Source organism: Macaca nemestrina, chromosome 6, assembly GCF_043159975.1.
Source record: "Macaca nemestrina isolate mMacNem1 chromosome 6, mMacNem.hap1, whole genome shotgun sequence".
Classification (NCBI taxonomy): Eukaryota; Metazoa; Chordata; class Mammalia; order Primates; family Cercopithecidae; genus Macaca; species Macaca nemestrina.
The window spans coordinates 16857969-17105005 of NC_092130.1; the positions used below are offsets into that span (position 1 = coordinate 16857969).

Consider the following 247037-nt stretch of genomic DNA (forward strand, 5'->3'; position numbering starts at 1 on the left):
TAGAAGCACATCACATGCACTTTGTCATTTAATCCTTATAAGGACTGTATGAGTGAGTTACCCTATTAACAGATGAGAAAACTGAGATCTAAAGTGAAGTAACACTCCAGAGTTTACAATTATCAGATGGTGGAACTGGAATTGGAACTGTTTGGCCCAAGAGCCTAAACTCTTCAACAACTAAACCAGACCAAACACTTGACAAAGAGCTAGGATGGAGCAGAAAGGCATAGAGCCAATAATGAGGATTGGGATACTGAGACAGGCCACCAGGAAAGGTAAATTGAGAGAGCACAGGTAGCAATGTAAGCCATGTCATGAAAGGAAACTAGCAATAAAAGCCCAGTCCAGTTTGGGGTCTGGGTAGGATGCCAGACCTTGGAATGACAAATCAGGCCAAAGGAATTAGAAAATGTACAGGAGCCCGAAGTGGGAATGCACTTACTGGAATGCCTTACAGGACAGACTTTTGGTTACTAGGCAAGCCGGAAAGAGCATAGTTATAGATGCAAACTATGAATTATCAGAGGTATCATCAGAGCTAATTGATGCCATCATCATACCCTGCCTAGGAATAGAATTAGTCCTCAGGTCTGGCCTTAGGCTCATCACTTAGGAATTCAGTAACCATAACTATAGTAGAGCTGTATCCTCCAAAACACGTAGTATGGCATTGTAGCCCCACGAAATATTTTAAAAGAAAAGAAAAAAGGATGGGAGGAGGAAGAAAGAGAAGGAGAAAGGGAGGAAGAAAGAATAGAAGAGGGAGGGAGGAAGAGGGAGTTTTAAATTCCTAGGTTTAAATTGTTTGAGAAACCCTGCATGCAATTGCATCTTTTGAGGAACTTATAATACACATTAGCATAAAACTCCATTTAAAAAACCCAACCATTCTCCAAGCTTATTTGACCACTGAACCCCACAAGGGACACTCTAGAAACAAATAGTTTAGAGAAGGGCCGGGCGCGGTGGCTGGGCCGGGCGCGGTGGCTCAAGCCTGTAATCCCAGCACTTTGGGAGGCCGAGGCGGGTGGATCACGAGGTCAGGAGATCGAGACCATCCTGGCTAACATGGTGAAACCCCGTCTCTACTAAAAATACAAAAAACTAGCGGGCGTGGTGGCGGGCGCCTGTAGTCCCAGCTACTCGGAGGCTGAGGCGGGAGAATGGCGTGAACCCGGGAGGTAGAGCTTGCAGTGAGCCGAGATCGCGCCACTGCACTCCAGCCTGGGCGACAGAGCGAGACTCCGTCTCAAAAAAAAAAAAAAAAAAAAAAAAATAGTTTAGAGAAATGCAGGGGCAGAGAACCACACCAACTTTTGCAGAAAAAAAGAAGGAAGGGTATCACAGAAAGTGCGGACGGCCTGAAAAAAAGACATGAAAAGCACAAAGATTAACTAGGAATTATGGTGGAGAAGAGGTGAAGATTCCATTGGAAAAACACTGGCGTCAGATTACAAAGGAATTGGAAAACCTGAATAGACAGAAAGAGGGGAGGTTCCTGAACTGAGCCATCATAACATAAGCAGCAAAGATGGAATGCCCTAGATCTAAGAGCTCGAGATCTGCATTGAGATTAAATCTAAAGGAGGGTGGGCTCCAAGGGTTGGGGAGGTGGGCTGTAGTTTTCAATCAATTGAAGTGTATGCAGTGAAAAGTGCAGGCTTGGCCGGGCGCGGTGGCTCAAGCCTGTAATCCCAGCACTTTGGGAGGCCGAGGCGGGTGGATCACGAGGTCAGGAGATCGAGACCATCCTGGCTAACATGGTGAAACCCCGTCTCTACTAAAAATACAAAAAACTAGCAGGGCGTGGTGGCGGGCGCCTGTAGTCCCAGCTACTCGGAGGCTGAGGCAGGAGAATTGGCGTGAACCTGGGAGGCGGAGCTTGCAGTGAGCCGATCGCGCCACTGCACTCCAGCCTGGGTGACACAGCGCGAGACTCCGTCACAAAAAGAAAAGAAAAGAAAAGAAAAGTGCAGGCTTTAAAATCAAACATTTCTGTTTGAACGTCAGCATTGTCATTTGCCCCCTGTGTAACCTTGAAGAAGTGCTTAACCTCTCTCTCCATCCCCTTTTCAGCAATGGAAAACTACGTTTTAAAGAGAGTATGTGATTTTCTCAACATCCCAGCTAGAAAGCATCACAGCCAGGACTCAAAACCTAATGCAGCTGCCCCCAGAACCGTTGGCTTTGACCATGGTTCCACCTTATCCGAGATCTTTTTGCTTTCAGCTCCTCAAGGGCAAGAGAGCCAGCCTCTCACCCAATCTCCATGTTCTCTGCCTGGTACCACTGGGCCTGTTCTCCCATTAATCAGCTGAAAGCACCATCTTACTCACTTCCCCCACAGGAAAGATTTTATTGGAATATAAAGTTACCTAAGATCTGCGCTATTGTTTTGAAAAATTCACCACACTTCACCTTTAGGTAACATATTTTTATCCCAGACTCTAGCTATTACAGTGGTTATCTTATTTTAAGCTAACAGATACACCCAATTCAGGTATAACATTGGACACAGCTCAGGTGACAGAGCCAGCACCACCACTCAGAGATATTTTGGTGGCTTCTATTCTTTGAGCAGCGTGGTTTAGCACTTTTGGGCACTGGGAAATTACCCAAGGCCAGCACCTGCCAATTTCCTTTTTGAGTCACCTCACTCTGCGCGTGATGCTCAGCTCTAGGGCTCACTAGATCCGAGGGCTTCCCCCGCGCCCCATCTCTGCGTTTCCCAAATCTGAACCTCAGGAGGCCTGGGGTGAGCAGCCCTGGCTCCTTAGCGGCTGGAGAACCGGTTCCGCATTGGAGCCGCAGCCCCCAGCTTATCCCGGACGGGCTGCGCCGCGGGTTTCTGGTAGTGAAAGGCCCGCAGGCAGCACCTCTGGAGGGGAGTGTGGGAAGAAAGCCCGACTGAGCCTGGGCTTTGACTTGTAAACAGAGGCTTTGAAAGAGCAAAGTTGTGAGTTTGTCTCCACTAAAGCAAACTTCCTCTGCTGTTTGCTTTGGGCGTTTTGCCGACGTATCTGCAGAACAAGAATGGATTTCCTGTCGGTTCCTGCAGCCTCCTCCAGCTACGTGCAGCTCAGCTGCCACCGCGAGGCTGCAGAGTGGGCATGGAGACGCGTCTGGGTCAGAGCCCACGATCCAAAGGGTTTTCCCCTCCCGCTCTCCTTCTTTAACTCTTTCTCCCAGCGTAGTCAGGCAGTGTATCTGCAACTTGCCAAACGAGGGATGGTTAGGAGGCTCCGAGGAGCATCAGCCTTAAAACCCACTGCTTCCAAAATAAAGGTAAGGAAAAGTCAGGGCGTGGTCGACCTCTGGATGCGTGCCCGGTATGGCGCTAAGCAGTGTACCCATATAGGACAGTGACTACCTCGCAGGTTGTTGTAAGATTAAATGAAGTTATCCCCATTGAACCATCAGGATAAAAGATCACCGGACTCTCAAGTGTCCTTGGGGTTTAACCAAGGACAACCCCAGGCCAGCCCACTTTTAAAGACGAAGCTCTCCCAGGTGCTGAAAATCGAATGCCCGCAAGGCCAGGCAATTTCTCTAAGTGCTACAGCAGGCAGGTCTACATTTAGGATCTTTTTTTTTCTTGAGACATGTGGCTCTCCTACTATACCTTTCTATTTTTTTCTCCTTCGAGACGGGCATGAGTATTAAATTCTCATTTTCCTTTTTATTGTAACAAAAACAGTACAAACGTGATTACAAAGGGCACCTCCCTTAGTGTCAGGAAAACAAAAGGGAAGATCTGTGTGTGCAGTGACTGCATAAAGCCACAAAGAAGGTGGCTCTGCTGATTGTCACCAGGGGCTGTTCAGGCTAGAAATACCATGCTGTCCGATGTTTCAAGAAAAGCAAGAAACCTAGATCTTTAATGAGAATTCTTTGCACTTAAGTGTTGAAAAGTAATTTTTAAAAAATGGACAGGCCAGTATAACACGGCAAACCAAATATTCCCATAGAAAAGATGCTAGTAGCGTCTACCTTTGGGTGTAACCCCTGCATTATTCTACCTTAGGAAGAGTGGGCTGGTTAGCTCTGAGTGAAGACCTCCAGAACCCAAAGAGACTGGGGACATTAGGAACCCAGCAGGACTAAGCCCATCTGTGAAAGGAACACTTCAGAGTTTCTGTGACCACGGAGTAAGTAAGGTCACACAAGGTATCCTCAGAGAAAGCTGGCTGTAGTCTCCCTGCTTAATAGGCGTGGAGAAACATTAATCACAAAGATAATCCAATAGGAGCAACAGAATCAGAATCATATCAAAAGAGTATTGGAGGGTTTGGGGGTAAAGACAGGTTTATGTATTATCTTTGTGACATTTTCAGTGAAATGCAAAATCAACAGAGCATCTCCTGCCAGGGTCACTGTGGTAATGAATGCTGACCTCAGCTTGTTAGCACACCAGTCCCTCAAAACAGCAAAAAAGAGAATAAATCAACTGCCTTTGCTACCGTTATCAGCATAAACAAAGAGATAAAAATACGGTATAAAATTTTAACTGTCTTTCCCCATTCTACCTGCAAATGCGAAATTCCCCTGTGCTTCAATAAAGGAAAAATACATCCAATGAAGTCTAACAAATGTGCCATCTGTTCAGAAAGCAGCAGGCGAGCATCTTTTACACGTGACACCATTGCCCTCGTGTGGTCTAAAGCAATAGTGCAGCTGTTTTCCCAAGGAGGCTTGAAAGGTTATGACTAAAAAATGTAGTTTTCATAACTATAAATCATTTATGACATTGAACAATATATGAAAAAAACTTACACTTTAAAGAACACAAAAATTGGGCTTATTGTGCTGACTGTAAACATAAATTAAAAACAATCAAATAAAAATAAAGAGAATAAAGAACACAAATACCACTTATAATAAAACCTCTGTTCAAATCAGATTCCAATCTGAGTTTCATTCCATATTGAATTATCTTACAGAAAGAAGAAGAAATCAAGTGGGAAAAATGTCATTAAAATAGCTGTGTAGTAAGGAGGTGCAACTCTCTGACCTAATGATGACATTGGACACTTCCCTGCCACAGGGTCCATACCTGGCTTTTCATCTCACTGCCTTCCTGTGGGGTTGCTGTAAGGGAGACTGGCGGGGGGAGACCTGCTGCTTCTCACATTCATTTGTAGGCTCCACACCATCAGCTGGTACCTCTGCACCATTCGAGTTCAAGATAACCCCAGAGGTCATTTCTGATTAGTCATCCTCTCACAGGGTAGGCGGAATTGAACACTTGGACAGAGAGTAGAAAGGAAAACGTCCCCAGGATGGTGAACCAGAGTGGAAACAACGGTACACCTAAAACTACATAAATCATACCTTTATTTCCTTTTCCCATTTCCTGACTATACGGTGACTCAACCAATAAACAATGATTTTCAGTGGAGGATGTACGCATGTAAAATAAGGTACCAGGCACACTCAAGATAGAAAACCCTCTGATCCAACTTATCTGTAAAATGGCAATGATGCCATCTATTTAATCCTCACCATCACCTTAGGGAGAACTGAGGTGCACTGGGACTCTTTCTTCCCCTTGGGAATTAAAGTCTCTCCAAGATTGAACAAAGCCTGTAGGTTTTTAATATAACATTCTGGTTTGAATTGAGGTGCAAGAGCTAGATTTAAATTTCACGCATGTGATTGTTTAAGCGATAATCTGAAAGCATAGTAGGTAACTTGAGCTCATATAACCCAGCATTTGAATGCCTAGTTGTTCCCAGTAAGTGTCAAAACCAGGCCAGTTGGTAACAAAATAAAAGACCCTTAAGCTTTTATTTTGGGAGCCTGACATAGCTGCCAAGTCTACACAGCTGCAATCAGTGTTAGAAAATGCTGTCTGACTGGCTGGTGCTAACCAGCTGGACCCAGAGCATCTGAGGGCTGCAGACTGCTGTGACAAGGCCCAGCCCCAACTCCCAGCACTGTGCCAGCCTTTGCCAAAAAATCAACTGGCAATCCCTACTACTCAACTGGTTAGCGGAGGGCAAAATTGCTGGTCCACTTTTCTGTGTAAAGATTCACATCATAGGTAGATATTTGGAAAGAGGGGACAGGAAAGTGTCCTGGAGAACAGCCCTTGGCTTCAGACACACCCAAGTTGAAGCCCCCACCTCTGCCACTTATTACTTGTGTGATCTCAGCAAGTTAATCCATGTTTGAGATTAGACCTTCATCTGTAAAGTGGGGCTAACAGTCCCTCGCTCTTCAAGTTGGTGAGAGGACGCTTGGCAAGATCTTAGCATAGTTCCTGGCAATCACTCATGTTAAAGAACGCTGGGAGAGCTGACGCTGTAAATAAACAAAACTACATTTGAAGGCCAAGTCCATTTTAGCTTCAAGGGAACAAAAGTATCAAAGCAGAAGATCTTCACTTGTGATTTATTTTGCTTTTATTTATTTATTCGTTGAAACAAGGTCTCACTCCATTGCGCAGGCTGAAGTGCAGTGGCACAATCACAGCTCACTCCATCTCCCCCATTCAGGCAATCCTCCTACCTCAGCCCTCCCAGTAGCTGGGACCACAGATGCGAGCCGCCACTTCTGGCTAGTTTTTTCATTATTTGTAAAGACATGTTCTCCCTATGTTGCCAGGCTGTGCAAGTGATTTAGACTTAGAGACTATGAGAGAGGCACACTCTCCATCATAAAGTTCAAGAGCAGGACTGGGAGTCAGAGAGCCTGACCCACATGACCTGCAGCCATTTGTCGAACATTTACTTTCTCCCTTGTACCCTGTCAGGGGCCACTATCGATCATTTCTTTTCCTTCTGAGCCATCCCAGCAGCTGGGCTGACAAGGGTGAATGGCGAAGTGATGACTCCTAACTGGAAGGTTTTCACACTGCCACGTTTTTCTGGCAGTTGCTACAGTCTTTTCACACCAGGGTGACCAGCACTGCCCCGGAGCATTTCAAATGTGGTCCCCCTAGTACCACTGGAAAGCAAGACCATGACCTTCTTCGTTTCTTCACTGTCAAGAACTGGGCAGAGGGGTTAAGCTTCCAGTCCCAAGTCTCTCTTCAACCTCATGTCCTTTCTCTACTTTGTATTCCAAGCCCTTTTATAGACCTATTCCCTACAGGAATCTTGGCCCTTGATCCCTCATCGCCTTTTTTGTGAGCTTCAGTCCCAACTGCTTTGTACAGCTCCACTCTCCCTTTCAATCATTCCACCTCCACATTTTTTTTTTTTTTTTGCAGTGAAATATCACCCCCTTTGACCTGCCTTGTCTGTATTTTTTTCCTCAATAAAAATTAAAAATTGGTTAAGGCCTCAGTTTCAAGCTGGAGTTCTTCTTCAGACAGCTTTATTGTGATATAATTTACATACCATAAAATTTGTTTTTAAGTGTACAATTGAATGAATTATAGTACAATTAGAGAGAATAATCATCACCACAATCTAATTTTAGAATATTTCTATCAACTAAAAAGAAACCTCATGCCAATCACAGTCACTCCGTATTCCACCCCCAGATTTTTGAACAGTTCATGTAAATGAAATCATAAACCATGCGTACGTTTGTGTCTGGTCAAACTGAGTTTTTTTTAATGTATCCTGCTACCTTGGACAGCATCAGACCACATATCCTTCTGTTCCTGTTTCCTGGCTTGTTAGAGAAGATGTCCCCATTTCTCGACAATTCTTTGAGCATACTCTATGTAAAGGCTGCTAGGCTTAGTACTTAGCCTGGGTACACAGTGACCAGCACTAGACATAGTTCCTGTCTTCACAAAATTACACAAATATTTATTGCACCCAAATAAATTTAAAGTTATCAATGTTATATGCTCTAAAAAGAGACACAAAAATTATTATTTTAATCTGAGCTTATTTAATACAGCTTACAATAAATATCTATTACCAAGAGAGTTAGCATCTTGAAAAACATAGACTTTCTGGTCAATATGGAAATCGTGTTTTTCCTAAAAGTAAAGCATGGAATTCAGTGAAACTCCTATCAAAATCTCAGCTGCCTTTTTTTTGCAGATATTGACAAGCTGATCCTAGAATTCATATGGAAATGCAAGGCACTCCAAATAGCCAAAACACTTTGAAAAAGAACAAAGTTGTAGCACTCAGACTTCTCAATCTTAAAACTTACTTCAAAGTTACACTAAAGCAAGACTGTATGGTGCTAGCACAAAGACAGGGATATATATCAATGGAATAGAATTTAGAGCTCAGAAATCCATTTACTTTCAACAAGCGTGCCAAGGTCATTCAATGGGAAAAGAATAGTCTTTTCAACAAGTAATACTGAAACAACTGTATATCCACATGCAAAAATTAACTCAAACTGTATCAAAGTCCTAAATTTGAGAGTTAAAATTGTGAAACACAAGAAAGCAGATATAAATCTTTATGCTTGGATTAGGCAATGGATTCTGAGCTGTGACACCAAACACACAAACAACAAAAGAAAATAAACAGATAAATTAGGCTTCATTATAATTTAAAACTTTTGTGCATCAAAGAACATTATCAAGAAAGCGAAAAGACAAGCTACAGAATGTTAGAATATATTTTAAATCACATATCTGAGGAGGATCTGGTATCTAAAATACATAAAGAACTCTTACAACTCAAGAACATAATGACAAACAAACAACTCAATTAAAAAAGGAGCAATAATAACATGGCGAGATCCCATCTCTACAAAATATTTTAAAATTAGCCAGGCATAGTGGCCCATATCTGTAGTCCTAACTACTTGGGAGGCTGAGTGGGGAGGATCATTTGAGTCAGAGAGGTCAAAATTGCAGTGAGCCATGATTACACCACAGCACTCCAGCCTGGGCCACAAAGCAAAGGCCTGTTGCAGAAAAAAAAGAGTAAAAGACTTGAATAGACACATTTCTCCAAATAATATACACGAATGGTCAACAAACCCATGAAAAGATGCTAGGGTTACTAATAATGTATCATTTCATTTTATTTATTTATTAGAAAGAAATCCTAATGAGTTATCACTTCACATGCATGAGGATGGCAATGATCACAAAGACAGACACAAAGAAGCCCTGGTGAGGATGCACAGAATTGGAACCTTCATACGTTGCTGCTAGGAATGGAAAAGGGTGCAGCTGCTGTGCAAAACAGTTCAGTAGTTTCTGAAAATGTTAAACATAGAGCTACCGTATGACCCAGCAATCCCACTGCTTAGTACATCACAAATAGATTTGAAAACATGTGGTCACACAAAATTTTGTATATAAAAGTTTATAAAAGCATTATTCATAACAGCCAACGTGGAGAAACAACCCAACTGTCCATCAGCAGGTAAATGGATAAAGAAAATGCTGTATGTCCATATAATGGAATATTATTCAGCCATAAAAAGTAGTAAAGTACCAGCCAGACATGGTGGCTCATGCCTGTAATCCCAGCACTTTGGGAGGCCAAGGCAGGTGGATCACCTGAGGTCAAGACCAGCCTGGCCAACATGGCAAAACCCCATCTCTACTAAAAGTACAAAAAATAGCCAGGCGAGGTGGTGGGTGCCCGTAATCCCAGCTACTCGGGAGGCTGAGACAGGAGAACTACCTGAACCCAGGAGGTGGAGGTAGCAGTAGCTGAGATCATGCACCATTGCACTCCAGCCTGGACAATAGAGCGAGACTCTGTCCAAAAAAAAAAAGTAATAAAGTACCTATACATGCCTCAACATGGATGAACCTTAAAAACAATATTTTAAGCAAAAGAAGACCACATATTATATGATTCAATTTGTGTAAAATGTCCAAAATAGATAAATCTACACATACAGAAAGTAGGTTAGTGATTGCCTAAGGCCAGGGGGTAGCCAGTGTAGGAGGATAGGAGGTGATAACTAAAGGACGTGGAATTTCTCTTTGGGCTGAGGAAAATATTCTGGAATGAGATAGTGGTTGTAACTGCACAACTTTGTGACTATACTAAAAAACCACAGGATTGCATACTTTAAAAGGGTATGCGAATCATATCTCAACAAAGTAAGTAAGGCTTAGTCACCATAGACCCAGTTCAAACAATGCAGAAGTACATAAAGAGTGAGAGCAGGTGTCTGTATCTCCTTCCCTGATACAACTATGCTTAAGCTCTTGTCTCCCAACTTCAAAGCTCTCTTCCATATTCTTTGTGATGCTTTGACTGGGACTTCATACCTCACATTTCTTTTTTGGGTTTTTTTTCCCAACTTTTATTTTAGGTGCAGGGGGTTCATGTGCAGGTTTGTTATATGGGTAAATTGTGTGTTGCTAGACTTTGGTGTGCAAATGATTTCATCACCCAGGTAGTAAGCATAATACCTGATAGATGATAGTTTTTCAGTCTTCATGCTCCTGTTACCCTTCAACCTCAAGTAAGCTCTGGTGTCTATTGCTCCCCTCTTTGTGTCCATCATACCTCCCATTTCTGACTAGAGGGAGATTGGAGGACAGGAAGGGAGAGGAACATTTCACCTGCAGTTTGCTTGCTGTTTGTGTCAGTGTCACCCCAGCAATAGTACTGAAGAGTGCAGTTAGTTTCACTTCCAGCCTCCAGGTTTTTTAAGCACTCCCAGAACCATTTCTGCGGAGCTCCTTCGAAAGGTACCAGCCAAAACTAAGCAAAGCTCTCTCCTCAGAGGGCTGAGCCCTCCTCTGAGGCACTGATGACTCCTGGCCACATCTTTTGTTTCTCGTTCTTAGTTGAAGTAGCTGTGTCCTACAGTTACTGTCTCTGTGATACCTCAATATTCCCTTCTAGCTTTTTCAGCAATCTAACCTTGTAAGCAGTTCTCCATGTTAGATTCCTCACATTTAAATTTTTATATGGTTTCTTTTTGCTTAATTGCATCCTGACTGATAAAGCCCATCACACACACACACACACATACACACACATACACACACACTCCCTCACACCAAATATTCTTCTTTTTAAATTCATATTGAAATATTACCTACCATTTTTCTTTATCTAATGGGATGCTATGTTTTAACATAACCTCTTTATATTGTAAGCTTCTTTATCATTGTACTTCCACATAATTTTTTTTTTTTTTTTTTTTTTTTTGTATTTTTAGTAGAGACGGGGTTTCACCGTGTTAGCCAGGATGGTCTCGATCTCCTGACCTTGTGATCCACCCTTCTCGGCCTCCCAAAGTGCTGGGATTACAGGCGTGAGCCACCACGCCCAGCCGACTTCCACATAATTTTGAATGTAGTTAATATATCCTTTTTATCGTAATTGGATCCATTCTATCTTCTCACGTGAGGTTGTTCATTGCTCTAAATTTGTCTAAAGTATATTGGTCTTTTGAGGAACTTTAATTGCATTGAATTCTAACTAAATTCATTTATTTATTGAGCACCTACTCTGTGAAAACATTAAACTGAGCATTTGGGGGATATAATGATAAGTTAGACACCATCTTGTTCTAGAGGAGCTTGAATTTAGTGAGGAGAGATGAAACACAGTGAAGAGGATACAATTGGATTTTCCCAGATAGTTATAATTTGAAGTAATCTGTCCTTTTCCCTCAGATACACTAATTTTCATACTCAAGTTTTTGTTTTTGAAGACAAAGTGGCAACAATCACAAATCTCCAGTTGCTACTATGCAATTCTTTATCCTGCTGCTCATTGGCCCCATGAAAAGAAGGATTCTATTCAGAGTTCATAATGGTTTTGAGATAGGAAGAATTTCTGACAATACATATAAGTTTAATTCTCTTTCAGGTATAATGGTCACAGTTCCAAGGAGATATAAAATTTATCAAATTGAAGAACAAGTAGTAAAATAATTATACCCAATATTATACTGGTATTCAGAGAATGACCTCAACCAAACTCAACTTTGAGATTATTGGAACTTAGATAGACACTCACTGGGGCACCAGAAGGCATTTTCTTAGACATCCTAACAAGGTGATTTTCCTTAGCATATATTTTACTCAAGGGAGAGGTACAAACCCTATATTTCATTTACAACTGTGCCCAGGGGCCCAGAATAATTTATTAATGACATTTCTTTTAAATAAGGAAATGTCTTATTTCCTTTGTAAGTCCATAATATATTCAAAAGGGAAAGAAAGGAAAGACAAGATAAACAAATAAATTCAGTGGACATCCCTGAAGGTTGCTAGAGCACCAACTTATTACTTTGAAATTTTATAATAAAAAGAAAAAAAAACGGTCAGCATATACTATGCCTATCTAGGGTAAATAAACTTCAAGGCAACGAAAATAACCTTAGTGAAGGATAGAAAACATTTATATTCAGAGGAGTTCCAGGTAATAAATGGAGAAAAGAAATTGATAGAATATAAAAATCACTGTTTCTCAACTTTCAATAAAATAACCAAAACAGGTAATGGTCACTCTATTTGTTTCCTGGGACTGCTATAACAAACCAACACAAACTGAGTGGCTCAAAACAACACAGATGCATTCTGTCATAGCTCTGGAGGCTGGAAGTCCAAAATCAAGGTGTCAGCAGGGCTGTGCTCCTTCTGAGACTCTAGATACAATCCTGTCTTGTCTCTGTCTCACCTCTGTCAATGGTCCCATCAATCCTTGGTATTCCTTGGCTTTTATCTGTGTCATCCCAGCCCTGCCTCTGTCATCATGTGATCCTCTCCCCACATGTTTCCATCTCCATGTGTTGTTTCCCTCTTCTTATTAGGATGCCAGTTATATTAGATTTAGACCCACCATAATTACCTCATCTTAACTTGATTTATCTGCAACGATCTTATTTCTAAATAAAATTACATTCTCAGTTACCAGGGTTTAGAATTTCAACCTGTCTATTTGGAGGGGACACAATTCAACTCATAACAATCATCCAGTCATCAAGAGATGATAAAAAAAATTAAATAAACTGATGATGGGAAACTTTACACTGAAAGGATAAGAACATCACCACCTGAATCCTGATTGATATTACTGTTACAAAAAGCTTAACCGTGAAACATTACATATTACAAGATGTGATGAAACATAAACTACATGGCATCCTATAATATATTTTCTCCGAAAACAAAAAAATGAAATTACGCAGAAACTAATGTGCCTTTAGTTCTACCTTCTTACTTATAGAGACTACTGGAACTAAAAGAACAAGTCAATCCTCACCTTGAGGAAGCATTGACCAAGTTTAGAATGCAGGACTTTTCTATGGGATAATTACCTTGTTTCTTCAATAAGCAAATACACAGAGGAAAAAAAGGAAGAGAGAGTGATCCAGGGGGAAAAAGCTGAAAGAAAACTGAGATTTCAGCCGGGCGCGGTGGCTCACGCCTGTAATCCCAGCACTTTGGGAGGCCGAGGCGGGCGGATCACAAGGTCAGGAGATCGAGACCACGGTGAAACCCCGTCTCTACTAAAAATACAAAAAATTAGCCGGGCGCGGTTGTGGGCGCCTGTAGTCCCAGCTACTCGGGAGGCTGAGGCAGGAGAATGGCGTGAACCCGGGAGGCGGAGCTTGCAGTGAGCCGAGATCGCGCCACTGCACTCCAGCCTGGGTGACAGAGCGAGACTCCGTCTCAAAAAAAAAAAAAAAAAAAAAAAAAGAAAACTGAGATTTCAGAATCAAAAAACAATAAATAGATCACATCTGGAAACCAAGTCAATAAACAGAGCAATTATTTGGGGGAAAAAAAGCATAATGATGAAAACTATTGGAGTATATATTGAATATTTGATAATACAAAGAACACGTTAATTCTTTTTTTTCTTTTTTCTTTTTTTTTTTTTTTTTTTTTTGAGATGGAGTCTCGTTCTTGTTGCCCAGACTGGATTGCAATGGCACAACCTCAGCTCACTGCAACCTCCTCCTCCTGGGTTCAAGCAATTCTCCTGCCTCAGCCTCCCAAGTAGCTGGGATTACAGGCACCCACCACCACACCCAGCTAACTTTTTGTATTTTTAGTAGAGATGGGGTTTCACCATGTTGGCTTGGCTGGTCTCGAACTCCTGACATCAGGTGATCCACCCACCTCAGCCTCCCAAAGTGCTGGGATTACAGGCGTGAGCCACCACGCCCAGCTAGAACATGTTAATTCTACAAAGTCTTACTATGAAAGAACGTCCCTTTTTTGAGATCCTGAAGTATTTAGTGATTCGCTGACAGGACATATCATATTTACTTTAAAATGCCCCATATGATGGGCACTCATTACTGCATGAGTGAATGAATGAGTGAATAAATGCACCAGGACTGCCATGCCCCTCACCTGTGGATTGGATCACTCTACTTTGAATGTCAAAAGGCCACTTCCAGGTGACACCTACAGATTCCCTCTTACAAAAATCAGCACTTCAGAAATAGGCTCAATTCCTGAAAATGTCACAATTCTTTGACCATTTTGTGTCCACATCTTAAACTGGCAGGAGGATAAACAGGAGGTAAAGGGCAGCCATTTCCCAAGCACCTGCTTCATGGCAGCCATCATGATGGTACGTTAGCACCTGTTGTCTCAGATAATTCTTAAAACATCCATATGAGACAAGTACCAGTTTAATCTTCATTTTACAAGAGAGGAAATTAAAGCTTGAAGAATGAAATGACTTGACCAGGTTCACAAAGGTACTACTGGCTGAGCAGTTGTTTGAACAGAAATCTGTCTCCCTTCTGACCCTATAATTGTATGAATGATGCAGGAAGATGAATTCTTGGTCAAGAGTGTGCTTCATTATCACAAGAATAAACACATAACACTAAAAAAGTGTCAGGAAATTTTCAATAAAATTCAGCACATAGAACACAAACATTATCTCCTCTCTCTTCTAAAATCTCATATGTCAATAGTAAAGGAATGGAAAAAGAAAAAGGTATAAACTCATCAGGAAAAAGAACAGAAGAGAAAGTGAAAATAAAATTTTGGGATCTGGAAAACAGATTAAGTGGTAACTGATTTAGCAGACCTAGAAAACAGAATTTTCTAAACCGGCAGTAGAGAGATAAAAGAAGAAATGCATTGACACATCAGAACCCAAAGTACACAGGAGCCTGTGGGCATTTGATACCTCATGGAACATAGAGTAATAATGAGACTAAAAAACTAGAAAAGTAAATTAGCCAGGTGTGGTGGCACACACCTTTAGTCCCAGCTACCAGGGAGGCTGAGACATGAGAATCATTTCAAACCAGGAGACGAAGGTTACAGTGAGCCAAGATTGCACCACTGAACTCCAGCCTAGGCAACAGTGCAAGACCCTGTCTCAAAAAAAGAAAGAAAGAAAAGAAAACTAGAAAAGTGATAGCATCTATTTCATAAGTAGTTCAATACACAGATCCCCTCCTCCATTCTGCATGGAGGGCTAGAGAAGGCAAAATAGAGTCCAAGGCAGTGATCCTCAACCAAAAACAGGGGAATTCAGAGGAAGCTTACATACCAAAACTTGAGATACCCAGCCTTTCTTCCTTGCCTGAACCCAGAATGTTGATACTCCAAATTATATTCTCTGGGCAGAACATGGCAAAAGACTTCTCTGACTAGCCAAAGTTGAAAAACCTAACGATACTGATATTTGGGCTACCCTAATAAGATTGCTGATGAAGTCACTCTGGAGTGATGTTCACAGTTGACAACACCCACTCTCTCTTTCTCAGTTTCTAATCTTTTATGCCCTGTACTTGAAAATGAGCAGAATTGTATGATTCCAACCATGTAACATTCTGGAAAAGGCAAAAATCATAGAGACAGTAAAAAGATCAGTGGTTACCAGGGGCTGGGGGAAGGAATGGATAATGCATGGAGCATAGAGGTTTTTGGGAGCAGGGAAACCATTCTTTTTTCTTTTTTTTTTTTTTTTTTTTTTGAGACGGAGTCTCTCTCTGTCGCCCAGGCTGGAGTGCAGTGGCCGGATCTCAGCTCACTGCAAGCTCCGCCTCCCGGGTTCGGGCCATTCTCCTGTCTCAGCCTCCTGAGTAGCTGGGACTACAGGCGCCCGCCACCTCGCCCGGCTAGTTTTTTGTATTTTTTAGTAGAGACGGGGTTTCACCGTGTTAGCCAGGATGGTCTCGATCTCCTGACCTAGTGATCCACCCATCTCGGCCTCCCAAAGTGCTGGGATTACAGGCTTGAGCCACCGCGCCCGGCCACCATTCTTTTTTCTTGCTGTTGTTTTTGAGACAGGGGTCTCACTCTGTCACCCGGACTGGAGTGCAATGGTGCGATCTTGGCTCACTGCAAACTCTGCCTCCCAGGTTCAAGCGTTCTCCTACCTAAGCCTCCTGAGTTGCTGGGATTACAGGTACCCACCACCACACCCAGCTAATTTTTGTGTTTTTAGTAGAGCCGGGGTTTCACCATGTTGGCTCGACTGCTCTTGAACTCCTGACCTCAAGTGATCTGCCCACCTCAGCCTCCAAAGTGCTGGGATTACAGGCATGAGCCACCACACCTGGCAATTCTTTATGATACTAAACTAGTGGATATACGTCATTACGCATTTCACAAAATTATACAACATCAAGAGTGAATCCTAATGTAAACTTTGTGTGACAATGATGTTTCAATGTAAGTTCATCAACTGTAACGAACGTGCCACCCTGCTGCCTGTCAGTAGTAGAGGAGGCTGTGTGTGGATGGAGGGGGTGGATATCTTTGTACTTTCTGCTCCATTTTGCTATGAACCTGAAACTGCTCTAAAAAATAATCTATTTTTTTAAAACGAACAGAAAATCAAGGATCACCAGATATTTAAGGAAATCTAACATGAAAGAAGAAAATAAGCAGACAAAACACACTCACAATGTGCACACACACATATGCAACATGAAAAAAGACTATATAGAAAATGAAAATTTCAAATGAAACAGTTTCATTAATATCTTCAGCAAGCTAATGGGAATGAAGCACAAGCAGGACATCGTTTTTAATTTTAAATTAATAGATAAGGCTGTTAAGAACATGACAGCAGAAATAAAAATCTAAACAGCAGAATTGAAAGAGTTGAGGAAATCTCTCAGAAATCAGAGAAAAAAGACAAAGAAATGAAAATAAAGTGAAGATAAGAAAATTAGAAAGCCCATTCAAGTGAAAACTGAAAATTATTTTAATATTTTTCAGAACAAAAGGACTTAAGTTTCCAGATGGAAGAGTTCATGAAATACCGAGCACAATGAATAAAAATAGAACTATACCAAAGGCCTCTCTGATTTTCTACCAAAATGTAAACTCCACAAGAACTTACAACATGTAGAAGTACTTACAACTTGTTGGGGGCCTGCCAAGAAAACACAGAAGCCAGCCTGGTGGATTCCTACTGGCCAAATCTGAGCACAATTTGTGCATTTAAAAAAAAAAAAGAAATGATAGTAATGGATTATAAACCAGCAAATAAAATAAGAATCCATGAGCCTGTACTGATATTAATAAATGTTTATGTGTGAGTGATTAAATGAAGGTACCAGGAATGAGGGCTTTGGTGCCAGAATTGCATTAAATAAAGGAAAATGAAAAGCTTTTTCTTATAGTAGAATGCCAGCTAATAAATGGGTATGAATTATGAAGTCAGAAAATCACCATTCTGCAGCTGTCCAAGCAATAGGAGATGCTAAAACTAGTGGGCAGAAGGTCAAGGAGGAATAGGATAGTTACATATTCTCAAAACACTGCCTGACAAATTATCTATTACAAAGGGCAAAATAATAACTTTAAAGTAGAGAACCTTGGCAGATATACCCTCAACTTTAAGGAATCAAAGTTAACATCAGCAGTAATGGAACCAATGGATAGCATGAGTCTCCAGAAATGATACACAGAAAGGGCAAACACCAACTGGTACTCCTGCCAAAAATGAATAACCTGAATCTAATTTTGAGGAAGCACTGGAGAAACCCAAACTGAAGGACTTTCTACAAAATAAGTGGCCTATGCTCCTCATGTTGATACCAAGAAAGATACAGAAAAGTAGCTGATCAGACTAAAGAATAAAGATATATGACAACTAAATGCAGTGCAATATCCTACAAGTATTTTCAAAGCTTATAATTTTATCAAAATGAAGTTACCCCCACCTGAAAAAATTTGTGTATGGAATTAATGGAGAGTGTCAGGAGAGAGAAAGGGTTGTGGTGTGACTTGGCTCTGGATTCCAAGATGGGCTTTCAACCCTTTAGAGTTGTTCTAATCCCCCTTTCCTCTTTCTAGAAGTGTTCATATTCAAAGTCTGTTTATTTACAACCTGTTTGTAACCTCATATAAGAGACAGTTTGCAGGCAGTCAAAAAAAAAATGGCCTTTATGCTTATTGGAAATATTCAAGCCTCAGAAAATAGATATTTTGGGCCGGGCGCGGTGGCTCAAGCCTGTAATCCCAGCACTTTGGGAGGCCGAGGCGGGTGGATCACGAGGTCAGGAGATCGAGACCATCCTGGCTAACATGGTGAAACCCCGTCTCTACTAAAAATACAAAAAAAAACTAGCCGGGCGTGGTGGCGGGCGCCTGTAGTCCCAGCTACTCGGAGGCTGAGGCAGGAGAATGGCGTGAACCTGGGATGCGGAGCTTGCAGTGAGCCGAGATCGCGCCACTGCACTCCAGCCTGGGTGACACAGCGCGAGACTCCGTCTCAAAAAAAAAAAAAAAAGAAAATAGATATTTTGGTTCTGATTTGGTAGAATAAACAAGCACGCTGAAAACAACAGCAACAATCCAAAAAGCAAACAACTGGGAAGTGACTAAGTATATTGTGATATATCCACAGCGTGAAATAGTATGCCTTAACAAAAATTATGTTTGAAGATTATCTATTTTCATGGTTAAATGTTTATGACAGCATGTTGAGTAAAATAAGGTACAGAGAAACCCATACACAGGAACACAATATGCATGCATGTTTGTCTATGTGTCTGTTGACTACGGTGTGCAGATGTGCAAGAACGTAATGTATATTGCCCTCTAGTCTGTATGTGGTATAGTGGTTTCTAGGAACTTAGAATAACAATACCTCTCTCTCAATGGATGCAAAGTACTCAGTACATGGCAGATGCTCTGTCAATATTATTACTAAAACAAAGACCAGAGGAAAGTAAGCCAAAATGTTAATAATGACTATTTCTGCTTGATAAAATCATGAGCGTGTGTGTGTGTGAGATATGTGTGTGAGTGATTTCCTTCTTAATTTTTATCCTGTTTTCTATCATGAGTATCCATAAGGCTATTATTATTATTATTACCAGGAAAAACATAAATTTCCATCTCCTGCCCCTACTAGTTTCACCCGGAAGCTAAAGGAACAATAACTGACCGGACATAAATATTCAATTGTAGGCATCTAGAGAGAGTTCATTCTTTTCCTTTTTTTTTTTTTTTTTTTTTTTTTTTTTCTGTTTTCGAGACAAGGTTTCTGTCACCCAGGCTAAAGCACAGTGGAACAATCATAGCTCACTGCAGCCTCAACCTCCTTGGCTTAAGGGATCCTCCTGCCACCATACCCAACTAATTCTTCTAATTTTTGTAGAGACGAAGTCTCCTTATATTAGCCAGGCTGATCTCGAACTCCTGGGCTCAAGTGATCCTCCTGCCTCAGCTTCCCAAAGTGTTGGCATTACAGGTGTGAGCAGCCTCAGAGAAAATTCTGTAATTGAACAAATAGACTTGAGTTCACTGACAGCAGTAACATTTATATCCAGAGAGAGCACAGTTGTTCCCTTATGAAAGGCTGAAACGCTTGACAATAGTAAAGAGTGAGGCAGGTTATAAAAAATAGGTGTGGACTTGCCTAAGTTTCTCAAAGAGCACAAGGAAGACAGAGTAAATCCTTGACAAAACTGGTCTTTAGATATGCATTAAATCCAAAGTTCGGAAACACGTGTTTAACGTGGCTGGGGATTAAGGCTGAGGAAAAGGAGGTTTGGTTGTTAAAGAATATACTTCTTGCTTAACCTCCTAAAGGAAGCTTCTGGGAACCTAAACAGTCACACTATTCTGTGGAAAGCCTCCAGACATCTCACATATCTAGATTGAAAGGTATCCAAAAGCTGCTGAAACGAAGCCCAAGGTCCTGTTTTAATATGGATGGTCTGGTCTGAGGCTCTGTTAGCACTTCTGAAAGATCTCATCTCAGTTTATCATTTCCCTCCTCACCCATTTCAAGGATATTACCTAGATAGATCTTCACACTTGCAAAGACCTCTTCCAGAAAGACTGCACACAAAATCCCTCAGAATTGATTCAACCTTTTTTTTTTAACCCCCCAAAATTTAAACAATTCCACACTAAGGAAAGAAATTCCGGCCGGGCACGGTGGCTCAAGCCTGTAATCCCAGCACTTTGGGAGGCCGAGACGGACGGATCACGAGGTCAGGAGTTCGAGACCATCCTGGCTAACACGGTGAAACCCCGTCTCTACTAAAAAATACAAAAAACTAGCCGGGCGAGGTGGTGGGCGCCTGTAGTCCCGGCTACTCGGGAGGCTGAGGCAGGAGAATGGCGTAAAAAAAAAAAAAAAAAAAACCCGGGAGGCGGAGCTTGCAGTGAGCTGAGATCCGGCCACTGCACTCCACCCTGGGCGACATAGCGAGACTCCGTCTCAAAAAAAAAAAAAAAAAAGAAATTCTACAGTGGTCAGACTTACCAAGTTTTGAACTTGCACTTCCTAACTCCTTTTCCATAAAGATAGGGCTGAAAGGATCTTTTCCTCTAATAGGGGTGTATTCATAATGCTTGATAGTTCACTTTATTCTGACTTTACTCTGGCTGAGGAACTGGTTATATAAGAATCAAAATAACTTCTTCTGATTACTAAATAAATGTGTAATGAAAATATGCAAAAGCCATCTGAGTCTACACAAGCCAATCCTAGATATCATTATTGTTCCCTTTAAGCTTGCATAGGTTTGAGTTACAGAAAAATAATGAGAAAATTCTTTGAGATGTTTAGCTATGCTGCTTAGAAACATAGAAAGGATCATGGAGATTTCATCTTTGACACTAATAGAAAAGAACTTCCATTGGAAAGCGGAATGCTTTTATGTTTCAATGCTCTCTAAAATGACCAGAAAGTCACTCCAAAATGTACTTCTGAAAAAGTGTCAGATGTTTATTGACTTCGTGGGAGACAGATTTCTGGTTAATTAGAAGCTCATCTATGAACAGACATCTGAAAGTCCAATAAGAAACCATAACAACTTTTGGGAGGGGTTTCTCTTCGTCCGTTGTCTGACAGAGCAGTCAGGTAGCATTGGGATCCATCCCTTTTTCTTAAGAGATAAAGGTCCAGCTTTTGCCATGCACATTCAGTGAGCCCGAGCCTCCTGAAGGGCAGGTTTTTGCTGGCCTCCTTTATTGATTTGCTTGACCCCAGAAATACATAATAAATATCATTGTGCTCAACTCGAAAAAAGAAACTAAATACTCAACACTGCCCATCTCAATATAAACCCTAAATCGATTAAAAAAAAAAGGAAAGGAAAAGGATAAGGTTACAACTAAAGGAAAACTGCAAAAACAATCAGCACCAAGTCAAAGGCAGGGCCATTGTAAACAAAATGACTCCTTTAGAAAGGAAGCCTGATGATCTCCACCTAACTTAGAAATTATCAGGCATCAAGTCTGTAATCAGATAGTCTTTTTATGTGGTAGATAAAAGAGGAAACCAGAAGGACCATCAGTGACTGATGGAGAAGTGTGTAGATATTGAAGGTGAAGATAGCCCTTCAGCTCCTCCCCTTGGTCTACCATGCATGACCTCAGCCTGTGACCCAGACTTTGCTGACAGTTATAACAATGTTTGTAATATAACAAATATCCTTCCAGTTAATAGTAATAAGTCTAGACCTATTTAACTAATTCTTATCTCCATTCGCTATTGTATTATATATTTATTTTTATTTGTATATTGCCCATGGGCTCCATCAGAATGAAACCCATGGAAGACAAGGTTTGTGTCTCAATCACCTCTATTTCTTCAATATTTGCCAAAGACAAGAATTAATGAATAGAATACAAGGGGTTGGGAATGCTGCATTTGCTTTCAGCGAGCCCCTAAAGATGAAATGAGAACTTAATTGGTCTGGAGGGAGGAAAATGTAACAACTACTATCATCAGAACATTATCCCTTAATTGTCAGGCAAGAGCTAGGAAATGCCATCTGGTATAAGATAAAGAAATCTTGTTGGAAACCATCAAAGGATACTACATTCTATCATCAATGACCATAGATATAAACTGTAACATCAATACAATAAGAAGCTATTCAGTCATTTAAAAAAATCAGATCACAGAATACAGTTTAAGGTAGAAAAACAGTGACTGTACACTAGGAGAACACGGCAGGTAGAAAATGCGGAGTTTGGTTCTGTTTATTTAATAATCTGAAATCCCACACTGATAGATACTCAGTAACTATCATCAGATTAATTTGGTGTGATTACATGTCTTTCCACTTAGCAGTGATTTTAGAGGTGTCTGCATTAGATATGTATTAATTTCATAACTAGAAAGGAGCTCGATGAAGTTCTAGAAAAAACTGCCCCACCCTGAAGCTCACAATTGGGCCACAGGACTACATTTACTGCCCATACTTATGTAACCTACCCTTTAGAGAGAGTAAGGGTAAATATAAGAGTAATTATTTTTAGAAAACAGATTCTTTAAAAAAACAAGTCTGGCCGGGCACAGTGGCTCACACCTGTAATCCCAACACTTTGGGAGGCAGAGGCAGGTGGATCACGAGGTCAAGAGATCAAGACCATCCTGGCCAACATGGTGAAACCCTGTCTCTACTAAAAATACAAAAATCAGCTGGGCGTGGTAGCGCACACCTGTAGTTCCAGCTACTTGGGAGGCTGAGGCAGGAGAATTGCTTGAACCTGGGAGGCAGAGGTTGCAGTGAGCCGAGACGGCACCACTGCACTCCAGCCTGGCGACAGACCGAGACTCCATCCCGCCCACCCCCCCACCCCACGGTGGCTTACACTTACAATCCCAGCACTTTGGGAGGCCGAGGTGGGTGGATCACTTGAGGTCAGGAGTTTGAGACCAACCTAGTCTACATGGTGAAACTCTGGCTCTACTAAAAATACAAAATTTAGCTGGATGCGGTGGCGGGCGCCTGTAATCCCAGCTACTAGGGAGGCTGAGGCAGGAGAATCACTGAACCTGGGAGGTGGAAGTTGCAGTGAGCCGAGATAGTGCTACTGCACTCCAGCCTGGGCGACAGAGCAAGACTCTGTCCCACACAAACGCAACAAAAAGCAAGTTTACCTCTTAACCTAGACTGTCAAGCTCCCCAGGAACCAACCCAAAGCAGCCTGGCTGTTCAGCCTCAGGCCCTGATTGTTTTCTCTCCCTTTGGATTCCTCTCCTCTTTTGCATGTAGCAGAGTCTTTTTTCCCTGGCTTCCATCTGTCCAGCATGGAGCCCTGTGCTCCTCGCAGGTGCAAAAGGAAGGCTCCTAAGCACAGGTAGGATAAAGTCCCTGTTAGGACCTTGGAGCTACCCAGAAACTGAGGCTCAAACTGAAAATTAAACATCTCTGGACAGCTGCCCCTTATTAATGCGTGATACACAGGGTTGCCTCAAAGACAGCGTGGTCATCTCAAACTTTGATGTGCTGGGTGGGGTTGGGGAGAAGCTTCTGGAGCATGTCCTCTCAAACTAAACAAACGTAAGATTTATCTGCGGAGCTGATTGAATGAGAAGCTTCCAAGGCCTTGTTCCCAAGATTCTATTTCAGTAGGTCATTTTTAATACGCTCATTGAATAGGTTTCTAAGGCAATTCTGCTGCAGATGGTTCACAGATCACACCCTGAGAATACTATTTTCAAACTTGATCTAATTACACAGTGCAGACACTGAGGTCTAAGCTTCACCCCATCTCTGGTTGGACTGAAGTCAGGAGGTTTGCCTCTAGCTGGTTGAAAAAAAAAAAAAAAAAAAAAACGATGAAGTGATAAAATAGATTTTCTGAGCATTTGGGATTTAAATTCCGATTTCTTCTTTTAGGAATGTGACTGCGTTCTCACCTGGGAACTTTAGGCAATGCTGTTTTGCATTTATAGTTTATTTTGCTTAGTAATTATTCACAAAGTGTTTTATAGGGTCTATTTGGTCTCAGCAGCTTGATCATAAACTCCTGGGGTAGTTGGAAGGCTTTAAAAATGTTTTCAAACACATGGAAAGAAAGAAATTGTGCTTAGCACAGTGTTTTTTTAATACAAGTGCATCCAAGGTCACAGGTGCACATTTTCTACTGCCTCACTCAGCTCTAAACCCAGAATATGACTCTTCCTACATTGGTCACCAGGAGTAGGAATTTCAGCTGGAGGATATGAACTTTTCAAATAAGGAAGCTTATATTTTATGATCAGGGGAAGTGTGGTTTTAGTGCAGTAGTTCTCAACATGTGGTCCACAACCAGCATAATTAAGAAAGTCACCTTGTCAAAAATGCAAATTCTCAGGCCTCTCTTGGACCTATTGCATCAGGAACTCTGAGGAAGAGGCCAGCCAGATGGGTTTTAACAAGTTCCACGTGATTCCAGTGCACGCTAAAGTTTAAGAATAGGTTGAGGGCACAAGGGAATCTGTTCTATTATGGATTTTAGAAACTGGAAACAAAACATACTTGAAGACTATCAAGTAGTAAAGTGTCCGACCTGCTTGCTAGAAAACACTTATTGTAAAATGTCAAGTGTGCATGAAACATAAACAGTTCCCCTATATAGTCGCATAAAATAGAAATGCTGCACGAAAACTAACAAAAATATGTACGTTGTCTTTTTTTTTCTTTTTTTTTTTTGAGATGGAGTCTCGCTCTGTTGCCCAGGCTGGAGTGCAGTGGTGAGATCTCGGTTCACTGCAACCTCCACCTCCCGGGTTCAAGCGATTCTTCTGCTTCAGCTTCCCGAATACCTGGGATTACAAGCACACACCACCATGCCCAGCTAATTTTTGTATTTTTAATAGAGACAGGGTTTCACCATGTTGGCCAGGTTGGTCTCGAACTCCTGACCTCAAATGATCCGCCTGCCTCGGCCTCCCAAAGTGCTGGAATTACAGGCGTGAGCCACCACAACTGGCCGTATGTTGCCTTTTACAAGGTGTTTTGTCTCATTTGATGTCATGGCATCTCCTAACTTCCCTGAGATGAAGATTAAGTACTGTTATCTTTCGATTTTACAGCTAAAGTTACTAAATTCTGCGATGACCTAGGGCAAATCATGTGAGTACCGAGAGCTGCCTCAATTCTGTATCCCCTCCCTCTAACAAAGAGCAATTCCTTCTTTCATTAAAACAATTTTCGAAGTTCCCCCACCTTGCTTTGCAAAGATTAGAGTCAATGTTACCTTCCAGAGGCTCTTGCTAGTTTGCTTGTTGTCTGCATATCTCCTTTTTCATTCACAAATTAACAGCTTGTCCTCATATTAACCAGATGGATGGCTGCACCTGGTTAATTAGAGTTCTAAGATGGATAAACAGATTAAAGAGCAGGCGGCCGGAGTGCTCCACTGCTGGCCAGACATAATTAAGAAAGGAGAGTGAACAAGTTCTATTGGGACATCAGTGAGGAACAGGCCCAGTCGACTGATTTCTTAGAACTGCTTCAATTGCTAAATTATGAAAACCACTTGCCACAGCATTGGGAGAAGGTTGGCACTCAGCTGCTGAGAGGGCTCAGATCCTGCTCTTTTCCTATGATGTCCATCACCTGAATCAAGTTTCTCAGAGTGGACTGTCTATTGACCACCTGTCTCAGAATCGTCTGGATGTTTATTAAAAATGCAGATTTCTGGACCTCATTCAGGACCCACTAACCTCAAGTTGGTGTGATCCCTTTTTCTTTTCTCTCTCTCTTTCTCTCTCCCTTTCTTTCTCTCTTTCTCTTTCTTTTTCCTTCCTTCCTTCCTTCCCTCCTTCCTTCCTTCCTTCCTTCCTTCCTTCCTTCCTTCCTTCCTTCCTTCCTTCCTTTTCTTTCTTTCTCTCTTTTTCAGTGGTGACAGAGACTAGGAATCTGTACTGTTAACAACCTCTCTCTAAAATTAGGAACTACTGACTTACTGCTATTCTCAAATATGCAGAATTTCCAGAATCATCTTTAGAAACTGCACAAGTCCACACTCTGTGAACAACAACTCTGGTAGAGTCCTTAGCTCCCAAAACTTCCAGCAATTCAATTTACAACAGCCCCAAAATCTTAGATAAAGCAGAGTCAATGCCGGAAGCGTTGAAGATTTTGTCTCAGAAGCCTCTGGAGACACTTATCAGACATGCAAATTCTCGGCCTCAGCTCAGACCTACAGAACCAGAAACTGTGGGGATGAGGTACCCGCCAGATGAATCCAAGCACGCATACTAAAATTTGAGGACCACTGCTTGAGACCCATGCTGCTCAAACTTCTGTGCATGTATGAATTACCTGGGGATCTTGTTTAAATGCAAATTCTGTTCCTACAGGTTTGGGAGCAAATATCTCCCAAGTGATATTGATGCTGCTGATTCACAGACCACACTTTCAGTAGCAAAACTCTAGGTTATTTTTTTACCTACTGCTATGAGCAAATATTCATATTTTTCAAAAAAAGAAGACGATGAGGCCAATCCGCAGTCTTGGGCCAAAATAGTTGACTACTCAGCATGCTCTAGGCATAGAAAGTGAAGCTGCTAAAATACCAGCCGTTGGCTTTGAGCTTTGAATACTGAGGATGCATTTGTACTGATGGTCTCACGTGCCATCCTCCAAAACTCTGATAACTAAGACCACAAACTTTTATGTGGCTGGGAAAGGAAATAAAAAATAGCTTAGCAGGGATCGAACTCTGTCTCTTGCCCAACTTAGAAACATTGTTACCAGCCAGCTAAAAGGCTCTGATAAATTGAACTAAATTGTCTCTAGAGTGACACTGTCTTGTGTAGACAGCTCTGGTCGGGAATTAGGGAGTCCTACTTGTACTCACAGCTCTGCCAACTGGAATGTCAAACCTTGAGCATGTCATATCGTATCAGTTCACTGGGTTTGATTTCCTTATTTATTGAGTGATGGTTTGTGCCTGTCCCTAAATCTCTATGGGTCTGTTCAGTCCTTTCCATTATTATATTTGCTGTTTTGCTTCTGGTGCCTTAAGACTACGTACCCTTTGTGAGTTCAGTAAAAGAACCATTTTGTTTCTTTGAATCAGCCTCAATTGCAAGTCCGGGGATCACAAGCCTTGACTACATGTGTATGAATTCAGATGCTACATGGTTTCTGAGCTTGTACTTTTCACCTTTACCTTGGTATGTTTTCAATTATTCATCACTGATGGTACATCTCACTAAAATTACTAATTTGAAATATGGTCACATACGGGATTAGTTTGCCTGGCTGTCAAGGGTTTACTAAGTAGACCATGTCTCCTAGATGAGGTACGTATAAATTAGAGAGTGAGGATTTGCTTAGAATAGGGACCTGCCAGAATAATTTGTGCAATAAAGGCTTCGAATAGCTAGTAGGTTTATAGAATTTCTCTAGTGTAATTAGGAGAGGCATTGTTGTGTAATGAAGAAAATTAATTAGAACTAAATGTTTAGGGAATGTGCGGTTAGGTAACCAAAGGCATATTTGCAGCCTAATTGTTTTTTGGCAGCTGGAGGCATTTTATACCCTTTCATGATGTTTAGTTAATGGATGTTTTAATATGCCCTACTGTTTGCTTTTCCTTAAATTTAAACTACTTCAATATAGAAAAACAGTTCATCAAAGATTTAAACCAAGTATATATCCCATTGGAAAAATGCCTGTTATCTGATTTATTTGACCATACTGTCTGTCAAATGTTAATTATTTTTACAGGAAGTGCATATTGAGGCTAATTGGCATGCCCTGCTGTACCATATAATTACTGAGTCCTACTTGTATGCTTATAAAACACAAATACTGAAACATTTACTAATATTTTGCCATTATTTCTCCTAGCCTGGACCCAGCTTTCAAGTATTCTACCTCAAGTCTTCTCCAGAACAAGGTAGAGATTTGAAAATACGGTAAATTTTAAAATAAGAAGGATTACTTATCTGGTTGTTTGATTATTTTTACAATATGCTTAAGATTTTGAAGTTAGCCGGGCGTGGTGGCTCAAGCCTGTAATCCCAGCACTGTGGGAGGCCGAGACGGGCGGATCACGAGGTCAGGATATCGAGACCATCTTGGCTAACACGGTGAAACCCCGTCTCTACTAAAAAATACAAAAAAACTAGCCGGGCGAGGTGGCAGAGCCTGTAGTTCCAGCTACTCAGGAGGCTGAGGCAGGAGAATGGTGTAAACCCGGGAGGTGGAGCTTGCAGTGAGCTGAGATCCGGCCACTGCACTCCAGCCTGGGCGACAGAGCGAGACTCCGTCTCAAAAAAAAAAAAAAGATTTTGAAGTCATGCAGGTATTTGTTCAAATCCTTGCTCTATTATTGATTGTGTGATCTTGGAAAACTTATTTAAGCTACCTAAGACTTAGTTTCATGCCTGACACTATAGCATTGTTGTAAAATAACAAGGTAAGTGTGTTTATTAAATTAGGGCTTTTTTTTTTTGTTTCAGATTAGAGAAATCCAACCTAAAATAACTAAAAATGACAAGACAGGGAAATAATTTTTTATTTGGAAAACTTTTAGATCTCAGAAAAACTGTAAAAATATCATACAGAATTTTAAAAACCCTTCATCCAGATTTCCCAAATATAATCAACTTGGTAACTGTCATAAAATGATTAAAACCAAGGAATTAACATTGATAAAATACTCTTAATCTACAGACCTAATACAGATTTTGGCAATTGTCCTAGTAATGTCTTTTTACTTTTCTTTTCTTTATTTTTTATTTTTTTGAGACAGGGTCTCGCTCTTTTGCCCAGGCTGGAGTGCAATGATACAATCTCAGCTCACTGCAAGCCCCACATCCTGGGCTCAAACGATCCTCCTGCCTCAGCCTCCCAAGTAGCTGGGACTACAGACATGTGCCACCATGCTTGGCTAATGTTTGTATTTTTTGTAGAGATGGGGTTTTTACCATATTGCCCAGGCTGGTCTTGAACTCCCAGACTCAAGCGATCCACCTGCCGCAGCCTCCCAAAGTGCTGGGATTATAGGCATGAGCCACTGTGCCCAGCCAACAATGTCTTTTTTTCTAGTCAAGAATTCTACATTGCATTTAGGCTTAGTATCTCTTTAGTCTTTTTCAATCTGGAACAGTTCCTCAGTCTTTGTGTTTCTTAACCTTGAAACGTTTAAAGAATACTAACCAGCTACTGTGTAGAAGTATCTCAATTTGAGTTTGTCTGATATTTTCTCATGATAGAGATTGAGATTATGCATTTTTAGTAAGAATACCACGGAAGTTATGTTGCATCCTCAGTGTGTTATATCAATAGACACATGTCCATATGTCTCATTGCTTGGGACGTTAGCTTTGATCACTTGGTTTACAAGGTTTCTCCGCTGAAGAATTACTTTTCCTTTGTAAACAGTATTTTGTGGGGTGATATGTTGAAACCATGCAGATATGCTATTTCTCATCATACTTCCACCCACTAATTATAGCATCTATCAATAATTATTGCCTGCGATAATTATTACTGTGGTGTTTAGCAAATGGTGAGTTTCTATTTCCACCATGCATCCTACATGTATTTACTGGAATTCTACTGTAAGGAAGAGCTGTCCTATCTCTCTGATTTGTTCAAATTATTTGTCTATATCACTATGGACTCACATATTTATTCTGTGTACTATAATCCATTATTATCGTTATATATTTTTTACTAAACTTGTTCCAGATTTGACCATGGGAGATCCTTCAAGTTAATTCCTGTGTCCCTTTGACACACCTCCATTATTTTTTGAATACTTCCTCACTCTCTGGCACCTATGCTCATCTTGTAACTCCAGCCCTGGAATAAGCCCTTTCTCCAAGGAGACTCATGTGATTGGAAAGTTCAAGGTAGTGAATCAAAGGGTTCAAGTGATTTCATTAGGAGTTCAAATCTTTCTCTTAAACTCTTGGCTCTGCTTATCTCAGCTTCATTCTTAGGCAAAAGCCTGCATATGGTGGCTAAGATGGCAACAAATCATTGCCCTTACTACTATTTTTCCTAAGAAAAGAAAGAGAAGGCTGGGCGCGGTGGCTCAAGCCTGTAATCCCAGCACTTTGGGAGGCCGAGGCGGGTGGATCACGAGGTCAGGAGATCGAGACCATCCTGGCTAACATGGTGAAACCCCCGTCTCTACTAAAAATACAAAAAATTAGCTGGGCGTGGTGGCGGGCACCTGTAGTCCCAGCTACTCGGAGGCTGAGGCGGGAGAATGGCGGGAACCCGGGAGGCGGAGCTTGCAGTGAGCTGAGATCGCCCCACTGCACTCCAGCCTGGGAGACACAGCGAGACTCCGTCTCAAAAAAAAAAAAAGAAAATAAAGAGAAAATTCCTTTCCTTTTGCAAAAATCTCATGGAAAAGTCAAATTTACACAACTTGGGCCATATGCCTGTGCCTGACCCAATTCTTTTGGTCAGGAAACTTGAGTATTCTGCCCCCAGGTGAGTATAATATGACCATCCTTGGACAGGGCACGGAAGAGGAGCCCAGTCTACAGGAACCACATGACACAGGTTTTCCTCAAGAAAAGCGGGCTTTGATATGATATAGGGGAGCTTCCACATGTGTACATCTTACAAAGTTCTTTGCTTAGTATAGCACATAGTGAACACTAAGCAATGACTTTTCCACCTACTCATCACATCACCACCAACCCAAAGCAGACAATACAAGGGTGAAATAAAATTCATATAACTGAAGCTGGTTACTTGTTGGCAACGCTGCCAAAAGGTTTTTAAAGTAAAAAGACCAGTATAGCGTTATAGTGTGGGTGTCTAAACCCCTATCTACAACAAAAGTTTACCTCAAATGTCCCAGAACTACTATTCTAGTAATTGTATGTGGGTGGATGTGCACGTATATGTGTGCATGCATATGTATAACGTTCAGATCCACAGTTTTCAAAGACTTAGAGGTAGTGTGGCAGAACAAAAATAATATGCGCTTTGGATACAACCAGACCTCAGTGCCATCTTTGCTACTTACTGTGTAACTGGGGTGTTATTTAGTTTCCCTGAGTTTGTTTCATCAGTGAAATACAGAGTATCTACCTCATGTACATGAGGATTCAATGACGTAATGCATAGATAGCACTTGGCACAATAGTTAAATGCATTAAAAATTTTTAGAATAAAATATAGGTACCTAAACTAGCATAGATTTTGTTTTTCTTCAACAATGATACAGGCATCTCAGAATTTCTAAGACAGCATTATAAGCATCAGCTCTTATAGTATTAAAAATTGAAATTGCCAAAGTTTGCTGAGCATGTTATTTTCTTTTTTATGATGCCTTTAAACATACAAGCAAACAAACAATAACAACAGTAAAACAAGACTGAAGAAAAGAAAAAAATCAACAGACTGAAAAGGCAATTATAGAATGGGAGAAAATATTTGTAAAGCATACATCAGATAAGGGTTAATTTCCAAAATATACAAAGAATTATTATAATTTAATAGCAAAAAAAAATTAGTCATGATTTTTAGATGGGTTTAAAACTTGAATAGATAGTTCTCCAAATAAGACATGCAAATGGCCAATAGGTATATGAAAAGATGTTCAAGATCACTAATCATCAGGGAAATACAAAGAAAATCCATCATGAGATATCACCTCACACCTATTAGAATAGCTAGGCTCAAAAAACAAAAGACAACTAATGTTGGATAAGATGTGGAGAAATTGGAACCCTTGTACATTATTAGCAAGAAAGCAAAATGATGCAACCACCATGAAAAACAGTATAGAGATTCCTCAAAAAATTAAAAACAGAACTACCATATGATCCAGCAATCCATCTTTGGATATTTATCCAAAAGAATTGAAATCAGGATCTCAAATAGATATTAGCACTCCCATGTTCATTGCAGCACTGTTCACAATAGCCAAGCCATGGAAACAACCTAACTGTCCATCAACAGATGAATGGATAAAGAAAATGTGATATATACATACAGTCAATTATTATTCAGCTTAAGAAAGAGGAAATCCTGCAATATGAGATAACATGGATAGATCCTGAAGACATTATGCTAAGTGAAATAAGCCAGTCACAGAAAAACAAATCTACATGATTCCATTTATAAGATTAATCTAAAATAGTGAAACTCATATAAGAGAGAGTAGAATGACAGCTGCCAGAGGCTAGAAGGAAGGGGAAATAGGAGTTGCTTATCGATGGCTATAAAGTCTGTTATACAGGATGAATAAGTTCTAGATATCTTCTGTACAACATTATCCCTATAATTAATAATATTGAATTGCACAGTCAAAAATTTATTAAGAGGTTAGACTTCATGTCAAGTATTCTTACCAAAATAAAATAAAATAAAATAAAATAAAATAAAATAAAATAAGCAAGTAGACTAAGGAAGACAAAGCCCCAGTTTCACATGTGAACGGAGCAGTGGGGCAGGGATTACATCTACTGTTATGGCAACCATGACACAAAAGGGCACCACTTTATTAAAAATCACTCCCACAATTGCTCCATACTCAGAAGCTCTTCAGTGCTTTTTTAGCACTTGTTTATGTTGTTATGACTGTGACTTCATAAGGCTGCTTTTTAAAATAAATAAGCCAGAAAATAAATCCAACTAAATGTCATCTCCTTCAAAATAGTCACAGAGAGAAGACCTATACTTGTTTCAATGATATCCCAAACATCAATGTCAAAATCCTCAGCTACTAACACTTTCTCCCTTAAGAGCAATTTTTTTAATCAATTAAAATTCATTTAAGTCAAGATTGAGAAGGTGAATGATCAGATTCAATGTACCCATTTGGGGTTAAAACAATAAGGTAATAATAAAAGAAAATAACTGACTTTCATATGACATACTATGAGGCTGTTAAAAATAATGGAGCAAAAACATTCCATGCTCACGGACAGGAAGAATCAATATTGTGAAAATGGCCATACTGCCCAAAGCAATTTATAGATTCAATGCTATTCCCACTAAACTACCATTGACATTCTTCACAGAATTAAAAAAAAACTTTTTTAAAATTCATATGGAACCAAAAAAGAGCCTGTATAGCCAAGACAATCCTAAGCAAAAAGAACAAAACTGGAGGCAACATACTACCCAACTTCACACTGTACTACAAGGCTACAGTAACCAAAACAGCATGGTACCGGTACAAAAACAGACACATAGGCAAATGGAACAGAATAGAGAACTCGAAAATAAAACTGCACATCTACAACCATCTGATCTTTGACAAAGCTGACAAAAACAAGCAATGAGGAAAGGATTTCTTATTTAATAAATGGTGCTGGGAGGACTGACTAGCCATATGCAGAAAATTGAAACTGGACCCCTTCCTTACACCTTATACAAAAATTAACTCAAGATGGATTAAAGGCCGGGTGCAGTGGCTCACACCTATAATCCCATCACTTGGGGAGGCTGAGGCAGGCAGATCACTTGAGGTCAGGAGTTCGAGACCAGCCGGAGCAACATGGCAAAACCACTTCTCTACAAAAATACAAAAATTATCTGGGTGTGGTGACACACATCTGTAGTTCTAGTTACTTGAGGCAGAAGAATCACTTGAACCTGAGAGGCAGAGGTTTCAGTGAGCCACGATTGTACTGCTGCACTCCAGCCTAGGCAACAGAGCAACTCTGTCTCAAAAAAAAAAAAAAAAAAAAAACCTGGGACAAAATCTAGGCAATACCATTCAGGACATAGGCTCAGCCAAAGATTTCATGACTAAAACACCAAAAGCAATAGCAACAAAAGCCAGAATTGACAAATGGGATCTAATTAAACTAAAGAACTTCTGCACAGCAAAATAAACCATCATCAGAGCGAACAGACAACCTACAGAATGGGAGATAATTTTTGCAATCTATGTATCTGACAAAGGTTTAATATCCAGAATCTACAAGGAACGTAAACAAATTTACAAGAAAAAAAAAAAACCATTAAATAGTGGACAAAGGACATGACCAGACCCTCCTCAAAAAAAAACATTTATGCGCCAACGGACATATTAAAAAAAAGCTTATCACTGATCAGAAATGCAAATCAAAACCACAATGAGACAACACCTCACACCAGTCAGAATGGTGATTATCAAAAAGTCAAGAAACAACAACAGATGCTGGCAAGACTATGGAGAAATAGAAATGTTTTTACACTGTTGGTGGGAATGTAAATTAGTTCAACCATGGTGGAAGATAGTGTGGCGATTTCTCAAAGACCTAGAAACAGAAATATCATTTGACCCAGCAATCCCATTATTAGGTATATACACAAAGGAATATAAATATTCTACTATAAAGATACATGCACATGTATGTTCATTATAACACTCTTCACAATAGCAAAGACATAGAATCAACCCAAATACCCATCAATGATAGACTGGATAAAGAAAAATGTGGCACATATACACCATGGAATACTATGCAGCCATAAAAAGGAACAAGATCATGTCCTTTGCAGGAACACAGATGGAGCTGGAGCCATTATCCTCAACAAACTAACACAGGAACAGAAAACCAAATACCATGTTTCTACTTGTAAATAGGAGCTGAACAATGAGAATATATGGACACAGGAAGAGGAACAACACATACTGGGGCCTGTGGGGGGTGGGGGAGGTGCGGCAGGGGGAGGGAGAGCATCAGGATAAAGAGCTAATGCATGCTGGGCTTAATACCTGGGTGATGGGTTGATAGGTGCAGCAAACCACCATGAGACATGTTTACTTATGTAACAAACCTGCACATCCTGCACATGTATCCCAGAGCTAAAATAAAATAATAATGGAGCAGATACATATGTACAGCTATAAAATGACCTACAAAACATACTATTCAATGAAAAAAGGCAAGGAATACAACAGTATGTACAACATCCTTTCAGCTGTATTTTTAAAATGGAATATGTACATAAATATATGCTTAATTTATGCATAGACTATACCTATAAAAAAACTAAATAATTGGTAGTTTGCAAATAGCCATTCCAAAAATATTAATATGTTTGTATAGCATTTGTATATGTTTTATTCTTAGCTCTTTAGCTCTTATTCGATTTCAAGATCTTTAAGGATGAAGATTGGACTTGATTTTTTCTTTTTTTTTTTTTTTTTGAGACGGAGTCTCGCTCTGTCACCCAGGCTGGAGCGCAGTGGCCGGATCTCAGCTCACTGCAAGCTCTGCCCTCCGGGTTCACGCCATTCTCCTGCCTCAGCCTCCTGAGTAGCTGGGACTACAGGTGCCCACCACCACTCCCGGCTAATTTTTTGTATTTTTAGTAGAGACAGGGTTTCACCGTGTTCGCCAGGATGGTCTCGATCTCCTGACCTTGTGATCCGCCCGCCTCGGCCTCCCACAGTGCTGGGATTACAGGCTTGAGCCACCGCGCCCGGCGGATTTTTTTCTTGATGTTTCCAAATGCACAGGAAAGCACATAGAGTAGATAATAAATGCCTGTGGATTAACACGCCCAAATTTACGTGGGGAAAAGTCAAGTAAAGGAAGGGGTGTAGAGCGAAATATTAGTTCAAGCTGATGATAAAAATGATGTGAGGACTTATTCGAGGAAGGGCTCATTTGTTGAATACAACAAATTTTACATATCCTTTTCATCATATATCAATAAGTGTACCTGAAACTTGGCAATAGCCTGTGATTCTAATTGCTGTTGAGATAAGTGTAACAGAAAAGATAAAGCTTTCCATTTTGTCCCCAGAAAGTGGGTACCTCATCATGTTTATCCTGCAACCCAATCTTGCACACAGCCATCTGCAGTTGTATTTGCCATTGTAAAATTAACAGCCCGTGTGGTTCCTAGAAAAGGTCCAGGTTGGAAAGGGAAGTTCTCACTGCATTGTGTGCAGTCAGAAACAGCTGGCCCTGTGGCCAGGGAGGATTCTACTGCTGCCTCTGCCCAGGCATTTGCCATGGGTCATTGCCATTCCTGGAGCACCAGACCAGCCCATCAGCTCTTCATGATATGATACAAACCCACAAGCAGGTGGTTGCTGCTCCACTTCATTTCTTCATTCAAAACATTTCCTGAAGATCATTTCACTTACAAGAACATGTAAGTGAAATATAAAAGATCCAGATCAAAAATAAGTACACCCAAGCATGTGTGACTTGGTCCAATTTCAGAGATGTAACTCTTCCTAGGTGGACTTGTACTATTGAAAAGTCCACCAACCTGAAAAGTCACCATACCTGAGGTTACCTTAGAAGCAACATATTAAATCTCTTCTTCTTCAACACACAAATATTAGTTAATTTCCTTTGCAAATTATGAAGCTGAGAACACTGAAGGAGAGAAAGAATTATCTGACACTTTTTTTTTTTTAGAGACAGGCTGGAGTGCAGTGGCAGTTGGCAGGGGACACCACACCGGCCAATTATTTTGTAGAGACAGAGTCTCACTTTGTTGCCAGGGCTGGTATCAAATTCAGTCTCCAAAAGTGCTGGGATTACAGGTGTGAGTTACCACACCCTGCCTTAGCTGACATTTTAAATTGTATCAAGCACCTACCATGGTCATGGACTTTGACAGGGGTTATCTCAGTTTTCTTCACACAAATATCTGTTTTACTGTTGAGGAAACTGAAGCTCAGTGAAGTTGCTAAACTTGCCCAAGGTCAAACTTCCAGGGTGTTTATATGTAAACGTCAGGATCTGCATTCAAACTCAGGTCTCTCTGACCTTAAAGCTGATACTCTCCCTAATACAAGAGCCAGTGAAAAACAGGGGTAAGCAGTGTGAACTCTGGAGCCAGGTCACCTGGGCATGAATCCTGACTCCACCACCTGACAACAAGAGGCCAAACACTTATCACTGTGTCTCGGGTCTTCCACCTATGAAATGGCACAATAATAATATGCAATAGGGTTATTTTTATCACAAATTTATCACAATTTATACCAGTAAAGCACTTAGAAATGTACTTAGTAGGCACCATTATTATGTCAAATGATAACTGAGCAAATCAAGAAAAACACTTTGGTGAGAGATAAAAAGGAATATGATCAAGGTATAAAGCAGAGGAAGGTAGATGGACATAGCAGAAATAATCGGGAGGTTTCAGAGTATGTACCCGTGATGGTGTGGATGAAAATTGGAAAAAGCTCACCAAGAGAGAACACGGACTGATGAAAGTGGAAGAGAACATTAATGAAGACAAACTTAGAAATTGGAGTCATCCTGTGGATATGAAGACTCTGAAGTTTGCTTTTTTATTGGCTTTGTTGTTGTTGTTGTTCCCTAGTCTTTAAACAGAAAAGACATCATTGTGTTAAACTGTCTCAAAAGGAATTGTTTTGAGAATTTGTGTTTAAAGTAAAGTCTATACAATTTGAACTCCTGTGAGGGATTTATTCCACCTTCCTCGGCTCAGGCAAAGGCTTCAGGAAACAAAGCACCAACTTTGATTCCTAAATGAGCATCAGTCCCCGTGGCTCAGTTACTCAAAGCTTCCCGCAGCACTGGGCCTAATAGTTCATGCTGCACAGCTGGGTTCTGAGCCTGGGGCTCCCAATGACTTTTAAGAGAGCTTCATGATTGGTTTGCTTCCATGGGATTTGGATCAAGATAAAAAATAAGCCCAAGGTTATTTGGAAACAGTTCATGTTTAAGAGACCTTCAAAAAACTTCACAAATAAAAAGTGGTCTATAAATATTGTATAATAACCCTATAATAACTTCCCACTTGCTAATGTTTATCATGGGGGAAAAAATTAGCAATGAGCACATCCATACTTCAAAAGTTAGGAAATTGAGGAAAAAAATCCAAGTAGCTTAGAAGAGTTGAAATCAGTTTACTCACAGGGGAATAGTAGTTCATAAGGGAAGAAAATTGCATTTGAATTTCCCAGCACTGTGATAAAAGTACTCTATCTAGATGACACCTCGTTCTGACTAAGCATCCCCAGCCTCCAGCACCCAATCCACCAACCCCTGCCCTGAGAAACTTATTATCCGTGATCCATGGAGATTGCATTGTTCTGTAGTTACAGGGATGGGGTTATGCAGATAGAAGGTTATCTGTCTATCTTTAATGCATAACGTAGAAACAAACGCAACGATCTCAGTGACACTTAACTGGAATGTCTTTCCAATTACCATCCATCACCATCTTTTTGTGGCATTTGCGCTAACCCTTACCCTTCATCCTGGCGCAGAGCTGCCCTTTAGAACACACTCTACATCAGCCAGCCCGATCGGCCATTTTTCATTGCAGACCTGCTGGCTGAAAAATCAGCATTTACAAAGCAGCTTGTGATGCAGTGAAGAGCCCAGACAGAAATGTAATAAACAATGTTTTGAATTACATTTTGGACATTTAAAAATGCTCTGGGCTCAATTTCAAAAGGCATTTTGCATTTGTAATGAAAAAAAAAAAAAACCATCAGTGAGCTTCCAGTCTCAGTCTCAGGTTAACAGGCCCTTTTATGTTGTAAATTTTTTGCAGGAGCAATTACAAATTGTACACAGATTCATTATTTCTTGAGTACTTTATCAGGACATTTTCCCATACATCTAATTTGTCCTGTCTGAAATGTAACTTGACATAAGGGATTTTCTTAATTGCTTTTGAAGCCCTTCCAAGATAATCAGCTGCTTTTTGGAGCATGCTAAAAGACAGTAGACAATATTGCCAGTCTGTCTTCGGATCACACGCTGAAGTTTTTGGGTAAGAGATAGCAAAGAAAGGCAACATTTGCCTTTTAAACTATTCAGTAGCTCCATTTTAATTTGCTCTTCATTTGAATGATTTTGTCAGTGTCTAACAATAGCAAAAAGAAGTTGCTCCATTTTTATCTGCCCTATTGTAATGGCTGTCACTTTGGGGGTAGATGCAGTCAATATTTACAAAAGGATTAAAGTATAATCTTTATTATTTTGAAGAATCTTAACCAAAGATTAAAGATAAAACCAAAACTAAAATAACCCAATTTTCGGAGGAGAAGGTACACTATAAAAAGCCAGTTGTGTTTCTGCTATCTTCCTTCAACAGATTTAAGCAAATAATACAACACGTATTTATTTTGGGAGAATGTTTTTACCTTGAATTTTCAAGCTGCCAATTCTAAACAACTTCATTTTTTAGTTACAGAACAAACTGTATTTACTGCACATGTAGGCAGGATGATGTTCCCCCACAGATGTTCATACCCTAATCCCCAGAACCTTTCATGGTAAAATGGACTTTGTAGATGTGATTAAGGTAATGGACCTTCAAACGGGGAGATTGTTCTGGATTATCAGGAAGTACCCAATCTAATCACAAGCATCCTTAAGATTGGAGACTATATGCATGCTGTTTTCAGAGAGCTATGGGATAGAAGAGTTGGAGAGATTTGATGCGAGGTTTCAACCTGCTGCTGCTGGGGGTTGAGGACAAGGCCACAAGGTAAGGAAGGTGACTCCCTCCAAAAGGTGGGAAGAGTCTTCAGCTTACAACCTGCATGAAAACAAGGACATCAGTCCCAGAGACTCAAGGAACTGAATTCCACCAACAATCCAAACGAGCTGAAAACGTATGCTCCCCTAGATGCTCTAGAAAGAAGTGCAGCCTGCAGATACCTTGATTTTAACTCACTAAGACCTGTGTCAGATTTCAATCTTTATTTTCAAATTAATAAAGATTGTACTTTAATCCTTTTGTAAATATTGACTGCATCTACCCCCTTACACTTACTGACCTACAGAACTGTAAGATATTTGAGTTGTTTAAGCCACTCCATTTGTGGCAATTTATTAAAGCCACATAAAAAATTAGCATGCTATCTGCAGCATAATATCCGATTTTCATGCCCAGATCATCCTTAAAGTGCCCAAATACAAGAGATTTAATACCAGTTTTACTACACTTAGCATTTAGTCAGCACCACCTTATGGAATGGAAATTCAAATACTGCTTGATAAAATCCAATTAAATGGAAAATATAAAGACTGTAGGCTCGCTTCAGGAAGCTAACGTTATTAACTTAAGAACACTGATTGGAACATTGGGTAAAAGATGAAAATTATTAGCTTTGTTTTAGATCAACAATGTTAATCTGCCAGGCTGACCCTTAATCGTCTCCCAAGAATTGCTATTGGCAGGAGTCAGAAAATTGATTTTTCTCAATTTTAAAGCTTAGCCTTGAGAGTTTGTAATAAGAAGTCCACAGGAGTTCAAGGAATATTTAGATCTTTTCAACTAAAAGCTACTCCAAACATGATAGGAATTATTACTAATAACAGCATCATTTTCTTTCCAGGTGAAGGCAGCCATTATTAGTAGCCAAAAATGAAATGGCTAGTTTAGTACTTCATTTGTATTAAATGATAACTGTATCTAAGATCCTTGTGTTCCAGTTGTAGTTAATTAACTTTCCCAAAGACATAATGGCAAAGAGCAGCAATTCAAGTGAGCCAGAGGATCACACACTGCTATGTAAGGTGTCGAACTAAAGAAAACTGAGAGCTTCAGCTCTTAAACTGGGTTAGGATGTTCAAGATCCAAGCCTGTAACATCAATAACGGTATGGTGTTCCATAATAAGATAGTACATTGAATACATATATCAAATTTTGTTTTCCTCTCAAAACCCCAAGGAAAAATTTAAAAAAAAAAAAAGAAAAAGAAAAAAGACCTAACACAACTAGAACAGAGAGAACACGAAAAGAGACAGCAGAACAAAATTTTGGAAGCTGAAAAGCAGGGGAACTAATGGTAAGAGATTTAACCTACCTAAAAGAGTGAATTTTGGCTAGAAGTGGATTGAGAACTAAACTAACTTACTCTGAAAATCCTCAAAAGGCTTGGGATCAGATACCTCTGAAATCTTGGGTAAACGGGAAGGGACAGAGTAAAGAAGAAAAAGTGACGTTAGATTCCCAGATACCCTCCCCAACAGCTTCTGATGACTGGACATCTATTCCCTGGAGAGACCAATGCAGATAGGTTCTATTTTCTCCCCTCCCTGCCCCTCCTTTTTTTTCCCCAGACAGGGTCTTGCTCTGTTGCCCTGGAATGCAGTGGCGCCATCTTCGCTCACTGCAGCCTCGACCTCGACCTCCCAGGCTCCAGCGGTCCTCCCTACTTCAGCTTCCTGGGTAGCTGGGACTACATAGTGCCACCGTGCTTGGCTAATTTTTAATTTTTTTGTAGAGACAGGGTCTCACTATGTTGCCTAGGTTAGTTTCAAACTCCTGGGCTCAAGTGATCCTCCTGCATCAGCCTCTGAAAATGCTCAGATTACAAATGTGAGCCACTGAGCCTGGACAGAGATGTGGGTTCTAGACTGAGGTGTGTGTGTTGGGGAGTAAATGGGCAGGTACTATGCTGAAAACAGGAGGATTGAGTGAATATATGCAGGCTGAATGCTAATTGCAGCAACTTCAAACTGTGTGAGAACTTTAATATAATCTAACAAGGAGTTCAAAATTGTTTGCCCTGTTATCATGGGACTAGGCCTCTACTGGATGAATATCACATTCTTAAGAAAGCCTATTTTGTAACAGATAAGCTTGGTTCTAACAATGAACCTCTACATTACTAATTATGTGATCACCCTAAGTAGGAAGTGGATGGCAGGAGAGGAGCCATGGGTGCTAGCTCAGTTGGCCTAAAGGCATGATAGTGATGTGGTGAGCTTTCTCTTTCCCCTAGCATCAGTTTGTGATAAAACTTTCACATGTCCTGGCATGGTGAGTCACACCTGTAATCCCAGCACTTTGGGAGGCTGCAGCAGGTGGATCAGCTGAGGTCAGGAGTTCAAGACCAGCCTGGCCAATATGGTGAACCCTCATCTCTACTAAAAATACAAAAATTTAGCCAGGCATAGTGGAAGGCACCTGTAATCTCAGCTATTCAGGAGGCTGAGGCAGGAGAATTGCTTGAACTCAGGAGGCGGAGGTTGCGGTGAGCTGAGATCGTGCCATTGCACTCCAGTCTGAGTGACCGAGTGAGACTCGTCTCAAAAAAAAAAAGTTCACCTTGATGCGCTCTCATTTAGTAGCTTAACAGTAGGTATCTCAGGTTGCTTCTTCCATCCACTTACCAGGCCATGGGCAGTCAGACCTTTGCCCTCCACGCAGGAGACTGGAAGAAGCCTGAGAGATCTAATCTCCCAGGAGGAAAAACCTAAAAATAATGACAATAGGGGTTTCCCAACTGTGGGGAAAAGAAAGAGAGATCAGACTGTTACTGTGTCTATATAGAAAGAAATAGACATAAGAGACTCCATTTTGTTCTGTATTTGAGATGCTGTTAATCTGTGACCCTACCCCCAACCTTGTCCTTGCAAGAGACATGTGCTGTGGTGACTCAAGGTTTAAAGGATTTTGGGCTGTGCAGGGTGTGCTTTGTTAAACAAGTGCCTGAAGGCAGTATGCTTGTGAAAAGTCATCACCATTCTCTTAATCTCAAGTACCCAGGGACACGTACACTGCCAAAGGTCGCAGGGATTTCTGCCTAGGAAAGCTAGGTATTGTCCAAGGTTTCTCCCCATATGATAGTCTGAAATATGGCCTCGTGGGAAGGGAAAGGCCTGATCGTCCCCTAGCCTGACACCCGTGAAGGGTCTGTGCTGAGGAGGACTAGTATAAGAGGAAAGAAGGCCTCTTGGCAGTTGAGATAGAGAAAAGCATCTGTCTCCTGCCCGTCCCTGGGCAATGGAACATCTTGGTGTAAAACCCGATTGTATGTTCTGTTTACTGAGAAAGGAGAAAACCACCTTAGGGCGCCGTGAAAGGTGGGACTTGCTAGCGCAATGCTGCTCTTTATGCACTAAAAAGGTTTATGGAGATATTTACATATGCATATCAAGGCACAGCACTTTTCCTTAAACCTATGTCACAGAGATCTTTATTCATATGTTTTACTGCTGACATTCTCCCTAGGATGATCCTATTATCCTGTCACTTCCCTTTTTCTAAGATGGTAAAGATAATGACTGATAAATACTGAGGGAACTCAGAGACCGGTACGGCGTGGGTCCTCTGTATGCTGAGCGCCGGTCCCCGGGCCCACTTTTTCTTTCTCTATACTTTGTCTCTGTGTCTCATTTCTTTTCTCAAGTCTCTCGTTCCACCAAACGAGAAACGCCCACAGGTGTGGAGGGGCAGGCCACCCCTTCACCCAACTACATTTTTACCAATGTAAAAACGATTTACATTGGTACCAGAATAGTGGTTTTCCACTGAGGTGAGGAAAAAGACCAAAAACAAAACAGTATGGAGGAAACATATATCCTGAAGACAAAAATAAAAGACAACAAAAAACTCCACACAACGAAAACAAAATTACCATTGATATTTCTGAGCTATATGAGAACCCATACATCCATGAAACATGATAATGATGCAATTTTTTTTTTTAAAAGGAAGCATACAGAGAACAAAGAAAAGCTATTAGGAATTAAGAAGATGGTAGCAAAAAAGAATTTAGTAGAAGAATTTGGAGGGGTATTAAAAAGTCAAAGCAGGCCGGGAGCGGTGGCTCAAGCCTGTAATCCCAGCACTTTGGGAGGCCGAGGCGGGTGGATCACGAGGTCAGGAAATCGAGACCATCCTGGCTAACACGGTGAAACCCCGTCTCTACTAAAAATACAAAAAACTAGCCGGGCGTGGTGGCGGGCGCCTGTAGTCTCAGCTACTCGGGAGGCTGAGGCGGGAGAATGGCATGAACCCGGGAGGCGGAGCTTGCAGTGAGCCGAGATCACGCCACTGCACTCCAGCCTGGGAGACACAGTGAGACTCCGTCTCAAAAAAAAAAAGTCAAAGCAGCCCGGCAGGGTGGCTCACTCCTGTAATCCCAGCACTTTGGGAGGCCAAGACCGGTATATCACAAGGTCAGGAGTTCAAGACCAGCCTGACCAATATGATGAAACCCCGTCTCTACTAAAAATACAAAAATTAGCTGGGTGTGGTAGTGCACACCTAAAGTCCCAGCTTTTCGGGAGGCTGAGGCAGGAGAATTGCTTGAACCCGGGAAGCAGAGGTTGCAGTGAGCTGAGATCGCGCCACCGCACTCCATCCTGGGTGACCGAGTAAGACTCCATCTCAAAAAAAAAAAAAAAGTCAAAGCAACCTCTCAGAATGTAAAAAGACATAGAGCTGAAAAATTGGGAAGAAAATATGAAAATCAAAGAATCCTTGTATTAGTTTCTTATTGATGCTATCACATCTTGCGTAAATAACATGAGTTTACTGTCTTACTGTTCTGGAGGTCATTAGCCTGAAATGGGTTTCACTGGGCCAAACCCAAGGTATTGTCGGGGTCATGCCCCCTCCGGAGGATCTAGGGGTGAATCCGTTTTCTTGCCTTTCTAGCTTCTAGAAGAGGCCCAAATTCCTTGGCTTGTGACTGCTTCCTTGCATCACTCCGACGTCTTGCTTCCATCATCACGTTTCCTACTTCTTTGAATTCCTGCCTCCCTCTTAAAAGGACTCTTGTTACATTGGACACACCAGGATAACCTCCTCATCTCAAGATTTTTAAATTTAATGACATGCTGTAAGAGTCCCAGGGTCTAGGGATTTGGACATGGATATCTTGGGGAAGGGGAGGCGGTCATTATTCAGCCACTACAGGCAGAATAGGAGATGTGATATCTATAAAGTAGAATGAAAAAGAAAATAGGAGAAAAACAGCAGTGAAATAGTGAAGGATTTAAGTTTAAAGATTGAAGGAACCTACCAAGTACAAGGCAAAATGAATGAAAAGAGAACTACAACAAGGGACACCACTGTAAAATTTCAGAATACTAGAGACACAGAGAAGATCTGACAAGCTTCCAGAGAAGGGAGGAAAACATACAAAGGACAAGGAATCATAATGTCTTTGGACTTCACAAAATCAACTCTGGAAGCACAAACACAATGGAACAATGCATTCAAAACTCCGGGGAAAAATGATTACCCAGCTTAAAATTATATACCCAGGCACTCACAGTTGAGTCTTCACATTTTTATCTGTTACGGAGCCTTTCTCAGGAAGCTACTGAAAGATGTGCAGCCAAAACTAGAAAGCACAACAAAGGGAAAGAAATGAAACACAGGTAACAGGAGACCCAATACAGAAGAGACAAAGGAAATTCTGGAACAATAGTGAAGAGAGATGGGAAATACAAGGCAAGAGGTCCAGATTGGCAAAATGACTTACAAGAGTAAGTTGAGGGTGTCTGCAATTGCACCACCTCTTATTACTAAGAGGGCTTCTGCAACTGTACCACCTTTTTTCATTAAGTCTTAGAATGCCAGGATGAGCCTGGACCAGCTTCTTATTTGTTCCTTCTCTGCTCTCCATGCTGTGATGACTGGAATACACGAGAATCCTTATTTTACCTTCCAAGCATAAGCCTGAGAGTCAGATGTGGGGATGATTAGCTCAGAAACCGAAAATACTGGGTAACTCTGTTTTGCTTACCACATTCTTACTGACCACCCCGTCCCTGGTTCAAAGTACCATCCTGTGGTAGATCTAATTTTCCCAAGACTTACTCATGCCTTTGCCCGCTGGATCCTAAGGAGCTCTGTAAACTCTCTGGAAAACTGAAGCCAAAGACATTCAGTTAATCATGTCCTGGGAACTGTCACTTAGCAATAGAAATAGTGTGCTTTTTCCCATAGCTAGATGTGTGCTTGTACCTATTTTTCAAACTAAATAATGTATAGGAGATACATACAGAGATTGTAAATAACCATAAAGATAATCCAGAATCTGATACAAAAGTCAGCCTACCGGTCAGGTGTGGTGGCTCACGCCTGTAATCCCAGCACTTTGGGAGGCTGAGGTGGGTGGATCACCTGAGGTCAGGAGTTCAAGACCAGCCTGGCCAACATGGTGAAACCCCTTCTCTACTAAAAACACAAAAATTAGCCAGGCGTGCTGGTGCGCACCTGTAGTCCCGGCTACTCAGGAGGCTGAGGCAGGAGAACTGCTTGAACCCAGGAGGCAGAGGTTGCAGTGAGCCAAGATAGTGCTACTGCACTCCAGCCTGGGTGAGCCTCCATCTCAAAACAACAACAACAACAACAACAACAACAACAACAACAACAAAACATTAGGATACCAAATCACACCAATTAGGATGGCTACTGTCAGAAAAATAGATCAAAAATAGAATTACCATGTGATCCAACAATTCCACTTCTGGGTATATATCCAAAAGCACTAAAAGCAGAATCTCTCAAAGAGAGATTTGCCACCCATGTTCATTGCAGCATGCTACAACATAGATGAACCTTAAGAATGTTACTGCTAATTGAAATAAACCAGTCACAAGTCGAATACTGTATGAAATACTGTATGATTCCACTCGAATGAGTTATCTATAGTAGTCAGATTCAGAGAAGAATGCTAGTTAGCAGGTGCGGGGGGAGAGAAAAGGGGCAGTTGTTAATGGCTACAAAGTTTTAATTTTGCAAGATGAAGAGTTCTGGAAATGGGATGCATAACAATGTGAATGTACTTAATGCTACTGAACCGTATGCTTCAAAGTGGTTAAGGTGGTAAAGTTTATGGTATGTATATTTTACTACAATTTTTTTAAAGTAAAAAAAAAGAGTCAGGATAATGATTACCTCTGGGAAAAAAATGATACTATGATGGTTAATGTTATGTATTAACTTGGCTGGGCCATGCGCTGCCAAGATATTTGGTCAATTATTCTGGGTGTCTGTGAAGGTGTTTTGGATATGATTAATATTTAAATTGGTGAATTTTGAGTAAAGCAGATTGCTTTCTGATATGGTTTGTGTCCCCACCCATATCTCGTCTTGTAGTTCCCATAATCCCCATGTGTCATTGGAGTGACCCAGTGGGAGGTAATTGAATCTTGGGGGTATTTACCCTCATGCTGTTCTCGTGATAGTGAGTTCTCATGACATCTGATGATTTTATAAGGGGCTTTTCCCCTTTGCTCACCATTTTTCCTTTCTGCCACCATGTGAAAAAGAACATATTTGCTTACCCTTCTGCCATGATTGTAAGTTTCCTGAGGCCTCCCCGGCCATGCTGAACTGAGTCAATTAAACCTCTTTTCCTTATAAATTACCCAGTCTTGGGTATGTCTTTATTAGCAGCATGAGAATGGACTAATACATCTTCCATAATGTCAGTGGGCCTCATCTGATCAGTTGAATGCCTGAGTAGAATAGAAAGATTAATCTCCAAGCAAGAAAGAATTCTCTAGCAGTCAGTCTTCAGACTTCACCTGCAACATCAGCTCTTCCTGGTTCTGCAGCAGACTGCCTTTTAACTCATACTGGAACATTGGCTCTCCTGGTTTTCAGTCTGCCAGCCACAAGCTGAGCACAGTAGTGTATGCCTGTAGTCCTGTCTACTTAAGAGGCTGAGATGAGAAGGTTGCTTGAGGCTAGGAGTTCCAGGATGTAGTGTGCTATGACTGCACCTGTGAATAGCCACTGCACTTGAGCCTGGGCAACATACTGAGACCCCCATCTCTTAAAAACCAAAAAAATAACACAGACACACAGACACACACACACATACACATCCTATTGTTTCTTTTCTCTAGAGAAAAATTTGTGCCTAATACAGAAACAATAGGGGGAAAGCATTTGCAGAGCTTCTAAGGTACTTGCAATGTTCTTAACTTGAGCAGCAGGTACACAGGAGTTTATCATTATTCTGTAAACTGTACATACATTTAATGTACTTTCTTGTGTGCACTATTCTTTTCACAATTAAAAACTTTTTTTTTGGCCGGGCGCGGTGGCTCAAGCCTGTAATCCCAGCACTTTGGGAGGCCGAGACGGGCGGATCATGAGGTCAGGAGATCGAGACCATCCTGGCTAACACAGTGAAACCCCATCTCTACTAAAAAATACAAAAAACTAGCCGGGCGAGGTGGCGGGTGCCTGTAGTCCCAGCTACTCAGGAGGCTGAGGCAGGAGAATGGCGTGAACCCGGGAGGCGGAGCTTGCAGTGAGCTGAGATCCGGCCACGGCACTCCAGCCTGGGCGACAGAGCAAGACTCCGTCTCCAAAAAAAAAAAAAAAAAACTTTTTTTTTAAATCTTAGTTTGGGATGCAACCAATCTATTCACCAAAGTTCAAATCTTTTTCACAAGTCTTCAAGATTTTTTAAAAAATAAATAATCTGGGTCTGATAACACTGTCTGTAGGCAGAGACTGTGTTAAATTGGTTTGGCAGACTTAAGTGGGTTATAGATCATAGATCTGTAACGGGTCATTAAGAAAAATTCAGAATGTTTTGGGGTTAACTTTATGAAAGATGACTGTCCCTCATGCTGCTGAGAGAAATGTTATCCTACTACATAGATATTGGTGTCATCTTATTTGGTATCATATCATATGGCATCTATTTTTTCCTCTTCTTTTCTTGACTTCTAGTTTCAGGGTGAATTCTAACTATAGACAAACACTTCTGAAAGCCAGAACCATCATCCTTCTTTCCACTTTCCAAGGACCTTATGTGTTCTAGGCACATAAAGCCTGAGGGTGACACTGTATAAGGAAAATAAAAAATTATTTCCAGCCCTCCTATATGCCAAAGTATTTGACTTATCCTGAATACTTTTTAACATCTCACATTAAAACATTTTAAAGCCTTTATATCAATTTTTCATTTCAAAGTCAACATTTTTCTAAATCTACAACAAATTGGGGGGAAATTGAAATTGTTCAATAATATGTAGTGTGTATATATGTCAAAAATTAGAATTGAAATGGGGACTACGGAAAGCAAAGTAACTGTAGACAGAGCTGGGCAATTTCATGGCCATCTTTCAATGTAAATCACTTGCAAGTAAATACATGGAGTGAATGTATTCAAATTCCAGAAATACATTTATATGCATACAAATTCAAGTATTCTGGCTATTTCTGTAGCAAAATACAGAAAAGAACTTTCAGAAGTCCTTAGGTAAAACAAGTTACAAAAATAATTTATCTTCTTTGAAATATTTTTAAATGCATTTCCAAAATACTAAAAATAAATCTAGAAAATACTTAAAAATCACAAAGAAAAACCACTAGTAATCTTATTTATGAGAGAAAACTCCTAATATCTTACAGCTGAAAGTGAAGGTAATATTACAAGACCACCATTTCTCCCCCATACCCCAACCCTTGGGCATTTGTTAAGTCCACAGCTACATTTGCTATCTGTTCCAAGTATTTCCACGACAGACGTGTGAAATAGGTGGTATTCCTTTCATTTAACCCTAAAAACTACTTCAAGCTCTGAAAGGAAAAGCAACTTGCTACTAGCATGTGAAAAAAATCACCTTTGAATCTAGAGTTGTTTCTTTTCACTATACATAATACTTCCTTCAAGTAAAAAAATTATCTTGAGTAGCCTACCCTTGAATTAAAAACCTACTGCACCAAAAAACATAACAAAAAACAAAAAGCCTACTGCTATATTTAATGTTGATGAGATAGATGATTTGACTGCCAAAGGGATATAATTAACTTATATTCCAATCAGATACCCAGCTTAAAATGGGGTTACATCCTGATGAATCCTTCATACGTTTAAAATATCCTAAGTCAAAAATGCATTTAATACACATAAACCTACTGAATATCACAGCTTAGTCTAGCCTACCTTAAATATGCTCAGAACACTTAGATTAGCCTACAATTGGGCAACATCTAACACAAAGCCTATCTTATAGCAAAGTGTTAAATATCTCATGTAATTTACTACATACTAAACTGAAAGTGAAAAACAGAATGGTGGTATGGGTACTTGAAGTATGGTTTCTACTGAATGTGATTACTTTTCACACCATCGCAGTCAAAAAATCCTGCTGAACCATTGTAAATCAGGGACCATAGATTAAATTGTGATTCCCTCATTGACACAATGGGATACATGCAGCCAAAAAAGGAAGGAGTTCCTTCTTTTTGGTGCTCTGCTGGTAAATAGTGGCACATGTGATTCTTGGTGCAGTGCTCTATGGGTCGGGAGGATCCTTGACCAGGTACAGTGGTCCCCGTAGTCACTGGCATCAGGGCCAGGTCACATGGGTCTGGGAATGATCAGCTGGCGCGGAGGCCTGTGTAAAGTGGGGAGCAGAGGAAGGCTTGGCTAGTGTCATCAGAATGATTCTTATGGACGAATGAAGCAAATGAATAAATATAAGAATAATGAGGGCCGAGGCCGGGTGCGGTGGCTCATGCCTGTAATCCCAGCACTTTGGGAGGCTGAGGAGGGCAGATCACGAGGTCAGGAGATCGAGATCATCCTGGCTAACAGGGTGAAACCCCGTCTCTGCTAAAAATACAAAAAAAAAAAAAAAAAAAAATTAGCCGGGTGTGGTGGTGGGCACCTGTGGTCCCAGCTACTCAGGAGGCTGAGGCAGGAGAATGGCGTGAACCCAGAAGGTGGAGCTTGCAGTGAGCCGAGATCACGCCCCTGCGCCTTCAGCCTGGGTGACAGAGCGAGACTCCATCTCAAAAAAATAAAAAAAAATTTTAAAAAATGAGGTCTGAGCACTGTGGCTCATGTCTGTAGTCCCAGCACTTTGGGAGACCAAGGTGAGTGGATCGTTTGAGCTCAAGAGTTTGAGAGCAGCCTGGGCAACACTGCGAAACTGAAAATACAAAAATTAGCTGGGTGTGGTGACACATGCCTGTAGTCCCAGCTACTCAGGAGACTGAGGTGGAGGCTGCAGTGAGCCAAGATTGTGCCACTGCACTCCAGCCTGGGTGAGACTGACACCCTGTCTCAAAAAAAAGAATTGAGAACTAGGTTGCTGTCAGAGAAAGGTGCCACAAACATGGGAAGAGCTAAAATAAACGCTGTGGAACAAGATTGGAATTGGGGCTATCGATGTCAACTTATGGTTTCTTATGCAAAGAAATGTGAAAAAGGTCAAAACCATGAAAGACAAACACTGAGGAAATGTTCCACCTTGAAGCTAAAGCAACATGGCGACACACACGAGTAATCTTGGACTGCATAGACCTATCAAGGACAACTGGAACAACTGATGAAATCTGAATGGGATCCTATACAACTGAATGGTAATTTCTTGATTATGATTACATTATGGGGTATGTCGATGTGTATCCTTATTTTTAGAAAATATACACTGAGGTTTATGTACTGAGTGATGAAGCATCGTTATCTTCAACCTACTCTTAAATAGTTCAGTATACACATGTGGTCTGCATGTAGAAAGAAAATGATTGGGTAGATGTGCTTCACACTGACAACTCGGGCATCTGGAAAGGGAAATAAAAGCATTCCCTTTTTTTTTTTTTTTTTGAGACCGAGTCTCGGCTGGAGTGCAGTGGTGCAATCTCGGCTCACTGCAAGCTCCGCCTCCCGGGTTTACGCCATTCTCCTGCCCCAGCCTCGCGAGTAGCTGGGACTACAGGCGCCCGCCACTTCGCCCGGCTAGTTTTTTGTATTTTTTAGTAGAGACGGGGCTTCCCTGTGTTAGCCAGGATGGTCTCAATCTCCTGACCTCGTGATCCGCCCGCCTCGGCCTCCCAAAGTGCTGGGATTACAGGCTTGAGCCACCGCGCCCGGCCAATATAAGCATTCTTTACGCTATCGTGGCAACTTTTCTGCAAGATTGTAATTTTTAAATTAAGTTTTTAAAAAAGGACATTCTTGGCTGGGCACGGTGGCTCATGCCTGTAATCCCAGCACTTTGGAAGACCGAGGTGGGCGGATCATGAGGTCAGGAGATCGAAACCATCCTGGCCAACATGGTGACACCCCATCTCTACTAAACATAAAAAAATTAGCTGGGTGTAGCGGCGCGTGCCTGTAATCCTAGCTACTCGGGAGGCTGAGGCAGGAGAGAATCGCTTGAACCAGGGAGTTGGAGGTTGCAGCGAGCTGAGATCACGCCACTGCACTCCAGCCCGGCTATAGAGCAAGACTCCGTCTCAAAAAAAAAAAGGACATTCTTTAAATATACAACAAATTCCAAATGAAAAAAACTTCAGAGAATTGTGTTATTCTTTGTGAGGGCAGAGAGTGAGAGCATGGACACGTATGTTTTGTGATTACATTCTTCCATATGCAGAGTACCTCTAGAAATGTATGCAAGGAACTGATCTACATCGATTTCTTCCACAGATGAAAAATGGGTGGCTAGAGAAGAATTACACTTTCTACTCTCTGAAACTTAATTTTGCACTATATGAAATGTAGTTAACTTAAAATATAAAACAAAATGCTTTAATTTAGTGGTTGCCAAATGCGATGCCAGACTGGCAACCTTAGAACCACCTGGAAGACATCTAAAAACAAATTAATAGGCCTCAATTACCAAAATGTATGTCAGTAAGCCCAGGGTAGGACCCGGGTATCAGTAAAATTTCCCCAGTTAATTTTCTCAGCCTACTCAATATGAACATAAGAATAAAGAACTTTATTACGATCCAGGCCAGGTGTGGTGGCTCACGCCTGTAGTGCCAACATTTTTGAGGCCGAGGCAGGTGGATTGCTTGAGGGCAGGAGTTTGAGACCAGCCTAGCCAACATGGCAAAGCCTCATCTGTACTAAAAATACAAAACTCAGATGGGCGTGGTGACAGGCGCCTGTAATCCCAGCTACTTGAGTGGCTGAGGGAGGAGAATCGTGTGAACCCAGGAGGCGGAGGTTGCAGTGAGCTGAGAATGCACCACTGTACTCCAGCCTGGGTGACAGAGCGAGACCCTGTCTCAAAAAAAAAAAAAAAAAAAAAAAGAACTTTATGATGATCTACTTCCACTTAATGAATAAATATACTTTCCCTTCCCTGAGATTTTCCTACCATTTATTTTCTCTAGGTTACTTTAAGAATATAGTATATAATACACAGAAGATAGAAATATGTTAATCGACTATGTTTATCAGTAAGGCTTCTGGTCAACAGGTTTTTACTAAGTATTTGGGGAGTCAAGAATTATAGTGGATTTTAGACTGTGCAAGGTTGATGCCCCTAAACCCATACTGTTCAAGGGTCAACTATATAACAAGATTATATAGCTATTAATTTTTAGTTAAAAAAAATCAGTTGGCACAAATAGATACAGTATCTGTAACATTCTAGGATGGGGTGGTAAGTTCACATTCTGGATCAAGTGTTAATTTTATTGTGTTTTATTTCAATATATATTAAACTATATTCTTTTGTATGTATCAGATGTTACATCAGAAGAATGTAATTTTTAAAAATTAAAGCAACAAAAGAACAATTCGTTTAGAAGTTTGGTCCTTACATTTAAAAAGGTAAGTAAATACAAGAAAACTAAGCATTACATGCCAGTAGTACATATTTATTATTATTCATGAACGGTGAAGACTTACAAGGCCCATTATTATGAGTATAACCACACATATGAAATATCACTTAGCGGCGACATGGGATGAAAAGGACAGTTATATATTTATATTAAAAAAATACACGTTTGCATTCAATGTTTGCCTAGGAAAAAAATACATGTACACACGCTCTTTCAAGTGCTCCCCATAAACTGCTATAAAAGCAGGAAGCATCAAACTGTAGAAGTTCCAATATACATAACATGTTGAAATATCTCAAGCATAAGAACTGTACGTAACTTGCAAAAATAAAGTTCCTTTCTTCAAACATTTTGATCTGAGCTCAAGCAAAGCAAATAATGAACACCAATGATTTTTATACCATTTCACACAATTTAAAATAATCAACATGAAAAGGTCAACAGCTTCAAAAATCCTGAAAATATGGAGGTTATGAGAATGAACAATGCGTTTCATCTGAAAAGTCTACAGCAGATCTGCTTCATCCTGGCTCTCAAAGATTTAAGGATCATAATTTACTATACTCAAACTCCAAGTTTAGCCAGGACAAACAAAATGATAAAAAGAAAAATTACTGCAAACAGGGCAACATTGCCCTTTAGTTTCTTTAGACAATTTCACTAGTGCAAGAGCATCATTTACCTGAAAGATCCTAAGAGTCACAATTAAAGTACTCATACAAAACTATTTCCTTTGTTCTTTAAAAAGTGCCACATACTATACTTTTCATTAAAAAAAAAAAACAAAAAACCCAACACAAATAAACTAATGAAAGACCGTTTGTCTCCATCTCTTGTCAATGAGGAAAGGCCAAAGTGATTCTTTGATTCCAATTCGAAATGGTGTTCGTTGGCCAATGCCCAAGGTCTCCAATTTGGAGCAGTCAAGCTGAGCATTTCTTGGACGCTGTGCTCCTAGGACAGGGCTGTCAGTAATCTTTAAAGAAAGATAAACAAAAAAATCAAAAGTAAGTGAAAGGTTATATTTGAGGGCTTTGTTCCCCCCGACCTTTTTTTAAATATGTATATATTTTTAAACAGAGATGAGATCTCCCTCCACTGCCCAGGCTAGTCTCAAACTCCTGGGCTCAAGGGATCCTCCTGCCTCAGCCTCCCAAAGTGTTGGGATTACAGGCATGAGCCATTGCGCCTGGCCATTTTGAGGTTTTATATTTGCTACTCATTTTTGCTCTTAGCGTAAGAAATCTGGTTTGATAGTCCCTGGAAAAATAAACCAAATGCCTGTCACAATCAAGACAATAATACATTTTCTACAAACTTCAATACTCATGATCTTCTCTATAGATGATAATTTTGAGAAAAGCAGCACTATGAACAGCCAGCATACAAGCAAAGTTCACTTTGATTAGTACTGAGAAATGAAGTTACCCAACACAGCAATAATATATACCATAGCGATGGATCTAGAGGTTTTTAAAGCCATGTACTTACAGGTCTTAAGTGACTGCTGGGGAGGTTGAAGGCATCTGCAATTGCACACGCCATTTCATACTTAGTCATCTGTTCATTGCCAGACCAGTGAAAGGTTCCCTTAATTGATGGATCCTAAGAACAATGACACAATGAATTCAATAGTTTCAACTTTTTGAGTTGAGTAGAATAAGAGGTTTGACAAAAAAGCTTATTTAGAATAAGGTCTAGGAACTAAAATGCAACCCTCTTTTTCTGGAAAGCTCTCACCAAGATATCTAAAATCAAATTCCTACTAATACTCCCAGCAAAACACAAAAGAGCAATTTCTAGAATTTAAACCTTAAGAATTTTTAAAATCAAAAAAAGGCTCCAGTTTTACTTAACTGATGGGAATATAAAATGTGATTACAGATTTTTATGAAAACAGTCCAATTTAATGAGTATTTTTAATTACCCTAAAACAAAAACTTAATAGAACCATTCAAGTTGAGCTAAACTTTCTTAAATATTGTCATGTTATGTATTACAAAATATAATTCTCATATATTAAAACACTGTGGTCATTCTATTAATATTCTAAACTAAATCAGTCTCATCTTTCTTTGTATGGATATTATATTTAATACTAACTTTTTCAAATGTGCTGGGATTACAGGTGTGAGCCACCATGCCCAGCCCCCAAAGAGTACCTTCTTAACAGACATTAGGTGATTATTTTGAAGTTTTTTTTTTTTTTTTTTTTTTTTTTTTTTTTTTTTTTTTTGAGACGGAGTCTCACGCTGTTGCCCAGGCTGGAGTGCAGTGGCGCGATCTCGGCTCACTGCAAGCTCCGCCTCCCGGGTTCCTGCCATTCTCCTGCCTCAGCCTCCTGAGTAGCTGGGACTACAGGTGCCCGCCACCGCGCCCGGCTAATTTTTTGTATTTTTAGTAGAGACGGGGTTTCACTGTGGTCTCGATCTCCTGACCTTGTGATCCGCCCGCCTCGGCCTCCCAAAGTGCTGGGATTACAGGCTTGAGCCACCGCGCCCGGCCTATTTTGAAGTTTTCTAACACTTTGCAATAAAAGAAATGATGGGGTCTATAGTACATAAGAAATAAATGCAGACAGAAGAGCATACTATTTTTATTCTTCATGAATACAGTGTACTATATATAAACCACTTTTATTTGGTCTAATAGTTTTAAAAAAGCACTTCTGGCTTTCACTCAGTAACACTCCAAGTATAGCTATGAAAGTTCAAGCATGGAAAAGACAAAGTGGACCTTCGCTAAGACAGGTCTCAGGAATCCTTCTTACCAGCATTCTCTTCTCTGCTAGCTGCCGGCACACAGTGGCCACATCTTTGACATGTGTGGGGAACCTCTGCTGCCAGTGATCCATGTTTGCTGACTTGTTGCTGAACTGCACTTTATCAAACATAACAGTCACAGCACTTTCTTCGAGCTTTTCAACTTCCCCATACAGAATAGGAATCCTCAAAACAGCAGCTCCTAGAGAAGAATAAAAGCAAATATTTTAAAGCTGACTGGCTCTTAAATTTTGATGTAAGATACAAGGGTGTGGATTTAAATAGTATTAAAGTAGAAACCTTGCCTTTTAATTAAAAAAAAAGCTTAATGACACAGCTCACTTGTGACAATGCAATGTAAAAATAGTCAAGGCCAGGCGCAGTGGCTCATGCCTATAATGCTAGCACTTTGGGAGGCCAAGGCAGAAGGATCACTTGAGGCCACGAGTTCAAGATCAGCCTGGGCATCATAGCAAAAATCGTCTCTACAAAAAATTAAAATGAAAATTAGCTGAGCATGGTGGCACACACCTGTAGTCCCAACTACTTGGGAGGCTGAGTGAGGCAAGAGGATCTCTTGAGCCTGGAAGTTTGAGGCTGCAATGAGCTATGACTGCAACACTGTACTCTAGCCTGGGCAACAGAGTGAGACCCTGCCTCAAAAATAAAATTAAAAGCAGTCAAAGGCTGAGTGTGGTGGGGCTCATGCCTGTAGTTCCAGCACTTGGGAGGCCAAGGCAGGAGGACTACTTGAGCCCAGGAGTTCGAGACCAGCCTGGGCAACACAGTGAGACCTCATCTCTACAAAAGGTAAAAATATTAGCCATTCGTGGTGGGAGGATCGTTTAAGCCAAGGAGGTCAAGGCTATAGTGAGCTGTGTTCCACTGCCCTCCAGCCCAGGCGACTGAGACTCTGTCTCAAAAAAACAAAAAAAGAAGAAAACTCAAAAACACATTTGCTAAGTATCTTCTGTCATTTGGACTAGTTTTTATATATAAAAATCCTACATTAGGCCGGGCGCGGTGGCTCACGCCTGTAATCCCAGCGCTTTGGGAGGCCGAGGCGGGCAGATCACAAGGTCAGGAGATCGAGACCACGGTGAAACCCTGTCTCTACTAAAATACAAAAAATTAGCCGGGCGCGGTTGTGGGCGCCTGTAGTCCCAGCTACTCGGGAGGCTGAGGCAGGAGAATGGCGTGAACCCGGGAGGCGGAGCTTGCAGTGAGCCGAGATCGCGCCACTGCACTCCAGCCTGGGCGACAGAGCGAGACTCCGTCTCAAAAAAAAAAAAAAAAAAAAAAAAAAAACCTACATTATTATGATCATTAAAAATAAAACCTATCATGACAACTAAATGCAATTAATAGTCTTTGGATGCTACATTAAAAAATAAAAGCAATAAAGGACATTTTTGGCATAAATGAGAAAATTCCTAAATAGATTTGTATTTGATTACAGTATCATATTAATGTTAAGTTTCCAATGTATGATAACTGCATTGTAATTATGTAAAGAACATTCTTGGTGTTAGAAGATAAAAGGTGAAGTATCTGGAGATGAAATTCAACTAATTATCAATGGGTCTGGCAAAAGCATACGTATAAAACAAATGTGACAAAACATTAAAATTTGTGAATCTATGTGAAGGGTATATGAGCGTTCACATTAGTTTTACAACCACTCATTAATATTTAGATTATATAATGGTCCCTGCTGATAGTATACAATAGTTAACATTTTAACTGCAAATCAAACATTTTCTTTTAAATTGTATGACAAGAGAACTTAGATATTGCTATGGTTTGAATGCTTTTGTCCTCTCCAAAAATCCATGTTGAAACTTAATCCATGAAGCAACAGTGTTGGGAGGTGGGGCATTTTGGGAGGTGTTCAGGTGGTCATCAGCGCTCTGCTCTCATGAATAGATCAATGCCATTATAAAAGGGCTTGAAGGAAGGAGCACATCCCTTTCCGCTCTTCTGCCATGTGAGAACACAGCACTCCTGCCCTCTTGAGGGCCAGAAAGAGCCTCACACCTTGATCTTGGAATTCTCAGCCTCAAGAACTGTGTGAAATAAATTTCTGTTCTTTATAAATTACTGAGTTGTTGGTATTCTGTTATAGCAGCATGAAAGAACCTGAGACAATGTATTCAAGGATGATTTCGACAGAATAATTTGTGATACAAGAAAACTTAAAAAAAAAAACTAAATGTCCGTTAGTAAGGTATTCTATGCTAGGGCTGCTTCTCAAGGCCATAGTACAGTCTAAGGCAGTAGTTTTAGTGCAGGGGCTCATTAAATTAAGTTCTATGCAGCCACTGATAGGAGTAAGATATCCCAGAGCTCGCTCCACTTGTACTGAAATGCAAAGATGTTGAGGGAGAAAAAAACAGGTTATGAAACAACATGCATACATTTTTTGAAAATATATAAAAATGCTTCCACACTTAATCACATTTGGTGTTTCTCTCTCTGAGGCAGCATTTATGAAAATTTTTATTCTTAGTAATTTTACATTTTTTCTAAGGAGTGTATACTTTTTACATAAGGAGATGTGTATTATACACAAACTCACATATAGGAAAAAAGAAACACCATACATATAACAGAATGCTAACACATATAACAGAATACATAAAAACAAAATACATATATGTATTAACAGAATAACATACATATAAAAGAATACATATACATATAACAGAATATCTCACTCTATTATACTGCCCTGTTTTCTGAAAATAAGTTACAAAAGCTTGCATTACCTGACTTGTTTTCTATGTGTAAAGATGAATATGTAAACACTGATAGTGGAAACTGTCTTGAAGGATTCACGTAGTTATCTCTTAGAATTTTTTATTTTTTATTAAATATATTTTAATTTTCTCTAATGAGTCATATTCATTGACTAACATTTTAAATTTAAAAACATTTATATGTATAGGTATAAAAGATTTTTAAAGTGTTAAAAAACAATCAGGGGCTAAAGAGATTACATCTTACCTAAATTGTTCTCCAGGACAGCCTTTTCTCCATCTAATTTTGTTTTGCCATATAAATTTAGGGGAGCTGGTATGTCTTCCTCTCTGTAAGGTGGATTTGTTCCATCAAATACATAATCTGAGCTAATGTAGATGAGAAATGCTCCAACAGCAGCTACAAAAAAAATAAGACAAATCCATTAAATTTTTACATGACATTACTCTTTCATGGAATTTAGAATGGTTTTTCATGATATATAAAAAAGAATAACCATCTACTAAACTTTAATTTTTAAAAACTCAGCAATCACTTAATATTTTATGAAAATTTTATAAAGTCATCATTACCTGCTTCCTTTGCTAAATTCCCAGAAGCATCCACATTAAGTTGAGAGGCAGCATCTGGCTGATTTTCTACAACATCTGGTCTTCTCTCTGCTGCACAATGCACTATAACATGGGGCTGGAAGTTAAGCATTGATGTCTTTTTAACTCAAAATAAAATGAAAGAGGTATTACAGCCTTCTTAAAATTAATTCAGAGAAAAATGCGCATTAAATCAACATTCCTTCAACTAAGAATAAATCATTGTAATTTCTAATGTAATTCTGTCAAGCTGCTTCTTTTCCCTGCAAGGTTCAAACTTAAAATATTTATAGGGACTGAAAAGAGTATTTCATAATATGTAGACACAAACCAAAAAAAAACCTGTCAACTACTGTATTTTTATTCTGGTGTGATGGCTCATGCATGCAATTCCAACACTTTGGGAGGTTGAGGTAAGAGACTGCTTGAGGCCAGGAGTTCAAGGTAAGACTGGGCAACATAGTGGTACTCAATCTCTACAAAAAAAACTAAAAATCAGCCAGGCGTGGTGGCGTGAGCCTGTAGTTTTAACTGTTGTGGAAGCTGAGGCAGAAGGATCACTTGAGCCAAGGCACTCAAGGCTACGGTGGGCTGTGATCGATCTATCGTACTCCACGCTGGGTGACAGAGTGAGACCCCGTTTGAAAATAAAACAACCGTGTTTCTAGGCTGGGCGTGGTGGCTCAAACCTATAATCCCAGCACTTTGGGAGGCCGAGGAGGGCAGATCACTTGAGGTCAGGAGTTCGAGACCAGCCCGGCCAACATGGTGAAACCCCATCTCTACTAGAAATACAAAAATTAGCCAGGTGTAGTTGCGCAGACCTGTAGTCTCAGGTACTCAGGAAGCTGAGGCAGGAGAACTGCTTGAACCCTGGGAGGCGGAGGCTGCAGTGAGCTGAAACTCCACCACTGCACTCTAGCCCGGGAAACAGAGCAAGACTACGTCTCAAAAACAAAACAGATTAAAACAAAAGTGTTTCTAAATCAAAACAAGTTTTATCCCCCAATTTGGACAGGAGGAAAGAGCTATCATTAATGCAATTAACATGATTTAAGTATCTAATAAATCCATGTCAAAGGAAGAATAGTATCAGTGATACCAAAAACCTGACCCTGCTTTCTCAGATCTAAAATGAACATAATATATTTTGCAGTGTTGTGAGGTTTACAGTAACATCTGAAAACCATCTGCAGAGAAAGTATTACTTAGAAGGCACTCTATAAACATTAAGCTTTTTACAAAATGTTTCATATTTGTCTTTGTCAACGTGTCAAAATTTAACTTTAAGGATTACATATGCCATGTCATACTAACTGAAAAAAATGCTACTGCATAATAAGTTAGAGCTTTAGAGCTTTCAAGCATAGTAATTTCCTTGAGGGCAAGGATATTTTCTATATCATCCAGACAATTCTTAATATTGTTCATGTGTACGTTAAAATAACCTAAATCATACCTGAAAATCATGAATGATGTGATGAACTGCATTAGAATCCAACAGATTAACCTGTTCAAATTTTGGTCTTGCTCTTCTAAAACCACAGCCAACAGCATGCCAATTATTCTGCTGAAATTCCTTGTGTACAGCTCTGCCAAGAAGCCCAGTGGCACCAGTAACCAGAACCCTCCTATTAGGGATGTTAACTTCCTCCTAAAAGGTGAAGGGGGAAAGAAAGAGTTATTAACTTTGAAAATAATTCTCTCAAATAAATTAGTCACCATCGTTGTTCCCTAAATTTCTTAATTCTACGTATTTCGGTTCATGTCCCATATCTGCAAGCCAATTCTAAAGTTAAGTTAGAGCCGGGCACTAGGCTCACGCCTGTAATTCCAACACTTTGGGAATGCGAGGCAGGCAGATCCATTGGGCCCAGGAGTTTGAGACCAGCCTGGGTAACATAGTGAGACCCCTGTCTCAATACAAAAAAAAAAGTAAAAATATATTTTATATTTTTAAAAATAAATTTTTAAAATAAAAAGAAAATACACTTAAAAATGTAATAAATAAAGTTAGAACAATGATTAAATAAACCATATAAAAAACTGTATCCCTTAAGAAAAAGTTTTTGCCAGGCATGGTGGCTCATGCCTTCAATCCCAGCACTTTGGGAGGCCAAGGCGGATGGATCACCTGGGCCCAGGAGTTCGAGAGCCTGGGCAACATGGTGAAATCCCATCCTTACAAAAGAGAAAAAAAAAAGCAAAAATTAGCTGAGCTACAGGTGGTGCATGCCTGTAGTCCTAGCTACTTGGGAGGCTGGGGTGGGAGGATCACTTCAGTCTGGGAGATCGAGGCTGTAATAAGCAAAGATCATGACAGGCACTCCAGTCTGGGGGACAGAGTGAGACCCTGTCTCAAAAAAAAAATTTTTTTTTAATTAAAAAAAAGTTATAATAATCTTTCCCAAGGAAAAGAACACAAGATGATATGCAAGGAATTATATAGATTTATATTTCCTATGTTAACAGAAAATCATAGTTTTATGATTGACAATGCCCAAATGAACAAACAGCAACTTTTTTTATACTTTTGCTCCAAGTACCTAAATAGTAAATAACATTACATTTTTCAGTTTATAAGACTTTACAATTTGTCTTGCTCCTATAGATATGACTGAAGGTGCTCTTTGAGTATCTAGAGAGAAATGTGTTTTATCTATTTTTTGGGAGGCCGAGACGGGCGGATCACGAGGTCGGGAGATCGAGACCATCCTGGCTAACACGGTGAAACCCCGTCTCTACTAAAAAAATACAAAAAACTAGCTGGGCGAGGTGGCGGGCGCCTGTAGTCCCAGCTACTCGGGAGGCTGAGGCAGGAGAATGGCGGGAACCCGGGAGGCGGAGCTTGCAGTGAGCTGAGATCCGGCCACTGCACTCCAGCCTGGGAGACAGAGCGAGACTCCGTCTCAAAAAAAAAAAAAAAAAAAAAAAGTTTATCTATTTTAAGGCCTGATTAGTATTTGGGTCAAATCTGCCAATATATTTACAAGCTGACATTTCTGGTCTTCAGATTTTAATCCCAAATATTCTTTCAAGTCTCAACGATTTATCATACTTTGATGGACCCAAGGTAGAGAATTAATCAACATTTCAAAGGAATTTATGAGGAGGAAAAAAAACTTGGTCCTTACAACACTTAAATGCTTTCTAAGTTTAACCAAATTGGTAAATGTTCCTTAGTTAACCCTAAATTTACCTACATAGAATAGTTAAAATTGGCTAGGCGCAGTGGCTCATGCCTGTAATCTCAGTGCTTTGGGAGGCCGAGCTGGGCAGATCACCTGAGGTCAGAAGTTCAAGACCAGCCTGGCCAACACCGTGAAACCCCACCTCTTCTAAAAATACAAAAAAATTAGTCAGGCGTGGTCGCAGGCGCCTGTAATCCCAGCTACTCGGGAGGCTGAGGCAGGAGAATTGCTTGAACCCGGGAGGCGGAGGTTGCAATGAGCCAAGAGCACGCCACTGCACTCCAGCCTAGGTAACAAGAGCGAGACTCCATCTCAAAAAAAAAAAAAGCTAAAATTAATAAACACAAAGGATAAGAAAAAATATTTTAAGCAGGTCTGTGTTGCTACTGTGAAACAAATAAATTCTTACACACACAAATGAAAAAGAACCATTATTTAGGAAACAATTTAAATTCTATGTTTCCAAGCATAGTTCCAAAATGTCCCTTCTTCCCAAGACGGGTAACACCAAGTTTCCCACCAGGATCTTGAATAAAGTCAACTTTTACTATTAAAAAAAAAACCAGTTATTTTATCTCAAGAGTTGTTATAGTCACCTAATTCTGAGCTACCAAAAACTTTAAATACATATACAATAACCAAAGACTGTTTAAAGCCCTTAGCTCAATTAAATGACTTAGCCGAATACATACATTTAAAAAAAAAAAAAAAAAGACACCAAAATCAAGTATTTCTAGCATATCAAAAACCTAAAATGAAAAGACTAACAGGGAAAGATAGTATAAAGGTAAATTCTTAGGATTATTTTTCCTTAGTTCAACCAATTTCAAGACATTTTAAAAGTTGAAAGCAATTTCATTCAGGCTGCGTTGCAAAACTTGGCTCTAAACCAATTGATCTATGAAAACAAGGATTTCAGCCAACAAAATATTTTCTTTGAAATTTGGCAAGAAAACAGCTCTACAAAGATTGAACTGTAAAGAGGAGAAAACATGCCAAGTCTAGTAAAGATACAACAGACAAAACAATTTACACAGGGTAAATACTGTAAAGATTCCTGAAAAAATACTATAAAAGAGAGAATTTGGTTTCTTCCGAGTTTCTCACTTTTTAGTTCACTGTAGGGAAGCAAAGAACAGGTAACCACAGTTCCCAAGGTCAGTGGTTCTCAGGTTTCTGTGTGGATCAGAATCACCTGGAGGGCTTTTAGATCACAAAGGTCTGGGGTGGGACTTGATAATTTGCAATCCCAACAAGTTCCAACAAGTGATGCTGATCATTGTGATTTGGAGACTGCACTTAGAGGACAAGGGTACTCTGAACTCCAGGAAAGTTCAAAGCTTTCATAAAAATCTGTTTCTCTTATACAAGCAAAACAAAAAGTGCCATCTACCTTTCTCAAAATGACAACAGTATCTTTCCCCCTTAAAAAAGGGAACTTGAAATAGAAGCCAAAGCATTTTACAATCCACAAAAGTTACTATAACAGTGAATTAAGATCTGCGTACTTCACTGATTCTGTGAAGTACACTTGTTTCATTTTAACATCTCTGTTAAATGAATTAAAAAAAATAAATCTTAAGAATTGTCATAGTTTGGCAGTATTTTTTGCTAACTTAGTGCAACTTAAATAAGAGCCCAGATGATCTTATTATAATTAAGAGCGTTTTGGAGTTGATGCAGTGTTAAGTATAGAGAAGAATAAGGCTCTTTAGGGAATATAATAGGCTTAACTTAAAAAAGGAAGTGGAGTTGCAGGAGAAAATGCAACTTTGTATCCTTATACCCCTAGGTTACTATGTAAGGCCTCCAGTGCGCCCCTGGCCTATTCATGTTAATTTTCAAACAGAATGTTGTGCAGTATCATTTCCATTTCAGTAAATGCTTGCACTTCAGATCCTCACTCTTAATAAAAATCTTCAGCACTGACATCCGACCGCTGGGTACTGTACACTGTTTCATATTTTTTTAGGTAATTTTAGGTAATCTCGGCTACTCAGGAGGCTGAGGCAGGAGAATCGCTTGAACGCGAGAGGCGGAGGCTGTAGTGAGCTGAGATCGCACCATCACACTCCAGCCTGGGGAACAAGAGCTAGACTTCGTCTCAAACAAAAAAAAGAAAACATGTTATATGAGTATATAATCATAGTTAGTTGTTTTTGTTTTTTTAGTAACAGCAGTTTGAGGCCGGGTGCCAGGGCTCACACCTGTAATCCCAGCACTTTGGGAGGCCAAGGTGGGCGGATCACCTGAGGTCAGGGGTACAAAACCAGCCTGGCCAACATGGTGAAACCCTGTCTCTACCCAAAATACAAAAACTAGTCGGGCATGGTGGTGGGCGCCTACAATCTCAGCTACTTAGGAGACTGAGGCAGGAGAATCGCTTGAACCCTGGAGGCAGAGGTTGCAGTGAGCAATGACTGAGCCACTGCACTCCAGACTGGGCGACAGAGCAAGAAGGGGGAAGGGAGAAAAAAAAAAAAAAAAAAAAAAGCTTGTTAGAAAAGGTATTTCCAAAGCGAGGAACAAGAAGTCCGGTGTTAACGGTTTTGTCTACAGTAAAAAAGCTGGAACCAGAATCTGAGTCTTCTTGCTTCTCTGGTCAAGTCAAATACACTGCATTTTGTCTCAATCCTTTGAACTAATATTTGGTTTCATGAATGATTACAGTTTTATCTGTTCTGCCACAAACTGGTGTTAAGAGGTTATTCTATCTCTATTGATCTAATTCCTCACTGGTACATGCGGGAGGCATTTAGACAAAATGACTAAGGCTCTTTCAGCTTTAAAGTTCTACATTTCTAACAGTTTCCATATTATTCCTACCACAAGGAGTCCGAATAGTTTCGTTCAGTTAAACAAGGTAACTTTTCCTCTGAATAAGCATTACTCCGAAATTTAAAATATGCTAAACAAATATCTCTATTTTTGACCTCCTATATAAACAGCACTCTGCCTCTTACACTGTTTTGTTGGGGCTTTTTGGTTCGTTCTTTAGAAAAAGAAATATCTCTCTAAAAACTACTTTGGACCTGCACTCCATAAATTATTTTAGCTGTGCACAAGGAAGAAATGGCTAAACACTTCAAGAAACTCAGAATGAAAGAACAAAATGCTATCTAGTTCACTCAAGGCACAATAAAGAGTTGATAATACTTTGCCTGAAGTCTACTTTTTCTCAACTTTTATTATACAGGGAAAGTAGATCTAGTATCAGTTTAAGTTACTCTAAACGTATCTGCCTCTTATTGTCTAAACTTTGAAGTACGGAATTCAACCACTCCAAGGGACCAGATTTATGGACACCAAAAAAACATTTCTTGAAAAATGAAATACATATAAATAAATGTGGAGCTACTGTTATTATTCTATCTAATCCAATGATACCAAATTGTATAGGTAATGGGAGATATATGGCTCTTTCTGAGTGGTCCAACACAGTTCTCTGGGACAGTGATTTCTACTGTAGCACACTTGCATTACTGTCTACTAAAAAATGCCTAGAAAAGTAAAGAATGGACTATTACTAATATGTGGAGGGGGGGTTCCCTAAATTTCAGTGGTAAATGCCTTGTCGTTTTTGGAAACTTTAAAACTTGGCACAGTTTCATGTTTATTTTTTAATTCCCCAGAAACAGACCTTTTAAGTAAACATTACTGGGCTTTACTTTTTAAGATTCTCTAACTACTTAGGTGGGACTGGTCTAACTCCTACTGTGCCCCACAGACAGTATTACTAACAGGAACCACTCTAGGCTGCTTCTCTAACATTAACTATGAGACAGTTCTCGTTCTCATGAGTCAGTAAGCTTTAATTCTACAGGCTTTGACAGCAGTAAGTCTGTGCCAAGCTCTTCGTTGTTTCATTTTTAATGAAAGAAAACACGAAAAGCTATTTTCATTTTTATACTGAACTTCTTTTTGTGAAAGTAGATTAAGCTTTATATGCACACATACACATACGAATGCATACATATAAATGTAAACATACAATGCATAACATGCACTCAGCACCGTCTGGAGGACCTAGCAACATAGAGGTTTAACAGACCATTTATCATAACTTTACCCTCAAAGAACCAACGTGATTTGAAAACCCTAAACCCTAAATACATTTGGAAGCACGAAAACTGCATTAACAAAAACAGCCATCTCCTATATTCTCTCTTCTCTCCAAAAGACATGGTCTGGGCAGCAGCAGAGTTCTTATCCCCAGGGTTGGATATGTTCTGTTGTCAGATTAATGCTGGAAGCCCTTAAGTGGAATGGAACAAGATGGAGCGGGGGTGCGAGGGGCACCAGAGATGGATCTTCCAATCATCATCATAATCTTCCTTCAGGGATACTCCGTAGTGGTTCAAAGCCCGAGACAGTCACACAAACCTGTATCTGAATTCCAGGCTCCAACCTTACGGAATGAACGTGGGCCAATGTCTCACCCTCTATGCCTGTTTTCTCATCTCTAAAATGAGGCAATAACAGTATCTCACAGTGGAGGATTAAAGTAAAGCCCGTCAAGCGCATAACAGTGCCGAGAACTTAAAGAGTTCCGTAAGTTGTCATCTCCAGCACTACTATTTGTGTGAAGTCACCTTTTCCTGTTCTTTCTCAAACCTACGAACTTGTAAGATCGAGGAATACGAACCAAAGATGAAGAAACGGGGAAAAACAAAATCAAAACAGACACAACTCTGAAAAACCTCTTCGTCGTCAGGAGCAGAGACTGAACTCGAAAGTAAAATCTCCACCTACTTGCTTCCTGCCGCAGTGGCTGGAAGAAAAAAACACTGACCCGTGTGCGCCGAGATAAACAAACTCGGTGGCGCCCCCCTCGGATCCGGGGCTCGGAGGGTGGCGGTGAGACCACTCCTTGCCGGAGGCTCTGACCCGGGCGGAATACGCCTGGAAAGCCGCCCGAGCCCCGGCGGCTCGTTCCCCTCGGCGCCCCCGCTCCCACCGGAGACGCCCAGGCCGACTCCCTCACCTCCACCAGCCGGCAGCTCCCGGGAACAAAGTGTATAGAGAGCTCTTTCTCCCGCCCCACCATGCCCGCCGTCTTCACGCCGCAGCCTCACCGGCCGCCACCTCCTCCAACCCTGGATCGACGCGGGCCTCAGCTCAGACGCCCTCGGCCCGCCTTCCCTAGGCCCAGAACGACCCCGCTCGCCGCTTCCGGCTTCCGCTGCCATAGCCGCGCCCGTTGATTGGCCACGTTCTGCCGACGCCCCAGAAAGAGGAAGGGCACGCGCGGTCCGCCCCCAGCCCACGCGCCGGTGGTTAAAGCTACACACAAAAGAAAGGCCCTGACCTTAGGCAGTGAACTCAGGTTTTGTTTCGGAGATTTTATTTGTGTGCTTTCTTCGTCTACTTTTTTTCTATTTTTTCTTGACTCGGGAAGAGATTGAACTGCATCGCCTTGAGTTTCAAGTTTGCAGACTGCTTAATGCATGAGGATCGACTGAGCAATAAATAAAGTAGAATAAAAAGCATTTTAAAGTCATGGGGGCGGGGGCGGAGGTGGGTAGAGCATAATGGACACATCTCTAGAGCCCTAGGTGTGGGTTTTAAAGATTTAGAAAAGACAAGGAATAAAAAGAAAAGGGTTGGCGTCTGAGCCATTTGTCTTCCTGGATGCTTAAAAAAAGAAAAAACCTGTGTGTGAGATTTCAAAAATGTAAAACTTTTTAATTAAAAATAAAAAGTTGTGGGGGAAAGGAAGATGAATTACTTAGGTACCTCTTCAAAACGCAGGTCCTTGGACTTTACCCATAATTATATAATGAGAAACGAGCCCAGGGTCCGGCTTCTTAACGGGTTTAACCAGAATCAAGCCCACCCTTTGAGAAACACCGCCTCGGGGACTGCAGGATTGGGTCACGCGAGCCCAGCCTTGGTAAGCACCGAGACTTTAAGCAGCAGCGTGTAATGCTGGGCGTTCTACCACCTTTTAAAAGTCAATCAGCCCTAAGTGCTGATGCCGACTTATTTCCCTTCCAGTTCAAAATCGCAAAAAGTCCCCACCCGGGTCGGACGCCTGTGAAATGTATGCAGAAAGTAAACCCTGGCACAGGCCGTGTAGGATTCGCCAACTTTGCACCGAATAGTCCAACGGTTCTTGTGTGCCCAGGATAGCAAGCTCTAAACGTCGCCCACAAACGTGACCACTGCTTGGATTTTCCTAGGGCCTTTCCCCGTCTCCTAATCCTTTTTGCTTTATTTTCAAACTAAAGACTAAGCAGCCTTTTAAAGAAGTTTTTCCACGTCAGAACACCGAGACTTTCCTTTCTCCCCTATCCCCAACAAAAACTCATTTCCTCACTCGTGTAAACATAAGTTTCTCTAGAACAGTAATCGAAGGCAGCCTGAGGTTTCTTCTGTTCCGATTTTTTTTTTTTTTAAATACAGGCTATTACTGTTCATCAGTTTAGCATTATTTAGGGAATCCTTGAGGACTGCCCCAGCGCTAAACAAGTATAATCCCGGGACAACAAAGAAGAGGGCGGGAGGAGAGCCGGGGGAGCAGCCAAGATCATCTTAATATTCCTCTCTTAAAAACTGGGAATTCGGTTTCAAGTTTCTAGTCGCAACACATGATGTAATCTTACCTTTCTATGGGAGAAAAGAAAATTAATTCTTCCTTCTTCAACGAGAAGAAGGTTTAAGGGCAAGCATGTGCAATTAGCATTCTGATTCTCAGAGCAGCCTAGTCTTGAGGAACAGAAAGAGTTTAACTTGGCTACTTTCGAGAATCTGACTTGATACTTTCCCCGTAAAAGTTGGGTACAGTTCTAGGGGCATATGTTTGGATATGGTTTTTAATCATTTTCTGTAATGATGGTAGGGTCTATGCGAATCCAACGCCATTCTTACATAGACAATGTACAACTTGGTGTGGTGGTGAAGTCTATACATTTAAAGAGAGCAGCCTGAAACTAAAAGTTATGTTAGCAGATTAAATTCATACAAAGACATCTGGAACACACAACTATAGATAAAAACCTTATTTATGTAGAAACTTTATATACATAATTGCATTTAAAATGGTAAATGAAACTGCAGTTCTATCTTGCATTTTATTCTTGTCGGCTAATGAGACTTAGCTGAGTTCTTCATAACCTGGTTCTGTAGGTCAGTAACTAAAGTTGGCTTATTCTTCCTTGTCCCGAGGTTATGTTTTAAGGAAATGAATGACTCTCGTTTCTATTTTCTTTACACAACAATTCTGTTTTTAGCAGGCGTTCACTGGAATGCTTTTAAAGCATCTCTTACTCTAGAATGCTTCATTTCTTGAATTGCTAGTTCTTACCTGCTCCATGTCCTCTGGCATTTCAGGCATGACTCCAGAATTATTTCAGGAGAGCAGATACGGGATGGGTCTTAGCCTCTGCCTTCTCTTGCTGGGTCTTTGTTCGCTGCTGCCTGCAGAGAGCGCAGGCACGCCAAAACGTGAGGCGCAGCTTCACTTGACCTTTTAAATTAGCATTTTGATTCCGATCCCGGAATCTCGTGCAGTTTTCCACATGGCAGTAAGCTGGTAGCTGATTCCCCGTGGTAATCTCGAAAATACCCAATGAGAAGTTTCATGTTTAATTGCCAGTCAAGCCTGGGTCTATTTGCAAAACTATTTGGTAGAACTATTTAACAAAAACAAAAACAAAAACTCAACAACTTCCTGTCAAGACTGGTTGTAGTTTTCTCTTGCGGAAGAAGAGTGAGCCACGCTTTTGGAAAGCACACAGATCATGCAGTTGATTCCTGTTCTAAAAGGCACAGTTTTCTGTCATTTTATTTAGTTACATCTTATTGCAACAGATTATGTTTAGTAAAATTCTGCAGTGCTTTCCCTTCCCAGTGCTTTTTAATTATTTCAAAGGAGAGTAAAAGGCGGTGGTGGTAACAGCACGCAAGAAGTAAAATGCAACGGGTCATTTCCATTAATACTACCCTGCCCTCTGAGAAAATGGTAGATGGAGTGGACTTAAGTTTCACAAAGCATTAAGGACTTTTAGATAAGTGATTTCCAAACCTGCCTGCACCACAGAACCTAAGGAATGAAATCATTCTCTAGGAGTGAAGCCCAGTAATCTGTTTTCGAAGACTTTGAAGGGTAATGAATGTGCTCAGTGAGCTTTGCACCGCTATTCTGGATTATGGCTCTGTACCAATTTAAGAACATCAAAAACTGCCATTCGAATTGAACTAAAAGAATCATCTAACTTTTAATGTTATATTCATTTAGAGCACACAGCACATGGTAAACTCTAAGAGGCATTCAGAGAAATCTATTAATGTAAATTATGAAGAATTGTTGTGTGTGTTTGCATTTGTGAACAAATGTGAACCTGAAAAAGCCAGTCTTTCAAGATGGATCCCAAGTGGCTAACTGGGCATAATGTATTTATTTTTATTGTTTCAAGACAGGGTCTCCCTCTGTCACCCAGGCTGGAGAGCAGTGGTGCCATCACAGCTCACTGCAGCCTGGAACTCCTGGGCCGCTCGTAATTCTACAGCCTCAGCTTCCCAAGCAGCTAGGACCACAGGCGTGCACAACCACAACCAGCTAATTAAAAAAATCTTTTTGTGTGTTTAGAGACAGGGTCTTGCTATTGGGAGGGGAAATCTCTCTCTCTCTCTCTCTCTCTCTCTCTCTATATATATATATATATATATATCTGAAAAGGACTAATATTCAGAGCAATTAACTCCACAACTCGATAATTTTTTAAAAAACAAGTTCTAAAATGGACAGAAGTTTTTAACAGACATTTGTCATGTCAGACCTCTATTGACTCCAACAGGAATGGCATCGTGTATGAGAGGCTGAAGAAAAGACCCAGAGACAGTGAACCAGATATAGGGTTTATTGAGGGAACTTAAATACAAGGACAGTCCAGTGGCAGTGGGTGGACGGGAGAACCACTGCCGTTTGTAAAAAGTATGGTTTATATAGCATTTTTACTTAGCATGTTCCACCTAGCAACCTCCATTTAACCCATAACAAAGGGCCTCCATCACCCGTATAGCTTGTGTTGCAAGGGATGAACCAGGGGCTCCCATGTCCTCCATCGATAAGGAGTGAATATTCGCCTTGGCCATTCCTGGATTCTTTAGCTCCAAGCACACATTCTTCTTAGACCACAGGGTCATTCTCAGGGTAGGCTTAAAGTTATTGCTGTCAGGTGGATCTGCCATACAACGCTATTTATTTATTTATTAATTATTGAGACAGAGTCTCACTCTGTCTGCCAGGCTGGACTGCAGAGGCACGATCTCGGCTCACTGTAACCTCTGCCTCCCGGGTTCAAGCAATTCTCCTGCCTCAGCCTCCCGAGTAGCTGGGATTACAGGTGTATGCCACCACACCCAGCTAATTTTTGTATTTTGAGTAGAGTCAGGGTTTCACCAGGTTGCTCAGGCTCGAGCTCCTGACCTCAAATGATCCACCTACCTCAGCCTCCCGAGGTGCTGGGATTACAGGCATGAGCCACCACGCCCGACCTGGACAACACTTTAAAAAGGAAGATATAAGAATAGCCGATAAGCACATAAAAAGATGCTCAACATTAGAGAAGCAAATTAAAACCACGTGAAGATACCATTACATACCTAACAGAATGGCCAAAGTTAAAGACTGAAAGCATCAAATGATAATATAAGGGAGGCAAATTTTACTTCTGTCTTTTCAGGGTTTTTCAGCTAGACTTAAGAATTAAATTAAGGTAGATCAACAGGAAAAAAGCATACAAATCTATTTTATACAAGCGTTATGTGGCATGGGTCCTTCCTAAGAAAGTGACCCAAAGATGCAGTTAGAGTTGCAATTAAACACCAAATTAGACAGAGTACTAAATTGTGAAAAAGTAACTACATTTTTGAGGCTAGAAGATCAGTTATTTTAATTAGGTTGGTACAGAATTATCTGGCATTCACTTCCTGTCTTTGGTGATAGGAATGTTACTTTACTTCTAGTATGGAAGGGCATCTTTCATGTGGGAATGTCATCTCCTGCTTTTAAGAAACAGAAAAGTCACAGTGATCTTATTGTGCCTGCTGTTTTTTAAGTGTCTTTAACTTAAAATAGTCAAAATGCCAGGGTGGCATATTTTGGGATAGCATATTCTCAATTCCTTCACTAACAAGCATTTTGAATAACTAGAATACTCTTATTGCTGGAGGGAGTATAAAATGATACAACCACTTTAGAAAATTGAAAGTTTTTATAAAGTTACATGTATGCCTCAGAGAAATAAGAACAATAAGAAAAAAAAAAGGAATAAAATAAAATAAAGTTAAACATACACCTATTCTGGCCAGGTACAGTGGCTCACGCCTGTAATCCCAGCACTTTGGGAGGCCGAGGAGGGTGGATCATGAGGTCAGGAGTGTGAGACCAGCCTGACTAACATGGTGAAACCCTGTCTCTACTAAAAAAAAAAAAATACAAAAATTAGCCGGGTGTGGTGGTGTGTGCCTGTAATCCCAGCTACTCAGGAGGCTGAGGCAGGAGAATTGCTTGAACCCGGGAGGCGTAGGTTGCAGTGAGCTGTGATCGTGCCACTGCACTCCAGCCTGGGCGACAGAGAGAGACTCCATCTCAAAAAAAAAAAAAAACCAAAAGCAAACAAACAAAAAACATACACCTATTCCATGACCCAGTAATTCCACTTCTAGGTGCTTACCCAAGATAAATAAAATACATGTTTATAAAGACTCACACAAGAATATTCACAGCAGCTTAATTCAAAACAGATTAAAACTGGAAACAACATAAACATCCATCAGCAGATGAACGGGTAAACAAATTGTGGTATATCCATACTGTGGAATATTACTTAGCTATACAAAGAAATGAACTGTGTAAATGAATCTCAAAGTCATTATGATGAGTAAAAGAAACTAAATACAAAAAAGTATGATTTTACTTATGTGAAATTCTAAAATAGATTAATTTATCGTCATCTTGTCTCCCAAACCTAATCTTCCTCTTAACCTCCCAGGTTTGTCTGAAAGATACTATTATACTGATTAACTCAGCTAGATTCAAGTATGCATATGAAAATTTATTAGGGGATAAAGATAGTAAATTTAAAATGGATCATTAAAAAAAAATCAGGCTGTCAATGCTTTGTGTGGAAACTGAAAAAAAATAAGACTGGATTCTAATTCACTTATACTAAAGTAAGTTATTTACAAATTTAAAAAGTTGAACTATTGTTTCATTTATCATGGTTAAAAATAAGTTAAACTAAAAAGTTGAACAAAAGCATGAGAAGAGTATATATAAAATAATCTTGATGTGAGGAAACCTTTTATAAGCATATTATGCCATTTAGAAACCAAAAGGGAATATATCAATAAATTAAACCACATAGATTATTGTAAACAGCTGCACAACAACAATAATGATAATTAACAAAGTCAAAAGACAAACTGAAGGAAAATAAGATCAAATGTGAAAAGCAATTCACAGTTGATAAAAGTCAAAAGGCAAAAACACACAGGACAACATGCTGGAACTTACCAGTAGTCAAGAAAATGAAAATTAAACGACAATATTTTAAATTAACAGATTGAAAAATATCTAAAGACTAAAGCTTTTTATTAAAAAGTAATATTTTTGTCTACTTTGTTAACTATGGTGTTTATTTGTCAAGATAGACTAGTTTTACACTAGGGTAGCAAATCCAAGATCACAGTGCTTAACCTTAGAAAGTTTTTACTTCTCAGTCGGGCTATACATCAGAGAAGTCAGCCAGATCTCTGCATCACACAGTTTCCCAGCAAGCAGGTCCAGGGAGCTTCCTCCCTTCAGTGGCTTCAAAAATATATAAGAGAACATTCCAGGCAGATGAATCAAGTGCACAGAAGATAGGCCTACTCAGCCTGATGTGCTCAAGCTTCTGTAAGGAGTCCAGTGTGGCTAAAAAGAATAAAATAGGGAAAGCTGGGCCAGGTGGCTCACACCTGTAATCCCAACACGTTGGGAGGCTGAGGCATATAGATTGCTTGAGCCCAGGAGTTTGAGACCAGCCTGGGCAACATGATGAAACCCCATCTTTATTTTAAAAAAAAAAATGCAAAAAAAATTAGCTGAACGTAGTGGCACATAGCTGTAGTCCCAGCTGCTTGGGAGGCTGAACTGGGAGGATCACTTGAGCCTGGGAGATTGAGGCTGCAGTGAGCTTCAGTCTGGACAACAGAGCAAGACCCTGTCTCAAATAAATAAATAAATAAATAAATAAATAAATAAATAAATAAATAATAAATGGAGAAGGAGAAGGAAAAAAGCCAGAGAGGGAAGCGAGTGGAAGTGTGAGATTGTAGATCTGTTAGAGCCTTTTGGGCCACTGGAAAGACTTACTTCAGCTTTCACTTTTGGCATATCCAGATATCTGCCACAGACTGAATAATCCTTTAAAGACAGATCAGCTTATTTTACTACTTGCTTACAACCTTTCAGTAACTTCCCATCTACAAGGCCCTGCAGGATCTGTGCCCCATCTTTGACTCCACCTTCCTTGTCTGCCCTTCTCCTCAAATAGTATACACCCCAATCTTAATTAGACTCTCATGTTTTCCTCTCTCATAGTATCCTATACCTGTATTTTATAGCATTTAAAAGGTGTATGTGACCATTATTTACTTCACATCTGTCACCTTTCATTTAAAAACTTAAGGGCCAAAGTCGTGTTCTCCTCTGTGTACCAGCACCAAATTCAGTCCCTGGCACAGGATGAATATTTTATAAATATTTTTGAATATATAAATGAATGAATAAATGAAATGCAGTATAATCAAAATCAAAAGCATGACTTATAGATGAATCTGTTTTATCCTCAGATCATTAAATTCTTAAGTGTGTAAATATATGAAGATAATACTTTTTTAAATTGTTTCTCCCAGAAAAGAGAATTGATTTTAAACAATTTAAATCAGTTGGCTATATGTATATAATTATTCACTTGTTAAAGATAATTAGTTTGCCTTTCACTCCTTTTCTTGAAAACTACAAAGTCCCAATGAAAGAAGAGACAACAGGTTGGAAAATGGATGAATGTTACTGTGGCTAGAGATGAAGAGACAAAGTATTGACCCCACCCTCTTTGTTGTAACAGTTTCTGGAAAATCTATTTGTCAAAATTTGCCTTGTGATGGGAGCTTAGATGACTCCTAATTTAAAGGACTGATGAATAAGCTAGAGTTGGAGTCTCAAGTAAAACCTTCCTAAGGATAGGTGTCTTGGGGTCCAGCTTCACCCACAAATAGGTGCTGGGGCCTTGTTTCATATTGTCACCACCTCTGTCGTCCTTCTCACCCTGTTTTAGGGGGTGTTCACATAGAAGTCATGAACAGCAGCAAGAAGAGGATCTGAAAGAATGATACTGAGGAAGGAGGCAGGGCATCCTGACCTCTGTCCTCTCTTGTCAACAGTGTGATACATGAACAAGTATTCAAGGTTAAAGGCTATTGCAGATAAATAGGGCATGAGTTAGACTAGACAGGGTGTTCAGTTCCCCAACCCAGTGTGATATTTAATTGGGATGTTTAATTTTTATACATCAACTTGACTAGATCATGGGCTGACTGTGGGCACTACTTCCGGGGGTGTCTGTGAGGGTGTTTCTAAATGAGGTTAATATTTGAATTAGTGGATGCACTAAAGCTGACTGAGGGTCCATTGAGGGCTGAGTAGAACAAAAAACAGAGGAAGGGAGAATTAATCCCTTCTTCCTGACTGAGCTGGAATATCAGTCTTTTGCTGACCTTGGACTGAGACTCACACCCTCTGCTCTGATGGTTCTCAGGCCTTCAAGCTTGTACTGCACACCACCTGCTTTCCTGGGTCTCCAGCCTGCAAATGGCAGGTTGCAAGCCTTCTCAGCCTTCATAATCATGTCAGCCAATTCCTCATACTAAATCAACTTTTCTGTGTATCTCTTACTGGTTGTGTTTCTCTGGAGAACTGTGACTAATACAGATTTTGGTACCAAGAGTTGCTCTGGGGGACGGAATATTAAGGATGAGTTTCCTGATGGTTCCAGAGTTTTTGGAATTGATCTTATTAAATCAATTTTGATCTTATTAAAGATGTTATTAAATCTTATTAAATCTTTAATAACATCTTTTTATGTTATTAAAACATATCTTACTCTGCTCTTATTAAAGATGTTAATGATTCTTTCCGGTTAGTAAAGTGAGCACTGAGTGCATAGCATGATCTAGCAATAGAAATACACAAAATAATTGCATTGGCTACTCCTAATCAACCAGTTATAAGAGGCAAGGAGCTGGTTAACTGTGTATATGATTTTTTGGGGGGGATTTTTTGAAAACTAATTGTTGATGGCTGTTATGAAACCTTGTTCTTGTCTTCTTAGTCTAAAAGAACTTAAGAGACAGTGAAGAAGATGCAGTATAAAGCAATTCATTGCAAAGGAGAAATAATATTTTGAAAGTTGAGTGCACAATAGATAGTACACCCTTAGAGAGAGGATTCAGTACAGGCCGCTGGTAAGGATGAGACCGCAAAGAGTGGCACCAGGGAGACTCCCTTTCTGGGAGTCTTACATGATTAATCATAAAGGGGTGGGAAGAGGTGTTACTAGTAAGCATGTTCTGGGTGTTCCTCTGGGTGCACAAGAGCAGTAGGTGTACATGCTTGCTCATACATCGCATGTCTCATTAGCATCTTAAATCTCCACCCAGTGGTGGCTTTTCTACTATTATAATAAGCAAAGGATCAGTCTGAGGATATGTAAAATCAAAATGTGCATGCTGTCTACAGGGAAATGTCTTACTGAAGATAGCTTTGCTTGAGTTAGCTTGACTACAATGTGAATGCTGGGGCTTATTTTGTTGAAGTGTGTGGTGCAGTAAGCCACAGTTGCTGCATACCACAGCCATGTTTACTTCCTTGACTACCTATTCTGCCTCTTAATCAGTATAATGAGGACAGTTGGTTGTTTCTAATGTCACTGGATAAAGTGGTGCTAAAAAAGGTGAGTGTAGGGATTTTTATTCCCAGCTCAAGTACTCCATAAATAATCAGAAAGCTTCTATGTACACTCTGAAGAAAACCCTATCTCCTGTATTCCCAGAGCCGAGACTGTTGAAAATCAAACACAGCATCTCATCCTGTGACTGGCTGAATTACAACACAAATTAGAATTCCAGCCTTGCAGAGTGACTATTGTTAAAAAGAGGGCACTTACTGAAAAGAATGAGATTCTATAAATTAGAATTTGGACATGTAGGAAGACCTTGATGAAGCTGGGGACATTAAGCCCATAAATTCTGATGAGTCTTCTTTGCTGGTGGAGAGACTTCTCAACCCCAGTGGAAGCAGCTTCTCCATTTCCAGTGATAGCACCCTCCAACCTGTCTGAGATGATTAACACTGCATTGCCTGAGGAAATTGTAATGGTCTCCTTTGAGGCAGTTGATATACAAGACAATGCCCGTTCTCCTCCAGACCCATCTCCACCACCCTTCTTTGCTTCTAGACCTGAAACTAGACAGGAACAAAGTGTTACCCATGAAGAGATGTGCTATACTCCAAAGAGTTACTCAAAGTCTCTAATTTTTACAGACAAAAATCTGGGAACATATGCGAGAATGGATAATAAAGGTGTTGGAAAATGATGGAAGGAACAAAAAGTTGGATCAGGTCAAATTTCTTGACATGGGCTCACTAAGCAAAGAGTCTGCATTTAACACTGCAGCTTGGGGAATTAGAAAGGGTGCTTATGGGTTAATAGGCTTACTGAAACATGGAAAAGATGAATTGGAAGGGCTGGACATGCCTTGGTTTAATCTAGAGGATGGGATTAAAAGGTTTAGGAATATTGGGAAATTGGAGTAGATTTTTCATTTAAGAACTACTCATCCACACTGGGGATGTCAAGAAAGTATACCTTTCACCAATACTATGAGAAATAAATTTACGAGGAGCGTTCCAGCACCTTTTTCAGAACTCTGTGATGGCTCTTCTCTGTAGGCCAGAGCTCACTGCAGTCAATGAACTGGAAAACCTAAATATAATGGAAGTAACATATCCCAGGGTGGCATGGGTCAAGTAATGGGACTCAACCACCAAAGGCAAGGTGATGTGGTTATCATAATGACAGAACCAAAGGAACAATCAGAATAATCTGACTTGTGTAGACCTGTGCTTTGGCTAGTTGATCATGGTTTTCCTAGAAGTGAAATAGATAGGAAGCCTACTAAAGTCTTACTTGATCTGTATGAGCAGAAAACTTCTAAGTCAAGTGACAAAAGTTGAACTTGAATCATAAAAACAGAGAATTGTGGTCCCTTAATTCCCAGACTTGAGCCATTTTATAGAGCCAAAACCCTTCGATTGAAGGGGAGGACCTCAAGGGGACCCTGGTCCATAACCAAACGTTTATACTGTTAGTCTTTCTCCTAGTCCTCCCCAAAGGGACGTACAGCCTTTTACCAACGTAACTGTGCATTAGAAAAAGGGAATAATCAGATCTTTTGTGAACTAGTGGACACTGGCTCTGAAGTGACACTAATTTCAGGAGATCCAAAGTGCTACTGTCAGGGTAGCAGCTTATGGAGGTCAGGTGATGAACAGAGTTTTAGCTTAGTTCCATCTCACAATGGGCCCAGTGAATTCCTGAACCTATTCTGTGGTTATCCCCCAGTTCTAGAATGTATAATTAGAATATAGTCAGCAGCTGACAGAATCCACGCATTGGTTTCCTGACCTATGGAGTGAGGGCTATTATGGTAGAAAAGGCCAAGTAGAAGCCACTAGAACTATCTGTACTTAGGAAAATAGTAAACCAAACGCAATGTTCAATTCCTATAGGGAGTGAAGAGATTAGTGCCACCGTAAGTACTTGAAGGCAGGCTGGGTGGTGATTCCTACCATATCTCCATTCAACTCACCTATTTAGCCTGAGCAGAGGACAGATGGATCTTGGAGAAAAACAGTGGGTTATCACAGACTTAACTAGGTGGTGACTCCAATTGCAGCTGCTGTACCAGATGTATTGCTTGAGCAAATTAACATAAACCCTGGTTCCTCATATGCATCTACTGATCTGGCAAATGCCTTTTTCTCCATCCCTGTCTAGAAGGCCAAGCAGAAGCAGTTTGCTTTTAGCTGGCAAGGCTAGAAATGCACCTTTATGTCCTACTTCAGGGTATATCAACTCACCAGCTCTGTCCTAATTTTGTTCACAGGAATCTTTATTGCCTTTTCTTTCCACATCACATTGACCCATTACACTGATGACATTATGCTCACTGGACTTAATGAGTGAGATGTAGCAACTACTCCAGAACTATTGGTAAAACATGTGCATATCAGAAGTGGGAAGTAAATCCAACAAAAATTCAAAGGCTTTTTCATGTCTCAGTAAAATTTCTAGGGGTCCAGTGGTGTAAGGCATATTGAGATACCCCTCCTAAGGTAAGTTTTTGCATCTGCCCCCTCCTACAACCAGAAGAGGCATGACATGTGGCAGCCCTCTTTGGATTTGGGTTTGTTACTCTGGCCCATTTACTGAGTGTCTTGAAAAGCTGCTAGTTTGGAGTAGGACTCAGAATAGGAAAAGGTTCTGCAATAGGTCCAGGCTATTGTGTAAGCTGCTTTGTTGCTTGGGACATATGAACGTGCAGATCCAATGGTATTTGAAGTGTCAGTGGCAGATAGAGATGCTGTTGGAACCTTTGGCAGGCCCGTATAGATGAATCTCAGTGCAGACCCGTAGTATTTTGAAGAAAGACCTGCTATCCTATGCACATAACTACTCTTTTGAGAAACAGCTCTTGGCCTACTGCTGGGCTTCAGTAGGGACTGAATGCTTACCATGGTCAATTAAGTTACCATGTGACCTGAGCTGCCCATGATGAGTTGGGTGTTATCTGACCCATAAGCCATAATGCTGGGTGTGCACAGCAGGAGTACATCATCAAAGAACGTGTTATGTATGTGACTGGGCCCAGGCAGGACCTGAAGGCAAAAGTAAGTTACATGAAGAAGTGACCCAAATGCCCATGGTCCCTGTTCCTGCTACCTTGCCTTTTTTCTCCCAAGCTCATGGGGAGTTCCCTATGATGAATTGACAGGAATAAATGACATGGGCCTAGTTTATAGATGTTTCTGTGTGATATGTAGGCATCACCTGAAATTGGATAGCTACAGTATGCCAGCCCTTCTCTGGGACATCCCTGAAGGACAGTGGTGAAGAGAAATCCTCCCAGTGGGCAGAACTTTGGGCAGTGCACCTGGTTGTTCATCTTATTACCCCATCTTGGCTAAAAGTAGGAGTCCTGAAGCATTTTATTATTTATTTATATATTTTTTAGAGATGAGGGATCACTATGTTGCCCAGGCTGATCTTGAATTCCTCCCGCCTTAGCCTCCCAAAGTGTTGGGATTATAGGCATGAGCCATTGTGCGCAGCCCATTAAACCATTTTATTGGACAATTTTTCAATTCCTACATTTCTTCTGAATTTAATTAAAAAAATTGCATTTTAAAATTCAACCATGTATTAAGATCTAATAAAATAATTATGAAAAGCAATTCTGACTGATAGTCCCTGTTGGTCGATCAATGAGGACATATTATAAAAAAGGTAGCTTATCAATATTATACCAATGTGCAAAACAGACATTTTAGAGAGAGATTTACCACTTTCTAAACAGTATCTTTTGTGATTCTGGGGACAAGGTGGTGTGGGTAGGGAAGAGATAATAAATACATCTTATATAGAAGCATTAATGTAACTTCATAAAATAAAGTTGAAAAATTAATTGGTTAAATGACTCACTGTGTAATTTTATTTCATATTACACAAATATTAATCAAATGCTCAGTAGACATGTAGATGACAAGCAGTATATGACAAACTCTAAAGAAATAGTTACATGCAGAGTTTCTCAGATTTTCAGTGTATTTAAGAATTAACTGAAGAGTTTGTTAAAAATGCAGGCTTAAGGCCAAATCACAGATTATAATTTCATACAAATAGGATGGAGCCTAAGAACCTGTAAATTATTAAACAACTGATTAAAAATGGAGAGGTTCCTATGAAGTTAGGCTCGTTCTTAAATTTCTTATTTCAACTGGACAAGTGGAAGGATAATAGGTGAGCATTATCAGAATTGAAGTAGAGGCAAGAATAAACCAAGGTGTTTCAGCCTAGCTAAAGAAGCTCAGACTAGAAAAGACCTCCAGGATCAAGCTAAAAAATCTGGGGATTAGACTCTTGAAAGTAAGGTTTCAGAACAGAATAATAATATGATACTGACTTTTAAAGGAATATTAAGTTGATGAGATGCATTGTAAGCTGGAAAGCCAGTGAGAGGGTTCAGAATGAGGTGATAAAGGTGAGCATTAGGCAGGAGGCATTTACAAGAAAAAATAAAATCTCAAAAGACACTTTGGTAAAAAATGTTCCTTTCACATATTTAAGGATTGGCAGTTAAAATTAAATACAACATTATAAAATACCATGTCAAACATAATAACAACATCAATAACAACAATACGAATGAAATAATCTTCAACACGTTTTTCAGATGTTTACTTCCATGATTCTTGTCACTCCATAGGAGCTCAGTAACAGTTTGTACTGCCTAGAAGAATTATTGAAAAGAAGTATTAGTAATCTAGATTAAAACGAATTTATCCATCGTTATAAACTAAAAACAGGCCTTGTATCTTCTCTAGGCAGATGAAGCAATATATTCTGCAAGACAATTTTATTTACAAGTCTTTATCATTTCAACCAATTTTAATTTATTGTGAAAGACAAACATTCCCAGTCAAGAAATAAGAAATTACTTCTCCAAAACTAGAAATTAGAAAATGATTAAGGACCTAAGAGACATTTAGGTTAAAATGCTAAGGGTATTATAGAGGGAGTAAAATTGGGGAGTGTGGACAGGGGCAAAATAGTCAGGCAAAGCTTCAAGGAAGATATAATTTGACCCAGCCTTGAAGAACAGGCAGAATCCAGGTATACAGAAAAGAAAGTGTAGAAGGAGGGAAAAAACAGTCATTTGTACACAACAATCTCAGTAAGAATTGCTTTTATCAGAAGGTGTCAACAAATTTTCACAGTTCATAAGATGGATGACTTGCTAAATGCTGTGAAAGCAAATCCAAAGGAAGAGGACACTTTTATATATTTATTCATGTCTTACCTTCTTTTAATGGGGTTTTCAGGGCAAAATTTTCTTTACTTTCATGATGAAAAGCCTTTGAAGGATCAAAGTGTTTGATACCTAGGACTTTATTCAATTCCTCTTGAAGTTTTGTCTCACTTTGTTTTTTTTTAGCAAGCTGACAGCGGAGTTTTGATACTTCCTAGGTAAAAAAAAAAAAAAAAAAAAAAAAGGTAATAAACAATTATTAAAGATTATGTCAGTGAAATGTGTTACCAATGTTGTGGGCAAATTCCAGAGTTGTTTATGTACTATCACACCCAATGGCAACAATCACTGCTAGACAGAGGCTTTAAGACTGAATTACAAAATGACTTGAAACAGCTGTGACAAAGGAGATACAGTCTTAAATCTCCTTGCCCTTCTACAGCTACAAAGCTATTTTTCTGATAAAAGTTCAACTCAAAAGTAACTGCTGAGATGGACTTCTGGCATGACAGCATGAAAGTTCTGCTGACCTACTCCCTAGTGAAACTAAAAGTCATATGATGTTAACCAGTTAAAGCCTCTGAAAATTGACCTAAGGGAAAAACAGCAAATGAAGAAATGTCTATTGAAGAAAATCTGCAAAAATTTGGTGAGAAAGATGAAAGTCTGCAGTATTGAAGCCAAAACTCCTTCCCCTCTTCCCACTCCCAGCTTAGCAAGGCAAAGTCCATGCCAGATGGCTACAATCAAAAGCACAGGGCCCTCTTTTCCCCCACCTCTGAGTCAGAAGCTTCCCTCCCAGGAGGACCAGGACATCAGAGTTTCTCATCTTGTCCCCAGCTCCCTGTGGCTGTGGTTATATCTTGGACAAATGCAGTTGTGAGGTGGGGGATCCCTTCCTCCACTCAGCCCCATTCATGGAACAGGGGCTCACCTTGGGCACAGCGTGTTGAAAATGCTGGGCCCCTGATCACCCTTTCTCTGGCTCATGAGGGGGATGGTTCTACACCAGGAGAGGTGAGTCAAGAGGGCCTGGGGCGATTCCTCATCTCTTCCCCACAAGTCCACTGAAAACTCAGCTCCTAGGGCAGAGATGTCTCTCAGACAGAAAACTGCCATTGTCCCCAATTTCAGTTCTAGTTCTGGCTCAGAGATATTGTCAGGGGAGGGGGAAAGGAGGGCGGAAAAGGCAAGTAGGCCATAAAACAGGTAGCTCCTCATTTCTTTTCAAAGGAACTGACTTCACCTGCAACAGAGCTTGGAGAAGCTGAAGCCTAATGGTGCTCTAAAGCAGGGGTCCCCAACCTCTGGGCTACAGATCGATACCTGTCCATGACCTGTTAGGAATCGGGCTGCAGAGCAGGAGGTGAATGGTGAGCCAGGAAGCATAAGCATTACCCCCGAGCTCCTCCTCCTGTCAGATCAGCTTCAGCATTAGATTCTCATAAGAGTGTGAACCCTAGTGTGAACTGCACGTGTGAGGGATCTAGGTTGCATGCTCCTTATGAGAATCTAATGCCTGATGATCTGAGGTGGAACAGTTTAATCGCAAAACCATCCACACCAACCAATCACGAGCTGGGTGATCCGGTCTGTGTAAAAATTGCCTTCCACAAAAATGGTCCCTGGTGCCAAAAAGGTTGGGGACCATGAAAGAACAGTGGTGGTTATAGTGATAGAGAATTGGGAGGAGATTTAAGATATAGGCTCAACAGCAGACTAGTTAGTTTGCAGGAGAAAACTAGGGAATAAGACAGCTGGGACAAGCCCTTCTGTAGTCAATAAATATCCAGCACTGCTCTCAGATGCAATCCCTACAGAGGGGCCAGAATTTGATTGGATTAGTTGATACAGCAATTTATGCCCTAGGGTACTGTTGAAAATAATAAAGCAAGGAGCCAGCATCTACTGGAGTTTATAGCCTACTATGTTCACAGAAAGAGAGGAAGGCAACCCTACCAAAGCAAGTGTCATCCCAGGGTAATTGTGGATATACCTAAAACTGTACCTCCCTGCACAGCAACATCAGAGGCACAACACTGTTGGGGTCTGGGGAAGTAGTAGGATAGGCTTCACTAAAATCATTGAGCCGCTCATTAAGCAAATAAGCAAATAAAAAGCCCCAAAAGGAGGGGGAGCTGTACCCAGAAATGCTACAACATATGATCTAAAAATTTACTCTCCAATGAAAAATTACAAGGTATGCCAGTAAACAGAAAAGTATAACCTATACATTTGGACAAAAGGAGAAAAAATGTCTTTGAGAGTAACTGGATGTTGGATTTTTCAGCCATTAAACAAGGGCTGAAAAACCGCCTACTGAGCACCATCCTTACTACCTGGGTGATGGGACCAGTCATACCCTAAACCTCAGTATCATGCAATGCACCTATGTAACAAATCTGCATATGTACCCTCACATCTAAAACAAAAGATGAAATCATAAAAAAGAAAAGTTCTTGGCCAGGTGCAGTGGCTCAAGCCTATAATCCCAGCACTCTGAGAGGCCAAAGCAGGTAGATTGCTTGAGCCCAGGAGTTCCAGACCAGCCTGGGCCACATGGCAAAACTCTGTCTCTACAAAAAGTAGAAAAATTAGCCAGGTGTGGTGGTGCACACCTGTAGTCCCAGCTACTTGGGAGGCTGAGGTGGGAGGATCACCTGAGTCCAGGGAGGTCGAGGCTGCAGTGATCTGTGATTGCATCACTGCACTCCAGCCTGGTGACAGAGTGAGATCCTGTCTCAAAAAAAACCCCAAAAACCAACCAAACAAAAATAAAGTTCTTTCTCTACTAAAAATTTTTAAAAAGAAAGAAACTTAAATAAAAAAAGACTCAAATTACTAGAATCGGAAATAAAGAGGAGCCATTACTACTGACTTTACCGAAATAAAAGATATTATAAAGGAATACTATGAACAATTACATACCAACAAATTAGACACATTTATAGAAAGACATAAACTACTCAAGAAGAAAACCGACTCAAGAAGAAAGAGATAATCTGAATAAGCCTGTATCAAGTAACGATATTGAATTAGTAATCAAAAAATATTCACAAGAAAAGCCCAGGTCCAGATGGCTTCACCAATAAATTCTACCACATATTCAATGAAGAATTAACACCAATTATTCAAAAACCATTCCACATAGAAAAGAAGGAACATTTCTCAATTCATTTTATGATGTCACCGTTACCCTGATACCAAAATGAGACAGACATTAAAAAAACAAAAACAAAACAAAGAAAACCCATAGACCAGTATCTCCTAGGAATATGGACAAAAAAACCCCTCAGCAACATATAAAAATAATTATATGCTATAACCAAGTGGGATTTATCTCAGAAGGTTAGATTAACATCTAAAAATCAATAAAATATATCAACAGAATAAAAAACAAATTACGTGATAATCTCAATAGAAATAGAAGAAGCACTTGATAGAATTTATCACTCTTTCATATAAAAATGCTCAACAAAGTAGGAAACAGAAGGGAACTTCCTCAACTTGATAAAGAGCATCTGTGACAAATCAACGTCTTTGTTTTTTTGAGACGGAGTTTCGCTGTTGTCTCCCAGGCTCAATGGCTCCATCTCAGTTCACAGCAACCTCTGTCTTCTGAGTTCAAGAGATTCTCCTACCCAAGTAGCTGGGATTACAGGTGCCCGCCACCACACCTAGCTAATTTTTGTATTTTTAGTAGAGATGAGGTTTCACCATATTGGCCAGGCTTGTCTCAAACTCCTGACCTCAGGTGATCCACCTGCCTTGGCCTTCCAGAGTGCTGGGATTACAGGCGTAAGCCACTGCGCCTGGCTGACAAATCAACATCTAATAATGTCACTCTACATACATCGTATAGCTAACATCATATATCATGGAGAAAGACTGAATGCTTTCCCCCTAGATCAGGAACAAAGAAAGTCTGTCCATCCATTTTCATTATTTCTAAATTCAACATTGTATTATACTACAGGTTTTAGCCAGAGATGTTAAACAAGAAAAAGAAATAAAAGGCGGCCGGGCGCGGTGGCTCAAGCCTGTAATCCCAGCACTTTGGGAGGCCGAGGCGGGCGGATCACAAGGTCAGGAGATCGAGACCACAGTGAAACCCCGTCTCTACTAAAAATACAAAAAATTAGCCGGGCGCGGTGGCGGGCGCCTGTAGTCCCAGCTACTCAGGAGGCTGAGGCAGGAGAATGGCGGGAACCCGGGAGGCGGAGCTTGCAGTGAGCCGAGATCGCTCCACTGCACTCCAGCCTGGGAGACACAGCGTGAGACTCCGTCTCAAAAAAAAAAAAAAAAAAAAAAAAAAGAAATAAAAGGCATCCAGATTGGAAAATAAGTAAAACCATCTCTATTTGCAAAAGACATGATCTTCCATAAGAATATCCTAAGGAATCCACTAAAAAACTATTAGAACTAAAATGAGTTTAGCAAGTGTGCAGGATACAAGATAAATATATTAAAATCAATTGTATTTCTTTTTTTTTTGAGATGGAGTCTCGCTCTGTCGCCCAGGCTGGAGTGCAGTGGCCGGATCTCAGCTCACTGCAAGCTTCGCCTCCTGGGTGTAGGCCATTCTCCTGCCTCAGCCTCCTGAGTAGCTGGGACTACAGGCACCCGCCACCTTGCCCAGCTACTTTTTTGTATTTTTTAGTAGAGACGGGGTTTCACCGTGTTAGCCAGGATGGTCTCGATCTCCTGACCTCGTGATCCGCCCGTCTCGGCCTCCCAAAGTGCTGGGATTACAGGCTTGAGCCACCGCACCCGGCCAATCAATTGTATTTCTATACACTTGCAATGAACAATCCAAAAATGAAATTAACAATTTCTTTTACAATAGCATCAAAAAGAATAGAATAGTAATAGATTTAACAAAAGAAGTGGAAAACTTATACTCTGAAAACTACAAAACATTGTTGAAAGAAATTAAATGATATCTAAATACTTGGAAAAATATCCCATATTCATATATTAGAAGACTTAACCTAGTAAAGATAATAATATGTCCCAAACTGATCTATAGATTCAATGCAGTTCCCATCAGAATCCCAGCTGGTTTCTTTGTAGAAAAACTGATTCCAGGCTGGGCACAGTGGCTCATGCCTGTAATCCCAGCACTTTGGGAGGCCGAGGTGGGCGGATCACGAGGTCAGGAGATTGACACCATCCTGGCTAACACAGTGAAACCCTGTCTCTACTAAAACCACAAAAAATTAGCTGGGCGTGGTGGTGGGCACCTCTAGCCCCAGCTACTCGGGAGGCTGAGGCAGGAGAATGGCGTGAACTTGGGAGGCAGAGCTGGCGGTGAGCTGAGATCGCGCCACTGTACTCCAGCCTGAGTGACAGAGTGAAATGCCGTCTGAAAAAAAAAAAAAAAAAACTGATTCCAAAATCACTATAGAATTGCAAGAGGTCCAGAATAGACAAAACCATATTGAAAACTACAAAGAGGACTCACGCTTCCTGATTTCAAAACTTACTACAAAACAACGGTAATCAAGACAGTGTGGTGGCACATAGATGTATAGATCAATGGAAGACAGGTGAGAGTCTAGAAATAAACCCATACATGTACAGTCTAAATGATTTTTTAATTGGATGTTAACTCCATTAACTGGAGGCAAGAATATTCTCTTTAAAAAATAGTGTGGGGACTATTGCATGTCCACATGCTAAAGAATGAAGCTGGACCCTTACCTCACACCACATACAAAAATTAACTCAAAATCAATCAATAATCTAAATGTAAGAGCTAAAACCATAGATCTGTTAGAAGAAAACACAGGGGTAAATCTTCCTGACCTTGAATTTGGCAGAGGAGATAGATACCAAGGAACAAACAAACAAAAAAATAGACACACTGGACTTCATAAAAGTTTTTTGGGTCAAAGGACAACATCAAGAAAGTGAAAAGACAATGCATAGAATGGGAGAATAAATTTGCAAATAATACATAAGAGACTTGTGTCCAGAATAGATGAAGAATTCTCACAATAATAAAAAGACAAATAATCCAATTTAATAATGAGCAGAGTCTGAAAAGACATTTCTTTTACGAAGATATACAAATGGCCAGTAAGCACATGAAAAGATGACCAACATTACTACCAATTAAGAAAGTGCAAGTTAAGCCACAATGGGATACCACTTTATACCAAATACAATGGCTAAGATAAAGAAGTCAGATAATAACAAATGTTGGTAACTATGTGGAGAAATTGGGACCCTCATATACTGCCTGTAGAATATAGACTGGTATGAGCCATTTTTGAATACAGTCTGACCTTTCTATGGCCATACCACCCTGAACGTACCCGATCTCATCAGAATCTAGTCTGATACTTCCTGAAATGATTAAATGTAGAGTTATCAAATGATCTGGCAACTTCCCTCCCATTATTTCCCAGGGAAATAAAAACAAATGTCCATATAAAAACTTGTATATGAATGTTTATGGCTATTATTTGTAATAGCCAAAATGTGCAAACAATTGTTTATCAACTTACAAATGAATAAATAAAATGTGGTTTAACCACATAATGAATTATTAGGCTATAAAAAAAAAAAAAGTACTCTCCATGCTACAACACAAATGAATCTTGAAAATACTATGCTAATTGACTGAAAGAAGCCAGTAACAAAAGGCCACATATTATCTGAATCCATGAATATGTCAGGTCTGTAATAGGGAAATCAACAGAGACAGAAAGTAGATTAGTGGTTGCTTAGGGCTGAAGGGTGGGGTGAGGAGATAGGAGAGTGTTGGGAAAAGGATAACAGGGTTTTGTTTTGAGGTGAGGAAAATGTCCTAAAATTGACTATGGTGACGGTTGCACATATCTGTATATGTATACTAAAAACCACTGAATTGTCCACTTTCAATGGGTAGATTGTATGGGATGTCAATTATATCTCGATACATATGTTAAAAAATTTAAGTGCCCAACTATTTTTGAACACTGCTTCTCTTTACAGTTTTACATCAAGGAGTTTGCAATTTTGCAAATGGAAATAGATATGTAAAGCTTAATGCAGTCATCCAATTACTCTAGTAATTTTCAATATATTAAGAAGGTAGCTAGAAAACTTTAGAACATTGAAGGCCCATCTGGTCAACACTCTAAAATAAATCCACTAAATTGCAGCCCAATTTTCCTCTATAAACTTTTTTTTTTTTTCCTGATACCAAAGATTTTCATTTTATTTAAGTATTATAATTAGAATAACCCCCACTCCCTCCAATATCTTTAATAAAATGAAATGTCACTTTACAAACCGATTTGAGTTGGCTATTTTCATCTTTCAACTTCACAACATGCTTGATTTTTTGTTTCAAATTCTGATGACCCAGTAATTTAGCATATGAATCTCTTATTTTATTTAGCTGTTCCTGAGCTGCACCATGTTCATTCAACAATGCCTGTTTTTCTGCCTCAAAAGCATCTAGTTGTAGCTGAAAAAGATTTTTAAAATAAAGACTTAAAACAGTTTGATCATACCAGTTTCATGTAAACCATAAACACTAAAGAAAATTAAAAACACAAATAAAAACAGGGTATGTTTACATATTCTCAGGGCTCTCCATAGATTCTCTACAAAACTCTTTTAAACTTTGTATTTTTCATTTTAAAGATCATTAAAACAGAGGAAAACAAACAAGGTAAAAAAGCCAGCTGGCCAGTTTTATCTGTATCAGTTAGATCACCACATTATAACCAATACTGTACTTCTATCTAAGTTCCAAAATCAGCATTTATTCTTTTTTCTTTTAAAAGATCAGTGTATTGAGAAACAATGAATATTTGCAATAAGGTAAGTCATATCACAAATTAAAATTGGTTAATTATCAAAAGCTCATACCAGGCAAGCCCTCTGAGCCAAACTTTTAAGTTCCTCATTACAGTTTTTTTTTAAACCACAAAGGGTCCATTGAAAAAATCATGTCAATTAAATTTGTTAATTATACTTCAAAAATGTGGGAAAAAGTTATGCAGAGTAATTTAACAATAAACCTTTAATAGTGAGCTAAATTGGCACTGTAAGTGCACAGCAAAATGATCTTGCAGAAAACCCAAGTCACTGTCCTCACTATATAATAGGGAACAAAGTGAATTCCTAAAATAAACACAAGTTTACTCCTATCTGACAAACCTGAAAAGGTTTTGTTTTATTATATAGTTCTTCATAGAGGAGACGCCATTTGTTAATTTCTTCAGTTAATTCTGCTGTTGTATTTTCTTTTCCAGCTTTTCTGCATGGAAAAATTAAATTAAGAAAAACATAGTTATCTAAAAAATAACATCATAACTGAGTTATAAGGCACTCAGGCTCTAATCACAGAATACCTTCCTTCTTCATCTTCTAGCTGTTTTCTAAAGTCTTCCTCTTGTTGCTTGAGTTGGTTCTGCAAATCAGTTATTTTTTGAAGAAAAGAAACTGTGATTTCTTTAATTTCTGTTTCTTTTAATGCTGACTTGGTCTGCAGATCTAGAAGCATCCTTTGGTTTGAGAGAGAAGAGTTCACTAAACATTTTATAGCCATTTTCATTAATTTTTCCCTTTAAAAAAAAAAAAAACCCAAGGAACTCTTCAAGAAGCGTCATTTTTTAACTGAGTAAATTCTTAATTTGCAATGTAAGATGGCCAAAAGCAAGCCAAGGGACAGTTACCAGCTGGCTTTCAACATTAAATTGTCTTAATGGTTCTAAGGCCATTATTAGCTGTATATACCGTGCATATTCTTGATTTGAGCTCTCAGTTGCCAGTATCTGATGCTGAACATCCTCTGCACTTTTTCCAGCCTTGGCCACTGTTTCCTGTAATGATGAGTTCTCCAGCTTAAGATCTTCTATCTCACTGGCTGTTAATGCTTTATAGCTTATTAAAAAGAAAAAAAAAGTCAAAGTAGTTTTCTAACTATTACATATGACAATCATAACTGATCAGTTTACATTTTATATACTTTTAGGTAAAACTAAAACGTTTTTAATGTATTCATGCATTTAACACAGGTAAGAATTCAGTGTTCTGAGCTAAGTACTAATGAGTTTACATGGCATCTGCTGTGTATTCAAAGAAAAAAAAATCAAGTGCCTACTAGGTGCAGGAAGTATGCATACAAGAGATGGAAAAGAAATCAACTACCAAACATGAAAATTACTCACAACCAAAAAATAAAAAGTGAGACTAGAGCCTAATGAGTAAGAAAGGCTGGAGCAGAAGCTGGTGGCATGAGGGTCATCAGAGCAGGGCACAGTGGGCTTACCTGGGGGATAGACAGGAACCATTAAAGGTGTCCAAGTAGGCCAGGCATGGTGGCTCATGCCTGTAATCCCAGCACTCTGGGAGGCTGAGATGGGTAGATCACCTGAGGTCAGGAGTTCGAGACCAGCATGACCAACATGGTGAAACCTCCTCACTACTAAAAACACAAAAAATTAGCCGAGCGTGGTGGCGGACACCTGTAATCTCAGCTACTCGGGAGGCTGAGGCAGGAGAATCACCTGAACCCGTGAGGTGGAGGCTGCAGTGAGCTGAGATAGTGCCATTGCACTCCAGCCTGGGCAACAAGAGCGAAACTCCGTCTCAAAATAAATAAATAAATAAACAAACAAACAAATAAATAAATAAAATAAAAAGGTGTTTAATTAAATGTGTAGCTCACTCCAGAGCTATGAGGAGGATGGATTAGGGCAGGGGAAAGAATGGAAAACTGAAGGATCAATTATTTGATCCTTCTATAAATAAAACAATTATTTATCAGCTCAGGTGAGTGATAAAGGAGGCTCAGACTAAGGAGCTGGCAATGGAAAGACACAAGATCTCTTTTGGAAGCAGAGTAGAAAAATTCAAGAGATAGATTGAATATTGGGGGTAAGGAAGAGAGAATGAAGGATGACTCTCAGATTTATAGAATGAAAAGCTGGGAAGATGATGTCACTGATTATAATAAAAAACAATGAGAGGCTAGGGATAGAAAGCAATGGAAAGATCAAGAGTTGGTTTGGATAGGTTATTAAATTTGGATAATATAAAAAGACAGTATGATGTCTGCTTGATGTCAAGTGGGTAACTGGATATGTGAATATGGAGCCGTAAAGAAAGGTCTGGTTTGATGAAATAAATTTTAATACTATGAGGATATGGATGGTGAGTGAAATAACAGAATAGATAAAAACCTCCTGAAGCACTATTCTTCAAACTAACGAGAAGGGAAATTCCTTTACAGGATTGATATTAGCAATAAATATATATGTATAATTTATATATATATTTATACAATTTATATGTTCTGATACAATAAAAATTATAAATAAAACATATACACATATAAATTATTTATCTATCTGTCATAAGGTATCACATGTGGGAACAGATCACTGGGGAAACAAGGTACAGTTTAATGAATTTAAGGTACAATTAAACTAGGCAATTGGTTGTCCACAGGGAAAACAAAAAAATGAATTTGATCTCTATATTGCTACACAGATAGAAATCAGTTCTAGGTGGAAAAATGGAAAATGAAATTTTAAAACTTTTAGAAGAAAACTAGTTGAATACCTTTACACCTTGGGATAGAAAGAAGGTCTTAAATGAGAAGCCAAAGTGCCCACACACAGATAAATATTTTAACCATATTGAAATCGAGAATTTCCGCTCACCAGAAGAAACCGAAAAGAAAATAAAAATAAGCTAAACTGGCCGAAGATACCTGTAACCTATATGGCTGATAAAGAAAATCTCTACAAATCAGTGAGGAAAAGATGATAACCCTATAGACAAATAAACAAAAGTCATAAACAAGCCTTTTATGGAAAAGGAAAGATGAATTATCCACAATAAGAAGCCATTTTACACTAAGTACACTGGCAAAATTTAAGAAGTCTAATAAGCTTTGGCAAAGAAGATAAATGGAAACTTATATAACACTAGTGGGAGTGTAGATTCTTACTCCCACATTGGAAAATGATTTGGTATTAAGTTTTAGAGTTGAACATTCATATACCTTTGGCTTTAGAGAAATTCTTACCGACATGCATACTTATAGTCTCTAAATAACTAATAATAACTAAACAAATGGGAAACAACCCAAAGTCCAAAGAATGAATAAATAAGTTGTGGTATATTCATACAGTAAAATACTCATAGCAGTGACTATCAACAAACCATAGCCTCAGACAACATGATTCAATCCTGAAAACACACATAATGCAGAATGGAAAAATAAGTCCCAGGAAACAGTATATACTATGATGACATTTTTTGGTAAAGTTCAGAGAGAAGGAAAATTACATAATGCATTATTTGTATGGATATATGTGTCATAAAATTATAATACACGGGGAGAAAAAACAAGGAAATAATGTAGACTTTGGGACAGTGTTATCTGTTCAGGGAAGGCATGAAAATGGGATGGTAGAGGAACTTATACATGGATACTAAGTTGTTGAAAATCTTTTGGCTTACTGGTTGTCTTTTATAGGTTCATGCATGTCAGCTTTATCTTCAAGCTCTATAGTTTATGTACATGTTATGCATTCTTTTGCATTTACTAAATAAAAGAAAGGAACCTCTCTGCCAAAATGAGCTAAAGTAAAAGTGATAAATAAAAATGTTAACATTAATATATAAGTATTCATTATATTGGCCTTTGTAATTTGTAGTTCCACCCAAAATAAACTTTTTATTTAAGGAGAAAATAAGTAGAAGGCACGCGAGGTGAGGAAGTGGATATAGAGACAATCTTCTCTGTCAAGAGAAGGAAAAGGAGAAGGACAAGGACTGAAAAGGAGTAGAATTTTGGGTTAAGAAGGGAATGACTGGTGGTGTTAGACAGCTGCAAAAGGAAGTTAAAGTCAGAGGAGTTTTTAAAACAATTTGTGTATTTTATTTATTTTTTGTTTGTTTTGAGACAGTCTTGCTCTGTCACCCAGGCTGGTGTGATCTTAGCTCAATGTAGCCTGGAACTCCTGGGCTCAGGTGATCCTCCCCCCCTCAGTCTCCCAAGTAGCATGTGCCACAATGCCTGGCTAATTCTTAATATTTTTTTGTAGAAACAAGGTCTTACTCTATTGCCCAGGCTGGTCTCAAACTCCTGGCCTCAAGCAATCTTCCTGCCTTGGCTTCCCAAAGCACGGGGATTACTGGTATGAGCCACAGCAGCCAGCTAATTAATATATTTTAAAGATTGATGTATATTATCATGTTTTAATATTGATTGGAAAAAATCCAGTAAAAAGGTTTCAAATTATGAGAGAAAAAAATGATAGAATGAGGTCACTGAAGATGAAAAGACTAGGACATTTCATCTGTAATAAGTGGGAAGATAGGATGAGTACAAATGTGGGTCTCTTTATAGGTCTAATGAGGAGATAAAAATTTCTGATTTCTTTATGAAAATGATAACATCAAGAGAGTAAGGCAGAAGCACCAAATGCTTCTAAGTGCATGACTTGATCCTCCCACCTCAGCGTATGGAGTGGCTAGGACTACAGGCATGTGCCACCGCACCTGGCTCAGTGCATAAAAGTTGAAGTGGATAGTGAGAAAGGGGAATTTCTATAAATTATAAAGGGGAATTATATAAATATAATAAGATTACCAGATAATGCTAAATGCCCACTTATGGTTGGTGATTATGGAATTTAAACTAATATGCATCATCCTTTGTGTGATTGCTTTGTTCACAGTTCACAGATTTCCCTGGGTAAACGTCCCTTTCTGCTTATGTTACATTTAAGAGTGCAGGCTCAAAAGAAAAATACCTTTCAAATTGAGCAGTAACATCTTCAAGGCTTTGCACTGTACTGTTATACTTTTCCTGCAAAAGCAGGGTGGCCTGGTTATGAGCAGCACTACTTTTCTCCAGTTCAGCCTCCTTCCTAAGAAAAAGAAATAATTAAAAGATAAAATGCCACCTACAATTATTACCCTAAGAAAGAAAATGGTATTTACCTTTGAAACTGTGAATCATACAGCTCATATCTTCACCATTGCATTACCTGCTAAATAGCTCAGATCCTAATTTATGACTTACCTCGAAAGACATGTTTTTAATGTATTTTTCTACTAGCTTCAACTTATCTTTCCTGCTTTTTTACTTTAAAAATTTGGGGGAAGAAGGTAGTAGAATATAAAAGACTATAAAACAAAATCTTAAGATATTAGCCAGGACTAAAGACTGCAAAAGATTATCAGTTAAAAAACATCTGGATTGAATGAAGTTCCATTCTCTCCATTTAGATACTTGAGAAAGACTATGAACAATTAAAGACACTTCATTTTAAATTACAGAAACAGTTATAAGACTCTGTAGATTTATTCTGATTATATGAATAACCCACATAACACACTATTACTGAAAGATTCAATAACTTCTTTAATGGATTATTTTGCATAGACAGAATGGGTTTTAAGTCATCTTTATAAACACATGCTATTAAATCTCAGAGATATTTTGGAAATAACATATTTCCAAAGTGGTGATAAAATTTTTAGATATGCATATGAGCTCATGAAACATCTTTTAAAAAACATATAGAACTAAAAATTGTAAATAAGCATTGTGTACTTATAGACTAAGTTGGACAGTGAGATAAGAAAAACAGCTGATCAAATTCATTCTGTAACAAGTGTGGGATTTCAAAAATATACACACCACAGCAACAGCAATCGAATATTACTAAAGAGTGTATAATAAAATTATTTTCTTCCCTGTCCCCTAGAAGAATTAATTCTTAGTTGGTTTTTCTCTTAAGCTTGAAATTTCCAGGCTAGAAGGGATCTTAGAGATCATCTCATAAAACTCTTTTATAAGTAGAAAATGAAGTAGAAAATGAAAGAAACTAAGATTGTCTTGCTCAGAATCAACTAGCTAGCTAACAAAATTAGTAATAAAAATCATTATCTCTTGACCATTGGACCACAGTTTTTTGGGTTAGAATAAATGATTATCTCAACTTTCCTCTCTGAAAATGACATAATCTTATTTTCCCAAGATTCCTGTTCCCTGAGATTGGCTGTAATATAGAACACCCCTAATAACAATTTGTATTGTTTCCCCAAAAGCAGGGATATGAAAAACCTTGCTGTTCATTCTCATTACTAATCACAAGAAAACAGAAAAGATTAATAACAAAAGTTTCTACTGAGACAGATACACAGGTGTGAGATATATTACAATAACACAAACTCCTATCTAGCCCATAGTCCTTTGCCAAAAAGTGTTTTAATGATGAGATCCCAAGGATTTAAATAATATTTGAAATTTGAACTCAAGAATCAAACCAGACTTTGTAACTTAAATGTAGTAGTTTGTCACTGACCTGTGTTCCTGAACTATGAAATAGGAATATGTAGGCTAAGGAATAGTTTCTCTTAATAAATAAAAAATTAGCAAATACTATGGACAAAACAAAATGAAATAAATAAGTGCGCGGGAGAAGGAAACATAATGTGGCAGAAATTATAAGGAACTAGAATTAGGGAAAAAAGTGAGATTTCAGTCTATTTTTTTTTTGAGACAGAGTCTCCCTCTGTCACCTAGGCTGGAGTGCAGTGGTGCAACGTCAGCTCACCACAACCTTTGCCTCCTGGATTCAAGCAATTCTCCTGCCTCAGCCTCCTGAGTAGCTGGGATTACAGGCATGCGCCATCACACAGGGCTAATTTATTTTGTATTTTTAGTAGAGACAGGGTTTCACCGTATTGGCCAGGCTGGCCTCAAACTCCTGACCTTCTGATCTGCCTGCCTCAGCCTTCCAAAGTGGTAGGATTACAGGTGTGAGCCACGGTGTCTGGCTGAGATTTCAAAGCCTTTCTACTGTAAATAATATATTTCTTATTTTTGAATGTTTCCTAGTTCTAATTATTTTTTCTCATTTGCTTTTTATCAGTTACTGATTCAGAGGGCATCTTGCTATGTTGCCCAGGCAAGAGTGCCATGGCTATTAACAGGCACAATCATTGAGCACTACAGCCTCAAACTCCTGATCTAAAGATCCTCCCATCTCAGCCTCCTGAATAGCTGGGACTTTAGGCATGTGCCATTGTGTCAGCCTGCTTTGCATTTCTGAAGTGTTTGTGCTCCCTGAAAAATACAATTAAAAGTGTAACTTATACTATGTAAATGCATAGACAAAAAATGGGAATGCTATTTATTTTTATTTATTTATTTATTTATTTTTTTTGAGGCGGAGTCTTGCTCTGTCGCCCAGGCTGGAGTGCAGTGGCACGATCTCGGCTCACTGCAAGCTCCGCCTTCCGGGTTCCCGCCATTCTCCTGCCTCAGCCTCCCGAGTAGCTGGGACTACAGGCGCCGCCACCACGCCCGGCTAATTTTTTTGTATTTTTAGTGGAGACGGGGTTTCATTGTGTTAGCCAGGATGGTCTCCATCTCCTGACCTCGTGATCCGCCCGTCTCGGCCTCCCAAAGTGCTGGGATTACAGGCTTGAGCCACCACGCCCGGCCGGGAATGCTATTTATTAACGGGAGGGATTCTTTATATTTTTCCCCCAAGTTCATTATTGTTTTTTGTTTTTGAGACAGAGTCTCGCTCTGTTGCTCAGGCTGGAGTGCAGTGACATGTTCACGGCTCACTGCAGCCTTGATCTCCTGGGCTCAAGTGACTCTCCTCCCACAACTTTCTAAGTAGCTGGGACTACAGGCACATGCCAATGTGCCCAGCTAGTTTTTTTTTTAAATTTTTAGTAGAGATGAAGTCTCACTGTATTGCACAGGCTGGTCTCAAACTCCTGAGCTCAAGCAATCCTCCCACCTTGGCATCCCAAAGTACAGGAATTGCAGCCCCGAGTCCATTATTGTTCTAATGCTGATGTCCAATAAATTTCAGAAATTATCAGAGTAGTAAAGAAGTGCAAAACTTTTGTCATTTGTTTATTAAAACTCTCTTTGGACTTAAAAAAAAAAAAGGGGGCAATACGTTTAACTTAAAAAAGGGGGCTGTCTTACTTGTTTGCATGTACATTTGGTGTACACATTCTGTGTCTACTACTTAATTGTAAAATAATAATTACTACTTAATTGTAAAACAATTCCAACCTCACACGCTCACATGATTGATATGAGAATACTAAAAAAAATGTACTCAAAATAATTTGTGGCATCTGTAGTCATACATAAACATGAGATCCTATTAATACAAACCCTTTCAGCTTTCCTTCTAGGAGTTTTAATTCTTCAGCTCTAGATTTTGCTTCCTCTTCCAATTGCTTGACCAGCCTTTCAGCTTGTTCCTCCTTTTGCTGTAATTTGTCAAGCTCATCCAGTGCTTGCTTTAATTCTTCCTCAAAGAGATTCTTCTCTTTAACCACTTCCTCTTGAAAAGAACAGAGCTTCTGATGAAGACTAGCAGATAATTCCTATATCCAAACAGAAAATCACCAAAATAAATTGGAATGCCATTGTGAGGTTGTACTAGAAAACAAAAAAAAAGTACAGATAAAGAAGGATGAAACCTAAATGCAAGAGATTCAAGGAAACTTAAAACAATATAGAAATAGCATATTTGTTTTCATAGATTATTTCCTATACCTTGTTAACATTGCAGCAAATATCATCTTAGGCTTTTTTCTATGCAACGCACATGCAGAAACTTCTTAAACTAAAATTATATTTTTTATATATATATATATCTGCTTTCCAACTGGCTTTGATATTAATATAATGTTTCACATATTATATAAAAAGTATGTGGTGATTTCCATATTATATAAAATTATTTTTTAAGCTATACAATAAACAAATCATCATTGTGAAATAATTCTAATATTACAAATGATGTTAATATTATCTTTGATGACTTCCTCCCCTAATTTTAGTTTTCCCATTGCAGAGATAGCTACGAGTTTGGAATATATATGCCTTCTGGTATTTTTCTATACACTTATATATACATACACATTTGGGGAGGGATATAAATGATATATACTCTGTTGTTGATATCTTTCCAGGTCAGTATATATTCCTCAATTCCTTTAGCTGTTGTAGGTTGTCTAACACTATAATATTTCACATCAGTACATGTAAGAACCTGTTGGCTTAACTCTCACCAGTATTTTATATTATCAAATGTTTTAATTTGTGCCAATTTTTTAAGTGAAAAAAAATTATTTCTACTTCCTTGGTTACTACTAAGGTGGAGCATCTTTCTACATTTACAGGCCATCAGAACTTCGCCTTCTCTTTTTCTATCCTATGCCCATAATATTTTAGTGGACTTACTTTCTTCTCACTGATATGTAAAATGTTCTATAAATAATCTGGATTTTAAAAATTGCTTTGTTTCTTCTGTAATTAGACACTCTTTTACAAAGTAAGTGTAAATGTTTACATAGCCTAAATCACATAAGCATGAACCAGAAAATTTTTTAAAAAATTATTTCCCTGTTTTGCTGTATCTGTTGCCATTTTCCCACATTATTCATAACCCTGTGGTGAACATGTAGTGAAAATATGTAGATAAATCCTCAGCAAATCCATGATTATGTTCTCAGGATAAGACTCTAAAGATACAGAACTATTAGATCAAAGAATATACACAGTGTAAAGGCGTTCAGAGACATAGGGAAATGTATGACACAAAATAAACGGTTTAAAAAAATATGGTAGTAAATTACTTTCTCTTGCTGCAGAAGTGAATCAACTTGCAGTTGTTTTTGTTGAAGCTTTTCACATTCCTGTTGTTCAAGAATAAGCTTCTGTTTTAAGTTTTGCATCTCAGCATTTAGATTTTCATTGTGTTCTCTATTCCTGTTGATATGGTCTTCTAGAAAGTGCAAAACATGAAAAATACTGGAATTAGATAAGAACATTAACACTGAGAAACTGGACTCCCATAATATTCCTTTATACTGCTTTTAGTATGGTATTTCCAAAGAAAAAAACACAACTGTGAACTTTGTATCATTACATATAATATATATTATGTGCTACATAATAAAACCCACAAATCTTGTTCTGTATATCTACTGATTTTTAAATAGCCACCTAGTGGAAAAGTCAAGAATTATACGACTGTATATATTTCAATCAAGACAGGTAATATGCTGTATTGAAACAAACAGAAAACAAACATTATAAGAGTAAAATATTCTAAAATGCAGTACAGGTTTTTGCTGTTGTACAGCTATATAGCTAATTATATTTAAAATGTTAGTATAGCTAATTATATTTAAAAGGTGGTTTTAGCATAGCAGTATTTTTCCTAAATGTTGTATGTAACACTTATCTAAAGAAAGTAACTATAAAACACTGTAATACCTTTTTCTTTTTCAAGCAGCTGACATTTTTCATTTAGATTGTCTACTTGTTTAGATAATATAACAATATTCTCCTCAAGAGACTGCTTAAGGCTTAACATTTCATCATTCTTCTCTTTCAAATTTTCTTCTAACTGGGCAACATCTAGCTTGTATTTTTCCACTTGATCTGAAGCACAACTGCATTAAAACAAATTGTCTTAAAAAGCACATCTATTTAGGCACAGGGAAAAATAACAGAAAAATGATAAAAATGATTCAGTATTAAAAAAATAAGGTTCAATTTAAAGCTACTGCTCATATTACCTAATTTCTTCGATGTATTCTAAGAGTTTTTCTGTTTCAGATTTTTCATCAATCTTTTCTTTCTCTATTGAAACACTAAAACAAAAATTGCATATGTTAATACATTCTAGTTTCATTACTTAATAATCATACATAATGCTTATGTACCAGATACTGCTGTATCAGGCAGGCTGACTCCAGAGTCCTAACTCTTAACAATTATTTTATGTGATTTCTCAAATTCAGAATTTATATCCAAATACAAGACTAAAATTTTTATTTAAGTGATAAAGTTTTCTGAATATACACTGACAAAAAACCTGTAATGACAAGAACCATCATTACAGTATCCCAAGTGTTAGAAATAATTTTTTTTTTTGTGGTCTTCCTGGTTTTCCCACCCACCCAACATACTAAATAGCATTTTGTGTGCCATAAAGCTTTTGTCCCAGACTACCTGGTATTCGATTACTTATCTGTTTACCTCCACCAAACCGTCCAATGCAAGAAATGGACAAAAGACTTCAACAGACACTTTGCAAAAGGTGATATGCACATAAAATGGTCAATAAGCACATAAAAATATGGTCAACATTCATAGCAAGAAATTAAAATCACAAAGGACATACCACTTCCTACCTAGTAGAAAGGCTAAAATCAAACAGACAACATTAAATGTTGGTGAGAATCTGTAACAACTGAAACTGTCATACATTGCCGGGGGGTATATAAAAATGGCAAAACCACTTTTGAATTTTAAAAAACATTATATATACACTACCCTATTACCCAAGAATTCTACTCCTAGAAATTTATCTGAGAAATAAAAACATGTCCATAAAAAAACATAAAACATGTTCACAGCAGTCTTTTCAATGGCAGAAACTGGCAACAGCCCAAATAATGATCAAAAGGAGAGTAAAGAGATGGAGGTATATTCATAGGGTGAACCACTACTCAGAAATAAAATAGGAAAAATTATAGTACACAGAACAGATTGGATGAATCTTGAAAAATTACATCAAACAAAAGAAGCCACACACACACACATGCTCTTTCTCTCTTGCATGTCCTAAAAAAAGGCAAAACTGGACAGGTATAGCGGCCATGTCTCTATCTCCAGCACTCTGGAAGGTCAGGGTGGTATCACTTAAGTCCAGGAGTTTGAGACCAGCCTGAGTAACACAGCAATGCCCCATCTCTAAAATAATAATAATAACAATAATAATGATAATAAATAAAAAAAGGCAAAGCTAATTTATGATGATGTAAGTGAGAAAGTAGTTGTGGGGATGGGGACATGGCACAGGCAGTAGCAGGGAGACAAGAAGGGGTGTGAAAGAACTTTCTGAAGGGATGAAAATGTTCTCTATCTTGTTTGGTAATGGTTACATAGGTGTATACAACTGCTAAAGTCACCAAACTGAACACTTACTATCCACACATTTTATTATATGTAAATTAAAGCTCAAAATCAAAGCCTATGATTGTGCATAAATCACAACTTCCTATACCAGTGTTTTTCCGTTTCAATCTAATGACCACTTTCATAAGATCATGAAACCTTTCCTCATCATTAATACAGAAGATGTACAAAAGTAATGCACTCATACAACTTTCTAGCACATGTTTGAGAATGATTAGGGCTCATTCTCATTTAAAAAAAGAAATAGGGCAACTGGAGGGAGGCAATGAGATAAGTACTAAGAGAAGTCTGAAGTCTCAGTAAACAATAATTTGTGAAGAGAGTCAAATCAAGAATTGCTTCCACTTAACAAGTTCTCTTCACATTCAGTCACTTACAGTTTTCCCTCCAGTTGGGCTATTTTCCCCTGAGACTCTTCGAGACTTCTTTGGGTGACCTGCAGCTTCATCTCCATGCCTTCTTGCTTAGCCATCATACCCTACACAACAAAGATACGTGTTTTAGGAAATGAGAAAATTGTACTGATCCCCAGATCCAGACACAGCAAACCTGCCAAAGGCAGCACTCACCCTCATCTTTGTTTCTCTTTTGTTTCTAAGTTTCATCAACTCCAAGCTTAGAATTCTCAAATTCTTCTGGTTACCATTTTCAGAAAACTAAGTACAACAAACACATAAAAAATTCAGAAATATTTTCTGCTAAGATATATTTAAAATACACAAGTATTGATTTTTCTACCTATCACTGGGGTTATGTTTTTGACTGTAATATGCTTTGGTAGAGGGAACAGTCTTTGACCTACACCATAATTACTGATTGATTTTTTTTTTCTTTTGTTTTTAAGAGATCAAGTCTCGCTTCGCTGTCCAGGCTAGAGTGGCGTGGCATGATCATAGCTCACTATAATCTCAAACTCCTGGACTCAATCCTCCTGCCTCATCTTCCTGAGTAGCTAGGATTACTGGTGTGCACCACCACCATGCCTAGCTAATTTTTCAAGTTGTTTATAGAGATGGGGTCTTGATATTTTGCCCAGGCTGGTCTCAAATTCCTGGCCTCAAGCAATTCTCCAGCCCTCAGCCTTCCAAAATGCTGGAAATACAGGCATGAGCCACTGCACCGGTCTACTGTTCTTATCTCTCTTTTCCTTAATATGACTTGCTGGTTTGTTTTGATTTTATTTTTATGAGACAGAGTCTTACTCTGTCACCCAGGCTGGAGTGCCGTGTTGCTCACTGCAACTTCCACTTCCCGGGTTCAAGCGATTCTCATGCCTCAGCCTCCTGAGTAGCTGGAATTACAGGTGTGTGCCACCATACCTGGCTAATTTTTGTATTTTTAGTAAAGATGGGGTTTCGCCATGTTAGGCTAGGCTAGTCTCGAACTCCTGACCTCAAGTGATCCATCCGTCTCAGCTTCCCAAAGTGCTGGGATTACAGGTGTGAGCCACTATGCCTGGCCTGCTGGTTTAGTTTTGAAAGGTTGTTTGGGTGGTCACTTACCTCTGTGTGCTGGAAAGTGCATTGCAAGATTCTAAAGCAAGTCCCTGAGAAAGGATTTCTTGAAACATGTTTGCTTAACAAAATAAATCTGAATTGCCTGGTATACTTTGTTTTGTTTTGTTTTTTTGAGACGGAGTCTCACTCTCTTGCCTAGGCTGGAGTGCAATGGCACCATCTCAGCTCACTGTAATCTCCACCTCCTGGGTTCAAGCGATTCTTCTGCCTCAGCCTCCAGAGTAGCTGAGATTACAGGTGCCCGCCAATGTGCCTCGCTAATTTTTGTATTTTTAGTAGAGACGGGGTTTCTCCACGTTGGTCAGGGTGATCTTGAGCTCCCAACCTCAGGTGATCCACCCGCCTTGGCCTCCCAAAATGCTGGGATTACAGCCGTAAGCCACTGCGCCCAGCCCGAAAAAACATGTTTATATTTATTCAACTGTAAATGTTATCATGAGGCTCAGATACCTTAGATTTTAGTAGTTCATTAGTCCTGGTCAATTCAATAAGTTGTTTCTCCAGTGTAGCATTATTTGCAGAGAGAGACGTTTTTTCCCTGAGTGCAGCGTTCAGCCTTGCTTCCATCTTTTCCAACTCAGTTTCCAGATCCTGGATCCGCCTGTCCTGGGCACCACGTTCCTGTAGAAGAACACGAATCTGGACAAAAACAAGGTGAGAATAAATGATTACGAATAATCACCCCGAAAGTTTCTGGAAAAATCTCTGATTTTGACATTATGCTTGTAGATATTCTAATGTTACTAGCTATCTGAATAATCATATTTACCTATGATGCATCTTAAAAGTCTTAATGCATTTTAAGAACAGAAGAACTTTAGTTGCCATAAATTCCAAGTATAATTAAGCTATTTATTCACTTTTTTTTTTTGAGATGGAGTCTTGCTCTGTTGCCCAGGCTGGAGTGTGGTGGCAGCATCTCGGCTCACTACAAGCTCCGCCTCCTGGGTTCAAGCAATTTTCCTGCCTCAGCCTCCCGAGTAGCTGGGACTACAGGCGCCCCCCACCACGCCCGGCAAATTTTTTGTATTTTTAGTAGAGACGGGGTTTTACTGTGTTAGCCAGGATGGCCTCGATCTCCTGACCTCGAGATCCACCCGCGTCAACCTCCCAAAGTGCTGGGATTAGAGGCATGAGCCACTGTGCCCGGCTGCTATTTATTCACGTTTAAGGCATTTCCACCTATAATAGTTATTTTCTGTAGCTTCAATTACACAAATTCAAATTAGCTTAAAATACTAAATGTTTTTTATTTCAAGAAGGCAGAGCTGGGCTTCTGAGGAGAATGTACTAGGCATTGGCAAGCCATCATTCTTGCTGCTATTACCAGATTTAAAAAACAAAACAAAACAACAAAACCCCCCCAGACCAATATTTGTCCACAGAAAATGTGGAAGCCAAAAGACAATGAAATGAAATGATATTTTTAATGTCATGGGGGGAAACCTGCCACCCTAAAATTCTACACCGAATGAAGTCACTGATATAAATTATTAGTTCTAATCCTGGCTTTACCACTCACTCACCAGCTATCTGACTGAGACTCAGTGATTATTCCTCAGTGATTAAATATCAACCCCTACATGTATCCTCAATAAAATGATAGCTAACATGATTAGAATACATACAAAACAATCAGAGCAACTGAGCAGACATCTACAGTTACTCTGACATACTCTTGGTCAAAAGCCAACATTCGACTGTAATCAAATGAAAGATTTTAATATATCGAAAGAATATATCCATGAGAAAAAGAGTTGGTTAGCAACGGAAACAGAAAAAAAAGACGGCAGAGAAGCAAAGTTCACAGTGAGCTGCTTAGCATTGCTAGGAAAGTAAATGGGTTCTTTAGGTCAGTACTGTTCAATAGAAATTTCTGTCATGGTGGAAACGCCCTGTCCAGTATGGTAGCTGCTAATCACATGTGGCTATTGAGCACTTCAAATGTGATTAGTGCAACTGAGGAATTGAGTTCTTTTTTTTTTGAGACGGAGTCTCGCTTTGTCGCCCAGGCTGGAATGCAGTGGCCAGATCTCAGCTCACTGCAAGCTCCGCCTCCTGGGTTCACACCATTCTCCTGCCTCAGCCTCCCGAGCAGCTGGGACTACAGGCGCCCGCCATCTCGCCTGGCTAATTTTTGTATTTTTTAGTAGAGACGGGGTTTCACCGTGTTAGCCAGGATGGTCTTGATCTCCTGACCTCGTGATCCGCCCGTCTTGGCCTCCCAAAGTGCTGGGATTACAGGCTTGAGCCACTGCGCCCGGCCGATTTGAGTTCTTAATTTTATCTTATTTAATTTAGATAGTCACATGTGGTGAGTAGCCACCACATTGAACAGCATAGCTCTGTGTTATTTCACCCATGAGGAAGGCCTATACCTATTGTGCAGAGCAATGCATGGAGTTAGCCTACCTTCATCACAGTCTGACCAGCTGGGATTGCATGCTCACTAAGAAATCCTCTAGCTATGTTGTCTTAACATAAGTCAGCATACAGGAAGAGTGTCAACGATGGATAGATATCAATATCTGATCCACATATCTAATTGTAATCAACTGACATAATGATTTTCAGTTATCAGTTTTTCATTAAGTGGGCTATCTTGAATCTTGGCGTTGCCAGCATACCACATTAACATAGCCTGGATAGATCTGTGAAATGTTGTAAGAACTGTTTTCCCATACGCACTGTTCTGAATGGCATGTTTCCCTCACTGCAGGACTCCTCACACTGCAACAGAATCCTTATCTCTTAAATCTATGTAACTGTTTCTATTATATGTACTTTTCAATAAGTTGAAAGCACTGCTTACCTCTTTCTCTAATATCTTCAAATCTTTATCATTCTTTTGAGATTCCTTCTGTTTAAAAGCCAAAGAAAACTTATAAGCAAATTTAGATGTCACAAATATCACAGCCAAATTTGTTTCTTAGTTACCAGAAAAGATTAAGGGATCCAAACAGTTTCTATTTCAAAGATTACACTGAGTCTGTTAAAAATTTTGTGGGTCACTCATCTGATAAATAAAAGATTCTAAAAATCTCAAGATATTTTAGGTTTAAAAGTTTTCAACCCAATAAATCAGGATTTTCCTAATCAGCCCAGTGAAAAGAACAGGTGGAACTTTATGAATAAAGCTACTGACTGCCTCCCTCTAATGTTAAACAGCAATACATCTTGAATATTTCATTATGCTATCTCAGAATCTTACAAAGAGAAATCAACTTAAACTTTGATACCCAAAGAGGAAAATATACAGATGCAAAGAAATAAAAACTGAAATAGCATAAGCTCTGATTCTAATTTTCTCATTGGCTTTATTCTAAATAAGACATACAATTTTCACACTGTATCTTTTTATATCCAACAGACTTTCTGAAACAATGGCTAGAAAAAGACTATCTTTTCCATCTAAAAATGGAAGAAAGGGATCAACATCTTGAATGAAATCTGTTTTAGATGTTTCTAAGTGGGGCAGGAGGTGGGAGTGACATCAGTGTCATGTTTATTAATTTCACACTCCATGAAATTTTTTATGGGGAGGGACTATTATTTTGGGGCTCCATACAAACTTGTATGTAATTTAGTTTTCTAAGGGGCTTTATAAATTACAAAATTTCAGGACAGTTTCTTCAAGAAATTTAAGTCAAACCACTTACATCAATTTCTAAGAAGAGTGTCTATAATAGTCCTGCCCAATAAAAATAATGCAAACCATGTATGCATTTAAATTTTTCTAGTAGTGTGTTTAAAAAGTAAAAATCTTAATATATTTTACTTAAGCCAATATATCAAATATATTACTTCAGCATGTCACTAGTATAAAATTATCAATGAGATGTTTTATATTTTTGTACTAAGTCTTTAAAATTTTCTTTGTATTCTACACTTACAGCCATTTCAATTCAATGCTAAATTTTCATCAGAAACATTTATGTATGTTTAGTTTCATAAAACACAGAGAGGAGAAAGTAAATTCACATACTCAAGTTGTTCCAAAAATATTTAAAAGTGTTCCACTAACAAAATTGAGTATATCTTTAAATATATATTAATTAAAATTAAATAATATTAAAAATTTAGTTCTTTAATAGCACTAGCCACATTTCAATTGCTCAACAGACACATGTGGCTATGCTTCCATGCTGAACAACACAGCTCTGTATTACAGAATATGAGGCTTAGGCAACTGCCAAATGAATGAAGAACCTAAGCCTAACTTTTCCCAACTCTGAATATTTTTCACATCAAAAAAAACCTAGTAATTTGTACAAATTTTTAACTTTATTTTTATTTTTGAGATAGGTCTCGCTCTGCTGCCCAGGCAGGAGTGCAGTGGCAGGATCTAGGCTCACTGCAACCTCTGCCTCCCTAGGTTCAAGCAATTCTCCTGCCTCAGCCTCTCGAGTAGCTGGGATTAAGGCACGTGCCACCACACATGGCTAATTTTCTTGTATTTTTAGTAGAGATGGGGTTTCACCATGTGGGTCAGGCTGGTCTCGAACTCCTGGCCTCAAGCAATCACCTGCTTCAGCCTCCCAAAGTGCTGGGATTACAGGCGTGAGCTACTGTGCCCAGATGTCTTTTTTTTTTCCTTATTTTTGGAGAGACTGAGTCCTGTTCTGTTGCCCAGGCTGGAGTACAGTGGCGCCATCTCAGCTCATTGCAACCTCTGCCTCCCAGGTTCAAGCAATTCTCCTGCCTCAGTTTCCCAAGTAGCTGGGACTACAGGCGTGTGCTACCACGTCCAGCTAATTTTTGTATTTTTTAGTAGAGACGGGGTTTCACTATATGTTGGCCAGGCTGGTCTCGAACTTCTGACCTCAAGTTATCCACCTGCCTCGCCTCCCAAAGTGCTGGGATTATAGGCGAGAACCACCGCACCCCTCCAGCTGTCTTTTAAAAAGTATTATATGGCGGCCAGGTATGGTGGGCCACGCCTGTAATCCCAGTTCTTTGGGATAGATCATCCGAGGTCAGGAATTCGAGACCAGCCTGGCCAATGGGCCAACATGGTTAAACCTCATCTTTAGTAAAAATACAAAAATTAGCCAGGCATGGTGGGATGTGCCTGTAATCCCAGCTACTGGGGAGGCTGAGGCAGGTGAATCGCTTGAGCCTGTGGGGACAGAGGCTGCAGTAAGCTGAGATGGTACCACTGCACTCCAGCCTGGGAGACAGAGTGAGGCTCCATTTCAAAAAAAAAAAAAAAAAGTATTATATAGCTTGCCTGATTATAAACTTATGAAAATAGTAATAGTAGCTCTTGCACAAGCCACAAGACTATTAAGAATTTAATCTGTCACCACTCCTTAACAGTTTCTCAGTATCTTTCTTAGATATTGGCATTTTCCCCCTTTTCTTCAAAAATACTTAACCTTCCCTACAAACAAATACACAAAATCAAAACAACTCAAATGGTGGTACTCAATAAATGAAAGCATCACATAATTTTGAAATCTTTACTAGGTAATAAACAATTTAAACATGGAAGTGACTGAGAATTGAAGACCATTGTAATTGTGAACTAAGGGCACATTTAAACATAATGACCTAGGCAGAAATGGAACACTTGCTAGAGTTCTAATGATAACTCATTTCATTAATTCACAGATTTACTTATAACCTTGATTCAGACACTTAACCCATTCTAATCAAATACAATACTTCAGATGTTTTCGATGACACAGTTGATAAACCAGCTGGCATATAAAAGCTCGTCACCTTTGATTCCGAAGACTTAACTTTTCTAGCTGAAGCAGGCAAAGTAGTATCTTTGTCAACATTAAGATTTTGTTTAGATTCTGCAGAAAAATGAATTGTACAGATCATGGTTGGTGTTAACATGTTTTAACTACACACAAAACACAATTTCCAGTTTTTTTTTTTCTTTTTGTTTTTTGAGACAGTGTCACTGTTACCCAGCCTGGACTGCAATGGTGTGATCTCGGCCCACAGCAACCTTTGCCTCCCAGATTCAAGCAATTCTCCCACTTCCCTCCCTAGTCGCTGGGACCACAGGCGCACCCCACCACTCCCGGCTAATTCCTGTATTATTAGTAGAGATGAGGTTTCGCCATGTTGGCCAGGCTGGTCTGGAACACCTGAACTCAGGTGATCCACCCACCTTGGCGTCACAGAGTGCCGGGATTACCAGCACGAGCCACCTTGCCCGGCCCCAGATTTCTAATTGCAACTTTTGATGAAACAATATATTCTTTTCTTAGTTGCACATTTTCAAATAATTACACAATATTTTTACACATCTAATATGGTTCTGATTTTCTTAATATTCCCTGACAGGTCAAGGTAATTACTAAAAGGCAAGCTACATATCAATATGAGTGTCTTGCTTAATTCTCCTGGTTATATAACAACGTAATGATGACAGCATTATTCTGTACTTGACCGTTTCATAAATCTATCAAATACAATTTAAACATAGTTCTAGCTTCACATTTTAAAAAATGCTATAACATCTTTAAATATTGTTATTCATAACTTTAAACTTACAAGATCACATAACCACTGTTCTTTGGTCATCTATTACCTTTCTGTTGTTTAAATCTTTGTGATTTCTGAAACGATACTGGTCCTTTCAATACTTCTGAAGTTTTAACATCATAAGCACCAGGAGATGGTGCGCAACCTAGAGGAAATAGAAAACATTAATATATCATCTAATGTTATTTATGATCTTAAGTTAAAACACGTCATAATAAAGTGAATATAAATGTAAAAATGTCATTAACAAACTGCTTCTATTTTTTTAAATGTAAAAAATTGCATCCATTTGATATTATAAAGAAGGCCTCTCTATGAAGAACAATATCATCTTGCCCTTTATATCAACTGGGTCAAAGGAACACAGGCAACTGAGCAAACAACAATTTTTGAGATGAACATCATGTATTACAGGCAATATATGGCTTTCTTACTAAGGACTGAATATAGCAAATAAAATACTTGGTGTCAACTCTACTCAAAGAGAGTCACAAAGGTAACTACTGTTGGTTTCTAGAAATAAAGTAATTAAAACTGTCTATCCCTCAATGTTTAGCCTAGAATAAAAATTTATAGTGATAATCCATCTCTGGCTAATGTCAATACATCAGACCTATTGAAGATATCAACTGCAATTCAAACACACGGAAGAAAAGCAACCACACTGAGCAACTAGAATTTTTTGAGCACTTACTAAATGCCAGACATTACGCTAAGCATTTTATAGATGTCATTTTATTTAATCCTCACAAGAACACTATGTGATAATTTACAGATAAAGAATGTGAGGCTTAGGAAATTCAAAAAGCCAATGTTATGCAAAGTAAAAATTGTACTAGACTATATTTGTATGTTCCAGAAGTTTATACTGCATAATTTCACTTAACTAAAGTCCCAGATTTGAAGGCATTTCTGAGTAAATAAACATAGCAGATTTGACATGGGGCCCGTAGGACTTACAATAATTAAAATACTATTAGCCTAAAGCTTTAGCTGATTGGGAGCAAACAGATTAATACTATTCTCTGAAAAGCTCTTTACTTCAGTCTAGAGCCTCATGCAAATAAATAGGAAGAGCAAGGAGCTTGGACCATTCTCAGGCAACTACTGCAGTCCCCTAAATGTTTGTCAAATGGTAGACAGAAACTCATTATTATTATTATTTTGAGATACTGTCTTGCTCTCTTGCCTAGGTTGGAGTATAGTGGCACCATCTTGGCTCACTGCAACATTTGCCTCCTGGGTTCAAGTGATTCTCCTGCCTCAGCCTGCCGAGTAGCTGGGATTACAAGCTCCCGCCACCATGCCCAGCTAGTTTTTTTTGTATTTTTAGTAGAGACAGGGTTTCACCATGTTGGCCAGGCTGGTCTCAAACTCCTGATGTCAGTTGATCTGTCTGCCTCGGCCTCCCAAAGTGCTGGGATTACAGGTGTGAACCACCATGCCCAGCCCCATGAGTAGATCTTGATTAGCACTTTTTAAAAAGTAAAAACAATAGAAAAAGTCAGCATGACTCATACGCTGCAAAGTTAAGAACTATTTTGTGAAACTTTCCTTTCATATATGTGTGTAGAGATATAAGAATACATCTTAGGTTGAAATATAAATTTTGGGGTTTTTTTTGCTTTTTTTTTTTGAGACAGAGTCTCACTCTGTTGCCCAGGCTGGAGTGAGTGCAGTGGCGCAATCTCCACTCACTGCAACCTCTGCCTCCCAGGTTCAAGTGATTCTCCTGCCTCAGCATCCTGAGTAGCTGGGACCACAGGCGCCTGCCACCTCGCCCGGCTAGTTTTTTTGTATTTTTTTTTTTTTTTTTTTTGTGAGACGGAGTCTCGCTCTACCGCCCAGGCTGGAGTGCAGTGGCCGGATCTCAGCTCACTGCAAGCTCCGCCTCCCGGGTTTACGCCATTCTCCTGCCTCAGCCTCCCGAGTAGTTGGGACTACAGGCGCCCGCCACCGCGCCCGGCTAGTTTTTTGTATTTTTTAGTAGAGACGGGGTTTCACCGTGTTAGCCAGGATGGTCTCGATCTCCTGACCTCGTGATCCGCCCGTCTCGGCCTCCCAAAGTGCTGGGATTACAGGCTTGAGCCACCGCGCCCAGCCTGTTTTTTTGTATTTTTTAGTAGAGACGGGGTTTCACCGTGTTAGCCAGGATGGTCTCGATCTCCTGACCTCGTGATCCGCCGGTATCGGCCTCCCAAAGTGCTGGGATTACAGAGTGTGGTACATCTTAGAGCATCTATTTTATTCATTTGGGGTAGGGGTGGGAAGTAATGAAGAATATAGTGTATTTTGAAGCAAACAGAAGACTTCAGAGAAAACTGCCACCACCACTGGTAGCTATGGCCTTTGGGGGTAAGTCGGGAGGGATTCAGAGCTGGTAGTTTTTCTCTTTTGCTCTCTGCTCTTAGAAATGCTGCTGTGGAAAAGCATGAGAAGCACTGATCTAGATTTGACAAGCAGCCAGAAGAGAAACAGAAAACAAAAATTAAATCAGGCTGAATTCATCCTAGGTACACTGAAAAAATTCAGCAGTGTACCTAGGATGAGTTCTAGTATTCTCATCCCTCACTGGGTCCACTCTCAAGGAGATAAGGGCCAGCAAAACATGGGAGAGTGGATGTGACTAAGCAGCATGTGCAAGTTGCGAACAATTAAGGCCATATTTAACAAAACTTCTTCCCTAGAGACTCCACAGAGTCAGGTTTGATAGTTAAAGGGATTTGGATTCAAGAGCAACTAGGCTGAAACGGAGCCTGTACACTTACCAATACTTTGTGAGACTGTGGCACATGCCATTTTCATGTTCTATATATTTTTCTTAACTCTTAAATGCACTAGAACATACGTTTGACTTGTTAGAAATCTGGGGAGAGGGAACATCAGACAAGAGGAATGGGATATCTTGGGAGAGATCATAAGCTGTCTGGAACAGCTTACATCTTCATCAACAATGAACAAAAGCTAAGCCAGGCAGTTCACACTTGTATGCAAACAAAACATTTTATGTGTTACATTAAACAAATTCTTCAAACTTCTCTGTGTTTTCTATTTCTTCCACCTAGAATGAACAGCCAACCTTCTGTTTTGCCAGAAGAGCCTGGATGTTGCCTCTTCTAGTTTTTTCTGAATGCCCAAATCAGGCTAGAAAACTCCCTTCATAGAAGCCTGTGCATATTGTTCCTATCATAGAACTTCTTGGTTTTCTTAAGGCTTATGTACTATGCATTTTCCACATTAGCCAGAAGCCTGCTTGAAGTTAGGGAGTATCTTAAACATGTTTGTATCCCCAATATTTAACTCAGGGTTGAGTTCAGCAGCATGGAAAAGAAAACAGAAAGTATGTTGGGGAGGTGGGAATGGAATAGGCTTTTGTAATCAGCCAGATCAGGGTTCAAATCCCGCTGGGGCCTGCCAATCAATAGACATTACTATGGGCCAGATACTTTGTAGATGTATGGAGAAGAGGGTGAATAAAAACTCTCTTTTTCCGGTGTAGCTTTAAGCCCCTGGAAAGTGACTTTGAGAAGCTCAGATTCTTCATTCACAAAACAAGGATAAAGAACAGTACCTACCTTAAAGTGTGGTTGTGAGGGTTACTCGAGTAAGAAAAATCACCACAGTGCCTCATACACATTAACATCAAACGAATAATTGGTATTACTCCTGTAACTGTGAGCCTGAAATACTGTATCTTTGGTAAAGCCAGTTTAACCTACTATAATGCAAACAACAACAACAAAAACAAAAAACCTTAAAGCCACACTGCTGACAAAACTTAAGAGTAGGTCCTTTGATTACTCGGGAAATTATATGGTCCTTGAGTCTTTTAACTAAGAAAATAAGTTTGTGCTGATTCACTTGCTCATTTGGCCTTCCTTTGTGAGTAGTTGTGAACATTTTCATCTACACGTTGGCTGACAGAAATTAAGAGATGTAATAAGTAACCATGAAATAGTGTATGATAGTGGATAAATCACGAGCTTTGATATTTAGCTCTACCACTTACTGGTTGTGCAAGTTACAAAACCTCTGTTTTCTCATCTGTAAAATGGGGTCAATATCAGTACCTTCCTCACTTGGCTTTTGGAAGGAATAAACAAAATCTAGTAGCACAGTCCCAGCATACAGCATCTTAAATGATGAATGCCTACCAAACACATCTAAGGCTTCCTGGTTACTGTGCTTATGCATTGCGGTGTTAAGAGCACAAGATGGGGGCTGGGTTCTTATTCCAGTCCGGGCACTTTGGTAGTGCAGCACTGAGCAAATTTAAGTCTCAGTCTTTTTATCAATAAAACAATGAATAATAGGATTACCCCTTAGAGTTGGTGGGAAATTAACAACTAATAATCGATGTACAGCCTTAGTATGGTGCTTGAGGTATAAGTGGTCAATATCAGCAATGATAACTTCATTGTTTATGTTTTCAATAAGTACTACTGCTCTAATTTTACACCCAGAAACTGCCTTTACGGATCTTCCTACTTTTATGCCCAAATGGAATATACAAAAGAAATCCACAAGTTCAGGCTAAAAGTAATACTCCAATGTTCTTATCAGTGAGGCCCTCTCGGACTTGAAAATCAAACAGCTACCAACGCCTCGCCTCCATTCCCTTCGCTCTGCTGTAGTTTCTCCATTACTGCTGTTTATTGACAGTATTCCCCGCCTGAATGTAAGCCCCAAGGGGCGGGGACTGTTTCACTCCCTGCGGTATCTTTAGCATCCTGATTAGTGCTTGGCATGTAACAGATGCTTAGAGCATATTTGAGAAAAATCAATCAATTGAATGAGCCCCAGCCCGATCCTAAAATCGCCTCCTGCTTGCCTCCCAAGAAGGGAGCCGAAAGAGGCAAAGGGCGTTAGGGCGTCTCCCGTCCCCCAGTTCCTTCCCCCTTACGCACCAGAAGGGTCATTGAATCTTTTCAGGGGCGCCTTAGGAAAGGACATGTTGACGGCCAGCTCCAGAAACTGAAGGTCACTGGCACTCCTCGGCAACTGAATGCGGATTATCACTGCCTACCGGCTTCAAATTCAAAACTCCCCACATTCCCCTCCCACACCGGCGTTAGCCAATTGGAAAGTCAAACCCCTGGGCACACCAATCCCGCAGAGGAATACAAAGAAAGACTGCTGGGTTCTGACTGCGTCCAATTAGCTGGTCTGTGAGTTCGGGCTGCCAGCCAATAGGAAACCGTTACTGTTCCCCGCCCCACCCACCTACCCAGTCATTCCCGGCGTTACTCAATTGTAACCTACGCACCACTAGCATTTGCGCAAGCGCACTTCACTACGGAGGCGTTTGAAAGCGCATGTTGGCGTCACCTAGGTGACTGTGTAGTAAGTTCCGGCTTCACTGGTTCCAGTTCTGTCCCATTGTTCGTTGCATGTGAACTTTTCTGGGTTTCAGTTCTTTCATCCGGGTTCTGCTGGTGCCGTAAATGGCCATTCAAAAGGGAAAACGAACAGGAACACCGAGACGCCAGCTTGCGTTCCTGCGCATGTGCAGTGACCCGAGCAGAGTGGCCGAGGCGTAGCCTGAGCGTGGGATTCCGCGCGTGCGCTCGGCTCCGCCTGGTGCGGCTACGGCCGGGAAGCCAGTGGACTATGTCGGCCCCGTTTGAGGAGCGGAGTGGGGTGGTTCCGTGCGGGACCCCGTGGGGCCAGTGGTACCAGACCCTGGAGGAGGTGTTCATTGAAGTTCAGGTGCCTCCAGGCACGCGCGCCCAGGATATCCAGTGCGGCCTGCAGAGCCGGCATGTGGCGCTGTCGGTGGGCGGCCGCGAGATCCTCAAGGTAGCAGCAGCTCGGGGCTTGTGTTCAGTTTCCTCTTCCCAGCCGCCCCCTAAAAGTTCATGGTTTCCCTGAACGACTGTTGGGTGTCCTCACGGCTCCCGTGGCTGGCAGAAAGAGAAAGAGGATAACACTGACCAGGTTTGGGTCTGGTCAGAGCCCGCCTCCTCAGGGCAGATGCTGAGTTGTGGAAATTTGAGGAGCCCATTTTCCTATTTAGTTTTCAAACCAAGCCAGACTGCTGCTTCTGCTTCTCTGAAGGGCTTCAGCTGGGAACAGATTAACTAGGTTGCTAAAGGAACAAATATTTCTTCCGTGCACTGAAGACGGGAAGGTGGCAGGAAGGCAACGAGACAGATAACATCCCTGCAGTGGAGCGTAATTAATAAACAGATAAATATAGGAAAGGACAACAAAGAAAATAGGGATAGAATAACGGGCAGAGAATTTAGAGATGATGTCAGGTGATTAGTTTTGTCATTAAAAGTTTAAAAATCCTGCATGTTTATGGAGTGGTCAAGCACGTGGTGAAGAGGTGTGTGCAGAAAATAAGCAGTACCCCTTTTATTTCTTTTCACCAATACTCGTTGGATCTGGACTCGCTTTTTCTTTGTTAAGCGTATAGTTAAATGAACAGGTTGAAATTAGATTTTGTTCTCAGATTACATGCCCAGGATGTTTGATGGCAGTGTAATGTGAAGGGAGACGACTTGTTTCCTAGTTTTGTAAACTTGGGCAAGAGATTGTTCAGTGTCTGTATACCTTCCTTATCCACAAGATACGGTAGTTATGGTACCCTTCTCATAGGATTGTTTTGGTATTCATGTGTATGAAGAGCTTGGAGTATTCACTGGTATGTAATAAGTTCATTCTATATGTTAGCTATTATATATATTACAGTATATGGAGGTGCTTTGAGTGCCTCAAGATTCCTGTGAAAGACATTAATTTATGTCAGCTTGGATCTCTGTGACTTTTCTGAATTGTACAATTCATAGTTTCCTCAACAATGGTTTTAGATTACGATTTAAATTTAGTAAATCCAGTAACTTTCGGAATTTAGCAGTAACTCGGGGATTTTTGATGTACATATAGACCAATGGGAGTTTTTTTTTTTCCACTAATTTTGACATATTTGAAAATGTGGGCTTTTTCTAGTGACACTTTAATTTCACTTTCTATAACTTAAATTTGGCAGCAAATTAAAATGGATTTGAGCTTATGCATTCTCTCTCTTTTTTAAAAAATATACTTATTTATTTATAGAGTCAGGGTCCCTGTCTCCCGTGCTGGAGTGCAGGGCTGAGATTGTAGCTCACAGCAGATTCGAACCCTTGGGGTCAAGCAATCCACATTGGCCTCCAAAGTGCTGGGATTACAGGCCTGAGCCACCGGACCTGGTGCCGTCTCTTTTAAATTTATATTTTGTTTATTTATTTATTTTTTTTAAAAAAACATGAGTTTGTGAACAGTCACAAGTGATCTTTCAAATCTGGAATACATAAAGTTTTTTTAAATGCCAATTGCCCAACAAAAAGATTAAAATGTTTTTAAAAGTTTACGTTAAAAACAACATTTTGCTGGGTGCAGTAGCTCATGCCTGTAATCCTGGCACTTTGGGAGGCCTAGGCGGGTGGACCACGAGGTCAGGAGTTCGAGACCAGCCTGGCTAACATGGTGAAACCCCATCTCTACTAAAAATACAAAAATTAGCCCGTCGTGGTGGCGGGCGCCTGCAGTCCTAGCTACTCGGGAGGCTGAGGCAGGAGAATAGCTTGAACCCTGGAGGTGGAGGTTGCAGTGAGCCAGATCGCGCCACTGCACTCCAGCCTGGGTGACAGAGCGAAACTCTGTCTCAAAAAAAAAGACAACATTTTTTAGTTTTAGCAGGAGATCCCTTCTTGTGGTTAATTTTAATTGGTAGAATTAAAGCATTTCAGATACTAATTTCACATTTGGCTAGTGGTCAGCATTATTGTATCTTCTAAAAATTAAGGAGCCCTGATCTTTCTTTAGAGAGCTCTGTGTTCTTTGCCATAGTAAATATCCCTTGCAGTGTAAACTAGTTTCCATTTTACCTGCTGGAAGAAAATTTAGGGTTGCGCACCTATAAATGTCATGGTGAAGTGGTGGTATAAGATGTGGATTAGGTAGGAAAGTAGATAAATCTTAATCATGAAAACTTTATACAAATTAAATTCTGTATTTTTAGCATCTTGTATGTTTATTTTTCAGGGCAAACTCTTTGATTCTACAATAGCTGATGAGGGAACATGGACTTTGGGTAAGGGTAATTACTAGAATTCATCAAATCTTTTTTTAAAATTAATTTTGTCTTGTTATCTATTCCCCTTTTGTATTAGGTCTTTTTTGTCTTTGCAGCTTTGAAAGATAAAGCAATAGAAATGTGTTGAAAACCGTTGTATGTCAAAATTACCTACTGGGGGGAGAAAAGATTACTTAGTGGTTTTTGAAAATATAAAATTTAATGAAGAACTTCTTGAGACCAGCCTGGCCAACATGGTGAAAGCCCGTTTCTACTAAAAATACAGAAGTTAGCCGGTCATGGTGGCGCATGCCTGTAATCCCAGCTACTAGGGAGACTGAGGCAGGAGAATCACTTGAACCCTGGGGTGGGGGCGAAGGTTGCAGTGAGCCGAGATCGCGCCACTGCACTCCAGCCTGGGCGACAGAGTGAGACTGTCTCAAAAAAAAAAAAAAAAAAAAAACCCAACTTGATGAAGAACTCTAATTTCTTTGTGTGTGTGTTTTTTTTAGAGGATAGAAAAATGGTTCGTATTGTTCTCACAAAGACAAAGAGAGATGCAGCAAATTGTTGGACTTCTCTACTAGAATCTGAATATGCAGCGGATCCTTGGGTGCAAGACCAAATGCAGAGAAAGCTTACATTAGAGAGATTCCAAAAAGAAGTAAGTCAGATGAAGTGTATGAGTATGTGTAATTAAATATATAAAAATCATTGAATAAATACTATTTGAAATTGAAACTCAGATGTCATTATGAAGAGTTACAAACATTTTCTAGAAGAATTTTTTAAGTGAATGGTTAGAATAATGGCCTTGTATGGATTTGATTTTTCAGAAGATTTTCTTGAGAGGAATTTATTTGTATTGCTGTGATTTGTGAGTTTAAGCTTACTTTTATGTACATCAGTAATGCATGAATAAACTCTTACTATAGTTGAATCAATATAGACTTACATAGTGTAAAAGTGAAAGGCCCCTTCACCACCATTCTTCCATCTATCTCATTTTCATCTTATATGTTGGCTGTTTGTTTTGTTTTTTAGCATAAATGGAGGGTCACACTGTGTGTATTATTCTCCTTGTTGCTTTTTTATTTAATAATATGCCGCGGGTCTCTTTCTGTACTAGTACATAGGTATAAAACTCATTCTTTTTAACTGCTTCAGAGTATTCTGTAGTTTGGATGTGTTATCATGATTTAGCTGTTTGCCTTTGATATGATTTAGATTTCTTCATTTTTCTCTATTTTAAACAAAGCTGTGCTTTCATCTCTGTGAAACTACTCAAGTGTTCTAAGATATCTTTAAGATAAATATCTGGGAGACGAATTACTAGATCGTAGCACTTGATAATGTACGTCTTTATGATAATGATTTCCAAATGTATATCTCAAGCCTAGACTTTTTTTCTGAATTTAGGACCTGCATACCCAGTTGCCTATTCAACATCTCCACCTGGCTATCTAATGTATATTAAGCTCACCATGTCCAAGTTGAACACCCTAACAATCCTTCTATATTTGTTTTTACCCGTAGCCTTCTCATCTCAGTTGATGAAAACTAGTAGTTCAGGTCAAAAAAAAATTTGGGACTCATCTTTGATTCTTACATCATTCTCATACTCTATCCAATGTATTAAGAAATCTTGTTGATGCTACCTTCCAAATATATTTAGAATTTGACCACTTCTCACCACCAGCTCTACTACCATTCAGATCTGGACCACCTCTAATGTCTTGCCCGGATTACTCTAATAACGTTCTAATTGGTCTTCTCACTTTTACTCTTGCCATAGTCTTCCCAAAATAGCAGTTTTTTGTTTTGTTTTGTTTTTTGTTTTGTTTTGAGATGGAGTCTTGCTCTGTCGCCCAGGCTGGAGTGCAGTGGTGCAATCTCTGCTCACTGCAGGCTCTGCTTCCTGGGTTCCCGCCATTCTCCTACCTCAGCCTCATGTATAGCTGGGACTGTAGGCTCCCGCCACCACGCATGGCTAATTTTTTTGTATTTTTAGTAAAGATGGGGTTTCACTGTGTTGGCCATGATGGTCTCAATCTCCTGATCTCGTGATCCGCCCACCTCAGCCTCCCAAAATGCTGGGCTTACAGGCATGATCCACCGTGCCTGGCCAGTTGGAGCAGTTCTTTTAAAATCCAAGTCATATCATACCACTTCTCAAACTCTGCAAGTCATTTCTTTATCTCTTACAAGGCCATATCTGTTCAGTTATTCCATTGTCTCCTTGACTACCTCCTTCCCTACTGCTATCCCTCTTACTGATTCTGCTTTTGCCATACTGGCCTGTTTGCTGTTCCTTAAAGAACATGTCAGCCCATCCCTTTGCTATCGTTCTGACTGCAATGCTCTTCTTCCACAGTTTGGCTTTTATGTTTTCATATCATTGCTCAATGAAGCATACTTTGATCATCCCATTTAAATATTATCATTTTATTTCCCTTATCCTGTTTTTTCTATTATCACTTACCAACTTTTAACACTAGATCAGGGGTTGGCAAACTACAGCCTTTGTGCCAAATTTGGCCCACTACCTGTTTTATAGCTTTTCTAGAACACATATATGCTCATTTGTTTGTATATTGTCTTTCAGATAGTTGAGTATTTGTGTTAGAGACCATGTGGCCTGCAAAACCTGAAATATTTACTACCTAGTTCTTTAAAAAGCGTGCCAGCCCCTGTACTGGTTGATTTATGGTTTGTCTTCTCCTGCTAGAATAAGTTCCGCTAGAGCAGGAATTTTTGTTTTTTTTCACTCTTGAATTCTACATACCTCTAATGGTCTTCCAAACAGTAGGAGCTCAACAAATGTTTGTTGGATAAATGAAATAGCCCACCAAAAAGACTAAGGCCTGACATACTACTTTACAGTATTGTTGTGAGGGTTAAATATCTTACATATATATAGCTCTTAGAGATTTGTGTGGCACGTAGAAAGCTCTCAAAAAATGCTAGCTATAGGCCGGGTGCCGTGGCTCACGCCTGTAATCCCAGCACTTTGGGAGGCAGAGGCAGGTGGATCACCTGAGGTTGGAAATTCAAGACCAGCCTGACCAACATGGAGAAACTCCGTCTCTACTAAAAATATAAAATTAGCTGGGTGTGGTGGTGCATGCCTGTAATCCCAGCTACTCGGGAGGCTGAGGCAGGAGAATCTCTTGAACCCGGGAGGCGGAGGTTACGGTGAGCTGGGATTGCACCATTGCACTCCTGCCTGGGCAACAAGAGCAAAACTCCGTCTCAAAAAAATAAATAAATTAAAAAAATTAAAATGCTAGCTATTAAATCTATCTACGGACTTTTATTGAAGTATATGTTTCCCCATACACTTGCCAACATTGTAGTATACATATGATTTCTAAATATTTATAACTAGGAGAGTTGAAAAATGCCTCATAGTTTTAAATGTTATTTTGGTGACAACAGTGAAGTCTGTTATATTTTCATGTATTTATTGGTCATTTATATATCTTTTTTATCAATTGCCAGTTTGTACTTGTATTTTTCCTTTTAGGTTTTATTTCATTATATATTTTTATATCTTTTAGAATCCTGGTTTTGACTTCAGTGGAGCAGAAATCTCAGGAAACTACACTAAAGGTGGACCAGATTTCTCAAACCTTGAGAAATAACTGCTTTTTTTTCCTGAATTCTGTGGATCCTAGCAGATATTGCCAACTTAATCAGAGAAACAGATTATGTAATGGAAGAAAAATGTGGATGCCTACAGTTAACAGATTGCAAAATATATTTTAAAATGGTTCTAAAAATTGCATTCAAACATGATTTACGTAGGAAATGTACTGTGGGAACTATTCTATGGATACATGGTAAAGTTGTTTTGGACTTGTTTTTGCTCAGCATGAAGTTTTATATGCTGCATTTTACTAATTCCATATTTAACCATATTTTTAATACAAAATAACATTAGAGTATAGATCATGTGAAATGAAGGGTGCCTTTGGGGAAAATTAACTTTTTCTTTTGATAAGTATGATATTCAATAAAGTTTTCTAAATAGGAATTGTGTACCCCTTTGTCTAAGTATAACAATTCACACAAAATTATAGTGCTGAAAACAATGTTAAGAAAGGAAAAAGTCCATAAATGTATTTTAAGTAATTAAGAGTTAATGAAAATTTCTTAATTAGAATATTATTACTTGAGGGATTACTTTATGTCAAGAAGTTTAAAAATAGTTAAAAGTCTAACAGTAGAAGTGGATTAACACAAAAGAGAAGTGTGAACATGGTAATTAAGTGAGTCCTTTGTGGCAGAAAGTGAAGGTCACTAATTGTATATCAGTGGCATTGTTTTGATCTTAAGTGATTTAGGCATATAGGTAGGAATTGTCTATAGACATTCAATGTCCTATTTATGTCCTTTTTATTTATTTTTTGCCCTTTTTAACTCTTGAAAAAAATTTAAATCTCATGCATAGAAAAGTTACAGATAATTCTTTTCTTTCTGAACCATTTGTGAATTAGTTGAAGACATGATTCCTCATTACTGATAACTGTTTGCTTCAAATTATCTTACATGACTAGAATGCAACCATTAAAATCAGGAAATTTATGTTAACACATTACCACCCTCTAATCCTCAGACCTTTACTTCATTCACATTGAACCGATTGTCCTAATAACGTCCTTATAGCAAGAGGATCCAGTCAGAATCATGCCTTCCATTTAAATGTCAGCTGTCTTTAGTTTACTTCATTCTGGAACAAGTTCTCATTTCGTTCCTTTTACAACTTAGTGCTTTTGACAATTATGGGCTAGTTTGGTAGAACATCCCTTATTTTGAGTTCTGATACTTCATGATTAGATTGAGGTTATTCATCTTTGGCAGGAATGTGATAGAAGTACATCTTGTCATAGTTTAATAATTTCAATTTGTCTCATTTCTGATGGTGTTTCTTAGATGACTGATTAAGGTAGTGTCTGCCAGACTTCTCCACTGTAGTTATTTTTATAATTATTTTTTGAGAAGATAGTTGCAAAATACTACCTTGTTTCTCATCAGACTTTAAATTTATCATATCTCTATAATCTCATTATTTTCTATTTTATTCAGTGGGTTAAAAACCTATTCTCATTACAGTGATGCTCAAAATTATTGTACATTTGGCTGGTAGAAGTCCATTTTGGGTGGCCTCTGTGTTCTTCTGACATGTTCCCATCATTATTCAATCAATTTGTTACTCTCTGGCATAAGATATACCAGGCTTCTCATGCTGTCCTTGACCTAACCCAAGAATCAGCCATTTTTCCGTAGAGCCTGGGTTCTCTTTAGTGGGTAATATTTAAAAGCCAAGATCTGTGCTAGTGTGCAATTGCTATTGGTGTATATATATAATGCATGTCTTTACATCTATATTTCTGTATCTGTGTATATTGAAAACCATGAGTTCACATGTAAATTCTAATTCCATGGTCTTCATTTTCATTTTTTCCCTTTCCATATTTATAACCCCTTTCAGTACCAGTGAGAAATCTGATTCCTATTTGATTCTCTATTTGTGTTTTTGTTTTTTCTTTTTTGAGTTGGAATTTTACTCTTGTCGCCCAGACTGGAGTGCAGTGGCGTGATCTCGGCTCACTGCAACCTCTGCCTCCTGGGTTCAAGCAATTCTCCTGCCTCAGTCTCCCAAGTAGCTGGGATTACAGGCATGAGCCACCACACCTGGCTAATTTTTAATTTTTTGTAGAGATGGGGTTTCTCCATGTTGGTCAGGCTGGTCTCAAACTGCCAACATCAGGTGATCCGCCCGCCTCGGCCTCCCAAATTGCTGGGATTACAGGTATGAGCCGCTGCGCCTGGCCTGATTCTCTATTGTAGGTCATCTCCCCACATGAATGTCTTCCTCACCCTGCTTAGGCTTCGCATCCTATGCTGAGCAGGGATATCCTCCTCCTCACCCTGCCTGGACCCTTAACACCTCACTCCAGGCCGTGGCAGTCCATTCACCCTATGATTCCTGTCTTGCTTATTTTAAGAATGAATTGTCGGGGAAGAGGCTATTTTTCTTTTAATTTTATTCTCTTTGACATTTAACAAAATTTTTTATTTTGAGTAAACAAAGTAAAATTAACATTTTTGGTGTATAGTTTGGTGAATTTTAAGTACGGATATGTGTAAACACCTCCACAATCAGAATATTGAAGCATTCAATCACCATAAGAACTCTTATGCTCTCTTTATAGTCACACCCTACTCCCAGCCCCTAAACCTTGGAAACCACTGATCTAATCCTTGTCTCCATATTTTTGTCTTCAAGCATGTCATAAATGGAATCATATGTAATTAAGAAAAACAGCTTAATTGTAACAACATACATTTCACCCATTTAAAGTGTATAATTCAGTAGCTTTTAGTATATACACAGATAAATGCAACCATTCCAATAATCAATTTCAGAGTGTTCTCATCATCTCAGATAGAAACCTCGTATAGTTTAGCTTTTATCCTCCCGTCATCCCCCGTCATCCACCACTTTTCATCTCATGGATTTCCCTGTTCTGGACATTTCATGTACATGGAATCGTAGTATGTGGTCTTTGGTTACTGGCTTCTTTCACTTAACATGTCTTAAGAGGTTCATCTATATTCTAGCATGTATCAGCACATTCATTAGTATGTCTGAATAATACTTCATTGTATGGCTGTATCACTTTGTTTATACATTTGTAAGTTGGACATTTTGGGTAATTCCACCTTTTGGCTGTCCTGACTAAAGCTGCTATAAACGTGTACAAGTTTTTATGTGCATATGTGTTTTCATTTCTTACCTAGGAGTAGAATTTGTAGGTTATATGATAACTATGTTAATCATTTGAGGAGCTGTCATTGTTTCCCAAAGCAGCTACATCTTTTTACTTTCCCACCAGCAGTGTACACAGGTTCCAATTTCTCTGCATCTTTGCCAACACTTGTTTACTTGACATTTTGATTTTAGTCATTCTAGTAGATATGAAATGGTATATCTATGTAGTTTTGGTTTGCTATTCTCTGATGACTATGTTGAGCGTTCTTTCTTGTGCTTATTGGCTATTTGGGTATCTTCCTTAAAGCAGTGTTTATTCAAATTCTTTACCCATTTTTTGGTTGTTGTCTTATTGAGTAGTAAGGGTCTTTATATATTCTGGGTACAAGTCCCTTATTGGGTATATGATTTGTAATTTCTCCTCCTTTTACTTTGTTGATAGTGTCTTTTGAAGCACAGACTTAATTTTGATGAAGTCTTATCCATCATGCCGTTGGTGGATCACGTTTTTGGTGTCATGTCTAGGAACCTTAACCCCAGGTCATGAAGAATTTTTCTTTTTCTTTTCTTTTTTTTTTTTTGAGACAGACTCTCGCTGTCACCCAGGCTGGAGTGCAGTGGCACAATCTCCACTCACTGCAACCTCTGCCTGCTGGGTTCAAGTGATTCTTGTGCCTCAGCCTCCCAAGTATCTGGGACTACAGGTGTGCCCACCACTCTCAGCCCTTTTTTTTTTTTTTTTTTTTTTTTTGTATTTTTAGTAGAGATGGGATTTCACCATATAGGCTAGGTTGGTCTTGAACTCCTGACCTCAAGTGATCTGCCCACCTCGGCCTCCAGAGTGCTGGGATTACAGGCATGAGCCACCGTGCCCAGCCTATGGATTTTTTCTTCTAAAAGTCTTATAATTTTAAGTTCTACATTTAGATCTGTGATCCATTTTAGGTTAATTTTTATATAAGCTGTGAAATTTAGGTTTATGTTTTGGCATGTGGATGTTCAGTTGTTTTAAAATCATCTGTTGAAAAATTGTCTATTTTCCATTGAGTTGTCATTTCACCTTTGTCAAAAATCAATTGCTATTTATGTGAGTCTAGTTTTGGACTTTATTCCATTGATCTATGTGTTTATCCTTTCATAAATACCACATTGCCTTGATTATCATAGCTTTATAGTAAGTCTTAAAACTGGGCACCATAATTCCTTCAACTTTATTCTTTTTCAAAATTGTTTTGACTAATTTAGTTTCTTTGCCTTTCATATGAAGTTTAGAATTAGCTACTCTGTATCTACAAAAAATCCTACTGGGGTTTTGAATGCAATTTTGTCTTCCAATCCATGAACATGAGGTATCTATTTAGGACCTCTTTGATTTCAGTTATCAGCATTTTATGTCATTTTTCAGCCTATATTCCACAGTGTTCATTTTGGGGGAACGATTGTTAAATTGTATTATTTTGGAAACATGGGTTTCCAATTGCACATTGCTAGTATATACAAATGTGTTTGATTTTTGTTTGTTGACCTTGTATCCTGTGACGTTGCTAAACTTTATTAGTTTTGGAAGTTATTTTGTTGTTAACTTGTTAAGTTTTCTACATAAACTACGAATAGGAACAGTTTTATCCTTTTAATTCTGTGGGCCTTTGATATTTTTTGCCCGATTGCAGTGGCCAGAACAATACAGTAGAGAGAAAGTGGCCATCCCAGTCTTGTTCTGGATCTTAGGATTTTGAAAGCATTGTCTTTGACCATTATGTATGCAAGCTGTAGGCCTTTCGTAAATTCCCTTTTGTCATGTTGAGCAAGTTCCCATCTATTAATTTGTTGTTAGCAGAGTTTCATGAGTGGATATTGAATTTTCTATGCTCTTTCTGTATCAGTTTGGTCATTTTTTTTTTCTTTAGACTGGTAAAATCATGGATTTTATTGATTGATTTCAGAATTTTGAAACAGCTTATATTTCCTCCCAACCCCAAACTTGGTCATGGTACATTATTCAGCTTATGTATCTAGATTCTTATTTTTTGAGGATTTTTATGTCTGTGTTCATTTTGGATATTGTGCAATTTTTTTTTTCCTTGTATTATCTTTATCTTGGTATGGTATCATGTTAATTCTGGTCTGGTAAAATGAATTGAAAAGTGATTATTCTTTTTGGAAGAGATTTGTAGAATTTGTGTTAAGTCTTCTTTAAATGTTTTATGAATTTGCTAGTAAGGTTTTAAACAATAGTTCAATTTTTAAAAATAGAGAATTTATTGAAGTTTACTTTAGTTAAGTTTTGGTACTGTGCCTTTCAAGGAATTGGTTCATCTAATCCTATGTGCATAGAGTTGTTCATGGTATTTTGTGTTGTTCTAATGAGGATCTATACTGTTATCTTTTCTTTGATTCCTAAGATTGGCAGCTTCTCTCTTTTTGTCAATCTTGCCAGAGGTTTATCAATTTTACTACTTTTTTCAAAAATTAGTTTTTGTTTTGATTGTTCTCTATTAACTTGTTTACAATTGCATTGATTTTCTGCTTCGTTTTTTTTTTTTCTTCCTTCTGCTTGCTTTAGGTTTAGTTTGGACTTTTTTTCTTTTTTAAAATAGACTGGTCTCACTTCATCACCCAGGCTGGAGTAGTGTTATGATCATAGCTCACTGCAGCCTCAAACTCGTAGGGTCATGATCCTCCTCCCTCAGCCTTCTGAATGGCTGGAACTATAGTGGTGTGCCACCACACCCAGTTAGAGTTTCCTAGTTTCTTAAAGTGGGAGCTTAGAGTATTAATTCAAGACCTTTTTCTTGTTTAGTAAAAAGCAGTCGATTGTTATAAATTGCAGCACCAGCATGGCTGTATTCCAAGCACAATGATATTTTCATTTATTTAAACATATTTTTTGAGACTTCTCTGTAGAATCATGAATTATTTAGAAGTGTGTTGTTTAATTTCCAAGTGTTTGGAGATTTTCTTGCTGTTACTGATTTCTATATTATGGTCAAAAAACATACTTTGTATGATTTCATCTCTTTTAAATTTGTTAAGGTTTAAGACCCATGATGTGGTTTATCTTGGTAAGTGTTACATGTGTACTTGAAAAGAATGCTTATTCTGTTGTTTTACGTGGAAGGGTTTTATGTCAATTAAATCTAGCTGGTTATTAGGATTATTCCATTTTTCTACATCTTTGCTAATTCTGTATTAATTCTATAGACTACTGAGAGAGGAATGTTTAAGTCTCCAACAGTAAATGAAAATTTGTTCAGTCCTCCTTTTAATGCTACCAATTTTTGCTGCTTTTTTTTTTTTTTTTTTTTTTTGAGTCTTACCTTGTCACTCAGGCTGGAGCATAGTGGCTCTGTCATGCTTTGCTGCAGCCTCAAACTCCTGGGCTCAGACAGTCTTCCCACCTCAGGCTCCCCAGTACCTAGGACTACAGATGTTCATCACTATGTCCAGCTAATTTTTACTTTTTTTTTTGGAGAGATAGGGTCTCCCTAAGTTAAGCAGGCTGGTCTTTAACTCTTGGCCTCAAGCAATCCTCCCACCTTGGTTTCCCAAAGCATTGGAATTACAGGCATGAATGAGCCTCTGCACCTGGTCTCTTCATGTATTTTTAAGATCTGATAATACGTGCTTACTTTTAGCACTGTCTTGGTGAATTTTATCATTACATAATGTCCCTAATTATCCTTGGCAATTTTGGTTGTTCCTAACTCTACTTTGATGAATATAAAAGTGGCTTTTTTATTTATTTTTTGAGACAAGAGCCTTACTCTGTTGCCCAGGTTGGAGTGCAGTGGTGTGATCTTGTCTCACTGCAACATCTGCCTCACAGGTTCAAGCAATTCTTCTGCCTCAGCCTCCAGAGTAACTGGGACTACAGGTGTGTGCCACCTAACCTAGCTGCTTTTTGTATTTTTAGTAGAGATGGGGTTTCACCATGTTGGCCAGGTTGGTCTCGAACTCCTGGCCTCAAGTGATCCGTCCACCTCAGCCTCCCAAAGTGCTGGGATTACAAGCATGAGCCACTGCACTTGGCCTTAAAAATTGGCTTATCTTTTAATTCATCTTATTTGACTCATGTTTACTGTTTTTTGGTTTCTGAAAAAAAGGTTTAATAAATAATAACATATTTTATCAAAGTTATTCTATTAGTATAGAGAAATTCTGAGTGTTATTATTCTATGATCATGATGACAGCACAGAAGTTAATGTGGCCAGAATATAGTTTTGATTAAAAATTATACAAGCAATTTCACTTGAGTCTAATTAATCTTCTATTTTGAGAGGTAATGTACAGAGTGGTTAAGAGCACAGCCTCTGAAGTTAGAACTGCCTGGCTTTGAATCCTACCTCCAAGTACCAGGTATAGACCAGGGGCAAATTATTAGTGTCTGTCTCTCTATTTCATTTGCAAATTGGGATAACCTCATTCAGTTGAGAGGATTTTAATGAGATGATTCATAGTACCAGACAGTAAAAATTAACACTGCCAGCCACAAATGTTAAATCGAAAATATATGTTTTTAGATAGGATGTCTCATAATTGTTACGTACAAGGTTCAGATACCTTTTTAAAAAATACTATGAAAAATTATTAAATAAGTCTAAGGCAAGTCAGTTATAAAAGGAGGCTTTTATGAACAATTTTTCTTTCATCAGTAACTCCTTGTAGTGTCGACTTTACAGGATGTGAGTTTGAACATGAACAGTTCAAAATCATATTAATTGCTTCAATTAGAATAATAATTACAGTTGATCCAAGCAGGCTAACATAACACATGGTGGTTACCTGGCATTAGCAACCATGCTGCTGAAATGCTGTTTAATTAGGTAAGAGGGCTTGCACAAAACTTCAAGTGGGCTGAAACTAAGAATAAATATGTATTAAGGATAGCATCCATAGCAGTGATGAATCTGAGTGATAAACAGGATTAATAATGCATAAACACCAACTTTTAATGCACATTAAACAATTATTTGTCATCATTCTGTGTCTATTAAAAAAACATTAGAGGCTAGGCACAGTGGCTTATGCCTGTAACATCAGCACTTTGGGAGAACAAGGTGGGCAGATCACTTGAGCCCAAGAGTTTGAGTTGGAGATCAGCCTGGGTAACACAGTGACAACACTGTCTCTACAGAAAAAAAAAAAAAAAAAAAAAAAAATTAGCTGAGTGCGGTGGCAAGTGCCTGTAATCATAGCTATTTTGGAAGCTAAGGTGGGAGGATCTCCTGAGCCTGGGCTGCTGAGGCTGCAATGAGCTGAGATCACGCCACTGCAATCCAGCCTGCGTGAGAAGAGTGACCCTGTCTCAGAAAAAAAAAAAGTAAAGTGTCAGCTAATAATCATATTATTAATAGGGATTTTATTGTTTCTGGTACTATGCATCTAAATTTAGCACTCAATTTAAATATACTGAGTAGAGATAGCTTTTTATAATGTTCTGTTACCATACTGCTAAAACAGTTAATTAAATCAGAGGAGAAAAAAGCCACCCAGCAAAGGATTGAATTTCAGTAACTTTATTGAAAGGTATATCCCTTAGTACTAAAACATAATGGTAGTTGGTTAGTTTACCTCTGCCAACTCAAAATTAACAATGATGTATTCAAAATACTGAAATTTATCAGCCTTTTGAGAAAACTGAAAAGTTACCCATAAAACATGGTTTACAAAAGTTAAGAATAAGATATACGTGGTTCTTTGGTTTTTCATTGTGTATTGATCCATAACGTGATGTCAAATTGGTTACAGCCATTCTGGATAGACTCAGGCTATACATTGCACTAACTGTTTACAACACTTTAACACAGTCCTTCTTACACTCACTAACTGACATGGAGAATCCTAAACACTACCTCAGCAGCTTCATTCATAGTTATGAAGATGTCTACTTGCTTTTCTTAAGACTTTTTTTGCACAGTAAGGGCATCAGTGGAAGTATATTCTCTTTTTATAAAACTGCCATCACTTCTAACTGAAAAAAGTCTTTAGTAAAAAAACTTCTGGAGTGTTGAATCTAGCCTGAACTTACCTTAGTGTGGGAAAGCAAGTTTTCGAAGTGGTAATTTATTTTGAGTTACTAATACAATAGAAACTGATTTTCTTGATGGGATTCAGTTTGCGACAGTAGGATCTGTATAAAAGTTTTTTATTGTAGATACAAATGTCACCTGTTTTCTAGAAAAAAATATTAAAAGATAACTTAATGAATATGCCAAACTTTATAGGTCTGTATTTTTCTTTATATAAAATGCCCTCAAATTTAAATGTAATTCCCATATAGCAATAAAGTCCACATCTCTAGATTATCTATTACTTGCATTATGGGATGTGTTTATACTGCCTAGAATGTTAACCCTTAGTATGCCTTAAAAGTGCATTTGTGAAATGTTCCTTTTGACATAAACCTCATAACTTAAAATTTAATATTTAAATTAAGTAGGAGTAGGGTTAGAATAATGAGAGTGATTGAAGCTGTGGGAAGACTGATAGTTGATAGTATTAGTGTGACTCCTCCAATACCATTTTCAATACTACCTAAATATATTGATCCAATATCTAAAGTTAGATCAATGATAGAAATGAAGATTCACAGTTTACCTTCTCAGGCTTGTCATTAGCATTTCACATTTAGGTTTTTAGCTTTGATTTGAATGCTTCACAGATGAATTCAAAGCTAAACAAATTCTACTACAGCGTAATATTAGGCAGTTTTCCCAAGTCTGAGACCATCATGCTTATCTTGTGATGTTTTGAGGCTTCATAGCTTAAATCCATTGTAATATTATGGAATCCATAGAACAAGGTTGTGGAGAAAGGCTTCAGCGAAGTTTTTTGGTGCTGTAATAATCCTATTTAAATAAAGAAAACAAAATCCAACTTAACAGAAGCCGGTCTGCCTAAACACTAAATATTAGATATGAAATGTTCATATCTAATATTCATAATCATATGTAGATGTATTAAATGTTAACATTTAGTTTAGAGTAAATCATCACTGAGTTAGGAAATTTAGATGGCAAGAATGTATATCACATATGCAGAAAGCAAGTTTACATTTTTTATGCATATAACTACTTTTTAGTAGTCCAGCTGCTATAGTAATGATAGGTTACTATAGTGTTGATACATTCTGACAGTTTCCAGATACCCAATGTAGAGACTATCTATCACATCCTACTTTTTCTTTTAAGTACAATATCCAAGTTCATATTGATTTTGCTTATAAGTGAACAGTCTCAAATTAGTTCATACATGGTTCAGACTTCTGGTGCTGTTGTCCTGCTCAGCTTATGTAATTTTAAATGAGTCAGAGTTTGGGTCTACATACAGCAAGATCATGTACAATTAAAAAAAAGCATGATTTTAGTGCTACAAGGAGGATGCTGTTCTCTAAGCTGAAAATTTAATGAAATGGCTAACGTATGTATCAGAGGTTGGATAATTCCTTACTCCTAAGGTGTTGTACCTTGTATATAGTAAAGGCCTTCAAATATTAGTTGACTAGATCAGTGATGTCATCTCCCCCTTTACTATTCCAACTCCATTTTGTTTATTTTGAAGATAATTACTCCTTTTCAGTTGAAAATTATGGCATTAGAAAATTTTCTGTATGAGAATAACAACAGACCAAATTTACCAGTTAAGGGACCATTTCAGGAATTGTTGGAAGGTGAGTTATTCTGTAGTAACTATGCTTCAGTTGCCGTGCAGTACGCCCAGAAACAATCCATTTCAACTTCTGAACATTTGGTTTGGAACACTTGTTTGATGAATATTCAGTTAAACACTTGGATACAAGCTCTTGCCAGAAGGTCAAATCTCTGCCATTTATCTGTACATAAATTAAAAAAATTATTTCTCAAAGTAAGTCCCACCTTATTTAACTACATTAATAAAAGGAATCCTATGAACATGTGTCTTTGCTCATTAAAAAAATTTAAGGATAGCTTCTTAAGTTTCAAATAAACATATGACATCTCATTTTACTTCAGGAGATAGAAGGGGTTTAGTTTCTTTTACAGCTGTTAATAGGATTTACGCTACGTCCTTGACATACCTTGGAATGTTTCTGAAGACATTCTACTCCTTCTGTTAACTCTATACACTTCTGTGCTTGGATCTCTAATGCAATGATAGACAATGCTAACACAGAAGGCTAAAAGAGATAAATTTAAAGTAAATGCCAAATATAAAAGCAGGTCACAAAATAGGCGTAATCTTTATAAAATATTTACCTTTGCTTTAGAAAATATGATCCTGCAATGACATGCCTTAAGTTGAGCTTCTAGTCTTTCAAAATTAATGCTATTTCTCCTTTAAAAAGAAAATGGTATTACCTTATTAGATAGTATTACATCTAGTCAAAAGATGTTTTTAGAAAAACACTGAAGTCAAGTTTTAAAGTGAAGCTTACGCACATTTATCATAGCAAGTGAACTATTTAAAGGAATTCCCCTTCCATCAGAGATACTAACTTCTTAAGGCACCACATGGGAGTTTTAAATGATTTGGGCCAAAAAATTAAAATGAACAGTACTATGCCACAGATATCAATATTTATTTTCTTTTAGCTTTAATAAATATTTCAACATCTACTGAAGGTCTTTTTTTCCATATTTGTGCTAAATGCTTTCTTACTAGTTTCTATAAAAGTCAAAATGTACTTTAATCCCAAGAATTAGCTTTAATGAAGCTATTGACAATGGAACATTTTCTCACTTATGATTGACATTAAAGTTCACGGAGCCACAGCTGTCATTTTACTTATTTTTATTAGAATTCTATGAGGATACTGATTTTATGCAATATCCATACAATACCATTCTGATTTCCAGATCTCTCTTGTTCAAAACAAAGGTCACTTACCTTTCAAGTGGCAAGTTCTCTTGAAGGAGTGAATAATACAGTTGCAGAAATTGAAAGGCAGTAGTAGCTTTGACTTTCCAACACACCTTCTCCAATACAATCTTTTCCATTCTCATCAAGTCTGAAACCGTAAACCTATATTGACTTATTCGGATCAAGTCAGTTGCCAATGGGACATTCCTTTCCTCTTCTATTGATTTTACAGCCAGATAGAAGCAGCTCAGTCCAACACACCCAAGGTGCTTGGGCTGTACCTAAAAAAACAAAAACAAAACCAGTAAGCCCATGACTCTACCTTATTTCAATTAAAACATAAAGGATAATCTAGAACTCAGACCCAACAGTTTGAAAATGTATATCTGAGGTTTATTTCTCAGCGGTGATGGACTTAACACAATCCACTCATACCTAAACTATAGCCTGTCAACACTATGGACCCCACTTAGAAGCAATTTTTGAGTAACTGGACTGAGTTTCCGTATGTTTGGCTCAGCATAGAAAAATTGTGTTTTTTTTTTAATCACTGTAGAAGTATAAGTAAACATTGTTCTAGTTTGTTCAAATAAGTTAACTAGTCAAAGATATATGAGGACTGAAATACTTTATGGCTTATTTACAAAATAAGCCATTTCTTTCCAGGATGTTGTATTTTTTCCAGGCTCTTGTCTTTGTGGGAACACATAAAACAGTTTTAAAATACTATGGCATATACTGTTTACTCTGCCTCTAAGGGTTCTATCCACTAGTAATCTTTATCATTTAATTTTCTGAATGTCTGCAGTAATGAGGCACAGTCAAAACTTTATCCAGTTGTTTACTTCCAGCTCACACGAAACTAAGCTGTTACCAGTATTAATATCTCTGTGCTCTCTCTCTTCTTGTAACCTCTTCAGCAGTACACTTATACCTCTTTAAAAGAATAAGGTAGTTACTTTTCTTACTATGACTTGTACATAAGAGCAATGATCTTATTCTCACATTAGACTGAATTATACCTGAGGGGACAGCTACATATTATTCATTTATGTAACATTTATAGATTCAAAGGTAGTAACTACACATGTGAAATGTCAAGAGGTTAATTAGTCTATTGAAGCAAATTTCTTGAATCTTCAACAAATATTGAAGTCCTTTCTTGTGATACACTGTATTAGATACCAAGGACTAAAATATGAGTTTCCTTCTAATTGCCACATATCTTTTTTTCTTCCAGTGACCATAGGTGTATGGGAAAGGGAGATGCATTTGTAACAGTTAAGCTCTGAAAGTGACATAGTCTTGTTTATCTAGTATAGAAAAATAGTTGCTCCTCCTTCAGATACACTCTCCTCCCCACTGCATGTACACTGAAGCTGGAAATGCCAAGCATAAGCAAGTCTTGACTAGGTCTAAGGCTATAACATTTACAATTTTATATATGGGTAGTGATTAAGAAGTATATTCTTAGCCACAATGTAGCCTCTAATAAATATCTGCCACTAATACATTTGTTTATATCTAAAAATAGTAAATAAATGGACAAATCCAACCTATCAAGAAGGGTTTTTTAAAAACAGCCAATTTTCTTACTAGGAAACTGCAATTAGTTACTTGATATTAGACTATTTTTCATTTCAGAATTTAAGTCTAATACCTGATGTACTCTTATGATAAGAAATCATATTAATGCTGTAGTAGACAAAATTAATGTTTTGGCTACGTGCTGAAAATAAAAAAGGTCAAGTTTGTGAGTATCAGCCAAAAGGTAACAATTCCATCTCCAAAACACACTGAGCAAAATTACAAAAGTGTAGCTTCAAACATACCTTCATTTTAGACAGGAATCTGTCCAGTAAATTCACAGCTAGAGAAAATGTCTCTGTGTCGAAGCCAAAGAACTGAGTTAGACTAAGAAGATCTTTTACTTCAAAGTCCCTTAGTCTTGCAGTCATTCTGAGGCCATTATCATGTGCAGACTCAATTAGTCTCAAGCCACAGACCTTTGGCTGACATCTAGACTCCTGTTCCAACAGGGCATTCAGCTGGTGTAGCAGTTTCTGAGAGTCAGTTGTTGTCAGTACCTCTATCATCTATATATAGAAAAAAAGACCAGAAAGGAGTGTAAGTAGTCCTTTCTGCTTTCCTTGGCCATCTTTGCACTGGGCCAAGAAATGATTTATAAGTCTCCCATCCCCCAATGCGGCTAGTGCATCTAAGTCATTGCAAAGTGCCATCTGTTATTTATTTCCCTTCTACAAGTTGGTCACATCCTAAATGTGTTTTTTTTTTTTTTTTTTTTTTTGGAGACGGAGTCTCGCTCTGTTGCCAGGCTGGAGTGCAGTGGCACGATCTTGGCTCACTGCAACCTCCGACTCCCCGGTTCAAGCAATTCTCCTGCCTCAGCCTCCCAAGTAGCTGGGATTACAGGGGTGCGCCACCACGCCCAGCTAATTTTTATATTTTTAGTAGAGATGGGGTTTCATCCTGTTGGCCAGGATGGTCTCGATCTCCTGGTCTCGTGATCCGCCCGCCTCCGCCTTCCAAAGTGCTGGGATTACAGGCGTGAGCCAGCGCGCCCGGCCGGAAACATGCTTTTTAGAAAGATAAAATGCAAATCTTCAAGAAATACTTGTTCAACTTATACCTTGTCAATAGATAACCACGAATAATCACCGTAAGGCAGGATACCGAAAGTGAAAAGCAGATGGTAGTTAAGTATTCTGCCACATTTTAACAACATGAACGGTTCAAGTTACTTAATTGTACTTAGTTCCTCATTTATAAAGTAGGGATAAGGTTTATGACCTACCTCACAGATTTGTGTGAGCTAAATGAAATCACGTAAAGAGCTTAGCACATATAGTAGGTGCCTAAAAAACACTGAACAATAATGAGCTTGAGCTTATTTCTAGATTTATAAAATGAGGGTAACAATATCTGTCGCTGAATGTGAAGAGACTGAACAAGATTCACCACTTATAGAGTATAGCACAGTTCTTGGCATACAATACTCAATATTAGTCAACTTTTATTGTTGTTAGGAAAGGAAACTTAAAAGGTGGCATTAAGAGCACGCACTGGGGCGGGGGGCGGTGGGTGTTGCTAACCTAGTCTGAAAGGTGAACCTGGGAATTCCATTGATTTAAGTGTGCATAACACAACCATGTCCCGGGCACAAGCTAAGCCCTAGATACACGGAAGGTCCCTCTCCACACCAACCTAAAAACAGGAAGGCGGAGATCTTCAGAGTTGGTCATGTGAGGAACCTCTAACTGCAGGGGTTCCATTCTTCCTCCCCTGGCTACTCCCTGGGACTGGGCCGGCAGACACTAAGGCACCCCAGGAGGCCGGATCCGGCTCCGCCCCTCCAGCCCCGGACTAGCCTGGGCTTGTGCTCACAGCAGCGGTAGAGTTAACTGCGGAAAAGGGCGCGGGCCAGACCTACTCCTCGCTCCACGTCCCCAACCCCGCTCCCCACCCGCACCTGGCGGTCAACCCCCGCGCAGTCCCACTCACCTTGACAGCGACTGCAGCTCCTCAGCGGTAACCACCCTCCCCGGGCCTGCTCCCCTCACCCCACGATATTAGATCCAAGAGGCCTACGAGGAGAGGTGACTCGTAGGCAAGAGGAGAGAGGCCCGGGGAGGGGGCGCTGTCCTGGGTGGAGGTCTCGGCAGCGCAGCCGAGACGACTTTGCCCTGATCAGGGTCAGCTCGGAGCCGAAGGGGCCGCGCCTGCCCTGCAGAGGAATATATTGGAGGGCGGGGCTTTCTCGCGAGAAGGGGGCATTTTCAACTCTGATTGGTGTAATTCTTTTGATGGATGGCCTCCGCTATCCGTAAAAGGCTGGGCCGTGGAGTGAGAAGCCCGGCCAATCAGCTCACACTTCCCGTTATCTGGCGTCAAATTCCCCGGCCCTCTTCCACGCCCCTACCTCTAAGCGTCTCTCATTGGAGAATTTAACAAAGTGTCTTCATTCAGTAGGGGGCCGAACTAAATACTCTATGCACCAACCCTTGCCCGGGTCAGGTCAATCGGCTGCCAGCCGGATTGGCCAGCGTATCATTCCAGAATGTACTGTTTGTTCTGTGGGGTTTAGGAGTTCTACAGTGGTTCTGCCCTATCGTTCTAAAAATACAGTGAGTAGTTAAAAAAAAAAAAAGTCAACCTTTGATTTTTTTCATTACAGATAAAGAGGTAGTGGAATTTATATAGTGCGGTGGTTTATCAACTTCCAGAGTGCCCTCTTCGTGAACTTTGAAAGTTAGTTGATTCTTGCCTTAGTTTGCTTTTTGTACAATTTATCAAATAATGGAGTTGGACTGTGTAATTTCTTGACCCTCTAGCAATTTTCTGAATTTGCTTTTAAAGCAAATTTAAAGAGAAAAGTTGGTACAATTTTTCAATTGCTTAAAATGAAAGGTGTGTGGCAGACTGTTATCAGGAATAATTGTGGTGAGTGTGAATCCCAGTCTACAGAACAGAATGTAAAGCAATATTACTCTTTTTATTTACTGTAAATAATTTAATCTCTATGAACCTCTCCTATGCCAGGTTAGTGGGAAAATAATTAGCCTGAACTCTTCTTAGACTCTCCTCACTCTCGCTCTCCCAGATCATCACAAGTGAGAAAAGCCCATTAGTAAAAGGGCCTGAAAAAGGGTGCACAAGGAGTCAGTTCTAAACTCTTATGAATTACACAGTAATTGGATGTCTCTGTTCTCATGGCCCCAGTTCAGTCTCTCTTACTTTGACAAAGTGAAAATCTGGAAGATTTGCTGTCACCTCTGCTGTTTGCCCTGCCATGTACTTACCTAAGGCAATGCCACAGAACAAAACTCTGGAAAGGGGGAAAAGGGGTGGGGAGGAAGGGGAAGGAAAAACAAAAGAAAACATTAATACCTCACAATAATACCTTAGCCACGTAATCAGGTCAGTTTAAAAAACTGGGACTCAAATGGGGAAGAGGCCTTTCTTCCTCTTGAAAATAAAAGCTTACCTAGTGAATATAAATTGGCAATTTATAACCTTTTAACAAATAATTTTATTTAAAAATACTTTTTGCTCTAACGTGTGAGTTTATAAATGTGATTTCTCCTTTTGCCTTTTAGTTCCTATTATTAATTCCTAAAATTAGGAATGTATGTGCACAATTTTAAAAAAATGGCTATATTAATTCCTAAAATTAGGAATGTATGTGCACAATTTAAAAAAAATGGCTAAAGCATCATAAAATCTTTATGGCAGACTGGGCACGATGGCACACACCTATAATCCCAGCACGTTGGGAGGCCGAGGCGGGTGGATCACCTGAGGTCAGGAGTTTGAGACCAACCTGGCCGAGATGGTGAAACCCCGTCTCTACTGAAAATACAAAAATTAGCCGGGCATGGTGGCATGTGCCTGTAATCCCAGCTACTCAGGAGGCTGAGGCAGGAGAATCGCTTGAACCTGGGAGGCAGAGGTTGCTGAGATTGTGCCACTGTACTCCAACCTGGGAAACAGAGCAAGACTTGGTCTAAATAAAAGAAAAAAAATTCTTTATAGCAATGAAAAGCATGAATAAATTAACTAATATTTCATAGCATAAGCCAATGGAGAACAAATTAGACTGTTACCCATCCTTGTAGAACATGTAACCTGTGGGCAATATGAACACATGGACTTTAGAATAAAATAAACTTATATTCATATCCAGGAATAGCTCATAACTAGTCATGTGACTTTCAACAAGTTAATCACATTTTCTTTTCTCAACAATAGGAAGTAAAAAATACATTATTCATGGGGTTATGAAGAGGATTAAATAATAGAAAGTGCATAAAGAGGTAGTCACTATTCCCAGATCACAGTAGATTTCTTGATAAATGGTAGCCCTTATTATTAAATTACTATTTCTTTTTAAATATCTTGCTCAAACACACTTTAGTTGTGTTTTCTCTGTTCTCAGACTTAGTCATCTGTTTTCAGCCTAGAAGGATAATCAGTGTGTTAGAATTGTTTATTTAACACAGGTAAAAGTATCTAAAGTGCATGTATTAATTTCTATACGTTTTTATACTTGAAATTTTCACTTGAGGGCCTTTAGGTAATATTTTTTATGAAATAAAATATTTTCTCTTACATTAGAATATTTTTAGTTTTTATTAAAATCTCTCACATAAAAAATTATTTCACCAGAATTGGAGAGACATTAATTAAATACAAATCAAGTCAAATTGATATTCTTTACTTTTCTTCCTCCCTTAACCCCCTCTGCCATTTTCATTTCAAAATGTTAGAATATAGACCATCATTTAAATAATTGAAAAGACCTAATTAGCAAAATGTGGAAATGTAATACTCAATTATCCACTCTTGTAAAATAAAGATAATGAGCCCTTCATTAACTATGAATTTATTTTTAAAGAAGTGTGGATTTAATCATGAATTCCTATTAAAAATTTGTTAAATGACTGACTTCTGGGGGTATATTCTAGGCTCAATGATGTATTCAATTCCTATCCTCATACTTTCTTCTCCATTAACAGTTAAGTACAACAAGAACTAATGGTCAGAATAATGGCCTTGAGGCTGGGCAAGAATCCAGGCAGTAACTGGAAGATTTAATCATATTCTCCGCATGGTAGGCTGTAGACGTGCCTTTGAACAACAAAGATTATAACAAGCAGATATAAAACAGTGGCGGTGTGTCAAATACTGCCCTCACAGGGAAATTCCCAGTTGGCTTTGTTTGTTTCCATCTTGGAGATGTGGCAGTCTGTGCCTTCCCTCCTGCACACAATGTCCAATCACCTTAACCTCTTTTCAGGCTCCTTGGGAAATGTCCAGTACTTTTGTGTGTAGCCTTGTCCAGCTATAAGGGCCAAGGAAGTGAGGGTCAAAAAGATCTCAGCTGAGTCCCCTTCTGCTTTCTGATCCTTCCTGTAACTATGCATTACAGCCTCCTCCACTTCTCTAGCTGTTCTCTAGTGCATCTAGTCTATCTTATTCATTTGAAGATAACATGCTTGGCAGTGGCTTCTTTGATTCTTTATTAGTTCCTGGGACACCAGTGAAATTAAATATGGTTGGGAGGAGAGAGAGAAAGGATACATAAAAAACATAGATTAACAATTTCATGTATATGCTTCTACTCAGAGGTTCTAGCTACCACTTCTATACTCAGATAAAGTATAGAAAACCCTTCCAATTAATTGAGGTTTTACTGTATATTTCGTGAAAAACTAAATTTTTGACTCGTCAAGTAACCACTGCTATATAAAGGCACTGGATCACATTAGAGGGGGATCCTCTGTTCTCTAATGGCTTTAGACTCTGTTGAGTACAAAGCTCAAAGCCAAGACCAGCCAAAAACGTAGTATATAGGGTTTGCTTTTATTATATATTTCCCATGTGCCAGGTCATTGTGCTGAACTTAAACACACATGCTTTTGATGACTCTGATATTATTATCTTCAGAAATGTGGGATATTTTATATATCTTTTGTTTAGTAACTGTTTGCTATTTACTAAATATACTTTACACAAAACATGAATTTGGATTTTTCTGCAGTTTTTAAAAAAAGTTTCTATTTAAGAACATTTCAGACTCATTACCCAGCTTCAATAATCAACATTTTGCCCATGTTGACTGTTTACTTTGTTTGTCCATCAACAAGTATTTCTTGAGAACTCTGTAAGTGCCAGACCATTGTATTTTGTAATCCTAGATAAAAAAAATTGCTGCTACAGCTTTTGAGCTACAGGATGTGTTGGCTACTGTTCTCTGTGAAGGTAAGAGGTCAGAAGGATCAGCTGGGTCATTGTCCTCCAGTCAGAAGCCAGTACTGCAGGTGTCTCTGTTGTCTCCTGCTTCGGAAGGAGAAGGGATAGGAATGGGAGAACAATTTCCTTTCTCATACAGGTTTCTGCCTAGGTTGTTAACCTTCCTCCCCCAAAAGCAAACACACACACCACCCCCTCCCCCCGCCATGTACACAAAACATTTTGGCAGAGTTGAGAATTGGAAAATGAAATACTGCAGTTAAGGCCTTCCTTGTTTCAGGTTACTACTTTCTTTATCTTTCTAGCCTTTTTTTTTTTTTTTTTTTTTTTTTTTTTGAGACGGAGTCTCACTCTGTCGCCCAGGCTGGAGTGCAGTGGCCGGATCTCAGCTCACTGCAAGCTCCGCCTCCCGGGTTCCCGCCATTCTCCTGCCTCAGCCTCCCGAGTAGCTGGGACTACAGGCGCCCGCCACCTCGCCCGGCTAGTTTTTTGTATTTTTTTGGTAGAGACGGGGTTTCACCGTGTTAGCCAGGCTGGTCTCGATCTCCTGACCTCGTGATCCGCCTGTCTCGGCCTCCCAAAGTGCTGGGATTACAGGCTTGAGCCACCGCGCCCGGCCTATCTTTCTAGCCTTTTAACTCTTTTATCCCCCTCTATGATTTCGCCAACCCTTTTCTCTTTTCTCTCCCCAAACCTCAGTTTTCTAATAATTAGTACATCCCAAGGTTGTTTTTCACTGCCTCTACTGTCGGTAGGGTCAAAGCCTCTCTGTGGCTGGCAGGTTCTGTGGCTGGTAGAGGGCAGTGAGGAGCCCTCCCTTGGCATTCCAAGGGTTGGTGGGTGAGTGTGGAGGAAAAACACCCAAGTTAGGGTAATATATTCTACATTATAGTTTGTCTTCAAAACAAAACAAAACAAAACAAATGAAAAACTTTCCAGGGAAATGGATGAATAACCATAAAATAAGTGCTATGACAGAGCCATGTGTAGGGTACCAGGGGAACACACAAGAAGACTTAAACAAAATTAGGGGGTCAGGGAAGGAGTGAAGGGAAGAGGTCTTTGTAGAAGTTTTCCAAGATACTGTGACTGCTGATGTGAGTTTTTTAGGGATTGAGCCAAGTGAAGAGGCTGGTGCAAAGGACACTGCAAACAAAATCAACAGTATGTGCAAAGGCACAATAGAAAGAGAGAATAAACTGATTTCTGCAAATGAAATAGAGATTACTCTGGCTAAAGTACAGAGGCTGTTGAGGGAGGTGGTTTAGCAGTGGCGCTGGGGAGAGAAGCAGTTGTTCATGTTGAGGGGCCATGTACACCATGTATACCATTCTCGAATGTAGGACTTTGCAGACTTTGGGGAACCAACCATGGACTTTAAAAACAACACCACAATTGGGTATGTGATTTGGGATGAGCACTTGGCATCAGGGTGAAGACTGGAGAGATGGGCCAAGACTGGAGGCAGGAAGAACAGTTTAAAGGTCATTGCCTTAACCTAGGAAAAAACAGAAGGTTGCACTGAGCTTTAGCAAAAGTTTGAATTGGGATTCTATTTATGTGTTTATCAGGGAATACAGAAAAAAGACCAGGTTTGCTGGAGGAAAACTTTAAGTTCACGATGTCTGAGGGACTTCCAGGTGGAGGTGTTGAAAAGGCAGCTAGAGAAACATTTGTTGCTGCAGATAGCTTTGGGACTCATCAGAAATAGGGGATGATTTGAGTCATGGAAATAGATCAGTTCAGGAGAGTTGAAGAATCTAGGGAAAAGGAGTCTCCAAAGGGAATCTAGGAGAAGAGAGAGAGGGAAGAGTAAAATAAGAAGAGAGGATGTTACAGGAATCAGGAGAAAGTGTTTCAAGAAGAGAGTGAGCACTGGTATCTGATGCTACAGAGAGGATAAAACATAGTATGAACAAGAAAGAGAGAATATGAAACCAATGAGTATATAAACCATTCTTACAAGGAACTTGACTGTAAGGGGTAGAGGCATGGCCAGAGGGTGGACATGATGATGAGAAAGAGAGTTTGCTTTTCAAACATTAGCTAGATATGTGCCTGTTTAAATGATGTCAGGAAGGAACCAACAGGGTAAAGATGTATGTGACTGCTGGAACAATCTGAAGCCTCATATGACACTGGTCAATTTAATTGACACTAGTCAATTTACACTCAGTCAGCTGTATTGTTATAGAAGCTCCTATTCAAATACAGACTACAATGGAAGCAAACAACACAAAAGAGTAGAAATTCTATGTATTTAGCATGCTTTAAATTCTCTGGGTAGATGTTATGATCACAAAATGTTTTATAAATGTTTGTGTTTTCTGTAGCTATTTTATATGCCTGATTTTTCATTTCAAATTATTCAAAGGTCTCTTCCTGATTTAAAATAGTCTCACTTGTCAAATTTAGGAGCTTTACATCAGTGTTGAAGTAAGAGTAATACATAAAAACATGGATTTTATGTACCCTTATGTTGTGAAAATATGATAGAACAGCACATCAGTTTGTTCAAGCCCTCTTAAAATACCTAGCTTTTGTTGGAAGTTACCCATGCATAGATTTAGGTCAAATAGAATAAAATCTTTAGGTATATTATGGATGTTTCTATTTTCAGTGAAAATACATATTTACATCATGTAATGATAAACACAGTATGTATGGATGTGAAAATACTTGGAGGTGATAAATAATAGTACCAAATCACATTGTGCAGATTTTTGTATGAAACTTTCTGTAATTCCTGGCCTTATAGAAGAACTTTTAATAACTCATAGCAGTGATTTGGCTGAGGCACTAAGGGACCGACTACAGTTTGGGTCCCAGTTTCTCTACTTACAAGCTTTCAGCTTCAAGATGTTCATATTTTGAATAACAGTACTACCCAAAAAGTTGTTGTGAGGATTAATTGAGCTAATAGATGGAAAACAGTACATGTAAGTGTTCAATAAATGTTAGCTATTATTATTATCTGTAGAAACAAGTCATCTTCTGAGAGAGGAATAAATTACAACCCATGGCACTGCTGACATCACTAACTGGGCAATTTTATCAGGGTCTTTGTCCTTACAGTAACATTAGTCTTCTCGTTGTTCTGACCATAAAGTGGACTTCATCTCCTAAGACCACATAAACTGGGAGAAGTTGACCTAATACAAATCAGCTAATAACCATAAACCAATATTTTTGTTTTTTCTTTGGTCTTCTGTTTTCCTTAAGTGGATTGTCCCTTATACATGAAGACAAATGATGATCCCATGAGATATAATGGTACCTTCTCTTTTTGGTAAATTTCATAGTTTACGAAGGACTTTCACATTTATTTTATCATCCACTCTTTCCAGAATCCTTGCCAGATTTTCAGAACAGCGATTATGTATTAGTTTGCTAGGGATGCCAAACAAAATTCCATAGACTGAGTGGCTTAAACAACAGAAATTTATTTTGTTGCAGATCTGGAGCTGGGAAGACCGAGACCAAGGTGTCATTAAGTGTGATTTCTTCTGAGGTCTCTTCTTGGCTTGCAGGTGACCACCTTCTTACTTTGTCTTCACATGGTCTGTGGGTGTCTCTTCTTGTAAGGATGCCAATCACATGGGATTTATCTCAGTTATGTGTTTAAAGGCCTTGTTTCGAATAGAGTCGCACTGGAGGTCAGGGCTTCAACATATGAATTTTAGGGAGATACAATTCAGTCTATAACAGATTGTGATCCATATTTTTTTTAGAGAGAACAATAAAGCCAGAGAGGTTCAATAATTTACTCAATGTCACTTGGCTTGTGGTTCATGAGTTAGGACTCAGCTCAAGACTTTTCATTCTCCTGTTGTTTCCCATTGCACGTCTCACTTTCCCTTCTGGAATTACATCTCCAGAAATGTTTTCTTAATGGTATGTGTTTATGAAATGATGTGAAGTTCATGAACAAAGAAATGCTATCTTATGTACCTGTGAAAACTAAGCTCAGAATTTTATTGCTTAGCTATACTTTGTTCAACTGAATTCACTGTCTTAGACTTCACTATTGATATATATGTATATATAATATATACATATATTTATATATATAATGTATGTATTTTATATATACACATATATATATTCTTTTTGAGACAGGGTCTTGCTCTGTCATCCAGGCTGGAGTGCAGCGAAACAATCATAACTCACTGTAACCTCAAACTCCTTGTGATCCTTCTGCCTCAGCCTCCCCAGTAGCTAGTACTACAGGCATGCACCATCATGCCTGGCTAATTTTTGTTTTATTTTATTTTGTAGATGCGGGGTCTCACTATGTTACCCAGGCTGGTCTTGAACTCCTGGGCTCAAGCAATCCTCCTACTTCGGCCTCTCAAAGTACTGGGATTACAGGTATGAGCCATTGTGCCTGACAACTATTACTTTTTAGACAAACATTTCACAATAAATTTTGAACTATCTTGAGTAATTAAGGGCTAACTTGTTCAAATACTCACTAGCGCATAAGTCCCTTAACAGTAAGCATTTTAGAAAGGAAAAGGGCCTATTATGAAGTTGCTGGTGAAGGATAAGATATTAAAAAGCCCTCTTGGGCCAATAAGTCATTATTGCTGCAGTTTCAAATGTTCTTTCTTTAAAAAACAAAACAAAACAAAAAAAAGCAGGTGAACTCCTAAGGACATCTTGTGAATATCAAAACAAATAAAATGTCCACTGTGGAATAGAGAGTCTCAGTTCCTCTGCCCTCCACCAACCCCCAGTTTGTAAGGAGCAGCCCTCTAATTCATCTCTTTCCCACAAGGTTCAAAAATGTTGCATTATTCATTTTATCACTGAAAGTTTGTATGCTTTGATTAATATCTCTCCATTTTCCCCACTCCCAGCCCTAACAATCACCTTTCTACTGTTCAGGGGATCTAATATATAGCATGGTAGTGACAGTTAAAATGAGCAGATAATATGAAGTCTCTATCAGTAAAACTCATACAAATTTTTTTTCTCTGTCCAAAAACAAAACCAAAATTTTATTTTATTTTTTCATTTTTCCATAAGTTATTGGGGTACAGGCGGTATTTGGTTACATGAGTAAGTTCTTTCGTTCTTTCGTGGTAATTTGCGAGATTTTGGTGCGCCCATCACCTGAACAGTATACACTGCACCATATTTGTAGTCTTTTATCCCTCACCCACCTCAAACTCTTCCCCCCAGGTCCCCAAAATCCATTGTATCATTCTTATGCCTTTGTGTCCTCATAGCTTAGCTTCCACATATCAGTGAGAACATACAATATTTGGTTTTCCATTTCTGAGTTACTTCACTTAGAATATAATCTCCAGTCTCATCCAGGTCACTGCAAATGCTGTTAATTTATTCCTTTTTATGGCTGAGTAGTATTCCATTGTGTAAATACATATACATACATATATGTGTGTATATATAGTGTGTGTGTATATATGTGTGTATATATAGTGTGTGTATATATGTGTGTGTGTATATATATATCCATATATATGTATAAAATCACAGTTTCTTTATCCACTCAATGATTATTGGGCATTTGGGTTGGTTCCACGGTTTTGCAGTTGTGACTTGTGCTGCTATAAACATGTGTGTGCAAGTATATTTTCCATATAATGACTTCTTTTCCTCTGGGCAGATACCCAGTAGTGGGATTGCTGGATCAAATGGTAGTTCTACCTTTAGTTCTTTAAGGAATCTCCACACTGTTTTCCATAGTGGCTGTACTAGTTAACATTCCCACCAGCAGTGTAGAAGTGTTCCCTGATCACCGCATCCATGCCAACATCTACTGTATTTTGATTTTTTGATTATGGTCATTCTTGCAGGAGTAAGGTGGTATCACATTGTGTTTCTGATTTGCATTTCCCTTATCATTAGCGATGTTAAGCATTTTTTCATATGTTTGTTGGCCATTTGTATATCTTCTTGAGAATTGTCTATTCATGTCCTTAGCCCACTTTTTGATGAGATTTTTTTTTCTTACTGATTTGTTTGAGTTAGTTGTAGATTTTGGATATTAGTCCTTTGTCAGATGTATGGATTGTGAAGATTTTCTCCTACTCTGTGGGTTGTCTGTTTATTCTGCTCACTATTCCTTTTGCCATGCAAAAGCTCTTTTTTTTTTTTTTTTTTTTTGAGACAGAGTTTCACTCTTTGTCCAGGCTGGTGTGCAGTGGCACCATCTCAGCTCACTGCAAGCTCCACCTCCCGGGTTCATGCCATTCTTCTGCCTCAGCCTCCCGAGTAGCTGGGACAACAGGAACCCGCCACCACGCCTGGCTAGTTTTTTGTATTTTTACGGAGACGGGATTTCACCGTGTTAGCCAGGATGGTCTCGATCTCCTGACCTCATGATCCACCCACCTTGGCCTCCCAAAGTGCTGGGATTACAGGCATGAGCCACTGTGTCTGGCCGCAAAAGCTCTTTAGTTTAATTAGGTCCCAGCTATTTATCTTTGTTTTTATTGCATTTGCTTTTGGGTTCTTGGTCATGAAATCCGTGCCTAAGCCAAAGTCTAGAAGAATTTTTCCAATGTTATCCTCTAGAATTTTTATAGCTTCAGGTCTTAGGTTTAAGTCTTTGATCCATCTTGAGTTTATGTTTGTATAAGGTGAGAGATGAGGATCCAGTTTCATTCTCTTACATGTGACTTGCCAATTATTCCAGCACCATTTGTTGAAAAGGGTGTCCTTTCCCCACTTTATGTTTTTGTTTGCTTTGTCAAAGATCAGTTGGCTGTATTTGAGTTTCTGGGTTCTCTATTCTGTTCCATTGGTGTATGTGCCTATTTTATAACAGTACCATGCTGTTTTGGTGAGTACAGCCTTATGATGTAGTTTGAAATCAGGTAGTGTGATGCCTCCAGATTTGTTCTTTTTGCTCAGTCTTGCTTTGGCTATGCATATTCTTTTTTGGTTCCATATGAATTTTAGAATTTTTTTTCTAATTCTGTGAAGAATGATGATGGTATTTTGATGGGGATTTCATTGTAGATTGCTTTTGGCAGTATGGTCATTTTCACAATATTGATTCTACCAATCCATGAGCATGGGATGTGTTTCCATTTGTTTGTGTCATCTATGATTTCTTTCAGCAGTGTTGTGTAGTTTTCCTTATAGAGGTTTTTTGACTCCTTGGTTAGGTATATTCCTTTTTTTTGTTTTTGCAGCTATTATAAAAGGGGTTGAGTTCTTGATGTGTTTCTCTGCTTGGTCGCTGTTGGTGTATAGAAGAGCTGCTAATTTGTGTACATTAATCTTGTATCTGGAAACTTTGCTGAATTCTTTTATTAGTTCTAGGAGCTTTCTGGAGTAGTCTTTAGAGTTTTCAAATTAAACAGTCATATCGTCAGCAAACAGTGACAGTTTGACTTCCTCTTTACCGATTTGGATGCCCTTTCTTTCTTTCTATTGTCTGAATGTCCTAGCTAGGATTTCCAGTACTATGTTGAAGAGGAGTGGTGAGAGTGTGCAGTCTCAGAGGGAATGCTTTCAAATTCTCCCCATTCAGTATTATGTTAGCAGTGGGTTTGTCATAAATGGCTTTTATTACGTTAAAGTATGTCCCTTGTATGCTGATTTTGCTGAGAGTTTTAATCATAAAGGGATGCTGGATTTTTGTCAAATGCTTTTTCTGCATCTGTTGAGATGATCATGTAATTTTTGTTTTTAATACTGTTTATGTGGTGTATCACATTTATTGACTTGCATGTGTTCTTTTTATCTTATGTTATTTTATTTATTTATTTATTTGAGATAGAGTGTCACTCTGTCGCCCAGGCTGGAGTACAGTAATGTGATATTGGCTCACTGCAACCTCTGCCTCCTGGGCTCAAGTGATTCTCCTGCCTCAGCCTCCCGAGTAGCTGGGACTACAGGTATGTGCCACCATGCCCAGCTAATTTTTTGTATTTTTAGTAGAGATGGGGTTTCACCATGTTGGCCAGGCTGATCTTAATTCCTGTCCTCAAGTGATCCGCCTGCCTCACCCTCCCACACTGCTGAGATTACAGGCGTGAGCCACCGTGCCAAGCCCCTTAATTATAATATTTTCATGGCATCTTTAGAGTTTTCCACATATAAAATCATAAAACTAAGATAATTTTACTTTTTAATTTCCAGTTTGGTTTTTTGTTGTTGTTTGTTTGTTTTTGAGACACAGTGTTACCCAGGCTGGAGTGCAGTGGTGCGATTTTGACTCACTGCAACCTCCGCCTCAGCCTCCTGAGTAGCTGGGATTACAGATGTGCACCACCACGCCTGACTAATTTTTGTATTTTTAGTAGAGATGGGGTTTTGCCATGTTGGCCAGGCTGGTCTCAAACTCCCGACCTCAGGTGACCCGCCCACCTTGGCCTCCCAGAGTGCTGGGATTATAGGCATGAGCCACTGCACCTGGCCTTTATTTCTAATTTGAATGCTGTATTAATCAGGGTTCTTTAGAGAAACAGTACTAATTTTATATATATATATATGTAAAATGAGAATTGGTTCATATGACTATGGAGGCTGAAAAGTTCCATGATCTGCTGTCTGCAAGCTGGAGAGCCAAGAAAGCCAGTGTTGTTATTCAGTTCATATCTGAAGGTCTGAGAAACAGGAAAGCTGATGGTGTATCTCCCAATCTGAATCTGAAGGCCTGAGAAACAAAGATGGGAGGAAAACTGGTGTAAGGCTACAATCCAAAGACCTGAGAACCAGGAGCTTTGATATTTGAGGGCAAGAGAAAAATGGATGTCCCACCTCAGGAAGAAAGAGATAATTGTCCTTCTGCCTTATTATTCTCTTCAGTCCCTCAACAGATTAGATGATGCCTACCTACACTGTAAGGGCAGATCTTCTTTACTCAGTCTGCTGATTCAAATGCTAATCTTTTCCAGAAACACCCTCACAGACACACCAGAAATAATATTTTATCAGCTATCTTTGTATTCCTTAGCTCAGTCAAGTTGACACATTAAATTGACCATCACAAATGCTTTTTATTTATTTTTCTTGTCTAATCGTTCTTGCTAGGACTATGTGGAATATTGAAAGCAGGCAATTTTTCTTGATATTAGAGGATAAACTTTTAGTCTTTCAACCACTGAATACGATATCAGCTGTAGGCTTTTCATTTATGGTTTGTTCTGGGAAAGTAATTTTTTTAATTCCTAGTTTGTTGAGTGATTTTATCATTAGTGTTGAGTTTTGTCAAATGCTCTTTCTGCCTCAGTTGAGATGATCATACAACTTTTTCCCCTTCATTCTGTTAATATGGTGTATTACATTGATTTTTATATAATGAACCATCTTGGTATTGATTCTTTTTTAAATGCTTGATAGAATTCATCAGTGACGCCATCTTGACATGGACTTTTCTTGTGAAAAGTTTTAAAATTACTAAACTGATTATATTTAATTATTGTAAGGTTATTCAGATTTTATATTTCTTTTTGAGTTAGTTTTGAAAGTTTGTATGTTTCTAGAAATTTTTCTATTTCATCCAAGTTATCTAACTTGTTAGCATATAGTTATGAATATTATTTCTTTGTAATTCTTTTTATTTTATTGAGGTTGGTTGTGATATCCCTCTTTCATTCCTGATTTTTGTAATTTGAATTTTATTTTTTTCTGGTCAATTTAGTTAAAAGTTTGTGGGGTTTTTTTTTGAGACGGAGTTTTGCTCTTGTTGCCCAGGCTGGAGTGCTGTGGCACGATCTCAGCTCACCACCACCTCCGCCTCCCAGGTTCAAGCAATTGTCCTGCCTCAGCCTCCCCAGTAGCTGGGATTACAGGCATGAACCACCATGCCCGGCTAATTTTGTATTTTTAGTAGAGACAGAGTTTCTCCATGTTGAGGCTGGTCTCAAACTCCTGACCTCAGGTGATCTGCCCGCCTCGGCCTCCCAAAGTGTTGGGATTACAGGCGTGAGCCACTGCGCCCGGCGTTATTTTCTTTTTCTTTTTTTTTAGTGGAGTCTCACTCTGTTGCCCGTGCTGGAGTGCAGTGGCATGAGCTCGGCTCATTCCAACCCCCACCTCCCGGATTCAAGCGATTCTTGTGCCTCAGCCTCCCGAGTAGCTGGGATTATAGGTGTGCACCACCATGACAGGCTAATTTTTGTATTTTTTAGTAGAGATGGGGTTTCACCGTGTTGGGCAGACTGGTCTCAAACTCCTGACCTCAGGTGATCCAACCGCCTTGGCTTCCCAAAGTGCTGGGATTACAGGTGTGAGCCACTGTTCCCAGCTAAGGTTTGTCATTTTAGTTCATCTTTGCAAACAAATTTTTGTGATTTTAAAAAATGTTCTCTGTGTTTTTCTCTTCTCTATTTTATTTATTTTCATTTTAACCTTATTATTTCCATCCTTGGTCTTGCTTTGATTTTAGTTTGCCCTTCTTTTTCTAGTTTTTTTTTTTATTTTTTATTATTTATTTATTTATTTATTTTTTTATGAGACGGAGTCTGGCTCTGTGGCCCAGGCTGGAGTGCAGTGGCCGGATCTCAGCTCACTTTAAGCTCCGCCTCCCGGCTTTACGCCATTCTCCTGCCTCAGCCTCCCGAGTAGCTGGGACTACAGACGCCCGCCACCTCGCCCGGCTAGTTTTTTTGTATTTTTCAGTAGAGACGGGGTTTCCCCGTATTAGGCAGGATGGTCGTGATCTCCTGACCTCGTGATCCACCCGTCTCGGCCTCCCAAAGTGCTGGGATTTCAGGCTTGAGCCACCGCGCCCAGCCCTTTTTCTAGTTTTTTAAGGTGGAAGGTGACATTGTTGAGTGGAGATTTTTTTTTTTAAAAAAGCATTTAAAGCTATAAATTTCCCTCTGAGCACTTCTTTAGTTGCATCTATAAGCTTTGGTATGTTGTTTTTATTTTCATTCATCACATGGTATTTTCAAATTTAAATTTTCTCTCTGTCCCATTGGTTGTTTGAGACTCTTGTTAATTTTTAATTATTCTGTAGATGTCTCAAACTTTCTCTCAATGTTATTTTCTAATTTTTTTCTTTGTAGTTGGAGAATATATTTTGTATGATTTTAATTCCTTTACAGTTATTGAGACCGGGCTTATGATCTAGTCTGTGGTTTATTCTGAAAAATGTTCTATTTGTGCCTTAGAAGAATGTGTACTGGCTGGTTACAGCAGGTCACACTTATAATCCCAGCATTTTGGGAGGCCATGGCAGAGAATCACTTGAGCACAAGAGTTCGAGACCAGCCTGGGCAGCATAGCAAGACCACATCTCTATTAAAAAAATATAATAATAATAATAAGAAGAATGTGTATTTTGCTGTTGTTGGGTGGAGTATTCTTTAGATGTACGTTAGGTGTAGTTAACTTATAGTGTTGTTCAAGTCTTTGGTTTCCTATGAAATCTTTTGCATAATTGTTTTATTCATCATTGAAAGCAGAGTGTAAAGTATCCAGCTTTTATTTTGGAATTGTCTATTTTACCTTTCAATTCTGTGAGTTTTTGCTTCATGTACTTTTTAGATCATTTTAAGTTTCTCCATAGTAACTTTTCATGCAGTTTTTTTCTTGTTATGATTTTTTTGGATGGATTTAGAAACTCCTGCATTTTATAATTGATTTCTCTCCAGGGAAATTATGCCATAATGACAATATTAAACTAAATAGCAATTAGTAAGGTAAATCATTTGCTATATCCATTTGTTTATTATTTTGCGACACTTTATTGTATTCTGTCATCATTGAGGTTAAAAATATGTGTGTATGGGATTCTTTTTATATATATAGTTATACACCTAGGGGTGTGTGTGTGTGTGTGTGTGTATATGTATTACATAGAAAGAAGTCACAACAGTTTCCTGAGAACAGTAAGTCATATGTATCAAAGTCTGTGGATAACTTGAGCTTTCCTGGTCTAGAGAAAAGGGGTTATAGAAGGTTGTTTTCCTCTGAAATGCTTATTATATGTGGAAGTGGCATAGAAAACTCTGCTGTAGATAGTTTGGAGTCTTGGCTACCTCATAAAACATGGAATGAAAAATTGGTCTTGAAAATTACTGATAATGGTAAATAAAACTAGGCATTGCATGTTTATTTTTAAAAAGTCTTATTGCTCTAAAATATGGAATGCTAATCTATATTCCCCATCCAAAGAATTTGTTTTTGGAAATTCTTACTTATATTCTCCTACTGCCATCATGCCATCTCTCTTCTCTTCTCCCCTTCCCATCCCTGCCAGGTCCACTCACGTAAGTAGAAAAAGTCTTGCTTTAGATACAGTAGTTCCCTTTTTCCCTTTTCTCTTCATTAAATCTTATCTTTACCATGCTATCATCCCCGTGGTTCTTATATCTGCTACAAAATTGCTTATCTAAAAAACTAACTTGTACCAATATTAATGTGTTAGTCCTGTTTTGATTATCTATGGCTACATAAAAACAAAACAAACCACCAAAAATAGAAAAAAAAAAAAAAAAAAGCCCCAAAATGCAGTGACTTGATGTCATTTGCATTACCAACAATTCCGTAATTTGGGAAGACATGCGGACAGCTCATTTCTACTACACTTGGCTAGGGGCAGCTCAAGTGGCTTGGAGGCTGGTAACTGGAATCTTCTGAAGGCTTCACTTGCTTACATATGTGGCTTTAGTGCTGGCTGTGAGCTGGAACTTCAACTTTCGTATGGCCAGAATACTTACATGTGGTCTTTCAATGTGGGTACTTGGCTTCCTTGCATGGTGTCCAGGTTCCAAGGATGAGCACAGAGATAGAGAGATAAAGACAGAGAAAGAGACAGAGAGAGAGAGCGCATGCCATGCAGAAGCTTTATTGTCTTTTATGAACTAGTCACAAAAGTCATTCAGCATCTCTTCTGTTTTCTCACTGGTCAAGGCAGTCCAAACAGTCTACCTCAATTCAAGGAAAATGAAAAGAGGCTCCGAATCTTGATGGGGAGTGGTAACGATCTGATGGAGCTGGTGAAAGCGGAAATATTGCTGTGGCTATTTTTGGAAAATACAATCTGCCACATTTCCCAATGGTAGTATACAAATTTTAATTAGGTAACATTGGGATCTAAAGGAATGAATGTCAAAGTGGAAATTTTAGATTATAACACACACCTCTCAGGGAGATATTTAGGCAGCATGTTCAATAACTTTCAAATACTTTGGAGGCAACCACATATTCTACAATACATGGGCCAGTTCTGTAAAGAAACAATCAACTTTTCTTTTGTTTTCTTTTTATTTTTTGAGACAGAATCTTGCTCTGTCACCCAGGCTGGAGTGCAGTAGCATGATCTCGGCTCACTGCAAGCTCCGCCTTCTGGGTTCACGCCGTTCTCCTGCCTCAGCCTCCCAAGTAACTGGGACTACAGGTGCCCGCCACCATGCCTGGCTAATTTTTTGTAGTTTTAGTAGAGACAGGGTTTCACTGTGTTGGCCAGGATGGTCTTGAGCTCCTGACCTCGTGATCCGCCCACCTTGGCCTCACAAAGTGCTGGGATTACAGGCGTGAACCACCACACCCGGCCGAAACAATCAACTTTTCTAAGGACCAAGTGAGCCCCGCTTTCCATGCAAAGTAGAATTTATTTTTGTAAATGTACTAATCTCAAAATATGAAGAGAGTGTTCTAAGAAGCCTGTTGTCACTGCTGCTTCAACTTGTACAGAAATATTGCCATCCAAAATGATCAAAATATTATCAGGGTGGGTTCTCTTTTAAAACTCTGAAACCACCTAATTATAAAATTAGTAAAGATTAGACAGTTTGTAAGATGAATGTCAAAAAAGGGAACATGTCAAGGAAAGTCAGAAAAGGAAATGGACTTGAAAGTCATATAAAATTCTATAAAGAAAGAATGATTCTGTTGCAGCTGAGTGCCAAGAATATCAGCAGTGCCTTCTTCGTGTTGTTTTTGAACTGAAAGGCTAAAAGCGATTGACATTTCTATAACCAGGCCTGATAATTTCCATGGTCAATATGTGCCCATTGAGAAAGTTCCACAGATGGCGGGGAAAAGAACTACTCCAAAATTTTTTTGTTTGTCCCTTTGCCAATCAGAAAGTTCTAGAAATGGACACATTTTACACTTTTATGCAAATACCAGTCTGATTACTGGCACCAAATGCTGAAAATTACTGGAATAGAGCATTAAGTGAATATTGGGTTGTGAGAGTTAGTTATGATTCTGATTTGAGAAGAGATTGTTGCTTCATACTTTTTTTTTTTTTTTTTTTTTTTTTTTTTTTTAAGACAGAGTCTCCCTCTGTTGCCAGGCTGGAGTGCAGTGGCAGGATCTCGGCTCACTGCAACCTCCGACTCCCTGGTTCAAGTGATTCTCCTGCCCCAGCCTCCGAAGTAGCTGGGATTATAGGCAGGCACCACCACGCCCAGCTAATTTTTGTATATTTAGTAGAGGCGAGGTTTTGACGGCTGTTGCGGTGGTCTGTTGTTGTCACTCCCTGTTTACTCCCATGTGTTGTAGGTTAAAGGTTAGGGAAACCCAAAGCCCTCCCTCCCTTCCTTCCTCCCTTCCTCCCTTGCTTCCTTCTTCCCTTCCTCTCTTCCTTCCTTCCTCCCTTCCTTTTTTTCTTTCTTTCCTGAATAGGATTTCTTTTTTGGAAACTTCTTTCCTGAAGTCATGTTTTAAGGTTTCTCAGCTCTGGTAAATCAGTTACCATTCCTTTATCAACTTTCAATCTCAAAAAAAATGTTAATTTCTTCTTCATTGTCTCCTCTCCCATTCTGTTTACGTTTTGAATTTAGACTTTTTACATTTATTTCACTATTACTTTAGTGAGTTTTTATTGAACTGGAGTGACAATCAACCATATATTCAGCGTGCCTTGTTAAAAGGCAGTTCAAATATGCCCTTAATCTTTTTGCATGGCTTTAGAGTATCAGATAATTTTAAAAAATGATATAAAATAATGAAGTGATTCATATTACAGAGATTCATCATCTCCTTTTCTGGGATAGGGCATCTGATGTACAAATAAGGGCAAGTGACCAGGGGGCCACACATTATCAGGCCTGAAACAGCAGTCTTGACTGGAGAAAATTCAGACTGTAGGGGTAGCAGGCATGTGGGCATCTTTGGCCTGTTTATTCTAGGCCAGCGCAGAGTTCTAGCAAAGCCAGACTTCAGACTGCCTGAGAGGGACTTTCAGCTGCATAATTAGGGAAGCTCCAGCCCCTCTCCTAGAGTGGTAAGAGGCCATGATACAATAGCAATATGACGTGATGGAATCTTGGCAGCAGCCCTAGCCCTTACCTAGAAGATGACAAAGCTGCAGAAGAAACTGCCAAGGGAGTGCTCAACTCCAGGAGCCTGAAACCTAGGGTGGTTTGGCAAAGTGCCTTGCACCCCAGTGTCAAGGCTGCGGGGGAGCCACCCACTTCAAGGGGCCCTGCAGAATCAGACAGTGAGGACAGTGGCAGCAATCACAATGGGCTGAAGATTAAATCACTTTTGTTGATTTTTTTTCAAGTATTTATAAGCTCCCCAGATTCTCATGGAACTCTACAGAAGGACATAATGAGAAAAGTAGGTTTAAAGGAAATAAATGTGAAATTTCTTACACACTTGAGTTGGTGAGTTAAACGCCATGTAGTCTATATGTGGTTTAAATGTTGTCCCATTGCCTCATTATGGCCCGATGTAAATTCATATGAAACTAGGATATTTAAAAGCTTACTGGGACAGCAACATAGAGTTGATTTATTCACTGCAAAGATTATGGAGACCATTTATTGCTATGAACATTTCATTATGTTGGCTCCTTGAGATTCCAACCCCAAGGAGACATGATAGTGATGAAGATGGAGAAATACAAGTTTAAACAGCACAATTTGAAGAGCGCGCAAAAGCAACACTTCGATGAACCTAGATTATATAGACCAGTATAAGGTCAGCAGAGTCTGGAGGACCATGTGCTGTCTCCCTAGATTGGACCAGAAGCCCAGGCTCTACTTTTAGGAACAGGCTCAGAGAGCGCCCACTGAACTCGCCTCTGACGTCTTAGGCAGATCAAGTGCTTCTCTGGTCCGCTGGCTGCTCTCACAGATGGAGGATCAGGGGTGTGTGAGCACCACCCCGCTTGGTCTTGGAGATGGATCAGATCCAGACTGGTGAGTTCTGGGGGCTTGGGCAAAGTGTGAGTAGAGTTTCTGAGGGTAAGATGATGAGGACATTTGACTTGGGGGCTGAGAAGGAACATTTTTCCTACAAAATTAAATCTTTATTAAGACTACTGCCATCAGGGGCAAGTACTGAAGATCATGTGTTTCAAAGTAAGTAGCCTGACAAGATCTTGTTTGGGTTAAAAATACATATTTATCTTATTTTTATTTTCAAAATCTTATTTTACAGGGTTTTCTATTAAGAGATGTTATGAATTGCCAGGTGTGGTGGCTCCTGCCTGTAATCCCAGCACTTTGGGAGGCTGAGGCGGGTGGATTGCCTGAGGTCAGGAGTTTGAGAGCAGCCTGACCAACATGGTGAATCCCCATCTACTAAAAATACAAAAATTAACTGGGTGTGGTGGTGCATGCCTGTAATCCCAGCTACTCGGGAGGCTAAGGCAGGAGAATTGCTTGAATTTGGGAGGCGGAGGTTGCAGTGAGCCGAGATGGCGCCATTGCACTCCAGCCTGGGTGACGAGTGAAACTCCATTAAAAAAAAAAAAAGAAAACGCTCTCAGCAAACAGCATTGCACAGTTAGGTAGTTTACAGGATCTGTGGAAGAAGACAGGGAGTCTCTTACCAACAACAAAAGGCGTTCCAGTGCCTGGAATTCAACCATATGGATACACAGTATGTTCTAGTTATAAAGTGGCTGATTTTAGGTAAAAGGAAAAAATAAAGGAAAAAAATCCTGTAGTGAGTGGGAATAAATACCTGTGAGGCAATCCTTGGCATTCCTTGGCCTGTCACTCCAGTCTCTACCTCCAGCTTTCCATAGCCATCTCCATATTTCTCCTTTTCTCAAATCTCCCTCTCTTTTCTCTTAGAAGGATGCTAGTCATTGAACACGGGACCTTCCTAAATCCAGATCATCTCATCACAGGATTCTTTACTTAATTACATCTGCAAAGCCCTTTTCTCCAAATAGCATCATGTTCGCAGTTACTGGCGCTGGGGCCTGGATACATCTTTCAGGGGCCACTATGCAACTCATTACAAAGGCCTAATTCATTTTTCATGATTGGCCCACACTGCTTCTCCCTTCTCTGGGGTCCTGCAGTACTGTTCTGTTTGTGTGATCACAGGAGCGATTAGGAGATCTTGATACTTGGTGTCTCTAGCACAACGCCTGATGTACCATAAGGCTTCTATGTGTCTGTTGAACGTAAGCAAAGCATCGCTTGCATCACGTCCTGAGTGTAAGCCTGACTCACAGCAGTGATATGTTACTCAGATCACGGCCACTCACGATGCTTTGGGAAGACAGCATGCTCCTACCAAGTCCAGACGACTCGGAACTGGAAAACACTTTACTCAGAGTTACGCATCTTTTTTATGTCTTATAGGAGGGGCCAAGTGGAGAGGGCAGCTACTCATGTACTCATTTTTATTCATTCGTTTGTTCATCCATTTAAGAAACACTGAACACCTATTCTGAGCCAGGCCCTGCCCCAGGCATTTGAGATACAATGTGTATGTGGTATAACCCTCAGCATCTGGCCTGGGATTGGAACAAGTGAACCCTCAATTTACATTTATTGTGGTCATGGTCTGAGTGTGGAAGGAAGTGTAGGTGCTGTGAAAGTCCTCAGACAGGCCCCGAACCTAGACTGGTGGTCAGGGAGATTATCCTGGAGGAAGTGACATAAATGCTGGGACTTGGAGAGAGGTGGTGGTCACCTCAAGTGCAGTGGTGGCAGTGGAGAATGTAAGAAATGTAGGTGGTAACATAGGAAAGATTTTTTTTTTTTTTTTTTTTTTTTAGACAGAGTCTCGCTCTATTGCCCAGGCTGGAGTACAGTGGCATGATCTTGGCTCACTGCAAACTCCGCTTCCCAGGTTTATGCCATTCTCCTGCCTCAGCCTCCCTCGTAGCTGGGACTACAGGTGCCCACCACCACGCCTGGCTAATTTTTTTGTATTTTTAGTAGAGACAGGGTTTCACCCTGTTAGCTAGGATGGTCTCGATCTCCTGACCTCGTGATCTGCCCACCTCAGCCTCCCAAAGTGCTGGGATTACAGGCATGAGCCACCACGCCAGCCTTTTTTTTTTTTTTTTTTTTTTTGGGACAGAGTCTTGCTCTTCACCCAGGCTGGAGTGCAGTGGCGTGATCTTGGCTCACTGCAACATCTGCCTCCTGGGTTCAAGCATTCTCCTGCCTCAGCCTCCCGAGTAGCTGGGACTACAGGCGCGTGCCATCACGCCTGGCTAATTTTTGCATTTTTAGTAGAGACGGGGTTTCATCATGTTGATCAGGCTGATCTTGAACTCCTGACCTCAGGTGATCCACTGCCTCAGCCTCTCAAAGTGCTGGGATTACAGGCGTAACCCACCACACCGGTTGCAGGGAGGTTTTTAAAAGCAAAAAAATGGGGACGGGGGTGGCTGTTATAAAATTGTCAGAAATTCTCATTGGTTTATGGAAATAACATTGATTAATGATTGGCTACACATTGTTAAGTTATATAGTGTGGATTATGTTGTCCATTGTTGCATTGTTAGTTAATTTATAGTTACTTATAGCAACAGTAATCAGTTTCAAGAAATGAATACATAGTTCAAAGGGCATGATTCTGGTCTCATTTTAATGTCTCTCTGGGCCTGGTAATTTAAAATAATTTGTATTGTTCACATGTTATTTTCTTGTCTCAGTCTGCAGAAATGCCTTTTTAAAATGGTCTTGCTCATCAGCTTTGTCTCATTATGAAATTCTGTCATTAGAAGTTGGTCCATCATTCCCAAATCGTGGTCCCCAGATAAACAATATCATATTCAAGGAGAAAACTTCCCCTTTGCCCTCTGAAGGTTTGCTGAAAAATGAACTCACAAAAGGCAGATTAATTAGAGAAAAGGTATACAAAAATCTATTAACGTGTACATGGGAAGGACTACAGCCTGACTGCCCAGCCCCGTAATGGAGTGTGCATCTCAAGCTTACAGAAATAATGAAGGCCCACTGCATGGCCGAAACCAGGTTATGGTGGTCAATCAGGTTATAGTGGCAAAACAGGTTATGGGAGGGGGAGAAGCAGCGGCTTGATTAGCAAAGGTGGTCTTGCTAGGAAACAAAGTAGAAGCTTCAGAGAGGATAGGTGGTAAATGTTTCAGATATTTAAAAGTGTCAGATTCTCAGGTAATCTTTCCTAGATCTGGACAAGGGAGGACCTAGCTGCATTAATGCAGATTCTCTACAGATGCAAATCTTCCCCACAAAAGACAGCTTTGCAGGGCTACTTCTGTTTGCTGGCTCTTTGACAACCGTCTCAAAATATGTCAAGTAAATATACTTTGGGGTAAAATATTTTGATTTCCTTCAATAGTATCTGGGAACTCATTAGAAAGTCACATTTTCAGAAAGTGTAGTGATGGGGCCCCGTATTCTGAGCTTTAAAAAGCCCTCCAGAATATTCGGATGTGCTTTGATGCAGTTGGAGAGACACTGCCTTAAATAATCGCATAGCCAAGAATTACATAGTAAGAATTACATAGTAAAAATTACATAGTAAAACCCAATGCAAAGTCAAACAGTATCTAAATGTAATCAAATTAAAATGCAAATCCCCATGGGGTTACTTTGCAGTAGGAATTATTTTTAATAAGATTACAATGTAAATGAATCAGGTTCTTTTTAGGGTAACAGCTGGCTGACAGCTGGTTTTGACAGGGTGGAAGCCTGTGAAACCACAGAACAGCAAGGCCTTGGCTGGGAATGTGGGGCACACAGTGGAGGAGAACTCGAAGAATGTGTTAGTAGTTTCATTGCTGTGATTAAGGAAGTTGGCACGTTGTTGCCAATCTGCCAATCAAGTCTTGTGTTGAGGGGGTGTTTTTAAAATTAGAGGTGCCTTTTGGAACGATTCTCTAGCCCTGGCTCCTGAACACAAGGGGTTTGGTTTTCCTCCAGGTAGCCACTAGATGGCAGTCTCACGCCATTTTTCAAGCAGCCAGCCCTGTCTAAATTTAGGGGGGGAAATGAGCCTGAGTTTGAAAAGAATGCCAGCTCATTCGTTTTTATCCTGCGCGTGGTTTTGACATTCTATTTTTTTGGACTTCATCCATTAATTATGACACTCAAAGTTTTTTGTTCACTGAGAGGCAAAGAGCCAAAGCTTTAATTAAACCCGTGGGGGCACTGCCTTGCGGCAGAGAAGGGTAACTACCATGTGGCAGCGCTTACATAAATTGTTTCATTTTATTCTCACAGCATCCTCATGAAATACGTGTTGTTATCCACAGTTTTACATAGGAGAAAACTGACGGTCAGAGAGGCTCAGCAAGAGCCCCAGACCACCCAGCTGAAAGGTAGAAATGAATTTGCCAGTAAACCATGCTCATTAAATTCTTGAAGGATAGTCATTGCGATTAGTAGATTTATTGCATCTTAGGAAAGTACAGCTAGATTCAACCCCAGGTTTTATGATGAAATAAGAATCATACACAAGTTTTTTTAAAAAATATGTATTATCAGCATTGCAATATTATAAGTTCCACAGGTTTTATTTGCAGGATGGCATGTTGGCCTTTTCTAGATTTGTTATAGAATATAAATCAGTTTATTTTTATGTTTTTTGAGACAGAGTCTTGCTATGTTGCCCAGGCTGGAGTGGTGCAGAGGCGCGATCTTGGCTCACAGCAACTTCCGCCTCCCGATTCAAGCTTTTCTCCTGCCTCAGCCTCCTGAGTGGCTGGGATTACAGGCGCCCACCATCACGCCTGACTAATTTTTGTATGTTTAGTAAAGACAGGGTTTTGTCATGTTAGCTAGGCAGGTCTTGAACTCCTGACCTCAAGTGATCCTCCTGCCTTGGTCTCCCAGAGTGCTGGGATTACAGGTGTGAGCCACAGTGCCTGGCTGGAAATAAATCAGTTTTAATTAGGATTTAGAAATTAAATCTCTGATTCTAACTGAATGTTAGAATTGTAACCCCTGAGCTCCAAACTGTAATTTATTTGCATAGAAATTTAGGTGTGATTTTCCTGTAGCAAGCACCACTTTCTACTTTGTATTAAAATTGCATCCATACCTAAAATCCTCTACTTCCTTGTGAATCCAGGAAGACAGGCTCCTTGCCTGAGTCATTTTTTAATATTCTTGGCTTATGTTGCCTTTATCGATTATTTCAAAAGCATTCAACTTAGTTCTCATAGAAATAGCAACCTTTCTCCCTTTTTGCACTAATTTTTCTTTGCCTTATGTATTAAATTTTACTGTCTAATTACAAACACACTCTTAGTAAGCATGCAGCACAGGTGGAGGCAGCAGAAGTGTGTGGGCATTCCAGGAGGTCATGTACAAGCCTCAAACATTCAGTCTGCCCTGGCCACTAGTCAGTAGGTTTTGCAGAGGAGATCAAGAATTTCCATTAATCTGCTGAGTTTGGTAAGAGAGTTTCTACTGTATCTGAATTGTGTCTATCACATAGGCTGACAAAACCACAAGGTGGAAACCATGAGTGGTATTAGTCCATCTCAATAATAAAGCAACATTTGGCTGCCATTTTATCTGTCTGACTTTTCTGTATCAACTGCTACCTCAGCATCATAGAGAGGCAGCTTCGTTTTTGTTTGTTTGTTTTTGAGACAGAGTTTTGCTCTGTTGCCCAGGCTGGAGTGCAGTAGCATGAACTCAACTCACTGCAACCTCTGCCTCCCAGGCTTAAGTGATTCTCCCGCCTCAGCCTCCAGAGTAGCTGGGATTACAGGAGTGTGTCACCACGCCCGGCTCATTTTTTGTGTTTTTAGTAGAGACAGGGTTTTGCCACATTGCCCAGGCTGGTCTCGAAGCCTTGAGCTCAGACAGTCTGCCCGAGAGCTAACTTGTTGGGAGAAATAACCAGTTTGAATGATAGATCCTATAAAGGATTGGTTGATCTTCTTGGGAAGAAAAATTAAGTAAAATAATTAACCATGTAAAGAAAAGACTTAACAGACATCTCTTGTCAGGCAAGGGAAGTAATGTTTATTTAGCACCAATTTTATGCTCTGCACTGAGTCAGAGATTGCACACATGTCACCTGATTCGCTCCTTACAACAGTATGATAAATTAAAAATGCTTATTCCCATTTTACTGATGAGGAAACTGAGTCTCAGAAAACTTTCAGTAACTTCCATGTGATAAAACAGCTAGTAAGTGGCAGGAAGTTATCAGGAAGAGTGTATATAATCAGGGCTGGGGCAAAACTGGTGCAAAATAATTTATGATGAGTGAAACATCTACATTTTTCATTAAGAACAGTGGAGCCCGAAGCCAAAGGAGTTTTTTGATGTCCCTTAAATTCTGTGCCAAGACAGGAGCCTCATTTGCTTCAGGCCCAGCACTGCAAATACTACAAAGCGCTTCTTCAGAAAGCTTTTTTCCAACATTTATCTAATAACAATTTATTGAGTGGCTACTGTGCACCAGTCACTATGACTGGGTTTTGAAACAAAACATTAAGTTAAAATGCACCTGATTTCTGCTTTCCTTATACTTGTGGAACACCCTGCTCAAAGCTGGAAAGTATTAGTATATAATAGATGACTCGTAGCTGGGAAGTATTATTAGGTGATGGATGACTTAGTCACTTACTCCTTTGTTGTAGGTAAGGAAAATTTGGCAAACTTGAACCACGGAATTGGACTTTCATGGCCCCTATGTCTCTGCTGAATTTTGTAGCTTCAGAAAACAATTTGTAGATTGAGATCACAAAGTATTATGTTTGATCTGTTGAATAAACCATGTTCTTCAATATCTCCTCTTTCATTAGTATTCTCTGACCAGGCAGATTGGAATATTGTCCTAATCATGGAGACCATACATTATTTTTCAACTTCATAGTGATTACAAGCATGAGTTTTGGCACAGCCAGACTTGATTCTGTGAGTTATTAACAACAACTGGGGCCAGGCATGGTGGCTCATGCCTGTAATCCCAGCACTTTGGGAGGCCGAGGCAGGTGGATCACGAGGTCAGGAGATCAAGACTATCCTGGCTAACAGTGAAACCCTGTCTCTACTAAAAATCCAAAAATAATTAGCCAAACATGGTGGCACGTACCTGTAATCCCAGCTACTTGGGAGGCTGAGGCAGGAGAATCCCTTGAACCTGGGGGCGGAGGTTGCAGTGCGCCGAGATCGTGCCACTGCACTGCACTCCAACCTGGGTGACAGAGGGAGACTCTGTCAAAAAAAAAAAAAAAAAAAAAAAAGGAACAACTGGTATCCCAGTTCTACTGGTAACTTTGGAGAACTTATTTAATATCTCTGCTACTGTTTCATCAGTAAATGGTGGGTAATAAGAGTAGTAAGCTAAACTATATCAGGTGCTTAGAACAATTGATGGTACATAGTAGATGCCTAATGTAAGTGAGCTTCTACTATTGTAGTAACGGCAGCAGTAGTTTTGTCACTAAGTCTGTGATCCCCTGTAAATTACTTGGCTTATGTAAGCTTCAGTTATCTCAATTGACAAATGAAAGGAAATAATTGTACCTACATCCTGAGGCTCTTGTGATGACTAAGGCAGAGAATAAATGAAGATCACGTGGCTTGGCATATAAATGCTTGAAAAAATGTTAGCTCTTTTCTTAAAAAATGACTCTTTTTAACTAAAGATCCTTCAAAATTCAATGGCAGTTATAGATCATTCATCTTCTGTACTTGATGTTGTTCATAGCGCCTGGGATATAACAGTACTCAAGAAATCTTTGATGAAAGCATATAGAAATAAATAACATTAAAGTCATAAAAGCCCATAAGTAGCTGAGGTGTGCATGCAGTGGTGAAGTAAATAAAGGTCATTTTCATTGTGTGTGTGTGTGCGCGCGTATGTGTCTGTGTATAAGTGGGGGAGGGAAGGAGGAGGGAGAGAGTTGGGAGGGAGAGAAAGAGGGATAACATATAAGAAAGTAAATGAGAAGCTCCATTGAATTCTGGTGAATTTTGTGCTTCCCTTGCTTATGTTTAATAAAGATCGGCCGGGCACGGTGGCTCAAGCCTGTAATCCCAGCACTTTGGGAGGCCGAGACGGGCGGATCACAAGGTCAGGAGATCGAGACCATCCTGGCTAACATGGTGAAACCCCGTCTCTACTAAAAATACAAAAAACTAGCCGGGCGAGGTGGCGGGCGCCTGTAGTCCCAGCTACTCCGGAGGTTGAGGCAGGAGAATGGCGTGAACCCGGGAGGCGGAGCTTGCAGTGAGCTGAGACCCGGCCACTGCACTCCAGCCTGGGCGACAGAGCGAGACTCCGTCTCAAAAAAAAAAAAAAAAATAAAGATCACACAGAAGGAAGCGTCAAAGAGACAATGCAGATTTTCACAAGTGGAAAAGAATATTCTCAGTTCTATGGCTATCAATTTCTCCGACAAATCACCCAAGTCCAGTGGAGTTATTCAAATAGATATCAGAATAGATTATTAGTTCATTGGAAAAATGTAAAGCCAAAGAGACAGAACATTGGCGTTCTATTTTTTGATCCTCTCCTTGATCATGTTCTTAGCTGAGCTTACCCTTTAATTCTCTTTCCACATCTTTCTCAAAAGTTCAAGAAAAAAAAAAACAACAGGGCAATCAATATTTACTTTGAAGACGAAAAGCTCTGACTTTCTTAGAGCACATATTTTAAGCTGATGTCACTGAAATGAGAATACCTGAGCCCTCCACCCCACATTCAGAAATCTTTTATCTCTATTTACTGCCAGTTAAATCGTTTTGAATAATTGACAATAAGAAATAATCAGCTCAGTTTTTGGGAGACCAAGCCGTAGTGTTTTTGTCACCACAATGTCAAAATTGTCGGACTTTAAAAAAAAAAAGATCATCTTTTAGCATTTTGCTTGTCCTTATTAAACAGCTAGTTGGATTAAACCATCCAGTTAAGAAAAAACTAGTTAGGAGTATGAACTTCTGGGTCACAATGCATGGCTTTGAATTCCGATGATACTGTCTCTCATTGGTGAGATTTTGTAGTTTATTTAAATTTTCTGAGCCTCAGCTCCCTCCTCTATAGAATGGAGATAATAATATCTGTCTTATATTGTTGTTGTAGAAATTAAACAAAGTAATGCATGTAGAGTGCTTGGCAGCGTTGGCATACTGCAAATGCTCAATAAATAATAATTATCATCATCATTAGGCAGCTGATTGGGCATCAGAGAGCTGGAGCCACTGACGAAGTCACTTCTGTAAGGGGAAAAGTCAGAGTGCACATTTTTTCCAAGGTTGCTATTTTGCAAACTTTAATATTAATGCACTCAATTCAAGATGAGCTTCAGAAAAACTGGATAGCTGCAGAGGAAAATTACCTAATCAACAATGCAATTTGAAAAGGTTGCTTCAAATTACACCAAATGCTAAAACTGAATGGTTAGGGAATAAGAATATGAATATGTCATGCTCTGGATTATTTTATCTTCTCATTTGCACCCCACATACACTTTCTTAAAAAATATTGGTGACTAGAAGTTCTTGCCGTGATATGGGAAAGAATGTTTTGTATGTAAACTGTCTCTTTGAAACGGATTACGACAACTTTTGCAAAGAGATTAAAGCATATCAGAAGTTTCCAAACAGTTAAACACAAAGAAATACAAGTTCAGGGTAAAATATTTCAATATAATCACTTCTACCACCAGGTAAAGACGAATGGGTATTAGATTTAGGGGGAAAAACTGATGATATTTCTGAGCCCATTCTAAAGAAACTCATATGAGTGAAAATATTTGAGGGCTTACTATTTGATAAACCTTGTATTTACAACTGTCAAAAATATTTCTGAAAGAGATCAAGAGCCTATTCATTTCTCTATTTGATGAAAGTTATTTATTTATTTTACTTTGCTGCACAGTTTCAAGATAATCCACCAGCAGTTTTCATATAGAGAATGATTATCTATTGACAGTGATCAGGTCTAACTCTGACTTTTGCAGGAATTAGTCAAGTGTAAGGCTGATTTTTGTGCTTAGGCACTATTGGCAGACAGGATTCGGGTTTTAGAAGCTTTGTAAGGGCCGGGCGCGGTGGCTCAAGCCTGTAATCCCAGCACTTTGGAAGGCCGAGACGGGCGGATCACGAGGTCAGGAGATCGAGACCATCCTGGCTAACACGGTGAAACCCCGTCTCTACTAAAAAATACAAAAAAGTAGCCGGGTGAGGTGGCGGGCGCCTGTAGTCCCAGCTACTCGGGAGGCTGAGGCAGGAGAATGGCGTAAACCTGGGAGGCGGAGCTTGCAGTGAGCTGAGATCCGGCCACTGCACCCCAGCCTGGGCGGCAGAGCAAGACTCCGTCTCAAAAAAAAAAAAAAAAAAAAAAAAAAAAAGAACCTTTGTAAGAATTGTGTGTGAGACCTGAAAAAAAATTGTTTTAAGTGGCTCAAAAATACAAGCAAAAAGAATGAATATTAAATCAAATACTCATAAAACATATTTTATCAATTTTAATGATTCTTTAATATATTAGTCATAAGAATTCTGTTCAATTTAAAATCTTTTTTTGGGATTAAGTTTCTGTCCTCGTAAGCATTTCTAAGTATTTGGGATGATTGCTTGTATGAACAAAGTATAATATATTACTTAGAGTCTGACAATTTAACAAATAAAATTTATAAAGGGTTTAAGGAAGTTATTCCAGCAAGAATTATTTTTAATGAGGGATTTGAGATGCATTTTCCTACGATTGATATGATGAAAGGGGAAAAATTGTAGATGTAAGAGTGATTGTGATCGTCTCAAAAGATCCATGGCCTGGTTTTTAGTTTAGCTGGATATTTCTCTCTACATGATCGATATGGTGGTAGTTGAGCACCATGACGGGATTAAGGGCTAAAAGCAAAGACAGCAAGCTCTATTTGTGCCTGTCCCATCATTAAGTCAACGGAAAATAAGTAAGGTAGTTGCTTTTCAGTCAATAATGTCAGCTGGGTACTGTACTGCTATATTGGCCTGTCAGCTCTGATCCACTTATATAGAAAGAAAGTAGAGGTGAGGGGGAAATGCCGTTTTAATCATTGTCCTGAGAATCAACATGCTGTTTCTCTGTAACCAAACCAGAAAAAACTGAAGCGTAAGTGCTGATTTCTTGAATAGCCAGTGGAGCTCAATTATCAAAAGAAACACAAAATCTCCAATGTAATAACCAGTTTTAATTTTAGAGGGTGTAATAGTTGCCTAGAATCAAGCCAGTGCTTCAGATTGGGGAGTGAAGATTTTAGAACCACCAATGTACTAAACGTGCACACTGCAATGAATTTAATTAATTGATAATAGTTTTGTATTAACGAAGAAAGCAAATCAAGTGCACTGAGTCCATATTTTCTAATTCTAACATAAGACAAGTAGGAGTCAGCTCCTTTATTCCTAATACTAGGTAAAAACATTCATCCTGGGTCTCTGCTTTAGCTTCTTTTGCTCATTTTTTCAATAAATATCTGGTGAGCCTTTTTAAATTGCTGGCACAATGCTTGGCATATAGCAGTGAATCAGTTAAGCTTCCTTTTCTTATTTAGCTTATGTAGAACACAGCACTGGTCATTCACACTGTGATGGGCACAAGTAAACGAGCCACCAGGGTGCAAGATAATAAGTTGCTTGGGTTCATGATGCATAATCCAGGATGCCCCTGCTGAGGAAGTGACTCATAAGCTAATAACTGAAGGATGAGAATAAGCCAGTCAATTGAAGAGATGAGGAAGAACGTTCCAGGGAGGGGAACAGCAGGTGCAAAGATTCAGAAGTAGGAAAGAGCAGCTCTGTCTTTGGTGAATGGCACAGTAAGGAAAGAGTCAGTAAGAGTAGGGAAACAAACAAAAAAGACAATTCTCTATTTATTTATTTTGTAAATACTTGTTAGGAGGCATTTTACTAAGCACTTTTAGGGATAGAAAGAAGATTAAGATGTAATTCTTGCCCTCAACAATAGAAAAAGATTATTATTTCATTAGTATAGATTAATTCTATAATGGATATACTGTAACTTTATGTATGCGCATAATATATATCTCAATTTTTTTTTTTTTTTTTGAGATGGAGTCTTACCCTGTCACCTAGGCTGGAGTGCAGTGGTGGGATCTCAGCTCATGCAACCTCTGCCTCCTGGGTTCATGCGATTCTCCTGCCTCAGCTTCCCAAGTAGCTGGGATTACAGGCATGAGCAACAAGGCCTGGCTAATTATTGTATTTGTAGTAGAGACGGGGTTTTGCCGTGTTGGCCAGGCTAGTCTGGAACTTTTGACCTCAGGTGATCCACCCTTCTCGGCTTCTCAAAGTGCTAGGATTACAGGTGTGAGCCACCGTGCCTGGCCATATATCTCAAATTAAATTTGCCTAATAAACAGAAAAAACATCTTTTTTTAAGACAGAAATGATTAGATTTTTAAAGATATAGATTTTAAAATATAAAGATATAGCCATACGAAGAAGCTGAGCCATTGCCCTAAAATCCATAATTATTTTTGATCTCATGGTCTTAAAAATCTCAGATTTACCTTTCTGTGCTTCAAATACATCATCTGAAAAATGAAGGTTTTGTGTGGAACCTAGCTGTTGATTCAGACTGATTTGGGGACTGAATGATGTGTCCACAGAACTGTTGCCAAATAATTACAAAAAAAAAAAAAAGATAGTTTCCAAATGTACTTTGTTTCTTCTTGCTGACATTTTCTTGGAGAAAATGGAAAGGTTAGAATAGACATACAGTAATAAAAATTTGTTGATCTACTACTTTGTCCAGCTACTGGGGTAAGTGCTTTATACGATTTACTAGAGATTTCTTCTGGTACTATCTTTTCGAAGAAAAATCTAAGTGGGATACTTGTAGTCTGGAATTGTTGCTAAGGGGAGCTCTGAGACCTTTAAAACACAAAAGCAAGGCAAGATACTAACATTTATTGAGTGTGTACTTTGTGCTGATTCAACACTATGTTCTTTGTTTTTGTTTTTGTTTTTGAGGTAACGTCTTGCTCTGTCCCTCAGGCTGGAGTGCAGTGGCATGATCTCGGCTCACTGCAACCTCCGCCTCCCGGATTCAAGTGATTCTTGTGCCTCAGCCTCCCGCGTAGCTGGAACTACAGGCGCATACCACCATGCCCAGCTAATTTTTTTATTTTTTGCAGAAATGGAGTTTTGCCATGTTGCCCAGACTGGTCTCGAACTCCTGGACTCATGTGATCTGCCTGCCTTAGCCTCCCAAATTGCTGGAATTACAGGTGTGAGCCACTGTGCCTGACCCAATACTGTATTCTTTACTTACATCTCATTCAATTTTCCCAACAAGCTTTAAGAGGAAAGTGTGATCATTCCCTTTTGCAGATGAAGGTATCAGTTCTGATAAAGAAAGCAAAACATAAGGAGGTTAAGGAACTTGTCCTTAGGCAGATAGCTGGTAAATAGCACAGGTGACATTGAAACTTCCATTTCTTAGAATCACAAATGTGGGCTATTTCCATGAAGAGAAACCAAGCTTTAGATGGGAAGATAGATGATTTCTAGATGTTTTTGTAATTCCTACTATTTTTGGCTTTACTCTTTGGCTATGTTATAATTTTTTGATTCCTACATCCACATTTTTCACATATACAAAGTGTTATTGGTGTGTTTCCTTCTTTTGAAGTTAAAAATCCTTTTTATTTTTTCATTTATTTTTATTTGTTCTTCTTCTTCTTATTTTTTGAGATGGAGTCTCACTCTGTCGCCCAGGCTGTAGTGCAGTGGCATGATCTCGGCTCACTGCAACCTCCGCCTTCTGGTTCAAGCAATTCTTCCTGCCGAAGCCTCCCAAGTAGCTGGGATTACAGGTGCACGTCACCATGCCTGGCTCATTTTTGTATTTTTTAGTAGAGATGGAGTTTCGCCATGTTGGCCAGTCTGGTCTTGAACTCCTGACCTCAGGTGATCCACCTGCCTTGGCCTCCGAAAGTACTGGGATTATAGGCATGAGCCACCACACCTGGCCTCTTTTATTTTTAATTGACAAATAATAACTGTGTATGTTTATGGGATATAATGTGATATTTTGATCTATGTATACATTATACAAAGGTTCAATCAAGTTAGTTAACATATCCATCAACTCACCAACTTATCACTTGTTGCTGAGGAGAATGTTAAAAATCTATTTTTTAGCAATTTTGAAACACACAATACATCATTTTAAGCTGCGCAGTGCAATAGATCACTAAAACATATTCCTCCTGTCTAGCTGAAACTTTGTCCTCTTTGATCAACATCTTCCCTTTCCCCATTTCTCCCTTTTTCCAGCAGACTCTGATAACCAACATTCTACTCTCAGTTTTTAACTGAGATCATACATTGTTTGCCTATCTGCGTATTGGCGTATATTTCCAAATTTCCCTTACTTTTTGCTTAGATCATTTTAATACACCCGTCTTTTCCTCTGATTTTCCCTTTGCTGTTTATGACCAAAGGCTGATTGATGAAAGGTTAACAATTCTCTAATTTACATATTTAATAGACCTTTATCCCTCCTGCCAATGTTGAAGCAACTAATTAATCAGCCCTGTTTGGGAGCAGAGAAAGTTGAACTCAGATAGACCAAGAGAGCCCATCGAAGAGAAAAACGAAGAAGTGGGGTCTCCCAACTCCCTCAGTTCCAGGCCAATCTGTTATCATTGCTTAAGAACAAGGACTCAGATACTTGGAGTCTTCACTGATGCAGAGCTTCAGACATAATGATTACAGCAAATCAGGGCTCATGAATATGCAGCTTATTTCTGCTTTGAGACACTTGAGTTATCTAAATTAAAAATACAAAATTATGGATTGCAAAGAAAGCAGCAGGGACTTTTTTATGTTAACAATTGGAAAATATCACTGGAAATGAAGTCTTCCTGCCAACATGAAGCACATAATAATCATGCCAGGAAAAGGATGTTTTTCTAAACGCTTGTTTTAAATAGATTTTCCCCCCAAAATTCTGTTTAAAGATAGACTACGGAAGCTCTAATTCATGTGATTTTTCTCTTTGTGGATTTCAGTTTCAGGGTTATCCATTTTGGGACAGAGTCTAACACCATCTCATTCACAAGATGTTCCTTAGAGTCAGCTTCTACCTTCAGAAATCCTGAAATAAAGAGGCCTTGATTTTGGTGTTTTTTCCTTTTCTGTTGTTTTCAGTGTCTCTTCCATGTTCTTAAGCCTCGTCTGTCAAAGACCTTCCATTCTTAAAGTTCCAGACCCTACCCTCATGTTTTAGACCTTATCTCTCCCCACTTTTGGTTTATCAAGATGATTTAGTTGGCGCTGTCTTTATTCGGAATCTTTTGAAGCAATATGATTAATAAACAAGTGTGTGTATGTGTGTGTGTGTTAATATTTATAATTTTTCAGGTTACCATTTTCTTTTTACAAGTTATATTTGCAAACCCCATTTTCGAATGTCTGAGCTTGCAACACCAGGTGGCTACCACCTGGATAGAATTGCCTGGATCACATGGCAACTATCAGATGTAGGAACACATGACTGTAATAACTCTTTTAAAAGGAGGTGTATGTGTGTATTTGAGGAAATAATTAAAACAAAGCATAGGGTTTAGTAATACAGAGGAGGGTTGGCAAATATATATCAGTTTTTCCATTTGCCTTTTCAGTGACTATGGCTGAGATTGCTGTATACCCTTTTCCACTAACATCTCAGAATACTTATTAACATAGGACCTGAGCAGCATCTATCAGTTAATAATGAATGGCAATGGGGACAAAGTCACATATTCTTCTTAATATAGAGCAAGCTTAAAACAACAACAACACTGGAATAAAACAAGGATGCTTACTTTCGCCACTCTTATTCAACATAGTATTGGAAGTCCTAGCCATAGCAAGATCAATCAGGCAAAAGGAAGAAATAAAAGGCATACAAACTGGAAAAAAAGAAGTCCAATTGTTCCTCTTTTCAGATGACATGATCTTAAAATATAGAAAAACCTAAAGATTTCTATCGGCTGGGCACGGTGGCTCACGGCTATAATCCCAGCGCTTTGGGAGTCCGAGGCGGGCGGATCAGGGGTCAGGCATTCGAGACCAGCCTGGCCAACATAGTGAAACCCTGTCTCTACTAAAAATACAAAAATTAGAGGGAGGCAGAGGTTGTGGTGAGCCAAGATCGCGCCACTGCACTCCAGCCTGGGCAACAGATTGAGACTCCATCTCAAAAACAACAAACAAACAAACAAAACAAAACAAAAAAAAAAAAAAAGAAAAGAAAGAAAGAAAGAAAAGAAAAGATTTCTACCAAAGACTTCACCAAAAAACTCTTAGAACTGATAAACAAATTCAGTAAAGTCGTAGCATATAAAATCAACATACAAAAGCATCAGTAGCTTCCTCAGGAGAAATTAGTTGGACTGGGAGTAATTAGTAGCATTTTTTTCTTCTTTTTAAAGAAATAGTTTCAATTTTTATTTTAGATTTGGGGGGTACATGTGCAGACTTGTTATATGGGCACATTGTATGATGCTGTGGTTTGGGGTATGAATGATCTTGTTACCCAGGTGGAGAGCACAGTACCCAAAAGGTACTTTTTTAACCCTTGCCGTTTGCCCCTTGTCTACCCTCTAGTAGTCCCCATTTTCCATAGTTCCCACCTTTACATCTATAAGGGCCCAGTGCTTAACTCCCACTTATAAGTGAGAACATGCAGCATTTGATTTTCTGTTCCTGCATTAATTTGTTTAGAATGATGTCCTTTGGCTCCATCAATGTTTCTGCAAAAGTCTTAATTTTTTTCTTTGTTATGGCTGCATGCTATTCCATAGTATATGTGTACCACATTTTCTTTATTGAATCCACTATTTATGGGCACCTGGGCTGATTTCATGTGTTTTTCTATTGCAAATGCTGCTGCGCTGTACATACGTGTGCATGTTCTTTTTGGTAGAATGATTTATTTTTCCTTTGCATATATACCTAGTAATGGGATTGCTGGGTTGAGTGGTAGCTCTGTATTTAGTTCTTTGAGAGGTTTCCAAACTGCTTTCCACAATGCTGAACTAATTTATATTCTCACCAACAACATTTTAGTGTTCCCTTTTCTCTGTAGTCTTGTCAGGATCTGTTATGTTTTGTCTTTTTCATAATAGTCATTCTGACTGGTGTGAGATGGTATGGCATTGTGGTTATGATTTGTATTTCTTTGATTATTAGTAACGTTGAGTATTTTTTCATATGTTTGTTGACTGCTTGTATGTTTTCTTTTGACAGGCATCTGTTCATGTATTTTGCCCATTTTTGATGGGGTTATTTGTTTTTCGTTCCTTCAGTTTAAGTTCCTTAAAGATTCTGGATATTAGACCTTTGTCAGATGCATAGTTTGCAAGTATTTTCTTTCATTCTGTAGGTTGTCTGTTTACTCTGTTGCTAGTTTCTTTTGCTGTATAAAAGCCCTTTATTTGTTTATTTTTTATTTCAATAGGTTTTTGGGGAACAGGTGGTGTCTGGTTACATGGATAAGTTCCTTAGTGGTGATTTCTGAGATGTTGGTGCACTCATCACCTGAGCAGTGTACACTGTACCCACTGTATAATCGTTTATCCTTTACCCTCCTCCTACCCCTTCCCTCTAGTTCCTAAAGTCCATTGTATCATTCTTATGCCTTTGTGTCTTCATAGCTTAGCTCCCACTTAAAAGTGAGAAATATGATGTTTGGTTTTCCCATTCCTGGATTACTTAACTTAGAATAATGGTCTGCAACTCCATCCAGGTTGCTGCAAATGCCATTATTTTGTTTCTTTTTATGGCTAAGTAGTATTCCATGGTGTGTGTGTGTGTGTGTGTGTGTGTGTGTGTGTGTATATATCACATTTTCTTTATCCACTCATTGCTGGATGGGCATTTGGGCTGTTTCCATATTTTGCTATTGTGAATTGTGCTGCTATGAACATGTAGGTGCAAGTGTCTTTTTCATACTGTGACTTCTTTTCCTTTGGGTAGATCCACAGTAATGGGATTGCTGCATCATATGGTAGATCTACTTTTAGTTTTTTAGGGAATCTCCATACTGTTTTCCATAGTGGTTGCACTAGTTTACATTCCCACCAACAGTGTAAAAGTGTTCCCTTTTCACCACATCCACACCAACGTCTATTTTTTTTTTTTATTGTTAAATTATGGCTATTCTTGCAGGAGTAAGGTGGTTTCACATTGTGGTTTTGATTTGCATTTCCCTGATAATTAGTGATGTTGAGCATTTTTCATATGTTTCTTGGCCATTTATGTATCTTTTGAGATTTGTCTATTCATGTCCTTAGCCCACTTTTTAATAGGATTATTTGTTTTTTTCTTGCTGATTTGTTTGAGTTCCTCATAGATTCTGGATATTAGTTCTTTGTTGGATGCATAGTTTGCAAAAATTTTTTCCCACTATGTGTGTTGTCTCTTAAGTCTGCTGATTATTTCTTTTGCAGTGCAGAAGCCTTTTAGTATAATTAACTCCCATTTATTTATCTTTGTCTTGGTTACATTTGTTTTTGGGTTCTTGGTCATGAAGTCTTTGCCTAAGCCAATGTCTAGAGGGTTTTCCTGATGTTATCTTCTAGATTTTTTACGGCTTCAGGTCTGAGATTTCAGTCTTTGATCCATCTTGAGTTGATTTTTATATAAGGTGAGAGATGAGCATCCAGTTTCATTCTTCTACACGTGGCTTGCCAATTATCCCATCAGCATTTGTTGAATAGGGTGTCCTTTTCCCATTGTATCTTTTTGTTTGCTTTGTTGAAGATCGGTTGGCTGTAAGTATTTGGCTTTATTTCTGGGTTCTCTATTCTGTTCCATTTGTTTATGTGCCTATTTTTTATACCAATATCATGCTGCTTTAGTAACTATAGCCTTGTACTATAGTTTGAAGTCAGGTAATGTGATGCCTCCAGATTTGTTCTTTTTGCTTAGTCTTGCTTTGGCTATGCAGGGTCTTTTTTGGTTTCATATGAATTTTAGGATTGTTTTTTCTAGTTCTATGAAAAATGATGATGGTATTTTAATGGGAATTGCATTAAATTTGTAGATCACTCTTGGTGGTATGGCCATTTTGACAATATTGATTCTACCTACCCATGAGCATGGGATGTGTTTCCATTAGTTTGTGTTGCCTGTGAGTTATTTCAGTAGTGTTTTGCAGTTTTTCTTGCGGTGGTCTTTCACCTCCTTGCTTAAGTATATTCCTAAGTATTTTATTTTCAAAAGCTCTATTATTTAATTAGGTCCCACTTGGCAATTTTTGTTTTTGCTGCAATTGCTTTTCAGGACTTAGTAATAAATTATTTGCTGAGGCCAATGTCTAGAATGGCATTTTCTAGATTTTATTCTAGGATTTTTAGAGTTTGAGGTCTTACATTTAAATCTTTAATCCATCTTGAGTTAATTTTGGTATGCAGTGAAAGGTAGAGGTTTAGTTTTATTCTTCTGCATATAGATATTCAGTTTTTCCTTTTATTTAATAGGAAGTCCTTTTTCCATTCCTTATTCTTCTCAACTTTGTCAAAGATTAGATGGTTGCAGGTGTGCAGCTTCATTTCTGGGTTCTCTCTTCTGTTCTATTGATCTATGTGTCTGTTTTTGTACAACTATAATGCTGTTTTGGTTATTGTAGCCGTATAGTATAGTTTTTAAATTGGGTAATGTGATGCCTCCATCTTTGTGTGTGTGTGTGTGTGTGTTTTGTTTATGATTGCTTTGGCTACTCAGGCCCATTTTTGGTTCCATATTAATTTTAGAAGACTTTTTTCTAATTCTGTAAAAGATGATGTTGGCAGTTTGATAGGAATAGCACTGAATCTATAGATTGGTTTGGGCAGGATGGTCATTTTTACAATATTAATTCTTCTAATCCATGAGCATGGAATATTTTTCCATTTGATTGGGTCATGTCTGATTTCTTTTAGCAGTGTTTTGTAACTCTCCTTGTAGAGATCTTTCATCTCTTTGGTTAGATGTCTTTCCTAGGAACTTTTTTCATGTGTATCTGTGGCTATTGTAAATGGGATAGTGTTCTTGATTTGGCTTTCACCTGCAATGTTATTGGTATATAGAAATGATCAGTACCATGTCTATGCATCGATAATGAATTAGCTGAAAAAGAAACCAAGAAAGCAATCCCATTGACAATTGATACCAAAGCAAACAAACAAACAAACAAAACAAAAGAAAACAAAATAAACCTAGGAATAAATTTAACTAAGGAGGTGAAAGACCTCTACAAGGAAAACTTAGAAAACACTGATGAAAGAAATTGAGGAGGACACAAATGGAAAAACCTCCCATGCTTTTGGATCAGAATTAATATAGTTAAAAATGACCACACTACCCAACACCATCTATAGATTCAATGCAATTCCTGTCAGAATACCAATGCCCTTTTTAAAATACAAAAATAGAAAAAAGTCCTTCAATTTATATGAAATCACAGAAAAAAAACGAATAGCCAAAACAATACTGAGTGATTTGCATTTCTCTGATGACCAGTGATGATGAGGACTTTTTCATATGTTTGTTGGCCACATAAATGTCTTCTTTTGAGAAGTATCTGTTCATATCCTTTGCTCACTTTTTGATGGGTTTTTTTTTTTCTTGTAAATTTGTTCAAGTTCTTTGTAGATTCTGGATATTAGCCCTTTGTCAGATAAATAGATTGCAAATATTTTCTCCCATTCTGTAGCTTGCCTGTTCACTCTGATGATAGTTTCCTTTGCTATGCAGAAGTTCTTTAGTTTAATTAGATCCCATTTGTCAATTTTGGCTTTTGTTGCCATTGCTTTTGGTGTTTTAGTCATGAAGTCTTTACCCATGCCTTTGTCCTGAATGGTATTGCCTAGGTTTTCTTCTAGGGTTTTTATGGTTTTAGGTCTTACATTAAGTCTTTAATCCATCTTGAGTTAATTTTTGTATAAGGTGTAAGGGATCCAGTTTCAGTTTTCTGCATATGGCTAGCCAGTTTTCTCAACACCATTTATTAAATAGGGAATCTTTTCCCCATTGCTTGTTTTTGTCAGCTTTGTCAAAGGAATGAGATACTATCTCATGCCACTTAGAATGGATATCATTAAAAAATCAGGAAACAACAGATGCTGGAGAGGATGTGGAGAAATAGGAATGCTTTTACACTGTGGGTTGGAGTGTAAATTAGTTCAACCATTGTGGAAGACAATGTGGTGATTCCTCAAGGATCTAGAACTAGAAATACAATTTGAGCCAGCAATCACATTACTGGGTATATACCCAAAGGGTTATAAATCATTCTACTATAAAGACACATGCATGGCCAGACGCAGTGGCTCACATCTGTAATCCCAGCACTTTGGGAGGCTGAGGCGGGCGGATCACCTGAAGTCAGGAGTTCGAGATCAGCCTGGGCAACATGGTGAAACCCCGTCTCTACTAAAAATACAAAATTAGCCGGTCGCGGTGGCACATGCCTGTAATCCCAGCTAGTCGGCAGGCTGAGGCAGGAGAATCGCTTGAACCTGGGAGGCAGAGGATGCAGTGAGCCGAGATTGTGCCATTGTACTTCAGCCTGGGCAACAAGAGTAAATCTCTGTCTCACCAAATAAAATAAATGAAAAATAAATAAATAAAGACACATGCACATGTATGTTTATTGCAGCACTGTTCACAATAGCAAAGTCTTGGAACCAACCCAAATGTCCACCAATGATAGACTGGATAAAGAAAATGTGGCACATATGCACAATGGAATACTATGCAGCCATACCAAAGGATGAGTTCATGTCCTTTGTAGGGACATGGATGAAGCTGGAAACCATCATTCTCAGCAAACTAACACAGGAACAGAAAACCAAACATTACATGCTCTCACTCATAAGTGGGAGCTGAACAATAAGAACACGTGGACACAGGGAGGGGAACATCACACACTGGGGCCTGTCAAGGGGTAGGGGACTAGGGAGGAATAGCATTAGGAGAAATATCTAATGTAAATGTTGATGGGTGCAGCAAACCACCATGGCACGTGTATACCTATGTAATAAACCTGTATGTTTTTCACATGTGTCCCAGAACTTAAAGTATAATAAAAAAATTGATACAGATGAGATCAGGAGCATATGTGTATAATTACATAAGCCATGTGTGTTTTATATGAGCATAGAAAGAAATGTAAAAATATATGCACAAAACTGACTTTTTCATATACTCTTCTGTTAATTGGCTTTGAAAAAATGATGTTCTTATTTTTGAATTTTAAAAGAAAACTACAATAAACTGTGTATATGTTAAAAAAAAAAACAAAAAAAAATACTGAGTAAAAAGAACAAAGCTGAAGGCATCACCCTATCTGACTTCAAAATATACTACAAAGGTGTCATAACCAAAACTGCATGGTATTGATATAAAAACAGACACATAGACCAATGAAACAAAAACAGAGAACCCAGAAATAAATCCACATATTTACAGCCAAATGATTTTCGACAAAGGCACCAAGGGCATACTACAGGAAAAGGACACTCTCTTCTTTAAGTAGTGCCAGGAAAATTGGATATCCATTTACAGAAGAATGAAATGACTTCCTATTAGTGTGGAGGGTATGAGGAGGGAGAGGATCAGGAAAAATAACTAATGAGTACCAGGTTTAATACCTGGGTGATGAAATAATCTATACAACAAACCCCCATGAAACATGCCTACTTAAGTAACAAACCTGCACATGTACCCCTGAATTTAAAGTAAAAGTATAAAATACTTTTATATTATATATATTTAAAAGTATACATAAAGTATATGTGTATATATAGTATATATGTAAAAATATGTAGAGTATAAAAAAAGAAACTAGACTTCTATATCTCACAATATTAAAAAATCCTCAAAATGTATGAAAGAATTAAACATAAAACCTAAATTTACAAAATTACTAGAAGAAAACAGGAAAACACTCCAGGATGTTGGTCTAGATAAAGATTTTGAGCTAAGACCTCAGAAGCACAGACAGCAAAACAAAAAATAGACAAATGGGACTATATTAAATTATAAAGCTTCTACATAGCAAAGGAATCAATCAACAGAGTAAAGAGACAACTTACAGAAGGAGATGAAATACTTGCAAACTGTTTATCAACAAAAGAATCATATCCAGAATGTATGAGGAACTCAAACAACTAAACAGCAAAAATACAGATAATCCCATTACAAAGTGGGCAAAAAATCGAAATAGATATTTCTCCAAAGAAGACATATAAATGACCAACAGGTATATAAAAATATTGCTCAGCATTACTAATTATCAGAGCATGCAAATCAAAACCACACGGAGAAACCATCTTACCCCAGTCAGATTGACTATTATCAAAAAGACAAAAATTACCAAATGCTGGCCAAGATGTGAAGAAAAGGAAATGCTTACACACTGTTGGTAGGAATGTAAATTAGTACAGTAATTATGGAAAACAGTATGGTGATTTCTTAAAAAACTAAAAATAGAACCACCACAGGATCTAGCAATCCCACTACTGAGTATTTGTTCAAAGGAGAAGTCAGTATATCAAAGGGATACATGTATTCCTATATTTATTGCAGCACTATTCACAGTAGCCAAGATATGGAATCAACAGTTCCATCAGCAATTCAATAGATAAAGAAAATGTGGTATATATACAAAATGTAATACTATTTGGTCATCAAAAGTAATAAAGTCATCTCATTTGCAGTCACATGGATGGGACTAGAGGTCATTATGCTAAGTGAAATAAGCCAGGCACAGGAAGACAAATATTTTATGTTCTCACTTATGTGTGGAAGCTATAAAAGTGACTCTTGTGGAGCAGAGAATAGAATGGTAATTACCACAGACTGAAAAGCATGGTGGAAAGAAACAGAGAGGTTGGTTAATAGGTATAAATTTACAGTTAGATAGAAGGAATACGTTCTAGTATTTAATAGCTCACTAGGATGACTATAGTTTTAACAATAGTTTTTTGAATTTCAAAATAGCGAGAAAAGATTTGAAATGTTACCAGCACAAATAAATGATAAATGTTGGAGTTGAAGGATATCCTAAATATCCTGATGTGATTATTATACATTTTATATACGTATCAAAATATCACATGAGTAGCAGAATTATTTACACTCATTATGTAATAATTAGAAAAAAAGAAGACAATGAGGTAGAGGACACAGACACGTAAGGAGGGAGAAGGCCTTGTGGCCAAGGCTGTAGAAACCCACCTCTGGCATCAGCGAGCATGACTTGGATGTGAGACATGGAGTCAAAGAAGACCTTTAAGGTTTAATGACTGCCCTATTGTATTTTGGACTTGCATGGGGCCTGTAACCCCTTTGTTATGGCCAATTTCTCCCATTTGAAATGGGAGCATTTAGCCAATGCCTGTACCCCCATTGTATCTAGAAAGTAAGTAACTTGCTTTCGATTTTGCAGGCTCATAGGCAGAAGAGACTTGCCTTGTCTCAGATGAGCCATTGGATTTGGACTTTTGAGTTAATGCTGGAATGAGTTAAGACTTTGGGGGACTGTTGGAAAGGCATGGTTGTGTTTTGAAATGTGAGGACGTGAGATTTGGGAGGGGTCAAGGGCAGAAAGATATGGTTTGGCTGTGTCCCCACTCAAATCCCATCTTGAATGGTAGTTCCCATAATCTCTACATGTTGTGGGAGAGACCCAGTGCAAGGTAATTGAATCATAGGGTGGTTACCTTCATGCCGTGCTGGTGATAGTGAGTGAATTCTTACAAGATCTGATGGTTTCGTAAGTAGCTTTTCCCCTTTTTTGCTGGGTACTTCTCCTTGCTGCCACCAAGTGAAGAAGGACATGTTTGCTTCCCCTTCCACCATGATTGTAAGTCTCCTTAAGTCTCCCGAGGCCTCCCCCAGCCATGCTGAACTGTGAGCCAATTAAACTGCCTTCCTTCATAAATTGGCCAGTCTTGGGTACGTCTTTATTAGCAGCATGAGAATGGACTAATACACCATGTGAAGATAAAGGCAGAAATTGGAGTTAAGATGCCATAAGCCAAGGAAAACTTGGGGATTTAAAAGCTGAACAAATCATGGAAACGTTCTTTCCTAGAGCTTATGGTCCCTGCTGACCTTGAATTTGGACTTCTAGCCTCCAAAATTGTGAGACAATAAATTCCTGTTGTTTTAAGACCCCCACCCCGACTCCTCAAAAACAATAAATCAAGGCTTTGACTGACCTGGCTGGTGACCTGGTGCTGTGCTGTAGGAATGAGACAGAAGATTCTCAGCTTCAGGAGTAGAGCCGAGGTAGGAGTGGGCAGGTAGTAGTAGTAGGGAAATTTAGTGGAAGTGATTTCAAAATCAACAGGTAAGAATGTTTTACTTCTATGTGACACTCAGCACTATAAAGCAAATTATTTCAGAATGTATTACTGTAATGTTATTCTCAGGAATATAAAGGAAAATAAAAAAATTACAAATGTTGGATGACTGTCATTTTTCCTTGAGACAGGGTCTCCCTTTGTGGCCCAAGCTGTACTTGAACTCCTGGGCTCAACTGATACTCCTGCCTCACCCTCCCGAGTAGCTAGGACTATGCATGCCATGGTGCTTGGCTCTCCTGTGATGTTTAAATGTCATATCGCTTGATGCAATATATTTGTAGTTATAAATGAAACTTTACTCCTTAACGTAAGGAGGATACTTGACTCCTTGAAGTTCATATAATTTCCACCAGACACTATTTTGCTGTTAGCTCAAGTGTTCATTTGTTTTAGCATATATAGAGTATTAAAGTGTGTCTACAATTGTTGAGTTCAAACTGACGTCTAAACTAATATAACTATGAATACCTTAAATAGCAAACACAATTAAATGCAGCACAGTGAGTTAAATAAAATTCCAGTGGCTCGGAAGTATAATGTTGTTGACAGGTCATTGTCATGGGAATCAGAATTCCTGACATGGATGTTTGACCTGGAGCAGAGTACGCAAAGTTTCTTTTGGTTTCAGCTTCTACATGTAAAATAAAAGTATTGGACCCAAGAACAAACCAAACCAAAAAAAAAAAGAAAAAAAAAAGTCAATGTGTGAAGGGTCAAATCCCAAAGGAATGGGGCATGCAGAGAGGCAGTAGTGAAACCTGAAGTGAAAGGAATGTCAGCCAGATGGATTGGGCAGATTTGGGAGAGTAGAGGAGCTGAAATTTTAAAAATTCCTGGAAGCTTTGAACTTTTATTTCTGCTGAGAACACATGCACCTCAATGCCTTTTCCAAATGCTCTCCATACTGTCTACCTATACAATACAATTTGGCATTTGCCATTTTGAATGCATAGGTTGGCACATCTACCATGTTCTTTGCATTCTTCAGTGAGCTTCTGCAATTGACAAACAGCCACATTTTGTAACAAAAAGATAACAGAGACAAGAACAGGACCATAGGCTTCTCCTAGAACCCTTGTTTTTTGAATGATGCAATAATCTTGAACCCAGTTTTATTTCTGTGCCTGTTAGTGACTCCAAAGGAGGTTGGAATGGCAGCAAAGTCCAGACTTTCCAGGCTGAGGGCCAGTTGATAACTGCGTCCTACTTTCTTGCTACCTATTGGAGAAACAAGTGAATTTCATGATCAGATTGGCCAATGAATAAGTAGCTAGGGACCTTATAATTCTGCCAAAACTGTACATTGACCTATGCAAAAAACTGATTGGAATCAGTGTCAGGGATATCAGAGTTGTAACTCTTCACTAAAGTTCTGATTTATTTTCTTGACTAGGTGGGAGGCTAATGCATCTGAAACAGAAAAGTTGAAAAACCTTAGTCTCCTAGGCAGATACTGGATCCCAACCCTACCTGACATATTACTATTACAGATAGTAAGGATTGCTACTTTTGCATTTCCAACACCATGTTCTCTTCCCTACACCCCACCACTTGCGTAAGAAGGAACATGAACCTACATAGAACTGAGCAGGAGGATTAGGGCAGACAATAAATCTAGGGCTGATTTGGTAGCAGGCAGTCACAGGATAGCAGAGGAAAACCTGCCCTTTTTCTGGTCTCTTGTCTAAGAACCAGCAAACAGAGTGAAATAGAAGTGTAGTCTTTTTTGGTGAAAGGTGGTCTAAACTCCTTTACATGAAATCAAGCTTACTTCACAATGACTAGCCAAAACTGAGGGTCTAGACTGTTATCTGCATAACTTAGGGACCAGGAAAGGATCTAACTTTACTTATAAAACATAGTGGAAGTTTGGGCCTGTGTTGTGAAAACAGTACCTTCAATTTCTGATTATTTGGTCTGGAGAGAATAGAATGTATTCCCTCTTTCATTTCTTATGTGATGTTTCTTGCTTAATGCATTCGTTTCCTTGGGCTGCCATAGCAAAGCACTGTACACTGGGTGGCTTATGCAACAGACATGTATTGTCTCACAGTTCCAGAGGCTGGAAATCCACGATCACATTTTTGGCAGGGTTGATTTCCTCTGAGGCTTCAGAGGGAGACTCTCGCCTGGCTTCTGGTGGTTTGTTGGCAATGTTCGCTGTTCCTTGACTTGTAGCCTCATCACCTTGCTCTCTGCCTGAATTTTCATGTAGCATTCGCTGTCTGTGTCTGGCTGTCTCAAAATTTCCACTTTTTATAAGAACATCAGTCATATTAGATTAGAGGCTACCCTAGTGACCTTATCTTAACTTGATTACCTCTGTAAGGGCCCTTTCTCCAAATAAGGTCACGTCCTGCAATACAGGGGGTTAAGACTTGAACATATGAATTTTTTTAGGAAACAAATGTATAACACTTAAATGCATGGATTCCTGATATTCATACTGAATATATAATTATACAACCATAATCCTATCATCTAAATGCCATTGACTTCATTAAAAGAGTCTAGGTGAATAAGTTTTCAAAATATATTTTCCTTTCTCTAACTTGAGAGAGTCAGAATTTATCAATATCTATCCAGCATCGTGTTGAAACTGGGTTGTAATGCGTTTTCCTATCTGGGAAATAGAACTGGATGGACAGCTGGCTTCAGAGTTTGCATGAAGAGTACATAATCCTACTTATGTAACCCATCGTGTTTGCAAAATCTGCACTGCAGTTTTTTGGGAGGGAATGAGATGTTTGGAAATAAAATCTGCTGTGCAGGAGTGGAAAATTTATCCACTTTCCACATTATTTTTGTTGCCTGTATTTTTATTTTGCATTCTCAAGAAGTATGTATCCTTGCTTGAATGTTTTGCCTTTGCTGCACATGTCAGGAATGCAGAATTGGTGAATTCTGTTGCAAGATCTATTCATTGACCTTTATGTGATATGAAAGTTGTTTAACTGCTTCAGGATTATGATTTCTTATGTTTAGAGTCAACTGGCCTCAACTGGGGTAGAATGGGAAAGGTAGGCATAAGGAATGAATACTCACACAGCCCTTAAAAGTGTGAGGGTCCATTGTTCACGCTGTAAATCTGCAAACAAAGTCAGTCATTATATCCATGTTCTGGATATCTTTTTTTTTTTTTTTTTTTTTTAAGACAGATGCTCGCTCTGTTGCCCAGGCTAGAGAGCAGTGGCACAATCATAGCTCACTACAACTTTGAACTTCTGGGATCAAGTGATCCTCCCTCCTCAGCCACCCAAGTAGCTAGGACTACAGGCGTGCGCCACCATGACCGGCTGATTTTTAATTTTTTGTAGAGAGGGGTCTTGCTATCTTGAGCAGGATGTTTTTGAACTTCTGACCTCAAGCAGTCCTCCTGCCCGGGCATCCCAAAGTGTTGAGGTTACAGGCATGAGTCACTGCGCCTGGCCTGTTTGGTTTTATTTTTAATCAGCCCTATAATACTTTCATCCTGATTCTGATTTACAGTCCTGTTCCCTCACTGTTAGTAGGAACTGTCATTCCTTCATAACAAGTGATTCTGTTGGGACTGTAGATTATATTAACTCAGTTTTTGGACACTGGTCAGTAATATTACCCTATCAGCTGGTAACAATGATTGGACTAAGGGAGGGGACATGGACAAGTTAGCCAGTCAGAGGCTTTCCCTGGAATTTTAAATACCAATAAGGAGGGATTGGGGGAAAGAAACTTTCTCCCTTCCCTCCCCTCCCCTCCCCTCCCCCTTCCCATCCCCTCCCCTCCCTCCCCTCCCCTCCCTCTTCCTGTCCCCTCCCCCTTCCCCTCCCCTCCCCCTTCCCCTCCCCTCCCATCCCCTCTTCTCCCCTCCCTCCCCTCTTCCCCCCTCTCCTCCCCTCCCTCCCCTCCCTTCCCTTCCCTTCCTTCCTTTCTTTTCTTTTCTTTCTTTCTTTTTTTAGATGGAGTCTTGCGCTTGTCGCCCAGGCTGGAGTGCAGTGGTGTGGTCTCAGCTCACTGCAACCTCTGCCTCCTGGGTTCAAGTGATTCTCCAGCCTCAGCATCCCAAGTAGCTGAGACTACAGGTGCACGCCACTGCATCTAGCTAATTTCTGTATTTTTAGTAGAGACAGGGTTTCGCCATGTTGGCCAGGCTTGTCTTGAACTCGTGACCTGGGTGATCTGGCCAATTTGGCCTCCCAAAGTGCTGGGATTACAGGCATGAGCCACTGCGCCCAGCCAAAGCTAGTATTTTCAGTGCAGTTACTCTTCTTTCCTACTACCACCTGGGATTTGGCTTCTCAGTTTATTCTTGGACCTGTCCATAATTTGGGGGATCTTTAGACAGTATCTGGGACTCTCCAAACCTCTCTGAAAAAGAGAAGTTCTTTAAGCTTGTGCTATACACTGCCTGAAGTTTTTCTTGTTTTCTATTTATCCTTTTATTTTATTTTATTTTATTTTTTTGAGATGAGACTCCCTCTGTCGCCCAGGCTAGAGTGCAGTGGTGCGATCTTGGCTCACTGCAACCTCCGCCTCTTGGGTTCAAGCAATTCTCCTGTCTTAGCCTCCTGAGTAGCTGGGACTACAGGCACCCGCCACCATGCCTGGCTAATTTTTGTATTTTTAGCAGAAACAGGGTTTCACTATATTGATCAGGCTGGTCTTGAACTCCTGACCTCAAGTGATCCTCCTGCCTTGGCCTCCAAAAGTGTTGGGATTACAGGTGTGAGCCACTGCACCCGGCCTATTTATCCTTTAAGACCAGCTGAGATACCACTGTCTTTGTGAATTCTTCTCTAATTTGTTTAGTTAACAATGGGTCTCCACCTGTGTCCTACATAGCCCTGTATCTTAATGACACCAATTCCATTCTGTCTTCCAATTGTGGGTTCCAGTGTTGTGTAATAATTCACCCAAAATTAATGGGTTAAGACAACTACTATTTTATTATAGCTCATCATCTTCTTGGTTAAAGGTTTGAATAGAACTTAGCTGGGGGCTTGCTCCTCTTCACCTCTTATTTGATGGTCACTCCATGGTATTTAGCTGGTCTGGTCTAAAAAGTCCAAGACAGCTTCACTCACCTGCCTGACTCCTTAGAAGGGTCGCTGTTGCTGGTGGATCCTCTCTGTCCTTTTGGGTTTTGTTCTCTTTCCTTTTGGGTTCATGCCTTAAACAATTTCTATCCTGTTATTTTAGCAGGGTTTCTGCAGGGAGCATGTGTTCAATCTAGTATTTTTACCCGGAAGTCCCCAAAACCTAGTTTATAAAGTGCTTTCACATTTAGTTTCTATTTTCTCTTTACAAGAGCCTTATGAGTATCACGCCTCCATCTTTTAAGACAGAAAAACTGAAACAGACACGTGTTTTGGCAGTCAAGCCTTTGGATTGCAAGGAAAAAAACTCACTCAAGCCAGTGAAGGTATATGTGCTACGCTAATTTAAAAAAATATTCTCATCAGCCACCAGGCTCACACTTGTGGTCTTTGAGGGTTGCTCTGGGTGCACCATCTAGATTTTCCTGGTTTTTGGAGTCCAGGTGTTCATTGGGATTCTCAGATAAAATACAAGATGCCCAATTATATTTGCATTTCAGACATATAACTAATAATTTTTTGGTAAAGATATGTTTCAGCTATTTAATGGAATACTGTACTTATACTTAAAAAGTCATTGTTTACCTGAAATTCAAATATAATTGGGCCTCCAGAATATTTATTTGCCAAAGTTGGTAACCCTAGTCTACCTAGGTCAATAAAGGGTTCATGAGTATGAGGAATGATTGAGTTTTATGAGAATAGTTAAGAAAACACTCTTTGGCGTTAGCTACAGGCTATTTCTAAACCTGGAATCATTGTTCAACAAAATCCTAAAGAAAGGGGAATGTTGTTCCTTGTTTATTATTATTTTTTTTAAACCTTTTTATCTTTCCCTTTATTTCTTACCACACATAAGCTAATTTGAGTAATTTTCACACTATCTTTCAGCAACACGTTGTTGTCATATAGTCAAAATAATAGCTATCTTTTTTTAGATCTTACTTCATGCCAGGCATATTGCTAAATGCTTTAGATGTATTATCTCATCTAATTCTCATATGAACAGTAGGTAATAGTAGCACACTCTTATTTTACAAGTGCATGGGGAGAAGCGGCAGTTGATAAAACTTAAATGAGTTGCTTAAGGCTGGTTACTAAGTGATTGAGGGGACAGTGGAACAGTAGTGCTCTAGTTTTTTCCTGAAAGCAGAGTTTTGTTGAAAAAGAAAAGCTGTGAAATTAGTTCATTGCATTTTTTTTTTGAGACGGAGTCTTGCTCTGTCATCCAGACTGGAGAGCAATGGCGTGGTCTTAGCTCACTTCAACCTTCGCCTCCTGGGTTCAAGCGATCCTCCTGCCTCAGCCTCCTGAGTAGCTGAGATTACAGGCACCTGCTACCATGTCCAGCAAATTTTTAAATTTTTAGTAGAGACGGGGTTTCACCATGTTGACCAGGCTGGTCGCGAACTCCTGACCTCAGGTGATCCCCCCACTTTGGCCTCCCAAAGTGTTGGGATTACAGGCATGAACCACTGCACCTAGCCAGTTCATTGCATTTTTTTTTGTGTGTGTGAATAGGTTAGTAAATTTTCTTTTTCCATTGCCTTTGGAATTTTATGTGGTTTTGGCCACAGAGGGAATCCAGGTCTCCGAGTTCCTTGTTGTTTGTGCCTTCATGACATCATGCTAACTCGCCTTTTCTCTTTGTTGCTCATTTTTATAGGCCTGCTGGACAAATTCAAATTCCAAAACAGAAGATAGCCAACAAACCCAGAAGATATTGACTCTTTATATTCATGCTTTCACAGAACAATGATGAGTGGTACTATTCTGTAGGATAAAATTTGAAAGAACTCACTACATTCATTGTTCAAAGCAATTGATTCACCCTTGAGAAAGCAGGCTGGTAGTTGAAGTGTGTTTACACAGTGACTCAGCCTCAGCCCAGAATTAGGTAACAGGTCTTTATTATCTTTACTTTCTTTCTTAGAAAAAAAAAAATTGACTAAATTTTTACAGTGGAATGACTGCAGCATTTGGAGGTCTGTGTAAAAATTTCAAATATTGTCGTTCAGCATTTTTGAAGAGCCCCATTATGATTTAGTCCCCAATTCAGTTTTCTCACCACAAGAAAAAAGATGCAGTTTTCTTTTCTTACTTAAATCTATCAACGAGTAACTCTCTGAGTCGTGTGTGTGTGTGTGTGTGTGTGTGTTGTGTGTGTGTGCTATTGTGTATGTGTGTTGTGTGTGTTTATACCGATAAATTCAAAAGATACTAATAGGGCCTACTGAAGGTAATATTTTGCTAGCCACATTTCTTTCCCCAAATCTTTTTTTTAAATTTAATTTAATTTTATTTTAAATTCTGGGGTACATGTACGTGATGTGCAAGTTTGTTACACAGGTAAACGTGTGCCACAGAGGTTTGCTGCACCTATCAATCGATCACCTATGTGTTAAGCCCAGCATGCATTAGCTATTTTTCCTGATGCTCTCCCTCCCACTGCACCCCGTGACAGGCCCCAGTATGTGTTGTTCACCTGCCTGTGTCCCTGGGGTCTTTCCCCAAATTTTTAACAAGTAGCTTTTCTATGGTTTGAAGCTGTGATTGAAAATGGGGAAATAGAAGCTAGGAAGTCTTTAAACAAAGGACATTAAAGTATGTCCAAATGAGTGGGAAACTGGGCCTCTTTATAATAGGCATGCTATGTCTTCTTGTGTGGAATAAACACAGCTATTCTGAATGCATCTCTGCTTTCAGAGACACACTGCAAAAATGCTAAGGATAGCTCAGCCTCTGGTACTAATCCCTTTTGTGACTTTGAGCAATTCCTGTAGCATCACTAGCTTTCAGTTTTTCCAAAGACAACAGATTAGTTCAGTGTTTCCTGACTTCATTTATATACATATCTTTCATTTTTTGGTCATATCCCATTATTATAGATGTGGCTTAATATTTGTTTATTTCTAAGCTAATATATTTTTTTAAAAGGCTCTCTCTCTCTCTTTCCTTTTAACTGAGGTAAGTATATGAGGAATGCATGCCAGTGGTGAAGGCAATGGCCAGGAGAGAATAAGGTGCAGTCTGTAGAGAGGCCAGGGCAGAGGATGCGGTTCTCAGGCTGGGGGTTCAGGAAAAAAGAGGGAAAGAGTTTGTGGGAACAGGGGAGGGGCAGACAGAGCTGCGCTTTCTGGCACTTCTTTTGAAAAAGAGTTTGGGCCCAGGGATGGAAGGGATGAAATCTAGAGAGTGGGAGGATCTGAGAATAAAGAGGGTGCTAAACTGAAGGGTTGCCAGGAGGGACTTAGGGAAGAGGAATCTAGGAACCAGGGCTGGTGCCTGCTCCCTGGGAAAACAGTGCTTTCCCTCAGCCTCCTCTTTTCCTAAACACCAACCTGCTGGCACATCCGGCCACAGCCCTGTGCCTTCTTCCCGCCCGCAGTGTCTCTGAGCTCCCACGTGCTACAACCCCTCCTTACGGAAGGCTGTGGCTTGGGAATCTCAGCCCAGGAGGAGATCTGAGAAGGTGAAGGGTAGAGGAGTTTAAGGGGGACCTAAAGGTGAGAACTCAGGTTTTTGGAATAAATTTCAACTCTAAAGAATGCTTCCAGTTCTACTATTCTATTTCTCCACAAACTGTTGCCAGTCACTGAAGGGGAAAAAGTTTGTTAATGAGAAAGGCCAACCTGGAGGCTCCTTGTTTCATACCCTTCATTTTATAAACTTTCAAATAAGTAGGTGGGAAAAAAGACTTGCATATCTTTATTTTTGGCAGTTGTCTTTATCACAATTATTTTAAGTAACCTAGTTTTCTTTTCATTGTGCTCTTACTTTCAAGTGACTGGAAATCAGGTTATAGAATTAAAGACTGGCTCAAATAGAATTTGAGGTTTGGGATAGAGTGTACTCAAGTCTTGAAATTAGAAGGCATAGATATCAGTTTTGGGGCTACCACTTGCAGTGACCTGGTTAAGCTATTGGATGTCTCCGAATCCAATGTATAATCATCATAAAAAATGACAATATTGATAATAATACCAAATTATTGCTGAAAAGGGAAAGAAAAGATTAAGATGTCTATGATAATATTTTGTTAAGAAGAGGGCACTTACAGAAAGCTTTATTTTGTGCTAGACATTGAAGTGGTTATTAATTAGGTCTTTCTCCAAGGGCATAACAGAATTTTGGTAGTTATTTTATTTGCGTGGTCAATGCCTACTCTCACACTGTGGATTTGAATTACAAATCTCGTTTAGTAATCTTTCCCTAACAAATGAATTCAAAGATTGTCAAATATCTACTCACTTTGTACTTTGTTATTAAGAAATTCTGGTATCTGAGTCTTCTAATATTCCACCAATACTCAAATAATCTACTGCTACAGGAGCTACTAGTGAATTAACAAATACCTATTGAGTGTTGCCTCTTGGTAGAGCATTTTGATTAAATGGAACGTATGTTTGCCTGAAGTGGAGCACTTCACACAGCCTTGCAGCACAGCCCCAGGAACATCATTTCTAGGCACCGAATGCCATGATGTTGCTTGAAGATACGCAATGTGGTGGCCTGCTGGAGGCTGAAGTATATATTTTTTTGGTTGAGCAATTAAAGTATAAAAAAATTTCAAGCTGTGTCCCAAAGGGCTTTTGAAAGTGATAATGATAGCTTGTATTGGGAAGTTTATTTCAAGGAAAGTTTACACATTTAAATGCAAGATTATCTAGTAGGAATTTTATACTCTGATGTGAAATTCATGAAGGAATTCAAAAGCAATGCTTTGTTTCAAATTCATCAGACCTCTAATTTCCTCAACACAATAAATAGTTTTACCTTGAAAGGGCTTAAATAAAAGGCAATTGCCTAAACTTTCTCAAAATTCTAAATCCAAATGTGATTATGTTCTTCCTAAGTCGGAGCAAGAAAACAGAGATACTTCTAAAAAGTTAAAAACTTCAGCATCAAATTCTATTCTCTTCCAGATCTGACATTTTTTAATGTGTACAATTATTGACAGGTTAGTTCATTATTTGCAATTAAGCGGGAAAAGTACTTGTATTGAGTAATTGAGTCAGATAATTGCAATTTTATTTTTTAAGTTAATTACACAAATATTTTAGGTTTAAATCTATTTAGAGTTGAGGTTAATTACATTTGCCATATCCCAATACAAATATTTAATTACTTTACTGATTGCAAGTTATATTTCCTCCCGTGTTTAAAAACAGTGACTTCTGGTTTAATAATCAGCTTAAGTAAAAAGGACAACACCAGATACTAACAATAGCTGTGCATTATAAAAATAGTTTAAGAATCAAATTATGCCAGTGGTATTTTAGCAATTGAATTAAGTAAAATTATCAAGAGAAAGGGTATAGAAACATTACTCTTAAGGAGTGATTTGTTTGACTACATTGGAAAAGTTCCTAGGAACTGATGAAGTATAGAATGGAATTGTGGCAAAAAAGGGTAGCAAGAGAATGAAAAAATAAAAACAAAACAGAAAAACTGTATTAGTTTGTTTTCACATTGCTGATAAAGACATACCTGAGACTTGGTAATTTATAAGGAAAAAGAGGTTTAATGGACTCACAGTTTCACATCTGGGGAGGCCTCACAATCATGGTGGAAGGTGAAAGGCATGTCTTACATGGCAGCAGGCAAGAGAGAGAATGAGAACCAAGCGAAAGGGGTTTCCCCTTATAAAACCATCAGATCTTATAAGACTTATTTACTACCATGAGAACAATATGGAGGAAACCGCCTCCATGATTCAACTGCTTCCCACTGGGTCCCTCCCACAACACATGGGAATTATGGGAACTACAATTCAAGATGAGATTTGGGTGGGGACACAGCCAAATCATATAAAAAACCAAACCCAATAATGGATTATCCCGATAGCTTCACTTCACCTCTGTGTGTTTGGAAAATGGGGTATAATGGCTAGTTTAATTCACTGCCAAATATCTGATTCACAAGGTTAAGGACACTATACATCATCAGTATAACTGGTTGAAAAGTAGAAATCCTCCAAATTGTTTCTTTTAATTTATTCAGTACCAGATATGTGTTTTAGAGAATCTTTGAGATGTAACAGAGTAAGCAGTCTATTCACTGTAGTAAATTAAGCTATTGTCTGGTGACCTGAGTCATGCAGACAATCAGAATTAGATAACTATTAGCAGGTAAGAATTTCTAGGCATTATAGGTTCACTCTGACTAGAATACAATAAATTGAAGCAGTTTTCTCATATACTGTTGTTCATGGAATTAATTGGTTTTGAATATTTCTGACCTTGTATAATTGCTGTGGTCAAATATTAAATATAGTCATTACAGGTAATGAAGCTGTTTTAAAAAATTATTTTGAAAATGAATACTTACATATTCAAAGGATTATTATGGCCATAAAAAGCTATTCCCTTATCTAATAATCTGTCATTAAGTAAAACAGCTCTAGAAATGTGCTGGAAAAGACTTTGGTGATCCAATAATTTAACTTTCTTAGTTAACCTATAAGGAAAACAAGGTATGCAGAGACATAGTGGCCAAGATCACCCAGAATGATAATTCAAACCCAGTTCTTCTCTTCTGAAATTGCCTTCAATAACACACAGGAAAACTGCTTATTATAGTAGGGACAGGCATTGTTTTTGACCAAAATAGAATAACACATTTTAATCACCACCTAACTCATGAGACATGCTTCCAAATGATTTGAGGCTTAAATTATTTGTTATTATGGAAATTTTCAAACATTACAGAAGTAGAGAGAAAAAGAAAGTGAACCTTAATATACATGTTTTACAGTTTCCACACTATAAATATTTTGTTCGCTTTATTTTTCATCTCCACTACAACTACCATTGCTACTATTGCTGGTGGTAGTGTTAAATTTTGCTGGTATATTTTATATTTTAGAGTCCCTAATATCCTGTCATCTGACTTATGTTACTAGTTTATTATGCATCCCTGACATATAAGGACATTTTAAAAAACACAATCACACTGCCGTTACCTTACTAGCAAAATGAACAATACTGTCTTAACATTATTTTATACCCAGTTCATATTCCATTTCCTTAATTACTTCAAAAACACTTTTTGAAAGTTACGTTTGTTTGAATCAGTGTCCAAACAAGGTGTTCACATTGCATTTGGCATTTATATTCTTAACCATTTTAATCTATAAGTCTCTTTTAATTTTGTTATCTTTTCTCATTTATTTTGTCAATGTTATTGACAAATCTATTGTATACATTTATGAGGTACAGTGTCATGTTACGATATCTGTATACAATGTGGCATGATTAAATCAAGCTAATCAACATATTCATCACCTTGCTTACCTATCCTTTTTTTATGGTGAGACATTTGAAATGTACTCTCTTAGTAATTTTGAAATATATAATACATTATTTTTATTTATTTATTTTTTTTGAGACGGAGTCTCGCTCTGTCGCCCAGGCTGGAGTGCAGTGGCACAATCTCGGCTCACTGCAAGCTCCGCCTCCCGGGTTCACGCCGTTCTCCTGCCTCAGCCTCCCGAGTAGCTGGGACTACAGGCACCCGCCACCGCGCCTGGCTAGTTTTTTTGTATTTTTAGTAGAGACAGGGTTTCACCGTGGTCTCGATCTCCTGACCTTGTGATCCACCCGCCTCAGCCTCCCAAAGTGCTGGGATTACAGGCGTGAGCCACCGCGCCCGGCTAATACATTATTATTGATTATAGTTACTCTGCTGTGCAACAGATCTTGCAACCTATTTCTCTTCCCTATCTAAAAGTTTGTACCCTTTGATCAACAATTCTCCATTTTCTCCCTCACCAACTTGCTACACCCCCTTCCCCTGCCCCCTTTCACCCTCTGCCAACCTCTGGTAAGCATCATCCTACTCTGTGCTTCTATGAATTCAGCTATTTAAGATTCCCCATCTAAGTTGATCATGTGATATTTGTTTTCTGTGCGTAGCTTATTTCACTTGGCTTAATGTCCTCTGAATTCATTCATGTTGTCACAGATGACAGAATTTTCGTTTTTTAAGGCTGAATAGTATTTCATTGTGTATATATACCAGATTTTCTGTATCCATTCATTTGTTAATGGACACTTAGGTTGATTCCCTGTCTTGTCTATTGTGAGTAATGTGTTAGACTGTTTTGCATGTCTTTTGTTTCTTTCTTCCTCTCTTGCTGTCTTTGCGGTTTTGCGACGGGCCAGGTCTCACTACAACACAGAACTCCATAACAACTGTTTCAGCACTGACTGAGTGACTAAGTTAAATATTAAAAGCTGAAAGGGCCAGTGCCCTGATACAAAGGCTGGAATGTAATAGAAGCTCACTAAGAGTTTTGCCTAGGCCTTTTCTGGGCCTTAAAGGATGACAAAATAAAGCAATTCTTAACAGGATCTGTTTAAGATTCAACAAGTTTTATTGGCAGTCTGTAGAAACTCCCCAAACCTCCATGATTTAGCAGGAGACAAGATAAGGGTGATCACGTCAGCACTCGGACCCATTTAGTAAATATACTGAGTAAATTTACCCATCAGGAAATTTGCTGAGGCTCCAGAGGAAGGTCTTCAAGACTCAGATCTTAGTTATAGATTAAAAGAAGTTAATCACTTATGTCTTTAGATGAATCCACGCTTACACGTGGACATACAGCTTAGGAGGTATATAAGCTCTGGAAGACTTTGTAATTTTGAGTTGATCTGGTGATATTTTCCAGGCCTTGTCCCTATAACCAGTTACAGAAATAAAACTCTTCCTCCTCAGTTCATCTGCATCTCGTTATTGGGCCACAAGAAATAGCAGCCTGACCCTCAGTTTGGTTCAGGAACAGTTTTATGGTTTTCTGTGGTGGTATGCTTTCAATTTCAATCCTTTCTTTTTGTATTCTGCACAACTACTACAGGTTTTTGCTTTGTGGCTACCATGAGGTTTACATAAAACGTCTTATCCTTATAACAGGCTACTTTAGGCTGATAACAACTTAACTTTACTCACATACAGAAACTCTACACTTTTACGCTCTCCTCCCATTTTTTATAATTTTGATATCAAGATTTACCTTTGTTTGATAAATTGTATTCTTGAATCATTTATTGTAGATACAGTTGTTTTTAATACTTTTGTCTTTTAACTCACATAGTAGGGATACAAATGCTTTCCACATCACTGTAACAGTATTTGAGAATGCTGAATATGACTATGTATTACTTATATTATTGAATTTTTTTTACTTTTGTGTGTCTTTTTGTTATTAATTAGCTTTTATTTCAGCCTAAAAAGTATTTTAGCAATTCCTATAGCACAGGCCTCATGATGATGAACTGTGTTAGGTTTTGTTTTCCTGGGAAAGATTTTATTTATCACTCAATTCTGGACAGTTTTGCTAGTTAAAATATCCTTGATTGGTAGTTGTTTTCCCCAGCACTTTGGATGTATCTTTCCATTCTTTTCTGGCCTGCAAAGTTTTTGCTGAGAAATCTGCTGAAAGGTGTATTAGACCTTTTTGAATATGATATGCTTCTTATCTTTTGCTGCTTTCTGTATTCTTTGTCTTAAATTTTTAAAAATTTGATTACAATGTGCTGTGGTGAACTTCTCTTAGGTTTGAATTTGGTTGGTGATCTGAGCTCCCGGTACCTGGATGTTGCTGTCTTGCCCCAGATTTGGGAAAATTTCAGCCATTATGTACTTAAATATGGTTTGTAGGTTTTTTTTCTCTCTGTCTTCTTCTCCTCAATTTCTATTATATGAAAGTGAGTTCCCTTAATGGTGTCTCATGATTACCATGGGCCCTCTTTATTTTTTTCATTCTTTTTTCTTTTTGCTATTCTAGTTGAATAATTTCAGATGTCCTATTTTTTAGCTCACTCATTGTTTCTTCTATTTGATCACTCTGCTGTTGAAGGTTTCTATGGAAAGTTTTCCATTTAGTTATTGTATTTTTTATCTCTAAGTTTTCTATTTTTTGTTATATTTCTTTGTCAGACTCATTTTTTATGTATTGAGTTTTCCAAATTTCATTTAGTTTTCTATTAATATTTTTTGGAGTTCCCTGAACTTTAAAAGGATTATTCTAAATTATTTGTCAATCATTATATAGCTTTTCTTTTCTTCTGGGTCAATGATTGAAGTTTATTAGTTTCTTTTGGTGGTATCATATTTCCTTGATTTATAATAATCTTTGTGTTCTTACATTGATGCCTATACATTTGAGGAGATAGCTACTTTTTCCAGCCTTTGCAGGCATGCTTTGGTGGTGGTAGATCTTTACTATTTAGTCTGGCCTAGAATCCTGGATGGGCGAGCTGGTAGCAAACCTGGAAAGGCAGGTTTTGGTATCAGGCTCTCTAGATGGGCTAGGTGGCTTCCTGCTCTCTGTGGTCAAATGGGTAGTGTTGGCTGTGCTCCATGGTCTTGTGAGACCACTGGATGGATGCTGCCATCAGGCAGAGTTTTGCAATCATCTTTGGTCAGGCAGGATTACAGGTTTCTTCCCTGGTTGGACAGTACTGTTGTTTTGAATCTAGTTGGGCGGGTTTGGATGCTGGGTTCCCAGGCTGGATGAGGCCTCTGAGGTTGCTGCTTGGCCACGTGAGTTGGGTAGGGCCAGAGGTATGCTCCACAGATATATATTATGTAGGCTTGCCTCCTGGCCTAGATCAGGCTTTAGCAGAGCACTGAGACTTGCATTTGAAGTTGGGCAGGGCCAGGTGGGTACTCACTAACCTGCAGTTGCCTCCTGTCCTGGTCTTAGTTGGATCACCTCTTAGCTGCTGGGGTTCAGAGGGACCAGATGCTCCTTCTGCAGGTAAATACTAACCTATAGTTGCCTCCTGGCCTGGGGAGGACCTTTTATCTTGGGTTTTCCCAGTTGTGCAGTTGAAGGGGATGTCTCTGCTTCATTCCGGAGTTCTGGGATATTCATAAAGGTATGAATATACCTTTGGATAGTTGCAAGTTGGGCATCTGTGGAGGAGGGAGTGGAGCCAGAGAACTCCTTTCTGCCGTCTTGCTGATGCCACTCTCACCCATTTAAAATTTTTGTTAAAGAACATCATCTATTGAATACACCAAGCTTATTGTCCTTCAGGATGCGCTGCGTCCTAGATATGACTGATTGGTTTCTTCTAGTGTTGTGTTGTTTAACTTTTTTCTAGCCTTTATATATCTTGTAAATGGGAAGTTAGAACTCTGAAGCCTTGATTAAACTCAGCTTTCTTTCTTTTTTTAAAAAACAAATGCTTTGTACTTTTTATTGCATCACATGAGGTGAAACATAATTTTGGATATTCCACTTTCAAATGCAGTCAGCATGATTTCTTCTTTTTAACGTTTCTCATCAAATTTTACCTGATGGTTTTAGCATCTATGATGATTATTGCCTTGACCCATTATTTTATTAGGGATTGCAAATGGTGATTTTCTTATTTTATCATTCTTTTTGCATTTATGTGCTAGAAATGTTCTGCATACAAGACCTTTTCCTCAGCAACAGTTGGTTATACTGAAATATAACTTATGCAGAAAAGTGAAATTAAATGCTCAATACATTCCATATATTTGTTGTTTTTTATAGTAATGGCTTGATGACCCAGCAAATTCTGGTGATGACCAATGGGTTTTTAAAAATATTTTTGAAAATATCTGCTATATTTCAATCAGATACTATTATTATTATTGTTTTGCTGCTCAAATTTGGCTCACTGTAGTCTGTTAGGAGACTCTCCAACTCGGCTCTTAAGTACTTTTGACATCTTTTTCTTTGGCCTCACATAAACAATACATGAAAGAAGAGATGAAATTTGTGTCTCAGACATTCAAAGAAAATGTGTTCTTGGCTCGGAAGACAATTTATAAAGAGGATTAAAAAACACTAAGAAAACAATGTTGAAATAACTGTTCAAAGTTTCTCCTCTGAAGTAGATGATGGTCATTTATGTACTGCATACATGGCTGATATGTATATATATTCTTAAAAACCCAACAATGTCACATTATTTTACAGGCATACCTTAAATGTCATCTTAATTTTAAACCAACTGACACAGAAATTCATAATATTATGGTCCTATTTGTTAATCATCCTGTATTAATCATACTGTACTGCTTATTAATCATCCTTTTTATGTGCTGAGGATCCAGAGATGAAAAACAAGACAGAAGAGTTGTACTGACTCAAAAAGTTGGTAATATAGTTTAGGTTCCAGAGGAAAACCAATTTGGCTTCTGTAAAGAAAAGCAGAGCACACTGATAAGGAGCTCAGGTTTTGGATTCAGAGGAATATGGATCCTGACTCCTCCAAATCCTGGCTCTGAAGCCTTTCAAAGTCAGCTAACATTTTCAGGTTTCAGTTTCCTCATCTGTGAAACAGTGTAATACTACTGATTTCATAGCGCAGGGATAAGTACGTAATAAAATACTTGTTTTTTTTTTGTTGTTTTTTTTGAGACGGAGTCTCTCTCTGTCGCCCGGGCTGGAGTGCAGTGGCCGGATCTCAGCTCACTGCAAGCTCCGCCTCCCGGGTTTACGCCATTCTCCTGCCTCAGACTCCCGAGTAGCTGGGACTACAGGCGCCTGCCACCTCGCCCGGCTAGCTTTTTGTATTTTTTAGAGACGGGGTTTCACCGTGTTAGCTAGGATGATCTCGATCTCCTAACCTCGTGATCCGCCCGTCTCGGCCTTCCGAAGTGCTGGGATTACAGGCTTGAGCCACCGCGCCCGGCCCGTAATAAAATACTTGTAAAGCATTCAGCACAGGACATAGAGTAGTGACTGGTGAGAACAGCATTTGGTAAAGATGTCTGACTACGGTTGACAGGGGCAGGGAGGGAAGCTCACCATGGTGGAGGTGAGATATTCGAAGGAACAATCTGCTGGCTTTTCAAGTCATTAATTTGTGTCACACCTTAGGATTCTTTGTAACATTTCTGAATGAAAAGGGGCTTTGGAGGCCATCTATCTAACTGCCCCCCCCAACCAATTTTCTACTTAAGAAAATCAAGGCCCAATAAAGTTAAATGGCTCACATTCATATCACTACCATGCAACCACTAATGACAGAACTCAGAACAAGCAGTATTTGTCCAACAGAAATATAATACAAACTACAGATGTGATTTTCAATTTTCTAGTAATCCTTTGTATATTTCATGTTTACAGCACATTTTAATTTAGACTAACAACATTGCAGATACTCAATAGCCACATGTGACAAATGACTAGTGTTTTGGACAATACAGATCTGTTTTAGTCCATGTAATGTTGCTGTAAAGGAATATCTGGGGCTGGGCAATTGACAAAGAAAAGAGGTTTATTTGGCTTACAGTTCTGCAGGCTATACAAGAAGCGTGGCACTGACATCTGCTTCTGTTGAGGGCCTCAGTCTGCTTCCACTCTTGGTAGAAGGTGAAGGGGCGCCCGTGTAAGAAAAGATCACAGAGGTCACATGACAAGAGAAGAAGCAAGAGAGAGGAGAGGTGCCAGGCTCTTTTTAACAACCAGCTCTGGGGGAGCTAATAGAGAAAAAACTCACTCACCCCCAACGGAGGGTGTCAACACACGAGTGTTTCACCCCCATGACCTAAACACCTCCCATTAGGATCCACCTCCAACACTGGGGATCAAGTTTCAATATGAGGTTTGAAGGGGTCAAACATCCAAACTCTAGAAAAATCCAAAGTTCAGTTCTCCTAATTCCTGAGCATATGGTTTCTTTGCTTTTCCACATGACTTTCTTGTTGTTTTCCATATCAGAAATAATTGTCTTACAACATACATAGGCCATTAAACATAATTTTTCATCTTGAAAAAAATGTCACTTGTGGTCCTGATGCATTTAGGGGAAGAAATTATTTTAGGTAAGCCTTCCCTGGAGACGTACCACTTCTGGAAGCTCTACCAGTGGTTTGTCAATAAACAATTTCAAATGAGAACACATTATTAGACACAAGGTGCTAATTGCAATCATAGAAATTTATATTTCTTTTCTTTTTTTTCCAGACAGGGTCTGACTCTGTCACCCAGACAGGAGTAGAGTGTTGCAATCTTGGCTAACTGCAACCTCCGCCTTTGGGGCTCAAGCAATCCTCCCACCTCAGGCTCCAGAGTGGTGTGGATTACAGTCATGAGCCACCATGTCTGGCTAATTTTCGTATTTTTTTTTTTTTGTGGGAACAGAACAATAAACACCTTTATTACACGGGTGAAGACAAAACGAGGATTTATTTGCCTTTCTGGGCCTTGATTTTCCTAAGATAGAACTCCAACTCTTTGCCCTATAGCACATAGCCATCTGCTGGGCCACGCTGTCCCGGCCTGGAAGCAATGCACACAAGAAGCTTGCCCTGCTGGAACTGCTCCTCCAGGAGACTGCTGATTTTGGCATTCTTTTTCCTTTCATCATATTTCTTCTGAATTTTTTTAGATTGTTTTTTGTTTAAAATCTCTTCTTCCTCAGGAGTCAGCTTGGCTCCCTTCTTGAGGCCCAGAGGCAGTGTGTAGTGGGACTTGTACCACTGTCGGTACCGTGTGCTGTTGATGAGCACGATGCAGTTCTTCACCAGGGTCTTGGTACGGACCAGCTCATTATTAGATGCATTGTAGACAACATCGATGATCCTTGTTTTACGAGTACAACACTCTGAGCCCCAGGAGAAATTCCCTACATCCAGCCTCAGGGCACGGTATTTCTTGTTACCTCCCCGCACACGGACTGTGTGGATGCGGCGGGGGCCAATCTTGGTGTTGGCAGCCGGGCGCCCCAACTCATACTTCCGCTTCTTGTGTTAGGGCTTTCTCTTGCCCCCGGTTTTACCGCGCTTGTGCCAGTTGTCCCGAGAGATACCCATCACTTGGCGCTGGCTGGAAAGAGCAATTTTTGTATTTTATTAGAGATAGAGTTTCACTATGTTGGCCAGGCTGTTCTCGAACTCCTGACCTCAAGTGATCTGCCCTCATTGGCCTCCAAAAGTGCTGGGATTACAGGCATGAGCCAACACGCACAACCAAGATTTCTATTTCTTTGATAATAAGTTTTTGCCTAAAAGTTTTATCAGAAAGTACATTATTAGTCATGGTCAAATTGTTGGCCCATCTCTAGCAGATGCACAAGTTTTGACAACATGCATTAACCTCTCTCCTGCCTTTCTTGTTTCTTTCCTATTTTAATTTCCCTTTAGCTTTTAGAAAATAGTATCATTTAAAAAATAAAATTATATGTATACCTGGCTTTAAGAATCAATAATTTCTTAAGATTTATTTTAAAGACTGTTGTACCCAGTCCGTTTATTCCCCCAAAGAAGACCACCAGAGACTGCAGTCAAAGCCAAGCGGCAAGGGTCTTTATTGCAGGTTCGAACCTGGACCCCCGGCTGAACGTCGGGCGAGAGCCCAGAGGAGGGTCAGGAACTGTCTTTTATAGTCAGCAGTAAACAAGTACAGAGTCATAGGGGTCTTTTTGAACGACGTAGGCTTGGGATTGGTTGATATTTGAACAGTGCAAGTTGGCTGTTCTTGATTGGTTCCCGCCATCTCCCGCCATCCGTGCTATTTCAGTTACTCTTCTGACATGTTTATGACCTCTGGCAGGGATTTTCCTAACCGGTTTGTCCCGGCTTCAGTTCCGGGAGCCAACTGTATTGTTCCTCCTCCAAGACAGCAGCATCTTTATACCCTATTTTCTACTTTCCCCTATCTGCGATCCTCCAGCTGCAAAGACTGAACTCTTACAGCTATTTTTTCAGTTTAGGGCACACTTTTGAGACCTTTCCACTGTGGAAGAAGAGATTTAGCTTTCTCCCCCTCCACTTCCTGACCACCCCCTCCCTGCTTCCCCCTGAAATAAAAGCAATTTTATTATTCATCTAGTAGTCCAATAATACTTGTAATTACTGTCCTGTTCTCCTGCACCAACACCTCACACCCAGCAGAGTTATATCATAATTTTGGTCAGAAAATTCAGTGTTCAGCAATTAGACTGATGTCTGTAAATACTATTCATGCCTTAGTCATGTGGTATACAATAATTGTTTTTCTTTTATTGTACTTTTTGTTCCCTGTTGGAGTTAATAATTTTGTTTTGTTGTTTTATTTAGAGTTTTATGTAGATATCAACACCCAAACTCATTAACCTGAGAAGTGCAGCTTTATCTTTTGCCTGTAGGATGAGGAGATGAGAACTAGTTGAAGTGGGAGAGGTAGGAGGGAAAAGCATCTAGAAAGAGGGAAGGACATGTGCAAAGGCCCTGTGGCTAGGGGACAATGATAGATAAGGAACCACAAAGTGGCCAGTGTGAGTGCAACATGGAGAGAGAGGTGGAATAAACTGCTGGAGTGGGAAGAAGGAGCCAGGTCATCCACAATTTGTAGGCAGTGTTGATGGTTTGGTCTTGATCTTAATTATAGTTAGAAGAAATTTATTTAAGCATTTCCAGCAGGGGAGGGAGAGCCAGATTGAAATCTTTCTCTCTATTCTTTGCATTCCTTCATATTTTTTACAGTGATATTCTATTCTGTTTAAATTAGTCAGGATCATTTATTTTGTTTGCAATCAATAAACTTTAACTCATTAAGGAGCTTTCTTGCATATGGATTTTGATGTCAATACTCAGTTGGACTGGACTTCTTTATACTAGGTTCTGTTTTGTTCTGTTGTCTGAATGTTGCCTAAATCTACAGAAGATTCTTTTGTATGTGTAGTAAATAGTTGTTTTTGGTTTCCTTTAATATATGTTGCTGCATTCAAATCAATTCACAGCTGTCATTTTCCAGGTACAGTTCTCAAGTTAAATCTCTTTTCAAGGTGTCTTTTATTATATCAAAAAGAACTTTAATTTATTTCTGCCATGTTATCTCTGTAAGTCCTAAGAACTCCAGACATGACAATTGTCACTGCGTGAGTCTACTGCAATTCATTTGTTTTGGTTTTTCCATTCATTCAAAAATGTTTATTTGTAAAAAGGACAAAAAAAAAAAAAATACATAAGTACTCACACTGCCATTTTCTTTTCCACTACTTGATGAAAATTTTGTTCCTACCCATGCTATCTCTCCATTTACCTGTTATGTTGATTAGACCAATGAATGAACTAAGAATGAGGAGTGGTTTATTTCAAAATGGGCTGAGAGGTATTGCAAAATTTAAAAATGCCAAAAAATTAACAAAAAGTGTTATGCCACTACAAAAGGGGGTTCTGGAGGGGAATGAGAAAATAGGAGTGTCTGTGAAGATAAGCCTATTGGGTAATATATTTTTTTTCAAAAATGAAGAGTGAAGAATGGGGAGAACAGTTTTGGGCAGTTAACATGAAGGTTGGCAGTGGAGAGAAATGGGAGAAGAATTATTTTAAGGTGTTGATACAGGATTTCTCTCAGAGCTGCTTTTCCTTCTGGAGACCTCTGTGGCTAGTGACACCCCTGCCCAGGCCTCACTCTGGCCCAGGCTTGCCGCAGGAGGTATCCCACCCACTTGGCCCCCCAGGAAGCACTTGGCTTGCACTCCTGCCCGTATCTAACACTTGCTGCAGGATATGTGCTCAGCCTGCAGTTGGGCTGGGTGTACGTGACCTGTTTTTGCCTTGGGCACTGGTATCTGGATGAGGAGAACACAGTGGCACCTGAACAGGGATGCCAGTGACCCCAAATCCCTATGGGGGTGTTACAGCATGCCAACAGCTCTTTTTGTCCCGTTGTCCCACTCCAGCTTGTGGCTCTGGGGACTGGCCCTGCTGCTGCTTCCACCTCACCGCGGCTTCCCATCATGTGGGGCAGCTGCCCTCTGCCAGTGAAGGGCAGAGGGCTACAGTGTTCCAGTCTTTCTTTGTACACACATTCAGCAGGTCCTGAGTTCTTGTCCCACATCCAAGAATAATGAGGGTACACTGACAACTGAAGTATGAAGGGAGTTTTATTAAGTGACAGCTGTCAGTGGGGAGGGGATCCAAGAGGGCAGCCTCCTCTCTGAAGTCGGGTGCCCAAAGGTGAGCAGTGTCTAAGTGTGGCTGAGCCCAGGGCTTTTATTGGCTCAGAGTGGGTGAGTGCATGCTGATTGGTTTGTGAGTATGCAAAAAAGGCTAAAACAAAGGCACCACTCAAAGATGGACACAACAGTGTTAAAAAAAATTAGGGAAGGGTAAGTATATGTAAATAGGTGAAGAGGTGGGGATCAATGATAGGAAAGCATGTCAAATGAGAAGAGAGGCTCTTAATCTGGTCCACGGATTTATTCAAGACTCGTAGCTTGGCTTTCAGGCTTTAAACTGTCTTTGGTTTGAAGGTGGGGTTTCACTGAGGACCACTCCTATCTGCCTAGGCATTTGTCTGCCTCCTGCCACTGTCAGTGTGAAGCAGTGAAGTATTATTTTGTTTTAAATCAATCTCTTAGTTAACTTGAAGAGTCAGAATCAGAATTCCTTTTTGTTTGTTTGAATAATACACTGTGCTGAGACTGGGCCATAAAGATCCCACTTATATTCCAGTAACGTAATTGTACAAAGATTGGGTAGCAGACAATGTAGTTAAATGTACTGTACAGTACAGTACAATGTACTGTAAATTGGCATGTCAGTGGTAGAGTTCTTTTTGGGTATGAAGAAATAGGCACTGGACATGGTCTGGAAGGATAATACAAGAGAACTAGCCAGCATTTCTGCATAAAAACGTTTTGGATATATGACTTTGAGGGGTATCCCAAGAGTCCAGGGAGATGAAGAGAGGGCCAAGCAACACGATGAGAGATGCCAGGACTTCAAGACAAAATATAGCCATTGAAAAATTCCCAATGGCAAAGATGGCTTTGAAATTTTTAAGAACAGGGATTTATAATACTAGATTTAGGACTGTTTGCTCTGTATGCTATGATGAGATTCTCTTTTGTCATCACCAGCACTGCCCTGTGGGAATCATACTTTGGAAGTCATTTGGGTTCCCATAGGGTAGAAAGAAAATAATAGGCGGCTAGCATGAGTGAGATTGAGACTTAAGAAGGATTTCTAAATAAGAGTAAGTAGTAATAATGAGAATATAAATCCCTAAAAATCTGTAGAAATCTTAGGCATTATGGATTAAGGTTGTGAATTTTTGAACATGGTCCTATAAAAGTGGATACAGACACATAGCTCACGAGATTAACACAACTTTTCTTCCATCATGATATCATTATGATTGTTTCTTTAGATGGTTTTTTTTTTTTTTGCTGATGTGAAAATCCTCTACTGTCAGCTACTCGAGAAAGAATTTGCAAAGGCATTCTTGCTATCTGGAATGAATGGATAATTTAATTCTGACAAAAAAACTTTGTTACACTTCTACCAGCAAAGTTGGCAAAATTACAAGATCTCTAATTTTTATGGGTTAGATGGGTTCTTAGGGAAACCCAAGGCTAAATACCTTGAACAATTTGTTAAGGGTTCTGCAGTCTAAGAGGCCTCTAGGTCAGTGCAGCTGCAGGCAATTTGCAGGAGACTGGCAATGTGGTGTGTGGGCCCCAAGGCACTGAATGCTAATCGGAGACTGTCCCCTCCAAAAGCTTTTGCCATTCATCATTTTCACATCCAGATGGCTCCCATTGTCTTTCTATTCCTCTTTTTGTGCAAAGTTGCTGCTCTTAAATCATGGTATATTAGTGTTGGAAGCAATTTTATTATTCATCTAGTAGTCCAATTACCACTCTTTATAGAAGAGGAAACGGAAACCCAAAGAGGGTAAATATCATGGTCAAAACTACCCAGTTACTTTGTATCACAGCTGAGACAAGAACATTTTTATCTCTTGGATCTCAGCCCAGTGCTCATTCCACTTCAGCAGAATCTGATAATTTGGAGGAAAACTTGTAATACAGGAGTTGAAGTCAGATGATCACAAATTCAAACCTCATGTCTGTTACTTAATAACTGTTAGATCTCAGCCAGTTAATCACCAGTTTTCTAATTTGTAAAATGAGAATGATAATGAAACCTCTGTCGCAGGCTGTCATGATGATAAATTGATACTGGAATTTGAAGTGCTTATCATAGTGCCTGGTAAATAGTAAGTGCTCAGTTAATTAGCTTTTATCAGCATGGCTCCAAATCTTTTCACATAACAATATAAATATGGTGTTTTTTAGAGGGGAGGGCTAAAGGAATGGATATTTTGTTTGTGAGCATCTGCAAAGGCATATTTGACATTATATACACTAATAGTATAATTTAGTCCAGTGATCAAGACTTGCTAGCCTGATGATTGTAAATGTCCTTCTATTGGAACCATTTTCTCAGAGAGTAGGAAGAATAAAAAATTTTAAGGTCTTTAATACTGCGCTCTCTGTTGGTGGCTGGCACACTCATTGATAATAGTGATCAGTGGACCCTGTCATCAACTTGGGGTACCAAATACAGATCAGGGAGACATTTTGAATTCACGATACTGTGTGTATTTAAGAAGTAGTTTGATTTTTCAAGATTATAAAATTGGCTTCAAAATAAAATAACATTTAACCTTTCTGCAACTTCATAGAAGAGTTGCTGTATGTGTAAGCTTTCCAATTTTTAAAGGCATAGTTAATGCATTGACAAATCTTAAAAAAAAAGGCAGATGATGTTAAGCAAGTCATAGTTCTCCCTTAAATTAATGTATTAATTGTCAGATGAAGACAAAAAACTTGCAGTCTTGGAAGGTGACTAGTATCTGGAACATACTGGAATAAATACAGACTTGGAAAAAAATCAGCGAAAAAACCCCCCAAAACAAAAAAATGAACCCAAACCCAAAATGAAAACAAAAACAAAAAAATGCCAAACCATGATCAATGGTTTTTGAGATATTTACATTTATTTACTCTCTACTCTAGAGGTTTGTTTGTTTGTTTTGTGGATACAGCAAAAGAAACTGTATTGCTCTGTTGCCCAGGCTGGAGTGCAGTGGTGCGATGTTGGCTCACTGCAGCCTCAACTTGTTAGGCCCAAGCAATCCTCCTCCCTCAGCTCCCCAAGTAGCTGGGAGTATGGGTGACTGTCACCGTGCCAAGCTAGTTTTTGTATTTTTTTGTAGAGACAGGTTTTGCCATGTTGTCCAGGGTGGTCTCAAACTCCTGAGCTCAGGCAGTCTGCCCACCTGGACCTCCCAAAGTGCTGGGTTTACAGGTGTGAGCTACTGCTCCTGGCAAAGTATTTTTAAATAAAATTATAATGTCTTTACCATTAAACAAGTTCAGTTTTCATGACAACAAAGGCCTAAGGCCATGTTCTCCACACACCACTTGTAGAGGAATTACTTGAGGGATGAATATTTAAGAGGCAAATTCTCTAGTTCTACCCTAGAGATGCTAGTTGAGATGGACTAGTGTGGGGCCCAGGACTTCCATCATGCTTCATATTTCTCCGTGTAATTCTTGGGCACTCTAAAATTTGAAAACCACTGGCCTAAGCAAAATCCTACTTTGGAATTTTGTTGCTTCAATCAAAAATATGCCATGAATTAAGAAAACCTAACATAAAAAAATCCTAGAACTAAAAATGACTAGATAATGATTATATGCATTACTTAAGGATTTCTTGTTTTATAAGAAGATCAATGTGCTTTTGAAAAAACAGTGATTTTTATGCATATGTGATGATTCTCCTCATCAAATTTAAATCTGATGAATGCTGCTAAATAAAACACCCCAAAACAAAAACAAACAAAAAACTTGAATACACACCCCACATCTGACTTTACCTATGATGTCTCCTGAGTTCAGATGGTACTCAATATCTGGGCCATTTATTATATACTGCTTTGTAATATAAGACATTTTCACATGTCTAAGGTTTGTCTCTCTAACACTACTTTGAGCACTTTCAAGAAAAGAACTGTGAGTATGTTCACTTGTATTTTTTCCTTCTTCCATTTCTCTGTTCCTTTTTGTCTACTGTATTAGTTCCTTTTTATGCTGCCATAAGGACATACATGAAACTGGGTAATTTATAAAGGAAACAGGTTTAATTGACTCACAGTTCAGCATGACTGGAGAGGACTCAGGAAACTTACAATCATTGCAGAAAGGGAAGCAAACGTGTCCTTCTTTGCAAAGCGGCAGCAAGGAGAAGTGACGAGCAAAAGGGGAAAAAGTTCCTTATAAAACCATCAGATCTTGTGAGAACTCACTCACTATCATGAGAACAGCATGGAGGTAACTGTCCCCATGATTCAATTACCTCCCACCAGGTCCCTCCCACGACATGTGGAGATTATGGGAATAACAAGATGAGATTTGGGTGGGGACACAGCCAAACCATATCATTGTACCCCCTGGCCGCCTTAAATTTCAAAAATTTCAAAACACAATCATGCCTACCCAACAGTCCACCAAAGTCTTAACTCATTCCAGCATTAACTCAAATATCCAAGTCCAAAGTCTCATCTGAGACAAAGCAAGTCTCTTCCATCTATGAGTCTGTAAAATCAAAAGCAAGTTAGTTACTTCCTAGATACAATGGGGGTGCAGACACTGGGTAAATACACCTGTTCCAAATGGGAGAAATTGGCCAAAACAAAGGTGCTACAAGCCCCATGAAAGTATGAAATCTACTAGGGCACTCACTGCACCTTAAAGTTCCAAAATGATCTCCTTTGACTCCATGTCTCACATCCAGGTCACACTGATGCATGAGCTAGCCTCCCATGGCCTTGGGCAGTTCTGCCCTTTGGCTTTGCAGGGTACAGCCCCCATCCTGGCTGCTTTCATGGGCTGTTATTGAGTGTCTGTGGCTTTTCCAGGCACATGGTGCAAACTTTTGGTGGATATATCATTCTGGGGTCTAGAGGATGGCAGTACTCTTCTCACAGCTCCACTAGGCAGTGTCCCAGTAGGGACTCTGTGTGGGGTCTCGACTCCACATTTTCTTTCTGCACTGCTCTAGCAGAGGTTCTCCATGAGGCTTCACCCTTGCAGCATTCTTTTGCCTGGACATCCAGGTGTTTCCATACATCCTCTGAAATCTAGGCGGAGGTTCCCAAACCTCAGTTCTTGACTTCTGCACACCTGCAGGCCTAACACCACGTGGAAGCTGCCAAGGCATGAGGCTTGCACCCTCTGAAGCAATGGCCTGAACTATACATTGGCTCCTTTCAGCCATGGCTGGAGTGGCTAGGGTGTAAGGTACCAAGTTGCAAGGCCGCACACAGCAGGGAGGGCCCTGAACCCAGCCCAGGAGACCACTATCCTTCCTAGGCCTCCAGATCTGTGATGGGAGGAGCTGTCATGAAGGTCTGTTAATGTCCTGGAGACATGTTCCCCATTGTCTTGGTTATTAACATTCAGCTCCTTGTTGCTTATGGAAATTTCTGCAACAGGCTTGAATTTCTCCCCAGAAAATAGGCTTTTCTTTCCTTTTGCATCCTCAGGCTCCAAATTTTCCAAACTTTTATACTCTGCTTCTGTTATACCCTGACCGTTTGTTCCCCAAAGAAGACCACCAGAGTCCAGAGTCAAAGCCAAGCGGCAAGGATCTTTACTACAAGTTCGAACCTGGTCCCTCCATTCCACAACATACAAGAGGGCCCCGAACAATGCGAGCGCTTGCTTTTTTATAGCCCGAAAGTTACAGGGGAACAAAGGAATTCTTTTGGTTCCCGTGCTTTCAGTAAAACTTTGAATGGCTGTCTCCTTATCGGAGACTTTCCAGGTGGTGTTTGTACTGGGCTCAGGAAGTTTGAGAGATATATGGCGATATGTGGTGGGATGGGAGGATGGGATGTGTTTGTACTGGGCTTGTTTGTTTTGAGCCCGGGGCTGAGGAATGTGCCCGGCTCCTTTCATTCCCCCCTTCTTTTCAGGTATCTCTAGAGCCAATCTTGGGTCTTATAAGTCTGATTCTGTTTCAGCGTTTACAGGTTGGTATTGGGCTCTGAGGACCATGAGTTGTACAGTGTCAAACCTTTCTCTAACGAACCGCAAAATTCTGTTAACAACACAAGGTCCTACGGTAAGCAGAAATAGTAGACTCAGCAGGGGTCCAAGGAAGGGGGCTAATAGAGAAAACATAGATGAGTTCCACCATTGGTCTGCAGCTGAAGCAAACTGCCGTGTTCTTACTTCTGTGCTTAACTTGCATAACTGTTGGACCCGGTCCTCCACAAGTCCTGATTCATTTATGTAGAAACAACAGTCTTCCTTTAGAAACATACACGTACCCCCCTTTTCAGCAGTGAGTAGGTCTAAGGCCCTCCGGTTCTGCAAGGTTACCTGTGCTAGGGATGTGAGCTGCCGCTGGAGGGAGGCAAGGGACTCAGCTGACTCCTCCATAGCAACGGCAAATTGTTGGTACAGCTTGTTACTTTCTATGAGGGTGTGACCTAGGGCTCCCCCCGCCAGTCCGGCCGCCATGAAGGATGCGGTGAGGGAGATTCCTGCAATGAGGGGGAGAAATATGGCTCATGCAGGTCTCGGTCTAGGGACTGGGTGAATAACAGCACTAGTCCAGTTACTGGTATACCCTAGGAACTCGCCGGCAGTAAGTAGAGTCAACCGGGGAACTAATGTGACAGGAAGACACAGTAGGTTGGTAACAGAGGGGCTTGATAGGTTTTTAGATAATGTTCCATTACACCAGAAGAATATGCCTGACGGAGCCCTTAAGGTGATATTAGGGGGCGTTGCAGTGATGCTGCAGAGGCTGGAATTAGTTCCTGAGAAACAGTAGGGAAACTTTTCTTGACTGGGGTTTAGGTATAGTGGCACGTTAGGGATAGGGGCATATGAGAGGTTTCGGTGGTTGTTAGCTTGGGCAGAGGTAGAGGATCCCCATGGCAGGGGGACAGCAGTTAGCGGTGGACGCCCTAGAGTGGCACACAGAAAGCAGCCAGACAGACTGTGAAGTCCTGTAAGGTTGGCAAGTTCTAATCCTTCTTGCAATAATTTTAACCAGGAAAAAGGACGTAAATCTTGTGTCAGGCGGTTTTCTTGTTGCTGGATATTTCCAAGACCAGGGGCCGTACCTGCACTAGACCCCGCCACAGATAGAGGTGACTGCTAGGCCATGTGGAGGTGGAGGAGTAGTATACAGCCCCGTGTTGAGGCGTGGTCCAGCTGGAGTTCCAGGGGTCTCTAACTACCCATGTATATGAAAAATCTCCATCTCATCTACGATGGAAGGACCATCTGGGATCTATCTGTTCTTTCCCGCCCCACCATTGGAATTTATGGACGTTACAATAGTTATAAGGGCAGCCGGCACTTTGGTGCCACCAATAGTGCTTACAATTGTATTTAGTCTGATCATACTCGAAGCATATCATTGGTGCCACTGGTTTGGCTATTGGGAAGTCAGTAAAATTTAGTAAAATTGGACTATTGCACCCTGAGGAGGGGCAATCTGCACTGGCCACTAATTTCCCGGGCTTATGAGGTTGCCCAGGGTGGGTTTGGTTTTTATAAAGCCAGAATCTCCAGACAAAGGGATTAGGAGCTGGCTTTATGTTTTCCCCAGCGGCCACTAGGGCGACTAATGTTAGAGTCAGACTACCTAACTGCATGTTTGCAATGAGCTATGCTGTCGGCGCAGGGTGAGTTTTAAGGGGTTGTTCTTAGCTCTGTCCACAGTCCACGTGTCCGGTTTTTCAGCTGCCGTTGTGATTGGCCCCAGAAGGTCGGAGGTTGGGTCCACTGGCTTGACGTGGGTGTAGTGGATCCACGACGCAATGCCTTCTACCTTCAGGGCGGTGGGTGTGGTCAGGAGTACTTGGAGTGGTCCTTTCCACCTGGGCTCTAGGGTCTCTTGTCGGTGTCGCTTAACCAGGACCCAGTCTCCCCGCTGGTACGGATGGGGTGTCGGTGGGGGACTGGTCTCATATAGCTCCTTCAGCTTGGGCCAGATTTCTTGGTGAATTTTCTGTAAGGCTTGTAGGGAAAATAAGAATTCAGAGACATTTTCTGTTTCAGACTTAAGCAGATCATCTTTTAAGCTAGGAACCAGGGGTGGAGGTCTGCCATACATGATTTCGTAAGGGGTAAGGCCCAGTCTGTAAGGGGTATTACGGGCCCAGAACAGAGCATAGGGGAGAAGGACCACCCAATTAGCGCCAGTCTCCATAGTCAATTTAGTTAAGGTCTCTTTTAAGGTCCGATTCATCCTTTCTACCTGTCCTGAACTCTGGGGCCTGTAAGCGCAATGTAGTTTCCAATTTGCCCCAAGGATGGAAGCCAAATCCTGATTTACCTTAGCGACGAAAGCGGGCCCATTATCTGACCCTATCTGGACGGGGAAGCCATACCTGGGAAGGATATCTTCCAGAATTTTCTTTGCTACGACCTGAACAGTTTCTCTTTTGGTTGGGAATGCTTCAGTCCACCCTGAAAAAGTATCTACAAAGACAAGTAAGTACTGGTACCCGTACTTTCCTGGCTTTATTTCAGTAAAATCTACTTCCCAGTAGATACCGGGCCTGGTTCCCCTGAGCCTTGTTCCTGTTGCAGCTTGAGATTGGGGGTATGCGTTGTTAAGCTGGCAGACTTTGCAACTTGTCACGATACTGCTGGCCGTCTCAGCTATATGTCTGATTTTGAGCTTGGAGCATCTGATCAGGTCTATCATCCGCCGGGCACCCAGGTGGGTGGTTCGGTGGATGTGTTCTAACACCTGTTGTCCTAACTTTTCTGTTAGGATGGTTTGGTCATTAGTATCAGTCCACCACCCGTTCTGGATTTGTTTCAGGGGAAGTTTGTCAATCCACTGGAGATCTTGTTCTGAATATTCAGGGAAATATGGCAAGTCCCGGGGGCCCGGGTCAGGGAGCTGGAGTGCAAGGAGTTGGCTGGGAGCCTTCGCCATTCCTTGCAGTTTGGTCTGCCAGAAAGTTGCCTTGAGCAGTTGGAGTAGTTGGTTTCTGATGCCCTGGGCAATGCACAATGGCTAACTTTTCTGGCCTCCATAGGGCTGTTAGCAGGGCTAGGATCTCTTGCTTGTTTTTTATCTCTTTTCCTTTAGCCGTCAGTAACCCTCGCTCCCTGTAAATGGCCCCATGTATATGCGCCGTTGCAAAAGCATATCGGCTGTCTGTATATACTGTCAGCTTCTTCCCCGCCCGTAAGGTAAGAGCTTGGGTGAGCGCTATCAGTTCAGCCTTCTGGGCCGATGTTCCCGGGGGCAGGGGTTCCGCCCAGATTACCTCAGTCTCTGAAGTCACTGCCGCTCCAGCGTACCTCTGGCCTTGGTGTACGAAGCTGCTCACATCAGTGAACCAGACTAGGTCAGCGTCAGGAAGTGGGCAGTCCTGCAGGTCTTCTTGAACTCCATGCACCTGAGCTAGTATCTCGGTGCAGTCATGGAGTGGGGCATCCAGGTCCGGGTTGGGCAGCAGCGAGGCAGGGTTTAAGGTCGTTGGGGGCAGGAAAGTTATCCTGAGAGGATTTAGTAGTAGTCCTTGGTAGTGGGTGAGCCGGGCGTTACTCATCCATCGATTAGGTGGCTGTTTGAGTACACCTTCGATGGCATGTGGAGTAACGACCCGCAATTCTTGTCCCATGACAAGTTTATCAGCATCTTGCACCATCAGAGCCGTGGCCACAATCATTCGGAGACAAGGGGGCCACCCGGCCGCCACTGGGTCTAACTTCTTTGACAGGTAGGCAACTGGCCTCCGCCAGGGGCCTAAGTTCTGAGTTATTACCGCCTTGGCGACACCCTTATTCTCGTCCACGTATAAGTGGAAGGGCTTGGTAACATCAGGTAGTCCCAGTGCAGGCGCAGAGAGTAGGGCGGTTTTAATCTGTTGGAAAGCCGATTCAGCTTCGTCTGTCCAATTAAATGGCTGCTGCCCCCGGGTTCCCTGATACAAGGGTTTAGCCAGTTCTGTGAACCCAGGTATCCATAGTCTGCAAAATCCCGCCGACCCCAGGAATTCCCTCACTTGTCGGGTGGATTGTGGCCTGGGGATCTGCAGAACAGTTTGTTTCCAGGCGTCTGTTAACCAGCGCTGCCCTTCTTTAAGCAGGTACCCTAGATATGTTACCTCTGGCTTACAGATTTGAGCTTTCTTTGCCGAGGCTCGGTAGCCTAGATTTCCCAGAGCTTGTAAGAGACCCTTGGTCCCTTGGATGCAAGCTTCTTGGGTCTCAGCAGCAATTAGGAGGTCCTCAACATACTGTAGTAAAGTTATTTCAGGGTGTTTATGTCGGTACTCACCCAGGTCTTCATGGAGGGCCTCATCGAGCAGGGTAGGAGAGTTCTTGAATCCCTGCGGCAGCCTGGTCCATGTCAGTTGGCCACTTATGCCCCTATCAGGGTCATTCCACTCGAAGGCGAAGAGCTTTTGGCTCTGAGGGGCTAAAGGCAAACTGAAGAAAGCATCTTTCAAATCTAAAACAGTGTACCATTGATGTTTAGGGTTTAAGGTACTCAGGAGGGTATACGGGTTAGGCACAGTTGCATGTATGTCTACAACCCTCTTACTTATTTCTCTTAAGTCTTGTACAGGTCTGTATTCTCCACTATTAGGTTTTCGTACCGGCAAGAATGGAGTATTCCAGGGCGAGTGACATGGGCGAAGGACCCCTTGGTCAAGGAGCCGGCGGATATGCGGGGCAATTCCTTTCTTGGCCTCTAGGGGCATCGGGTATTGGCGTACCCGCACGGGGTCTGTCCCAGGCTTAAGTTCAACAAACAAGGCAGGACGGTGTTTTGCTAGTCCTAAGCCCCCCGTTTCCACCCAAGCTTCTGGATATTGCTGGAGCCAGGTTGCTATGTCCTGGTCAGGGGCCGCTCGCTCCTGGTGGAGCTGGTACTCATCTTCTAGGGTTATAGTCAGGACGGACACGGGCCGATTGTGGGAGTTCGTCACGACCGGCCCCTCAGGGAGGAAATGGATCTGTGCTCCCATTTTAGTTAGCAGGTCTCTCCCTAATAGGGGACAGGGGCTCTCAGGAATGACCAGGAAAGAATGGGTTACATTCTTGGCTCTGAGGTTTACTGTTCTTTGTATTGTCCATGGGTATTTCTTAACTCCTGTTGCCCCTTGTACCCACGAGGACTTGGAGGATAATTTCCCATTAGTTTTAACTAAGACTGAGTGCTGTGCTCCTGTATCGACCAAGAACTGGACTGGAGATCCCTCCACTTGCAAAGTTACCCTAGGTTTGGGGAGGGGGTCCGAACCCCGTCTTCCCTAGTCTTCGTCTTGAGTGACTAGTACGGGTGTAGACCTAGGGGGTCCCTGTCCTCGTTGTTTCTTTTTGGGGCAGTCTCTTACCCAGTGGCCAGCCTCCTTATAGTAGGCACATTGGTCTTTGCTCAGATTATCATGCCTGGGGGGCCACCTAGGTTGGGTGTACTCTGGCTGTAGATGCTCTTTCTGTACCACTGCTGCCAGGACCTTGGTCATTTTTTCAGTGGCCTTAAATTGCCTTTCTTCTGGAGTATCTCTGTTATTGTAAACCCGCTGGTCTATCTGAAGGAGGTCCTGAATCCGCTTTCCCTCCAAGTCTTCTAATTTCTGGAGTTTCCTTTTAATATCTGGGGCTGCCTGATTTACGAAAGACATTACAACAGCTGCCTGACTTCCTGGAGCCTCTGGATCTATGGGGGTGTACTGTCTAAAAGCTTCCATTAATCTTTCTAAGTAGGTGGCTGGGCTCTCTGTCTTTCCCTGCAGAATAGAATATACTTTAGCCAAATTAGTGGGCTTGCGAGCAGCTGCCCGGAGACCCGCCATTAGAGTCTGGCGATAAACGTGTAGCCGTCCCCTACCTTCTGCTGTGTTGTAGTCCCACGCTGGCCTGGTCAGAGGAAAGGTCGCGTTTATGAGGTCGGGGTTGGCAGTCGGTTGACCGTCGTTCCCCAGGACCAGCTTTCTAGCTTCTACCTGTATTCTCTCTCGCTCCTCCGTGGTGAACAAGATTCGGAGGAGCTGCTGACAATCATCCCAAGTGGGCTGGTGGGTGAACATGACACTATCCAGTAAAGCCAGTAAATCTTTGGGGTTGTCTGAAAACCGAGCACTCTGAGTCTTCCAGTTATACAGATCACTGGTGGAGAATGGCCAGTACTGGAGCCTGGGGATTCCTGTGTCATCTGGGGGTCCTATTTCCCGAAGGGGTAAGGCCACCGTAGAGTCAGGCAGCTGGGGAGGGCTAGCCCGCGAAATGCGCCCTCGCGTCCGCCCCACCGGCCCTTCAAAGTTACTTTCCCTTTCAGCGGGCCCGTGTGTGCTGGCCGCCTCCCCTCCGCCTGCTCCCTCCCGCGGCTCAGCCCGGGGGGTGGGTCTGGGTGCATCGGCCCCCTCCCGTCGGCCTGCTCCCTCCCACGGCTCAGCCCGGGGGGCTAGGGCCTGGGGCCTGGAGGGGTACGGAGGGGGTTCTGTGAACAGTGGGTCCCCGCTATCAGGTAGAACAGGATGGGGGGGGCAGTCGGTTGCTTGGATTTTAGTGGTCGAGCAACCAGTGCCTTACAGGGTTCAGGGGCTATTCGGAAAGGGGACAGCCAAGGAGGCGGGTTTTCAACAAGGTCCTGCCATATGAGGATATATGGGATTTTATCTAAGTGGCCCGCACGCCCAGGTAGGAAAATCTTGGACTTTACCCTAGTGATGACAGCAGGTCGGAACGTCCCTTCGGGTGGCCACCCTACATCAAAGGCAGGCCATTCGGAGCAACACAGAGTAATTAGCTTTCCTTTCCTGATTTCTATACCAAGATCATGGCCCCTTGCTCTAACTTCTTTGAAATTACTTGTATGGAGAGATAGAGGAGTGCTCTGGGTATTACCCATCCTGTAATAATTTGTAGTCTCTTCCTGTAAAAGAATGTGGGTTAGAATCCCTGTAAAGGAAATCTGATCTGACTTATTAATGATATCTAGTCGCAGGCGCACTTTGGCAGCCCGGGTCAGAGACAGCTGCTGCCTAGATCGCAGACGCGCTCCGGCAACCCAGATCGGAGACGGCTGCTGCCCAGACCGCAAACGCGCTCCGGCAGTTCAGATCGCAAGCGCGCACCGGAAGCCCAGGTCAGAGTTAGCTGCTTGGATCCCGATCGCGCTCGGGCAGCCCAGATCAGAGACAGCTGCTGCCCAAACCGCAAACGCGCTCGGGGCAGTTCAGATCGCAGGTGCGCGCCAGAAGCCCGGGTCAGAGTTAGCTGCTCGGGTCGTGATCATGCTCGGGCAGCCCAGATCAGAGACAGCTGCTGCCCAAACCGCAAACGCGCTGGGGGCAGTTCAGATCGCAGGTGCGCACTGGAAGCCCGGGTCAGAGTTAGCTGCTTGGATCGCGATCGCACTCGGGCAGCCCAGATCAGAGACAGCTGCTGCCCAAACCGCAAACGCGCTCGGGGCAGTTCAGATGGCAGGCGCGCACCGGAAGCCCGGGTCAGAGTTAGCTGCTCGGGTCGCGATCGTGCTCGGGCAGCCCAGATCAGAGACAGCTGCTGCCCAAACCACAAATGCGCTGGGGGCAGTTCAGATCGCAGGCGCGCACCAGAAGCCTGGGTCAGAGTTAGCTGCTTGGGTCGCGATCGTGCTCAGGCAGCCCAGATCAGAGACAGCTGCTGCCCAAACCACAAACGCGCTCGGGGCAGTTCAGATCGCAATTTAGATCAGACGAGAGCCAGGGGACGTCTCCCACCGGTCTCCGCTGGCTGTCCTATAGCGCATCCGCCAGGACTGTGCCAGCTCCAGTTTCAGACCTCGCGAGTCACAGATTCAGATTCAGAACAGACACAGACAGACAAACGGAGACGAGCCAGCTCACCTATCAGTAGATCGATCCTAGCAGATCCGTTGGCCAGGGGTCTGGTGGGCTTGGGGAATCCTGGACGAGCCCCCAGATGTTATACCCTGACCGTTTGTTCCCCAAAGAAGACCACCAGAGTCCAGAGTCAAAGCCAAGCGGCAAGGATCTTTACTACAAGTTCGAACCTGGTCCCTCCATTCCACAACATACAAGAGGGCCTTGAACAATGGGAGCGCTTGCTTTTTTATAGCCCGAAAGTTACAGGGGAACAAAGGAATTCTTTTGGTTCCCGTGCTTTCAGTAAAACTTTGAACGGCTGTCTCCTTATCGGAGACTTTCCAGGTGGTGTTTGTACTGGGCTCAGGAAGTTTGAGAGATATATGGCGATATGTGGTGGGATGGGAGGATGGGATGTGTTTGTACTGGGCTCAGGAAGTTTGAGAGATATATGGCGATATGTGGTGGGATGGGAGGATGGGATGTGTTTGTACTGGGCTTGTTTGTTTTGAGCCCGGGGCTGAGGAATGTGCCCAGCTCCTTTCACTTCCTCTTTAATGCTTTCCACTTAGAAATTTCTTCCACCAGATAACCTGAATCATCTCTCTCCAGTTCAAAGTTCCACAGGTCTTTGAGGCAGGGGCAATATGCCGCCAGTCTTTTTGCATAGAAAGAGTAACCTTCACTCCAGTTCCAAACAAGTGCCTTATCTCCATCTAAGAGTACCTCAGCCTGGATGTCCTTGCCCATTATCACTATCAGCATTTTGGTCAAAGCCATTAAACAAGTCTTTAGGAAGCTCCAAACTTTCCCACATCTTTCTGTCTTCTGAGCCCTCCAAATCTCTAGGAAGTTGCAAACTTTTCCACATTTTCCTATCTTCTTCTGAGCCCTCTGAACTGTTCTAGCCTCTGCCTATTACCCAGTTCCTAAGTCACTTACACATTTTCAGGTATCTTTACAGCAGTGCCCCACTCCTGGTACCGGTGTACCGTATTACTCTGCTCTCATGCTGCTGTAAGGACAGGGACCAGATCATTTATAAAGGAAAGCTATTTATTTATTTATTTATTTATTTATTTATTTATAGATGGAGTTTTGCTCTTGTCATCTAGGCAGGAGTGCAATGGCACGATCTCGGCTCACCACAACCCCTGCCTCCCGGGTTCGAGCGATTCTCCTGCCTCAGCCTCCCAAGTAGCTAGGACTACAGGCGTGCACCACCACGCCCAGCTAATTTTTGTATTTTTTTTTTTTTTAGTAGAGACGGGGTTTCACCATCTTGGCCAGGCTGGTCTCGAACTCCTGACCTCATGATCCACCTGCCTTGGCCTCCCAAAGTGCTGGGATTACAGGCATGAGCCACCGTGCCTGGCCAGGAAAGCTATTTAATTGACTCACAGTTCAGCATGGTTGGAAAGGCCTCAGGAAACTTACAATTATGGCAGAAGGAGAAGCAAACATGTCCTTTTTGACATGGTGGCAGCAAGAAGAAGTGCCAAGCAAAAGTAGGGGAGGGAGCCACTTATAAAAGCTTCAGAGCTCATGAGAACTCTCTATCACAATAACAGTATGAAAGTAACTGCCCCTAGGATTCAATCACCTTCCACCAGGTCGCTCCCACAACACATGGGGATTGTGGGAACTATAATTCAAGATGAGATTTGGGTGGAGACACAGCCAAACCATATCATCTACCTTTATTCATTTATCCATCAAACATTTATCAAATGTCTGCAGTAAGTCAGGTTTTGTGATAAGTTCTGGGACATAAAGACAATGAATAATCACAGAATCTGGCATGTAGTAAAAAGTGTTTTGGAACAAATGGATGAATAAATAAAAAGAACATATCTGTTCTAAAGCACTTATATTCTAAGGCAACTGTCTCTGGCCTTTTTGGCTCCAGGGACTGGTTTCATGGAAGATAATTTTTCCATGGACAAGGTGACAGTGTGGGATAGTTTTGGAATAATTCAAGCACATTGTGTTTATCATGCACTTTATCTCTATTGTCATTATATTGTAATATATAATGAAATAATTACACAACTCACCATAATGTAGAATCAGTGGGAGTCTGAGCTCATTTTCAGACAGTCCCGTTTAGAGGTGACAGGAGGCAGTGACAGATCATCAGGGATTAGATTCTCATAAGAAGCATGCAACATAGATCCCTTGCATGTGCAGTTCACAATAGGGTTCGCGCTGCTATGAGAATCTCATGCCACCACTGATCTGAGAACAAGTGGAGCTCAGGTGTTAATGTAAGCAATGGGCAGTGGCTATAAATACAGATGAAGCTTTGCTCACTCTCCCACCACTCACCTCCTGCTGTGTGGCCAGGTTCAAAACAGGCCATGGCCTGGGGGTTGGGGACCTCTGTTCTAGGGACTAGATGTAGACATGTAAACCTTTTTGTATCAATTTTCTAGGGCTGTTGTAACAAGGTATTAAAACCTGGGTGGCTTAACCAACAGAAATGTATTGTCTCACAGTTTTGAAACTAGAAGTCTGAGATCAGGGTGTTGTCATGGTTGGTTCTTTCTGAGGACTCTGAAATAGAATCCATTTAATTTGTGTTTCCTCGCTTTTTGTGGTTTTCTGGCCATCTTTGGTATTCTTTGGTTGGAGAAGCGTCACCTGTATCTCAAACTTCATCTTCACATAGCATTCTTTCTGTATGCATGTCTCTGTCTAAATGTTCTCCTTTCAAAAGAGACTAGTAATATTGCATTAGGACCCACCAAAATGACTCTCTTAACTAATTACATATACAACTATCCTGTTTCCAAAAAAGGTCACATTCTCAAGGACTGGAAGTTAGAACTTCAACATTTTAATTTTAGAGGGACACAAGTCAGCCGTTAACACCTTGCAATAAAGTTTTCTTTAGTATGATGAAAAGGGAATGGAATTGCAGGAACAAGTGGTGAAGTTGACTTCTTGAAGGTCAGTCTTTTTAGGTATGAAGAAGTTTTAGGCGTTGTGCTTTGACATGGTGGGTGCTCAGCAAATGCAGTTGATTGTATTTTTTTTTTTTTTTTTGAGACAGAGTCTTGCTCTGTCACCCAAGCTGGAGTTCAGTGGCGCGATCCTGGCTCACTGAAAGCTCCGCCTCCTGGGTTCACGCCATTCTCCTGCCTCAGCCTCCCGAGTAGCTGGGACTACAGGCGCCCGCCACCGCGCCCAGCTCATTTTTTGTATTTTTAGTAGAGACGGGGTTTCAACCGTGGTCTCGATCTCCTGACCTTGTGATCCGCCCGCCTCGGCCTCCCAAAGTGCTGGGATTACAGGTGTGAGCCACCGCGCCTGGCCTTGATTGTATTTTTAATTGATCTGGTATTTTAAAATAAATTTGTCTTCAAAATCACGTGTACCACAAAAGTTTCTTAGAGAAGGCAAGCTCTTTTCAATATTTATCCCTGTGTTCAGTTTCATAGGAAAACTATGCTCAAGATAGTAACATTCGTGCTATTTGCAAGGAAGATTGGCTTTGCAAAAGCAGTATTTATTCTTACCTATTCCTGCATGTTTCAAAAAAGAAATGAAATTATATCGCCCTCTAATTTCCAAAGATTTAGAGGCTCCATTAATTTCTTTGGGTTTTTGAGTATCTTAGATTCATCAGTCTAAGCTTTTTTAGGACAATATCAGGTTGTAGCAACACATGGGACTAGGCTGTGGGTCAGGAAGATGGATTCTAATTCTCAAGTCACTTTCCTTCTGTCTTAGTCTATTTGGTCTGTGTAACAAAATACCATAGACTGAGTGGTTTATCGACAACAGAAACTTATGTTTTGCAATTCTGGAGGTTGGGAAGTTCCAGACCAAGGAGCCAGCAGATTCAGTGTCTGGTGAGGACCTGCTTCCTCATAGATAGCTGTCTTTTCACAGTGAGGTCACATGGTGGAAAGGTATGTGGGAATTTCTCTATGGTCTCTTTCATAAGGGTACTAATCCCAATCATGAAGATTCCATATACATGACCTAATTGCCTTCCAAGGCCCCACATCCTAATATCATTACCTTGGGGGTTAGGATTTTAACATATGAATTTGAGGGTACATAATGCATAAAACATTCATGCTATTGTACTCTCTTAATACTCAGCTTCACAACATGTAAGATAAGGGTATAGGCTATATCAGGGCTTGGCAAACTACAGTTCATGGGCCAAATCCAGCCATCTGTCTGTTTTTCTAAATAAGGGTTTATTGGAATGACATTCATTTAGGTATTATCTATAGTTGCTTTTGTGCTATGATGACAAAATTGAGTAGTTATTGCAGAGAGTATGGCCTGCAAAGCTAAAATATTTACTATTTGGCCCTTACAGAAAAAGTTCACTGACTCCTGAATTAAATGGTTGTTAAGGTTCTTCCTGGTTCACAGCACTCTATAGTTGACTGCAGGGTCCTGTCAGAGAGTATAAAATGGAACTGAAACTGCCTTTGCAAAATCATGACAGTAAGAGAATCTGACATAGTTGACTGTATCTTGCTTCTAACCTCCAAGCTGTCCTTGGTCATTCCTGGCTACAGGCCAAGCTAACTTAGGGAAGAATTTAGTTTACAATTTACCCTTAGGCAAGAATGATAATAACCCTTCCCTAAACTAAACCACCTTTGTGAAAACTAATGAAAGCCCACAAGGTTAGGAATATGAGAGGGGGCTGAATTCTGCTAAGACATAGGCATAGTTAAGTGATAACTGGCCATTGTTCCAGAGTCACAAAATTTATAATTGTTCATATAGATAACATCACTATTATAGAACCTAAGATTGGCCTTTTGAGATGGTTTTCAGACTTTTGCCTTTCTGATGACCAACTGACTCTACTTGAACCCACTCATGACTCAACCAGGCTTGTGGCTCCCACCCAGAGACTGGCTCAGGGCATAAGAATTGTTTTCTATACCCCTGTGATTTCATCCCCAACTAATCAACGTTTCCCATTCCCTAGCACCCTGCCCAGCAAACTATTCTTGAAAAACCCTAACCTCTGAGCCTCCAGGAGACTGATTTGCATGAGAACTCCAGAGCTCCCAAGTGGCTGGCCTTACGTTAATTAAATTTTTTCTTTACTGCAATAATGTGGACCCAGTGAATTGGATTTTGTCTGTGCAATAGGCAGAAAAAAACTGTTGGGTGACTACAGAACTTATTTTAGATTAACATGATGGATATCTGAGGATGCGGTATTGTAATTTGAGACACAGGGAATTTTTAAGAGTTAAGGAAGTCAGAAATGGGGGGAGGGCCTTCCAAGCACAATAATAGTTTTGGGCCAGGTGGTGCGGTGGCTCACGTCTGTAATCCCAGCACTGTGGGAGACCGAGGCAGGCGGATCACGTGAGGCCAGGAGTTCGAGACCAGCCTGGCCAACATGGTGAAATGCCACCTCTACTAAAAATACAAAAATTAGCTGGGCGTGGTGACAGGTGCCTGTAATCCCAGCTATTCGGGAGGCTGTGGCAGGAGAATCTCTTGAACCTGGGAGAAGGAGGTTGCAGTGAGTCGAGACTGCACCACTGCACTCCAGCCTGGGTGACAGAGTGAGACTCTGTCTTAATAATAATAATAATAGTTTTGTGAGATTTCATTTCCAAAAGAAAGTTTGATGGCCCAACAGAAGAGGGAAATGAATATATAAATACTACAAATATTATTGTATTGTATAAGGAATAGGATACTATGATTTATGACCTTAATTAGTGATCTTATGCCTCTTTCTACAGCTAACTAAGCATATGAAATGAGAGGTCATTCAACCTTTTAGAGAAGAGGTCAGCAAACTTTTTCTTAAAAGACAAATGCTAAGTATTTTAGGCATTGCCAGCTATATAATCTCTGCCACACACAGACTCATCTCTGTCATTGCAGCATGAAAGCATGACACAATATGTGAATAAATGAGCATTTGCTGTGTTTTGATAAAAGTTTATGAATACTGAAATTTGAATTTCATTTTATTTTCAGTATTCATGAGATATTATGTTTCTTTTGATTTTTTTTCAATGACTTAAACATGTAAAAATTATTCTTATCTCATGGGCTATGCAAATACAGGTGACAGAGTGAATTCGGCCAGTGGGCCATAATTTGCAGACTCCTGTTTTAGTCTTACATTCCTTGTGTGTAAAATGCAGATATAATTCCTCTACCAGTCATTCAGTGTGGTTATGATTGAATGAGAAACATTTGCCCTTGAAAAGTTCTTTGCATACAATAATATATTCAGATATAAGATATCCTTTTATAGTCACAAGACTTACTGAATTATCTACAGTTGCAGGATACACAATTCTCCTGGGAGTTGATGAGAAATTTATCTTTTTCATGAATAATTTTTGCTAAAGGAGGAGAAAAATAGGAATGCATCTTGCATATTTAATAAGTATAAGTATGATTCTATTATTCCAAATATTCCTAGAACATTGGTTGGTAAATCAAGTAATTTCCAAAGCAGAGAAGGTTTTGAGCTGATTACCTCAACTTGGAAATCCTACTGTACTTTACTTTTACTCTTCTCATTAAACTTATTATTATCTATTTATGAAATTAGTCTATCGTACAGACTGGATGTGAGAAGGTGCAATCAGGAGTCAGCTTCATTATTATTATTTTTAAAACAGCTTTATTGAAATACAAGTCAGATACCATACAATTCACCCACTTAAAAGCGTACAATTCTATGGTTTTTAGTATGTTCACAGAGTTGTACAACTATCACCACAGTCAATTTTAGATCATTTTCATTACCTAGAAAAGGAACTCAATAACCATGAGTAGTCATTTCTCATTTTTATCCTCCCCCCATCCTCTCTCCTACACTCTGGCTCCAGGCAATCACTTATCTAGTTTCTGTCTCCATAGCTTCATTATTTTCTAAGCACTGCCTTCACCTACTGGGTTCTCCTTCCTTATGGCAAAAGATTTCTTAGGCAAATCTTATATGCCTTCAGGTATTAGTACAGTCTAATTATCAGGTGTTAAGAATTTTAGTTTAACCTTGATCAAAACTCTAATCTGTCATCTAAGTCAACATTTCTGTCTGTCCAACCTTCCTCCTAGGCCTGCCCCCGATTCCTCAGTCCACCAGTGGGGAAGGGCCACGGACTAATTCTCTGCTCTGCCTTCTCTGCCTCTTCTCCCCCTTTCATCTGTGCTCTGGCTCCTTTAGAGTAAAACATTGAATATGTGAGAGAGAGAGAGACAGGCAGAAAGAGAGAGAGAGAAAATGGGAAAGAAAGAGAGAGGGGGAGCATGTATATGTGTATATCAAGTATGTGGGCTAAATTTACAAAGAAAGGGCAAGTATTATTTGCCTGATTATGGTTTATTTGATTGCCAGTGGTTTCTTTCATGTCAAGGCAATGTTTTGGCTCTTCCTGACATGGGGCACTTATAAGAACTGTTTGAGTACCCAGTAAGGAGCACATGCTGCCCTCTTAGGCTCTTGACTTTCCCTTAGCGCCTGCCTATTGGCAGTACACTGCTGGCTTCCCTTCATCCTAGAGCAAGAGGCTTTTCAGGAGGACTCTGGTCCAGCTACCTTTCTATGTGAGTACTTACCTCCTCTTCCCTCCACACACTCTGGGTTTCTCTCCTCCCATCTCCCTGAGGAATTCTCTTGCCAACCTTTCAGGTGGCTGGAGGAGAGAAAGGGGATAAATGTCACTCTATCCCTACAAATACCCTTCAAAGTATTTTCTGTCTTCCTTATAGAATCTCTGGGCTTCTTTTATTGTGGTTGAAGGTTTTTGATGAGCTAAGAGTTACTGCTAGACTGGTTGAGTTACCTTTTAGCATGTCCTTCAGACGTGTCTAGCACACCTGTGTCAAATGCATGGGCATTACTTACCCATCATGGTCAGCACCAGGTCTCCAGAAGATAACAAGAAATTGCTGTTTCATTTGTATATAGCTATTTGTTTACCCAGACATACTTCCTTTTACTGTATTCATAAGCTATCTGAGAGCAAGGCTCCTTTTAAAATTTTTTTCAGTCCATGTAACTTGTGTGATTTCTTTAAAGGACTTATTAGTGAGCCCTTGAAAAACCAATGATGTGAATCAACAATGGTGGTAGGTAAATATTCTTAGCCATCAGGCTTTGTGGTGCTTGCATTAGGGAGAGGGTGATAGACGTAGAGTACAGCCCACTCAATGAATAAGTAGACATTCAGTCCCCTAATTACTAATTAAATGGGGATAGAATGTGCCAAATTTTATAGTAGGTGTTGGGGATATAGCAAAAATAACAAAGACATAGCCTATGACTTTAAAGTTCTATTTTAATGGGGTAGGTATATATTAAAGAAGCACAAAACCCTACAGTTAATTTCCAATGTCGATAAGTGCTGTAAAATGAAAATGTAGAGTCCTGTCAGGAGGCATAAATGGAGTGGGGTGAGATGAGGATAAAGAAGCAGTTGGGGTCTGACCATGCAGAGCTGCAAGGCACTCAAGAGGATTTGGATTTTATCTTAAGAGCAATGGAAAGCCTTTGCAGGGTTTTAAGAACAGGAGCATTGTGTTCCCATTTTCATGCCCAGGTGGTTCAGATTCAGTAACTTTTTGGCATAGAGGACATAGATAACAAATATAGGAAAGGTCACTCATCAACAGAGAGCAATGCCTCAGTTTCAGTCCCACAAATGTCCTGCAAATCCTACTGCTGAAGTCATGCTTCCAAATCTTATGCTCCCTGCTGATCTGAGACTGGATTTGATCAGATGGAACTGTGTTTAACGGACAGTCCTCTCTGCAGAAACATTTTGGTGCAGTCCTGCAGATTTCAGATAACCTAATGGTGAAAATTCTGTTCTTTCAGTGGGAAACCATAGCAACAGGCCACTTAGGAGGCACACTATATAATCTATCTGTTCTTCACTTAGTATTCTGCAGTCCTGAAATAGTCATCATTGCCTAATGTGCGTATGCAAAAGGTCAGGCAAATATAAGCCCCGTGTCTCTCTCTAACCACAGGGTAGGGGCAGGGAAGGCATCCTCTGTTGGAGGCAAGAATCAGGTTTATTGGGGCCAGGAAGAAGAAAGGATTTGGGACCAGCAGCTCTTTGTTTTAATACAAATTGTAAACCCATCTTTAATCTCCAAGTACATAGAATTGCTCCTTTTCTAAAGCCTTATACTTAGATAAATTCAGTATTGTACTTGGTACAATAAATGTTAAACTGCAAGGTGTAGGGTTCAGAACGTTTATGTCCTAGCATTTGTGATGCCACAGCACATCTTCTCATCTGCTTTAAGTGAAAAAGAATAATCCATAAGCTCTTTGATAATTGCATGTAGGATTCAGGACTACAAACAGCCAAAATTGCCAGCTTAGTATCCATCAAAGCATGTAATTTAAAAGGATCTTTGGTAAAAGACAGGTGGAAATGGTAAGATCTTTAGGGAAGAGGACTCAAAATAGTTGGTCACAGTGTAATTTGGTTAGTATTTTGTAGGTGGAAAATGGAGAGCCATAGAAAGAAAAAAAACAAAAAAGGAAAAGGATATTTTTGGGCTTTCCACTATGGTAGTAAGACTTTTGGAAATATATATATATATATATAGGAAATACTATATGTATAGAGTAAGCTGTCTGAGGGCAAGGCTTCTTTCACTTACCCTCAGATAGCTTACCATAGTAGTAGTAATTAAGTAGTAAGCTATATATGTATGTATATATGAAGCACATCTTAAGGTGCCACTTTCTTTTTCTTTTTAAACCCTAACTAGAAAAGTTTTCCCTTTTTCTTTCTCCCCTGTGATCTCACTGGGTCTTGCATTTCCATTTTGATTTCTGGTGCTTGGCACTGGTACCATTTTGTGAAGTGGTTCTCTGAGCAGCCATCCCTAAGTGCTCCAGTGGGCTGTATTCTACGTCTATCACCCTCTCCCTAATGCAAGCACCACAAAGCCTAGTGGCTAAGAATATTTACCTACCACCATTGTTGATTCACATCATTGGTTTTTCAAGGGCTCACTAATAAGTCCTTTAAAGAAATCACACAAGTTACATGGACATGACACCATGCCCAGAGGCCTAGGGGAACAGAGGGGTGGACCCCAGTGTAAAATAGACACTTGCTAGGCGGACTGCACCTAAAGTGTAGAAAGGGAGAAGTCAGAGCTCCTGGAAATGATGCCCAGAGGTATTCAGTTTGCTTCACTTCTTTATCTATCCTTTCATTCTTTCATTTATTGAACAAATACTCTTTGAGCATCTATTTGCCAGGTGTTGTGCTAAGTATTGGGGACACAACAGAGAACGAATAGACATAGTTCCTGCCTAAAGAATATCATGGTCTGCTGTGGAAACAAATAGGTAGGCAATTTCAATACAGTGTGATGAGGATCATGAGCCTTGGTCATGTGATTTGATGTGAGTGAGAAATAAACTTTTCTTGGCTTAAGCCACTGAGATTTTCTGGCTGGTTGTTGCTAGATCTTAGCTTATCATAGCTAACAGGCCGTATCTGGATGAAGAGGGATTAGGCTGGCCTAAGTCATCTCTTAAGCCTTGTTTTTTCATGCTTCAGGAAGGAAGAGCTTTCAGAGGCCAGGATTCATTTCACAAATTGATCTCTATTTAGCCACAATATTGTAGAAATTGGCCTTTCTTTATTTCTGTCTTACCAAGAAAGAATGCTAGGATGGGTATTCCTTCTGTTTACCTTCTGTTTAATGGAATCCTGTGCTTTAGCTAACTTTGGCATCTGAGGAAATTTCACACCATCAATTCTCATAAACCAAGGGGAGAGTTCTGTTTTTTTCCCAGCTTCCATGTGCCTGCTTGATACAAGTACAGCTGAATAATTTTTCCGTACTTCTTGCCCTTCGAGAGCACCAAAGATGTCTTTAACATTATTGGTTTTTTCATCCTTTGCAACATTTTTAAGCAACAAAAGAAATTACCTACAGTTGCCTATCAGCAGGGCTGGGGCAAATAGATTACAAAAGAAGTTTTATTAAATGAAATTGAACTAGTTTCTTCAACACAAAATATGCAGGCTGTCTCTTTCAGCCGTTTGCCGGAAGGGGGCAGTATAAGAACATGGTTTGCTCATCCCTTACTGCGCCAACTCATTTAAGAATCTGCATTTCAGAGTGTTTATATTAGGAATCACACCAAGTGTTTTGTGAAATTATTTTTACATGTATTTCCAGGGCTGAGAAATTTCAGAGCACTCTGAAAAAAAAAAAAAAGACCCAACATATATGAGAGTTTTTTAATGGACTTGGTTTATACTCCTGAAGACCAAGGTAGATTTCTTTTTTTTTTTCCTTTTTTTTTTTTTTTTTAAAGCTGAAAGGTTGGACAAAAGGTAGGCTGGAGGAAGACCAGGCACATGAATTTAAGCCCATACTGGCCTTTGTCCCGTTTCTTCTACTCTTGGTGGACTGGTTAATGCAGAGTGAAAACTATTTGTAGAATTTGGCTTTCTCATATCCTTTCTCTGACTAGAGGCAGCTAAAACTCAGCAGTCCTTTAAAAAGGATTCCTAAATCAGCACGAATTCAGCATATTCAAGTGCACCAACAACTAGATATTTTGGAGTAGAAATGCTGAATCTGACAGGTGTGGTGGAAACAACAGTGGCCAGTGGCTTCTGAGTCTGTCGGTGAAAGTCTGCATGGACTTCAGCTGTCTTCTTTATTAACTGAGGGGAATGGATAAGAATCTCTGTGACCCTTTTTATATTTGAGTATCCATGATTCCAAAATCTGGAACTGTTAATCTACTACGATTATTACTAATACTACTGCTACTGTAAATGACATTTATTACACTATTAATATCTGCAAGGACTATTAATGAATGCTTCCCATTCATTATGTCCTTCAGTTTTTACAGCAATACAATGAGGTAGACATTATCAACCTGATTTTGTAGGCTAGAAAGCTGAGGATCAGAGAAGTTTAATGAATTGTCCAAGGTCACAAAGCTAGCAAAGGGTGAAGACTTGATCCAGATCCAAATATTCTGCCTCCAAAAGTATCTATGCTTAACCTTTGCTATGCTATTTTTTTTTCTTTTAAATTCTAGCACTTGTCTTTCTTTGGTTTCTGATATACCCATGCGTGGTGCCAGGCTAATATCATTACTGTCTTTGGCCACTAGCCTTTGCCTCTGCCCATCCCAGTTTCTAAGTCTCCTACTACCCTCTTCCTGTATATCTAAATATTATTCATTCTTCAAGTTCTAGGTTATGCCCGGGCTCTTGCTTGACTCCTGTAGCCCATACGAATCTGTTTTTCTCCTGGAATTTTATTGCACTTATAAACCATTCTATATAATTTAGACTCAACTCGATCTTGTCTCTCATTTTGCTCTGTGTTTTAAATAAGTTGGCTTCGTCAACATTAACCATAGTGCAAGGCTCCTGAGGATGGAAAACACATCTTAGTCTTTTTAAGCTCCTGCTATGAAGAGTGCAGGGTTGCGTAACAAGTTGGGGATCAATAATTTCTTCTTGTTTGCCAGAGACAGACCTCAGGCAAAAATGATCTCTTTTACTTCCAAAAATTACGGCAGTCTCTGAGAAAAATAGTTTTCTAGTCTTGCTTTAAAAACCAAACTAAAAACAAAACAACAAAAACCTATGAAATTTCAAACCTCCCTGGTCAATATTGTTACTTATTTCACAAGTTGAACAATCAGAAATTATTATTGTTATTATCGTTACTATCATATAAATGGTTAACATTTATAGGTTATTATATTCCAAGCATTGGGCTTAGTTGTTTTACATTAATTTTATTTCTATATTCAAAATAGCACTATGAGGATAGCAAGTCTCCCACTTTATAGACAGTATAGCAGGTTTAGAGAGGTTGAATAATTCATATAAGCTGTCCCAGAGCTCGTTAGTGGCAGAACGAGGACTATAGCTTATTATTATGTTTTTTTCCCTGATTTCAGGCCTGGTTTTCTTGTATTTGGCTTAATTGCACCGTGTTGCAAATTAGCTTGTTCCTACAAATGACAATGCATGTCTGTTTTTCAAACATACCTGTTCCCCTCCACCTAGAAAACTGTCTAGCTTATTATTTTTAAATCTATATTTTAAATACTACTCTCCATCCAAGTGTCCAGTGGGAATTTGGCCTTCCTCATGATGGTAGACTGAATTAGGGTTCTCCAAGGATGTCTACATCCTAGTCCTCAGAACATCACAAATGTTGCAGATGTTGCAGAAGGTTTGCAGAATGTGATTAAGAGCCGTAAGATGGAATTATCCTACATAATTCTGTGGACCTTGAAGGTAACCCTAATGGCCACTGTAAGAGGGAGGCAAGAAGGTCAAAGACAGGAGAAGGCCATGTGACCATGGAAGTAGATATTGAAGTGATGCTGCCAGGAGTCCAGGAATGCTGCAGCTGTTAGAAGCTGGAAGAGGCAGGGAACAGATGTGCCCCTGGAGCCTTTGGAAGGAACTTGCCTTGCCAACTTCTTGATTTTAGCCCTTTAAAACACATGTTGACCTCTGGTCTCCAAAGTGTAAGAGAATAAATTTGTGTTATTTTAAGCTGTTGTGTTTGTAATATATATATTTTTAATAAGAGCAATAGGAAACTAGTACTTTAAAAATTCTGTTGGATATACACACTTTCACCGCCTGAGGAGCAGGACTGGGTCCGATGGCTTATACTAAACCCTTACTCTCGCCTCTTGGAGCTACAAGGGATGAATCCATCTGAAAGGAGTGAAGAAACTAGGGACAGCTCTAAATGCTGTCTAGTGTCTAGGCAGTAATAAGTGGGCAGTACAGGAGAAAAGTGCAATCATACCCTCAATCCACTGAAGTTTTTCTTTATTTTGACAAAGTGGGGGAAAGCTGATGGGACAAGATGTGACTTCATGTACCATGGAATGAGATGGGCTTCCTGTTTGAGGGCTTTAATGAAGGTAGTTCTTTATTTTGTTGTGTTTGTTTTTGACCCCTTAGCAGATGATGTAGTTTGGGTGTTTAGTCCCCCTAAATCTCATGTTGAAATGTAATCCCCAGTGTTGGAGGTAGGGCCGGATGGGAGGTGTCTGGGGCATGGGGCTGGATTCCTCACGAAAGGGTTGGTGCTGTCCTTGTGATAGTGAGTGAGTTCTCCAGAGACCTGGCTATTTAAAAACATGTGTAGCACTGGGCACAGTGGCTGGGTGTAATCCCAGCACTTTGGAAGGCCAAGGCAGTGGATCATGAGGTCAGGAGATCAAGATCATCCTGGCTAACACAGTGAAACCCCGTCTCTACTAAAAATACAAAAACAAAATTAGCTGGGCATGGTGGCAGGCGCCTGTAGTCCCAGCTACTCAGAAGGCTGAGGCAGGAGAATGGCGCAAACCCAGGAGGTAGAGCTTGCAGTGAGCTGAGATGGAGCCACTGCACTCCAGCCTGGGCGAGTGAGTCTCCGTCTCAAAAAAAAAAAAAAAAAAAAGTGTAACACCTCCCCTTCTCTCTCTTGCTTCACGCTCACCACATGAGACGTCTGCTCCCCCTTCACCTTCTGCCATGATGGTAAGTTTCCTCAGAAGCCCTCACCAGAAGCAGATGTGGGCACCACACTTCTTGTACTGTTTGCAGAACAGTGAGTTGAGTTAATTACATCTTTTTTGTGTGGTTTTTTTTAAAATAAATTACCCAGCCTCAGGTGTTTCCTTATGGTAATACAAATGGCCTACGACAGTAGACTTCTTCCTGTTTGGATTTAAATGTCTATTTTCAAAATACTACCACCCAGACCCCTGATTTTAGCACAAGATGCTGTGGCCATCTGACATCCTTAAGCTGCCTACTTTTCATTTTGTTTGTGAGCCGTGGAAGATAGAGAGTTGCTGACCCTGCTTTTGGGCACCAATATTATGCATTCTTTTAAAGTAGGTGATAAATATCCACCTGGGAGGTATGCTTGGTTTTGGAGGACAAGGAATAATGCTGAACTACTTGAGTTTGACAATGACAAACAGAACCCACAGCTGTTATGAGCTTTGTTGAGGAGTTAGCAAGCTAAACCTTTGATGAAATCTTTTCGGAGGACATGCCAGTGAGGTCATCCATCAAGGCTGCTCCATTCCGTTTTTTCCCGTAGAGCTTAGCTGCCAAATGAGAATCAGAGAATTGTGAACAACCTCGGGAAATCATCTAGAAACTGTCTCACACAATGATTAGGAACAAAGTTTTGTTCAGGAACTCTCAATTATTTGTTGTATGACCTTACATAAGTCACTGAACTTCTCTGAACCACAGTTTCTCCATCTATAAAATGAGGATAACTGTAGTTTCTCATGTACACAAAAATCTTACCTCAGTATCTGGCACATAGGGGTCCATCAAGACCTTTTCAGTTACAGATAGCAGAAACACAATCCCAACTAGTTAAGTAAAAGGAATGCAACTAAAAATCAAAGACTAGACCAGGATTTAGTACTTCTAAGTTCCATAATTTAAAAAATATGGTTAGAAAGACACGTTCATTTCTGAACAGGTTATCTACCTGCAGGGGGCAAGGAGAGATTGCTTAGCAATCCTGGGAAAGGAAATAAACCTTTTCCTCTAAGAATGCTGGCTGAACAGGGCTAAGGAAGCCCTGAGTTGGCCCCCCTGTGGTCCAGGAACCATAGAAAGTAATTTGAAGGATGAGTGTGTTCTGATTGGCCAGGCCTCCATTTCATGTTGGTTTGAATTCCTTTTGTTTGCAAGGAAGAGAAAAACAAATTCAAACTGTTTGAAACAAGAAAGAAAATCTATATGGTCATGATAGATTGGATTTCAAGTGAAGATCAGTCTACAAACTGTGTTATCAAGCATCGGATTTCTCCCTGTCTCCTCACTCTGTGTCCTATGTCATTGCCTCATTGTTAGGTTCCATACTTGGCCCTGGCAGCTGAGGGTCTCCCTTGACAGGGTCAAAATGATTTCACATCTTACACCATATGATCTCTATTAACAGAGGAGATCTCTTTCAGTGCTCCCACATCATTTCTGGCATTCACTGTCTCTCTCTTTGACTGGCTGGCATTGAGTCACATGCCTCCCCTTGAACCCATCTCTGGGGCCTGGAGAATGGGATACAGAAACTGTATTAAGCGAAATGTAATTCATTCATTCACCTTGGAACATGACTAAGAACGGAGAGATGAGTACTCAAGAAAGAAAATCAGAATTGTTTGGTAGGGGAAAGGGAAGCAAATGCTGGGAAGAAAGGCATTGGGCTAGCACAAACTCGGTGCAGATGACTCGTAATGGTTTTCTTATTTATAAGATGGGTTCTGTTACTAGAAAGAAGGTGAAGGGATATTCAGTAGGTAAAACCGTTAGCTATTCATGACACATCAGTCAATAATTGTTACTCATTATATTAGGATATTATCCATCCATTCATTTTATAGAAAGTAGGGTCCGAAAGATGCTGTGACTTCATCAAGGTAGCAGAGGTAGTAAGTGGCCAAATTGGTATTAATATATTCATCAAAATATTCTTTTTTTTTTTTTTTTTTTTTGAGATGGAGTCTCACTCTATTGTCCAGGCTGGAGCAAAGTTGCACCATCTTGGCTCACTGCAATCTCCGCCTCCCAGGTTCAAGTGATTCTCCTGCCTCCAGCCTCCAGAGTAGCTGGGACTACAGGAGCTTGCCACCAAGACTGGCTAATTTTTGCTTTTTTTTTTTTTTTTTTTTTTGTAGAGACAGGATTTCACCACATTGCCCAGCCTGGTTTCGAACTCCTGGGCTCCAGTGATTCTCCTGCTTTGACCTCCCAAAGTGCTGGGATTACAAGTGTGAGATATCGCACTTGGCTGCAAAACCAGATTTCTAGAAAGCGCAGTTGTCTTTTAGAAGGGAGATCTTCTGACAACTATTGTTCTGGTGTTTTACTTGAGGATCCATAGTCTAGAGTGTGGGAAATCACTGACACTATTAACTCAACAGCCCTGAGGCATGTTCTTTGCCTTTAGCCACTTCCAGCTTCTCCCTTAGCGAGATGGGCTAGACATGTGGCTTCTTTTTTGAATCCATTTTCCTTCGTTTTTTCTTTTCATATATTCTTGCTCTCTTTCATAAGCAGTGTCTGCATCAATTTGTGGGAAACCATTTTAAAATTTCATTCGTCTCAGAATAATGAGGGTCAAGGACCCATCAGCATTTTAAAGAAAATGATTACATAACCTAAAGTCATCCAAAACATTTCATGCTGAAATAAGAAATGATGAATGTATCCAAAAAAGGGGTACTAAAACCATGGTCAGTGTAGGATGAGTTTGACCAGTGGGTGACTAGACTAGACCATGTGGGAATGGCAATTGGACATAAGGCAGTTGCTCGAGCAACCAGAGGAAGAATCAGGCAGATGGGACCTAGTATTTATAGAGTATGGTGGCAGGTGGCAGGTCTTAATCTTGGCTAGTTTTTGAAAGGATGGATATTTGTTTGAAAGAATGTTACAGCAGGCAGGCAGATAGTACCTGTGGGAAAAGTTGGATTTTTGTTTGCCTTGATATCCTTCACACCTAGTATAGGGCTTATCAAATAGTAAAGTCTTCATGTTTCCTCAAAAAAAAAAAAAAAAAAAAGCGACATTTAGAGATGCAGAAAGACAGCTGGCACAAAGGGAAATTTGGTAGCTGGGAGAGAGGTCACACATCAGTAGACAGGTCTCCTTGGATTCAGGACATTCAGTGGTAAAACTGAGATGATCCTGGGTGTAACAGCATGGTTGGTCACCCTAGTCCACGTGGATGAATTCAAGGAGGACAGTAAGAGTAAACAGCATCCCTTCTCAACTTCCTACCTGTCATATCTGGTTCAATTCAAGGTATATGGACAAGCGTGGGACCGATTTCCTTGACTTGGATCGCCTCTAGTTTGTTGCTTCTTTGAGATGCGAGATGAGGCTTCTCTTAAGCCTCAAGCTGCTTCAGAAAAACTAATTAATGTCCAGGTATCATGATCAAAATGACCATGGGAGACATGCAATATGCACTGATTCTTGGCCCAACAGAGCACGTATCATTTGGTTGTTAATAATTTGGTCTTTGGGGTCAAAGGGGCCTTGGTTTTCACCCCTGACTTCACATAATAGATTAGGTGAGTTACTCATTTCTCTGTTACTTCATCTATGAAATGGGTATAATAGTCCCTACATCAGAGGACTGTTATAAAGCCTAAGTGCTTTATATTCTTAATATTGAAGTGTAAAGCACTCATTAAAGCACCAGCCTCGTAGCAGAAGACCAATTAATGATAGATAGATTCTATCCTATGATAAAGGTTTCCCATCTGCCTATGTGGGCTTAATGATAATACCTTAATATTTTCTAAACACAACTCTAGGTTTGAGAATAACCCAAAAGTGTACATAGTCCAGAAAACAATTGAATTTGATTAAGAGATAAGACAAGCTAGCACATAAAATATGAGAAAATAACTCAAATTTAGTGTTTTATGCACCTGTTGAAGTCTGATAGGGTTGTACATTGTGTGAATTATGAAAAAGCAACTCAAATCTGGAATGTTTGTGATTAGTATACTTTCACTGAAAAAAGATAACTGTAAAATATAAACTTATAATTTAAACTATTTTTTCCCTAAAAGATGTACCAATATGGTACCTCATGTAAAAATGTACCTTATATAAAACCTGTCTATTGAAGTGTTACCTCTCTCCCAGCTACCAAATTTCCCTTATGCCAGCTGTCTTTCTGCCTTATATAAAAATCATTTATGTAAGGTTTCCAGAAGATGGGAAAAATAATTCCATGCCTCAAAGAATTTATATAAATTCATTGTAAGTGTCTTTGCAATTTATTGACGATAATTAATGTTAACTTTGATGGGAATATGATTACTGTTATCTATCTAAATGAATGTATTCATTTCCAGGAAAGCAGATCAGCAGGTGTTTATGAACCATGAGTTTGCTTCAGCATTAAATGGGAGGTCTGCTAGTGGGTTTTGCTCTCCTTTCCGCTCCTAATTATCTTCAGTCTTAAACAGATCGCTTGTGCTCTTGTGCATAACTTTCTCATTTATTACTTTTATTTGTGGGGGATGGGAGAAGGATACAATGACAAATTAAATGTTTACTCTGGGCTGGACATGGTGGCTCATGCCTGTAATCCCATCACTTTGGGGGGCTGAGGTGGGTGGATCACCTGAGATCAGGGGTTCAAGGCCAGCCTGACCAATATGGTGAAACGCTATCTCTACTAAAAATACAAAAATTAGTTGGGCATGTGTCGCGCGCATCTTTGTGAAGAGACCACCAAACAGACTTTGTGTGAGCAATAAAGCTTTTTAATCACCTGGGTGCAGGCGGGCTGAATCCGAAAAGAGAGTCAGCAAAGGGAGATCCGGGTGGGGCGATTTTATAGGATTCCTGTAGGTAGTGGAAAATTACAATCAAAGCGGTTGTTCTCTGGTGGGCAGGGGCAGGGGTCACAAGGTGCTGGCGGGGAGCTTCTGAGACTCATTGTCCAGAAGGAATTTCACAAGATAATGTCATCAGTTAAGGCAGGAATCGGCCATTTTCACTTCTTTTGTGATTCTTCAGTTGCCTCAGGCCATCTGGATTTATACGTGCAGGCTTGGGCTCAGAGGCCTGACAGTGTGGTGGTGTGTGCCTGGGCACCTGTAGTCCCAGCTACTCGGGAGGCTGAGACAGGAGAATTGTTTGAACCCAGGAGGCAGAGGTTGCAGTGAGCTGAGATTGTGCCACTGCACTCCACTCTGGGTGACAGAGCAAGACTGTCTCAAAAAAAAAAAAAAGTTTACTCTGTAGGTAAATGGTTTCCATCTGGTTCTTCCCCAACCCCCACCCCTTTCCTGTAGACATTTGGCAATGTCTGGAGACATTTCTGGTTGTCACAAACAAGGGGAGGTGATGTTACTGGCATCTGGTGGATAAAGGCCAGAAATGAAGCTAAACATCTTACAGTGCACAGGATGGTCCGCAACCTGACCCAGCCCTTCTTCTATGTCAAAGAATTCCTATGACCATAAAATTATTTGAAGAGGTTTCTCCTTTTACCATTAAAAAATTAGAGAAAAATATCTACCCGTGTTCTCTGCTTTACATACTCCTAAGATTTGTATATTTGTTTGTAAACAGGGTTTTTATGAATGAATTATGGATGTCCTTCTCCATTCCAGGCTCAGTGCTGAGTGCTGGTATGTGGTAAAGAACCAATCAGGTATGGCCTTTTTCTTCACACCATTCAGTCTTGTGGATGAGTCCAACAGTGACACAGAAAAACAAGAGGAAATATACATTACAATTTAAATGTCATGAGGGAAAACAACAGGGAGCCACAAAGGGAGGTTAACAGGGAGATTCTCCTTAGAAACAATGCTCGAGAAAGCCTCTCTGAAGAGGTGATTGTTGTGTTGAGACTTTAAGGGTGAGTTGGTGCTAGTGTTTCAAAAGATGAGTAGCAAGACGTTCTAGTGTGTTTACAAGCTCCGAGATGCGAAAAAACTTGCTGTGTCAGAGGAACTGAAAAAATCTATTGTGACTCGAGTGTTGTCAGTGAAAGGGAGAGAAAGGTGGAATGAAGTTAAAGAGACAAAAGAGATAGGCAGCCACCAGAGCGTGTGAGTTCCTGCAAGTGTGGGAACGAACTTGGATGGTTTTGTAAATGTAAGGGGATATCATTGAAAGGATTTCAGTAGGGAACACATTCTTATTTATGCTTTTAAAAAAGATCATGTTGACTGATACAGGAAAAAGGAATTGGATGAGGGCAAGAGCAAAAGCAAGAGGCCAGTTCAAAGGTTATTACAATAGCCCAGGCAAGAGACAATTATGGTCTGGACTTGTGTAATGGCTGCAGAGCTGAAGAAAAGGTGATCTAAGGAAGACGTAAGTTAAATGGATAATCGATAAAACTTGAAGTGGGTAAATTTGGAGGAACATGAAGGAAAGAAAGAAATCAAAGGTGACTCTTAGATTTCTGCTTTGAAAAACTTGGTAGATGAATGAGGGTGCCATAGTTAGATGTCAATGACAAGGAAAGAGAAAGGCAATAGGGCACAAAAATTGAAGAGTTCTGTTTCAGATATAGTAATTTTGAGGTGCTTGAGAGTCTTCTAATAGGAGATTCCAAGCAATCGGCTGTAGAATACCTGTCAGAAGTCCAGAAAAGTCAGGTTACAGATGTAGTCTGGAAGTAACTTGCAAAGAAAAGTTAATGAAGGCCATGGGAATTGATGGAATCATCTGAGAAGGGGTACAGAGAAAGAACAGTAGTAGGGGATCTGGTACTGAGCACAGAGGGATTGAAATATTTAGACATCTGGCCCAAAGAAATACAATGCATTGAATGATAACATTTCGTTTGTTAAAAATGTTATTTCATTCTCTTCCCCCGATTCCTCACATTTTAAGTTCCACATTTTTAGTCATGCTTCTTTTGTTTATTGAGCTGATAGAATTCCAGCATTAGCCTTTAACCCATAGGTGCCTGTAATTGCTGGTGCAAGAAATCTTAGTGACACAAGTAGAAAATTCCCACCTTTTCTTGTAGCTACAGAAAGGCAGATTCTATTTTACATCCTAACTTCTTGTAAGACACACTAGGACTTCACATATTGTTAAGTCCTATGAAAATAACCTTTAACCTCTAGAATCTCTGCAAATCTCATTAGTTTTGCATAATAATGTGTTGTCTTGGAAATAATATTTAAATGTACATTTTTGTTTTTTAAAAAAGTATAAATACTTGTGAATTTTCTGTTAAACAAAAAAGGAACCTTCTTCTTCTACATGAAGGAAGGTTAAAAAAAAAACCTTGTATCTCTACTAATTTCTTATTTAAACAGAACATTTGAGAAACTTAAATTAAAAACATTTAAATTAACAGACAGAGAAGCCAGCAAAGAGGGTTGAAAAGAAGCTGTCGGAAAGGCCGGTAAAGAAAACCGGGAGCATGAAGTGCAGACCATAATGAAGAGACTTTAATGAAAGAGGTCAGTTATGTGGAGATGTCTAAAAAGATAATGACTGAAAATGTCCAATAGATTGTTACAGCATGGAGGTCACTGGTGACCTTGGCCTGGACAGTTTTAGCATAGCCTGAAGATGGAGGCTGGTCTGTGCTCAGTGGTTTGAGAGGTGAGAAAAGTGAGGGAAATCTGAATGGGGGAGAAAGGTATGAAAGAAGTAGGTGTAGAGTGCTGAAGGAGGCACCAAGTATCCCCTAAGCAGCATGGAACCAGCATGTAGCAGCAGGTAACACGTGATCATTTTGCAAGACTTTTTATTTTTATTTCTAAGACCTGTATAAAGTTAGTGGGGTAGATCTTTTATCCCCATTTATTGATAAGGAAATAGAAAGCCAGTTAATTACTCAGCATTTCAAAGCACAGCAATATGGAGTCACAGAAGCCAGGGCTTGAAATGAGGTCTGCAGAACCAAAGCCAGTGCTCTTTCATCAACACATAAAAGGGGGAGGAGGAAGTAACAGAAGAACAAAGCATCCAATACAGATCTATCTAACCTCCCCTCTCTAACTGGGCCTATACTTGGTTTTAACTTTTTGCGTGTGAATGAAATGGAGGAATATGCCTAATTCTTTCCAGAGGAAAGGCTGTATGTGAAAATGCTATATTTTTAAAGGAACCACAATTTAGAGAGTAATAAGCAACGAAGGATAATTTTAAAAACTTAGCGGCAACATCTGAAGCCCTCTCTGTTGCTTCGACTATGCTAATAAGAGGTGCTGTGTCCTGGAAGTAACAGTGTGAAATAAGCTTTGTGTAGGCTCCCCTGGTTCATCCTGGCTTCTCAAATCCAACTGCAACATAATGAGAAACTGAGTAAGTTGGTCATAGGAAATGGATGTGTTGAACTCTTGAGCACCTTGAATTTAAAATGGGAATAGTATTTTTATATCATATTCTTTAAAATTTTCGAAACCACTGTGGGATATGATGAGGTTTTTCTTCAAAGAATCTGACCAGTCTTTTCTTCTTTAATTCATAGTACCCTCCCATTTCTCTCCTTTTTTCCTTCTTGCCTTTGTTAAATGCCCAGGCACGCCACAGTACCAGGTGTTATCAGTGCCAGCTTACATTCCTTTCCTTATTTGGAAAGAGGATGAACTTTCTGGCTCATTACAGACACCCCTTCCCCTTTCCCTCCACTTTCTTTTACGTGCCCACCCTGTCTAAAAAAAAAAAAAAATCAAATGTTTAGCCAACTGGGATTGGTTTAGATTGCACGACCCGACCCCGGCCAATGGGGAAAGGGTACAGGGGCAGAACTTGCGTCAGGAATAAAGGCTCTTGTGCCCCTCTGTTCAGGTGTGTTCTCATGGCAGCTGGCCGAGGAGGCACCCCTCTGTGCAGAAGTAAAATTGCTTTGCTAAGAATCCTTTGTTTGAGTGTTCAATTTCCTTAGGATTTTGAGCATTATTCCTAATACCACCTGTGCAAAAATTATGTCAGTGAGAGAATTATGGCAGTGGGAGAGATCTGATCTAACCAACCCTCCCTCTTGTCCTTATCCTTCCAGCTGCCTTAATTATTCCTGGGCTTAAGCCAAGCTGACTTTGGAAGACATTTAGTTTATAGTTTAAATGATAATAGCCCTTCCCCAAAACTCAACTGCCTTTGAAAAGCTAATGAGAGGCCAGGAGCCTAGGAGGATAGAGGGGCCTGAATTCTGCCAGCCATTATTCCAGAGGTCACAGGATATGCAACTTCCTCAATTACTCCTGCAGATAACATCACTATTGTAGAACCTAAGATTGACCTTTTGAGGCATCTTTTTTGTTTGTTTCTTTTTTTTTCTTTTGAGATGGAGTTTCACTCTTGTTGCCCAGGCTGGAGCGCAATGGCGCAATCTTGGCTCACTGCAACCTCCGCCTCCTGGGTCCAAGCGATTCTCCTGCCTCAGCCTCCCGAGTAGCTGAGATTACAGGCACCCACCACCATACCTGGAACATTTTTTGTATTTTCAGTTGAGATGGGGTTTCACCATGTTGGCCAGACAGGTCTCAAACTCCTGACCTCAGGTGATCCACCCACCTTGGCCTCCCACAGTGCTGGGATTACAGGCGTGAGTTTTCTGATATCTTTTTAGATTTTTTTTGTATGTCTGACACCGATGATGACTCTATCTGGACCTACCAACTCCTCCTGTGGCCCCACCCAGAAGCCACTCAGTGCAGGAGAATCATTTCACACACCCCAATGATTGTACCGCCAACCAGTCAGTAGCAAGCGCCCGTTGCCTAGCCACCCCACCCATTCCCTGAGACTGTCTTTGAAAATCTCCTAGCCTATGGGCCTTTCACGAGACTAATTTGAGTAACAACCCTTTCCCCTGCATGGCGTGGCCAACCTCACATCAATTAAACTCTTTCTTTACTGCAATGTCGTGGTCTTTGTGTGACGGGCAGGAAGAATCTGTTGGGCAGTTACGATATCAGAATATTTGGATTTATTCAAGATAGGAAACTGTTGAGATCCACTGAAAATCATTTCACAGCGTTTTCTTAGTCTTTGAAAATATGCAGGAGGCGAACATCAACATGGAAGTTCTGAGAACGATCCAATTAAAAATAAGAGGCTTATTTACTGTTGCTGAAGCCTGACCACCTTACTGGAATGGTGGTCTTCGTTTAGAAAGATCTGAGACGGTTACTTCTGACAGTGCTACCGCCTTCTGTGTCAGTGAGGCCTCCACCTCCAGCCTAGTCTAAATCCTGTGGCTGCCTGCAAGCCATTGTTTCTTGTACCAAATACTAATGAAGTGCTTTTTCCCCCTTTACTCTGCCCTCACAAGCTTCATATCCTGGGATCAATTTGATCTACTCTAGAGCCTTATAACCTGACTACTTCATTATAGACTCTTAATGAAACTTAAAAAAAAAACCATTTTCTTATGGAAAATTTTAGTTATTTTCAAAAGTAGGCAGAACCCTTATATACTTTATGAAAGTATAAGGAACCCTATGTACCCATCACCAGCTTCAACAATTGCCAATGCTTTTTTAGTTACCATTCCCCTCCCATATGATTTTGAAGAAATTCTCGGGTATCATAGTAATGCAGCTTTTTTGCTTTAATCTCATCAGAATTGCAGTGGCTTGCTTTATGTATGTTAAATGTACAAAAGATATTCATTGTGTTCTTACATATTATAATGTTATATTTATTGTTTCTATTATGGGAATGACTGTGAATTAAACATTTTGCTTTAATATTTATATACCTTGTGAATGGGTACATGGTTCAAAATTTTAAAAATTCAAAAGGATATCCATAAAGGTAAGTCTTTTTCTTTCCACCCCATCTTCCTTTCTCTCCTAGCAGACCGTTCTCTTGCTGCGTTCTTATGCATTTGTGTTTTTGTTTGTTTGTTTGTTTTTTGTGTTTTTAGTAGAGACGGGGTTTCACCATGTTGGGCAGGCTGGTTTAGAACTACTGACCTCAAGTGATCTGCCCGCCTCGGCCTTCCAAAGTGCTAGGATTACATGTGTGAGCCACTGCGCCCGGCCGCATTTGTTTATGAATATTGCATACATTTAAAAATATGCGTGTGTATGTGTGTGTAAGCAACAGAGAGAGAGAGAGAAAGGAAGATGTAATAACTTCTGACAATGTCTGGGTGTGGTGCTGACATATCTCTCCAAGAAGAGAAGATTAGGGTTCCAGGGAGAGGACTTATGACAATAAAGTTCTTTTTAGTTCTTTTGAGAGGATCTGCTTTTAGGCAGATAAAGGATTTTAGGAACTCAAGTGCCTTCAGTTCAAAGTAATTTTGATGCCATAGTAACTTATTCTGGACCCCTTCACGTCTTAAAGGGGGATATAAAGTCTTTAGGATGTAGCTTTTGTATTTAAGGAGTTAAAGAGGAAGAAAATTCTGCTGCTAACATCATTGGGAGAAAAGAAGATCATTTTTATATGTATAAATCTGCCCTTATTCACACAGCACATGCAGCAAGACAGGGAGATAGAACTCTTTTTTCATTGATTTCCCCTTAGAGTTCATATTCATGGTATCTGTTTCCCAACTCTAAGTCTGTCCTTGGATGCTCCTGGAATCATATTTCACATAAATAACAGCAACAGCAGCAGCAGCAGCAGCAGCAGCTAACACTTAGTGAGCATTTACTGTGGGCCAGACACTGTTTCAGTGCTCTGAAAGCGTGTATTGGATCCTTACAACCATCCTATGAAGGAGGTACTATTGTGAATGGAGAAACTGGGAGCAGAGAAGAAAAATAACTTGCTCAACTTCACGGCTACTAAGCAGTCAAGCTGAGATATAGATTCTGTCTGACTTTAGAATCTGTATTCTTAAGCCCTATGATATCTTTCTTTTGAATAACAATATTTGGGAGAAGGGATGCTTCCCAAGTGATATGGATTAGTTCACTGATGTTCAAATTCTTACCCTAGAAATGGGGGCCAGGAGTTGGATAGGCCTGGGGTTCCACGAGCCAAAGCCAGGTATAGGATGGGACAGTACTGCTCAAGGACCACCAAGGAAGGCCACACAGCAAGCATCTAGGAGAGAAGCTGAAGTCATGTCAGACACACAGTTCAGCCAAAGGATTGCCCTAGGGGAGTTGGGCAGAATTTGAAAACAAGTGGGAGGCAGCAGGGTAGAAACTGGAGACATCAGACATTGGGAGAGAGTAAACAGGTTCGGCATCAGGGGAAAGAGGCTAATCTCAAGAGAGATTTT

General features: G+C 39.8%; 4 protein-coding genes, 1 long non-coding RNA gene and 1 pseudogene across 10 annotated transcripts; 2 read left to right on the plus strand and 4 right to left on the minus strand.

Moving 5' to 3' along the window:
• Positions 1-53281: 53281 nt before the first annotated feature.
• LOC105480816 (methionine adenosyltransferase 2 non-catalytic beta subunit) lies at positions 53282-70234 on the minus strand. Of its 3 annotated transcripts, none has more exons than XM_011739989.2 (7): positions 69879-70234; positions 60841-61035; positions 59364-59478; positions 59038-59190; positions 56040-56233; positions 54761-54874; positions 53282-54245 (listed from the first exon to the last, which is right to left on the minus strand). In XM_011739989.2, exons 1-7 carry the CDS (start codon positions 69906-69908, stop codon positions 54075-54077), a joined length of 972 nt encoding a protein of 323 aa, XP_011738291.1. In that variant the 5' UTR covers positions 69909-70234; the 3' UTR covers positions 53282-54074. The 3 variants fall into 3 exon arrangements, with proteins under 3 accessions (XP_011738291.1, XP_011738292.1, XP_011738290.1); XM_011739990.3 differs by lacking the exon at positions 69879-70234 and adding an exon at positions 67648-67776; XM_011739988.2 differs by lacking the exon at positions 69879-70234 and adding an exon at positions 67557-67717.
• An 11771-nt stretch (positions 70235-82005) lies between these two features.
• On the minus strand, positions 82006-115787 carry LOC105480814 (hyaluronan mediated motility receptor). 3 transcript variants are annotated; one of them, XM_011739983.3, is made up of 18 exons: positions 115633-115787; positions 110772-110870; positions 109946-110025; positions 107034-107078; positions 104672-104860; positions 103274-103360; positions 103082-103182; positions 101300-101374; positions 100995-101173; positions 100352-100500; positions 98880-99094; positions 95479-95595; positions 91445-91591; positions 91060-91212; positions 90866-90965; positions 89991-90167; positions 82760-82922; positions 82006-82189 (listed from the first exon to the last, which is right to left on the minus strand). In XM_011739983.3, exons 1-18 carry the CDS (start codon positions 115676-115678, stop codon positions 82170-82172), a joined length of 2142 nt encoding a protein of 713 aa, XP_011738285.2. In that variant the 5' UTR covers positions 115679-115787; the 3' UTR covers positions 82006-82169. The 3 variants fall into 3 exon arrangements, with proteins under 3 accessions (XP_011738285.2, XP_011738284.2, XP_024648351.2); XM_011739982.3 differs by having other exon boundaries at positions 107034-107081; XM_024792583.2 differs by lacking the exon at positions 107034-107078 and having other exon boundaries at positions 104672-104842.
• Positions 115788-116074: 287 nt separating this feature from the next.
• Positions 116075-124366, plus strand: LOC105480815 (NudC domain containing 2). Of its 2 annotated transcripts, none has more exons than XM_011739987.3 (4): positions 116075-116524; positions 118757-118805; positions 119300-119451; positions 122348-124366. In XM_011739987.3, the coding sequence occupies exons 1-4, from the start codon at positions 116336-116338 to the stop codon at positions 122429-122431; spliced, it is 474 nt and encodes a 157-aa protein (XP_011738289.2). In that variant the 5' UTR covers positions 116075-116335; the 3' UTR covers positions 122432-124366. The 2 variants fall into 2 exon arrangements, with proteins under 2 accessions (XP_011738289.2, XP_070954206.1); XM_071098105.1 differs by lacking the exon at positions 116075-116524 and adding an exon at positions 116582-117374.
• Positions 124367-131066: 6700 nt separating this feature from the next.
• Positions 131067-138316, minus strand: LOC105480812 (cyclin G1). Its single transcript, XM_071098106.1, has 8 exons — positions 137927-138316; positions 136237-136500; positions 134432-134685; positions 133801-133879; positions 133623-133721; positions 133273-133397; positions 133203-133223; positions 131067-132414 (listed from the first exon to the last, which is right to left on the minus strand). The coding sequence occupies exons 2-8, from the start codon at positions 136498-136500 to the stop codon at positions 132348-132350; spliced, it is 909 nt and encodes a 302-aa protein (XP_070954207.1). The 5' UTR covers positions 137927-138316; the 3' UTR covers positions 131067-132347.
• On the plus strand, positions 138316-242065 carry LOC105480811 (uncharacterized). Its single transcript, XR_986598.2, has 4 exons — positions 138316-138549; positions 145634-145707; positions 146456-146548; positions 240449-242065. It is a non-coding gene; the product is annotated as an uncharacterized lncRNA (long non-coding RNA).
• LOC105480810 (small ribosomal subunit protein eS8 pseudogene) lies at positions 202828-203503 on the minus strand (annotated as a pseudogene).
• Positions 242066-247037: the final 4972 nt, after the last annotated feature.

Coding starts and splice junctions, on each gene's coding strand:
- LOC105480816 (XM_011739990.3), bottom strand. CDS start 67,761: ATGGCAGCGGAAGCCGGAAGCGGCGAGCGGGGTCGTTCTGGGCCTAGG. Junction 59,479..60,840: donor ACATCATTCATGATTTTCAG/GTATGATTTAGG, acceptor CTTAACTTCCAG/CCCCATGTTATAGTGCATTG. Junction 54,246..54,760: donor CCAGCAGTCACTTAAGACCT/GTAAGTACATGG, acceptor CTTTCTTTAAAG/ATTACTGACAGCCCTGTCCT.
- LOC105480814 (XM_011739982.3), bottom strand. CDS start 115,678: ATGTCCTTTCCTAAGGCGCCCCTGAAAAGATTCAATGACCCTTCTG. Junction 91,213..91,444: donor TCAAATCAAGAATATGCACG/GTATATACAGCT, acceptor CTCAAACCAAAG/GATGCTTCTAGATCTGCAGA. Junction 90,966..91,059: donor CTAGAAGATGAAGAAGGAAG/GTATTCTGTGAT, acceptor TTTTCCATGCAG/AAAAGCTGGAAAAGAAAATA.
- LOC105480815 (XM_011739987.3), top strand. CDS start 116,336: ATGTCGGCCCCGTTTGAGGAGCGGAGTGGGGTGGTTCCGTGCGGGACC. Junction 118,806..119,299: donor TGAGGGAACATGGACTTTGG/GTAAGGGTAATT, acceptor TGTTTTTTTTAG/AGGATAGAAAAATGGTTCGT. Junction 119,452..122,347: donor TAGAGAGATTCCAAAAAGAA/GTAAGTCAGATG, acceptor TATATCTTTTAG/AATCCTGGTTTTGACTTCAG.
- LOC105480812 (XM_071098106.1), bottom strand. CDS start 136,500: ATGATAGAGGTACTGACAACAACTGACTCTCAGAAACTGCTACACCAG. Junction 134,686..136,236: donor GATTCCTGTCTAAAATGAAG/GTATGTTTGAAG, acceptor TTGTTTTTTTAG/GTACAGCCCAAGCACCTTGG. Junction 133,880..134,431: donor GAGAACTTGCCACTTGAAAG/GTAAGTGACCTT, acceptor TTCTTTTTAAAG/GAGAAATAGCATTAATTTTG.